Source organism: Eretmochelys imbricata, chromosome 20, assembly GCF_965152235.1.
Source record: "Eretmochelys imbricata isolate rEreImb1 chromosome 20, rEreImb1.hap1, whole genome shotgun sequence".
NCBI classification, from domain to species: Eukaryota; Metazoa; Chordata; order Testudines; family Cheloniidae; genus Eretmochelys; species Eretmochelys imbricata.
The window spans coordinates 15,073,399-15,360,801 of record NC_135591.1 but is presented as its reverse complement, the minus strand read 5'-3'; the positions used below and the strand labels follow the sequence as shown (position 1 = coordinate 15,360,801).

The 287,403-nt window shown below is 48.5% G+C and overlaps 3 protein-coding genes and 1 pseudogene across 6 annotated transcripts; 3 read left to right on the top strand and 1 right to left on the bottom strand.

Moving 5' to 3' along the window:
- The first annotated feature begins 106,837 nt into the window (after positions 1-106,837).
- Positions 106,838-216,553, top strand: VDR (vitamin D receptor). The gene is made up of 10 exons (XM_077838547.1): positions 106,838-106,891; positions 153,759-153,830; positions 157,559-157,715; positions 170,219-170,349; positions 200,004-200,188; positions 201,992-202,097; positions 203,409-203,580; positions 213,067-213,218; positions 215,373-215,489; positions 216,294-216,553. Exons 2-10 carry the CDS (start codon positions 153,767-153,769, stop codon positions 216,551-216,553), a joined length of 1,344 nt encoding a protein of 447 aa, XP_077694673.1. The 5' UTR covers positions 106,838-106,891; positions 153,759-153,766.
- Positions 216,554-225,071: 8,518 nt separating this feature from the next.
- Positions 225,072-234,105, top strand: MYG1 (MYG1 exonuclease). Its single transcript, XM_077838695.1, has 7 exons — positions 225,072-225,251; positions 227,947-228,059; positions 230,021-230,180; positions 231,530-231,679; positions 232,211-232,333; positions 233,132-233,313; positions 233,719-234,105. Exons 1-7 carry the CDS (start codon positions 225,072-225,074, stop codon positions 233,903-233,905), a joined length of 1,095 nt encoding a protein of 364 aa, XP_077694821.1. The 3' UTR covers positions 233,906-234,105.
- A 7,918-nt stretch (positions 234,106-242,023) lies between these two features.
- LOC144277445 (leucine-rich repeat-containing protein 3 pseudogene) lies at positions 242,024-242,776 on the top strand (annotated as a pseudogene).
- An 11,562-nt stretch (positions 242,777-254,338) lies between these two features.
- Positions 254,339-280,137, bottom strand: AAAS (aladin WD repeat nucleoporin). 4 transcript variants are annotated; one of them, XM_077838630.1, is made up of 17 exons: positions 280,064-280,137; positions 279,488-279,623; positions 274,811-274,938; positions 273,529-273,584; positions 271,811-271,902; positions 269,884-269,930; positions 267,807-267,905; positions 264,701-264,844; positions 264,242-264,362; positions 262,367-262,491; positions 261,599-261,659; positions 260,513-260,603; positions 259,653-259,746; positions 258,879-258,946; positions 256,738-256,819; positions 255,503-255,587; positions 254,339-254,861 (listed from the first exon to the last, which is right to left on the bottom strand). In XM_077838630.1, exons 2-17 carry the CDS (start codon positions 279,608-279,610, stop codon positions 254,715-254,717), a joined length of 1,563 nt encoding a protein of 520 aa, XP_077694756.1. In that variant the 5' UTR covers positions 279,611-279,623; positions 280,064-280,137; the 3' UTR covers positions 254,339-254,714. The 4 variants fall into 4 exon arrangements, with proteins under 4 accessions (XP_077694756.1, XP_077694757.1, XP_077694758.1 ...); XM_077838631.1 differs by having other exon boundaries at positions 280,075-280,133; XM_077838632.1 differs by lacking the exon at positions 280,064-280,137 and adding an exon at positions 280,031-280,052.
- Between the last annotated feature and the right edge of the window lie 7,266 nt (positions 280,138-287,403).

The window sequence follows — 287,403 nt, the reverse complement described above, 5'->3', positions numbered from 1 at the left end:
GGGGGTGGGGGGTAATAGGAACCTATATAAGAAAAAGACCCCCAGATCAGGACTGTTCCTATCAAATTGGGATATCTGGTCACTCTAGAATCAAGAGAGAGTCGGAGTCAGGAATCAGAGCCAAGGGTCAGAACCGGATCACCGGGGCCAGGGAAGAAGGGAGCAGGGCTTGTTCTGAGGAAGGAGCAAGGCTGGGTGTAGGACAGGATCTGGGCTGAAGCTGTGGAGGAGCAGAGCAAAAGCAGGGCTTGGCAAGAGCTGAGCCCAGGGAGGCAGAGAATCACTGAGCACCCAGCAAGCGACTGCTGCTGCTGAGTTTAAGAACCAGGCAGCTAACTTCTTCAGCCAGTCTGGCAGGGTGGTCCAAGCAGGATAGTGTCGGAGGATGGTGCCGTGGGGAAGGCGAGCAGAGCTTCATCATCATGGGCTTGCTTCTGGATGGCGCCGTGCCTTGTGGGGCCGGAGGTCTAACTTGCCTGGTGGGAAACTGCGGTGCCATCATAGAATATCAGGGTTGGAAGGGACCTCAGGAGGTATCTAGTCCAACCCCCTGCTCGAAGCAGGACCAATCCCCAATTTGGGCCCCAGATCCCTAAATGGCCCCCTCAGGGATTGAACTCACAACCCTGGGTTTAGCAGGCCAATGCTCAAACCACTGAGCTATCCCTCCCCCTAGCAATCAAGTCCCTGGCCACCTCAAACGTGTCTAGGATGGGAGGGAGCTCCTGCTCCTCTACCTGGCACTCTCTAGCAGGAGGGTCCAGTGGCACCAGACTTGACGGATCCCTCTGCGGGCCCAAAGTCGACAGTGCCGATCCCTGCGCAGGACGCATACCGCTTACGCTGTCAGACTCAGTGCTCTGACCATGGGTGAGCGCCCTCTAGTCGTCTTCTTGTGCTGCTTAGGTGGCATCGGTGAGTGCGAGCCGTAGTTTCTCTAACAGAGGCCAGAGCGCTGCGCACAGAGGTGCTTAATGCCAAGTCCTGCTCGCCCAGAGCCGGCAGGGGACGGAGGGCTGCCTCCATAAGGAGTTCTGTGAGCCTGAAGTCCCTTTCTTTCTTTGTTCTCGGGCGGAGAACTTTGCAGCTCTTGAAGCGATCTGTTTGATGTGCCTCCCCCAGACACTTTAGGCAGGAGTCATGGGGGTCGCCCATTGACATGAGCTTGTAGCAGGTCCCGCACGGCTTAAACTCTTGGGATGGAGGCATGTGCCGAACCCCAAGAGGGGAGGGAATTGGGGTTGGGGGAACCCCCCACTTCTATCGAACTAATTACTGAAAACTAACACTAACTGATTAGCTATTTACTGGTTAACAGAAAGTCCCATCACTGGGGAAACTGCTTGCGGAGGCAAGAGAGACACACAGCTCCAACGACCGTCACAGGCAGTAAGAACGAATTGAAGAGGTGGCGGGTCGGCAGGGACCTATACACACTGCCATGAAGGCGCAGCTCCGGGGGCTCCACAGCTGACCCGACGGGTACTGCTTGGGGAAAAACCTTCCGACGACTGTGCACGCGGCATACACACACCTACTTGGAATCGACATGAGCAAGCACTCGAAGAACTTGGCAAATTCCCCCACAATGAAACCCTAATGCAGGGCAGTTTTACCCTTAATCTGTGCGTTAGATTAGGAGTCAGCAAGCACCTGACAGGGCTGTAGCCATGGGTGGGTCTGAGTGGGCTGCGGCCCACCCACTTAGCATCCAGGCCCACCCAGATCGGGGCTGGAGCCCCCCGAATCCACAGGCTGGGACTCCCAACACCGGGTCGGTGTCCATCCGCGTCCCGCTCCTGCCAGCGCCACGTGCTGCTGCCCTTGTCTCCAGCCCTGCCCCTACAAGGTACACCCCCGCCCTCCCCCAGGCAGCCTCATGGTCAGGTGCCTGCTGAGCAGTGAAGGACGGCTGGAGATGGTGGGGGAGGCAGGTCTCCCTATCCCCAACCGCCCCGTCATTGCCCGCCCAGTTTCCCTGTCCTAGCTACGCCACTGCCTGTAAAGCTTTTCCTACAGAAGGAAAGTGCTCTCTTCAAATCACCACTCTGCCAGCAAAAATAGCTGAAGACTGGTTCTTATCAGCCTTCCCTTGAAACGTCAGCAAAGCCTTAAATACACCCAGGCCCTGGGAGAATTCATCTGAAAGGAGATCCCGACAAAGGTGTGGTGAAGTCAAGGGGTAGTCAGTCGTATAGCAGAGGGTACAGTTTCTCAGCCAAGAAACAGGCCTTCTATCCCCAGTATTCCGCTAAGCTCTATTCACGCTGCCTCTACCACTAGCCGACCGCAGAAAACGTCTCATTGAAAAGCGGCTCTCTGACAAGGCCCCCTTTGTGCACCGGAAAGTGATCTCAGCAGGATTAGAATTAAATCCCATTTCCTTTACCCTTTTTAGGAACACTAGTACAGCTGCTTCAGTCTCCAGAGTGCTTTAGAAGCATTCCCAAGAGCACCGGTGTGAGACAAGTCATCCCGTCGTACTCGTTGGGGAAAAGGCAGGCACACACAGCCTGACCCGTTTCAGGCAAGTCATTTAATACTGAGAAAACTCTCAGGAGTCCTGCTAGAAGCTGCCATTACGCAATAATGCTGAATTTACTCCATTTGCTTTTCCATGACAATCGTGTGATGCCACAAACCCAGGATAATGACACCATAGCAGGCTCAAATTCAAGGAGAGGAAGAACTGGGTTACAGTCTATGCATATATTTTATTCTCATGCAGAGACCCAATAACAACAATTGTATCTAACTCACTGATCCCCACTCCTCCAGCATCTGGACATCCCCTCACAGTCAGACCCCGCTGCTGAGCTCAATCTCCCCGCAACTCAACCCCCTCCCCCCACTGAGCCCCAACTACCTTCACCTGGACCCCCAATGCAGAATCCCATTACCCTTGCAGCCAGAACCCCCAACAAGCTCCTGGGCATCCAGATCACCCACTGAGCCGCCAGCTCCCAGATTGCCCCACACAGAACTCCCTCACCCCACAGTTGGATTCGTTCCAACTCGGATCCCGCCTTGTGAGCCTCCCTGTCCACACCTGGTGCACCTGGCATGGTGGGGCAGGACTCTGGGGTGTTTCTGGGGCAGACCCGATCCTTGCATTGTGTCAGGGTTGGGTACAGCCTCACCGGTGAGTCCGTGTCCCCTGGGGGCGGGGGAGGGGGAAGGAGGCGGCTGCACAATGATCTCCCACCTCTGTGCAGCCAGTGGCTTGTGCTCTCCAGTGCCATGCTGGAGCCTCCACATTTAATTAACAAATAAAATTTGCAGAATTTTAAAATACTGTGCGCAGAATTTTTCATTTTTGGGTGTAGAATGCCCTTAGCAGTACTGGGCGCACACCTACAAGGCAGTACCATGGCTGAAACAGAGCACTCCAACTAAAGGTACAGCAGCCATGATGCAGGTCCACTTCTGCTATTACAGATTCACATGCTGTCAAATTGTTGTGTTCAGCTGTACAACAAAAGAATTTCACCAGAGCTGACGTGATACCCCTACTCATGGTGATTTCCACAGCCACACAGGAGAACAAAACTTGTTTTCTAACCTCCTTCTATATGACACTAAGTCCCAGTTATCACTAGGCCCCTTCTCTACAAATCCCTTTAAATGCGTGGACCTCAAAATGCATACAATTGTTTCAAGAGCTCTAGTTCTCAATTACTGATATAAATTAAGCAACCTCATTTTCCTTTCTACAGTATGCAGAAGATTGTTTCCCCCCACCCCCTTCCAAAACTTAGACATTTATTTCCGAATCAGCATGAATGAGATCTAGCATAAAGCACATTCCGGTTTCTGAGAGCTTGCCTAAATACCCATTTCTGTTCCCACTCTTTTGTCATTGACTTTAATGGAAGTGGATTGGGCCCTAAACTAATAATCTACATTGAATGCTCATCATTAATCTCATAATTTAAAACCAAATTAAGCCTCCCAACCTGATCACCATTGATTGAGGAAACAATTTAGATGCCAACTTGAAAAATCCCTTTCTAGAATACTAAAGAAAATAAATGCAAAGCCTAACTTTCCAGCTGAACCACTAGGAACTTTTATCCTATAAGGAATATTGGTTATGAGCCAATTTTCAGTCTATTTTGCAAACCATTTTCATGAACTCCAGCCTAACCTACAATGAACAATGTATTACATATTTAGTGAAGATTAATTGTAAAGAGGTTCCTTGATCAATTTTACACTTATTCCATACAGACATTCAGTTTTAAATAATTTTAGCAGACAACTATATGGGTAAAGGACTATCAAGAAAAAACTTTTCTGAAAAAAAATCAGTCTTAATAAAAATGTCAGAACAAGATATCAAAGTGTCAAAACATTTCTAGAGACAAAAATATACCCAGGCCATCTTACAAAACCTCAGACAGCAATACGTACGTCAGTCTCTCATAGCTTTACGTGAACAAATATTACAGTCAAATTATACGTCTCCTCCTGGCCCAGGTGAACCAAAATATGCTGTTTACTGTCCAATACCTTCACTTTACGTAAGCTCAAGCTTCCAATGAGAAGGTCAGTTACTTGCTGGGATAATAAATGCCAAGGTTTTGCCTGATCCAGTCTTTGCAGCTCCAAGTACATCTTTACCTTGCAACGACAAGCCTATGGTCTGCCTCTGTATCTCAGTAACCATGCGATACTGTGCTTCTTGCAAACCTAGTATTTGGGAGAGAAAAAAAAAGATTCTTACTTTTTGCCTTGGATAATGATACATTTTCCCATAAGGAAAAATACTGCAGGTGGCAACATTATCTTGGAACTCTGATATTTAAAAACAAAAACTCCTGAAACAGCCAATGAAGAAGACTGATGAAAATTGGTCTTTTATTCAAATACTTTCCGAAGAACTGTTGGTGTACTTACCTTTCAGTGTTTTGTTTGACAATGGGAAATCTGAAAATCTTTCAATTTCATTTGGGCTGATCTGAAACAAAAGGATTTAATCAATGCTAGAATATAAGAATACCATGGGATTGAAATGATATCCTTTTCCTTTGCTGGTAACGTTGGTAGAATTTTTAGTGGGTTAATTCTAGGAGTACCTGGCAATCAACCGCAACCAGCTCACTGGAGGTAAAAGGTCTACACATAGGCATAGTTTGACTTCTACATTTGGGGGGCCAGCTTCAGTCAGGCCAACAGGACTTTGCATGGGGGGAGGGGGATGCGCAAATTCCACAACTGTCGAGGCCTGCAGTTTGGGGAGGAGGGGCAACCCTCCCATCCCACAAACTACACCCTTGCATCTACATGAGGTTTACCTAACCCTGACAATTTTTCCTAATCTAGACACATTTTAAAATGTGGAAAGTGGAGCAAAAGATGCACTTATCATGGCTCTCTTATGTACAGTAGCAGTTCAATCTAAGGTCTTCAGAGACATCCAATTGTAAGGATAATCTAAGATACATAATCAAGGTTTAAGCATTCCATATGCTGCTTGCCAAAAAGCCCAAGCCATGCCATGCAATTAAATGTTCATACTAAATAGATGATAAAACAATATCAAACCTAGGAGCAGAATTTCTCTAGATTTTTCTGAAGCTGTCCCACCACTGGGGACTCTCTGCTTCTCTCCCTCCCCCATCCCCAGGGCCCCTCCCCCACCCCTCGACTGACCTCTTCCTTGCCTGCCCACCCCCAGACACCCTAGTGCAGTGGAGGAAATAGACCGCAGGAGCTGGAGGAGGGCACCTGCATGGCGCAGCAGGTAAGAGCTCTGACTATGTGCCACGAACAGGCCTCTGGTATGGAACTCGAGATGGGGGTGCCCCTCCACCCTCCCTAAATGGCAGTCCTGGCCAAGGCTCCCACGGCTTCCCCACAGCTGTTTGTGTCATCCCCACACCTTTGCAGGGCGGGTGCAGCAACAGGGGCAAGAGTCGCGCACTGGTTGAATGGAGGTGGGAGATCACCCTGAAGCCCCCCGCCGCCCCTGAGACATGGACTCAGAGGTGAGGCTGCACCCGACCCTGACACAGTGCCAGGGCTGAGCCTCTCCAGAAACACGCAGGGACTCTGCCCATCTGCACTGAGCTGTAATGTATCTATAGCCTGAAAAAGAAAACTCAGAGAGAAGGGAAGAAGCAGCTGATAGGGATGGGAGAGAATGGGGATGGATGGATGGAGAGAATGGTATTGGTTCCCTCTAACTAGACAGCAGGGATGGGTTTGTGTCTTGGAGAGAAGACGGTTTCCATTCTTCTCAGCAGACTGGGAAACCATCAAATTAAAGAGGCACTTTGTAGCCAAGTCTAACAGAAAAATGTGTGAGTCTCAAATAACATTCAGGGACAACACCTGAGCAGGAAGCCCTTCTCCTCCACCAGTAGTGAAGTAAAAGGGGTGGGATTTGGCGTTCCCACCATAGCACAGCCCTTGGACTCCACTGAGTAGGAAAGGAATCATTTGAAGCAAACTCTGGTTAGTAGGTTTAGTCCTCTGGTTATTAGATGTGTGGTTGTGACTCTTGATAACACTTTATGATCATCTGGTGCCTTTTATCCAGAAGGATTTCAGTGCTTTACACATGGTATTATTTTATCCTTTACTGAATTGCAGCCAGGCCTTGGATGGAACATGTCTGGCAACCTTCACTACATGTGGGGTGAAGCGCAGAGTAATCTATCTATTTGAGACTGCTGTGTGGGCATGAGTGTATGCTTTCCTCGATTAGGCTTGTTTCACTCTTGTGAGCAAAACCCATAATTGGTGGTGTATTCTTGTATTGGGTTTTGTCACGTTTGCGATGGAGCACACTATGAGACTGAGTACAGCAGCGATAAACTTTCTGTTATTACTAGGGCCCTACCAAATTCACAGTCCATTCTGGTCAATTTCATGGCCATAGGATTTGAAAATAAGACAATTTCACATTTTCGGAAGTTTACCCCTGAAATTTCAGGCTGTTGTGATAGTGGGGGCCCCAACCCAAAAGGGGATGGGGGAGTGTTGCAAGGCTGCTCTAGGGGCATTGCAGGATTGACACCCTCACTTCTCTGCTGCCTTCAGCAGGGATGGAGACCCCCTGCATCCAGACCTACCCCCACAGAGTCCCCCCTGCATCTGGATCTGTGCTGAGCTCCCCCTCCCTGCATCCAGACCCATGCTCTGACTAGCCCCCTGCACCTGGACCATCCCAAATGAGCCCCCCATCCCACTGAACCCCCCAGCACCTGGACCCTCATGCTGAGTCCTCAGCACCCAGCCTCCCCTGCTGACCCCCAACCACCTTCATCTGGACCCCCTGCACAGTCCCATTCCCCCTGCACCCGGAACCCTCACTTCTGAGTCCCGGCCTGCGACCAACACGCGCAAATTAGGGCCCGCGGGACCGGCCTGTCCGGCCCACCTGAGCTCCCGGCCAAGGAGACGAGCCCCGGCCCCTCCCCCGACCGCCCTCCCCCCATCTCTGCCCCATCCAACGCCCCCGGCTCCCTGACTCTCTCCACAAACCCCTGCCCCTCATCCAATCCCGCCCCCCGCTCGCCGGAGCCGGTCCCGCCGCTGCAACGCTCCATGGCAGGAGCAGCGGGCAGAGGGCGAGCGGCTGCGGGGGAGGGACCGGGGTTCGCTCCCCGGCCGGGAGCTCAGGCGGCCGGACAGGACGTGGGCAAACGACGTCTGGCCTGCAGGACCGTCCTGTCCAATCCCCGGCCCCTCCCCCGCTGCCTCCCCTCCCCCGGGGTGTGGATAGGGGACAGGGAGTGGGGGGGTTGGGGTCCCGGGGGCAGTTAGGGTGCGGGGGTCTCCGGAGGGGGCGGTCAGGGGACAGGGAGCAGGGGGTTGGATGGTTCGGGGATTCTGAGGGGGGCAGTCAGGGGGCGGGAAGTGGGAGGGGGTGGATAAGGGTGGGGGCCATGCTATTTGGGGAGGCCCAGCCTTCCCTACCCGGCCCTCCATACCATTTTACAACCCCATGTGGCCCTCGGGCCAAAAAGTTTGCCCACCCCTGCCTTAGTGACACAGTGGGCCTGGCTCATGGCTCTGAGAGTGAAGGCGCAGCCTGGCCAGTTGGAAACTGGTCCATGAGATCTCTGTGCTTCTCTGAGCCATGTGGCTCCTGATCATCGTCAGCTCTCAGACACGCCAGCATGACCCCCGGTCTGAGTCCTGTAGGCCTAGAGAGCGCTAAGCCCCTGCTGTGCCCTGTGATTCTGCTGCAGAGAACGACAACCTCCGGCCTTCTCAATGCGGCTCTCCCCTCTCCTGCCTGGGAGCTGACCCTTAAAGCACGCTTCCCCGGATTTGTATTAGGCGTGTTTTGTAGATTGTGAAACTGAGGCACAGAGAGGCCAAATGACTCTCCCAAAGCCACAGAGGGAGTTGGTGGCAGAGCTGAGCATGACAACCTGGAGTCCTGGTCCCCTGCCCACCAGGGGAGATGATGCTCCACAACCCCCCGTGTCTTATCTGGTTTGACCTACATGGTTCCAGAGAAGGCCTGGCTGTTCACCGGCCTTTGTAGGGGCAATGTGCATGAAAGGCCAGGATTCCCTGAGCCTGGGAGGGAATCTGTTACCCTGAGTAATGGTGGGGCAGAAGGGGATTGAAGGCCAGAGCCTGAGAGGTGAGAGTCGAGAGGCTGCTCCCCTGTGTCCACTGCTAACTCTCCCCCTTGAGCGTGTTGCTTTGGGCCAGGTCTGGCAGAGCTGCACCCAGTAGCGGGTTTGCGGTGGCCGGGGCGTCTCTGATGAAAGGCCGAGTATTAATAACAGGTGCCCACCATACCGGCGAGCTGCCTGAGTGCCAGCGTCACACCAGTGCTGCTGCCGAGCTCTGCTGTGGGTCCAGGGCCAGGAAACGTGCTCGGGAGCGGGCACTCGTGCAGCCCGCGGAGCTAACCTAGGGGCGGCTGTGTGTGAGGAGCCCAGCTTGGCTGTGCCAGGCCCCCTGTGTCTAGTGCATGGGCAGCAATGCGGACTCACTGACGGCCAGGCGAGAGCAGAGCCTGGGTATTCGGGCTGCTGCTCACAGCTGGTGTGGACACGCTGCCTCCTTTGCTATGCGAGAGACATGCCTGGCACTTCCCACCCAGACGCCCTGCGCAGCTCTCAGCAGGAGCCCGGCCTTTACACCCTGCTGCAGCTGCATTGCCTGCTCCTGCTGCTGCTGGAAGGGCAGATGCTGGTTCCTGATGGGGAGCATCCGGCAGTGCCCATTCTGCTGGGGCCAGTCACCAGGGCAAAGTGTACTAGGCAACGAATTGAAAAGAGAAAATGGCAGAATGAATGCCAAGCCGGATACCAGTGCTTCTGGGAATGCCAGCCTGGGCCCCCAACTCCAGCTAAGGAGGGTGGCAGATCTCCTGCCTTCAGAAGCCTGTCTGTGGCCAACTCCCCCTTCTGTCTGAACAGCGGCATGCAATGCTGTCAGCCCCTCTGGGGAGTGCAGTCAGCGTCCATCTCACAGTTGTCTTGTGGCTGATCTGCCCAGCGTGGGGGCTGCTTTATTGGGGCGTTGAGTTCCCTCCTTTGCCCGGCACCAGCTCTCACTAAGGCTGTTGGCCTTCTGGAGCATCCTCCTTTGCATCTAGCTTGCAGCCGAAGACACAAACCTCGTGCACAGGAGCAAGTTGACACCTCACTGCCTCCCACCGGGCATTGCCATCCTGTGCAGGGGTGAGGTCACTCCCTGAGCAGTTCTCCTCACAGGTCGCTGCTCCCCACTTGGAGTCTTTTTTTCGCATTGCCCTTCTCAGCTAATGTGTTGTGTATCCCGTATCCTGTCTTCCAGCCGTGCCGAGGTGCTGGAACTAGGAGTGCTGGGGGTGTGGCAGAGCCCTCTTGCTTGAAGTGGTTTCCCTCATATAGTGCATTTAGTTTTGTTCAGTGGCTTTGAGCACCTCCACTATAAAAATGGTGCCAATGCCCCTACAACAGTGGCCAGTGCTCTAATACACAGAAGCATATATTCCCCAAACTTAATGCCTATAGCGGAAAGTTACTCCACTCCCTCCTTTAACCAAGTTTAAGATATTTTCATACTTTCAAAGATCTAAGCGGTCTCTCACTGTATCTTTGCAGGAACCATGAATAGAAACAGAGAATTGTGGGACTGGAAGGGACCTCGAGAGGTCATCTAGTCCAGTTCCCTGCATGAATATTAGAAGCCAGCAAAGAAACACTTACCATAGTTGCCTTCTAAATCCATTTTACTGATGCTGAAAGAACTGAAGCTTTGTTGGAGGACCCTTTGAGCCAGTCTCTGAGTGTCACTCTCCTCCTAAAAATATCAACCCTACAGACGAAAAATGAGGAGATTCACAGATTTCTAAGGCCAGAAGAGACAATTATGATAATCTAGAAGTGGTTTTTAACCTGTCACCTGCAGACCCCTGGGGGTCCACAGACTATGTGTAGCATTTCCAAAGGGGTCCTGCACCTCCATTCAAAAATTTTTAGGAGTCCTCAAATGAAGAAAAATTGAAAACTACTGATCTAGGCTGACCTTCTGTAGAACACAAGGCATAGGACTGCCATGAATTAATTCCCATTTGATCTAGAGCAGACCTTTTTGAAATCAAAATTGGATGTCTTTCTAAAATTTGATGGAGAATCTACAACAGTTAGTAATTTTTCCAGTGGTTAGTTGTCCTCACTGTTAAAAATAAACCTTATTTCCATTCTGCATTTTTCTAGCTTCAACTTCAAGGCACTGGAAATAACTTTAAAGTTATTTCAATTTATCCATCACAGCTATTAAGTGTCAAAGATCAACTGCACTACAGCAAGTGGTAGACTTTACAGCTACGCTGTGCAAACATAGGATACAAAGTTATTCTTGGGGGCCCACGTATAATGTAGGGTACCGGGAACCACGTATTCTTGTGCTCCACAGAGAAAATGTTTCCTCCAAGATGCTAAAATCCACAGATTTTTGTCTGAAACATCCTCTTTTCCCAATACATTTAAGAGGATTCAAAGAACCGGTTCCCAAGAAAAATTAAGCCATGTATTTGGGGAGCTCAGTTATCTTTTCTTATACACACTTAAAGTAATACTCCATCCTGAGCCCCTCTACCTGCCTGAGAGGTCAACACTTTTACACCTACCTTGTGGCTCATGATCTGTATGAAGAACTTTGTTCCTGATGTTTTAGTTAAAACAAACAAACAAAAAACACAAGGAGTTAGATTCTCTCCTGTCTTCACTGCAATTCACACAATTTGAATGCATCAGTCATCTAAAAATATCCTTCCCCCCAAGATTATAAGTCTAAATAAGACAGAATTTAAAGGACTGCACAGTCTAGAGTCAACCTGAATCTCAGATTTGGTTGCCCATCAGAAAATATGTTTGCTACCCCGCCGGCAAGTTGTCCCTTCAGTCCCATGATGTGCTTTTGCTCTGAAACGTGACTGGCTAAAAATGGCATCTCCTTAGCTGGCCTGCTCTGTGTGTGTGTGTATTGGAATCAGAGCTGTGAGGGTCGTGACAAAAATGAGAAGGGGGAGGATTTATAGCATTTTGCTCATCTTAACTCTGCAAAGCCAGCCCAGCTACAGGAGGGAGAGCTCAGGTCTATTCTGCATCATCATTGTTATTATTTATTTGTATTAGCATAGTGCCCAGGAGCCCTAGTCATGGACAAAGATCTGTTGTGCTAGGCACTGTACAGTGATTAAACAAATGCAACATTAACAGAAAGAAAAGGAGTACTTGTGGCACCTTAGAGACTAACCAATTTATTTGAGCATAAGCAGAATTAATATCATATTGCCTCTATATAAATCCACACTACATCCATATCTTGAATACTGTGTGCAGATGTGGTCGCCCCATCTCAAAAAGATATCTTGGAAATGGAAAAGATACAGAAAGGGGCAACAAATATTATTAGGGGTATGGAACAGCTTCCTTATAAGAAGAGAGAAGACTGGGACTTTTCAGCTTGGAAAAGAGATGACTAAGGGGGTGAAAGTAACTAAGGAAGTGTTATTTCTGCTTCTCATAACACAAGAACTAGAGGTCATCAAATGAAATTAATAGGCAACAGGTTTAAAACAAACAAAAGGAAGTATTTCTTCACACAATGCACAGTCAACCTGTGGAACTCCTTGCCAGAGGAAGTTGTGAAAACCAAGACTATAACAGGGTTTAAAAAAGAACTAGATAAGTTCATGAATTAGTCAGGATGAGCAGAGATGCAAAACCAAGCTCTGAAGTGTACCTAGGCTCTGTTTGCCAGAAGCTGGGAATGGGCCAACACTAGGTAAGGAGGAATTCTAGGCTACCCTGAGCTGTATGGTTATGACACTATCTGACCCCCCTGCTGGATCCCAAGGCCATAGAGCCATTCAGCCAAATGGATGGTATTGAGATGGGGGACTATGACCTGTTCAAACAGGCTTTGCTGCTGAAGTTTGAACTGACCCCCGAGGCGTACAGGAAATGATTCCGGGGTGTACGCAAGACCCCAGGTGTCACTTACAAGGAGGTCACCAATCTGCTGGGGGAATATCTCCATAGGTGGGGGAAGGGCACAGGGGCCACTACCGCAGAGGAGGTGTGTAACCCGGTGGGGTTGGGGCAGCTGTATGACATCTGCCCTCCAGACCTGAAGATGTGGTTAGTGGACCGGAAGGCTAAAGATCTGCGCAGTGCAGGGGCACTAGTGGATGAGTTTGTGAACAGCAGATAGGGGGCAGGAGAGAGACCCACATCAGGGACTCAGAAGGGGAGTCACACAGAAACCTCTCCAGGGTGGGACTCCAGGAAGCCCAACTCACAGGTGCCCGTGAAGGCCGGGGCAGGCCGACCCCCCGTGGGACTTGAGGGACCTGAAATGTAATTACTGTGGCCAAAAAGGACACAAGGTGGCTCAATGCCTGAAGATGGAGGAAATGGCAGCCAAGCAGAACCCGTAGGGGGTCAACCGAAGCTCACCAAGAGGGGGCACCGCGGGTCCAGGGGGCCGCAGTCGATAGGGCTATGCTGGGAGTGGGGGGGGGGACACTGAGTGAGGGTAGGGCTTCACAGTGCTGGGCCAGAGCCTCTGTCCCAAGGTGGGGAAACTGAGGCACCACCAACCAGGGCTGTACCCTCAAACCCAGCAGCCGAATTCCAGATGGAGCTGCAGGAGGATCCCTCCTTAGAGAAGCTGAGGGCCCTTGCTGGCCACAATGGTGCAGGATCCCAGGGGGAGGACCGCTGGGAGAGATTCCTGTGGGAGAAGGGATTCCTGTACCGGGAATGGGCTGGTTCAGGGCCAACTGAACCTTGGAAAGCCAGGAGGCAATTGGTGGTCCCCCAGAGGTACCACCACAACATTCCCCTTTCAGGGCATCTGGAGCACCAGGCAGAGGCTGCTGCAGAACTTTTAGTGGCCCAGGGCCTTTGACGCTGTCCAACAGTATTGCAGGGCCTGGGACTCCTGCCAGAGGGTGGGGAAGGGCCAGGATAAGTGTAAAGCAGCTCTGAGACCTCTGCCCATCGTAGAGGAGCCTTTCCAGAGGGTGGCCATGGACATAGTGGGGCCGCTCAGCAGGGCAGCCCGGTCGGGGAAGAAATGCATTCTGGTGGTGGTAGATTTCGCTATGCGCTACCCCGAGGCAGTGGCCATGTCGTCTATGGAGGCAGACACCGTGGCAGACGCGCTGCTCACCATTTTCATCAGAGTGGGGTTCCCCAAGGAGGTCCTTACAGACCAGAGGTCCAACTTCATGTCAACCCTGCTCCAGTGCTTGTGGGAGAAGTGTGGGGTCTGACACACCTGGGCCTCGGCGTGTCACCCTCAGTCCAACGGGTTGGGGGAGAGGTTCAACGGGACCCTAAAGATGATGCTGAAAACCTTTATGGACCAGCACCCACAGGACTGGGAGAAGTATTTACCCCACCTGCTGTTCACATACAGGGAAGTGCCCCAGGAATCCACAAGGTTTTCCCCTTTCGAGTTGTTGTATAGGAGGAGGGTGAGGGGACCCCTCGACTTGATGAGGGACGAGTGCAGGGGGAAGACCTCCCCCGATGGAGTATGTACTGACCTTTCTGGAAAAGCTCGTGGAGCTCATAGGCTTGGCCAGGGGAAACCTAGCCAGGGCACAGAGGAAGCAGAAGGTCTGGTACGACCGCTCAGCACGTGCCTGCTTCTAGGCTACCAGGGACCAGGGGATGCTTCTCATCCCCATGAGGAAGCACAAGCTGCAAGCTGCCTGGGACGGCCCCTTCAAGGTCATCAGACAGGTAAATGAAGTGAAATATGTAGTGGAACTGTCCATCCGGGCACACAGCCACTGGGTGCACCATGTCAACATGATGAAGCCATACTGGGCCAGGGAGAAGTTGGGGCTGGCTGGGTGTGGGCAGTGGGAGGAGAAGGGAGAGGATCCCCTGGTGGGACTCCTCCCTGAGGTGGGGGCTGACCCCTCGCTGGAATCAATTCTCCTCTCAGACCAGCTAACCCCTGCCCAACAGGCAGAGATCAGAGAGGTGCTGCCTTCACACCGGCAGCTGTTCTCCATCCGGCCTGGGCTCACTAACCTGGCTGTTCACCGGGCGGAAACAGGAGCCAATCTTCCCATCAGGTGTTCCCCATTCAGGGTCACTTGGAAAACAGCCCAGGACCTGGAGAGAGAGGTTGGAGACATGCTGGCTTTAGGGGTGATCCAGCCGTCCTCCAGCCCCTGGGCCTCTCCCATGGTGCTGGTCCCCAAGAAGGACGGGTCGATCCGGTTCTGTGTGGATATGGGAAGTTCAGTGCCATCACTGTGTCCGATGCCTACCACCGATAAAATCTCTAGACAAGTTGGGGGGGGCGCTGATGTGACGAAGTGGGACTGTTCTTAATGGTTCCTCTGAATAGTGTGGGGGTGCCTCAGTTTCCCTATGCAGTTCTTAAGTATCTAGGTGGTGGGATAAGGGTGTATGATCACTGCAGAGTCCTAGAGGGCAGGTGTGTGCAGGAGTCTGGACACAGAGAATGGCCGACACCCTGTTTCCTGGCCACTGATGGCCTGGGCCCTTCCCCCCTGCAAGGTGAGAGCTAAAGGATTGGAGAACAAGGGAATCAGGTGACCTCCTGGCCCGGGAAAGGAATAAAGCCAGAAGAGGAGGGGCTGGAGGGAGTTTCAGTTTGAGGCTGGCTGGGACATGGAGTGAAGGGCAGACGTGGTTGTTTGGCTCACTGCCCCCCAAAATGGACCCAGCTGAGGGGTCCTGTTCTCTGCACCTACAAGCTCTGTTTTAGACCATGTTCCTGTCGTTTAATAAACCTCTGTTTTACTGGCTGGCTGAGAGTCACATCTGACTGCAAAGTTGGGGTGCAGGACCCTCTGGCTTCCCCAGGAGCCCCGCCTGAGCGGACTCGCTGTGGGAAGCGCACGGAGGGGCAGAGGATGCTGAATGCTCCGAGGTCAGACCCAGGAAGCTGTGTGAGCTGTGTGTCCTGCAGACAGTCTGCTCACAGACAGGAGACTTCCCCAGAGTCCTGACTGGCTTCATGGGGAGCAGTTCCAGAGCATCGTCCGGGGACTCCATGACAGCTATCAAATCCCCCCTCCCTCTTCTCTTCTGCAGACAAAATAACCAGAGTTCCCTCAGCCTCTCCCCATAAGTCACGTGCCCCAGCTCCCTACTCATTTTCATTGCCCTCCGCTGGACTCTCTCCAATTTGTCCGCATCCTTTCTGTAGTGGGGGCCCAAAACTGGACGCAATACTCCAGATGAGGCCCTCACCAGTGCTGAATAGAGGGGAATAATCACTTCCCTCGATCTGTGGGCAATGCTCCTACTAATGCAGCCCAATATGATGTTAGCCTTCTTGGCAACACGGGCACACTGCTGACTCACCTCCAGCTTCTCATCTGCTGTAACCCCAGGTCCTTTTCTGCAGGTCCTTTGCACCAGTTCCTTATCCACCTTTCAATTCTCAGATTAAAGCCCATCTTCTCCAATTGAACTAATAATTTCCCAATTGTATCAAATGCCTCACTGACATCCAGGTAGATTAGATCATTCGTTCTCAAACTGGGGGTCACAACCCGGTTAAGGGGGGGGTCACAAGCCCTGACCCCAGCGCGCGGCTGTAAGTTGCGAGCCCCGACTCCTGCGCCAGGCTGTCAGCCCCGACCCCTGTGTGGAGCTGCGGGGCTACGAGCCCCAACCCGGGCACACGGCTGTGGGTCCCGACCCCTGTGCTAGGCTGTGAGCCCTGACCCCGGTGTGCGGCTGTGAGTCCCGACCCCGACCCCTGTGCCGGGCTGTGAGCCACGACCCCGGTGTGCAGCTGTGAGTCCTGACCCCAACCCCTGGGCCGGGCTGTGAGCCCCGACCCCGACAGGGAATCGTGGTTGCGAGCCCCGACTCCAACCCCCACACAGGGCTGCAAGCCCAGACCCCAACCCTGGCCAGGAGCGGGGCTGTGATCCCTGAGTCCGACTGCCACATGGGGTTGCAAGTGCTGACCCCAACCAGGAGTGGGGCTATGAGCCCTGAGCTGGGGCCTCCAGGACGCTGTGAGCCCCGACCCCTGTAATGGGGTTTCAGGCGGAGCCCGGCCATGCTGAGGGTTATCAGCCGAGAGCACGCACAGGGTTGTCAGCCCCGAGCCCGGCCACCCACTGTGTTTTAGTCTTAATTTAAAAGCAGTGAGTAAAGGTAAATTCATTTTAAGCCATAGGGTTACATTTAGTATTTAACATAGTGTTAAATATCAAAAACGTGTTTTTAATTTTTAAGGGGGGGGTCGCACTCAGAGGCTTGGTGTTCGAAAGGGGTCACCAATACAAAAAGTTTGAGAACCACTGGATTAGATCGACTGCATTTCCTTTGTCTAAAACCTCAGTTATCTTCGCAGAGAAACAGATCAGGTTGGCCTGGCAGGACCTACCGATTGTAAAACCAGGTGATATTTTATCCCAGTTACCGTTCACCTCTTTGTCCTTCACTACTTTCTCTCTCAAAATTTGTCCCAAGACCTTGCAGACAGTTGAGGTCAAATTAAAAGGCCTGTAGATACCTGGACCACGTTTTTTTCCATTTCTTAAAAATAGGAACTATATTAGCAATTCTCCACTCCCCCGCCCCGAGTTTACAGAGTCATCAGAAATCCTTGCTATTGGGCTTGCAATTCCATGTGCCAGTCCCCTTACTCTGCATGGATGGAGCTTATGGGGTGCTAGGGGCTGCAGTGAGTGGGGTGGGAGGACCCAGTAGGGGGCACTCGCCCCTTCTAGTCTGTGCCGGCCCCAGCATAGTGCTCAATTTGTGCTTTTTTGGGGGGTTGTAAATCTAAGCTCCTGAGTGCTTGTCACTAAGGAGCCCATGTGCAGTGCAGCCTGGTTATAGAATCATAGAATATCAGGGTTGGAAGGGAGCTCAGGAGGTCATCTAGTCCAACCCCCTGCTCAAAGCAGGGCCAATCCCCAATTTTTGCCCCAGATCCCTAAATGGCCCCCTCAAGGATTGAACTCGCAACCCTAGGTTTAGCAGGCCAATGCTCAAACCACTGAGCTATCCCTCCCCCCTGGCTCCCTGGCCCAGCTCCCCACGCTCTGTGCAGCGCAGTGCAACAGATGTGGGATTCTTCACTTGTCCTAATCTACTGTGCTGTGTGGCTGTTAAACAGCTGCTCCATCCCACCCCAAAGGTGGCTGCATCTCAGTGCTGGGCAAAGGATCCCTGTATAAATAGCCCCTGCGCCCCACCCCAGAGGTGGCTACATCTCAACCCCAGGGATGAACTGAGTGACTGGAATACAAGTGACTCTAGTCCTGGGAGTGACCAGGGCTGCTGGGCCTCTTGCCAGGGAGGTGGGCAAGGCCTCAGCAGAGATTGGGGCCCTGAGGTGGTGCAAGGCCGGGGCTGAGATTCTTCTGGCCGTGGGAGCCCAGTGACTCAGTCAGTGCCCTGCTCCCAGCCAGCCCTCCCCATTCACCGAGCCCTTCGTGCCAGCCATGTCGCTCTGAGTCGCACTAGGTGCCACTCGACAGGTCACCTACAATCACACGGTTTCTTTTCGGTGCCTCGACTGGGCAGCGGGTAATGAGAGGTGGATAACTGATTCTCCAGGCCAGGACTACAGACCTGCTCCCCCGCTGTGCCAGGGATGCCCCGCTGGTCCCATCTCTGCCCCAAGAGCCTCCCCCTGCAGTCCCTGGCAGGGAAGGGATTGCCCCACTGCCAGCGCCCAGCAGGCCTATGTGTGACATGAGTTTGGGGGTCTCAACCCCGTCCCTAGGGGGATGGGTCCATGCTCTGACGGGCATTAGCTGACAGCCAAGGACTGGCCAAGAGTGCCCTCCCGGCCTTCTCGGGCAGGGCAAGGGGTGGAGTACAGAGTGATCTGCTGTGGGGCCCAGGCCCTCAGTCTCTAGGGCTGGCACCACTGCCCCAGCGATGAACCTCCCCCGGGGCAGGGAGCAACTGCCGGGTCCAAAGCATCCCAGCAAACACTGGCCATTTGGCACCAGCCAGGGGAAGGTCTCGCACCCAGGCCATTCTGGATCAGAAGCGTGTGTGGGGAGATGGGAGCTGAACACGGACCCCTCTCCAAACTCCCAGCAGCCCCCAGGGCCTCGTCCCTGCGATCGCTCTACCGCCATGGGCACAGGGACCCTCAGCCAGCCCCCCCATAGGGCCCAACAGTGGGGAACCCAGCCCCTTACCTGGCTGGTCCCTCCCACGGCCTTGATGCTGGCCCCAGTTCAGCCCCGTTCCCCCACTCTGCAGGGCTCTGGAGAAGCCTCCACTGGCAGCTTTGCGGCTGGCGCTCTGTGGCAGCTCCTGCCGAGGCCCCAGGGCCCAGGCCGGGCAGCGCTGCCCTCCCAGGGGGCTCGTTAGCCAGGGCCATGCAGACGCCTGGGGCCCAAAAGCCAACCATGGCTCCCCAGCCAGGAGCGGGTTTCCTTGACACCTGGGTACCCCAGGGGGCCAGATCCTAAAGAGCAGGAGGGGAAGATGCAGAAAGAGGAGAGCTGTGCACGGGGCCGTGGAGCGGGGGGATGGGACAGAGCGACGTTTAAACCAGAGGGGTGGAGGGCGCGCCCCATCTTCCTCAGAGCCCTGGGCTGGCCTGTGCCCCCTGGCCCGAGGGGTGGGGGCTGGAAAGTGACTTGCCTTGCCCCAGAGTGCCAAGGCTGTACCAGAGAGACAGGGCAGCTGCAGGAAACCGCCCCCCCCCCCCGAGCCGGGCTCCGTGGGGCCAGGATTCAGGCCTGGGGAGCTTTGGGCCTTGTGGAGGGGACTCCAGCACTGGGGAAAGGGCCAGCTCGACTGCCCCAGAGCCCAAGGCTTGCGTCACACCCCCATCCCCCACGCCAACGGCCCTGCCCTGAAGGGACCCATCTAGGGGCAGAGCGGAGCTCAGGCTCTGTAGCCCCAGCGTGCCAGTCCCACAGCCGGCAGGCAACGCGGGTGCTGCCCCAACAGGAACTGGACTGAGCCCCTCTCCACAGCCACCACCCACTGTCAGGCACTGCTCCCCTGGGACAGATTCGAACCCGTGCCCCAGAGAGGAGAGACGCCCCCTACCCCGCCAGAACAGAATATTATTATTCATCTTACACAGCACTGTCCAGCAAAACACTTCCCAAAGGAGGTCAGTGTCATCATCCCCACTGTACACATGGAGAAACTGAGGCAGAGGGCGGGGAAGGGATTTGCTCAAGGTCACCCAGTGGCAGAGCCAGACATAGACCTCCAGTCTGCTGCATCCCAGTTCAGTGCTTTACCCCCTAGGCCACACTGCCTCCCTTGAATCATAGAAACATAGAATCATAGAATATCAGGGTTGGAAGGGACCTCAGGAGGTCATTTAGTCCAACCCCCTGCTCAAAGCAGGACCAATCCCCAATTAAATCATCCCAGCCAGGGCTTTGTCAAGCCTGACCTTAAAAACTTCTAAGGAAGGAGATTCTACCACCTCCCTAGGTAACGCATTCCAGTGTTTCACCACCCTCCTAGTGAAAAAGTTTTTCCTAATATCCAACCTAAACCTCCCCCACTGCAACTTGAGACCATTACTCCTTGTCCTGTCATCTTTTAAAAGAAGACTCTGTGGCCATAGCTCGGGAGCGGCTTTCCCTCCACGCACGGCCAGGGGGAGGCATGAGATGTTTAGTATTGTCTGTCCCAAGTGTGGGGAGGCACGAGCCATCCCGGGTCCCACACAGGTGCCTCTGTCCAGATGGCACGAAGGCCGAGCGGGCCCATCAGCTTTGGTGCCCCTCTTGCCCCCCAACATTCAGAAGTCACCAGTCAGGCCTCAAAATCATGAGATTTGCTTAAAAAATCACAAGATTTTAATATTTGTTTGCATTCTGGCGTGGCTGTGTTTGGGAGGTGCGAGGTCTGGGGCTTCTCCTCCACGCCGAGGGTGGGCACTTTATGTAACGAAAGCGAAGATTCTTTGTTACTGATCCCATTCCAACTCACCCACCCACCCACTGCTGGGCTCACCATGCAATGATGGGCGTTGGCAACGCTGGCCATTTAAGGGTTAAAGTGTGACAGGGTGTTGGTCTACCCTGGCACTAGAAGGGCAGCAGGAAGAGCAGCAGCCCCACAATTGAGCTGCCTTGGAAATTTGGGGGTGTGTGTGGAACCCTTATGTTTTCACCCCTTGCAAAAAATTTTCAAAAGCCAAAAATGTGTGTGTGTGTGTGTGTGTGTGGTTTTTTTCATCCCCTCCCATCCACTTTCCAGTGGCAAAGGAGAAAAGGACAAAGGGCAGAGAAATGGGGGAGGGAGGGGTAATTTTTCGAAGGCTTTTTTTAAATTGCTCATCAAAAACCTGAAACGTTTAGAAAGAAGCAAATTTTTTCTACAACACTGTCAAGAAAAAGGCCAATTTACCAACAAAAAAGCTCAGGCTTTAGTTAAAAGAGGAGCGAAAGAAGCAGGGCTGAAATAGGTACAGAATATAATGAAAGGAGGGGGGTGCTCCTATTTGCCAGCCCCCTTCACATGCCCCAGTGTTGCAAGAGCAATGGGACGCTCTGTGAAAGCAAATGTCAAGGGAAGTTACATAATTAGCTAGGGGAACTCACTGCCACTAGATGTCACTGACATTGCGAGCCTGGCAGGATTCAGACAAGGATGGTGGGGGGTGGGGGAGCAAGGGTGTCAGGACAGAATTTAGAAAACAGGGCACAAGGCCACTGCTGACTGTCAGGATGAGGGAGATATGCCCCCCTTCCCCTCCTCCCCCGACTGGTTATGTCATCATTAGCCACTAGAGGGGGTTCTTGCACCTTCCTCTGAAGTAGCTGGTGCTGGGGTGGCTGGCCCCATTGATCTGATTTGGGGAAGGAAGCAGCAGGGAGAGGGCAGGGTACTGGGCTAGATAGGTCCTGTGACGCTAGCAGACCAGGTGCCAGCTCATGCCCAGGCCTCACTGAACACTGACAAATGCAGAGCTTGACCCAGCCTGTGTGTTAGCCATGTTAAAACAGCTGCTGATCAGCGTGTGTGGAGTGTTTCGACTTGTGGAATTGCTTGCAGGATTGATCTCTCCCATAACCTCTGTAGCCCGTGGTATAAAGTTAGAATGAATGTTTGCATCGTAAACCTCTGTAACTGCTCTACACCACTGAGTTTGCAAGGCAGCTTACGTCCACCTAACACTGCGTCTACACTAAAATTTGGCTCCCGCTGATGTAACTCACCTGCTTTGCCGACTTAATCATGCCACTTCCCCCAGTCAGCGTAGTTAGGTCAATGCAGTGTCAGTGTACATACTGCGTTGCTTACATCGACTGTCCCGCAATGCCCCACACTGACAGTACAATCGATACCAGACACAAAGAGCCAGGTGTACACACACACAAGTGCTGTAACTACTGTGGCGGCTGCATGCAGGGCGATTTGATTTTGTAGTGTAGCCGTGGCCTGTGTAACTCCCCCAACAGGGGAGAAGCATGAATTAGTGTAAAGTGCTGGGCCTGCCCACTGAAACCAAACAAGCCATTGCGAAACATCCTCACTGATTGCCTCTGTTGTTAGATATTTCATTGTGTGTGTGTGTGTTCTCCCTGTGTGCTGCCCCAGCTCTGTGCAGACAGCCAGCACAGCAGACCTTGAGTGAACCGCCCAATGACCACAAGATCCGTTAAGGGACGAAGGCACCCGGCCAGGTTTATTGTTGACAAGGCATGCTAATAGCACCTGGCAGACTCTACGAGGATACTAAGACACGTATGCCTGTGACAATGGACACAGCTCAGTGAATGGCGGGACTTTCCATTGCCCCCTTGGCTGGACCAACACATTCTCTCAGAGATACCCTGATACAAACAAGCTGCCCCTCTGACTTAGATACTGCCCTCTGACCTGGCTAGTTATTGTCCATTTTTTTTGTACATGTTGGTTTGATTAAAACATTTGTATTTATTACGTTGCTATTTGACCTTATCTTTTAGGAGGGCTCAGTGTGTTCCTGTTATCCTTGGGGAATGTTTTTGTGCCATTCTTGATATTGTGGTTTTTGTACCACGCTTCTGGAATGTGTTTGTGTGAGTCCTTTGTGGCGAGCACTGTCCAGGACTGCGCATTTCTGCACGATCAGCGCTGGGCTGGCCAGATTCTGGGAACGTGCAAGTGGGCAGGGCCTGATGTTTGCTCACAGCAGGGAGAGGGGGTACTGGGCTGGATGGGCCCTGTAGGAACCAGCCAGGCTGAGTTTCCTGCAGGGCAGAGGGAGGTGACTGGGCCTCGTTAGATGCAGCCTGGGGGGCTGGCTGTGGTGAGGGGGTCTTGGGCTTTGCGGGGGTTCTCTGCAACAAGCTGTCTCTGTGACTGATGCTGATCACACTACGCTGCCCCCTTCTTAAAGCCCAGCCCAGCCCAGCCCAGCAGCTGGAGCCCACCCAGTAATTAGGAAATGAGATTTAATTTCAGGCAACAAAATGCCACGAAAGTGGCGGGTGAGCCGGCTTTGGGCTGTGCGGTAAGATGATAAGCAGCATCACACGGGCTGGTTGGTTGCATAATTGTGAACTTGGCTCAGGCTGGTCGCCTTCCCCACCCCTCGCCCAGCCCTGGAGGTTGGGGGCCGATTCTGGGGAGGGCTGGGGAACGAGATGCTGGGTCCCTGCCCGGGAGAAGGGGTGTGCGCTGGGCATCATTCTGGGATTGCTCAACCCCCAGCATGGCCTGGCCCAGGGCAGGGACCCAGCAGTCCATACCGACAAGGGATGGGCAGGTTGGGGACAGGGCTAGCTCAGCCTGGGTTTGGTGAACTCTGATCTTTAGACAATATTTCCCCTAGGGCCCATTGGATGCACCCATACTGCCTACAGGGGGCACTGCTGCTGCATGGGGGTATCACCCACCCGCACCTCCTGCCTCCCACTGCCCCACCCCAAATCACCCCCTGGCCCCTCCACCCATGCACTGTATACAGCTTGCAGATACTGTAAACCTCTCCCCCTCCCTGCTACCCCCACTGCCTCCCCTCAGCCCTGCTGTAAGCCCCCCAAGTCACCCCGCTCTGCCCCAAACAATCTCCCTCCAGCAGGGTCTGCATGCAGGTCTCTGCAGGATGAGCTCTTCTGCAAGCCTGGTGCAGCTTCACCTGTCCCTGGGTCCCAGCTCCGCCCTCGTCATGATCCCCCCAATCCAGGCCCAAAGGGCTTGGGGGCCCTGGCACAGCTGGCACTGGGAGACAGGGGCATCTTGGCACCCCATTCCCACCAGCCCCCAGGGCTGGGACCAGCACAGTGATCAGCTCCCCCAGGCCCACTGCATGGGCTGATGCGTGCAGCCCTCTCCAGCTGCCCTCACCAGGGCCTGGGGCAAAGCATGGCAGAGCCAGGGCAGAGGGGCTGGGCCTGTCTGCTGGACCCACCCTCCCTCCTGGCACCGACCAGGCCCATGGCCAGCTGTCTCAGGCCTGCACCCCCCTCATGCTTCTGGGGGCAGGCTGAGGGGTACAGCGTGTGTGGCTGGGGTGCCCCTTGCTCAAGGTGCAGGCCCGGGGTGCACACGGAGCCCCGGTGGCAGCCCAGCTGTAAGGGCAGCCATGGGGGGAGCTGGCGAGCCCACAGTCGGGCAGGTGTCTCCACCGGAGCTTTTTAATTCCGCGCCCCCAATTCGCCGCCCACCTGCCTGGCAGCCGCGCAGCAATTATCCAAATGGCTGTTAATTGCGGCTGATAATTCCCCACGGGGATCAGGGATGGAAAGCTCCGCAGTTGAGCAGATTGGGGCTGGGCCCGAGCAGCAGATCCCAGGTGCCAGGATCTCTCACCCCGTCCACAGCAGGCACAAAGCGCTGGCTGCGCTCGTGTGCCCAGCAGGGAGACAGGAGCTGGCCCAGGGGGCAGGGGAAACGGGGCCTGCTGGGCTCTACGGGACTGACCTGTGCCAGGGCACGCTCCCCAGCAGGCTGCGTGTGCAATTATTAGCAGGAGTATGAGGGGAGAGAAGGATGGGCAGAGCCAGGGGGGCTGGGAGGCAGGACTCCTGGGTTCTGTGCTGAGCTCTGGGAGGGGAGTAGGGTCTAGGGGTTAGATCAGGGGCTGGGAGGCAGGACTCCTGGGTTCCATGCCCAGCTCTGCCCCCAAATCCATGTGAGTCACTCCCGCTCTGGGTGCCTGTTATTGAGGTTTCGTGTCACATGGGTGCTGCTGGGCATTTTCCAAGCCCCCTGGGGGGCTGGGATCGTCTTTTGCCAAGCCCGGGGCACTCTGAGGCTGGCAGGTGCTGGGGAGCCATGGCAGGGTGAGATGGGTAGGGGCACAGGAGGGGTGCAATGCAGAGTCTGGGCTGCAGGGGGGCGCATAGGCTGAGAGTGTCTGACCTGGCTGGTCCCCTCCTGCTGCGGAGAGGAACTGCATTTTCTCCCTCTGCCTGTCTCCCACCCAGGGCAGCCCCCAGCTGGGCTGGGAAGCAGCCGCCTGCCCTCCCGTGAACCAGCCAGGGGCACTGGGCTTGAAGGGGTGCTAGCCTAACGTGGCCTAGGCCAGGCCCAGATGATCACAAACAGGGCGCCCCCAGCCAGGCCATCCCTGCACCAAACCTGGCTCAGCCCAGGCCCCAACCCATGGCTGCACGGCCAAGTCAGTGCCCTGCAGCCCCCGGCCCTCCCCAGCTGCCTGCAATAGCCGTGCTGCTCCCCCCCCTCCACCCCCCCCCCGCCCCAACTGGCCTGGCTGGGACACCGCAGGTCAGGGCGGGAGGGGTCACAGGCAACCAGAGCAGTGACTCTGTGCATCCCGAAAATCTCCCAGGACCTGGGTAAGGCGGGTTTGGTCCTTGGCACAGCACAGCTCACAGGCCTGAAGCCTCCTTCCCACCTCATGGGGTGCGCGACCATGTGTGGCTGGCTGAGTGCCCCCTGGGCACCAAGGGAGCAGGGGATGGGCTGGGAGAGGGCAGGAGGGGCCACAGCCTGCGAGCAGGTTGAGAGGAGAAGTTAGACAACCCCCAACCCTCATGAGTGATGGGTCTGATCCCCCACCACGGTCACCCCTGCTCTGGGCCCTGATCCCCCATACTCCTCCGGGACCTGGGGCAGGTCCTTGACCTGGCACTGGTCTCTCACTGTCTCCAGCTGGTGGGGGGTGGGGTTGCTGATGACGCTAACCCCCACGCCCAGTGACTACAGAGGCAGGACGAGTCTCTGAGCTGAGCCGGGGGAGCAGGGTGCGGGAAGGGTAGGAGAATGGGGCTCTCTCACAGCCCCTCCTTGTCTCCTTTCACCTTCCAACGAGGGGGGGGGTTGGGGACACTGCCATTGCACCCCCAGCTGTTGGCACAGGCTAGAGGGTGCCAGAGGGGAGCCCTGGCCTGGCTGGCAGGACAAGCCTACACAGCTGCTCACACAATGCAGGTGCCAGCGCAGGAATAGGGCCCCAAGAGGTGGGGGCCAGCAGCAGCCAGGGTGGTGGGACCCTGGGGCAGCTCTCGGCACAGGAGGATGGAGGAGGTGGGGGTTGGGGCAAAGGCCAGGCCCTAGAGGGGGACCAAGGAGGCAGGTGTTGTGTCCCACATCTGAGCGGGAAGCAGGGGCTAGTGGATAGAGCAGGGGCTGGGACGCAGAGGGCTGGGTTCCAGCGCTGATTCTGGGAGGGGCAGGGGCTGGGTGGGTATGGTTCCCTGTGGGGGCCAGCCTGGGGGCTGGGCCCTGGTGCTCGCTCAGTGCCTGTCCCAACCCCACACTTGATGGGGACCCCATAGCTGGCTTGAGGGGACTCCTGAGGCTCTCTCCTGGTCCCTCTGGCACACGGACCAGAGGCAGAACAAGGCACTAGGAGCAGGGGGCCACAGGGAACTATGTAGGTTCTGGGGCACGGCTGGGTGAGCCAGCACTGCACTAGCAGGGGGCGACCACAGGCCAGAGCAGAGCTGCCCCCAGGCCCTAGTCCAACAGTGAAAGGAGCAGCCACTGCCCCACCCTGCTCCCAGGTGCGGGGAGGCAGCGCTGGCCAGGTGACTCGGAGCCAGGACACCTGGGACCTGCAGCAGGGCTGGAGGGGGAGTTGGGGAGATCCCGCTCCCTGGGCTCTCAGCCACCTGCCCCACCCTGTGTCCTCCCTTCCCCTGCCTGTGAACAGCAGCAGAGACCTCGGCCAGCCTTTGGCAATGCACTTCATTGGCCCAGGCACATGCCCAGCAGGGCAGTACCCGGGGGCAGGGCCAGCACTGACTTTGTGGTAATGGGTGGGGGGGGGCAGGGGCTCAGAGCTGCGAACAAACAAACTCTCCCCCTGCACCCCCCACCCCCTGGAGGTCACTCCCAGTAAAGGAGGTCACTGCCTTTACCTGGGATCACTCCTGCCAGCGCTTGCCCCAGCACAGCCCGCCTGGCAGGCAAGAGGGAGAGGATCTCTAGGGCCAGTGGGATTCAGGGGGTGAGGCTTGGCTCAGGGCTTGATCAGACCCAAGGGGGCTGGAGCTGGCTGCCTCAGATGGAGCTGGGGCTCCAGGTGCCCAGGGCGTGGCTCTGATACCCAGGGAAAGGCAGTGGGGAGGTGTCTGCCACTGGGCAGGGGCATTTGATCCAGGCCCATCAGGTGGCGAGCCCGCTCTGCCCTGCTGCTAGGGTGACCAGACAGCAAGTGTGAAAAATAGGGACAAGGGGTGGGAGGTAATAAGAGCCTAGATAAGAAAAAGCTCCAAATATCAGGACTGTCCCTATAAAATCGGGACATCTGGTCACCCTACCTGCTGCTGACCAACCCTGGACGCGCCTCCTACGCAGTCCTGGCTCCACCCCCACTTACTTGGGCACTCTGACTGCAACTCCTGCTAGGACCCCTCCCCCCTTCAGGAGCCGAGGTCCCCACTGGGGGACAGGGCCAAGAGGCCAGGGTGCCAGGCTGTGATAGGAGGGGTGCAGGGAGCCAGGGCTGGGCCAGCACCCCAAGGCTGGGGGATGATATGGGGGCAGAAGGTGGGGGGGTTCTCTTTAACCCTTTGCAGACTGGACAGACACAGCCTGGACACAGTCTGCTTAGTGCAAACCCAGGAGTCCTGGCTCCCAGCCCCCACTAGACCCCACTGCCCTCCCAGAGCTGAGGACAGAACCCAGGAGTCCTGGCTCCCAGCATCATCCGCTCTAACCCACTGGACCCCACACGGTTATTGATCGAATTTAGGTTCCTGCTGCTCCTCCCTCAACAGGTTCTCTCGGGCGCTGGGGGCAGGGGTCTCTCTAGTTCCCCCTGGCAGTGCAATGGGAGCCCCCATCCCCCTGATCTGGGCTCCCCCTTCTGCGGCCAGTCAGGTGCAATGTCAGAGCCGAGGCCTGGCTCTTTAAGGCTGTGAGGCCTTGAGCTGGAGGGAGGGCAACGTGCCCCCCCGCCCCGCCCTCCCAAACCATGTACTGCTGCTTAGTGCAAACGGGGAGGCCTGGCAACTCCACAGCACCCCCTGGCCAGCAAACTGGGCAGCCAGGCTGCCAGAGGAGCCCCATGAGGGCACCCTGGCCTGGGCAATGGGTCCAGGGGCAGTGCCTGAGCAGGGTTACAGGAAGAGCCCCGGAGCAGGGTGCTGCCCCACCAAGCCAGCGTGGGGCAGGAACCGAAGGGGGAAGAGGGACTGTGCCAAATGTCAGGGTCAGGGAGGTTCCCTAGGCCCTGGTGAGTTTGGGGAAGGGGCTGGATGCAGCAAGAAGCAGGGAGCTGCTGCAGGGATGGCACAAGGGGTGGGCAGGGGACTGGTTGCAGGAGGCTCAGAGACAGAACATGGTATCTGAACAGCCTGCAGGAAGAGAGGGAAGTCCCCCCTCCCTGCAGAGAACGGGCTGGGGGGCTGCTCCGGGTGTGTGTCTCCATTTCCCCTCCCTGCAGAGAACGGGCTTGGGGGAGCATGGAGGGCGGACACTGCTCGGAAGGCAGCAGCGGGGAGCAAAGGCCGCCAGGTCCGACCCCAGGGGGCAGTGCGGAGCGTGGGCACAGCGCACTGGCAGGCTCGCAGGCGCCGAGAGGTGGGCAGAGGGAAGACAGGGCCGTAGATCCAGGCTGGACACAGCATAGCAGGAGGGCTTGCCAGTCTGAGCAGTGCTATTCCCCCCAAGCCCCACAGGCCTGGGCCCCACCTCCAGGAGCACCCCCCTGCAGCAGCAGGCCCCGCAGTGCTCCCCCTGCAGGCCTGTGGCGTTACCATTCTTCAGGAAGATGTAGATCAGGATGATGCGGATCTTGTCGTAGGCCTGCACGCTGGGGTCCAGCAGGACGGGCACAATGATCTTCATGGGGTCCTTGATCTTCTTCCCGTCCACGTCCGTTCCCATGGCCAGGTCCTGTGGGGGGAAGGGGCGCACACACAAGGCCCAGGTCAGGCCGCTCTGCTTCCTCCCACCCCCGCAGCAGGATGGGAGATGTGACGGCCCCCTGACCCACAGCTCGCCTACCCTGTGCCAGGGCCCCCTCCTCCCTGGGGTCAGCTCCCTCTGGGGTGAGCAACTGGCCCCCAGGGAGTAACCCGAGCCCCATGTCCCCCTTCTGCATCCCCGGTGCTGCATGGGGGGGCTGACCCTGGCTCCAGCGAACCTGCGGGTCTGAGACCCCCTCTCTCCGGGCTGAGACCATGAGCCAGACTCTGCCCCCCAGCCAGGCTCTGCCTACAGACCCACCTGCTCCACGCTGCACAGCTTCTCCACCGTCCCTTTGAAGTGCCGCTTGGAGAGCTCGGCCAGGTTCAGGTGCGTGGAGTACTGCGGGGAGAGACCAGGGCACAGGGGGAGTTTACCGTATCACCAGCTGGTCCAGAGCACCTGAACCCCCCAACCCACAAGGAGGGCCCCTCAGCCAGAGGGGCAGCCCCAATCAGCTGTAGAAGCTGAGTATATAGGGATAGTTTTGCCCATCACTGATGTGCAGCCACCTCTGGGGTGGAGCGGGGCAGCGGGAGGGGAGGATCAGAACAAGGGAGCAGCTTCCAAAACAGCCCATGGCTTCTCTATTAGTCACCATGAGGTTGGGGGCTTGGAGACCAGCAGGTGTCGGGGTACCTGTGCCAGTGGCCAGGAGCTTTCTGTTGGCACATGGCCCAGTGGCACCAGGAGTGGCTCCAACGGGCTGGTTTGCAAGCCCACCAAGGCCCTCTCCCGAGAGCTGCAGCAGCAGGGCACGGGCATTACCCAAGGGCTGCCATTGGTGGGGCAAACGTGGCAGCTCTGGGCACTGACAGGCAGGCTGCTGCCCATGGTGCCACACAGCACCGGGGGGGAAAATGGTTCTGCCCGACCGGACAGGTCAGCAGCTCTCATCAGGCAGTAAAGCGGAGTGCCCCAGAGTGCCCTGCCCCCCAGGAGAGTCCCTACTGTCCCTCACCAGCCCCACAGAGCACTCTGCCCCTCCCATCAGCCCCACTGAATGCCCTGCCCCCCGCCCACTAACAGCCCCAGCTCCGTTACCTTGTTCAGCTCTTTGTGGTACTGGAGCATCTTCTTCAGGATCTGGGACAGGTCCTCGATGTTGGCCTGGAGGGAGGCGGTGGTGAGATCCTGGCCCCTCCCAGTGCTTGGAGCCCCCTGCAGGGCAGAGGCCTCGCCTGGGGACAGCCGCAGCAGCCCAGCCACATGTGCCAGGGCGGGTCACTCAGGCCACATGTGGCTGCGGCTTAGGTTAGACCTGCCCTTCCCAGGCCAGCTGGAACGAGATGGGAGCCCCGCAACCCGAGCGCCCCTCAAGGTGTACCGCGGCAGCGTACCGGGGAGATGCCAGCGTTGGCTCCCTGCAGCTCTCCCTGCGCAGTCCCGATCCTTCTGTCTGACCCCGCCCCGTGGGCCTCTGCCCTCCCCCACTGTGGGGAGCTCCAGAGCTCTGGCTGGGGGGCAGGGGACTCCATATACACCTCTTAGCCCTTTACATGCAAACCCTGGGAGCAATGGGACAGCCCCCGCCCCCGCCAACCCCTCCTGGGGCAGCAGGATAGCTTCTCCTCCCCATCAGTGGCAGTGGGATGGGTCCCCCCATCCCGGACTCCCAGTCGCTCCCCGCAACTCCCGCCACACCTTGTCCGTGGTCAGCCTCTTGCTTTCATAGAAGGTGCGCAGCAGCTCCATCACCTTCCTGCAGCAGGGAGAGGGGTCAGGACGGAGCCAGGCACTGCCTTGGAGGTAGGGGGTACCCTGTCCTATGCTACAGGGGATGGAGCCCCCACCCCACGGGCACCAGGGTTCTCTGCCTCGAGAGCCTCAGACGGGCAGGGGGACCCCCTCTTCCTAAGTTATCCCAAGGCAGAGTTCAGTGCACCTCAGGGGGTTCCTGGTGCCCTGCTGGGGGGGTCTGGGGGCAGCGGCAGGCCCAGCAGGAGGTCGGTGAGGGACTCACTCAAGGGAGCTGTAAGGTGCATGGGGAGACCCTGGGATCGGGGGAAGACAGTGTCCAGGCGGATCCCCAAGAGGAGATGTGGACAGTGGCTCTGGAAGGGAGCGCTCAGGGGTCCTTTGGGGAGAGGGGCTGGGTCCAGGGGGTCTCAGCACTCAGAGAGGAGTATGTCTGAGGGACAAGCTCCAGCACTGGGTGGGAAGGGGAGGGGGAGTCCTGGCACTGCGCAGGAGAGGGGTGTGTTGCGGGGGGTGGGTGTCCCTGCACTGGGTGGGAGAGGAGTGTATCCAAGGGGTAGTGGGGTTCCAGCACTGGGTGGGAAGGAAAGGGCAGGGGTGTGTCTGAAGGGGAGGATGGGGGAAGTCCCGGCACTGGAAAAGAGGGGGAGGGGTGTGTCAATGGGGTGGGCTGTCCTGGCACTGGGTGGGAGAGGTGTGTCCAAGGGGGGAGTCCTGGCAGCGGGCGGGGAGGGGAGGGCAGTGCCAAAGTGGGGGTAGGGGGTCCCAGCATTGGGTGGGGAGGGGAGAGGTGTGCCGAAGGTGGGGGGGAGTAGCGAGACCCGGCACTAGGCAGGGCACAGAGGGGTGTGTCCAGGGGTGTCCTGGCATTGGGTGGGGCACGGAGTGGTGTGTCCGGGGGGGGATGGGTCCTGGCCCTGGGTGGGGCACGGGGGGGTATGTCCAGTGGATGGGCGGGGCATGGAGGGGTGCGTCAGGGGGCAGGGCCGAGCGCGCTCACTTGGAGGCGTCAGCGATGGGCATGTGGCGTAGCTGCACCCAGAGTTCGTCGTCTTCGTCCAGCAGCGCCTCTTTCTCCTGCGAGTCGCTGACACCCGTCGTCTCGTACCTGCAGGGGGGAGATGGGGTCAGGCTGCGGCACCCCTCGCCCGAGCGTGGGGGCTGCGGAGCAGTGCAGGTGCCTGGGCCACATCCCCCCCAGCCCGCCTGAGGAGGGGTGCGGGGCGCCCCTTGCTGGCAGCCAGGCCCTACTTGTAGGTGTCTTTCTCGATGCTGAGCAGGTCGTAGGCCATGGCCTGGTAGGTGAGCTCGTGCAGCAGTGGGGACACCAGATCGAAGCTTCGGTCCACAATCAGCAGCTGAGAACGGGCTTTGTCTGGGCCCTGGGGCAAAGGAGAGAGAAACCCGTCACCTCCTGCTCTGGCAGAGGGTTCCTGGCCTGGCTTACACGACGCAATCCAATGGGCCCTGGTGGCCTGAAACTTCACTACCCACCCTCTCTGTGGCCCAGCCCCCAACCCCAGGAGGAAGCCAAGAGACACCCCCCAAGCTAGCTGGGACGTGCCCTGGGGTCCTGCCCTGACTGGCAGGGAGAGCTCCCCACCCTGCAGGGACGGGCTACCTGCCCCTTGTGCAAATAGCAATGCCCCCCTCCCCCAAGCACGTTCTCTGCTCGTGCCTCTCCACCAACGGGAGCATGCCCCTTACAAGGCAGCCCCCCGACTGCCCCCTGCCCCATATGCTGCGTAGGGAGGGGGGGAACTACACCAGAAGGGCCTGGCTAGTCTATCATGAACCAACACCAGGCCCAGAGACTCTTTGATACAAGGTCCCAGAGGGGGACGACGGGACATTATCCTTATGCCCCACCTTGCATTTGAGCTGGGACCCCATATGAAGCTCTAGCTCCCCAGTCCCAGCCTGTGTGACCCTCCAGCATCCAGTTGGACAGAGACCACTCAAATGGTCAGCATCTCAGACCCACATCATGGGGGGGCTGGCCCAGCCCCCGCTTCCTGCCTGATCAGCATGCACTGCCCTCTTTGCGCAGCAGGTGGCGATAGGAGACCAGCCCTGCGCTCTCATGGCAGACGGCTCTGAAACCGGCTCCAGCAGCCCCAGTGGAACCCAAGCCCACCCAGGAGCACCTCGGCAAGGGGCTGCGTCTGCTCTTTGCTGGGTAGCACAGACAGTCGGGGGTGGGTGGGGTGGGGACGTACAGCCCCTGATGCTATCCCAACTGTCCCACCTCAGTACGTGGCCCGATTTTCAGCCACGCTCGGGAGCAGAACGTCGGACCGGCCACCACCCACCCGCCTGGCAGGTCTCCACAGCCTCTGGGTAAATGGGTTGAGGCTGACAGGGGAGCACCACTCTTGGAGGAGTATCTGGCCCCCACCACTGTAGCACTATCATTGCTGCATCCTGCCCCCCCCCCATGCACGTGGGGCTGGGCAGGGCTGTCACCCCATTGCAGAGGGGGATGGAGGCCCAGAGGGGCTGGGTGACTCACCCAAGGTCACACAGGGAGTCTGTGGCAGAGCAGGGACATGAACCCAGAGCTGGCACCATCATTCCCCTCTAGCCCTACCCAGCCTGGATGGGTTGCTATGCTCAGCCCCCGCCCCCACCCCCCACGGGACTCTGCTCACACCCTTTGCCAGTTCGGCTCTGCTGGAGGGATCCCCGAGTGCAGATGGGGGCTGGCGTAACCACCGGGTCACCCCACCCTGCCCAGAGCAGAGGGGTGGTTAGTGCACTGGTGGGTGCCACAGCACTGCCTGTGCCAGCTACCCCTCAGGGCTGGCTGCTGGGAAACATCAAGGCAAGAGGGAAAAGTGCAGACAAGGCCCCAGGGTGCTGGGACCGCGGGCTGGGTGGCTTTGGAGACCTGACTGCTAGAGGCCATGCTACAAGAGACCCTGGGGTTCTTTCTGCACCAGCTGGCAAGGCAGGGGCACATTGGACTGGCCAGCCGGGATTGTGCTGCATGGAGCCAGCATTGCATTGAGAGCAGGGGTTTGAGTCAGCACTCCCGGCCCTGCAGTGGGCGTGCTGTCTGGATTCTATTGAAGGGGGCTGGGCAGGCAGGACTCCTGGCTCCTATTCCTGCCTCTGCCACCTACTCCTGGCAGGCTACTCCATGCCTCAGTTTCCCCCGTGTAACATGGGGATAGTGCTTACACCTGTGACAGGGAGGCTTGGCAAGAGCCTCAGGAATATCCCTGGGGGGGCTCACGGGAGTAACAGCAGCAGGGTGAGCACAGAGCAGGATTTTGCCCTCCTGAGCGCAGCCGTCAGCTCCTGAGAATAGCCCAGATCAGACTGGGGCTGCAGGCTGGAGCCAGCTCTGCTACAGCAAGTAGCTCCGGTGGTTAACAAGCATGCTGTCAATCCCTGTGTAGATGGTTTCGGCAGCCAAGTGTGTGCCAGGCTCCCCTCTGGAGGCAGGCCTGTGCTGCCAGCTGTGAGTTACAGAGCGTCTGTGCCATGACAGCCAGCTATACCAGAGGGGGGCCCCCCCTGCCCGAGACTGGTATCATTATCCCCATTTTACAGATGGGGAAACTGAGGCACAAATAGGGGCGGTGACTTGCCCAAGGTCACCCAGCTGGGAATAGAACCCAGGTCTCCCGTCCCAGTCCAGGGCTCTATCCACTAGGCAACACTGCCTCGGTGGGTGGGAAAGTAGAGCGGAATGGTGCGGTCATGGATCCACAGGGTCGGTGCCAGGGCCCCAGCTGTGGAAGTCTCTGGGAGGAAGCCCTTTGCTGTGCCAGACCTCAATAGGTCTCTCTCTTCCTCCAGGACAGGCCACATGGCCTCCCCACCACCTGAGACTGAACCGCTAGGCTTCACCCCGTGAGCCCTGCCCAGCAAGTCCAGCTGAGAGAGATCCTGGTAGAGACCCGTACACGCCGCAGGGCCCGATTTAAGGGTTACAGAAAAGACCTGGCCCCTGAGTTCTAATCCAGCCGGAGTCTCAGATTAACTGGGCTAGATGTTACCAAATTAGTCAATTAAATTATGTATGTTATCTCTGTATAACTGCACAGATTCACCATTTCACAGATTTTTAAGGCCAGAAGAGACCATTTTGACCATCTAGTCTGACCTCCAGTAGAATACAGACCAAAAACTTTACCCAATATTATATTATTAGTTACAGTATTTGTTTGTATTACCATAGCACTTACGAGCCTCATCGTGCTATCATGCTAGGCGCTGTACAAACTAGGGTTGCCAACTTTCTACTTGCACAAAACCGAACACCCTTGCCCCACCCCCGCCCCACCCCTTTTCTGAGGCCCCTCCCCCACCCACTCCACCCCACCCCCCGTTGCTCGCTCTCCCCACCCTCACTCACTCACTCATTTTCACCAGGCTGGGGTTGGGGCGCGGGGGGGGCGTGAGGGCTCGGGCGGTGGGTGCAGACTCTGGGGTGGGGCTGGGGATGAGGGGTTTGGGACATAGGAGGGGGCTCTGGGCTGGGACCAAGGGGTTGGGGTGCGGGAGGGGATGAGGGCTCCAGCTGGGGGTGAGAGCTCTCGGGTGGGGCTGAGGATGAGGGGTTTGGGGTGCAGGAGGGATTGAGGGGTTCAGAGAGCAGGAGGGGGATCAAGACTGGGGCAGGGGGTTGGGGTGTGAGGGGGGGGTCAGGAGTGCAGGCTCCAGGCAGCGCTTACCTCAAGCAGCTCCTGGAAGCAGCAGCATGTCCCCACTCCAGCTCTTACGCGGAGGTGTGGCCAGGCAGCTCTGCGCACTGCCTCGTCCACAGGCTCCCATTATGCCTTTGTCTGCTAGATTAACGAGCCAGCTGGTATCAGAAATCTCTTGCCTATGGAGGTACTTGTAGACAGTGATCAAGTCACCTCTTAACCTTGTCTTGGATAAAGTAAATGATCAAGCTTCTTAAGACTCTGACTATAAAGCATGTTTTCCAGACCTTGTTTGGGCACACAGTGTCCCGTAGTAGTCTCAAATATTTATCCGATCTAACCTATCTATCTAAGGCACTCATAAAACAATCACATGTGCATAAGTCTGAGAACAAGTTTTGTATTAGAGCAAAATGTGTGTGTTCATTGCTGTGTTGCACAGCCTGCTTCAACTGATTTTGTTGCCACTTCTTTTACATACCTAGAAAGAGAGGTTGGCATTTTCAGTAGACTGTAAGGGACTTTTAGGCTTTCAGTAAGCTTTGGGTGACTAAACTCCCTTAAGCATGGTTAACTGAAAATGGTTACATGCATAATATGTGTAGTTTCCAGAAGACCATTTTGTCTGCAGGGAAAGGCTCAGAAGGACTAAAATGAGAAGCACGCTTCGTTTAGCAAGAAGTGGGTGTTTTCATGAAATTCAGTATAAATGGAGTATTAATTAGTTAATGATTGTTATTATTATTACAGCAGAGAAAGGGTCTGTGTTTACCTTGCAAAGAAAGAACAGCTGCAGAAGAAAACTCAAAAGAAATAGTAGAATAAACAGAGGGGAGGGGTGCACCCATCTGAGGTGCTGCATTTAGGAAGCCGCTCCCTGCTGGTGTATGGGGGATTGTTGGGGTGATAAATAAACCCCAATTTGCCTCTCTGAAGTCTGATAAGCTCCAGAGAGCTGGGTTAAGATAAAAATCATGCTTCAGTTCAAGAGGTCAGTATGATCCCCATCCGGTCTGGAATGACATGCCAAGTTACATGCACACAAGGGGTTACAAATGCATTGCACAACCAAAGTATTGCCAGGCTATAGATTCCCCGCTGTTGTCGAGGGTATGCCCCGGCTTACCCGTACCTACTGCAGAACCTACCACCACACTATTCCCTTCCACACTGTCATCTCTGGGCCTGGACGGTGGCAGGCCCTACACACAGTATACCTGATGGGGGCTTATGTGTCTTATGTGCTAGCAGAATCTACTCTTTCCAAGCAACATTGTCCCTCCTTGCGAGACAGTGCCCAGGACTATACCAGATGGAGTCCAGCAAGTGCCCGATGCAGTGCGGGGATCACCTATGTTTTATACGCAGCAGCCACCTTTGCAATCTTTACAGTGGCTGTCTACAAGTCATCAGGGTAACCATGGTAATGGTAGTAGCTGTCATGTTGAATTAGGCCAAAGGTAACACTGTAAAAGTTGTAAAGGCAACTACCTGAGATACAGCCTAGTATCAGGTCATTAACCTTTTATTTTACTGCTGTTGGTTTCTGTGATTTAAAACCCGGTCCTTTTCCGGATCAGTTGACGGGTGACTGCTGTAGCAGGGCCAGCTTGCGCCGGCCATTTTGTTCTCAAAACAGCATCCGCCACACAGTGTGTGTGCAAGGTCACGCTGGCAGGGGTGGTAATTGCCCATTCAGGACTATCCATCCATCCCCACATAGCCAACTTCCCCCAGCCCTTTAATACCAAACAGTCTCCTTGAGTTGCTGTTCTCCTCTCCTAGCTAGATCCAAGTGCCTCTGTAGCCCAGTTGAATCTGTAGAAAGCCCGCCTTACTTCTCTGAGTGCATGTTCTTTATTATTGCCATGGCGGTAGCAGCCAACTTGTGCTAAGTGCTGCAGCTACCATAGGACAGACAGGTCCCTATTTTTAAAATTTGATTTGTGTGGCTGCAATCCACGGCCCCTCCGTGTGGTGCTCTGTCTGCCTTTAGTAGTGGCTGGGCACCGGTGCAGGTTGATGAGACTGTTACAGCCTTGACTAGCACAAGTACTCAGGCGGGAGACCAGCGATGGCCAACCTGAGCCTGAGAAGGAGCCAGAATTTACCAACGTACCTTGCCAAAGAGCCACAGTAACACGTCAGCAGCCCCTGGCCCCCATCAACTCTTTCCCCGCCCCCTCGCTCCCAGCACCTCCCACCCACCGGCAGCCCTGCTGATCAGCGCCTCCCCCTCCCACCCCACACCTCCCCATCAGCTGTTTCATGGCATGCAGGAGGCTGGGAGTGGGGGGGGGAGGAGCAAGGGCATGGCAGACTCAGGGGAGGGCATGGGAAGGGGTGGAGTGGGGGCAGGGCCTGTGGCAGAGCCAGGGGTTGAGCAGTGAGCACCCCCCGGCACATTGGAAACTTGGCACCCGTAGCTCCAGCCCCCGAGTCAGTGCCTAGACAAGGAGCCGCATATTAACCTCTGAAGAGCCCCAAGTGTCTCCGGAGCCACAGATGGGCCACCCCTGCAGTAGACACTTATGCTGTGAGATCCAGTGGTTGCAGGTTCAAATCCTGCCACTGATGCTCCACCCAGGAGTGCACCAGCAGCACATAAGAAGAGACCGTCCCTGCCCCTGGATGGTTTACACTCTAATGAGGTATGAGAGAACAGAAATGTTGTTATCCCCATATTACAGTCTGGGAACTCGGGCGTGGAGAGACCAAGCCTCTGCACTTTTATAAATCTGAATAATTATCAGTCAATCTGGTGTGGGTAGAAGGTAGAGTTGTCATGTCATTGTGTATCCTAAAATTCTGTCTTTTGCCCAGCTGGTTAAGGGATCCCCAGATAAATGGGGGATTGACATATACTTCTAAATAGAACCCAGGTCCCTGACGCTGTTGCATCCTACATGGTGCCCAGAGTGTACGCACTATTACCGGAGTGGTGCGGGGAGAGAGCAGATGAGATGGGTGGAGCAAAACCGATGCCTAACCAGGAAGAATTGTAAAGAAATAATCTCTGTCAGGAGACAGACAGACTGAGAGTCTCAGTTGGCATAAATGAGCATAGCTCAATTTACTCAATGATTGATTTACGCCAGCTGAGAATCTGGGAACCCCATCCTGAGTCATAGCCACGTTGCAACCAGACCCTACGTGCCAAATTCAGACACTAGGGTCACTTCAGAACACAACTTCCGTGTTGCGCACTTTTGTGATTTGAGCTCCTCGGGCCCACCCCCCACTCGCCAGCCTCTGGGCACCTGTGCCGTCAGCAGCAGGCCATCCCCTTCTCACACAGGCCTCAGGGCATCTTTGGTGTCGGTTCTCAGCCCCCCCCCCCCCATTGCCAGTCTCAGCAATTGAGGCAGCACCCCCAGGTGTTTTCATAAAAGTCCCAGCTCCTGGAGTCATATGATCAGGTGAGAATCTCAGCTTTCATTTAGTGTATAAAAATTATGTTTCTGGCCTTCTTGGTTGCAGAGAAAATCTGGAAGACATGAACCCAGCACTAGCTAAAGGCTTAAAAGGCAGAACAGAAATGAAAAGAACCCAACATTTATTATTATCTTTTTTAAAAGTCTCATGATTTGGGGGAAGGGGGTGAGCCTGATTCATTATTTTTGAATGCTTGGCTTTGGCAGTATTGCAGCTTATCCAAGTCTCCTTGACTAGCTTTCCAAAGTGACCTCATCATCTAAACAAAGCCCCAGCCATGTCCTCCCAGCCGGTACATGTCCTCCATGTGCCCGTGGAACAGAAGCTGCCAGAGGACATGCACGTATATTTGAAACGCTATACCTAGCAAACACAGGGCCCTTCAGCATCAGATTGCATGGCTCCCTCTTGCAATGGGTACCTGTAGTCTCTGTACACCGTGGACCTCATATGTGTCCCTATCTGACTCTGACCCAGGAATGCTACTTCATACTATGGTATTTCCAGTAGCCTAGCTCTGTTTCACGGTAGTGTATATTCTTATTAATGTTCTAAGTGCACCAAGAGGCACCAAGTGAGGTCAGGCCCAGCATGTCAGGAGCTGGGCAGACACAGTTCAGAAGTTCTGAGAACATACAATTGAGATAGACAAACCACAGAAGAGGAAACAGGTACAGGAAAGATGAAGTGACTTGCCCAAGGTCACGCATTGGCAGTCAGGCATAGAACACAGCTGTCCTGAGTCCCAAACCTGTGTTGGATCCACTGGACCATGCTGCCATAGGTGCTGGAATGAGGGGTCCTGAGGTGCTGCCGCACCCCTGGGCTTGACGTTGTAATAACAGCTCAAATACATGGTTTCCATCTTTAGCACCCCCACTATAAAAATTGTTCCAGCACCACTGCATGCTGCCTATTAGCTCTGCGAGTGTAGCCATCAGGAGCAGTGCAGGATTGTTCCTTACAATATATCTAGGAATACTTTATCTTATCTCATTTTAAATCACACAAACAATGGGCTTTCCAATTTCTCCCTTTCCTTTGGGAACCTATTAAACTGCCTACCAGCCTCTCCTATTCGAAAAATGGTTCCTGGTAAGCTGGTTAAAATTTCCTCTGCTGGTTACTTTACACCTACCTGGCTTTCCTTGCACAATTCCTCCCTCCCAGTACTTACAAGAGAACCAGAAACCACATTTGCAAATTGTATTTACTATGGTCAAGGGAGCACCTAGGAGCTGGGTCACGGACCCACCGAGAATTTCACTTGCAGAGCTTCGTGCATCTTTGTGCTTTGTAACAGCTCCCTGCTGTGTGGCTCTTCCACCTTCCTCTGCAGCATCTAGTTCTAGCCACCGTCAGAGACAGAGGACTGGGCTAGATGGACCCAGGGATCTGATCCGAGCTGGAAATTCCTATGGGCAATCACCTGCCTCTAAGCTGAACCCTCAACAGAGCTGCCGGTAAATAGACTTTGCCATTTTCATTCCTCCCAGCACAACCCATGCTCAAGTCCACTAGGGGGGTCACACATTTCATAGCTTATCATCTGAGCTTGTTGTACACACCAGGGGCTCCTTGCACCCCTCCATTCCCCCACAAGCTCCCTGCCAGCCTCCCATCCCCCTCTATTTCAGGGACTCCCTGCACGTCCCTCCAATCTCCTTCCTGCCATGGGCTCTGTGTGCCCCCCGTGTCCCCTCTACCCAGGTCCCCCATTCTCCCCCCAAGCCAATAGTGCTATGTGCACCCTCATTCCCACTTCCCCCAGGCCAAGTCAGAAATGGTTACAAGAAAAGTAAAGATGAAACTCTGACTGGTACCTAACTAAAAGGGCAAAATTTCTCATCACATGCTTCTTGCACGGTTACGGACCAAACTCTTGAGGTCAGCACCCCCGCCCCTCGCAAAGTCCAACTGCTGTTTCCTTTTGTCTTCTCAGGTGCAGAGAATGCCATGGGCAGGGGGAGAGAGAAGGGCATCTTGGGATGTTTGCCCTTCCTTTTTATAGTTTCAGTCCCCCTCTTGGAAAACCATCCCAGCTAAGAACGAAGAGACAGAGAGTCTATGTGGAAGGAGGTTCCCTGCTGGCTTTTTTCACCTGTTTGAGCTTTCTTTGTTTTCCCTTCTGGCTTGATGATTCTGTTTACTGCAAATTAAGGTAAACACGCATTCCTTTCAGACACGTTTGCTGACTTCTGCTTAGGCAGGGCTGTGGAAGGGACCTCAGGAGGTCATCTAGTCCAACCCCCTGCTCAAAGCAGGACCAATCCCTAACTCCCTAAATGGCCCCCTCAAGGACTGAACTCACAACCCTGGGTTTAGCAGGCCAATGCTCAAACCACTGAGCTAACCCTCCCACTACAGGGGAATTCTTTCCCCATGCCAGCAGCTCTGTGTGCACCCCAGTTTCCACTCCCCACCATGCCAGGTGCCCTCTCTTATCTCCTTTGCCAAAACCAAGGTCCCCGAATCTCCCACACCAGGGGTTCTGTGTGCCCCATTATTCTGCACAATCCAGGATTCCCACATTCTCCCCTTTACCCCATGGCAGGGGCTCTGTGCGCACCCCCATTCCCATCTTCCCATCCATACCCCCCATTCCTCACCCCCTTACTAGGGTCTCCCAATCTCCCTCCTTGCCAGGGATTAATTTGCCCCCTCCCCATTCCCACCTTCCTCCACATGCCAGGGGTCTGTGTGCCTCCCCTTCACCCATTCCAGGGTCCCCCATGCTCCTCCGTGGCAGAGACTCTGTATGAAACCTCAGGAGTCTACTTTCCCCTCATGCTAGGGCCCCCTTCCCCACTCCCTTCATCCCAGGGTCCCCCAATCTCCCCCCCCCATCCCATGGGCTGTGTGCACACCCCCTACTCTTCCTGACCCCCAGATCCCCTCCCGTTATTAGCAGAGGCGCTTGAAGCCATATTTGGGATCAGGAAGGAATTTTCTTCCAGGGCAGATTGGAAGAGGCCCTGGAGGTTTTTCGCCTTCCTCTGCAGCATGGGGCACAGGTCACTTGCTGGAGGATTCTCTGCACCTTGAAGTCTTTAAACCGTGATTTGAGGATTTCAATAGCTCAGATATAGATGAGAGGTTTATTGCAGGAGTGGGTGGGTGAGATTCCATGGCCTGCGTTGTGCAGGAGGTCAGATCATAATGGTCCCTTCTGACCTTAAAGTCTATGAGTCTATGAAGCTGAGGCTGTGCTAATCAAACATCAGGGGCTCCATGTGTCCCCCATCTTCCCCCTTCTGATTGTCGTAATTGAGGAGAAATATGAGGAGGATTCTTGCCACTGATGCCGAGAACATTCCCTGGAATTTTGGCATTGATCTGATGCAGCATTCAAACGGTATCACATTGCAGACAGACAGAGCTGAGCGTAAAGGCCTTTGTATGCTTGTTCAACAATCAGGATAATGGGGGCTGATGCAGCAAAGTGATAGAGCCTTAAACGCAGGGGGTTTTTTTTATTCCCAATGCACATCTAGCTGGAAACAGAAGCTAATGGGCAGGTGGTTTGTAGATGAACATTGTCGTTGCAGCAAACCAAGGGTACCTACAGTTCAAGAAACCACTTAACTTGAGAACAGGTCATGGTGACCTTGCCTGGGCTGAGTGGGAAGAGAGCAAGAGCTTCCTTGAATCTACTGGTGAAAGGAGAAATACTGAATTCTCTTTTTCAGTATTGCAGAGGTCCTTGTTGTAACCCCCATGTCACCTTTGATTAGCTATGGATGAATCAAGTTTATCTGCAACCTCCAGCTAGTACAGCAGGTTTCACCGTGGGGGAATATGAAATCAATACTGATCGATGAGAAGAATTAAGGGCAAAATTCATTCCTGTGCAGAGAGGTGGCATATGCTCCAGTGAACCTACTCCCATAGTGTCTATAGGAGTCATCCCATTGATATCAGTGGGAACGGATACAGCCCTCAAAAGAAGGCTTAACATGCAGTGCATAATCCTTGCACAGAAGTGAAATCCACCAGGTGCAACTTTCATTATTGATCTGTGGATTCCAGAGCTAGCTTAAGAGTCCACCCAGATATCCACGGTGGGTGGGATTGCAAAGCCAGCCAGAGAGGTTTGGGACACACAATGGTGATTTATTTTAATGGAATTTAAAGTCCAATAGAGACTATTGCCACTGATTTACATGGAAGGTACCCAGATACTACGGTGATGGGTGGCACTATAAAACTGAGGGAGGGAGAGAAAGAGAGAGATGTGTATGGAGATGGATAGATTTGGGCATCTCAATCTCTTAGGCAGCTTTGAACATCTCAATCTAGAATGCTTATTTTGGTCCTTTTTCTACACTTTCACAGAGAGGTGGAGTAGTCATAGGAAAATGTGTGTGATTCTATAAGGGAGAAGGATTTTTTCAAGATTTGCTTTCAGATAACGCTTTTTGAGTGGCGATGACTCAAAACGTGCTCTCTTTGAAATTAAAAAAAGTTACAATTTTTCAGTCACCTCTAACTTCAAAAGTGAGTTAAATCACCAATTCTAATCGCGATTAATTGGCAGACAGGAAACCTTAATTTAAATCTTCAGTTTTAGTTGTGTTTTGCATGTGTGGTTTTTATTTTCCTTAAAAAAAGGTTGATTCTCATCAGTTGGTAACATTAATGCACGATGCTTTGCAACTAAATATAGCCTTCACTAAATTTGGGACTTCTTTTTGCTAACCAGGAGGATATTCTATATCTGTACACATTTATTTAAGCAATTATAATCTTAATTTACATTTATTCAGATTTTTAATTTTTACATTTTTTATTGTTAGAAAATGGGGAATGATGCATTTCTTATTTACTAGATTAACTTTTTTGCTTGTAATTTGTGTCAAGCCTATTTGGATTGAAATTCAAATTAAATTAAAATGTACAAAACCAATATTTTAATTTTTTTATCAAGTAAAACTACATTAAAATGTGCTGGATACATAAGAAATGGACATGGATATGGATGTGGGTGTGGACAAATGGGAAGATCACACTCAAGACTGCAGTCTTTGGAAACAAGAGCGTAATGAAGGTCTTCAGAGTTACGAGAGGAAGCCATCCATGTTAGCAGAGGAGAAGAAAGCTTGCAAAAGGCAGAGCCCAAAGGGTCAAAACACCTCCTTTAAATGTGATGGATGCAACAGAGATTGTCTCTCTCGAGGGGGGTCTCTTCAGCCACAGTCGTGACTGCCATAAAACCAGCTGAGTAAATTCTTTACCTCTCAGGGGCACATACGCCTGGCCTCTCGAGACCAAAGGATGCCTTCTACATAAGAAAACATTTTGCATATAAAACTTACTGATTTTATTAAACAAAGGAAGCATTATCTGTAGTTAGTGAATTGTGGTCACAATGTCCTTCAAGATTTTTAGAACTAGTAGATCTCATCCTCTCACACCTAGTTTTCATTCATGGATTGGAAAAGGAAAACAAGTTTTCCTGCTTTTCAACCCCAAGTGGTTTCTTAACTTTATCATTGCACTAAACTAGTTGAATACTCTGAAAGGAAGAAAATATTTTTCCCTGCAGCTGCAGCAGAGGCCACTGATTCCACACGCTGGTTTAGCCCTTCAGCAAATTCTGGTTCCAGGTGCTTAGTCAGTGACTACGACCAGTTCCGTGGTTTGACTTTCTTTATAACTTGGCAGCAAACACACACTATGTAAAAAAATTTTTTGTATTCAATTTAAATTATTTTAATAGATTGTAGTAAGGCTTAAACTTATTATAATGTTGTCAATTTCAAATTTAATTTTAAAAAGATTTATTTGAAAAAATAAAGCTGTATTTAATGGAAATATAAAAAATAAGATTTGGATTTAAAAACCTGATTTTTGGATGTGTTGATTTTTATCCACCCTGCCCAGAAGGCTGGGTTTTTCAAAGGGGATTAGGCACACACAGGGGCGGCGAGTTATATGTGCTCATGGTGCCCTGGCTCCACCAATATTCGGGGCCCAGCTCCACCAATGTTTGGGGCCAGGTCTCTCCCCCTCTCCCTGCCGCCCCCACGCGCCTCCCCCGAGTGTTCCCCAGCCCCCAGTTGTTGCCCCGGCTCACCTCCCCTGGCCCCTGGAGCCTGCAGCTCATGCTGACTCTGCCAGCTTCCAGCAGCAACTGCTGCCGCAGGGTCCTAATGCCCTCCGCCACTGGACCAGGGCAGGCTGCGATTCTGCCCTAGCACTGAGCCTCTCCAGTACCCCAAACCCCTCATCCCCAGCCCCAGAGGGAGCCCTCACATCCCCCTGCACCCTAACCCTCTGCCCCAGCCCTGAGCCCCTCCCACACCCCAAACCCCTCATCCCCAGCCCCAGACAAAGCCCTCATCCTCAGCCCCACAGCCCTCACCCCTGCACCCCCTCCTATCCCCAAACTCCATCCCAGAGCCTGCACCCCTCACTCCCACCCCTTGCCCCAGCCCAGAGCCTGCACCCAAACTCTGTCCTGCACCCCTGCCCCAGCCCGGAGCCTGCACACCAGACCCCCTCCCCCACCCAAACTCCCTCCCTGAGTCTGCACCCCTCCTGCACCCTAATCTCCAGCCCCAGTCCAGGGCCTGTACCCCAGACCTCCTCCCCCGCACCCAAACTCCCTCCCAGAGCCTTAGGTAGGTGGGGGGCAGAGTTTGCGGGGAGGGCAGGTTCTGGGCGCCACCAACATTTCTACAAACCTGCCACCCCTGGGCACACAGTGCGGTTTTTGAAAGCACTTTCATGTGTTAGGCACCTCACTCCCATTAACTTACAATGTCAATTAGAAAAGGAGGACTTGTGGCACCTTAGAGACTAACAAATTTATTAGAGCATAAGCTTTCGTCAGCTACAGCTCACTTCATCGGCTGCATGGAGTGGAAAATACAGTGTGGAGATTTTATATACACAGAGAACATGAAACAACAGGTGTTACCATACAGACTGAAGCTCACCTTTCCTGATCACTCTTGTTACAGTCTGTATGGTAACACCCATTGTTTCATGTTCTCTGTGTATATAAAATCTCCCCACTGTATTTTCCACTCCATGCAGCCGATGAAGTGAGCTGTAGCTCACGAAAGCTTATGCTCAAATAAATGTGTTAGCCTCTAAGGTGCCACAAGTCCTCCTTTTCTTTTTACGGATACAGACTAACACGGCTGCTCCTCTGAAAAATGTCAATTAGGTGCCCAACTCACTTATGCACTTTTGAAAATCTCACACACCTATCTCCCTTTGACTTGGGCACCTCACTCTTTTAGGCTCTCTTGAAAATCTCAGCCTAAATTCACACCCAGCACATCACAGGATCAAGCCCTTAATGACATAGGGCGGGGTTTTCAAAAGTGCCTAATGATTTAGGATCACAAATCCCTTTGACTTATGCTCCTAAACCACTTAGGGTATGTCTACACTGCGGAAAAAAACCTGTGGCACCAAGTCTCAGAGCCCAGGTCAACTGATGCAGGCTCCCAGGGCTCAGGCCAAAAATAGCAGTGTAGACATGCCCGCTTGGGCCAGAGCCTGGGCTCTGAGATTCTCCCTCCTCACTACGTTCAGAGCCCAGGCTCCGGCCCAAGCGGAGTCATCTACACTGCCAATTTTAGCCTCACAGCCTGAGCCCTGTGAGCTTGAGTCAATTGACCCAGGCTCTGCTCTACATGTTTTTCTTTGCAGTGTAGATGTACCTCCTGGCACTTTTGAAAATTCCCTTGAGGTTCTCAGTAATAATAATTAATTTGTATTGCAATACACTTTGAAGCCCCATTTGTGGACCAGGACCCTGCTGTACTAAGCACTGTACAAACTGTGACAGACCCAGACCAGTGGGGTACAGGAGTCTGGTCGAAGGCAAATATACGGGCCACTGGATGAATAGTTTTCTGTTCCCTGAGTGACCAGAGCAAGGGCTGCCCTAAAGCAATCAGGAACCTGCTAGAACCAGTTAAGACAGGCAAGCTAATTGAGACACCTGGAGCCAATTAAGAACATACTAGAATCAATTATGGCAGGCAGGCTAATCAGGACACCTGGTTTAAAAAGGACCTCCCATGGGTCACTGGGGAGTGTGCCAGGAGTAGGGAGTGAGAAGATGTGCTGCTGAAGGACTGAGGAGTACAGGTGTGATCAGGCTTCAGGCGGAAGATCCTGCGGTGAGGATAAAGAAGGTGCTGGGGGGAGGCCATGGGGAAGTAGCCCAGGGAGTTGTAGTTGCCATGCAGCTGATACAGGAGACATTGTAGACCGCTACTATCCACAGGACCTTGGGCTGGAACCCGGTGTAGAGGATGGGCCTGGGTTTCCCCCAACTCCTGACTTGACACAGGAGGAGTTGACCTGGTTCTGTGAGAAACACCTGAAGGGAAGGTCTAATTTGGAAAGGGATCTGGCCTGTCCCTGACCCACTAGGTGGGACAACAGAGACTTTAGGGATTGTTCTCCATTTCCCCATGCTGGCCAGTGATGAGGTTAGCTGGGTGAATGGCAGATTTGAGCCTTTAGCAGAAGTGGCCAAATTGAGGGCTGCTGCGAACCTCTGAGGTGGGCAAATCCACCAAAAATCTCAGAACCCCCCAAGGCAGAGGAGGAATTTTGTCACAAAACACAAAACAAAAAGATGGTGTCTGCCCCAAGAGCTTACAGTCTTCTAGCTATTAGCTCTGCAGTTGAAGAGGAGACTCATTTGTCCAGCAGATTTTCACAGTGCTATGGGGAAAACTTTTTAATAATAATCATTGATTTCAAACATGATTCAATAAAGACTAACAACAGAGAGGAACCAGCTGATGTCAGATAGCAACAAGCCGGAAATTAGAATGATCTCCTGAGGAGAAATTATCCCCCCCAAAAAGAACATTATGGGAAATAACGAGGTTGGGGGAATAAAAAAGCCTCAAGGATTTAAGAAAATGGATAGAAGCTGAAAGTAGTAAAATGGCTTCTGCTTGATGTACAACAACGGAGTTCCCTGGGTTTCTCTGCTACTCATACATACTCATGGAAATACATTCATACTCATGGAAATGGCCCACCTTGATTATCATACACAATGTAAGGAGAGTGGTCACTTTGGATAAGCTATTACCAGCAGGAGAGTGCGGTGGGAGTAGGTATTTTTTCATGCTGTTTGTGTGTGTATATAATAAGATCTTTGATACCTTCCATAGTATGCATCCGATGAAGTGAGCTGTAGCTAATGAAAGCTTATGCTCAAATAAATTGGTTAGTCTCTAAGGTGCCACAAGTACTCCTTTTCTTCATACAGTAGACAAAACCAAGACAGGCCCAGCTCCATAGGAAGCATATTGTTTACTTGGTGCATGACAGCACAAAAACCGCCTCCAAAGAATAAGCTGGCAATGTGTAATTTATGATGCACAGAAGCAGGTTATCCGGACAAATTTGCCTTTCACAGTTATTTTTCCCCGCATCCACTCCTTCCCAGAATATAAGTATTTTGAACAAGAAATTCAACCACAGCTGGAACCCAAAACTAAAGTTAGCAAATGAGACAGAGCGCTGCCAAAAGGAAATTGTAGGATCTAGAATTAGAAGTCATATTTCAGAGGAGGAACAAAGCCCAGCCATGGTCCTCAGAGGGCACTTTTGCCACTCTCTTTGCCCCACTCCCTCAAGCCGCAATAACTGCAGCTCAGACGCAGCCCAGGATCTGGGCTAGAAAGCATTTAAGTACATGGAAATACAGGAAGGTGATAAAGATCTGCTGGGTTACCTAGGGAGGTGGTGGAATCTCCATCCTTAAAGGTTTATAAGGCCCGGTTTGACAAAGCCCTGGCTGGGATGATTTAGTTGGGGTTGGTCCTGCTTTGAGCAGGGGGTTGGACTAGATGACCTCCTGAGGTCCCTTCCAACCCTGATATTCTGTGATTCTACGATCCCGGTAGCAGCAAGGCACATTGTACTATACATGGGGATCTCTGTGCTCAGCTATGTAATTTAGATCGGGGGAATCATTTGAAGTGGTGTTCCAACCTCTACCCTCTTATAAAGACCTAGGTGCTCTCACATGCACTAGTGTAAACGTGAAGTATCTCAACTGAAAGCAAATACATGGCTGTGAAACCAATGCAATTAAGACAGATGAGCATCAGAACCCAATAATGTAAAACATTGTAAATTCCCAGACAAAACCTTTACTAACTGTTCAGGAAACTCGCAACGTTATTCCCACTTCCAAAAACGTCTGTGGGGAAAAAATGTTACCGTTACAATGCTTTAAAAAGAGTCTTGTAAGTTCCAAGTTAAGGTTGTCACTGAACATTCAAGCTTATTAGTTAATGCATTATTAGTTATTTATGTTAAGTAGCACACAGAGGTTCCAGCCTAGATTGGTATGTTGGGAGCTGTACATATACTTTGTAAGGGACAGTTCCTCCCCTAAAGAGCTGACAATCTAAATAGACAAAAGGTGGGAGAGGAAACTGAGGCACAGAGAGGGGAAGTGATGGGGCTAAGGTCACCAGCAGAGCCATGAACAGATCCCAGATCTCTTAACTCCCAGTCTGGTGCCTTATGCATTAGACCACACTGCCAAATGACTAGCTATTTGTAAATGTAATGCTATCCTGCTTAAAAATGGGACCTCAACTTGTCTGTTCTGAATTTTAATTTTAACCTCCTGCCTTCCCTGCGGGATGTGCCTGAATCCTGTCCAAGACAATGCACAGCCACTGCTTAACTGAAGATTGTCCAAGTAGCCGTACCAAGAGGCCTCTGAACATGGCAACAGTTGCTCTTGCCACTTGCTATTTCTGCCCTCTACCCAGGCACAGCGGGCAGAGTGGGTGAAGCAGAGTAAAGCAAAGAAAGAAGAGTCGTTGCAGAGGGACTGCAGAGCGAGACAGAGTTCAGAGACACTGTACAACATTCTTTCAAATTGGTAGTGGACAGAAGGAAGCGGTTTTCACCTTATTTTCTTCTACCATAGCAGAACAACGCAACGTGGTGTGAGCGGTGGGATCGGTAACCGAAGTTTCAATGTTAATAGCCAATATTGAAAATGACTTTTGCGTGTGGAGGGGAGGTCAAGATAATCTTCCACTCTGGGCAGAGCTGATCAGTGACTGACCTGTCCATGCTCTCTGCACATGCAGACAGCCACGTTAGAGCTGAGTGACAAACAGACAGATACTTTGGTTACTTTCAAACCAAAACTGATTTTTTTGTCTTGCCAAAACTACATTCCTCTTTCTTACCCCCACAATTGCAATTTATTATTTGCATTGCCGTAGCACCTAAAGGCCCCAGCCAAGATCAGGGCCGCGTTGTGCTGGGCTCTGTACATACAATTCCTGCACCGAGGAGTTTATATTGGAGAAACATACGGGCTCCTGGATGGGGCCAACAGCCCCAAGTTCTTGCAGAAGATGAGCCAGATTTTCAGCTGCCGCAAATCAGCGTCGCGCCATTGACTTGAGTGGACCTGTGCCAGTTTACGCCAGCCGAGTAACTGCTCGGTGATGTCTTCTGCATCACCTGGCACCAGCTGTCTGGACCTTTCAAGGGCCGGTCTGGAGTCATTCAGCCTGATTTGGCTTTCCGTGGCTCAAAAGTATCCAGCATCCCATTCCTGCAGCGTCCCAAAGCCTCTGCAGGAATCACCTCTCCGAGCTCAGAGAAAATGGATGGACAATGAAAATAAAGTGAGACATAGAAATAAAGCAGGAAATGTCTCAGCCACCCACATTCCTTCTGTCACTGGTATTGGGGTGCGGGGAATGCAAACCAGTGGCCACACCGGACTGTCCTCCCCATCCACAAACCTCACTGCCAACTCCCAAGTGGAACATGTCGGGTAATCTTTAGGGTTCACCCCTCAGGTTCTGTGGTACAGAATCAGCTGCCTCACCCATGGCAGCAAAGGCTCCATCAACACACACCCAGGGAAAGTGGTTTCAGCCACAGACTGTCCCAGTAGCAGAGAAACTGCAATGTTCCCTTGGAAATTAGAGCAAGGAGGGAACAGCTCACGCAACCCAGCTGTGGCGAGGAAGCCACTGAACAAAGCAAATGCTGCCCTCGGAGCTGAAAGAGGAGCCAAGAGACAGAAAGCCACCAAAGAACATCATGGTCCACAAACCAGGGCCTGTCTGGGAAAGGGCACAAAATGCAAGAATGATAAACAAGTGGAATCCAGATGCACCGTGATGCAGAGCTTACAGGGAAAATAATTTACAGGGCCTGATTCTCATTTACATAGGGGCCCCTTCCTGCCACTCTGGCCACTGGGGCCTTAAAGTGTGTGTAACAGTAATTGACAACCCCACAAGGGCATCAAGGAGCCTGATTTTGAGTGTGAATCTATTTTAGGTACTTGTGAGACACCCATTACCAGGCAATCTGAGCACTTCGCAGCCTTTAGTGCATTGATCCTCCCATGCTCCTTGTGAGGCAAGGTCCTGCTATTATTATCCCCATTGTACAGATGGGAAACAGAGGCCCAGAAGAGCTAAGGGTCTGTTTTCACTGCACAGTTAACTCAGATGATTAGCACCTATGTTAGCCTAGCAAGCGTACCCCCAATACTTGGGTCCTCACTGATGTGTGTCTGGGGGCACATCCCCTTTGTGCTGAGATGCTCGCAGGGTCTTTCCCACCCAACTGTGGAAGAACTTCTGTCCTTTTGTGGGGAATTGTGGGAAGGGCATTGGAGAACTAGCCGCACTCCAGTGATTTTTGCCCACATCATGGCTGCAAAGTACTAGGTAGGTTCCAGCCCAAGTCTCAACCTCACCCACAGCTGGGTAAGCGAGCCTGGCCTTAAAGCACCTGCAAATCCAAGATAGAGGTTTTTCCTGTGTGGATGGGGTAGGGGGAGGAGGGGTTGGGCTAAACCCCAGGTTAACTACAGCAAAGACAAGCCCAGCCCATTTGTCCAAGGTCACACAGGAAGTCTGGGACAGAACAGGGATTTGCACCTGGGTCTCCTGAGTTCCAGACTAGTGCCCTAACCACTGGACCACAGACTTTCACTTCCAGCAAAGAAATATCCTTCCAGCAAGAAGGATCCAGGCTCAGGATTTTAGTCCTCAGCTGCTCCGAGTGAATCAGCATGCCGGAGCAGTGAGGCCTGAAAGGATGAAATTCACCCTGGTACAGACGATTTGGGGGCTCAACTCCCACATGAGCTCTCTTTTTACATGTTAAGCAGCGCTGGCCCTTTGCACCCTGGCCCTCTGGTGAATTCTACCCTCAGAAAGCATCTTTATGGTTACGCCAATTTTCACCAGCTGAGAATCCGGCTTAGGGAGGTTCCAGCCCAGGAAACTAACCATTTCACAGAGCTCCTGTGGCTTTTGCCAACCTCTTGAGGCTACTTTGTGGTCCAGGGGCAAATGAATTCTCAGTCTTAATTTGCGATTGAGGTCACTTGGCTGATGCATGTGGATACTTTGTCAATAAGTAGCTAATTCCCAGGAAGAAGCGTAGTTTATCTATCTAAGGATTCTGCATTGCCACCCATAGCTGTAGCATCTAAGCGTATGTCTATACTAGCCGCTGGATCGGCGGGCAGTGATCGATCCAGCGGGGGTCGATTTATTGCGTCTAGTCTAGACACGATAAATCGACCCCCGAGTGCTCTCCCGTCCTCTCCTGGAGAGGAGCAGGTGGAGTTGACGGGAGGCGGGGGGGGGGAGGAGTGGCAGCAGTCGACTCACTGCAGTGAAGACACCGCGGTGAGTAGATCTAAGTACATCGACTTCAGCTACGTTATTCACGGAGCTGAAGTTGCGTAACTTAGATCGATCCCTGCAGTGTAGACCAGGCCTAAGTGTCTGCTACATACAATCTATTAGCAACAGCTAAGTCCCTTCTGGACTCCATCATAGATGCAGCAAAGACTATTTTGCAAAGGATGCTGGTTGGTGTGAACATGATTGGAGTTCATCAGCCTGCTGCCAGCTCAGTCCTGCAAGGTTCTGAGCATTTCGGTCTGGACGCAGCAAACTTGCAGCATTTGTTTAAATACCTGAGTGGTCAATGGGGCTACTTGTGCTTAAAGTTAAGCATGTGTTGAAGGGTGAGATTTTGAAAACAGCATAAGTGATTTGGCCGTACAAATCCCTTTGAAAGTCAATGTGGCTTGTGCACCTAATTCACTTGGGTGCTATAGAAAATCCTCCCATCCTAAGTGCTTTGCTGGAGCAGAACCAGGGAGATAGACACCGTACAAGATGGAGACCTGAGAGCATCAGGTTCTCCGTGTGTTTGGAACTGGGCTCTTGGGAAGGGAAACGGAAGCAAGTTTGCTCTATCTGTGTCCAGCTCTCCTGCCTTCCAAGCATCCCCTAACTAGTGTTACCATAGGACAGCACTGGTGAAAGTCAGCACTGAATTTGAGCCACTACATCTGGCAGAGGAATTTGAAGAATGAAAAGATGAGAACATCATACTAGGACAGTGAAGCTAATTCCTCCCTGAGCTGAGCCAGGCCTGGCCCTCAGAGAACTTTGGTTCTGCTCCAAGAAGAGATACCCAAGGTACAGTGGTTCGGAACACTTTGTTACCATAAGGTCTACAGAGCGGGCTTCCATTTGCGTTGCCCGGAGGCCCACAGTTATCTCAGGGCTGTCATTGTGGTGTCCAGTGGCAACTCCAAGAGAACGTTTCACCAAATATATGTTGCTCCAGCTTAAACCCCAGAGCTGTAATTACCACTGTGATGTGATTTTAAGAGACCATCCGAAGCTGTAGGGCAACCAAGTTGGCCCTGGCACCTGGCTGCAATACACCACAAGGGAAACCCCTAATGAGAGTCCCAGTGTTTTCAATCGCAATGGGGGAGGCAGCTTTTCAGGCACTTCTGAAATCTTGCCCAATTTCAGAACTCCGGGGGCCGGATCTGACCCTGGAGTAACCCTGTTGACTGGAGTGGAGTTAGCACTCCAGAGTCACACCCTGAGTGCGACAGAAGAACTAGAATAGCTGGATGCAGACGCTGCTCCTTCCTGGCTTTGACCTATTTTCTCTGCCTTCAATTTGATTCCAAGGGTTGAGCAACAGCAGGAAATATCAGTCTAGCATCTACACTGACTTGGTCAGGGTTTCAAAACAGCTGAGCACCCAGCATCTCCCATTGTTCTCAGTGCGAGGGAGGAGATTCTCTATTGTTGTCAGTGGGCAGAGGTGGACTATCCATAACTCTCAATGAGGATATTCTCCATTGGTCTCAGTGGGATGAAGTGGAATTGTCTCTGGTTCACAATGTGGGGAGCAGGATTCTCCTTTGTTCTCAACGGGGTGGAGATGGATTCTCCCATTGTTCTCTGTTGGGGAGTGGGGGGGGGGAGGGGATTCTCCCCTTGTTCTCAGTGCGACTTTCAGGGGCCGAGCCCTTGTAGTTTAATATCCCGTCAGTGGAAGAGCACACTCACCACAAGCACGTCCTCTTGTGGCTGGGGTAGCAGGCTCCTCCCCCTGACAGTCACTCCAGCCCAGCAGGGGTCTCTCTTCCCATACCTCAGCCTTCCAGCCAGGTCACAATTCAGTCACACCCTTCAGGGCAACGAAGTCCAGCAAATAAGAGTTCAGCGTCCTTACAAAGAGGTTTTCAGCCCCGACGCCAGGCCCTCACACCTTCTCTCAGGGCTTTCCATTGTTCTTGCCCCTTTCCATCAGCAGAGGCTTCACGCACCCTTCTCTCAGGCCAGGACTCCCAAGGCTCCCCCTGGAATCCCCCAACAAATCTCAAACTGAAAGTACTCACTTAATGCAACTATCCTCGGTTTTCGGCTTTGTTCCTAAGTTAAATGGCTTTCTCCCTGGAAGTCCAGTTCCTGCCCTTTGATGGGCTACCCACCAGAGCCTGCTTCATTTTGGTGGCTTCTCTGGGTCTTTCCTGGGCTCTTGCTAGACTTTTCTACTCAAGCGAGGATCTCAGGGCCAGCACTCCCCCAGCCTTCCTCTTTGACCCTCCCCATCTTCCCACTCTCTAGTCCCAGTGCGTGACTCTTGAGTTTTTCCCTGCAGCTCCTTTCTAATCTGGGCTTCTTCTCTTAAATGAGCCTCCCAGCTCCAGCCCAGCTGGGCTTCATGATCGCTAACGCTTGGCCCACTCTTCAGATGCAACTCGGTAGCTAAACTGGCCTCTCAGACCCACATTCAGAGCCTGTCTGGGGTACACACCCCATCACACCATCTCGAACAGGAGCCAACACCACAGGCTTCAGAGGCAGGTGCAGCAACCCTGCAGGAGGTTGAGATGAGATAAGCCACCCCCAAGCAAAGTTCTTCCCAATCCCCAACAGTTATCAGTTTAAATCCTCAGGTAGCAGGGTTTACACCAGTGCCAAAAGTCTTGTGTATGGTTTTTTTAATGTACTTATTATAGCTCTGAGCGATTTCATTATCTAAATAAATATTCTTATTAATTATGGCTAATCCTATTTCACTCTGATGCAACACTTCTCAAGTGTCTAATCTCTTTCTGAATCCTGCTCAGCTCGTGGCCTCAGAGGTGTATTGTGGCAGTGAGTTCCACAGGGTAAGTATGGATTGTGTGGGGAAAAGTGTTTTCTTTGTTCCGTTTTGGATTTGCCACCTTTCCGTTTCTTTCACTCCCTTGGAGTTGCCTGCAGTTGACTCACTGCTGCTAAGGGTGGAGGCAGTGTGGTCTAGTGACTAGCACACTGCATGGGAACTCAGGAGATGTCAATTTTATTCCTGGCTAGGCACGGCTCTGCTGTGTGCCTCAGTTTCCCACCACCTGCAAAGTGGGGATAAGGATAGAGCCCTTCTCTGTAAAGTGATTTGAGATTTAAAGATTAAAAGCTTTATAGGAGCAAAGTATTATTATTTCAGACCTGATAGCTGGGATGCTAAGCCAGCCCCTCTGGCTAGTTACAGTGTGATAGGGAGTTGTACCGTTTGTTGTTTAAACCACAGAAAGCAGAGCTGCGAATGTTTTCCACACACAAATTCTAATTTCAGCCAAAATACAAACACTGGAAATATTTTGATTTGGCAATGCTACTGCAGTGCATCATGGGAGTTGTAGTTCAGGTGGCTCATTTCCCCCATTCTCCACTCTAGGCTGCATCCCTTGGTCGGACTACATCTCCCATGACATCCCCCAGTCTCCCTTCTTGGAGAGGGGAGATAGTGGCTCATGGGTGTCCCTAAACATGTTACATCATAGGAGATGTAGTCCAGCTGAAGAGCGCAGGCAGCAGGGGAGAATGGGGACATGAGGCCATTGAACTACAGTTCCCACACGGCATTTAAAAATCAAAATATTTGGGGAGAGGTTGTTTTTTCAATGAAAAATCAAAATTTTCCACAGGAAGCAGACATGTGTTGTGCAAATTGTCATTAAGTCGACAAGCTGATTTCCTGTTGAAAGACCAATGAGATGGAAAATGTTGAACTAGCCCTAGTGACCATGCCAGCCTTATCCATCAGTTGCATGGCAGCAGTCCCTCTTGATGCAGCATATACCGTCAGTAGCCGTGTCCCCTGTCAACATCCCAACACGCTACCTGGAAACACTAGTGATGGAAAACAAGAGCACTTGATCTTTGTGCCCTCCCTTTTATCGCCCCTCAATGCTCCCATCTTAGAATTTTATGACTGGCAAATCCTTGCAGTTTATTTTGTCAGGGAGCAGGGTTCAGCTCAGCACCTTCCAACCCAATAAAGGCAAATTACTCCTTCCTCAGTAGCTGGTGGCTGGTCTGAGCGCTCTGAGGGGACAGAGTTCCTGCCTTCCAGTTTCAATTGTCACCTTAAAAGCCCTCCCCTTGCCAACTTGCCCAGGGATGTGTATAGTCACCATAATGAAGTGGCAAATAAAACTGGTGATAAAAGAAGGCAGCCATAAAAACTGGATAAGCACCTGACACCTGGGACACCTGGGAGGAACCCTCGTAAAACTCCCCAAGGCTACGTTCTCCTCCCTCAAATCTCTCCCTACACAAAATATTTGGCAATTGTTAGGTATCTGATGGGCTGTAACCAGTGCTTCTTATGGGGGGGGGCTAAGTGAGACTTTATTGTTAGAGGCCGGGCATGGCTGCTGCCTTATATTTAAGACAGGCCACGGCGTGCGCAGGGGGGCAAGCGGGGGCACACCCCCTCCCTCCCAGTCAATGGGAGCGACTCGTCCAGGGCTGTGGTGGGGAGAACCAGCTCCTCCGGCCGCAGGGAGAGCGAGCTCTACTGGCCCAGGCTAGAGTGGGAGATGACAACTCCACCAGCCTCAGAGCAAACCAGCTCCTTTTGGGGGGCGGGGGCAAGCCAGCTTCTCCAGCTACACAGGGGGGCAGAGAGCTAGCTCCTCCAGCTGATGGGGGTGGGGGGAAAGAGAAGCAGCTCCTTGGGGGGGGGTTGAGCCAGGTTCTCAGGCTGCACAGGGGGGCAGGGAGCCATTTTCCAGCTTGGGGGGGGAGAGAAGCAGCTCCTTTGACTGTAGGGGAGCACAGAAAGTGCCCCTACAAAAGTGACCACATTTTTATTCCTGTGCACTCCCCTGGGGGTTCTCAACCTTTTTTGAATCGCACCCCCACCCCACCATCAAACACACCTTTCCAATGTGGTCTAGATGGAGCCGGGGCCATTGATTCCAATAAAGGGGATTCTGCTTTTTTAGAAAAAAACAAAAAATCTGCCCTTTGATCGTGCTGTCTAGCTGTACCTAGCCTACGGAACCTTTCAAAAGCACATGCCATAATTTCCCGGCAAGTTTTCGGGGGCAGTATGTCTGCATTTCTGCATCAAAGACAGCTAGTGGGCATGGCCACGCCCGTGCTCCAGGTTGCAACAGCACTCATACCAATTTGGCCTCAGTCATGCTGATGGAGGGCCAGCTGGGCTAAATTTGATTGGCATTGCAACCCCAGGCACCAGGTCGCTGCACCCCCTGAAAGTTTGACCCGCCTCTCCAGGGGGGGTTGCACCCCACTGGTTGAGAGCCTCTGATGTAGGATGATGTACAGAGGGATAGTTCAGTGGTTTGAGCATTGACCTGTTAAACCCAGGGTTCTGAGTTCAATCCCTGAGGGGTCCATTTAGGGATCTGAGGCAAAAATTGGGGATTTGGTCCTGCTTTGTTTGAGCAGGGGGTTGGAATAGATGACCTCCTGAGGTCCCTTCCAGCCCTGATATTCTAGAGAGGGAGGGATAGCTCAGTGGTTTGAGCTTTGGCCTGCTAAACCCAGGGTTGTGAATTCAATCCTTGAGGGGGCCATTTAGGGGATCTGGGGCAAAAATTGGAGATTGGTCCTGCTTTGTTTGAGCAGGGGGTTGGACTAGATGACCTCCTGAGGTCCCTTCCAACCCTGATATCCTATGATTCTACGAAATGTAGGGATTAGGGCTTGGATAAGTAGAACTGTCTGGTCTGTGTGAGGGAGAGACACAAGCCAAACAACCACCGGGCAAGCTGAAGCACCACGAGAAAGCCCTGCAGACAGTACTGAAAGGCTGGACGCTTTTGGGCGCCGAGTGCCAGCTGGAAAGGCAGGAGTGGAACTGCAAACAAAGGAATTGTCTCCGGCTGTTTGTTTGCTCCTGTGTTCAAAGAACCAGGACTTTGTACGTTCTTTGTAAGGAAAGGCTGCATCAAACGTGCCTGATTAGCACCCATTTCTCCTCCTAAAAGGAGCAGCTTACACAGGACCCCAAGTTTTTGTCCAGCCAGTCAGCGCTCGGGTCAGTTGACTTGAGCTCGCAGGACTTAGCTGTGGGGCTAAAAATAGCAGCATCGATGTTCTGGCTCAGGCAGAAGCCGGCTCTGAGAGCCCCCTGCGCTGTGTAGGCACTACCCATGGAAACATACGTGCCTTTGAAAAAACCCCTCAAACCATCACATGTGCAAAATAATGACAAACCGCTCCTGAAACAATCGGGTCGAGATTTATAACTTCACCGCACTGGAGAATCAACAACAACAAAATTGTTCCCATTCCGGAGCAGCCAACGTGAGCCGAGCGGAAAGCTGAATTCTTTCCCATTCTAATCTATAGCCTTCTTGCTTCTTTACCTTCTTTGCTTCTCTATAAGTGAAGGTTTTTTTGCATGAAAATATTCCAATAAACTTCTCACCTGTGCCCCATAAACTGGTGCCTTAAGAGGCCAAGGCGCTTTCTTTGTATCTTTTTTTTTTCTTGCTGCCAAAATTTCTGTTGCTGATGGAAACTTTATGGATCATTTGCTCTCTCCTTCCTAGCAGTAAAACGCCAGCATGATTTCCTGGTTCACTTCTTACAGACAAGATGCTAGTGACATAGGCACTGACTCTGTGGGTGCACCAGGGCTCAGGCACCAACTGGAACAAAGAGGGGGTGATCAGCACCCGCACGGCCAGCTTAATCTTTTGTGGGCTCTGGCACCTGAACCGTGACCCCACTCCCGCGCTCCACCCGAGGCCCCGCCCCTGCTCAGCCTCTTCCCTGAGGCTCCGCCCTGAGGCCCGTCCCCGCTCAGCCTTGTCCCCCGCAAGGCCCTGTCCGCGGCTCGCACAGTGGGAGAGGGCAGAGAGAAGCACCCCCCCGGCAAAAACAAAAGGCAGCATCTGTGGCTAGTGACCTGCTTCTAGGGCTCAGTGATGATGGTCTTGTATCTCTAATCCATGCTGAGACGAGCAGGGAGACTAGAGGGGAGCTGTTGCATCGTAGGTCAGAGTTGGGATACAAGGTGGTAGGTAGGACAACCATGGAGCTCCTGTAACGATACAGGGCAGCCCCGCGCAGAGGGATAGACACTGAAGAAGGGAGCAGAGTTGTTTCCATAATACAGCAGCACGGATCTGAGCTGGGTGTTAGGTGCTGCCTGCTTCTGTTTGCAGCGCATAGGAACAACTTCTTTATGGAACTCAAAATTTACATGTGCAACAGTGGCTATTACTTGTTTCTGCCACTAGATGGTGACCTTTCTATAGAACTATGACTATAGACACAGATTATTTTGGGTGCGGGGGTCTGTTTATTAAGGTTTCCCCAACACTTTCCATTATAAGCCCCTGTTTTTGGTTGCTTAACTTTGCCATAGATTTAACAGTTTAGGCTGAAATTTTACATGCCAGGTATGTGCTTCTGGCTGACTCACCTCCCATGAACCTCTGCTACCTCTGAACTCTGGATTGGCACTCAATCCTATGGGGCCCTGCTCCATCTGAAGGTTGAGCTGGGACTTGGCTCCCATGAGCCCCAGCTTCCTCTGCCCCCAGTGCTAGGAATCACCTCCCATGAGCCTCTGCATCCTGTCTTGGGACTCAGCTCATCTGCCAAGCTTTATGTGAGGATTTGGTTGCTGTTTGTTTATGCTGAGCATTTTGCTCCTCATAGATTCATAGATATTAAAGTCAGAAGGGACCATTATGATCATCTAGTCTGACCTCCTGCACAATGCAGGCCACAGAATCTCACCCACCCACTCCTGCAATAAACCTCTCAACTATGTCTGAGCTATTGAAATCCTCAAATCCTGGTTTAAAGACTTCAAGGTGCAGAGAATCCTCCAGCAAGTGACCCGTGCCCCATGCTACAGAGGAAGGCAAAAAACCCCCAGGGCCTCTTCCAGTCTGCCCTGGAGGAAAATTCCTTCCCGACCCCAAATATGGCGATCAGCTGAACCCTGAGCATGTGGGCAAGATTCACCAGCCAGATACCCAAGAAAGAATTCTCTGTAGTAACTCAGATCCCACCCCATCTAACATCCAATCACAGGCCATTGGGCCTATTTACCATGAATAGTTAAAGATCAATTAATTGCCAAAATCATGTTATCCCATCATACCTTCTCCTCTATATACTTATCGAGTTTAATCTTGAAGCCAGATAGGTCTTTTGCCCCCACTGCTTCCCTTGGAAGGCTGTTCCAAAACTTCACTCCTCTGATGATTAGAAACCTTCGTGTAATTTCAAGTCTAAACTTCCCAATGGCCAGTTTATATCCATTTGTTCTTGTGTCCACATTGGTACTGAGCTTAAATAATTCCTCATCGGAGCTCTTGGCTGGCACTGGTTCCTGTGAGTTCCAGCTCCCTTCAAGCATCATGCTAGGACTCACTTCCTAGTCATTCCTGCTCCCTCGCAGCCCTCATTTCCTGGGAATCCCTCTCCTCCCAGAGCTCGCTTCTTGGTCTCTTCCACTGCCTCTGAATGTTTCTGGGCCGGGACACCTCTCCGGAGAGCTCCTACTCCCTTTGACCATCACTCCATGACTCCCGCTCCCTCGCAGTGCTGTGCCAGGCTTCAGCTCCTGCTCTGGACACTACGCCAGGGCCCCGCTGCAGGGAACCGCTGGCTAGGATATCGCCTCGTGGCACTCGAATGTGCATGGTGGATCGAGCCAGGGAGGTAGGAGGTCCAAACCTTCCGGCAGATTTTGCTCTAGGAAATTGCAGGTCCTTTCCTCTGTGATTCCAGTGTGGACAACGACTCACTGCCTCTCTGCAGCTCCCTCCTGCTCTGCCAGGGAGGGTGTTGGGCAGCAGGGAAAACACTGCCACTTTAACAGAGCCGAACCCCAGTATCTACCTTGTGATGGGCTCGGCAAAAGGCTCCTTCAGATGATGATGACGACTCCCCCTCCTATAAGAACTGAGGGGGCTCAGATACCCAGAGATTGCTGCAGGATAAAGCCCTGATCCTGTACTCAATGGAAATTTTGCCATTCAGTAAACCCTGAACCTAGGATGGATGGATGCAGTGATGGGCAGAGAGAGAGAAGTGGATCAGTTAGATCCTGCTTCCATTGGCAAAAGTCTCATTCAGAGCAGGATCCAACTCATTTCCACACTGTGTAGATTCTTGCCACCTTCCATCTACCTGCATAGAGAGCAGACTATATGGTTCCAAAGACTTCTCCAGTCCAATCCCACCACCCCATCCAGCACTGAACCCCCTTTGCAACACTCTCTTGTGACAGGTCGTGGGTTTTTTGTCTCGAAGATTTCTGATCTCCGCAGAATTAAGGATAGGAATGGCCTGCCGAGCCAGAGCCTTCATCCACCTTCTAAATCTGCTCCCGCCATTAATTTTAATGCCATTTTTCATGCATTGATTTTTATAGGTTTACATTTGTACAGTTGCGGATAGTTATAGAAACAGTTTGACAATTATTTAATGACAGCAGATGTCGAGAGGCAAGAAGTTAAAGTTTTATAAGCCATTAAAACCCATATTGTCAACATCTCATGTCAAAACACACAAAGTAAATATCCTTAAAATCAACAAATCATACCCGTTTTTCCCTGTCCATGTGCTAGTCCATTTGCAACAAGCCGAATACAAACGTCTAAATCACTGGATTTTGACACTAAGAAGTACTCAAGAAGCATTTTTCGTATTTTGCCTGTCTGTACATTTTGATTATTATAAATGGAAACTTTGTTTTTTCTCCTGTTCGTGCGTGAGATCAATGTTTTTCCAAGCCTATTTACATAGCGCATTTCCCTCCGGAGATCCCAGCACACTTTATTTGGTGGCTGAAAGCACAATATCAGAAAGAGAAACTGAAATGAAGAGATGAAAATGACTTTCCCACAGTCAATCAATGGCAGAGCAGAGACTAAAAAACAAGCCTTTGAAGGACCAGTGCGACACCCAATCCACCGGACCACACTGCCTCCTGCTGAGAAGAGCTCAACTATTCCATAAAGATTGTATTTATTGATGTCATTTTTTTGCATCTGGAAGCTTCCTGCTTGTTCCGCACCCCAGATGACATTAATTGAAATGGCGATAGGGCACAATTTTCAAAAGCACCTAAATGACTTAGGATGCTACATCCCATTTTCAAAAGTGACTTGGGCAGTTAGGTGCTGGTGGCTTCTCTGCCGAGTATGGAACATGTCTTGTTGTAAAAGTGGCAGGTCTGTGGCCCAGCACGAGATCGCTTGTTGGCCTCCCTGGCTTTGTGGTACTTAGCTTTCACACGGCACTGCTGCAGGTCTCGGTAGTTCGCCTTCGCCTGCGTCCCCCGGCAATCTTGTCGTAGATGTTCACATTTCAACGGCTGGTCCATAGCTGTGCTTGCATAGGCTCTTCTCCTCACAGGCCCAGGAGATCCAATATCTCCAGTCTACTCCAGGCAGGAGTGCGTCTAGTGCATGGAGCTTCTGGAGGACTGTTAAGGTCAGCATAAGTTGTGCACATAGGCGTCGGCTTCTTCATTTCCCCAGGGCTGCTTGACCCCTGCTCCACCCCAGACCCCACCCCACCCCTGCCTCGTTTCGGCCCCTACCCTGAGCATGCCCCACCCTTGCTCCATCCCCTCCCCCCGATTGCCTCCTGCATGCCACTGAACAGCTGATCATGGTGGGCGGGAGGAGCTGGGGAGGAGGGGGAGGAGCAGATCCGCAGGTGGGTGCTGGTTTTTTCTATGGGTGCTCCAGCCCCGAAGCATCTATCTGTATCTTTAGGCCCCTAAATCCCTTTGAAAAGCTGTCTTTTGAAAAAAATGGGACATAGGCACTTTTGACCATGTTGCTGTAGTGCTCTGTTTAGTGGGTGCCAACTGCACTGCGCCCCCCATAAAAAGCCCCATCATTTTGGCATAGTCTTGGGGAAAATAATCATGTTCTTGGAAAACGAAAAGGCTTTGTGGGAAAATGTTCTGACAAGATGGTGGGGGCTTCCCCTCTTATTGTGTAGAACTGGCCGAGAACCGGGATTTCTATTTCGTGGGAAATTTCTGGGATTTAAAACTGGTTTTGTTCCAAATCTGAATGAAATGTCAAATTTCTAAATTCCTGCTGAATGAGAGAGAGTCATTTCAGATCCATTGAAAGGAAATGTTTGACTTTAGTTTTTATTTTTTTTTATTTCATTGTATTTTTGTATTATTCATTTTATAATATAAAGTACAAGTAAACAGCTAAAATATTTACTAATAAATCCACTTGGAAAAAACCAGAATAAATGTTGAAATGAAGAGACATTTTCAAACACAAAAACTGCACCCTTTCATGGCAGCGCGGCCAAAACAGAAAGTTTTGATTAAAAAAATACCAAGGACTTTTTTGCTGAAATCAACATGTTCCCATGGAACATGTCAGTTTCGACAGGTCGGCATTTTCCAGTGTGTTCCATCAGAACATTTTTGACCGGCTCCTATCATGAGCAAGAGATTGCTCATCTTTGTCTTGAGGCTCCGGGCACACGTGCATGTCACTGCAGCATATGATGTAACATTGCATGAGACATTTTGAATTCTCTGATGTAATACAATAGTACTTCAATCCCCACCCAGGATCAGAGCCCTATTGTACTAGGTAGGCACTGCACAGTCCCTGACCCAAAGAGTTTACAATCTAAAGAAACCAGGAAGACAAAGGGCCGGAGAGGAAAAACCAGCACACTGAGGGAATAGGCCAGCGTCACAAAGGAAGCCACTGGTAGAGGCAGGACTAGAACTCACATCCCATGACCCCTACTTTAGTACCATCACTACTGGACCACACTGCCTGAGAGCGTGTATGCTAGCTAGCATCTGTGTTTAGGCATGCTCAGCAGCTTGAGTGACTTAATAGCCCTATTCTTAGCTCGTGTAAATGGGCATAATTGTGTTGAGGCTGATGGAGCTCTGCTGATTTACACCAGCTGGGGATCTGTGACTTCAATGGAGCTGGGCCCATTTACACTCTAGCTGAGAATATGGCTCTAGAAGTTCCATTTGACTATTCCCTGATCCCTCCCTAAACACAGAATCATAGAATATCAGGGTTGGAAGGGACCTCAGGAGGTCATGTAGTCCAACCCCCTGCTCAAAGCAGGACCAATCCCCAATTTTTGCCCCAGATCCCTGAATGGCCCCTCAAGGATTGAACTCACAACCCTGGATTTAGCAGGCCAATGTTCAAACCACTGAGCTATCCCTCCCCGTGACGCATTTCTGCCCACCTTCGGAGCCCCAAGGTCCACCCAGAGAATCACTGTACCCTGATGACCGTTCAGGAACGAAGGCACGCTTTACAGCGGGCACTCTCTGCTACGCCACATGCTCTGGAATGGAAAATCCATCTGGTTCTTTCTCGCATCCTGAGACACGAAGAAGAGGCGAGTGATTAGAATGTGATCCGGACCGGGCCACGCGCCGTCTGCTATAGCCCAGTGTTGGGGACACTGGGCATGGCCACTAGGTAACTCGAGGGGATGGAAAACCACGAGTGTCAATGAAGCCCCCTCGCACTAGGCCCAAGTGTCCTTGCCCCCCTCTCCCCCCCCCCCCCCGCCCGGAGGCACTCGCAGCAGTCATGCTGGGGATTTTACAACAATATGTTGCAGTCAGACTGCCTGAAACTAAACAGGGCAGATATGGCAGAAAAATGCTGAACAAAGCAGCTTTATATCTATAGTTTAATAGATGGTACAGAGAAGAAGGGAACTAGCTGGGAACTGGATTGGCTGGCTATATGGATATTTAGGGCAGCTTGCTATTGGATAGGTATGCTGGGAAAAAGGATGTATAAAAGCCTGTGTAACTTCCTGCTCTGTGTGCAGGATTTGAGATTCTATTCTCCCTGTACCTTCTTTGAAGCTTCAAATAAACTTTTCCATTTCTCCACCCCATTGTGATTATTGGGTGATGCACACCGGGCAACGAACCCCTGCTGTTGCTTGCCTCTGGCACTGGGTGCCGGCAACACCAGGACACATCTCCTGATCTGCTATCTCCAGAGCTCCCCCGCCTCCCAAGGCTACGAAGAAGAGTCCGTTGGGCCTGCTGTGACTCTGGCAATGTTGGGCTAATTGTGAGGTTAGCGGGATACCAACTGATCACTGAGGTGCTTTCCTAGAAAGCCAAACCCTCGCTCCATTTCCATGGTGAGCTTTACTTAAATGTTCCCAGATTAAAATACCTTCCTTCTCTTTACTGACCTTGCAATGCCCAATCTGCCAATATCCTCAAAAACACATACCGGGCCCTGAGCCATGGCAAATGCCTGGCTTCCACACTTGCTTATGTGCTGGCTGGAACACGTAAACAGAACATCACAGTAGGCCTCCTCCGCCCACAGCACCTTCTCTGCCCCACATCCCTCTGTGCCCCTCTCTCCCTCACATCCCTCCCCCCGCTACACCGTTCATCCCATAGAAAGCAGCCAAGGCTGGGAAGGAAGAAAGGAGAGCGATTGCTGGGTTTAGTTTTAAATATTCAGGAGCCGCTTGGAAAATCGAGGGACGAGGCCAGATGAAAATCTAGCGATCATCCCCCTCAGGAGTCATTAGCAGTGTTTAATACTAGATCTTAGAGCGCTTTACAAAGAAAGTCAGTATCGTTCTCCCCATTTGACAGCTGGGGAAACTGAGGCACAGAGCGCAGCTTGCCCAATGTCACCCAGAAGATCAAGTGGCAGAGCTGGGAATAGAAGCCAAGGTCCGGCTCCTGAAAAGCACCTAACTCCCATACCTCTGAGGATTGACTCCTAGTCCAGCGGCTCAACTGCCTTCTGGTTCAGGTAGTCCCACTGCCATTAAGTCTGGTGACTCTTCCAGGTGTGGTCTTTTCTGTTCTGGTTACAAGGATTGCTCAATGTGTTACTGGTGACATTGTAAAATGTATCTCATAAAACATACAAGATGTGCCATGCTGGGGCGTTAAAGGGACAACGCCAGCTCCAAACTGGTTCCAACGGTAGATTTTGGAAAAGGGGCCTGGGGAGCTATTACAGAATTCCCCCTCCCCCCGCAATGAATTTTTAGAGGCCAATGGGTGCAGTTGTCTTTACACAAATGAACATCTATCGCAGCCTTTGCAGCCCCAACGCTGCAGCTCTGAGAAGGTGACAGTAGCCAGGGCCTGGCTTCCTAGAAGTCAGAGTCTGCACCATGAGAAAGAGAGAGAGAGGGAGGGAGTTAGGACAGACAGAGGCCCTGCCTTTCTGGAGAGGGCTTTGCAGAGCTCTCCAGTTGTGAGGATCTGGGGCCTAAAGGCCATACAAGGTTACTAGAGAGTGTGGACCTTGCAGGCAATCCAGTGGCAGAGGTCTGGAGAAGGGAAAGGGCCTAGGGCGAGCTCCGAGAGCAAGGGGCAGAATAGACACACAAGCCTGGAGAAGATGAGGCTTGAGGAAGTGCTAAGCAGCAGGACCTGGGTTTGGGGAAGAGCTGTTAAGCCTCGCAAGGGAGCCTGACTTGCAGGAAAGAGACCCCCACGAAGGGGTGTTATTTGACGTGCAAATAGGGCTGGCTGGAAAACAGGAATTTCATTTCAGGGGAAAATGTCGAGGTTTCATTCTGCGTGGGAAAATGTTCACGAAAAATGAGAGTTCTCCCCACCCACCCATGTGGAGCAAAGAGCCTGGGGATTAGGGCATGCCGTGGGGACGAGACAGCCCCAGATTCAACTCCCTGCTCTGCAGTCACCTGACCCACGGTCTTCCCTACCTTAGGTCTCCTAAGCATGTGGCTATTTTGGGATGGATTTCTTTTCTTTTCCAGCAAAAAAATTCGATTAAAAAAAAAATCCCTACTAGTTCTACTTGCTGGGAGCAGCGATTGGGCCAGCCAAGAAGGGGAGCGTGAGACAGCAGCAGGAGTTGATGCTGGACCAGGTAAGACCATGTTAATTAAATCACTTAAATATACCCTTTGTACCTACTCACAGTAATGTCTGCTAACAACCACCCCTCTGTTCTTGTGGGCAACAGAGCCAAGGACTGTCCCGCTTACAGAGTGCCACCCCGTTCTGCTGCAACACTAAACTCCCTGCAAACTTTGAAGCGTCTCTTTGTGCCCTGGCTGGGAATGGAATGCGAATCACCAGAAGGAAGATTGCAGCATTGAATTGGGAACAGCCTTGCATTTCTCCAATACGGCTACGGCTGCATCTGGCAGACCCAGACTTTGCTCATCCCAGTTCCAAGCTCCCCACCTACAATGAAGCTCTCATTACAGTAGTTGAGCACTGCATTTCTGGAGGCTGCAATTTGCCATGTGTCTAGCCTCACACAATTTGCATTCAGAAGCTTGTTTAGTTCAGGAGCTTGCCTTGATAACAGGGGGATGTCAAATAGGACCTATAGGAAAGGCACTCTAGTGTAGTGGTTAAGACCCTGTAGCCTAAGGGTTAGGGCACTGGATTTAGGAGACCTGGCTCTGCCACTGACCTGTCATGTGGCCTTTGATAAGTCACTTGCTCTGTGCCCCCGTTTCCCCTCCCACCTATTGTCTTTCTTGTCTATTTACAGAGTATGCTCCATGGAGCAGGGATCATCTCTCACTATGGGTTTGTCTAGATTAGGAAGAGAGACCTTAGTCCAGACCCTTTCCCAGATTCTGATTAACCTCAATTTAGCTGGCCACGGTCAAGGGGGAACTGAGGGAGAAAGTTTTAACTTGCATCTACGTTAGGAAAAAGGTCAGGGTTATCTAGCATGTGTTAGCCAACCCTGAACTCTCTCCTAATATAGATGAAGCCTTGATGTTTGTACAGCACCCTGCACAAAGGGGCCCTAATCTCAGGTGGGTCCCAGTAGGTGCTATGGTGATACAAGTAATAGTCATAATAATAATAAAGATGCCAACTCTTGTGATTTTAACATGAGTCTTGTGATGCTTGTGGGGTTTTTTAGAGTTCTTCTGATCTCTGGCTTCAAACTCAAAGTTTTTCCCTTATCCAAAATGGCTATTGGCAAGTGGTCTGGAGTAGCCCAAGGGCAAGTGCCAACCTCAGGGAAGACTGTTAAGAGGCAGGGCACAAATCCCAAATTCATGGTGAGTTCTAGCTTAGATTTCACGAACCAAATAACAAGTGTGAACTCTTCCAGCGCTATAGCAGCCTAACCATAGAGTCACAGACAATCCCCTTGGGCACTCCAGTCTGTCTTCCCACGCAGGCAAACTTGGCTTTGTGACAGCTGGTCCCTTAAACCAAATCTCACAGCAATATTCAGGTTACTCCTAACCCAAAGGACCAGTCACTTACCTAGGTCAATTGCACCTTAGACCTCACACCAAAGACAATGCTTATGGCCAATCCTATAAAAAACGGACTAAAGATTTATTAACTCGGAAAAATGAGTTATTTACAAGGTCAAAAGAAGTACGTACACACACACGAGCCAGAGTCTTAGGTTCCGAAAGGTAACAGAAGCTGCTGTGGTCTGCAAGCTTTCTATGTCCTTTAGAGCTAAGCCAAGCCAAGAAGTGTGGGGATCCCTTGCTTATGCTTAAATATTGCCCTCTCCAAATTTCAACCAGTGACACAGCCCCTTCTGAGCAGGGATTTTTATCCCCTTCCCGCAGCGTTCAAACTCCTGGGACCAGTGTCGGCGCCTTTCTCCTCTTCGTGAGCGTAGAGGGGCAAGCAACAAAGTCTTTGTCCTTTCATGTTTCCCGATGGCTCATTTGGTTTCAGTGGGCCTTCTTGTGTGCAGGACCAGCTCTTTGCATTAGTTAATGCTTCTTTCCTGTTTGGTGAGTCACCCACTTACAGCGGTTTGCAGTGCAAACACTCAGTGTAACTTTATGCCATGGGCTACAGATGCTACAAGTCAGATTACTGTATGCAGCGTCCTACATGCATGTCATGATGTCTAACCACATTTAAAAAAAAATAATCTAATGCCTCTTTTAACAATGCGACCCCACAGGTGACCCCGTCTGGTTCCCAGCTATGCATGTGTCAGTGTTCAGTGAGGCCTAGGGGCCTGGGCATGAGCTGGCACCTGGTCCACCAGCATCCATTTCCCATGACCAACAAGACTAAAGCCACAGACTTCCCTCAGGCAGGATTTTTCTGTGGCCTTTGCAGATGCCCCTAGTAAAGATGACCATCATGGCCCATTGCTTGCAGTAGGGCAGAAGTCCCTGGCAGCCTTTTTAAGGGAGGTGAGGAAGGACGGTTTTGTCAAGCCCACCAACAAGTGACAGCAGGCCAATGGTTCTAGCAACCTAGCCACCAGGCATCTCTCTACAATGATCTTTTCCATCTGATTCCCAAGGGAACAACTCACCTTAATCCAACCCCACTGGTGCCGCATCCGCAATTTGCCATGATTATCCATTACATGCAGCTCTGATCTTTTGTCTCTTACCCTCAATTGGCACAGAAAAATGATCAAAGAGCAAGCCCCCTTGGGCGAATACGTGGGCAAACGCTTTTCACAGACCAGTCTCTCCATATCTGTCCCCTCAAAGGAAACCCACACACCTTCGAAAGAGGGGCCTGGGAACGAAAATCCCTAACTCTGCTAGACACCCAAAATTGTGGGCTTCATAAAGACACTGGATTTATGGCTCATCACAACAATCTATAATCCACTCCTCCTCCTCTGTGCTAGGATTGTAGAGATGCCCGCTTCGCCTCCAATGGTCTCTTGCAACATGTGTGAACTCCTTATGCGACACTCTGGGCTTGTCTACACGAGGAACTTCCAGCTGCACTGATGCAGCAATAGCACTTCTGGTGAAGACGCTCTAAGACGATGGGAGAGAGCTCTGCCGTCAGCTTAATAACTCCACCTCCGTGAGAGGGGATATCTGTGTCGGTGGGAGAAACCTACTGGCAACATAGTGCTGTCTACACCAGCGCTTTGGTCGGAATAACTACCTCATTCAGAGGTGTGAATTGTTCACACCCCATGCGCGATGTAGTTGTACCAAAGTAATTCTGTAGCACAGGGCTCCAGGTACCTTTCCCAGTCCTGAAGAAGAGCTCTGTGTAGCTCGAAAGCTTGTCTCTCTCAACATAGGCGTCGACTTCCCCTCTTTCCCCTGGGTGCTCAACCGCCCCCCGGGCCACGGCGCTGCCCCCACTCCACCCCTTCCATGAGGCCCCGCCCCTGCCCTGCCTCTTCCCACCCCCATACCAACCCCTTCTCCAAAGTCCCCACCCAACTCCACCCCCTCCCTGCCAATATTCCAACTCCTTCCCCAAATCCCTGCGTCTTCCCCCCCTCCTTCCCTGAGCACGCCGCGTTCCCACTCCTCCCCACCCCTCCCAGAGCGTGTTAACGCTGCAAAACAGCTGTTTGGCAGCAGGTGGGTGGGAAACGCTGGGAGGTAGGTGGAGGAGTGGGGACATGGCACGCTCAGGGGAGGAGGAAGAGGTGGGGTGGAGGATGAAGGGAGCTTGGACGCCGGTGGGGGCAGAGCACCCACTGATTTTTCCCCGTGGGTGCTCCAGCCCTGGAGAGCACCCACATAGTGGACACCTATGCCTCTCACCAACAGAAGCTGGTCCAATAAAAGATATCATCTCACTCATCCTGTCTCTGAAGAAGTTTGGCTAAATCAAGGGCGTGCGGTGCGTCGGATGCACAATGACTAATCAGCTGTTCAAGCTGTTCTTCCCAGACTCCCGTGTCAAAGCTCTGAGGAGAGACATGAAAAATGGCTCACACGTCATTGTTTCCAGTGTGTACACTTCTATGTTTTTTTTCATCCTCACTTCCAATGGCCATAATGCCCTGGGCCCAGGTGCACCTTATCAGCAAAACCTCTGCTCTAAAATTCACTTTGAACTCATGCAGCGTCAACTAACAAACTCCCTGACCTGCAAAATCGAAGGGGGAGGGTTTTCAAAGGTGCTGAGCACCAGCCGATCCCGATGCGACCCAGACACATGTCAGGCCCTCTGAAACATCAGGTTGCAATATCAGTTTGTTCCATTTATCAATTGCAAAAGAAGTCAAGTATCATCCTCATTGTCCGGATGGGGAAACTGAGGCACGGGGAGGCCAAACGACTTGGGCAAGGTCCCAAGCAAGTAAACAGCACAGACCGAACTAGAACCTAGGTCTCCTGAAGACTAGTCTAGCGTGCCAACCATGGGGCCTTGCTGACTTTTCAAAAAAGAAAGAAAAAGGGACTTTACTTATTTTATTTACAGCTGGGTTTGGGTGTGGTAGGAAGATGAGCTAAAGCAGCAGCCTCTGACTCACCATGCTCAAAGTGGTGCAATAGGTTTCCTGTGCTCGAGGAGACACTGTGGTAATTGATGCAGCCAGGAAGGGGGCTGCTCTCCCCTGCTCGTTCTCAGCCAGGATGCTCTCAAATGGGCGCTTTCGTGAAATTGTTTTTCCAAGTGCTGTGTGAGGCTCAGGGTGACTGGCTATTTCCAGCTGACATTAAGTTACCTGCTGATAAGAGGGGGCAATGGGAGGTCACTGGTGCGTTTCACATAAACAGCTTCTCAGACACAGTGGGATTTTATGGAGTTTAATTCCCAGAGCCAAATTTACCCAGAAACTGATTAAAATCAGTGCTGGGCAATGAATTCTCCCTCACAATGAGAAGCTATTTATAGAGACACCCGTATATACACACACACACACACACACAGAGTCTACACCAAAGCATAACCATCTGCGGCAACACATAAGGACTGCATGGGCGGGAGACAACACAAACCTCACCGTAAAGGGATCTGTAGTTAGAAGGCTGGATCCCCAGCTGGTCTAAATTGCCCATAGCTCCACTGAAGTTAATGGGGTCAGATCACCACATGGTGTAAAGTATCATAGTCTAGTGAAGTCAGTTGGGCCAGATTCCCAGTTGGTGTGAATCCATTGAACATAACAAAACTAGGCTGATTCACACACCAGCTGGGGATCTGGCCAAATCTCTCAAGCATGGTCTGCACCAGAAGCCTGCACTATTATAATTCAACTGGGTGTTTAAATCAATTTAGTAAAACCGATGGAAACTCCCGTGCGGACACCCTCTTCGGTTTAAACCTGGCATGCATCATTTATGGCAATTTCCTTGCTGAACCAATAGTTAAATCCAAGGGAAACCGGTTTAAGAGTATGTCCACACAGGAGTTTGTATCACTTGAACTAACTCAGTTTTAAAAACAAACAGTCAAGCTGTCTGGAGTGGCTCACGACTGTGAGTGCCAACCTCAGGGCATACACCCCAAACTGGTGGTATGGTCTATCATTAGATTTCATCAAGCCAGTAACAAACGTGAACTCCTGAATCGCTGTACCAGCCTTACCATGGAGTCACAGACAGTCCCCTTAGACTCCCCGGTTTTTCTTGCCACCCAGGCAAGTTGGATTTAGCAATAAATGGTCACACCAAAAAAAAAAAATCACAAAATATTCAGGTTGCTTCCAGTCCCAAGGGACCAAATCACTTACCCCAGATCAATTTATACTTTAAATTTCACACCAAAGACAACACCTGTAGCCAATCCTGTAATAAACTAACAAAGGTTTATTAACTAGGAAAAAGAAATAATAGATTTTTTTGCAGGTTAAAGACAGCAAACATACACACAAAAGAATTGCAAATGAAATCCTAAAAGTGACAGAACTGTAGAGAATGATTTGTCAATTCAAAGTGTTTTTCAGGGAGGGCCCAGAGGTAACCTCTGAGGGATCTCTGGCTTCAGTTTGGTGTCTCTGGCCCTGGGAGAGTTCAAACAGCAAAAGAGATGGTCAATTTTCCTGTGTCTGTTTTATTTCCTTCATTCAGCCTCCAAGTCCATGGGACCAGCTTCCGTGTGATAAGGCCATTCACCAATCCTTTGTATTGCAATGTTCCTTGATGGCCCATCTGATTTTGATAGTTCTTCTGTATGGGTGGGGGGAAACACTCTTCCCATCTTAGTTCACAAGCTTAGAGCTGGAAGAGACCAACCAGCTTTCCTACTGCACCTGGTTGCAAGCCTGGCTCTATTTTAAAATCTACAGTGTGATAAGATCAGTAACATAGACAAAGCTTTGCCATTGAGAGGTAGTGTGGTCCAATGGGTAGGTACAGCCCCCGGAGCTAAGGAGACCTGAGCTCAAGCCTTGCTACTGACCTGCAATATGACGTTGGGCAAGAAACTTTGCCTCGCTTTGGATTTGTGCTGGAAATGGCCCAACTTGATGATCACTTTAGATAAGCTATTACCAGCAGGACAGTGGGGTGGGAGGAGGTATTATTTCATGATCTCTGTGTGTATATAAAGTCTGCTGCAGTTTCCACGGTATGCATCCAATGAAGTGAGCTGTAGCTCACGAAAGCTCATGCTCAAATAAATTGGTTAGTCTCTAAGGTGCCACAAGTGCTCCTTTTCTTTCCCACCTTTGTCCGTTTCTTTAGACTGCAAGTTCTTTGGGGCAGTGACTTTTATCTGTGACTCTGTGTTTGGACAGCACCTACCACAACTGGGAGCTGATCTCAGTTGAGGCATCTAGCTGCAACTGTATGATTCTCCTTTTGACCCAAACAATTAGCCAGTATTTGGGGCCTTGTGGGTCATTTTCTTTAGGAAGAGAAATTGATGATGGAGTCAGGTGTTTCTTTGATGCAGTCCTGTTTGTTTACAAAGAGTATACATGAAGTCCTGTTTCCTTGAAAACAGTAGAAATCAAATAGCAGGGGACAGTTTCTTTGCTCACAATTCCAAGCATCTTTCCAGGCAGCACTCTGCTCAAAAGCTCTCTCGGTTAGCTTTTTCTTAGGGCCACATTACAAGTAATTCTCTGAGGTTTCCTTGCTGCCTTCTGTGTCTGTTTCTTGTGACGTTTCTGCTTCTCTCTCATGCACACAGCTCCCTCAAATACTTAGCCCCTGTGTTTACATTTAGCCCTCAGGGAAAATCCCTCTGACTGCATGGCTCAGCTTCTGCTCCAGCCTTGCCTGTAGCCTGTATTTTGGATGGTGGCTTCTATTTTTTCAGATATCTTCTTCCATAAAGGAGCTTTTTACATGTATCCTGAAGGAGGGGTGGCTGTTATGCCAACCAGCTTCAGTGAAGTTTCACCCAACCTTCAGGGTAATCGTGTTATAAATAATGCACATTATCTCTCAGGGATGTGAAAAATCCCCACCGCTTATTCCCAACCCCCTGGTGTAGCCAGTGCTAGGTGGATGGGAGAATTCTTCCATCAGCCTAGCTCTCACTTCTTGGGCGGGTGGATTACCTGTGCTGATGGAAGAACCCCTCCAGTGGGTGCAGGGAAGACGGTCCCTAAAGTCCTACCGTTGTGGCACTGCTGTGTTTTAAGTGTAGACAAGCCCTTAGTCATGGCTGTGCTGCCAGCCTTCCTGGTGTGATAAAAACGTCACTGAGAAAGCAGCGGTGAATCGCAAACTCTCCACCATTTCCGCCCGAGGTGTGAGACTGGGAGATTAGACAGGAAAAGATCAGCACCGCTGTCTATAAATAGCACCTCGTTGTGAGGGCGAATTGCCCAGTGCCGATTTTAATCGGTTTCTGGGTAAATTTTGCACCAGGAATTAAACAACATAAAAAAGCCAGCCGGGGCTGAGAAGCTGTTTATCTGAAACGCTCCAGTGAGCTCCCGTTGCCACCTCTTATCAGCTAATGGAAACAGCCATCAGACAGCACAGCTAGGAACATGATTTCATGGAAGAGCACCCACTCGAGAGCATAAGAACAGAAAGCGAGCCCCTCTCACAGCTGCATCAAATGCCCCAGAGTCTCCGCAAGCACAGGGCTCTCTGGAAAGCCCGTTGCATCGTTTTGAGCCTGGTGAGCTAGATGCTGCTGCTTTCGCTCATCTGCCCACCACCCCCAAACCCAGCTATGACTAAAATCAGGAAAAGGTCAGCACAGCCTAATGGCGAGGGCCTCAGGAAACCTGGGTTCTAGCTCGTTCTCTGCTACTGACCTCCTGTGAGACCTTGCCCAAGTCACTTCGCCTCCTGTTCTTGGTGTACTTAGATTGTATGCAAGTTCCTCAGGGCAGGATGTGCCTGTCACGATGACTCAGATCCTTAAAGGTATTTAGGCACTGAACACCCATTGATTTCTATGAGAGTTAGGTGCCTAAATACCTTTGAGGATGGGGGGGGGGGACGAAGGCAAGGGCGGGAAAACTTTTTGGCCTGAGGGCCACGTCTGGGCATGGAAATTGTACGGCAGGCCATGAATGCTCCCAAAATTGGGGTTGGGGTGCAGGAGTGGGTGAGGGCTCCAGTTGGGGGTGCGGGCTCTGGGGTGGGGCCAGAAATGAGGAGATCAGGGTGTGGGAGGGGGCTCCGGGCTGGGGCAGGGGGTTTGGGTGTGGGGGAGATGAGGGCTCCGGCTGGGGGTGAAGGAGGGTGCTCTGGGCTGGGATCAAGGGGTTTGGAGGGGGGGGAGGAGGATCAGGGCTGGGGCAGGGGGTTGGGGCGCGGGGATGGGGCCTCAGGGGTGCAGGCTCTGGGCGGTGCTTATGGTAAGCAGCTTCCGGAAGCAGCAGCATGTACCCCCTCCAGCTCCTAAGTGGAGGCGTGGCCAGGTGGCTCTGCACACTGATCCACCTGCAGGCACTGCCCCCACAGCTCCCATTGGCCGTGATTCCCAGCCAATGGGAGCTGTGGGGGTGGGGCTTGGAGCAGGGGCAGCATGCGGAGTCTCCTGGCTACCCCTACATGTAGGAACCAGAGGGGGGATATGCTGGCTACTTCCCAGGAGTCATGTGGAGCGGGGCAAGCTCCTGACCACACTCCCCGGCTGGAGCGCCTGAGTGGGGCAAGCCCCCGACCCTGCTCCTTGGTGGGATCTTCAGGGTCGGATTAAAAGATCTGACAGGCTGGAGGCGGCTTGCGGGCCATAGTTTTCCCACCCCTTGATTAAGGGCTTGTCTGAATTTAAAACAGCACAGCTGAACTGCCGACACCACCTACGGCGCTGGGAGTGGGTCTCCCGCTGGCACAGGTAATCCACCTCCCCAAAAGGAAATGGGGGGGTGTGTGGATTTTTCACACCTCTAAGAGACATAGTTATACTGAGCTAATTTCCTAGTGTAGACCAGGCCTAGCACAACTGGGGCTAGATGTCTAAATCTGGCCCTTACATTAAAGTCTGTTCACGGCTGGGAATGCTCTTTTTTGTCTTATTAGGGGGTGGGATTTTCAAAACGGCCCAAGTGACTTAGGAACATTTGCAAGTCGATGGCACTTGTGCTCCGAGTCACCTAAGCACTTTCGGAACCCCCACCCTACATAAAACAGTAAAAGATCCCTAGGTAGGGTGTCACATTCTACAGGACTTGCCACCTAGTGAGCATTTCCCTCTAGTTTCATCCACAAAAAATTTGGAAGGGATACTAAAGTTCATGCTTAGGGGCTTAAGCTGCAGCTCATGTGGAGGCCTAATCCTCACACACTTTCTTACTCTGGGGTTTCTTATACCTTTCTCTGCAGCATCTGACACATCGGAGACTAGATGGACCATTGGTCTGATCCTGTCTGGCAAGTCCTGTGTTTTGATCGGGAGTCAAGCCTCCCTCGTGACGAAGTGGGAATTTTCTTAATGTTTGTGTGAATACGATGTGTACCTCAGTTTCCCCATGTGTTGCACAAGTATCTAGGTGGTGGGACAAGGGTGTGTGATCGTTGCAGCGACCCCTAGAGGGCAGGTGTGATGGCCATCTGGCTGCCTGGGCACAGACAATGGCCAACACTCAGTATCCTGGCAACTGATGGCTGGAACCCACCCTCTGCAAGAGCCAGCTGAAGGAGTTGGAGAAAAAAAAAAAAGAGGTGGATGCCAGGGGACCAGTTTGCCTGGGAAAGAGTCAAAGGATGGAGGAGGGGCAACTGGGAGTGGGGCTGCTGGAAACTGGTCAGTCTCCTAGTTTGGGACAAGAATCCAGGGCTGTGGGTCTCACCAAGATGGACTACACCAAGTGTAACCCATACACCTCCTGGGTGTGGGGTTCTGTCCCATCGAGTGGCACCAAGACCCCTTAGAGAGAAATTAATGAGTCTGCTCTACAGCCTTTGCTAAGAGCCCCATGGCTTTTAGCTCATGCAGTAGAGGCTCATGCATGTAGCTCCAGAGGTCCCAGGTTCGATCCTGCCCGCCAACGACCAAGGGGGTCTGTCAGTGTTACATAAGGCTTCCCTGCTGTCCCATCCAGGTGGACTCACTGTGGGGAGCACAGGTCATGAATAGGGGTGCTGCTGAACACTCGGTCAGACCCACGAGGCGCAGACACCAAGGAGGCTTGTCCTAGTGAGAGTGCACCCTGGGGGGAACGTCACACAAGAGGGTCCTGTCTGAACTTCATTCCCAGTGGTTCCAGAGCACTGGACCTGCGCTCCCGTCACACTCCTGTGCTTCTGTATGTGACTTTCTTCCCCTCTCCATCTCCTATAATTACCAAACCAGCACTGTGCTCAGTGGGTTTAAACTCCCCCGTGTCCCCTCATCAGGATGTCTATTTTGTGGAAATTATTTCTTCCCTAGCAGATTTCAGAGTCTGACTTTTCTGCTCAGTAAATTGCCAGCCCTGTTCTCTGTGTCACGGCACTTTCAGGAATCTTAACTTTTTGTTTAAACGTTTTTGTTTTAAAAAAAAAAAAAATCTTCCTGCCATAGTTTTAAGCAGAGTATATGGATATGTCATGAAGAGCAGCAGTTGCTGTAAAGAAATACTATTGCAGCTCTAAAAAAAGAGCAGGAGGACTTGTGGCACCTTAGAGACTAACAGATTTATTTGAGCATCAGCTTTCGTGGGCTTATGCTCAAATAAATGTGTGAGTCTCTAAGGTGCCACAAGTCCTCCTGTTCTTTTTGCGGATGCAGACTAACACGGCTGCTCCTCTGAAACCTGTCATATTGCAGCTCTGATTTCTAACAGATTGACTCTTCCTGATGGGAACAGCAGGAGTTGGAGGAAGAACAGCCCAGGGTTTCATCTCAGGCTTCCTGTAAACTCAGATGGGATTTCCTTGCCTTGTAGGGTGTGGTGTAGCAGTAGATCGAGTTTGGCGGAAGAGGAGGGTCTGGTCACAGATGGGGAAGTCTTACAGCTGTAACCCAAATTGGTGCACGGGGAAGGATGGTCCTGTGGTTAAGTCACTAGGCTTCAGGAAACAGAAGTTCAGTGCTTAGCTCTGCCACTGACTGACTGTGTGAGGCATTTCATCTGTGCCTTCGTTCACTGCCTGTAAAAGGGGGAGATGCTCTTCTACTGTGCAGCGGCCCAGGGGTGTTGTGAGGCTGAAATCCATTAATCTTTCTGAGGTCAGGGTTAACTGCACCTTTACCCTCTCTGCAGGCAAGCAGCCCCTTTCCTTCACCTGTCCGGAGGTGCAGCATTTCCCCACTCGCAGACGGAGCTACAGCACCCTGTTTACCCAGCAGATCTGGCTGATTTCAGCTGCCTTGCAAGACTTCCCTCAGGGGCTGCAAACACAGTGACCTAAAACAGCCCTTTCAAAAAAACAGATCATTTAATTAGGCATTGGAAGGATTCAGTTTTCATTGGAAAATGTTGCTTTCACTGTACATCCTCTCCTATCCCCCGACAAAAAGACATTCTCATCGATAATAGCTGAAATTCACAGATAGGCAAAGGAAGAAATATGCTGCTTGAGAACTTAATAGAGTTTGATTTAAGACTATTTGCTTCGTGTATTTTGACATGCTGGTGTTTTAGCAGTTGTAAAGCTTGAACTTTCTGAATCTCAACATCTATTGTCATTAAAAGATTATTGTCTGGCTTCCCTATTGTCTGATCCGCCCACACATAATTACCCACCACTGTGAAAATTTACACAGATCAAAATTCAGGGAAAAAAGGCTTGCAAATAAACATTGCTATTATCTGCTGAAATTGGAAAATAATACAAATGGAATTCTGCCCCAGTCTACATATAATCTCAACAGTAGGCAGAAGGTAGACAAGAGAAGAGTGTTCTTAACCCAATAAAGGGGCTATATGCCTGGCTGTCTCACCTATAGCTTACCATCTCCTCCCACCCCCATTTTAGGAAAGGCCAGCTCCTCAAGACCCATCCTCTCTGTGGGTACGTCTACACAGCAGCTGGAAGGGGTAATTCCCAGCATGGGTAGACATACATGTGCTAAATCTGCCCCACCCCTCGGGTATGTAAGCCGTGTCACTGCTGCTACATTTCTACTTTTAGGTGCTGGCTCAAGCATATAGTTCTACTTGAGCCAGGCTTCACTCCTCCCAACTACGGACCCTGTGTCAGTCTCCTTCTCTGCAAACAGCCCCTGACAACTGCCTCCTGTTCTCCTTTTAACTGTTGCCTTTTGCTCTGTCTGTTCACAGCCCTGATGCAACAGTTGTGTAGCTTTGGGCACAGTTAAGAGCACAGCATCGTTTCGTAACCTCCGGCCCTGTTGCTGAGAAGTAGAACTGCGGGGAATTATTTGACTAAAACTTTTTTTTTCCCAGCAAAAAGAAGACAAAAAAAAAAAAGCAGAGTCAGGTCAACCGACATTTTGTAAATTGTTACTGGGGGGCGGGGGAATCCCAAACAAAGTCTGAACTTTTTCCTTTGGAAATGCCTGTTCATTGCAAAACTTCCTTCAGTTCTACAGAGAAAAGTTTTCAAATCACAAGGAACTTTTCCTACTGACTTTTCCCAAACTGCCAGCAAATCAGAAAATACACTGCTGGAAAAAGCTCTAGCCAGGGTGGGTTCCCTCGAGCCATTGTGTTACCTTCAGCAAACAACCTGCTATTCCAACCCCCATGCAGCAAACATTTCAATATACTCACACAAGGAAGCATTTCCCATTACCTTGTCAGTACAGATCTGCCTCATGTCCTTCACACTGAGATCAAAAGGTGATAAGGGACACAGAAGTACCTAGATAAATAGAGGGGTTTGTGGACCCTGTAGTGGTTGAACCATATAAAGGGATTTTTGAGCATGCTACTAAGGCTCTGCTACCAGCAGGTGATTCCTTAGTTCAAGCAGTCTGATACATACCTTTTTTTAGAACCAGTGGTCCTGGGTTCAAGTCCCATTAGCGACTCCCACAAGAGCTCGGCCCAGGGTGATTCAGTGGGGGAGAGAACTGGTTAGGAATTTGTTGACAAAATGGTTTTTCCACTGAAAAATGCCAATTCAGCAAAACCGAAACTTTTTGTGGTAATGCACTCATTTCAACGAGAAAGATTTCTCAGGTCCAGGATAGAAAATGAAAGGAAAAGGCGCACCTTGCAATAGCCCTGTGGTTATGGTGCTCATCTGAAATGCGAGAGATCCTAACTGAGTGCCCTAACCAGCAAGCTATTCCCTGTTCAGGAGTGGGCCTCTTTCCTCTTGGAGTTGTTCCACATTGTAAAAATAATCATGGAAGCAGCAATTTGAACCTGGATCTCTCCCTTCACAGGTGAATGCCATAGTCACTGGGCTAATGGCTGCTCTGGAGTAGGGCTCTCTCTTTCGGACTTTTCACCAAAAAAAAAAAATAAATTAAAAAAAAATAGAAGATAGATGGGATTCATGGGAAATCATTTTAAACTCTCAAAAATTTTGCACGATGGGAAAACTATCTCCTACCCAGCTTTAGTGGGGAAACATCTTGTATTAATGGGATGAACCATTGGGATCAGAGAAGAAATGTAGCCAAAGGGCAGTCATGCCTGTGGCACAATCCCAAAGCCAACTGAGCTAGGAGAAATCTGTGTCAATTCAATAAGCAGCTCTACTGAACTTGTTCACAACAGCAGCTCTCTCCTCCACTGGCTGAATTCTTCTCTGGCCCCTGTACATCTGAGTGATGTGAAAGGGCCAGAGTGGTGTCTGTCGGTCATGGTCTTCACAGTCCACCCTACTGTGCTGTGCACTCATCCCACAGGCCCCTGAACGCAGAGAGATTCCTGCGTATAGTTTGTACAGCTAGTAAATTTTGCAAATGCATGATCATTACCAGCCTTCTCATGGCGACGCTTACCCGCCCCCATAACAAGCACTATTAAAGCAATCACGCAGGAGTGGGAGCAGCCATTAAAATTAGATCGTTAAAGTTGCAAAACCATTTCCGCTCTCACGTGCTCGTAACTTTCACCTTCTGGGACAAACTTTTCCAGCTTTGGTCTCCACCGGAAAGTGATGTTTCTGGGAAAGTTTGAGCACAATCCCTTCAGCTGTTTGGGTGTTCGGAGAGTTTGAGGGATGGGTGGGGGAGAGATGTGCATTTCCCCCCCCCATTATAAAAAAAAAAGTCTGTTCATTTCTCTTTTTGTAGGGTCAATAATCGCTGCCTCTCTCTCCTGTTTGCACTGCACCTCTAATGTCAGGTTTTTGCTAGCTGAGGCACTTTTATGGCCCCCATCACCACAGTATCGGACATCTGAATTTATTCTCACAGCATACACATGAGGCCTGGCAGTGCCATTATCCCCAATGAATGGGTGGGGAACCAAGGCAGACAGGATAAGGATCAGAGTTTTAAAGACACTTAAGCATCTAATTCTTTAAAAAAAACTTGCCCTAATTCAGGCAGGAAAAGGACTTAAACACAGCTCTCCCAAGTCATAGGCTAAGGTCCTAACCACTAGGCCATCCTTTCTCTCAATGAGCCAGCAAAGATCAAAGGAGAAAAGGGCTGAATTTCTTGAATGTTTAAAAAAAAAAAAAAAAGAATTCAGAAAATGACCAAAAGGTTGGGCATAAACAAGCAAAAGACACCGCACCCGTCTGTATTATTTAATATTTATATTACTCTGGGTTTGTACAGCGCCTAGCGCAATGGGCCCTGTTCCCTAGGCATTACAGAAAAGTCAATAATAATATTGCCATGCAGATGTCAAATTCATATTATTATTATTTGTTTTCCATAGTGCCTGGAGGTCCCAGCTGAGCTCAAGGCCCCATAGTGCTGCACAGACAGAGTGGGAGATAATCCCTGCCCTAAACACAGAGTCATCTTTGAGACCCCAATTAGGAAAGCACTTAAGCACCTGCTTAAAGTTAGGCAGGTGCTTAAGTCCATTCTGATTAAGCAAAGCATTCATGCAGTGCTTAATTTGCACCAGGGCTTGCCAGGGGGCAGCCTTGGCACCTCTAGGCTTGGCAGTTCATAGTCCTGGCACCTCTTGGCTTGCTGCATCAGTTATGAACGTAAAAAAATTACTTAAATCCCAGCACCTAATTGCTTGAGCCCCGGCACTTCTTTCATTACAAATTAAGCACTGCATTTATAGAATCATAGGACTGGAAGGGACCTCTCGAGGTCACCTAGTCCAGTCCCCTGCACTCATGGCAGGACTAAGTATTATCTAGACCATCCCTGACAGGTGTTTGTCTAACCTGCTCTTAAAAATCCCCAACGATGGAGATTCTACAACCTCCCTGTGCACATGCTTAGGTCCCAGTGAAGTCAATAGGACTTCAGCATTTGTGATTGCATGCTTTGCTGAACCAGGGCCTTAATAAAGAAGGCAGGGTGCATAGGGGATCATTTTGGTGGCCTGGGAAATATGGGTTCTTGGAACCGGCTGCCTGTATCAGTTCATTGTGTCCCATGAGTTCCCAGGCGCATTACCATACTTCACTGTCTTGCCATCCATCGTTGTACAACAAGGATGTGCCCATCCAGAATTAGTCATCCATCCTGTTCTGCATGCAATTATAGCCTCGGCAAAATTAAAACTTGGCCCTGTGATTATACAACAGAATCCCCATGGGTGTGGGAGAAGGGAAATAGATTGGCATTATAGCAGGGGAGAGGCTGAGAATGTGTGACCTGGGGCAAACCAGTTGCTAAGAACTGGATAGGATATGACAGAGCAAGGGAGACCGATGGGACAAACCTGGAAGAAAAGGCTCCGAAGAGGGTACAAAGATACAAAGAACAATATAGGTGACAGGTGCTGACAGAGGCAGTGTGATCCAGTGGACAGGGCACTGCAATGGGAGTCAGCTGCTAATCAGCAGTGGGATGTTGGGTGAGTCACTTCCCCTCCCACCCTTAGCCTATTAAGATTGCAGTCCCTCTGAGGATGTCTCTCATTGCATATCTGTACAGCATTGAGCACGGTGGGGCCCTGATCTTGGAGGGGGCCCCCTGGGTGCTACAGCAATCAGAGAAGGATGGTGTTGTCTTTGGTAGCCAAGAGATGTGGTTCTCCCTATAGATCTTAAATCTGACCCAGGGAATTCAGCCACACGTAATCTGTTCGCTGAAGAGCCAAATTCATGCGTGAATGTGCAATACTTGTGAAGGTGGATGTTCACATGAGATTCGCTCACCTAGCTTGATATCTCCTTGTGCTTTTCAAATCAGCCTTTTGGAGAGCAGAAACGATGCCATGGGATCTCCGGCGCTCAATCCCACAGCAAGAAGAGCAGTGCTGTACAACTCCCGTGAAATCTGGAGCTTTCCTTAAAGCCCCTAGACCACGGGTTCATGGTGCTGTATGGGGGAGTCTCGGCTTGTGTTTACAAATATAAAGCCATTTCTAGTGCTCATGGCCACTACGGAGGAAAACTGGGAAGCATGAAGCAAGGGCACCCTGAAGGTGCAGAAACCAGACTGTAAATAAAAAGAGCCCAGTATTTATCATTTTTAAAAATCTCTTGGTTGTTAAGCCAATCTCATGATGTTTGAAAGCTTGAGGTTGACAATACTGGAAGAGTAAGTTATGAGCAGCAAATGCCTGAAGCGATCGTTGCTACAAATAGCCTACAAGCCCTTCAGGGGCTGAAGCACGTTGGTAGGAACCATCTAGGCAGCAAAGAACAAAGTCCTACAAACTGAGGTCTGTTCCTGGCAACGCGCTGAGTTTGCTTCCTGTATGTGGAACGAATGGATGGATGCCAGAGCTCATGTCTAAAACCTAGAGACCTGGCTTTATAGGTTATAAGCCCCCCGTAGAGACCATGGTGATCATCTAGTGCAGTGGTTCTCACCCTGGGGGTAGGCAGGGGTCTTCCAGGGGGTACGTCAACTCATCTAGATATTTGCCTAGTTTTACAACAGGTGACAGAAAAAGCACTAGGGAAGTCAGTACAAACTAAAAACAGACAATGGCTTGTTTATACTGCTCTATATACTGTACACTGAAATGTAAATACAATATTTATATTCTGATTGATTTATTTTAGAATTAGATGGTAAAAATGAGAACCTAAGCAATTGTTTAGTACTAGTGCGCTGGGATACCTTTGTATTTTTATGCCTGATTTTGTAAGTAAATAGTTTTTAAGTGAGGGGTATGCAAGACAAATCAGACACCTGTAGAGTGACCAGATGTCCCGATTTTATAGGGACAGTCCCGATATTTGGGGCTTTGTCTTATATAGGTGCCTATAACCCTCCACCCCCAGTCCCAATTTTTCACCCTTGCTATCTGGTCACCCCAGACACCTGCCAGGGGTACAGCAGTCTGGAAAGGTTGAGAGACGCTGATCTAATTTGACCTCCTGCATAACACAGGCCATGGGACTTTCCTGAACTAATTCCTGTCTAATCTAGAGCAGATCTTTTAGAAAAGCACCCTATCCTGATTTAAACATTGCCAGTGATGGAGACTCAACCATGACCCTTGACAAGTTGTTCCAATGATTAGTTACCCCCACTGACAAAAATTTGCACCTTATTTCTAGCTGAATTTCTCCAGCTTCAATTTTCAGCTAACCTCTTGCTTGATCAGCTCCACACTCCTCCCTGGATCTTATCTCCACAGTCACTTTGGTTCGTCTCATTACCCCACCAATCTAACCCCAACATCCCAGCATGGGGTATTTAACACCCCCTCTCACTGACGAGTTCATTTACCGAGGCTGCAAGCAGAGATCAAACAGTCACAGCAAACCAGACATTCTTCGACAAACAGGTCTTCCTGCATGAAGTGAATGACTCACTTATGGATGCATAAACATCTTTGTGCTGACACAAAGTAAAGGCTGAATCAAACCTGTCTATGACTTGTATTGCTATACGGGTCAGAAACCTGACCCTTCTTACAGGCAGACTTGGAGCGCCTAGAGGCATCCCATATGCACAGTCAGCACCAAATCCTGAGCATAAAGTGGTTTGACTTTGTGCAAAATGTCACAATCACGCAGAAATCTACCCTTCCTTCGGTTGCTTATTATAATCAAAAGCCGCTTTGCATGCTCTTCGACCATGTTGCCAGGAGGGAGAAAAACACCCCAGCAGGCCATGCTCTCAAAACTACATCGGCAAGTGAAGGGCTGCATGCCCTGACCCTATCTGGCTCTTCCCCCGGGGCCACCCCAGAGATTCATGGATTTGCAGGATTGAACCAGATCTGGGAACTTCACTACAGAATGCCTGGTTCACTGCCATCAGCCGTGGTCCCTCTGGGAGGCACAATGGTTCTCAGCCATGTATGTACTTTTGATAATGATCTCATTCACCCCTAAACCAAAGCCAGAGATAGTTAGGCTGTGCACATTGCCAGGGGGTGTTAGACGCCCAAATCCCAGGCCTACACTACACTAGGAAGCTATGGAAACATAGCTATGTCGGGTGGGAGTAAAAAATTCACACACACCCCTCGCTGACATAGCTATGCAGACAAAACCCTCAATGTAGACATAACTATGCCAACAGCAGTGTGTTCCCGTCACCTTACCGAACGTTGTTTTGGATACATTGGCAGATGTTGCATCTACACAAGGGGGCTAGGCCAGCATAGGCTCTGGAGCGTAGACATGGCCCCAAGGAAAGTCAAAGGAATCTGGGCAACTCCCTCATTTCTGAAGTCTGCCCCTTGTATAGTCATTATAGTGTTATCCTCTTGTGATATTTGGTGTTTTCCTTAAAGCCCCGGCTCCTGGAGTCATGGCAGTATGGGAGAATCTCACTTTTCATTGAAAAAGGTGAAGTACATTTCTAGCTCTTATGGCTATAGAGAAAAGCCAACATATGTGATCTCTAAAATCTCCAAGCCCAGAAAGCAAATAAAAGAACCTCAAATGTATTATTTGTGTTAAAAGTCTCCTGATTTTTAAGCCAAGTGTATGATTTTGGGAGAGGCCTGACGTGTAATTTGTGAACCCCTGGAGTCAGAGACTCCAGTGCAAGGTGGCTGCAGATCAATACCATTTGGTGTTGTTAGCATTTTACTCTCATTTTGCACAAGGTCCAAGGCAAGGGAGAATCTGCCTGGCTGTATTTCCCCACACTGAGGCTGTGAAAAGTTGCTTATCCCCCAAAGTCTGTCTTGCACAATTATAACTAATGTTCACCCCAGCTGACTGCAAAGTTCTGAACATTTTGATTGACTTTAAGATTTATTTTTCTGATCGGCACCATTAAACCAATTTAGAAAAGTTTAGCAAAATTTCCAGGGCAAATTAAAGCTGTTGAACTTACTGTTTACGGTTCATAGCTAGGAGAGCAAGGACTTTTTTTTCCTGTTGTGCTGATGTGTCAGACGCCTCTGCTTTCTCTCCTGATGTAGGTTTACTTTCCCCACATGCAGTCGGGGCCATAGGACCCATTACTCCTGGGGATCGGGGGCCAGAAGATGTGTGAGACATTCAGCCAGGCCAAATTTTTCAACCACTTTTTTTTCGGCAAAAAATGCAGATTTGGTGATACCAAAATGTTCTGCGAATTTGTGCCAGTTTCGCATCATTGCTCATTTTGAAAAAAACATCCCCCAAAACTCACCGAAAAAATCAAAATGTTTTGTTTCCACATTTTCAGAACAAAGTTTTGATCTTTCCCTTTGAAAAGACTTTTTATTTAGACATTTCCTTTAACCTTTTTTTAAATGTTAAAAAAATCTAAATTTAAAAACTTTTTTCTGACTTTTTGATTTGCTGAAAATTTTAAAAATGTTTTCTATTCAATCTGAAAAATTCCTCCCCCACCCCTCCAGTTTTCTTTGGGAATTCCCAACGAACTGAAAATTCATTATTTAGCCAACTTAAATTCTAGCAACATTTAACTAGGGTTACCTGAAAATCCCCTCCCAATTTTACACAGGGGGCTCCAAGTCATAGAATTCATCGATTCCAAGGCCAGACGGGACCACTGTGATCATCCAGTCTGCATGCTGGCACATCACAGGCCACAGAACTTCTCCAAAATAATTCCTAGACCAAATCTTTTAGAAAAATATCAAATCTGGACTGAAAAATTGCAATTTGCAGATGCTTTTGCAGACATATGTCTGAAGAATGAAAATGAGGAAATAGTTTAAGGATTTGAAATCTATGAATCCATAAATAACCCTTTGCAGATTTATGTGGTAGTCCCAGTGTTTCCAAGTCTCACAATATTAGGTGATTTCTTAAAGCCCCAACTCCTGGAGTCAGGTGATTATATGAGACTTTCAGGTTTGGTTATTTGGCGGTGGGGGAAGGTAAGTCTCTATTCCTCATGAGTGCAGAGAAAAAATTGAAATCATGAACCCTAAAGACTCCAAATCCAGAAGGCCAATAAAAAGAACACAAAATCTGTCTGCAGATGCACTATTGAGGCCAAATTCTCATGTGGTGTAAACTAGGACATTTTGGGGACTTAATTGGGACTTAAGTACTGCATAGGCCTTGTGCTGGGTCTCTGCATTGGGTGAGAGGAGGTAATTTTCCTAAGGGACTGGAAGATGTCAGGAAAGTCCTGAGGTTAGAAGAAGAAAGGAGTGTCGTCTCTCTGCCAAGTGGTAGCAGATCTTGGGACCCTGCATGGCAGTTTCCCAGTGGAGGAGAAATCAGTGAAGCAGAGCCTGGGTATTTTCTCAATATAGCTTGTTGATTCACACTAAACACACCCGTCCTGGAACAGAGGGGGTCACAAACAGCAGGCAGGCAAATCCCCTTTTTCACAGGTCTCAGTCCAGCAACCAATACCTAGTTTCCAGGAAGCAATGGTGCCCCAGAAATGGACTCTAGTTTGAGAGATTTAGGCTAATAACAAACTTTCCTGCTGCTCCCAACAGCTCCTCCAACAAGAATGTGCATCGCAAAACTAGCAGTAATACAGCATTTCGTCAAAGACTGTACATTGCTTGAATGCTCAGAACTAACCACCTGGGGACTCCTGCCATAACAGTATACATGGGAAAAAGTGGGGAGTCATGTGTTTGGAACTTAAAAGAGGAAGGAAATTAATTCATGGATGGCAGGAACAGGGACAGTCAGAGGAAGGGAAATTAATGGGAATGGAAGATCCGAATCTCTTAGAAGAGCTCAGCTGTGCAATCTAAACAAGGGCACATTACAGAAGTATAAGGTGTGCAAAATAGCCCAGAGTCTGCAGGAAACATGGTTAAAAACCAATGCAAAACAGGGCTATTGCAAACCCAGATTCATCAAAATTAGTCATCCCTGCAGACAGAAAGCCCGGAAGATAATTAAATGCTGGAACCATCTTACTGTATTTAAACAGGTAAAGGCACGAGTTACAGATTGCTAGAACCCCCAAAGGCCCTTCCTTTGAAGGAAGCTTCATGAGAGCAAAAGCAACAGGACACGAGTTCCTTCTTATGAAGGAGAATTTGCTCAGGGCTACACTGTGCACCTGGGAACTGACTGCTGCCCCGCCCTTTAAGAAAAGGCATTGTGCTCCCAGGGCCAGATCTTTGGGCAGCTCTGGGAAGCGGATGGATATGTCTATGGCTGTGCCTTTTCCTGGGCTCTCCTGGGAGGGCAAGGATTCCAAATGGAAAGGCGCAAGTTTCCTTAAATTCCCCCTCCCTACATTCACCTGTGACAGCTGCCATCTGAGGGTATGTCTAGACTGGAACCACAGGGTGTGGCTGCAGCTATGCATTAATCAAGCTAGCTAGTTCAGGTGCCAGAGCAGTGACGTTCCAGCTGCATGCATTTGCTCCATGAGAAATTACCCAGGTTTCTGGACAGGCTCGTACAGCAGCGGCTTCACTGCTCCGGGACCCTAGATTAAAGCTATCTAGGGTTTGTCCACACAAGCTTCAAACACACCCAGCGATTGCAGTATACAGCTACACTGAGTCAACAGCAGGGCATTCCAGAGCTGAATGCCTAAGCTGCTTCAGTTTGAGCTAAAGAGCCAGGCTTTGTAGCTAAGGCCTGTGACACACTCACATACTTTGTAGGTCAGGCACAACAAGGGACACACTGACCCAGGGGTTACACATGTGCCCTGGGGCTGCTGGGCACAACCAAAGGATGAAATTCTCCCAGGCCTGCTGCATCTTTTAAGCCTAGGGTGACCAGACAACAAATGTGAAAAATCGGGACGGGGGTGGGGGGTAATAGGAGCCTATATAAGAAAAAGACCCCAAAATCGGGACAGTCCCTATAACACCAGGACATCTGTCACCCTATTTAAGCCTCACGGGCAGACCCTCTGCATTCATGGGGTAAAATTCACCCTAGCTCAGAGCAGCCGGCCAATTGTCAGTCCTAGGTCAGCAACAACTATTCTGATAATGACAGGTTTCAGAGTAACAGCCGTGTTAGTCTGCTGCAGTTTCCACGGTATGTATCTGATGAAGTGAGCTGTAGCTCACGAAAGCTCATGCTCAAATAAACTGGTTAGTCTCTAAGGTGCCACAAGTACTCCTTTTCTTATTCTGATAATCTAGCCCAATCTCCCACATAACACAGCTCAGAGAACCTCTCCCCGTAATCCTTGCATTGATGCCAATAACTTGTGGAGCTGGAGCTATAGCTAGGGAGACCCCGCAGTGTAAACCAGTCGCTCTTCCTCACCATTGAGAAACGTTCCCCAGGGAACTGCACGCAGCTTGGCAGCTACTCATGGGAGCGGTGTGTGGGGGAGAAGCAGGGAGGGGTGGTGACATGGAGGGCAGGAGGTGACAGAACAGCCAGTGCAGCAGATCCAAGGCTGGTCATTTAAATAGAAGGTTTCAGAGTAGCAGCCGTGTTAGTCTGTATCCGCAGAAAGAAAAGGAGTACTTATGGCACCTTAGAGGCTAACAAATTTATTTGTTAGTCTCTAAAGTGCCACAAGTACTCCTTTTCTATTTAAATAGAAGTTTCACACTGGTTCCTTAACATAAGGCCTTGCCTGTATACAACCCTTAACTTTCAACTGGTTTCAAAATCAACTGGTCTATGTGCAATGTTGTATTTGGTTAACTAAAGGTGTGGTTTTAAACCAATTCAGTGCAACTTTGTGGGTGCATGCTTTGAAGTGTCCATAGGTGGTGCTAAATCAATATAAACCGGATTTTAAACCGGTGCAAGCTAAATTGATACGTACAAGACAGATTTAAGGGTATAGCGACATTGAGATCAAAGATGTGATTGCAGATATACCTGCACGAGCTTTAATCTAGCTAGTACGGCTAAAAACGCAAAAAGATATGGTGGCATGGACCCTGGCACTGGCTAGCAACAGAGCATGTACCACGGGGACCAGGCAGATTAGTACAGCCGAGCTGAAGCCCCTGGGGCCGTGCCTTCACAGCTGTTTTTAGCGGGTCTAGCTAGCTTGAAGCTAGCACAGGTATGCCCACCCGCAACCACACCTTCGATTGCAGTATAGACTGTCAACAAGGGGATATACTTCCTGGACACTGGAACTTGGGGTGCTGCTGCACCCCCTGACTTGAAGTGGTTTCCATCCTATCCAGGGTTTAAAGTTTGGTTCAATGGCTCTCAGCACCCCCACTGTACAAATTATTCCAGCCCCCCCATACATTAGTTTAGCCAAACTGATTTGAAATGGATTTAAATTGACCAGTGCAAACCTTGTGTGTAGACAAGCTCTCTGTTAAAGCAGTGTAAACCCCTGTGTGGATTGGTTTAAAAAAATCACACCATTAAAACCAGAGCCACTCCTGTGCGTGAAGGCATGTCGGGGTTGAAACATTAGCCAAACCTGGTCAGATAGCATGAGAACGTTTCAGGTTTTCATCACGTTTTCTGGTGATATGGCTAGAAGTGACAGTTGGCTCCGATTGGTTGGCCGTTATGAACAAGAATGAGGTCATGCCAATAAAACTCTAATAGCACTCTTTGATCCCATTTCTGATTTAGTAGGGGAAAAGGTCATTGCACAGGGACCATATTTGGCTTTGTCAGGTGTCTGATAGAGAACCATGTAATTGATATAAAGGATCGCAATAAAGAGCACTTAGGAAAGAACTTCACAGCACAGATTTGAAGTTAGTGCTCGGACAGGAAATTGACCTCTGCGGTACAGAGATAGCTATTATACTGTATTTGTATATACCGTATTTGCAGATGTAGCCTCCCCTCCCCCGCCCCCCAATAACTCTGGAGTCTCATTGGCCGGGAACTGTGGCCAATGGGAGCGGCGGGGGTGGTGCCTGCAGGCAGGGGCAGTGCGTGGAGCCCCCTGGCCTCCACCCCCAGGGGCCACAGGGAGGTGCCACGAGCGGCGTGGGGCCAGGGCAAGTAGGGAGCCTGACTTGGCCCCGCCACCCGGGAGCCACCCGAGGTAAGCACTGCCTGGCCAGAGCCCACACCCCAACCCTCTGCCCCAGCCCTGAGCTCCCTCCCAGAGCCAGCACCCCAACCCCCCTCCTGCACCCAAACTCCCTCCTAGAGTCCACACCTCTCTTGCACCCCAACCCCCAGCCCCAGGCTCAGCCCGGAGCCCCCTCCCACACTCCAAATCCTTCAGCCCCAGCCCAGAGCCCACCCCCCTCCTGCACCCAAACCCCCTTCACCAGCCCGCTGAATGTGAGTGAAGGTGGGGGAGAGCTAGCGACAGAGGGAGGGGGGATGGAGTGAGTGGGGTGGGGCCTCCGAGAAAGGGCGGCGTCAGGGGTATTTGGGTTTGTGTGATTAGACAGTTGGCAACCCTACCTACACGCCATTGTAATAATCTTTCTACAAAATATGCCATGTGAGGTATCATTTGAAAACTCATAACTCACTGGTCAATAATATCATGATGAAATGTGTGTAGCAATGTTAAATGTTAAAGTTCTGAATGGGGTGCTGGAACAATTTGTATAGTGGGGGGGGAGAGCCATTAAAACAAACTGTGAACCCTGTATATGGTGGAAACTACTTCAACCCAGGGGGTGTGGCAGCACCCCAAGCATCCCTAGTTCCAGCATCTAGGGGTCTAAATCCCCCTGAATAGTGTTGTTCAAACCCATGTAGCCCCGGTTAGGCAGGACTGGTCAAGCAGGTCTTAAACACAGGAATGTGTGTTCACCTCAATTTTCATATAAGTTGTAAACAGGATCTTCTGACAGTGAGGGGGGGAAGACAGGAAAAAAGACAAATCTGCATTTCAGACAACAGAGGTGAGAAGAAACAGCGTGCACCGTGTCACCTTCTTTACTGTCTGAATGAACTTGAATTGGGGTTAGCCCTCAGGAAAATGCATTTCAAAGGGTGACTGAACTATAAAGGTGAGGGGCAAAACCACTCCAAGTTATCTTTCCCTATCCATCTCTCTTCTGTTCACCTAAGAGGACGAAAGAAACAGCCATTGGACTTTGGGGGCCAATCCTGCCTGAGAGTTTGGTCAGTAATGTTACTGGAAACATGCGGTGAGGGACTCTAGTTTGTTACGTTTGTAGTTAAATACATTTGTTTCATCCTTCAATCAAAACTAATCCAGTGTTATGAACAGAGTGGTAACTCTATTTATGGTTGCAAACTGTTGTATGTTGATCCCCTTAGAGGGGCAAATAGACCTAATATATCTGGACTGTCAAAGAGAGGGCTGGACAGTGCAGAACACCCGTTTTGGGGGGAAAATCTGGGACTGGAAGTGTGTTGGGGTCACCCTGCAAATAGTAACCAAGGCTGCTGGAAGCCAGAGCATGGCTGGTGTTTGCTGACAGGCTGCTGGGGTCAGAGTTGCTGGACCAAGGCTGTGGCTATATACAGACACTCAGGCGTGACCTGCATGTTGTTTGGCTGTCTGTGAGGAGATCATGTTCAGAGCTACAGCAGCAAAGCATTGTGAGGCACACCAAGTTGCAAGGCAAGCCCCTCACTGGTCTGGATTGTACCCTGGAATGTCATATAGGGAACCCGGCTGCATTTGGAGGGAGAGCCAGGCCAAACTGAAGAAGCAGCCCAACTGGGCAGGAGTAGGCTGGCTTACAAAGCCAGGAAGTTTGCTGCAGGGAGAGAGGCTGCAGTCAGTCTCTGGGAAAGGACAGGAGAGAGAAAAAGGGAGAGAGACTGGAGAGGGAGCTTGCCCCACATTCACTCCACAGAGGCAGCTCCTGTCCCATGAGGCTGGGCCCAGCTTCCAGCTCTGGGTGTTGTGACCTGGAGCACCGAGTTGCATACCAATCAGGTTTGGAAGTTTATTATAAATCAAATTAAACCAAAGGTAAATGGAATAATGTCATATCTAGTATACAAGGGAGGCAACAGCCAAGCTAGGTAGGTTAAACCTTACAGAGACAGTCCTGGTAAATGGGAGATCACAGTTTAAGCATTCCGTGTGTCTGTCCCATGGGCTCAGCCATTATCCCAACCTCTCAGTTCCTGAAATCATAACGGTCAGTGAGACTATTCCAGTCCCCTCTTCTGAGGGTCTGTCACTTACACTCTGAGTTCCTCTAAAGTCTAGGTTGCGAACGCTATCCCCTGGTGCCTGCTAATCTATCATAGATTATGCAATGGATTTTGAAGCCAACACACCCTCCCCAGTAGATCTCCCAATATTATTTACTAATGCATGAACAAAGAGTTTTTCATCTCCTGTTACTTAAAATACATCACTTCAAAGTAAGTCCAGGAACTGTTTACATACCACTTGATAATAACGACATCTAGGTACTGTAGTGTAGGTGTACATTTGTAATGAAGAATAAAGGGAAGGGGGGTGTCCAAAGGGGATGGCCCAGGCCTCTGGGGCTGCTGACACTTAAAGCAGCTATGAAATCTTTACTGGGTGGTCAGGTAGAGACAAACAACAAACCATCGTAAGTCTTCTGACACTGAACTAACTCTCTGCTGTGTTGTTATAACTGTACCCAGGCACTGTACAAAAGACTGATAGTGCCAAACTCTTGTACAGTTGTAGTAACACAGCAGTGAGTCAGTTCAGTGTGAGACTTAATTATGATGATCACAACAGTTAAAAACCCAGGAAAGCATGCCCTTCCCCCCCCATGAGACCCCTACACCCATCTCCTCCCAGAAACCTCAGCCCTCAAGTGAGCCCCTGCCCCCTTCCACCTCACTCCTTCGCCTTCCTGCTGGCTTGAGGCTTCTTTGGAGGAAGGAATTTTAGGGTCTTACCCTCTCTGCCCCACATCCAGCCCAGCTCCCCCGCCCTGCTGGGTCCCTGGGAAGGAGTTCCCATCGCAACTCAGAGCGGGCAAGACCAAGCATGCTTCCCCCTATCCCTCCCTACCAGGCCAAACTAGAATAGCCAAGCTGCCTCACCCCACCTAACACCTTACCCCTCCCTGCTAGCTCAAGGCTTCCCACCAGTCCCCAGAACCGAGAGGAGCTGCCGCAGGTTCAGCAGGCTGAGTGGGACCCAGCTGCTGGCCATGCTCCCAGCCATGGAAGATGCACATGAAATCAGGGCATTGCTGTGCTAAGTGCTGTAAGAACAGACAGTAAAACACAGTCCCTGCTCCAAAGAGCTGATCGTTGAAATAGACTCAGGGAGGAGAACCAGAGAGGGGATAGGATTCACCAGAGGTTACACAGAAAGTCAATAGCAGATCAGGAATCACAACCAGGTCTCTCAGGGGCTCATACAGTGGCCTAGCCACTAGACCACACTGCCTCTAAACACAAGGGTGGGCAAACTATGGCCTGAGGGCCACATCCGGCCCTTCAGACATTTTAATCCGGCCCTCGAGCTCCCACCAGGGAGCGGGGTCTGGGGCTTGTCCTGCTCCAGCTGGGGAGCTGGGTCGGAAGCTTGCCCCGCTCTGTGCGTGCCATGGCTCTGCGCGGCTCCTGGGAGCAGCAGCATGTTCCTCCCCTCCAGCTCCTACGCATGGGGCAGCCAGGGGGTTCTACACACCGCCCCTGCCCCAAGTGCCACCCCTGCAGCTCCCATTGGCCGGGTACCATGGCCAATGGGAGCTGCAGGGGCAGTGCCTGTGGACAGGGCAGCGCGCAGAGCTGCCTGGCTGTGTCTCCACGTAGGAGCCGGTGAGGAGGAACATGCTGCTCTTTCCAGGAGCTGCTTGAGGTAAGCGTTGCCCAGAGCCTGCCCCCCCCAACCCCCTGCCCCAGCCCTGATCCCCCTCCTGCCCTCCAAACCCCTCGGTCCCAGCCCAGAGCACCCTCCCATACCCCCAACCCCTCATCCCCAACCCCATCCCAGAGCCCTCCTCCCCCACCCACCCCCCCGCCCCAGTCCAGAGCCCCCTCCCACATCCTGAACTCATTTCTGGCCCCACCCCAGAGCCCATTCCCCCAACCAGAGCCCTCACCCCCTCCCACACCCCAACCCCCAATCTCGTGAGCATTCATGGCCCACCATACAATTTCCATACCCAGATGAGGCCCTTGGGCCAAAAAGTTTGCCCACCCCTGCTCTAACAGAGTGTAGCTTTGCTGTATCCACTTACCTGACTACGTATTGACATGCTATCTGGAACAGTCTTCTCCTCAGACACCTCCTGTGTGTTATTTTTCTACTACTACTCATATAGTCAGAACAGGTCCATTCTTGCAACAAGTGCAGTATCTTTAAACAAGCTGTGACCCATCAAAGCCTCAAGGTTACTCGAGCCCTCTGCTCCGGCAAGGGGACCTGGCTCCCTGACCCAATTAAAAACCTCTGCTCTGACTGACCACAGTTGCTCTAGTAGGACCAATAATAGGTGAGGACAGATTGCATGCTGCCAAGCTGCTGTAGCCTGGAGAACAGGCTGGGAACAGAACACAGCCCACAAAAAGAAAAGCCATTGTTGCTAGAGTAGAAACAACACCCCAGAGTTTTCCCCTGATTTGGAGGGCAGTTAATTATAATTATTTATTATAGCAGGGTAGCCAGACAGGCAGCTTTGGCCTGAGGCAAAGCCCCTTTAAGAATGGGCCTGGGGTAGAGGGGATGATCAGACCCAGCTGGGAATGGGTCTGACTGCCCAATGGACACCTGATGCCAATAAAAAACTGAAAGCACCACCAAGGTGGGCTGAGTTATAAGAAGCAGGTGAACGATTGGTCCATAGGAAAAGTAGGGAAGAGCTGGCTAGGAACAGAGTGGGGGCTGGTAATGTGGCCCCTGGGTCAGAGGACAACTAGCAGCTGGATGCTGGGGTTTGCTAAAGGTTGTTGGTGCAACTAGTAAATGGTGCCCTGCAGAAAGGGGAGCCCAAGCCAGACCCTTGGTTTGGTGTTTAAATCTCCCAGGGTGGGAGAGACCGAGCAGTAGCGAGCATTTAGTTATTACTGTTGCAGTACTATCTAGAGCAGTGGTAGTCAATTTATTTGTCAGTCTAAATTTCTTGGTCAAGGTATAGTTGAAGTCTAGACTCCAGAGAAAATTAATAATGATAAAAAAGCAAATAAAAAGAGTTTGGGGTCCATTCAGAAGTGCCTGGTGATCTGGATTTGTCCTATGGTCTGGCTATTGGCTCCCCCTGATCTAGGGCAGGGTGGAGGGCAGCACTTTCTTGACCCTGTTGTGTTAGGTGCTGTATAAACTTGTGGGTAAATGACAATCTCTGCTTGCAAAAAGTTGATCATTTAGAATAGTGGTTTCCACCGTTGCCATTGTAGGACCTGTCTCCTGCATGGCTGGGCCTCCCACTTAGAAATATGGGAACAGCAGGATGGTTGTGATGCCCTGATCCCTTTTTGTGATCCTCCAGGGGTTGCAGCCACTGGGCTCAGAACCCCTGATCTAAAAGGCAAGAAGTCTCAGTTGTGTGAGACAAACAAGTGCGGAGGGCAAAGTCCTGCTAATAATAGTATGTTTTAGTACAGAGTACCTAATTCATAGATGCAAGGGGGTAGCAGTGACCCTGGTTACTGCAGCTGACCAGCTGCTTAGCAGGTATTAGATGGTGATCCTATCCCACCATCCAAAAAGCAGCTTTAAATGTGGTGTAGACAGGCTTGGTGAAACAGTGCTTTTCCCATTAGAATGGGATGCATGTTGGGGGCTCTGCTGAGAGGCTCAAGGAAGTTTGTGAAGTAGGTGCTGATTCTTTCATGCACCCTGGGCCTAGTTTTCTGTTGCCCTGCATGGTGCAAAATGCACTCAGAATGGCAGTATTGCACCTTTATGCAAAATGGGTTAACGGGTCTGGAGTCTGGGTATGTGTTTGGAGGCGGGAGTACAAAACAGCAATACGTTTGGCAGTGATTTCTGAGCTGCCTGGGAGGTATGGAACTTTTTTTATTGTTTCCTTTTTCAATCCCATTCTTGGGCATGAGTGCCAGCAGCTGCCATGCTGAGCCATGCCAGGTAGCCAGCAGGGGAGAAGAAAAACACTGCAATTAAGAGTAGGGACACTGAATTTGTATAAGTAGGAACATTGCCAGCAGATCAAGGGACATGATCCTTCCCCTCTATTTGGCATTGGTGAGGCCTCATCTGGAGTACTGTGTCCAGTTTTGGGCCCCACGCTACAAGAATGATGTGGAAAAATTGGAAAGAGTCCAGCAAAGGGCAACAAAAATGATTAGGGGGCTGGAGCACATGATTTATGAGGAGAGGCCGAGGGAAATGGGATTATTTAGTCTGCAGAAGAGAAGAATGAGGGGGGATTTGATAGCAGCCTTCAACTACTTGAAAGGGGGCTTCCAAAGAGGATGGATCTAGACTATTCTCAATGGTACCAGATAACAGAACAAGGAGTAATGGTCTCAAGTTGCAGTGGGAGAGGTTTAGGTTGGATATTAGGAAACGCTGTTTCACAAGGAGGGTGGTGAAGCACTGGAATGGGTTACCTAGGGAGGTGATGGAATCTCCTTCCTTAGAGGTTTTTAAGGTCAGGCTTGACAAAGCCCTGGCTGGGATGATTTAGTTGAGGTTGGCCCTGCTTTGAGCAGGGGGTGGGACTAGATGACCTCCTGAGGTCCCTTCCAACCCCGATATTCTTGGATTCTATTGACAGAGGCAGGGCAGCCCTGGTCTAGAACTTACTTGCAAAAATATTCACTACTCTCACCTGCTCGGAGAGGTACCTGAGACAGACCCTCTTACCAAGGGCTAATTCGGTTTACACTGAGGCGGTTTGCAAAACCACTCCGCATTCCCAAACTGTCTCAACTGCTCACGTTAAAAAGTTCATTTATTTGAAACCACTTACTTGAAAGCTTCCTTTACCTAACGGCCTTCCCCGAGTCATCCGCTATAGCTGTGCGAAGCCTTGGGAGAGAAGGAGCTCTGTGTGCTCGTACAATGTACAGTCATGGCGCACATGCGGCTGATAGCTGTGAATGGAGCAGAGAAAGCACAGGTCCCTACTGGGCGAAAGGAGTAACTCTGCAGACTGTCAGGCTCCTCTGTTTGATATGGGACAGCTAGACTAGCGCAAGGGTGTCAAACATACAGAGGCTGGAACTGGCCTGCAGGCTGTATCCATGTTGGGCAGCATTTTGGCTCTTTTTTTTTTTTTTTTCCTAGCCCTCCTGGCTTCAGAGATACTTGGCTCCCATTGGGAAGGTTCACTGCGGTGGCCATCCCTGCCTGAGTCTGCAGAGAGCCTCGGGGATCAGTCAACTCCCCCCTTTCCTGCTAATTTGATTGGGGCAGCAAATCTACATCTCAGTGATGACACTTTATGAACTGTTTCATGGCTGATTATTTTGGCAGCTGGAAGGGGGTGAGAGAGAAGCACATGGGGGGGGGACGGACACTGGATGGTGACTGTGGAACTGGCAAAGGGAAGGGGGGACAAAACACGGGGGACAGCAAGACAGGGCTGGCAGAGGTTCGGAGGAGGGCTGGGGGTGGCAGGGTAGGCCTGGTGGAGGGTAGGGCAGCTTGGGGGTGAGAGAGCTGGTGGAGGGAAGAGGGGCTGGCGGGCTGCAGGGCAGGGCTGGTGGAAGGATTGGGGGGCTGCAGGACAGAGCTGGTGGAGGGAAGGGGGTTGAGGGGCTGCAGGGCTGGCAGAGGGAAGGGGGGCTGGGGAGTGGCAGGGAAAGGGGGTGGGGAGTGGCAGGGCTGGCAGAGGGAAGGGGGCTGAGGGGCTGCAGGGCTGGCAAAGGGGAGGGGGATTGCAGGGCTGGTGGAGGGAAGGGGGCTGGAGGTGTGGCTGGGCTGGGGAAGGGGGGCTAGCAGAGGGAAGGGGGTTGGGGGTGGCAGGGCTGGCAGAGGTAAGGGGGGTGGAGGGTGGCAGGGCTGGGGGATGGCAGAGGGAAGGGGGCTGGTAAAGGGAAGGGGGCTGGGGGTGGCAGGGCTGGCACAGGGAAGGGGGTGGCAGAGGGAAGGGGGCTGGGGATGGCAGGGCTGGCAGAGGGAGAGGGGCTGGGGGCTGGCAGAGGGAAGGGGGGTGGCAGAGGGAAAGGGGCTGGGGCTGGTAAGGCTGGCACAGGGGCTGGGGGCTGGCACAGGGAAGGGGGGTGGGCCCGGCTGGGAGTTTGAGGCGCTGGGGGCAGGGACAGAGGCAGGAGAGACGGAAGGGCACCGGCAATTTCAGCCGGCGGTGGGGGGAGCTGGGGGCGGAGCTTGAGCCGCGGGGGCGGGGCCGTTCCCGGCTCCGGTGTAGTGGCGGGGGGGGGGGCGGGGGAGCCGGTAGCTTCCAGTCAAAAGGCGGGCGCGGGGTGGGTGCGGGGAGCAGCTGGCGCTGGGGCACCGGGACGCGCAGGTACCGAGCCGGGCGTAGAGTTGCCCCTGTGGCGGCGGGCTCAGCTCCCCCGCGACGGCGGGTTCTGAGGGGCCCCTGGGGGGGCTGGCTCGAAGGGGGGCGGGCTGGCTGGCTGGCTGTGAGGGGCCCCCTGGGGGGCTGGCTCGGAGGGGGGGGCTGCCTGGCTCGGAGGGGCCCCCTGGCGGGCTGGCTCAAAGGGGGGGGCTGCCTGGCTCTGAGGTGCCCCTCCACCACGGGGTTGGGCTCCCCCCTCTCTCCCTTTGTGGGGGGGTGGGTCAGTTTCTCCCTCGTGTAGCGGGGTAGGCAGCTTTCTGCCCCCTTGCCCAAGGGCTGTGTGAGGGAGTGGTGGGGGTGGTCTGAGTTTCCTGACACCTGGGGGGCCTGGCTTTAACCCCTGCCAGGAGTGGGTGAGGCCTCGGAGTGGGCAGGGTCGAGGGTGAGTCTTCCTCCCCCTTCCCTCTTAGAGGTTTTTATAGCATGGTGGAGGCGGGGGGGGGCTCTAGAAAATACTCTGTAAGAATTTAACCCCTGCCTACACCCTTCATGCACTTGTAGGTTCTCTTAACCTCGCCCCCTCACAGGTTGTCACTTAACCAAGCTCCACTCACTTATTAATCTTTCCTCCCTACTGGATTCCTCCAGCCCCCTAATCTCTTCCGTGGCTAATCACTTGAGCTCCTGTTGCTTTGTCAATTTCTTTCTGGTATCCTGGTGCCCAGAATTGATTGCCATATTCCTGGTGTGGTTGTACAGAAGGCCTCAAGCACCTCCTTGTGCCTAAAATTGCATTAAGCTTGTTTTCTTTATTTTATTTTGCAGCCGCGTAGCAATGCAAGCTGATGGCTAATTTGCTGTCTATGCTTGTAAAGAAGGGCTTTCAACATTACTGATTCCTTGACTGCTTGTTTCCGTGAAGGATCTGATTTAGATTTTCCCTTCTCCGCCCCCTCCGCACACTCCAATACACTAGCTGCGTTTTTTTAAGTTGAATCTCTTAAAACTTTTTGCCCATGTATCTAATCTCTGTAGAGACACACGCACACACCCTGTGTTTCTCCATCCCCAGTGGTGTCTGCAGCTCCTTTCCATTTAATAATCTAAGAATGTCAATTCAGTTTAATAAGACTTTAATGGGATTACAAGTTATACAAGTGTTGTCAAAGTGTTAAGAAAACCCAGACCCCTCAGGTATCTGTTAGGGGTGGGCATAGCCCACCCAAGATAGTTACATGCTGTGTTTGGGGTTTGATCGCCATGTGGATGTCATTAATATTTTGCTTACTAACTCTTCTAGATAATTAATGAGCATATTAAGACATGTCTTAACACTGGTTTCTCAGTATCTCTCAGTGTGCTACTTTGCTACTTGTCATAACCATTTTGTGTATGGGTTTCCAACCAGCTTGCAATCCACAGGAGTTGCTCTATCTGAGCCAATTTGAATTAACTTCCCAATTGAGATTTTGTGAGGCGCAGTATCGAATGCCTGACTAAAATCCAGATTGAATCCCTGCATTCTCTTTCTCTAGTTCTGATAAACTCTAGATTTGTAGTGACTTGTTCCAATATATTTCTAATGATAAAAGTTTGCCTTATTGGGATATAATTGCCAGGATTTGTCCTCTTTTGCGAGGGATAAACTCCCCTGTTCATAACCGTATGCCCCTCCCTGAGTTGTCTGGGATGTGGGTAAAAGATTAAGGCATCTCTGGACCCCATTGTGACAGGATGGAGTAATTAGAGGGAGAAATTTATTTTTGGGGCAGGGAGGGAAGGGGGAATGGGTAGGCTGGGTTAGGAGGAAAAGTCTCTGCTTGGGGCAAAGGTGAAGTGTGAAAGGATGATTGCCATCTTCTCCTCTACTGTGGTTTTCTCTCCTTTTGGGGCTATAACTTGCTGATGTAGTAACAGCAAAGTCCTGGTGTCTGATTGTCTTCTGATATTAAAGTAAAGTTCCATAGAAGCCAATTTTCATGAAAAGCCCTCCTAGGGCTTGCTCTGTTCCATGGCTTGCTCTCCTCCCACACTAGATGAGGTCAGTGACTCATCTTCCTTTATGGGCTCAGTTTAAAAAGCTGTAGCGTGTTCAGGAGCATGTGCGTTTCCTTCTGAAGGGGAACTTTGTTCAGAGTTCAACTTTAGTATGGAGTCTACAAAATCCAGTGTAGCTGTTGCCACTCACACATACTCTTCTCTTGCATCTGCAGTACAGTAGGCGTGAGCTGGATCAGTAGGCTCTGGGAGAATGGGATAAAGGCCTTGATAAATACTTTTAAAACAGTACAGTCACTAAAGAATATTTAATCTGTCATATGCCAGACACAGAATAATTATGTAAAGTTTAGTCATTTATTGCTCACTTTTTAAAGCCTCTTTTCTCCACCACAATACTGGCAGTTTACACACTGAATCGGAGTTGAAGTTCTTGCTGTGAGTCTAAAGTGCTTGAAGAAAAGGAGTACTTGTGGCACCTTAGAGACTAACAAATTTATTTGAGCATAAGCTTTCGTCAGCTACAGCTCACTTCATCAGATGCATGGAGGGAAAATACAGTGGGGAGATTTTATATACACAGAGAACATGAAACAATGGGTGTTACCATACACACTGCAACAAGAGTGATCAGGTAAGGTGAGCTATTACCAGCAGAGGAGAGTGAAAAAAACAAAAAAAAACCAAACCAAAAAAAACGGTAGTCTGTATGGTAACATCCATTGTTTCATGTTCTCTGTGTATATAAAATCTCCCCACTGTATTTTCTACTCCAGGCATCCGATGAAGTGAGCTGTAGCTCACAAAAGCTTATGCTCAAATAAATGCGTTAGGACTTGTGGCACCTTAGAGACTCCTTTTCTTTTCTTTCTGCGGATACAGACTAACACGGCTGCTTCTCTGAAACCTGTTAAAGTGCTCATGTTGTGAGGCAGATTTTCTGTCATTTAGATAGAATGCAGAAAATTCCTAAGTTTTTCTGGTTTCAGAGTAACAGCCGTGTTAGTCTGTATTCGCAAAAAGAAAAGGAGTACTTGTGGCACCTTAGAGACTAACGAATTTATTTGAGCATGAGCTTTCGTGAGCTACAGCTCATTTTCTGAAATCTGTCAGCAAACTTGAAATGCAGGAAAGTTCAAGCTAATCTTGTTATGAGACAGTTAAGATTGCTCTAGCAAAAGTTTTAGGAGCGCTACAACTTTGATAAGTTTGTATTTAGAGTACAGTTTGATCATGTTACTCAGATCAGAATGATTTTAACCAAATGCTGTAGACACTTGAGCTGTGTGTTCTAATCATGGCTAGGGAGGATAAATGGTACTGAATACTGTGTCTGTAAAAGTTTACTTAAAATGTATTATGAGCAGTTAGTTTCACACAGATTTCTGTGTGAAACTTTCTCAGTCCTTTTTAAAGGAGCTTTATAAAACACGAATGAAAACCTATTCTCCTATCCTTTAGCAAATAACTCAAGTATTTGCTTGTCTTTCCCCCACCCCCTAAAAAGCTACTGTCCTCAGATGACAAATATTCTGCAAGGATGCATTTTGTCTGGCTATCTTATAGACAAGGATCTATAGTAGACCGTAAATTCTATGCTTTCATAACTTTCAATTTAAGTTGCCTCACCACCATATGGAATCTGCAACTGCTTCCAGTGTCTTCACCAACAAAAGCCAATGCAAACTCTCACCCTGGTGCTCTGAGGAAGCCACTGCGCCCACCCCCGCAAATTTCTAGAACAAATTCTGTCTTGGTCCTAATCTCCAAAAGCTTTCCTATGTTGGGACTTGGCAATTTTGGGACCCCACTTCATTGCCCACCACTCACCCAAGTGATTGTGCTAGATAGGGATTATGCAGTTGGAGAACCCCCAAGAAAAGACTGCTTGGAGGCTGACTGAGACCAGTCTTGCTTGTGATCACATCAAGATGTGGAACCATGCAACAGAAGTCCAGATCTACTCTTTCAAAAACAAAATTAAAAACAAACAAATCCTTGAATCATGAGGAGAATTGCTTTCTGTACTGTCTGCTTTTTACTGATTTTTGTGCCTAGATACTAAGGTACTTAAGACAGGTGGCTATATAACATAAGCCTATGCAATATGAGGGATAGCTCAGTGGTTTGAGCATTGGCTTGCTAAACCCAGGGTTGTGAGCTCAATCCTTGAGGGGGCCATTTAGGGATCTAAGGCAAAAATTGGGGATTGGTCCTGCTTTGAGCAGGGGGGTAGACTAGATAACCTCCTGAGGTCCCTTCCAACTCTGATATTCTATGAGCCCTTTTCCATAGATATCAAAGTGCTTTACAATGGAGTCAGCACCATTATCCCCCGGGGGGGGAGAGGGATAGCTCAGTGGTTTGAGCATTGGCCTGCTAAACCCAGGGTTGTGAGTTCAATCCTTGAAGGGGCCATTTAGGGATCAGGGCAAAAATTGGGGATTGGTCCTGCTTTGAGCAGGGGGTTGGACTAGATGACCTCCTGAAGTCCCTTCCAACCCTGATATTCTGTGATTCTAAATTGCAAATATAACTCTGCTACTTGTGGTGAGGTGGCTATTTCTGTCCTTGGTTAAAGTGCTGACTGTGTTTTAAAGCATTTTTATACCTCTGTAACTTTGCCAAAACTAAAACAAGTCACCTGAAACTTCCTGTGACCTTCTGTGAAGAAATGTTGGAATCTTGGGCAGTTGGACAAAGAATGATCAGATAACAAAAAAAACAGAGTTTGCAAAACTTCACTTTGCTGGAAAATCCTGAGCTCAAGGAAAAGATGGAGAATCATGGGATTTAACAGTGAGCTCCATGAATTCTACACAGTTTCCCTTTTTGGATAAACTCTTAATTGTAAATCAAAGAGCACAACATTTTTAGCAAACTGTACAGAAACATCATGTTATCATTAAATAACTGATAACCTCTTGCCACTGCCAAAAAACTTGTGAGAAAGAAGGGCTTTGCCCATGTGGGGTCCAAGGAGATCATTTAATTCTACTTTTCGTGCCTGTCCCCAAACCACCTGAAGTTGGGTGGCCAGGCTGTAAAAGTTTCTTTCTTGCAGAGATGGGGGAGGGGATATATCAAGATTATACTAAGCTAACCTACTTCTCTATTAGTTTCTGAGAGAGGGATTTGATTTAGTCATCTTATATACAACCCCCCCCCCCCACCTTAGAAATGTATTTCTTTATGTGGAAAATCCCTACAGCAACAGCATTTCACAGTTTGACTGAATGGAGGGAAAATATGGCTCCCAAACACTTTGAAAGAAGGTAGTTTTGATAATACAAGTGACTGATCTGTTGTCAGTGAGAAGGTTATTAACAGCAACTCTGGCATGTGGAAACAGTTTGTACTTGTGGGGAGGAGGGAGGGACTGGTAAACCAGAACACGAATATAAACTGCAAGATAGAAAGGGAACAAAAGTCCAGCCAGATAAGCCAGGTCAAAGACTCTTGTCGGTCTTAAAGTGGTGTGTGGTGGTGTAGTTTTGTTTGTTTGTTTTTAATAATTCTGTGGCAAATATGATGACTAAAGGGAGGAAAATTAGAATGCTACTATCTTCTGCTAGAATTAAGCTTGTCAGGGCATTCTGGGTCAATTAAGGGTTATTGAGGACATGTTCTGGAATATAGAATGGGTTAGAATAGCTTGGGTGGATGAGGATGGTGGAGCTGCTATGGAGAAGTCTTGGCGAGACTTCTAAAATGAAGCTTCTTAATCACTGGATTCAGCCTGGAAGGCCACGTGAGGGATGTTCTCAGATTCCTGATATGGACACCTGTATCCATCATCTTCTGACTTTGGATGCCTCAGTTTCTTGGTGTCCAATTTGGGCCTGATCTTTCTTTTCCCAGTAGTGCTGAGCTTCCAACAACTTCACTTGGAGTTGAGGGTGCTCACAGCCCATGAAAATAGGGCCTGAAGCTGTCTCAAGCTGAACACCCAGAAATTAGAAGCAACTACTTAAAACATGGACCTAAAAATATCCATTGCAGAATGATAAGGGGATGGGGAGATGTTAAGAGTCATACCCGGAAGTCCCACATCCAGTTACCTGTGCTTAATTTGTGTGTGTGTGCATGCGTTTAAAGGCGATTTACACTAGCAGGTGTTACCTAGCAAAAGGTAAATAAGCAAGCCACTGATGATCAGTGGAAAAAATGACACATACCAGTTAATGTTCTTTGCTGTTTAAGACAGACTAATCTGTTTGGTTATATCTAAAGAGAAAAAAGAGGGCTAAAATACTAGATATGCCTAGTGCTTTAAATCCTCCTTGGTTAATATTAGTTGTTATATGGGAGTTTTATTTCTTTGGCCTTTAGCATTTTGTATTAGTATATTCAAATCTGTCAGTTGATATTTCAATCTCTTGTGGCTACGGGGCAGAAAGAAGAGGAGGAAGGGGTTCAAGGCAATCCATTTAATTAGCTGTCAGGTTTCCTTCTTGGTCAGACTAAGATAGATAGATATTTATTACTATATTGTTGAGCCATGATAATGGCTTGGTGTTCAGCTTAATTTCTGTTACTGGCCAGAGACATCCAACATTGTGCCTCTTTTCCTCCATATACAGACTGAGATCCAACCTTCTGTCATCACCACTTTTCACAGTGATCAAGAGATTGCTACAAGTAGCATCTTACTCTCAATATTTAGGCACCAATTCAGCAAGATATTTAAACAGCGCCATTCAATTCAATGGGGTTACTTGCATGCTTAAAGATTGGTATGTAGTTAAGTAACTTGCTGAATTGGCTGTAATTCAGAAACACTAGTTTGCTCCACCACACCCATGATATTAATGTTATCATATAAACCTAACCTTGGGAAGTAACTCATGGTTATAGCTTATTGAAAATGTGGACTAAAAAGCTCACGGAATGACTACCTGAAACATTAATACATGCATCTTGATTCTAGAGACTGCTCACCTTATTGCCAAGATTATATACCCCTTGCCTGGAGTGTCAGGAGGTGCCAACATAAGTCTTCTGTATCTTGACTCTGAAACATTCGTGTTGATAGAGCATCGGTAAGTAGCTCTTTAAAATACTTTGTATAGAAGATAGTCTTGCAGAATTACAAATATCAAACAATTACTTTTGTGCTTACGGTACTTTTGGCTTTAAAAGCCAACTCTAAATGTTGTCTCTTACAGAAATAGACATTCAGAAAAATTAGTCACTTCAGCTCAGAAACCTGAATTCTGAGTTACCCTAGAACAGTAGTTCTCAAACTGTGGATCGGGACCCCATTTTAATGGGGTCGCCAGGGTCAGCATTAGACTTGCTGGGACCTGGGGCTGGGGCTGAAGCCGAAGCCTGAGCTCTCGCTCAAGCTCCGGCCCCCTCTCCCCACACTAGGGGCGGCAGGGCTCAGGCTCCGGCCACTTACCCCAGGGTCATGTAGTAATTTTGTTGTCTGAAGGGGTCACGGTGCAATGAAGTTTGAGAACCCCTACCCTATAAGGTTCTTACATATCACTCTGGCAGCATAAAGAGGCATCACACCCAATTTAAGTCCCTTTCATGCTGCCAGAGCAGGTGAAGGGTGCTTCAGTGTAACTGCATCAGGCACTGAATTTTTAGTAGCTTTTGTTCTAACGATGCTCGAAGTGAAGTAGTAGTTGATACTTTTTGGTTGCATAGATGGCATCAGAATTTCTTTTGTTGAAAGGTACATGTCTGGCATAAAGGTCTTGCGATGGCTGTAGTGCCTTAGGCTCTGTGTGTACACAGGCTGGAGTCTTTGCAAATCATGTAAAATCAAAACAAAATACATAGTTCCCCCTCCTTCACTGCTTCCGTTTGAATTGTGTTCTAGCATAGTTTGTCCTGCTGGCATGAGTGAGGCCAAACCCTATTGCATCATATAGATTGGCCATGCGAACCATGTTAGAAAACAGTCCAGCTGGGATCACTATTGCACTGTGAAACTTTTTTTAACATGGGTTTGAAACATTACCCCAGTGTTACCCTATTCTGTATATGTGTGGGTGAAAAGGTTGCTATGGTCTGTATTCCTGTTTTTACTCCCTATATGTCCAAAAATGAGGCTTTTAAAACAGATCTTTTCTGTGTCTGAGACTTCTAGCATATGACTGTTATAGTGTGTGAGCAAGCTAAGAATTCTGGAAGAGCCATAATATGTGATTAGAGACTACAACTGTGGGTTAGGGCATTGCTAAGTCCTTTCCTATGGAGAGAAGAAAATTTTGTTGCACTAGGACCTTTGAGTTGCATAGTTAGGTGTCTGCTTAACCATCTTAACTTTAAGCAAATGATGGGGCTTAGTCGTCTGTTTTTCCTCTCCCTCCCCCCCCCCCCCCCCCAACCTTCTATGGCTCATGTGGGATACAATGTGTGACTGAGATACAAGTATTATTCATGTGGGAAGCTCAAAATGCTGTAGGAATCCTTCTCCTGGAGTAAATAACACTTTCTTCCTAGAAACTCAGCTTCTTGATTCTGTATTTCTGATGTAAATAACTTTCAACAATAAAAGTGAAGAAGACACCACATTTATATAGAATGTAGGGAACTTTAGGACTAAAATGGGTAATGCCCATTGAAATGAGGGAAACTTGAGTAGCATGGTGTTTACTTGTTAAGTGAATTTGCTTTCATTTAACTCTTTCTTTCTTCGTAGGAAAAGCTGTGCATTCATGTAAGTATTAGCAGAAATCGTCATCTGTCCTCCATGATTCAGGAACTTGTCTGAGTCTCCTTGTAGATTTCTAAACATCTGATTAGTTTAGGCATGTCCAACTTTCAGGCCTGATCTGCCTACACTTAAAATTTAGGTTGCTATAGCTACTTTACTTGGGGTGTGAAAAATCCACCTCCCTGAGTGACATCGCTATGCTAACCTAATCCCCCAGTGCAGATGCAGCTAGGTTGATGGAAGAATGATTCCATTGACCTCTAACTACCATCACACAGCAATGTGGTGGACCTACGCTGATGGAAAAATGCCTTCTGCAGGTATAGGCTGCTTCTGCACTATGGTGCTGTAGTTATGCTGGTTTAATGACTGTCATGTAGACATGGCCTCAGTCTCTCATTTCTGTAAAAGAGTTGTAGAGTCCATGAATATGCTGACACGGTAGTTGTTTATAAATCTTTATAGTACCATAAATGTAAGCACTTTGCAGAACATAGATAAGACACATTAGCTTGCAGTCTAAATATATATTTGCTTATTTCTATAGTGTATTTTGCTTTCCAATCTCAGAACTGGGGTCATTCACCCAGTTTCTCTGTCCACCAGGTGGTGGTGTGGCTCAGTGGGTAGGGCATCAGACTGGGACTTGAAGACCTGGATTCTATTTCCAGCTCTGCTACTGACCTGCTGGGTGACACAGGTCAAGTCACTTAACTTGTTTGATTCAAGTCTTTCATGTGTGAAATGGAAATGGTAATGACTAATTCCTTTTTGTAAAGCACTTTGAAAGCCTTAATACAGCACCTTTCATCCATAGATATATTACTATTGTTAATATTGCTGGCCAGAAGGCTGGGTTTTTTAAACTGGGAAGACACTGACTTCAATATTGAATAATAACAAAGTACTATATCATACTGTAGTTTAAATCTTGGCTTACATTAGGAGTATAGAGATCATGCTGGCTAGTTCACATCTGTATTTTGCCTGTTTTGAGGATTTTTTTTTCCAGTGTGGTATATCAGTCTTTGCTAGTGAGTAGATAGCATGTTGCTTTCCCTGCAATCCTGTGACTTCAAGTGTGGAGCTCTTATCTGTATTTATGCTAAAAGTAGCACACTTGTAGTTTCGAACTGTAGTTATCTCAGGCTTGTGTGCTCAGACGTGATTTTTTTTTCAATTTATTTCTTGTCTGATTATTTCTGACCTTGTCTCCTTCATGTTCCGATATGGCAGAATCTTCTTAATATCCTAGTGGATAGAACTCGGGATTGGGAGTTCATAGAACTCAGTTTCTGTTCCTGTCTGTGGCACTTATCTGCTGGGTGACCTTGATCAAGTCACTTTGCCTCTCTCTTGCTCTTTCTCCTCCTGCTCTTTGTCTGCCTTGTCTACTTGGACTGCATGCTTTTTCAAGGCAGGCACAGTCATTTCCTGTATGTGTTTAGTGCCTACGACAATGGGGCCCCAATCTTGATCCTCTAGGTGCTATTGTGATACTGCTAATAATAATAATTCACACTAACGACCAGGAGATGCATGTGAATTAATTACTTACTGATATGATAGTTCACGAACATGCAAAGGTTACTACAGTGCAAAAGATACTTTCTTCATTTAAGTAACTGTAGTTTAGCTTTCAGAGTAGCAGCCATGTTAGTCTGTATTCGCAAAAAGAAAAGGAGTACTTGTGGCACCTTCGAGACTAACAAATTTATTTGAGCATAAGCTTTCATGAGCTACAGCTCACTTCATAGTTTAGCTTGTAATTCAAGCCTAGCAAAATGTGAAAATATTTTGAAACTAATGAAATCTTGGTAATACAAAACCTCACAATTGCTCTCTGTTATAAAAGCTTTGAGGTTGGGGAGAGACTATAAAGGACTTGATCACTAATTTTAAACATGTGAAGAGCCCATTCAAGTTAATGGGACTACTCATGCTTAATGTAAATATGCCCTTTGCAGGGTCAGAGATGGAATGTTCAAGATCGAGCCCAGATTAGTAAGGTTCTCCTCACTTGGTGAATGGGAAGAGGAGCTTTTTGTCTCTAATTTTGACTAAAGTTTTCTCTGCTCTCATGTAAAAACACGTAGCCTCTCTACCCCAGCCCCAAATGTCTTTGGTCAGGCTGCTTTCTGAGCATAGTGTTCTGTTTCATTGTAAACCGTTCAGATTCTGGAAGTTTGACTTTTTCCTCTAGGAATGGGGCTCTCTTATCAAAACTCATCCCTGGGAAGGGAAAAATAATTATCTGTAATTCTTTTCTCCAAAAGTACATGGTCATAATAGATCCACTTTCACCCACTTGCTTCCTGTGAGTCCTCAGCCGTGTTGCTAGAAAAGGAACTGACAATTGAGGGCTGGGGCATTGTGACTCTCTGCCTTCAAGTCACATGACTGCGGCTCTGCTGAGAGTTTTATATTCTCCGTTTACTAGTTAGCTCCACCAGTCTGTCATTGGAGGCACAGACGTAGCAGTCGGAACCTTTTATAGCTGCATGCTGCCAGAGATCAAGTACTGCAGGTAAAGAACTTTTCCTTTTATCTAGCTTAGTGATTTACCCAATCCTTAGATTCCTCCACCCCCCTCCCCCCAGTCTTGGTGCTCCAGTTTTGCTAAATTCAGGTGACATTCACTGCATTAAGTGTGATCTTTCTCAATAGTGTTCTTAATGCAGGCAAGAGACAATAGCCTTCTTAAAAAAAAGTATTACTGTATTTAAGAATGTTTTAGAAAAAGTTTTCCTAATGACTAATAATTACTAGGTTTAAAAATTATTTACTTCTCTTTATTTTTTATTTCCCTGCACTTTTGCATTACTAAATATTCTACATTGATATAGTGATTTCGCCGTCAAATTAGGAACAAAATTGTTTTTCCTCCCCATAGTTCTGAAGGTCTTAACTTGTCCCTGAGCTATTTATAGCAATTTCAGCAATATTTTCTTGCATAATAAAAAAAAATGACTTCTGATTTTTTCCCCGAAAGATAAGGGCAGTAATGTGACTGTAGTCATAGTTTGTCATGTAGTGTCAACAACTTTATAAGTTACTTGGCACTGAAGCAGATATTAAATAGGTATTATGCTTTCCTTTATATTCTAAGGCTCTCTGGATTCTTTAATCTCTGTTTTTGAGTGCGGGGAACATCAAGAAATGACTTTAAGAAAACTAGAGATGTGTTTAAACCATGATGCATGTTTCTCTTGTTCATTAATACGGAATTCTTAGTTTACAAGTACAGCTTCTCTTTCCATTCCAATAATCTTTTGTTGTTGTATGCTTTTTGTATTAAATAGTGTCACCATAGTAGGTGGTAAATTTTCAGACAGAGTTTTCTTAAAAACTTAAAAGATCATACTTCAAACAGACAACTGAAAGGTTTGCTTTTTAAGTCCTACTTTCAGACCAGGACTCTAGTACGAGAGATGCAAAACCCTGAACTTGTCTCTTTGGACCAGATCCTGCAAAAGCTTAAGTACCTGTTTAATTTTACACACTATGAGAAATCTCGCTGAAGTCAATAGGATTTTTCAGTGCATAAAGTTAAATGTGAAAATTATTTGTGGTATTTAGGGCGTTGATAAATAAGTGGAGGAGGACCCTCCTTTCAGAGGTCATGGTATCCTCTTGCACAGAGGATACCCCTTCCGGGGAGGGGACCCCAGTTATTATAATCAGACAGGTAATAGTTATGTTTGTGAATTACTTGCTGCGTGCAAAAGTTGCAGACTTCTCGAGACATCTAGATCGATTTAAGTGCTGGGGAGGAGCTAGTGAATGTGCTACATGCAGGTACTAGTGACCTAGGGAAAGGTAGGACAGAGACCCTGGAGGCCAAATTTAGGCTGCTAGGTAAGAAATTAAAGTCCAAGATGTCCCTGGTAGCAATCTCTGAAATGCTTCTCGTTCCATATAGAGGGCAAGTTAGACAGGCAGAACTGCAGAGTCTTAATGTGTGGATGAGATGATTTTTGGAGGAGGGATTTAGGCTTACTAAGAACTGGGGAACTTTTTAGGAAAGGAGGAACTTCTACAGGAAGGATGGGCTCCATCTAAATAAAAACAGAACCAGTTCAGATTGCTGGTATGTAAAATTGAAAAGGTCCTAGAGGAGTTTTTAAACTGAGGGCTGGGGGGAAACTGACCAGTACAAAGGAGCAAACAACTCAGAGCGGGATCCCTTGGGGGAGAATTTATTAAAGGGGAAACTCTATATCCTAGTAAAGAGGTGAGGACAGAATTTGATAAAGTACAGATAGGAACTGAAGAGAAACAGTCAAAAATGAGTCCCATTCAGTTACATTGCATGAAGGCAGACCACTAAATATTGACACATTTAATAAGTGCTTGTATAAAAATGCTAGGGAAAAAACTAAGAAGGATGAACTTCAGTGAATGGTATTAAATGAGGATATTGATACAAAAGGCACCATAGAAACTTGGTGGAACAATTATAATCAATGGGGCACAGTTATACAGGGTACAAAATACAGAGGAATGACCGACTAGGTTGTGCTGATGGAGTGGCACTGTATGTGAAAGAGCATGAGTCAAATATAGTAAAAATCTTAAGTGAAGATACCATAAAATCTTCATGGATAGGAATTCCCTGCTTGAATATTAAGAATATAGGAGTAGGAATATGCTACTGACCAGGATGGTGATGGTGACCGTGAAATGCCCAGGGGGATGAGAGAGTTTACAAAAACAAAAAACACAATAATAATGAGGGATTTCAACTATCCCCCTGTTGATTCCGGACATGTCACTCAAGACGGGATGCAGCGAGAAAATTTCTAGACTCCATAAATGACCGCTTCTTGGAGCGGCTAGTCCTGGAACCCGCAAAGGGAGGGGCAATTCCTGATGTAGTCCTAAGTGCAGCATAGGATCTGATCCAAGAGGTGAATATAGCTGAGCCGCTTGGTAATAGCAACAATAATGTAATTAAATTTAAACATCCTTCTAGAGGGGAAAACACCAAAGAAACTCACCACAGTTGCATTTAATTTCAAAAAGGGGAACTACATTAAAAAAAAAATGAGGAAGCTACTTAAATGGAAATTAAAAGGAACAGTCACAAGGGTGAAATGCCTGCAAGCTGCATGGAAACTATTTTTAAAAACACTGAAATACAGGCTCAGACTAAATGTATACCCCAAATTAAGAATGAAAGCGTAAGAGGACCCCAAAAAAAGCCACCATGGCTAAACAGCAGAGTAAAAGAGATGGCTAGAGGCAAAAAGGCATCCTTTTAAAAACTGGAAGTCAAATCCCACTGAGGAAAATAGAAAGGAACATAAACTCTGGCAAGTCAGGTGTAAAAGTATAATAAGGCAGGCCCAAAAAGAATTTTGAAGAGCAACTAGCAAGAAACACAAAATCTAACCGCAAAAAATTTAAGTACATCTGAAGCAGGAAGCCTGCCAAACAATCAGTGGAGCGACTGGATGATCAGGGTGATAAGGAAGACAAAGCCATTGAAGAGAAGCTAAATGAATTCTTTGCATCCGTCTTCACTGCAGAGGATGTGAGGGAGATTTCCACAGATCTGAGGAACTGTGCCAGATTGAAGTTTCAATAGAGAAGATTATGGAACAAACTGATAAATTAAACCATAATAAGTCACCTGGACCAGACAGTATTCATCCAAGAGTTCTGAAAGAACTCAAATATGAAGTTGCAGAGCTACTAACTATGGTATGTAACCTATTGCTTAAAAAGCATCTGTACCAGATGACTACTGGGTAGCTAATGTAATGCCAGTTTTTTTTTAAAGGCTCCAGAGGTGATCCTGGTAATTTACAGGCTCGTAAGCCTAACTTCAGAACCAGGCAAATTGGTTGACGCTACAGTAAAGAACAGTATTATTAGACTGATTATAAAAACTGAATTATATCAGTTGATATAGTGTACTTGGACTTTCAGAAAACACTTGTCAAAGGCTGTCAGTTGTTGTTTCTGTGTGTGTTGTCTCTGCATGGTGCCTGTACAGCATCCTTCAATAAGTGGCCCAAGGAGTCCACAGACTGTTCAGTGGTGAAGGCACTCAGCCAGGTTTATTCCCGACAAAGCACGGTATTAGTGCCCTATAAGCGCTCAGGGTACACTTAATACATGTATGCCCATGACAATGGATCAGCTCCGTGAGCGGCAGGACTTTCCGATTTCCCCCTCCCCGCCTTGGCCAGACACCCCCTCTGTGACCCCTCTTTTATACACTGATACAAACATGTTACATATTGCCCCTCTGATTTGGTTAGTTACCATCTTTTACTTTGTACCTGTAGGCTCGATCGAAACATCTCTATCCATCATCCTGATCTTGTCATATTGACAGGGGTCAATGTGTCCCTGTATCATCTTTGTGGGAGTGTGTTTACACCATAACCTTCTATCGGGGTGTTCTGGTGCTACCCTTCTGGAATGTGTTTATGTGAATACTCAGTGCCTAGGAGTGTTTGTGTTTGCAATGCCATTCTTGTTCTAGCCAAGCTCATGTATTGGATAGTGAACCTGCAAGCAGGCATCTACTTTTAACAGGGCCTGACTTTTGCTCACAGTTTGACTCTTGCTGAGTTTGCTTTATCTCAACAGGGCCTTATGCCAGGTCTCGGGCTCTCTTTCTACTACAAAAAGGTCCCACTCCAAAAGATCATAGAATATCAGGGTTGGAAGGGACCTCAGGAGGTCATCTAGTCCAACCCCCTGCTCAAAGCAGGCACAATCCCCAATTTTTTTTGCCCCAGATCCCTAAATGGCCCCCTCAAGGATTGAACTCACAACCCTGGGTTTAGCAGGCCAATGCTCAAACCACTGAGCTATCCCTCCCCTTTATCTTAAGCAAAATAAGCAGTCATGGGATAAGAGGGAAGGTCCTCTCAAGAATTAAGACGGGAAACAAAGGGAAGGAATAAATGGGCAGCTTTCACAATTGAAACAGGTAAATAGCAGGGTCCCCCAGGATCTGTACTGGGACCTGTGCTGTTCAATATATTCATAAATGATCTGGAGAAGGGGGTAAACAATGAGGTGGTAAAGTTTGCAGACTATACAAAATTACTCAAGATAGGGAAGTCCAAAGCTCACTATGAAAAGTTACAAAGTGATCTCACAGAACTGGGTGACAAAATAGCAGAGGAAATTCAATGTTGATGAATGCAAAGTAGTGCACATGGGGAGGTGGAGAATAATGGGGTCTAAATTAGCGATTACCACTCAAGAAAGTAATCTTGGCGTTGTCATCATGGATAGTTCTCTGAAAACATCTGCTCAATATGATCGGCAATCAAAAAAGCTAACAATGTTAGGAACCAGTAGGAAAGGGATAGATAACAGAACAGAAAATATCGTCATGCCACTATATAAATCCGTGGTACACCTTGAATACTGCATTCTGTTCTGATGTGCTCCATCTTAAAAAAGATATATTGGAAAAGGTTCAGAGAACGGCAACACAAATTATTAGGAGGATGGAACATCTTCCGTTTTAGTCCCAGTCATTTTAATCTCTCCTGTTCATTTTAGAAAAGATATAACTAAGGCAGGGATATGATAGAGATCTAGAAAATCATGGTTAGTATAGAGAAAGTGAATAAGGAAGAGTTACTACTTCACATAACACATGACCTAGAGGTCACCCAGTGAAATTAATAAGTAGCAGGTTTAAAACAAAAGGAAGTACTTCTTCACACAGTGCACAGTCAGCCTGGGAGACTTGTTGCTCAGGACTATTGTGAAGGCCAAAAGTATAACTGAGTTCAAAAAGATTTAGATAAGTTCATGGAGGATAGATCCATCAATGGCTGTTAGCCAGGATGGTCAGGGATGCAACCCCATGCTCTGGGTATCCCTAAACCAGCCCCAGCTTCTGGCAATCAAGAGGATGATGGAATGGGTCACTGAAGTATCTGACATAGGCTACTGCTGGAAGACAGGATACTGGGCTAGATGTGCCATTGGCCATACTGGATCAGAACATTCTCATGTTCTTAAATTATTTTGAATTTTTTGTATTAAAATGTTTTTTAGATTTGAACATAATTTAAGATTTGAACCCATAGAAATGCTTGTGGGAGTGTACTTGTATCCATGACATCAAGAATAGACTTGACAGATTTTTGAAAACCATGTACAAATGTGTGTTCCACTGTCATATAGTATAAAGACATTTGAAAATCTTCCATTTATAAACTACTTAATCTCTGGATTCAAATGTCTTAGATCCTGTATCTAATACAGAGGTGGGCAAACTATGGCCCGCGGGCCACATCCGGCCTGTGGAACCATTCTGCCCGGCCCTTGAGCTACTGGCCGGGGAGGCTAGCCCCTCCCCTGCTGTACCCCCTCCCCAGCAGTCACACCACCGTGGCTGGGTGGCGCGGCTGCCAGACATGCTGCTCTGAGCGGCATGGTAAGGGGGTCAGGGGTTGGATTAAGGGGCAGGAGGTCCCGGGGGGCAGTTAGGGACAGGGAGCAGGGGGGGTTGGATGGGGTCCCGGGAGGGAGAGGTCAGGGGACAAGGAGTGGGGGGGAGGGGTTGGATAGGTGGGGGAGGGTCTGAGGGGGGCAGTCAGGGGGCGGGAAGTGGGAGGGGGCAGATATGGGACTGGCGCCAGGATGATTGGGGCAGCACAGCATTCCCTACCCAGCCCTCAATACAGTTTTGCAACCCCGATGTGGCCCTCGGACCAAAAAGTTTGCCCACCCCTGGTCTAATATAACAATTTGTAACCAGGTACCTTTATGTTACTGTTAAGGATTTGGATTGGAGATGGGGGTGGGTGTTGATGTCAGGTGTAAATTTATGACTACAGTTAATCCTTGGTACTGATGAAAAATCAAACTTGTTTTGAATACAAGGAGGGTGAGGTGAACCTGTGACCACTCAAAATACTGTACGTTTATAATAACAAGTCCAAACAGTTTTCTGGCTTTCTGGATAATCTGGTTTACTTGAGGATTTGACTCAAAACAGATTAATCTTTTTGTAAGGTAGCTCAGTCCTGGTCTTGTCTGGGATCAGCAAGAGGAGTAGAATTAATCTCTCCAGAAAGATTTGAGGAATACTGAAATTTTCGCTCTTCAGCTCTGATAATGAGACCACTTGAGAGCTCTTAGTTGTGCTGGTAATTGATCTTCACCTGAATATAGACATGCCGCTGGGTGACTGTCTAGTGATTAAGTGTGGGTATCTAGTTTATGTATTGAGGTCGCACAAAGAGAGCGGAGAAGGCTGCTGTGCAAGGTTAGACCATGCAATTTGAGGGTTGTTTTTTTTTAATTTGAATTATAAAGGTTACATATTGCTTCAGAATCTCAGACATCCATGAAAAACCTGCTGCACATTTAACTTGATCAATATGAATCCAGTGACAAGACACAGTTCAGTTCAATTAATGAGACTTCATTGAGCTATAAAAGTGTTGCAAAAGAGTAAGAAAAAGACAGACCTGCGTTGAGGTAGGTATAGTTTGCTGAGGATGGAGTTATGTGCTATGTTTTCTGTTTGATTCCCCACTGTCCATTTGTCATAATTGTCAATTCCTGACCCAACAGCAAGTTGCCACGCGTTGCAACACACCATTGCTACTCTATAATATGAAATCTATATGTAACAACCATACTAGTGGATAAAATCTAAAATTTCAGATATGTCGTCATAATCTTCAACTCACCCAAATCTGGGAACCATGAATATCATTCAGTTATATCCCAGTATTACGCTTTATTTCCCAGACTTGCTTGTAGTAGAATTACATGTCCAATGTCTTGCGCTATATCGCAATTGCAGATAAACCTAGGCCATGCTGGATGTTCGTTCTTTAAGTGTAACTCACTGTTTTAATACACCAAGGAAACTTTCATTTCTTTTCTCCTGGCTTTCACTCTACTAGAAGAAATTATATTTTGCAAGTCTATATTTTAAAAAGAACAGATTGCAAAAGACTTTCTGGGAAATTCTTTATCCAGTTAATGTCCACTGTAATCCTTGGGTTCCCAAACAGGCACTACTGCACAATTAAAATCTGGATCACCTCATCAGTACGTTATGACCGATATCCTAATTTCCTGCAATATAATATGCTTGCTTCTAAAGAGCTGTGTGATAAGTGATAACTGCAGGCAGTTACATTTTTCATAGCCTTTGAAGAGGCCTGGTTATGCAGTCTGGCTTTCTGGGATAGCTGTGTCGGCAGGGAGCTGTGCAGCCTGGAAAAACCCTGGCCCGGAGGGGGAGAGAGGTGCGTGTCTACCCAAGCAGGGTGGGGACTGAGTAGTCCTCAAGGGACCACAGAGGGGAAATACAGGCGCAGTTGCCCTGACCTATGAAGTATAGCGTGGCAGTGTGTGTGGGATGTATGACCATGTGAATTACTATAAGTGCGAACAGCAGTGAAAGCAAGTACCACAGAAGGGGAAAGCACACAGAAAAGTCTTGTTGTCCTTTTGGGAAAGAGACAGCAAAAAAAGAGGTAGGGAAAGCTAATTATGAATAGCTAAAGAAAAAGCAGCTACAAGAGCTATGCAGAGAAGGGCAGCTTAGTACTGAGAACTGTACAAAGACACAGCTAGTTGACTTGCTGTAGTTGCATGACCAAAAGAGGAATGACTGTCCAGGTTCTCAGGGAACATCCAGTCCACTGGCAGAGTCCAGAGAAGGGAAAGGGGGTGGGGGGTGTGGGGGAATCTTGGAGTTGACTCCTTGAGGGAGGCCAGAGAAAAGCTGACTGACAGCAACTGTGTTCCATTGGGATTGAAGGCACTGCTGCAACAGGAATTGTGGATGGATCAACCGTTAGAACAGCAGAAGCAACAACTGGCAAGGCACAGAGTGCATCTGGAAATCCAGCCGCTTGCAGACCTGGAGCAAGAGAGAGGCAGCATCAGTGCAAGAGAGAAGAGAAGGAAAACTAGCACTAGGAGAGAGAGACAAGGATTGTCAATCTCAGCTCAAGGTGGAGAAACTGCACCAGAAGAACCATAGTCTGGTCCCAGTGGGTGGCATAGACTCCAAATTACTTCCTTGCTTTAGAGAGGGGGGATGACGTGGATGTGTTTCTAAATGCTTTTGAAATGGTGTGTGAATTGAATAAGCTGAGGAAGGATGACGTGGTATGGTATCTGGCTCTACTGCTGTCCAGGCCAAAGGCTTTGGGGGCATTTTCACCCTTACGGACCGAGGACTATAAAGGTTTGCAACAAAACTTTAAATTGGCCCCTGAAATATGTAGGAGAAGATTTTTGGGGAGTTTGGGGGGAAAAAGGGGACATGACCTCTGCTGAGGTTCAGCCCAGATTAGGGGTATGTAAGAAAGTAGGGAACTGGTTGGAGGGTTTCCGTGATCAATGAGTCTGAGTTAGTGGGTTTAGAACCGTTCTATAAACTCTGCCACCCCAACCTAAAATCTCAGTTAATAGACAGATCCTAGAAAGGTAACTGCAGCTGGGAAATGGGCTTACTGTTACGTGGATAGGTTTTCTATCAAACACAGGCAGACTAACAGGAAAGGAATGTCATCAAAGAGCAAGGATTGAGCCCACGTGCAGACCCACAGCCAGGGGAGGGAAGCCACTTCTGAGAAGCCCTGGGACAGGTTGAGGAAAAGCAGAGTTCAAATGTAGGCAGCTGGCTGTCTTTGCTCAAGATTGCCCATTCTGCCAGCTGAGGCCCAGTGCAGTGCTGGAAAGACCAGCTGTACTCCAATCTCACAGAGTTCCCATCTCAGAGGGAGAGTCACGCAGCCAGTCCACTGATGGCATATAATGTTTATGCTGAGTCATTCGCATCCCAAACCACTGCTTCTGTGTCATGCTGCGCCCTGCTGGGTTGCAGATCCAAGGCTCACCAGTGGAAGTAGTTAATTGGAGACATTCATTAGATGGGGAGATACTGGGATTGCTAAGACTATAGTTAAGCCCCATGTCATGAAACCCCATCAAATGCTATCAGGGTTAAAATTCCCACCGTAAAAGTCTTTGCTCTACCTACAGCACAGATTTTTATACGGACCCAGGAAGGGTCAAGTGACCTGAATATTCCATTTAAAGAGTCATCTGTGGTGTCAAAATATCTGTGGTCAGATATGTTGCGTGAGGGAGAGACCTCAATTTAGTATCTACTTGCACTGACCAAAAATTCCCTTGTCTTTTTGTGGGGGAGGGGTCCATTTGCCAGAAAAACTTTTGTTTTTATACTGGGTGTTAGTCTATGACTTAGTGACCCTCTGAGCCACATACGACAACCTTCAGAAGTTCAAGAACCGGAGCCCTGGCAGGCATGTCCCACGGGGTTGAAGCCTTGAGACCCCCCGCTCCTTTCTGGGCAGATGCCTCTACCCCACCACCTTGCTGCAAGGCAGAGGTCCTGAGCTTTCTCCTCCCCCACGCCCCAGTCTGCTAGATGGAGAATGCGGAAGGGGGGTGACATGGAGGGGGAGCTCTGCGAGCCACACTTTAACTGTAGAAGAGCCACATGCAGTTCGCGAGCCACTGATTGGCCATCCATGGTCTATGATGTTCAAAGGTGCCTAAAATCCCAGCCATAACTCACTTGGCTTAGCTTGCAGTGAAAATGCAGCTCTTATGTTCCTACCTAATTAAAAGCATCACTTCATTTTTTTTTCATTATTTAATTTATCTCCTGAAATCTTTCTTACTTAGTTTATAATTTCAAAGGTTATTGAACCAGCTGGCAATCTTAGGACTGTCCGGCGTATTCTGCATGGGTTGCCACTTCATAAATCTTGTGCTTGGTCTATAGACCTTGAATTCTGAACTCTTTCCTACAGAAGCTCTATATTTAGTGCCTTGAGCAAGAGGGAATCAGTGAGACATCCCACTGTTAATTGCTACGGTGATGAATGTGTAAATATCACTTGAATAATTTGTCAGCAAACCATGCTTGACTTAAGACTTGCCTCAGTTCTTCAGTGCTGTATGCACACTTGTCTGACACTGCCACAGCTGAACTGTATATTGATTTCAACTACTTGGATTAAGGGTGGGTGAAACTGTTTTGAAGAACAAAACTTTCCTTTTGTGCTGTCCTTGCCATACCCTGCAGTTAGCTGGATGTGAATGTGTTGCTACTTTCTGAGGTGCAGTGGTATGAACAGTTTGGTAGTGCAATTACGTGGATAGTAATATCAGTATGGAAATCATGTTGACTAAGCTAAAGGCAGAGTTCCCAGTGGAAAAAGTAGCTTGGAAAAATAATTGTTCTAGATAAGAAATGGAAATTAAAAACAAAATATAGAATCACTGCTACTTGCCACTTTTGTCCAACTGCATGTCATTAAATCTCCCTCCCTGGCCGCCTTTATTTGTGTTTTGGTCTCTACAGACATCTGCTTATTTGTGGATGGGTTTGAGTTAGATTATTCTAAATGCCAAATATTATGCAGAACAGATGGTGTTTCATGGAGACAAATGGTGCACAGATTTAACTTTTAAGACCATTTCTCACTTTTAAATGCTCTCCCTCTTGACCAGCTCTAGGACAGAAATTCTTCAGAGGGCTCTCAGAGTTCAAGGTGAGGTAGCGCATAACTATTTAGCATCTTAGCAATTGTTCTTTTGAGTCCACAAGGCTTGCATCCAGGGGAATAGTGGGACCAAAGTGTTACTCCCGCCATGTTCCTGTGTTTTGAGTCAGTGGGAATGCCACTCTGGTGAGATGACCTAGGTTATTTGAAGAGCTTCTCATGTTGCTCCAAAACTGCTACAGTTGGATTCTAAAGTGCCTTTGATATGTCTGCTCCCTGCTTTCTCTAATATCTATATTTGGTATAGGGAGGAAGAGATTCCCATCATTGATTTCCCAAACTCTATGGTGGTGGAGTGGATTCCCAACGGTGACAGTCAGTTTAAGGGGTAGAGAGAATGAGGAGCTTAATTAGGAGAGGGTACAGGGACAAGATGGGAAGTGAAGTTTCAGATTACACGAAAGCTTATGCTCAAATAAATTGGTTAGTCTCTAAGGTGCCACTAGTACTCCTTTTCTTGCTGCTAACTATGTATCTTCTTTTCCCCTTCCACTTCATCCCTTGGCCCGATTATTACTCCTCATGCTGTAAGTGCTCCTATCTGAGTTCTCAGTCTGACTAGTGATTTCTTGACCAGGGTCATCAGATACAAGACTGATTCTCTGGGCTCCAGGAATCTAATCCTTTGGCTAGTGAATATAGCACCTTCTCTTACAGACTTTGGCCCAATCATGTACTCAGAAATCTTTGAAGCACTGAGGAATGCATCAACCAGTATGTGTGACTCAGACCCCTGTCGGTGGAAGCCTGTGAAGGATGTCTAGCTAGAAGAAGGTCATTGCTTCTTTGACAGAGGGCAGCCTACTAGACCAGTCCAACCAGTTCGTGAGCTTTGCTCAGTGCAAATGACTTTTTAAAATACCACCTTGGCTCTAACTTTCTCTACTTGGGGGTTGAGAGAATATCTGAGCAGTCTCCAATTGCGCTTGACCTCTGCCAATGTCCTTCCGATCAGGAGGTAGCACTGAGACAGTGCTGTTGGTCCTGTCACCCCAAACGGGCATCTGTGTCTACCAGGGCAGTTTGGATCAGTGTGAAGCTCTGGATACTGTCCATCATGACATTTTCATTGACTCACTTAAATGACTTGGCAAAGGAAACACAACTAATCCAGCATCACTTGTTTCTTTGAACAGATGCTGCTACTCCTCCCTCAGCGCTTACTTGTGGAGCGTGCAAGGCTGTCCTCTCTTCCCTTTATGCAATGTGTATTAGAGCTCTAAAAGAGATCACTAGACACTGGACTTGAATGCCAGCAACATACACACTATTTCAGCTCTGTCTCCTTCGAGTCAAATGCAGATAGTGCTATCACTTAGTTCTCCTAGTGACTAAGGCAATGAGTTAGCCCCTGAATAAAGGGCAATTGGCAAGACTGAATTGATCATGGGAAAAGAGAAACAAGTTGACACTTCCTGAAATGTTGAATGATTTGCTTGATGGAGGCTGATGTCTTCCAATTGTAAAGATTTTGCAGGCTTAGTCTTGGGCCCTTAAGGATGCTTTGCTTCTCCTGGATACTCAAATGCTGTAGCTAGAAACATTTTTCCTTCCCTCTGTCGGCCAGGAATCTGCACCCCTTCCTGTTGTAGACTGACTTGCCCTTAGTGAGCCAGATGTTTCAACTCAAGAATCTGCAGCTGTTTGAACAGGCAGCAGCCTCTACTGTCTGTCTAGTAACACAGGCTACTGATTTCAGAGTAACAGCCGTGTTAGTCTGTATTCGCAAAAAGAAAAGGAGTACTTGTGGCACCTTAGAGACTAACCAGTTTATTTGAGCGTAAGCTTTCATGAGCTACAGCTCACTGCTACTGAGAACACATTGCTCCAGTGTTCCATGCTCGGCACTGCCTCACAGTCCAGTGCCAGGTCCACTTCATGGCATATTTTGGTCCTTGGTTAAATACATGACTGCCATTCTCTGTGACTCATGATGACTGTTGCCATCAAAGGAGACTCTGGAACTGGCAGATCCCCATATGATGCTTACTCATCCCAGGTACCATGCTGCTTTTGTGGCAAGCCCTTGGCTTTGGAACTCCCTTCCAGAAGATAATGAACAAGTGTAGACCATACCACCTTCTGAATGGCATTGTGAACAGATGTGTCTTCCAGCTGAAGACTAGCACACGCACACATTCCATGCATTCTAGCAATGTGATAAGAGAGTGGAGAAGACTGTCCTGTGGACTGACTTTTGCTTTAAGTTTTGGGAGATATCCTGGTGATGGGTGCATATAAGTAAATACCAACTGAATCGGCTATATAACGGTATCTAGTGGGCTTATGCCAGTAAACATTTCTTTTTGTTTACCATGACCATTTAAAAACGTTGCTTCTAATGGATAATGTGGGAGCCCAGGAGCATCTCCATTAGTGGTGTGAGTTCCTCTTGTAACTGCTTCAGTAGCTTTGCAGCTTTGTAGTTAATAAAATGGTCTTGATTTTTCACTGCTTTAACTTTGTTTAAAGCTAGATATAGAGGCTGCTGTAACTCATCTATCACATTCACATGCTTTAGCATCAGTTAGTTGAAGTAGGTAAGAATTTCCTTAAACTCTCGTGATCAGATCCATTGCAAGTACCATAAGCTTTCCCTTTTTTGAATATTCAGTGGAGGAATTCTTTTTGTTGGCCCCTTCAATGACACACCTGCTGTGGGAGACACTCTGACTGCATTCTCAACATATGTCCAAAATATTTTCATCTTTTCTGGCTAACTTTAGAAACAAGGGCTGGTTGAACTCTGACAAATCTCTGCATTTATTATGAATCCCATTATAACCTAGGATTTTTCTAAAGCATTTGCTCTTTTGTATCTTTTGTACTGGTCTCTGGCTAACAAGTGTCTGGTAATATTCCAAATGCTGAGTAAATGGCCCTAGCCACTGCTGCACTGCTGGAAAGTGGGGAATGAACCTGCTAAGTCCTATGGAGGGAAAAGGAGATAGGACCTAGTCCCTATGTGCTGGGCTAACCATCAAGCTCCTTAGTGAAGCAAGAGCCAGACTTTTAATTCACAGAGCAAAATTTGAATAGCTGTTGACTATCTTGGCCTGCTCCTTGAAGAGCTCCTTCTCCCCTCTTTGTGTAGTGAATGACATGGCAGCTTTAGATAATAGGTTGAACTTCATTTTCTCATTTGCTGATTTAAGCCAACCAGAATTTAACTAAAAGCACAACAGGACCTTTCTGAGTTAGTAACTAATGCCTATCACTGTGTATATATTTGCAGTGACATCCAGACTTGCGTACTAAAAATAGTTTAGTGTTTATGGTCTGTATGTATCTTAGAAACTGGGGGAGATTGAAAGGGGTGGGTGGGTTTGAGAACAGCATGTCCTACCAATCTCAATAGCTCAGTAGAATTACTCTGCTCAGCACCACTACTGAATTCCTGTTTATTTTAAAGTATTTTATCTATTTTTATCAATGTATATTTTCACACTTGCAGGAAATTATGGGAGGGAGTCAAATATTTAATGACTGTAGACACTCGGATTCAAAAAGTTAATTTGTGTTTCAACAGTTTGTAAAGCTTTAACTTTGTATGTCAAAATATACAAAGTAAACATTCTTCAGTCAAACTCTTCAGTTCTCAAGCTGCAGTTTTCTTATCTGTAAATTTCAGTTATCAATGGAAAGAGAGAGAGTGTGTGTGTGTGGTGAAATTGACGTTTACTGATAATCTAATCCTAAATATATGGTTACCTCCACTAGTTATGTATGTGCTAACTGTGTTCTGTAAATAGCTACTTTAGTATTTTATTACAATCAGTCAAGGGTGACTGCCCCTACCCAGAGCTTTGTGAAATTTAGGAGGGGGGAACAAAATTAGCTCTATACCTATCAAGACTAATGTGACAAGGTTAGCTATTTAAAACCATTCTTTAATGTTGCTGTCTTGCTAGAGACACCTTGTATGACTGTACTGTTCTTCTACTAGCCTTGCTCTTTTTTACATATGGCTTATCTGATCCCAGACATTTTCTATCTGCCAGTTAGCAGGTAGAGACAGAATCCACTGTTTGGCTTTCTCCAGTGTGTGTACCTCCTAGCAGAGCTGCAAGCTTAGACTAGTTACTTGATCTTTGCCTTTCTTCCAAAGAATTTGGCAGTGGGTGGAGGATCTTCTGCAGTTTCTCTTTCAAGTGGCCCCACAGAGGCAAGTCAGTGACTTGCTGCATCTTTCCACTTTCTGACCTAAGGAGATTTGTTATAGCTGTCCAAGGAGACTCTGGAATGAGTGACGCTTCAGCTAGTATTTGAAGTGAATGGTGTTTTGCCAACATCTGCATTGCAGGTTCATCCAGAACATATGACTGTTCATTAAAATTCTTAAGAACTGAAAGTGCTTGGATTATATTGGTGAGTGGAAAAAAAACCCACTGAATTTGTTTTATTTCTTCCATGTGCTGGCAGTTTTAGACCTTCAGGTTGCATCAAAATTGAATCAACCCATGTATGACTTCCTCAGATCATCCTCATAATTGCCAAGTATCCTTACTCACCAACAATAAATAAAATCAGACATCCATACAGACATCTAATCTAATGCAACAATGGGGTTGAGAATTTAGTTTCTCAGTCAGGATATCCAGTTTCCAATAGTATAGCAGTAAGGTTGCTATACAAGTGTTAACAAGTTCATATACTGTATTTGAGTTATATTTTTACAAGAGATTGAAAAACTCCCCATAAATTTGGGAGCACCTAGAATCTAATAAGGTAATAAGTAGCAGTCAACAACAAAGAACAAATCATTTCAAGCCAACCTATTATCCTTCTTTGACAGGGCAACAAGCTTGAGGAATAGGGGGGCATCAGTAGATATGATGTATCTCAATTTTTAGTAATGTTTTTGTTACTATCTCACGTGACCTTCTCATAAGCAAACTAGGGAAACATAGCCTTGGCAAGCCTACTGTAAGGTTTGGTGCACAGCTGTTTGGAAAACCATACTCCCCAGAGTAGTTATCAATGGTTCATAGTCCAGCTGGAAGGGCATATCGAAAGGGGTCCTGTAGGGGTCTGTCATGGGTCCAGTCAGGGCCGGTGCAAGGAGGTTTCACGCCCTAGGTGAAACTTCCACCTTGCGCCGCTCCCCGCCGCCCCCTCCCCTCAGCCCGGGGAGCCCCCCCTGCGGCAGCTCCCCACACAGCTGCTTCTCCCACCTCCCAGGCTTGCGACGCTAATCAGCTGTTTGGTGCGCAAACCTGGGAGAGAGAGAAGCAGAGCGGGGCGGTGCTCAGGGGAGGAGGTGGAGCAGAGGTGAGCTGGGGCAGGGAGCGGTTCCCCTGTGCGCCCCCGACCCCCTTACTTGCTGCAGGCGGCCCTCGCCACGCCTCCCTGCCCCAGCTCACCTCCACTCCACCGCTGCCCCCAACCACTTTGCGCCCTAGGCGACTGCCTAGTTCGCCTAGTGGTTGCACCAGCCCAGGGTCCAGTTCTAATCAACATTTTAATAAATGACTTGGATAATGGCATAGAGAGTACACTTAATTTTTGTGGAAGATATCAAGCTGAAAGGAGTTGCAAGCGCTTTGAAGGACAGGATTAAAAGTCAGTGATCTTGACAAACTGGAGAAATGGTCTGAAATAAACAGGATGAAATTCAATAAGGACAAATGCAAAATACTAGTTAGAAAGGAATAATCAGTTGCACAAATATAAAATCGGAAACGACTGCCTAGAAAGGAGTACTACAAAAAAGGATCTGGGGGTTATAGTGGATCACAAACTAAATAGGAGTCAGCGAAGTGAATGCTAGTCTTGGAAGTATTAGCAGGAGTGTTGTAAGCAAGACACGAGATGTAATTCTTCCACTCAGCACTAATAAGGCCTCAACTAAAGTACTTTGTCCAATTCTGGACACCACGTTTTCAGAAAGATTTGGACATAATGATTAAAGGTCTAGAAAACTTGGCCTACGAGGAAAGATTGAAAAAATTGGGTTTGCTTAGTCTGGAGAAGAGAAGACTGCATGGGGGATATGGTAAGTCTTCAATTTCTAAAAGGTTGTTATAAAGAGGAGGATGATAAATTGTTCTTACCTACTGAGGACAGGACAAGAAGTAATGGGCTTAAATTGCAACAAAGGAGATTTAGTCTGACATTAGGAAAATATTCCTAATTGTAAGGGTAGTTAAGCACTGGAACAAATTACCTAGGGAAGTTGTGGAATCTCTGTCACTGGAAGTTTTTAAGAACAGATCAGACAAACATCTGTCAGGGTTGGCCTAGATCAGGGGTTCTCAAACTGGGGGTGGGACCCCTCAGGGGTTGCGAGGTTATTACATGGGGGGGGGGTCACAAGCTGTCAGCCTCCACCCCAAACCCCGCTTTTTCTCCAGCACTTATAATGGTGTTAAATATATTAAAAAGTGTTTTTAATGTATAAGGGGGCGGGGGTCGCACTCAGAGGCTTGCTGTGTGAAAGGGGTCACCAGTACAAAAGTCTGAGAACCCCTGGTCTAGATAATACTCCAGTCTTGCCTCAGTGCAGGGGACTGGACTAGATGACCTATTGATGTCCCTTCCAGTTCTCCATTCTATGATTTGAGGAAACTGGGGGAAAGTTTGAAGCCAGCTCTAAATTCTGTGGCTTGAGCCTGTCTCTAGGTTTTTGTAGCAACTGTAACTCTCCCCATTTCTTGCATGTTTGTAGCTGTGTTAAAACACAAGTGCAGTGTTGCTGAGTTGGGGCTGCAATGTAAACCCTGACTTTTGAACTTCCTGACTCCTGTGTGTCAGGTAGGGGAAAAGAGAAGGTGCTGATATAGTTGATTGTCAAGGTTCCTTCCCCACTCTGAACTCTAGGGTACAGATGTGGGGACCTGCATGAAAACCTCCTAAGCCTACTTTTACCAGCTTAGGTTAAAACTTCCCCAAGGTACAAATTAATTTTACCCTTTGCCCTTGGATTTTCACTGCCACCACCAAACTTTAACTGGGTTCCTGAAAAAACGTAGTTTGGAAACATCTTTCCCCCCAAAATCCTCCCAACACTTGCACCCCACTTCCTGGGGAAGGTTTGGTAAAAATCCTCACCAATTTGCATAGGTGATCACAGACCCAAACCCTTGGATCTTAGAACAATGAAAAAGCATTCAGTTTCCTTACAAGAAGACTTTTAATAGAAGTAAAGGAATAACCTCTGTAAAATCAGGATGGTAGATACCTTACAGGGTAATTAGATTCAAACATAGAGAATCCCTCTAGGCAAAACCTTAAGTTACAAAAAAGACACACAGATAGGAGTATTCATTCTATTCAGCACAGCTATTTTCTCAGCCATTTAAAGAAATCATAATCTAACACATACCTAGCAAGATTACTTACTAAAAGTTCTAAGACTCCATTCCTGTTCTATCTCCGGCAAAAACATCACACAGACAGACACAGACCCTTTGTATTTCTCCCTCCTCCCAGCTTTTGAAAGTATCTTGTCTCCTCATTGGTCATTTTGGTCAGGTGCCAGCGAGGTTACCTTTAGCTTCTTAACCCTTTACAGGTAAGAGGATTTTTCCTCTGGCCAGGAGGAGTTTTAAAGGGGTTTACCCTTCCCTTTCTATTTATGACATAATACTGCAGATTTTTGGGTGACAGCCATTGAGTGCAGTGTGACTTGGCTTCAGCAAAAGTTACAGCTCCTGAGGCAGGGGAGGGAGGCAGGTGCTCAAGTTAGGACATGCCAAAATTGACGCTGGATGTGTAACTTCAAGTGTGCTTCTTTTTGCAAATGCAGCATTACTACACAGCTTTTAATTACATGATAACCTACTATTTTCCAGATAACTCAGTGTAGTATCATGCAAAGATACACAGATAACATCTTTATAATATTTTCATTCCTTCGTATACTTGCGGCATTGTAGTGGTCCAACTGATCTTTATTGCCTTACTTTTTTAATACAAGATCGCCTACCTACCAGGTATGTGGGGGTGTTTTTGTGTTTTTTTTCATAACTTAAATCCCATTTTCTTGTTAACCAATAACTCGTCCTCCCTTAAGTACTGCTCAGGAGATGGGGCAGTTAACTAAAGCTAACTTGGTTGCTGACTTAATGGTCTATGTACCCCAGTCAATGTTCAGCTATTTTCTATGTTCTTAAGTCCTTCTTTCACAACATATTACAGCTTATTTACTTTAAATGACTTTTGTGGACTTGGGCATACATGGAACAGTACACGGTACTGCAAGATGCTACATATGTTTATGTAAGTCGGCAGGAAAAATACAGTACATTGTGCTGGTATGTGATCATTGTAATGCATAAGCACAAGTGGTCAGTCATGCACCTATATGCAATGTCTTTTTACTTCTAAACTGTGCAAATTTGATGTAGAGTAACAGCCATAAAATTCCATAATGCTATTTTTAGAGTGACACTTTAAATTTACAGTGCTATTTCCCATTCCAAGTATCAGGAAGGCTAAGGTAAAGCCATAGTGCAGCAAGTTAAATGTATGTATGTATGTTTGTTTTAAAGGTAGCAGCTTCTTGTGAGTTACTCTAGAATGAGCAGTAGGAGTGGTTGCAAATACTTATTCATCTGACACTTCGGGGTGCTAACAGATTTTTGTAAACGATTTATTTAGGCAGTTTTAACAAGTTTGCAAACCTTTGCCATGTTAACCTCCGAAACAAAACAATCATTACAACAGCTAGCTTTTGTACAGAGACAGTATATGGGAATACAGTCATCAGATCTTTCTGTTTAACTGGTGTTACCATCTTAGAGTGAACATCATTGCAACACCTGTGATATGTCATTTCTACTGATTTTTATTAAATTGAGTGAAATCTCTCTCTCTCCACATTTAACAGATCAGGCATGTCTCTCCAATATCTCACAGCTTGTTGGTTGAGCCCTGGACAGGCATCATGCCTAATCTGGCAGGCCAAGTGCTCTTTGAAATTGTGGCCCTCAAAGTCCAAACTCATAGTCTCAATTTTTGTCTTCACTCTTTGAATATCGGTGGACAATGGCAGGGAGTTTAGAGGTTAAATCATTTGTATTTCTTTTTATGTTCCTCTTGGGTCCTAGGGCTCTCTGACCTAGCACTGGTGTGTGGTCTGTTCTACTGGTATTTTTTGTTTTGTTTTTTGTTTTGTGTTTAAGGCTCGCCAGCTGTGTCTCTTGTGGGCGAGCCACCCCCCCCTTTTTTTTTAAAGCCATAGTCCTTGGGACAATGGGAAATAGAACCAAATCCATTGGGATAATGGGTAAGAAGGATAGATGGGAGCACAGGCACCGACTTTTGAAAGTACTGGGGAGGGGGGTGCTTGACCTCTGGCTCTGCACCTGGCCCTGCACCGCACCCACCCCACCCCACCTCACCTTTTCCTGCCCAGTTCCTCCCCTGAGCATGCCGCATCTTCGCTCCTCTCCCCCAGCCTCCTGCATGCCGCGAAATAGCTGATTGTGGCGGGAGGGAGGGGGAGGCACTGACCCACAGGGCCCGCCAGGCGGGAGGCGCTGGGGAGCATGGGAGACTGTCGGTGGGTGCTCTGCACCCTCCATTTTTTCCCCATGGGTGCTCCAGCCCCAGAGCACCCATGGAGTCAGTGCCTATGGATGGGAGACGTGGAGATCTTCCTGCCCTGTGTTGGCCTTCCAGTGCTCCTCTTCATTCATGATCTGCAACTTGCAGCAGAAGTCTCCTGCACAGGAGCCCACAGCAGGGACAACTAGAAGTATTCCTATTCCTTCACTTTGGCAAGGAATACTTGGAGACCTCATACAAATCTGCAAGGTCAAGGTGGTCTGACTCAGATGCAACAAAAGGAGCCCTGCTGCCTGGTAATACTAGGAGGAGTTTGTTTCGGCACACACATTGGAGAAAACGCCCTTCGAAGGCTGCCTGTTTTCTACTTTGCTATACAACAGTTATTTGTGAAATACATGTCTAGAGGATGGACCATCACAAGCGGTCTTCTGACTTATGTCAGGAAAAAAGTTACAGCCATTTCTCTACAAGGGAGACCATCATAGACTATAGTTAAAGCTGCTCAGCAACTGGAATTAGTTTCATAGGTAATCTCAAAAATTTCCCATGAAACACGTTCTGAAAATTGTTTTGATGGAATCATTGAAATGTAGGACTGGAAGGGACCTTGATAGGTCATCACTAGTTCCCTGCACTGAGGCAGGACTAAGTATTACCTAGACTTAGAATCATAGAATATCAGGGTTGGAAGAGACCTCAGGAGGTCATCTAGTCCAACCCCCTGCTCAAAGCAGGACCGATCCCCGACTAAATCATCCCAGCCAGGGCTTTGTCAAGCCTGACCTTAAAAACTTCTAGGGAAGGAGATTCCACCACCTCCCTAGGTAACGCATTCCAGTGTTTCACCACCCTCCTAGTGAAAAAGTTTTTCCTAATATCCAACCTAGACCTCTCCCATTGAGACCATTACTCCTTGTTCTGTCATCAGCTACCACTGAGAACAGTCTAGAGCCATCCTCTTTGAAACCCCCTTTCAGGTGGTTGAAAGCAGCTATCAAATCCCCCCTCATTCTTCTCTTCTGAAGTCTAAACATCCCCAGTTTCCTCAGCCTCTCCTCATAAGTCATGTGTTCCAGTCCCCTAATCATTTTTGTTGCCCTCCGCTGGACTCTTTCCAATTTTTCCACATCCTTCTTGTAGTGTGGGGCCCAAAACTGGACACAGTACTCCAGATGAGGCCTCACCAATGTCAAATAGAGGGGAACGATCACGTCCCTTGGTCTGCTGGCAATGCCCCTACTTATACATCCCAAAATGCCATTGGCCTTCTTGGCAACAAAGGCACACTGTTGACTCATATCCAACTTCTCGTCCACTGTAACCCCTAGGTCCTTTTCTGCAGAACTGCTGCCGAGCCATTCGGTCCCTAGTCTGTAGCGGTGCATTGGATTCTTCCGTCCTAAGTGCAGGACTCTGCACTTTTCCTTGTTGAAACTCATCAGATTTCTTTTGGCCCAATCCTCCAATTTGTGTAGGTCCCTCTGTATCCTGTCCCTACCCTCCAGCGTATCTACCACTCCTCCCAGTTTAGTGTCATCTGCAAACTTGCTGAGGGTGCAATCCACACCATCCTCCAGATAATTTATGAAGATATTGAACAAAACCGTCCCCAGAACCGACCCTTGGGGCACTCCACTTGATACCGGCTGCCAACTAGACATGGAGCCATTGATCACCACCCGTTGAGCCCGACAATCTAGCCAGCTTTCTATCCACCTTATAGTCCATTCATCCAGCCCATACTTCTTTAACTTGCTGGCAAGAATACTGTGGGAGACCGTGTCAAAAGCTTTGCTAAAGTCAAGGAACAACACGTCCACTGCTTTCCTTTCATCCACAGAGCCAGTTATCTCGTCATAGAAGGCAATTAGATTAGTCAGGCATGACTTGCCCTTGGTGAATCCATGCTGACTGTTCCTGATCACTTTCCTCTAAGTGCTTCAGAATGGATTCCTTGAGGACCTGCTCCATGATTTTTCCAGGGACTAGGTGAGGCTGACTGGCCTGTAGTTCCCAGGATCCTCTTTCTTCCCTTTTTTAAAGATGGGCACTACATTAGCCTTTTTCCAGTCATCTGGGACCTCCCCCGATCACCATGAGTTTTCAAAGATAATGGCCAATGGCTCTGCAATCACATCCGCCAACTCCTTTAGCACTCTCGGATGCAACGCATCCAGCCCCATGGACTTGTGCTCGTCCAGCTTTCCTAAAAAATCCCGAACCACTTCTTTCTTCACAGAGGGCTGGTCACCTCCTCCCCATGCTGTGCTGCCCAGTGCAGTAGTCTGGGAGCTGACCTTGTTCGTGGAGACAGAGGCAAAAAAAGCATTGAGTACATTCGCTTTTTCCACATCCTCTGTCACTAGGTTGCCTCCCTCATTCAGTAAGGGGCCCACACTTTCCTTGACTTTCTTCTTGTTACTAACATACCTGAAGAAACCCTTCTTGTTACTCTTAACATCTCTTGCTAGCTGCAACTCCAGGTGTGATTTGGCCTTCCTGATTTCACTCCTGCAAGCCCGAGCAATATTTTTACACTCATCCCTGGTCATTTGTCCAACCTTCCACTTCTTGTAAGCTTCTTTTTTGTATTTAAGAGCAGCAAGGATTTCACTGTTAAGCCAAGCTGGTCGCCTGCCCTATTTACTATTCTTTCTACACATTTCAGAGTAACAGCCGTGTTAGTCTGTATTCGCAAAAAGAATACTATATTCCTGGACACTACAGTGTTAATAAACAATGGTCACATAAACACCACCCTATACCGGAAGCCTACTGACCGCTATTCCTACCTGCATGCCTCCAGCTTTCACCCTGACCACACCACACGATCCATCGTCTACAGCCAAGCTCTGCGATACAACCGCATTTGCTCCAACCCCTCAGACAGAGACAAACACCTACAAGATCTCTGTCAAGCTTTCTTACAACTACAATACCCACCTGCGGAAGTGAAGAAACAGATTGATAGAGCCAGAAGAGTTCCCAGAAGGACAGGCCTAACAAAGAAAATAACAGAACGCCACTAGCTGTCACCTTCAGCCCCCAACTAAAACCCCTCCAACGCATTATTAAGGATCTACAACCTATCCTGAAGGATGACCCAACACTCTCACAAATCTTGGGAGACAGGGCAGTCCTTGCCTACAGACAGCCCCGCAACCTGAAGCAAATACTCACCAACAACCACATACCACACAACAGAACCACTAACCCAGGAACTTATCCTTGCAACAAAGCCCGTTGCCAACTGTGCCCACATATCTATTCAGGGGACACCATCACAGGGCCTAATAACATCAGCCACACTATCAGAGGCTCGTTCACCTGCACATCCACCAATGTGATATATGCCATCATGTGCCAGCAATGCCCCTCTGCCATTTACATTGGTCAAACTGGACAGTCTCTACGTAAAAGAATAAATGGACACAAATCAGATGTCAAGAATTATAACATTCATAAACCAGTCGGGGAACACTTCAGTCTCTCTGGTCACGCAATCACAGACATGAAGGTCGCTATCTTAAAACAAAAAAACTTCAAATCCAGACTCCAGCAAGAAACTGCTGAATTGGAATTCATTTGCAAATTGGACACTATTAATTTAGGCTTAAATAGAGACTGGGAGTGGCTAAGTCATTATGCAAGGTAGCCTATTTCCCCTTGTTTTTTCCTCCCCCCCCCCCCCCCCGACGTTCTGGTTAAACTTGGATTTAAACTTAGAGAGTGGTCAGTTTGGATGAGCTATTGCCAGCAGGAGAGTGAGTTTGTGTGTGTGTGTGTGTGTGTGTGTGTGTGTGTGTCCCCGGAGGGGGGGGTGAAGGGGGGGGGGTGAGAGAGCCTGGATTTGTGCTGGACATGGCCCACCTTGATTACCATGCACATTGTAGGGAGAATGGTCATTTTGGATGAGCTTTTACCAGCAGGAGAGTGAGTTTGTGTGTGTGGTTTTTGGAGGGGGGTGAGGGGGTGAGAGAACCTGGATTTGTGCAGGAAATGGCGCACCTTGATTATCATGCACATTGTGAAGAGAGTTGTCACTTTGGATGGGCTATTACCAGCAGGAGAGTGAGTTTGTGTGTAGGGGGGTAGAGGGTGAGAAAACCTGGATTTGTGCTGGAAATGGCCCAACTTGATGATCACTTTAGATAAGCTATTACCAGCAGGACAGTGGGGTGGGAGGAGGTATTGTTTCATGATCTCTGTGTGTATATAATATCTGCTGCAGTTTCCACGGTATGCATCCGATGAAGTGAGCTGTAGCTCACGAAAGCTCATGCTCAAATAAATTGGTTAGTCTCTAAGGTGCCACAAGTACTCCTTTTCTTCTTTCTACACATTGGGATGGTTTGTTCCTGCAAACTCCATAAGGATTCTTTAAAATACAGCCAGCTCTCCTGGACTCCTTTCCCCCTCATGTTGTTCTCTCAGGGGATCCTGCCCATCAGTTCCCTGGGGGAGTCAAAGTCTGCTTTTCTGAAGTCCAGGGTCCGTATTCTGCTGCTCTCCTTTCTTCCTTTTGTCAGGATCCTGAACTAGACCATTTTGTGGTCACTGCCTCCCAGGTTCCCATCCACTTTTGCGGGTCTGCGATCTAGTAACTTCTGCGAGTTGCCGGAAGAAAGCCTCATCCACCTCATCCCCCTGGTCTGGTGGTCTATAGCAGACTCCCACCACTATATCACTCTTGTTGCTCACACTTCTAAACTTAATCCAGAGACTCTCAGGTTTTTCTGCAGTTTCATACTTGAGCTCTGAGCAGTCATACTGCTCTCTTACATACAGTGCAACTCCCCCACCTTTTCTGCCCTTCCTGTCCTTCCTGAACAGCTTATATCCATCCATGACAGTACTCCAGAGTTATCCCACCAAGTCTCTGTTATTCCAATCACATCATAATTCCTTGACTGTGCCAGGACTTCCAGTTCTCCCTGCTTGTTTCCCAGGCTTCGTGCATTTGTATATAGGCACTTGAGGTAACCTGCTGATTGCCCCTCTTTCTCAGCATGAGGCAGGAGCCCTCTCCTCTCTCTCGCTCATGCTCGTGCCGCCTCCCGGTATCCCACTTCCCCACTTACCTGAGGGCTTTGGTCTCCTTCCCCCGGTGAACCTAGTTTAAAGCCCTCCTCACTAGGTTAGCCAGCCTGCTTGCGAAGGTGCTCTTCCCTCTCTTCGTTAGGTGGAGCCCATCTCTGCCTAGCACTCCTTGGAACACCATCCCATGTTCAAAGAATCCAAAGGCTTCTCTCTGACACCACCTGCGTAGCCATTCGTTGACTTCCACGATTCGACGGTCTCTACCCAGGCCTTTTCCTTCCACGGGGAGGAAGGACGAGAACACCACTTGCACCTCAAACTCCTTTATCCTTCTTCCCAGAGCCACGTAGTCCACAGTGATCCGCTCAAGGTCATTCTTGGCAGTATCATTGGTACCCACGTGAAGAAGCAGGAAAGGGTAGCGATCCGAAGGCTTGATGAGTCTCGGCAGTCTCTCCGTCAGATCGCAAATCTTAGCTCCTGGCAAGCAGCAGACTTAGGTGTTTGTCTGGCCTGTTCTTAAAAACCTCCAGTGATGGAGATTCCACAACCTTCTAATTTGTTCCAGCGCTTAGCTACTCTTACAGTTTGGAAGTTTTTCCTAATGTCTAGCATAAATCTCCCTTGCTGCAATTTTAAGCCCATCACTTCTTGTCCTGTCCTCAGTGGTTGAGAAAGGAGATACGTTTTTCTCCTTTATAAAACAACCTTTTATGAATTGAAGCCTGTTATCATGTACCCCTCAGGCTTCTCTTCTCCAGACTAAACAAACCCAATTTTTTCAATCTTTCCTCTTAGGTCATGTTTTCTAGACCTTTAATCATTATGTCCACATCTTTCTTGAAGTGTGGTGCCCAGAACTGGACAAAATACTCCAGTTGGGGGCTTATCAGTGTTGAATAGAATTGCTTCTCATGTCTTGCTTAAACATTCCTGCTAATACATCCCAGAATGATGTTTGCTTTTTTTGTAACAGCATTACATTGTTGACTCATATTTAGTTTGATCCACTAACCACCATATCCTTTTCTGTGGTACTCCTTTCTAGGCAGTCACTTCCCATTTTGTATTTGTGCAATTGGTTATTTCTTAAGTGTAGTACTTTGCATTTCTCCTTTTTGAATTTCATCCTATTTATTTCAGCCCATTTCTCCAGTTTGTCAAGATCACTTGATTTTAATACTGTCCTTCAAAGTGCTTGTAACCCCTCCCAGCTAGATATTGTTCACAAACTTTATAAGTATACCTCTGTACCATTCTCTACAACATTTATGAAGACCTTGACTAGAACTAGACCTATGACAGATCCCTGCAGGACCCTACTTGATATGTCTTTCCAGATTGACTCTGAACCATTGATAACAACTACTCTGACAATAGTGTCATTGTGATTCATTTAGTTTAGATTGTTGCATAATTTCAATTTAATATTTTAATGTGTCTATATATAAATATTAAGTATCTAAAATTTACAATTAAATGTTGTGTATATAATAAATATATTATATCAAAGTCAAAGCAAAATGAAACCAGTCAAAATATTCAAATCTTTTCCCATCAAAAAGTTAATCAATTGATGCATTCCAGCTAAAAGTTTCATCTTACACAAAACTATGTATTTTTAAATGGAAAACTGTTGCCATGAAAACTCTTTGACCAGCTCTAACTATAGTATTTGCCTGTAATAGAGCACTACTTTCAGAATCCTATACTCTGGGGAATTTGTATAAGGGATGCAACTTATTGTACTGGCAACTACCAAGCATTCAGAAATCGTGAGTCAGGACCCCCCAAAATTGCACTAAAACTTTGTTGTCTTATTTGCCTCTTTTGAGCCTTTAAGATTCATGTTTTCCAACTCTTCTCCATAACCATGAAACCTAGAAACTTCCCACCCCCACCCACACATAATCACATGACTGTAGGACCTGGGGCTTTAAATAAAAAAAAACAACCCCAAATAACACATGCCAGATAAAATCACTGGAGTTGGCAATGATACTGTACTGAAAACATTATTGTGCTAATAGTCTAAATGTTTATCTTTTTGTGCCTAGTGCAGTCAATTTTGGCTTCTATGACTAGACTTGGAGGCTGCTCCACCCTGTCAGGCTGCTCACATCTCTCCTTTAAAACTTTCTTGTGCTGTGATATCTACAAAGCTCTTTTGACAGTGGTGAGGTAGCTGGGTGTGTTGTGACTGCAGCTTCTTACTCTAATCACAATTGTCTCACTGTTACCTTGTGCTTACCCTGTCTTGTCACATATTGGTATCCTAAGCTCTTGGGGCAGGAATGGACTCTGTTCATAGTGCTTAACACAATGGGGCTCCAATCCTTGACTGGGGCCTGTGGGTGCTACTGCAGTACAAATGTTTAAAAATAATAATGAGGTGGAGTACTCTTACGGGTAGCCCACTTTCTGTGCTTCAGGGAGAGGCATGTCAAACTGCTGGGCAGGGCTGCATATGTCATCTTGCCAATGTTGAGAAGGTACGTGTTTTTTGAGCCCTGACTTTGTCTCTAAACTCTTTGGGTTAGAGAGTAGAACTCTGTTTGAATCCAAATTCAGTTCTGGCTATTCTTTGGTCAGGAATTGGGATCTGAACGCAACTATAAAATCTCTGAAATTATTATGGAGGAAGCAGCTTTGTGCGCTTCGGAGTGGTTTGATTTTTTTTTTTAAAAAAGCAAAAAGGAAACCTTGATTTAAGATGTTGTTTTTAGCTATTCTGAAAGAAATGTTGATTCTCATTGGTTGGTAGCTACTTAATTAAAGGTTTCAGAGTAACAGCCGTGATAGTCTGTATTCGCAAAAAGAAAAGGAGTACTTGTGGCACCTTAGAGACTAACCAATTTATTTGAGCATAAGCTTTCGTGAGCTACAGCTCACTTCATCGGATGCATTCACACACACACAATGCACCCTGGCTCTTAAGAGGAGGATTCTCTTCAGTTAGCCCATGTAGAGCCAGATTTATAGTTCATTATAGTATCAAGAACGTGATAAACACGTTCTTGTCTCTGACAAATACACACTTTACCTTCACATATTTTAAGGCCAGAAGGGACCCTGATCTAATCTGACCTCCTGCATATCACAGGCCATTGAATTTAGCTCAGCAATTCTTGCATCAAAGGCTTTTCACCTGGCCAGCATGCTGAAGTGGCTCAGTTAACCAGTCCTAGGGAAATGTACTCCATGATCTTCCCAGTGATTGTGTGAAGTGGTGCTTCCATGCAAACAATAAATTTACAGTATATTACAGTCGCTTTCAAAACTTGCTGATCATGTAAGTGAACACCTGATATTCCAATGATTCTCTGCAAACCTACCTTGGCAGTGAATTGGAGGGCTCAAAAGAAGGGGGTTCAGAGAGTGAGCATTGGCAGAACATCTAGACGCTGCTTCTCTTATTGGAGTCTATCAGTAAGTTAAGAAAGTAAGCCAGATATAGAAGATACAAGAGAACACTGTTTATTCTACTGAAAGAAGATTCTGGAGGGACTTTTAGTTAGACATCAAGGTGTTGGATCAAGAACAGATGCATCATGGGGGGGTGGCACATTAGTTGAGACTGAAGACAAGATAAAGGAAGAATGTGGAAACAAGGAATAGTAATAAGATAAAGAGAGGAAGTGTGTGTGTGTGTGTGTGTGTGTGTGTGAAGCTAGTCAACCTAGACCTCTCTTATAAGATGGAAAATCAGACAGAAGAAAGGGACTAACGATCGACTGTAGCTGGCTAAGTGAGCAAAAGCTGAAAGGACGCCACTAAAAAAAAAGAACAGGAGTACTTGTGGCATCTTAGAGACTAACAAATTTATTTGAGCGTAAGCTTTTGTGAGCTAAAACCCACTTCATTGGATGCATGCAGTGGAAAATACAGTAGGAAGATAGATATATATACACAGAGAACATGAAACAATGGGTGTTATCATACACACTATAACGAGAGTGATCAGTTAAGGTGAGCTATTACCAGCAGGAGAGGGGAAAAAAACCTTTTGTAGTGATAATCAAGATGGGCCATTTCCAGCAATTGACAAGAACGTGTGAGGAACAGTGGGGGGGGGGGGAATAAACATGGGGAAATAGTTTTACTTTGTGTAATGACCCATCCACTCCCAGTCTTTATTCAAGCCTAATTTAATGGTGTCCAGTTTGCAAATTAATTCCAATTCAGCAGTCTCTCGTTGGAGTCTGTTTTTGAAGTTTTTTTGTTGTAATATTGCGACTTTTAGGTCTGTAATCGAGTGACCAGTGAGATTGAAGTGTTCTCGACTGGTTTTTGAATGTTATAATTCTTGACGTCTGATTTGTGTCCATTTATTCTTTTACATAGAGACTGTCCAGTTTGACCAATGTACATGGCAGAGGGGCATTTCTGGCACATGATGGCGTATATCACATTGGTAGATGTGATATTAAAAAAAAAAAAAAAAAGGAAGAGGGGAAAATCATGCTAGCCTAGGTGCTATAATTATGGTCACAGGAAAAGCTACTTTGATAAATAAGCGGATAAAAATAAACTTTGGAGGATGGCTGAAAAGTGACCCGTTGACACTATTAACATAATCACATTTCTAAATAGCTTTTTTTTTTTAAATGGTTACTGTTGCCCAATAACTCACAATGCAAATCTAGTTTCAAAGGGAAACTGTCTCCAACTTGCAAATTCAAATAGAATTCTGCATCTTGCTTTTTAGGTGACTTCAGGATAAAAAGGTTTAGTTAGTGCTGGTCAGGAATCAGAGTACCTGTCTTCCAGCAGGACCTTGTCATTATGCCCAAGCACTAATTGGAAAGCCTGTATACCTGGCTTCTTTCCACTCCTTTAAAGGAACAGCATTTGGGATTTTGGAACCTTTAGATGTGAAATGTTTGTTTACCTAATCCGTGTCACGTGAGTTCTAATAAAGATACTTGGATACTGTGGTGACTCTAAAACAATAAGCAAACTTTACCAAGTTTATATGCTTTGCCTCTCTACTTTAAACACCCATCAACTGCTCTTCTCAGTCTCATGCCTTTCATATTCTGGGATGCTGATCTCTGCAGCCATTCTTTCTGTCTCAACCCCTTCCCATCCACACAGTTGGCATCTTTTTTCTACTTCCATCCTTCCCACTCCATGGGATGGCCTCTCTCCTGGAGCTCAGTTTGAGGATTCCTCCTATTTCATATATCTGGTTAGTACAGTTTGTGTCTGATGGGGCTTCACATATTTTCCCATAACTTCTAGTCTGTGATGGCACAGGGTGGTGAGAGAAAACATCTAAACTCGGTGGGGCCACCTAGTATATTTCTGTTTTGGGGTGTTAGCCAATGAGGAGGAATATGGGGAGTAAGGAGGCCAGAAACACTTTGCTATCTCTAACTAGAAGGAAAAAACGATGTTGCTTCTGTAGACCGAGCATGTGGCACACATCAGGGGTGTTCCTTGCATGCCTCCATTTCCCTCCTCCCTTCCTTTCCCCCGTCAAGGTTCCTTCCCCACTCTGAACTCTAGGGTACAGATGTGGGGACCTGCATGAAAACCTCCTAAACTTACTTTTACCAGCTTAGGTTAAAACTTCCCCAAGGTACAAACTATTTTACCTTTTGCCCTTGGACTTTCACTGCCACCACCAAATGTCTAACCGGGTTTATTATTGGGAAAGAGTCGTTTGGAAATGTCTTTCCCCCCAAAATCCTCACCAAAACCTTGCACCCCCCTTCCTGGGAAGGTTTGATGATAATTCTCACCAATTTGCATAGGTGACCACAAACCCAAACCCTTGGATCTTAAGAACACTGAAAAAAGCATTCAGTTTCTTACAAGAAGAATTTTAATGGAAGAAAAAGTAAAAAGAATCATCTTTGTAAAATCAGGATGGTAAATACCTTAGAGGGTAATTAGATTCAAAACATAGAGAATACCTCTAGGAAAAACCTCAAGTTACAAAAAGACACAAAGACAGGAATATCCATTCTATTCAGCACAGCTTATTTTCTCAGCCATTTAAAGAAATCATAATCTAACGCATATCTAGCTAGATTACTTACTAAATTCTAAGACTCCATTCCTGTTCTGTCCCTGGCAAAAGCATCACACAGGCAGACCCAGACCCTTTGTTTCTCCGCCCACTCCAGCTTTGAAAGTATCTTGTCTCCTCATTGGTCATTTTGGTCAGGTGCCAGTGAGGTTATCCTAGCTTCTTAACCCTTTACAGGTGAAAGGGCTTTTCCTCTGGCCAGGAGGGATTTTAAAGGTGTTTACCCTTCCCTTTATATTTATGGCACCCCCCCTCCCCCCCAAGCTGTTTGTGTGTGACTTGCAGTAACCTGTGTTCCCTCTGACAAATGCCAAGGGCTCTGTCTCCCCTTCCCTCTTCCCTACCATGGCAGGGGCCCTATGTGCCTCCACCCCACCCCATTCTTCCGCTACATAAGAACGGCCATACTGGGTCAGACCATCGGTCTATCAAGCCTAGGATTGCCAACTCTCCAGGAATTAAAGATTGTCATGTGATGAAGCCTCCAGGAATATGTTCAACCAAAATTGGTAACCCTAATCTAGCCCAGTATCCTGTCTTCCGACAGTGGCCAATGCCAGGTGCCCCAGAGGCAATGAACAGAACAGGTAATCATCAGGTGATCCATCCCCTGTCACCCATTCCCAGCTTCTGGACAGGGCCTCTACAGTCCCCCTTCCAGTTTTCTGATTTATTTTTTCCACCAAAATCAGTACGATTCTGTCCCTTGATACCTAGAAGATTCCTTAAAAGTTTGGAATTGTTTGGATGTGGCACTCAAAAGTTAGAAATGCCACTGAGTTCAGTGTAAGACCTCGCTTCGCTTGACCAAGTTTTCCTTTTTTTTTTTTTTTTTTTTTTAAGCTTTAATACCAGGATATGGCTTTCAATAGCTAACTGTATTAGCTAACAGCTTTCTGGCTTTGTCGAAGTCCATAATCAAATTTAGTGTATTGATGGGCTTGTTCCACTGTAAAATCTTCGTATGGCCTCTCTAAAGGCTATGATGCACTCCAGTTCCTGAGAGGTAACGAGGTAACTGTTCCTTTTTTATATTAGGAAGTATGTTGTATCTTTTGACCTCTAAACCAAAATGCTTACTTTCTTTCGTTCTTTTCTTTTCAACTGTCGGATGCAAAGGAAATTATTTTTCCATTGCCAGACAGCACTGAGCTTACTCAAAGCCTAAGTCTAGCACATCTGAGAATCCTCCTGTGAATGTTGTAGCCCAGTGACTCTGTCCTCTGCCTTGCAAAACTGTACTGGAAACACTTCAGGATTGTCATCCTTCTGGAGCAGGAACTGAGCCTTTCTATTTGTTCAATATCTAGCACAAGGGATCCCCTGAGCCTGATCAGGGTCTCTGGAAGCGCCAATAAAATTAATGGAGGGAACAGCTCTGCATTGGCTGAGGGGAGTAACTAGCTGCCAACCTGCATCCCAGAGTCACTGCTCCAATGTTGCATGCACAGCCAGCTGCCACATGTGGCCTATGTGTAGAAGCAAGACCTACTTGAACAGCATGGAAAATAACTGCTCCCCCGTTAGCCCTCTGTTGCAGTTCTAAGAGAGATTCTGTATAGGGAAGCAGATGCTTAAGGAAGTGTGTACATCTGCTGTAGTGTTTGAATCCTAGATGCAGCATATGGGCATACCTGAAAAACTATCTAAAAACAATTACTATATATGTGGCTGTTTCCATGCCCAGGAAATAAGACTGTATGCCTCACCTCCATATTGCTGTGTAATTTTTTGTTCGTTTCATACAGAAGTGGAGGTGCTAGTTGAAAGTCAGAGGGATTTTGGAAGACTACGGGCCTAAGGGTCAGAGTTTAAAAGGTAGTGAGATGCATCTCACTACCTTTAGAACTCTGACCCTTAAGTGATTTAAGTTCTTGGAAAAATTTTACACTGTATCTCTTGTCCCCAGCCAGCTTATCCAGGCTTCCACATTAAATAGCTTCATGTTGGGTACCATGCGGTCTATTATGAATACGGTATCAATGTTTTGTATATAAGGAGGCCATCCGACATCTGTTCAGTAACTCTCATGAAAGGCAGCTGAATAATAGGGCACCCTGAAACTGCAGGAGGAAACAATTGTATTTTTTTCTTTCCAGAGAGGGGGCTGCACACCTGTCATAACTAGACATTATGGATAGCTAGTTTTGTACTGAAAAAGCCTCTTGAATTTCAAGTACCATGCCAAAGTTTCTTACATTGATGCAGGGAGGATCATTGCATTTTTCACATGTCAGTGTTGTGAAACAAATGTGTGAACCATAAAGCTAATAGAATCATAGAATATCAGGGTTGGAAGGGACCTCAGGAGGTCAATAGAATACATGACCACTTACTTTACATGAATAAGTCTCTTTAATGATGAGTTTTTGAATGATCTAGTTGTAACTGTGTATTTTATCAACTACAGCAATCAGAGTTGTTTTCCTGATCTCTAGACCAACTGAAGGAGGTCATGAAACAGCGAAACCTCAGTATTGTAAATTCATTAACACTAGTGGCTCCACGTATGACCTTTCACATATGACCCTCTTGTTGAAAAGCCCTCTGTTGGTGTTACATAACCTAGATTTCAGTATAAACTCAACTTCTAGGTTTTGCTCTTGTCCTAACTCCTGCTTTTGTTTTTACATGGGGGAGGGTCCCCCTTGGGTATAACTCACTCAAGGCTTAATTCTCCTTGCAGCCTTCAGGCTCGAGAGGGGCAGCATAGTTCAGTGGATAGGGCATAGGACAGGGGTGGCAAAGACCTGGGTTCTAGTCACATTACTACTGACCTGCTGTGTGACCTCAAGTCAGTCACTTCACCTCTGTGCCCCCTTCTACCTTTGTTTTGTCTAATTAGATTGCAAGCTCTTTAGGCCGGGGATTCTCTCTCTTGCTATATTTATACAGTGCTTAGCCCAGTGAGGCCCTGACACTACCGTAGGCCTCTGGCCACTCTGTAATCTCACCGCTACTACTATTAGTTATAATATATCCTGGATTATTAGTCTGACTGCGTACTCTAGACACTTTCACATACTTGACTCTGCTCTCTAGGCTCTGAGACATTACTGTACATAGCATCCAAATGAGACTTGACCACATGTAAATGCATATTCCAATGGATATAAAAATTTACACGGGGTGGGAAGTATTGAGGTAAATGCATCTGTGAAATTTAATAAATTACTGCAAACCAATCAATGACAGGAAATCTGATGTTGAGATGAATGATGTACTCATTCCATTGCAACTTTGTTAATAGGTTGCGGTTTGATCATTGGCCTTTACTAGCATGAATTCCTGGCTCTTGGTTTTTGCTTAAGCCATAACATTTATAGCTGCTTGTTTACTTAATATCCTAACTAGTGAACCAGTTTAATCAATTACTGAACAAGGCAGTCCTATACTGTGATAGTGATACAGCAATTGCTATGCAGGCAATGAATTAGAGTGACTAAGATTCTTTAGAAAGAACGATCATCCAGTGAAGACATCTCCTTCATTCTGCCAAGACTTACTCATGCTTGTCTGTCTTGCAGTTCTAGAGAGCTAAGCATGGGGTATAGCCATAGAAATTGTAACCTCTTGAGAAGCCAATATACACACTATAGTTAAGTGCTAGAGCCTGGAAGAAATATAAAGATTTTTAATGGTTAGAAAGTTCAGTGATTGTTGCATGAAGAAAAATGTTTGACATCAGGAAAATGGTGCCTACTGCAGAACCCAAGGGAATCCGTTCTAATCACAGTAGCTAGAAATACAAGACTCAAGTAGATCAATCCAGTTAATCCTCTGTCAATGCAGTATTGTTCCTTTATACACTTCTCCAGTCTAGGTGTAAATGACCCAAGAGATGGAAATTTCTACTGCTTTCCATGGGAGACTATTTTGTAACTGAATTGGTCTCACTAAATTTAGGCTGAATATAACATGGGGTGAGAGATTGAGTATCCTTTTAATCCTTTCTTTGGGGAAGACTGTGGGCCTGATTATCCTTTGCCCTAGACTTTTGGTAGTCTCCTACACCAGTGCAGAGAGGATATAAAATGCTATGAAACCATAATTGTTTTTATCGTGGTTTCATAGCATTTCATACCCGTATTGCATATGCTTTTCCCTGGTATAAATGACTGTCCATGACACAGGACAATGCCAGATCAGACTCTGTCCATCTTACAATTTATTTAAATTGATTCCAGACTTTTAGTGAAATGAGAATTCGTCAACTACCCATTTCCCCCCAAGTTTAAAGCCAGCCTGCCTACCAAGCCCTGTCAATTTTGAACCTAAGGGGTTAGTACCCATCTGCTTAAACAGATATCAGTGCTGAATGTCTGGATTAGATGCTCCTAGCACTATTCCATTGCCCTCTGCAGGGCCGGCTCCAGGCACCAGCTTGGGGCGGCGGTTAGAAAGGGGCGGCAGTGTTTCCGCGGCTGCGGCAATTCGGCAGCCGCCCCTCTGTCCCGCCGGCTGCGGCGGCAAATCGGCAGCAGCTTCTCCCTTTTGCCATCCGCAGCAGCAGTTTTTTTCACTGTTTGGGGTGGCAAAAATTGTAGAGCTGACCCTGGCCCTCTGTATGTCCATTGGTTGGCCTCTACTGTTGGTGATCCTTTTATTGATAATGTATTTCAGTGCTGGAAGGATTTCCCAAGATCTTCGGCATTAAACCAGCACAGCCTTTGTTTCTCTTCCCATGTATCTAAAGGTTGTGTATTAGCCTATAATAAGGAGAAATTCCATAGCATTCTCCATGTTATCCTTTTTTCCTTTTATGTCTAGTTCTTGTTTTGGAAGTCAGGATGCAGAAAGCCATTTCTCTTGCCTCACAGATTGAGAAACATGGTTATATTCACTTAGAGCCACTGGAAAGACGAGGCAACGTCTGCCCTTTGATTTTGTTTACCCATGCTTCACGTCTCTGCATCTTCTCACTCTAATCTTCTAACCCTAAGCCTGATCCACACTTAGCTGGACTCTTAAGATTAATGGGTCTGTGCATGTTTCTTTTCAATAATGCCACTGTTGTTTTTTTTTTCCTGACGTCCTGCATCATTCACATCTGTCTCAGTGATGCCCTTCTGATGATGCCTTTGTGATTTAATTCCACTTCCCTTTCTGCAGCTTCATCTGAACCTTTGCACTTCCTCCTTCAGAAAGGAAAATCCACTCCACTTTGTGCTTACATAGACCTATCTACACACTAGAACTCCCCACAAGAATTGTTCTCCTTGTTTGTTACTCACTTAGGCTTACTGAACCACAGCAGTTAAATCTGGCCCAGTCCCTGTGTCCCTCTGCCACCCCCACACACGAACTTCCGAACAGACTAGTAAACATGTGGTTTACCAGCCAGCACTTTGCCTTCTGTCACTCACCCTTGGAAATACAGAATCTATTCTCGGACAGAAACATTTAAGGTGGAGTTAAGGTTGAAGTTGGGGAGTGCATCTCTGACCTAATCCTGAGGGACCCCTCTTTGTCCTCCCTGTGATCCCATTTACATCATTACTTTTTAAAAACTGTCTTCTGGAACTTCCCCAGTGCTTCAGGACTTACTGAAAATCAGCATTAATGGTCCAATGAGCTCCTCAACTTGCATCCAAAAATTTTAAAAGTTGGCTATCTGGACCTGCTAATATAAAAATGTCTTACTTTAGTAGCTTCTTTTTAACAACCTCCTGAGGTACTAGTGGATAATATTGGTCATCATGATAGTTGGTGTTCTCTTCACACCAGCAGCCCTAACCATTAAAGTTTTTGTAGGCATCATGGCAAAGGAAAGGTTTTGAGGCGGGATCTGAAAGTGGATAATGAGGTAGCTTTGCAGAGGCCCTTGATCTCCAAGTCCTAAGCTAGTTCCCTAACCCCTCTCTCTCTCTCTCTCCTTTTGGAGAAGGGTAGGGCCCTCGTAGATGCTTTGTTCCAAATTTTGCAGGTCCATATCTGGGGTTTAGTGAATCCTACCTTTAATATCACCCGGTGATGCTTATAAGTAGAGTGTGGCTTTTAACCATCCTGCAGAGGGATCAACTCTAAAATAGTTCTGGCAGACCTGATCACATTCATCATTAGTGGAAGGGTTTTTTTGCATGTCCAACATGCCTTCAGTCACTCCTACGTAAGAAGGATCAGACAGCCACAAATAAGAATAACATAAGAACGGCCCTACTGGGTCAGACCAAAGGTCCATCTAGCCCAGTATCCTGTCTTCCAGCATTGGCCAGTGCCAGGTGCCCCAGAGGGAGTGAACAGAACAAGTAATTATCAAGTGATCCATTCTCCCTGGTGCTCATTCCCAGCTTCTGGCAAACAGAGGCTAGGGACACCATTCCTGCCCATCCTGGCTAATAGCCATTGATGGACCTATCCTTCATGAATTTATCTAGTTCTTTTTTGAATCCTGTCATGGTCTTGGCCTTCACAACATCCTCTGGCAAGGAGTTCCACAGGTTGACTGTGTGTTGTGTGAAGAAATACTTCCTTGTGTTTGTTTTAAACCTGCAGCCTATTAATTTCATTTGGTGACCCCTAGTGCTTCTGTCTGAGAAATAGAATATAGTATATTAGTGTTTAAAAGAATGTGCAGTATCATCCATGCTATGCAGATGATTTCCCCCCATGTATTTAATGTTTAACCATAGTGGCTTCCTTACTATATTTGCTTCCTCTGCGTATTCTGTTGGGTAGTGTCCCAATGCAGTGTTCTAATGGTTAATTATCTTAACCAGCTCAGTGTGGCTATGGTAGTTTTGTTTTTTCATTCTTAGTCAACCTTACAGTGGAAAGTTGTCATCCTAACCTTAAAATTTCCTAACTTTTCAAAGACTTGACTTCAGTTAGCTCTATTGGAATAGGACTTACTGAACTTTACCCTTGGTATAGCGCAGATTTTTTTTTTTTTTAAAGCCTCTACGTAGACTCCACCAGGGCAAAAAAATAGGTCAACTCCTACATACAGATGTGAAACTAGTTTGACCTTTTTTCCAAATCGGAGGTGCGTGACCAAGGACATCAGTTTTAAGACAAACAACTTGGGCTGTTTCAAGAGTTGAAGAATAAATGTCAGCTTGACAAATCAGCCACCTTTAATGGCGGGGGGGGTGGGGGGGTGGAAACTTCTGCAGATCTGTCAGTTTCATTATAGTATTGAGTAACAAATTCCAGGAATTCCAACATGAAATTGTGCTAAACGGCCTAGTAATTCCCATGGTGATTGCATCTGATGTTCATCAGGAGAGCAGAATAATTAATTGTGTAATTTTAATGACAAACTACCTTTGCTTTTCATTAAAAGTTAAGTAAGCTAATAGCAGGAAGAGCAAGCTACAGGGATAAAGCATATACAGTGTAATTACAAGACTCAGTAATGCCACCTCACTAGTAGTGAGCAGGGAAATGTAGCCCTGACCAACGTGCTCTTCTTTTCTGTCTAAATTTCACAGGCAGAGCAGGAACTAGAGAGCTGATAGCTGGAGTGCCCTTCTCTGCTTGGTGCAGTTGCACTGGCCAGAGTCTTATCAGAGCAGAGTTCAGTGACTCAAGGTTAGCATTGACTGGACCATCTAGGCACTGAATATACCTGCAGAGGAAGTAGAAGTTTGCTGGGACCCCATGTGGGGAAGAGACAGTGGCCCTTCTCTTTTCCACCCTTCCCATTCAGCCCTTTCTCCCAGCAGAGGAGAAGAGAGGATAGCACTGTGCTCCTTCCCATTTTTGAAGGTATCTGCCAATTAGACCTTGGTGCCCAGGTACCAGAGTGATTAGAGATGGCTGTATTCTTCCTTCCGGTAACTTAACACTTGAGGGTGCCGGATGTTTATAAATGTTTATCTGGCCTTATGTAGATAGCAACAAAGCATGCTTTCTACCTCTTCATCCAGTATTGTTTTAAGGGGTGCACGACACTTCGTTCTAACATTGCACTCCTGTTTCCCTAAGAGACAATGTCCCACTCAGCTAGGGAAGCCAACTTCATTTTGGAAAAATTTTGAGTGCATTGTAATGTCCTATCCACATCCCTAGCACTTGGGTAACACATAGAGGTGCTGGGGCAACCTAGTTCCATCAGAATAGCTAGGGCACTAGTGCATAGCGATGACTAATTCTGATGGATGTTTTGTGTAGAGCTGGGGGAGAAAAGGAAGCTGTTGCTTGGCAGGGAGGGAGGGAGGATGGCAGGAAGATTGAGGTTGGGTGGATGCTGCTTTTGGTGTCTGAGTAACCTGGTTAATGAAACCTGTGGGTTACCATTTATGTAATGTCCCTGCTGATCAGGCAAACGAGCACAAAGGCTGGCAAATCTGCATCTTGAACCTTGGCAGCTATTTGAGAAATCCACAGCCTAGATTAGGGCAAGCATTAAAGCAGAGCAAACGCTAGTTTTGATTCCAGCTGGGATGTTCCTCCATTAGGTTTGGGATTCTAACTCTCTAAAACTAATCATTTGGAAAACCTGTGTCAGAGAGCTGAAGTGTTGCCATGATACCAAGGCTAAAATCCAGAGTCTTGGTTTCCCCCTGTCCCCTCCTCTTCCCACCCCTCCCCCCCAAAAAAGTCAGGGGACCTTTAATGACAGTAAGTAGCCAGGACCTCCAGTTTGGTATTGTTTAAAACACATCAGCATCCCTGATGAAGTGTTGTTACCATCTCAGAGGGGAGAGTGCCCCCTGTGGAATTGCCAACACCATTGTCTGCAGAATCTGTGTCCTATCTACATGCTACCCCAACCCAGTCCTGCTTAACATTTGAGATCTGGCAGGATCACCTCACAGGGTAGCAGAGCTGCAGGCAAAGAAATAGTATGACTAGAAAAAAAGTCTATTTTTGTCAAGTTTAAACACAGATTACTGAATATAAATCACGTTTCTGTATGCACTGATTGTCGTTAGATGTAATCCTATTCTGCAAAGTTCATAAACAATTTGAAAAACCAAGGGAGCTCATGTAACTGTATTTTTCCAGGGTTGTCCCAAATTTAATTCTTCTTTAAATTTTTGGGATACAAAATAGTCTTGTAAATCCGTATCGTGAATTTGCCTAATCTCTGCCCAGGCTAGCCCTGTGCCCGAGGGTTCTTTGAAAGCTGCCAAGGTACAGCGTGTTTCGCAGCAGAGCAGAAGCTGTTGTTGGATATGGAGGGGGAAATGGTCATTTTAAAAACTGGTTTGTAATAGAATAAGTCCAGACTCTATTTGTGACCAGGCCCCATTATGCTGTGTATGTGCAATAGAAACACAAGAGACAGACCATACCCTAGAGGGATTACAATCTGAATTAAAGATAAAAAACAGCAAGTGGATTTAAAAAAAATAAAAAGAGGAACAGGGAAGGGAGGATGAATGTAACAATAATAGGAACATCCATTTATATAGACTAGCTGTGTGCATAGTTAGATGGGTTAGAGATTGTCTTGCTTTTTAAAATAAGGTATAGGCATAGATATAAAAAGTCTCCATTGACCATCTACGCAGCCATTATTAGTTGAGTTAACCATATGGTAGAGATTAATTTTGAGGGGAGACTTCCAGGAGGACAGGGTAGTGGTTTGATGGACTAATGTCCTAGCAATACCTTTTTCCTCTAACTTTTAAATGTGTAACCTCTTATAAACTTGATTTTTCATTCTTGTACACTTGCATGGTTTTCACTTTCATAATGGTCTAGTATATCTTTATTGACCTGAGATGGTATTTCCTATGGAATTTGGGCACCTAACTCCTTTTGCCTCTTTCAAAAATACCCTAAAATTTTAGGTTTGGGGGGTGCTGTATAAGAGAGGTGCAGTAATTGACACCAAATGTTAGGATTGGTAGAGAGACACCTCTAGTAGAGTGTGTCAAACCTATCCCAAAATATTTTGGGTTATCATCTTCAATTCTCTATATGTTGGTACATGGGAAGCAGATCTTTATAGATGGAATTTTTAACTGAAATAATATAAATTTTGTCTAAATTTTTGACTAAAAAAAAAAACTCTCTTAGCAAAATTCTATTCTACGCTTTCTGAGAAAAGGATTAATGGAAAGTATTAAGTCAAAGTAACTTCAGTTTAATAAAAGTATTCTATAACTTTTCATTTGGCCTTTTTGATCTAGCAGCTGCACAAATAGTGACAAGGCTTAAAATCTCAGCCTTCAAAACAGGAAACTGACGGTGGTGAATCACTGCAGAAAATGGGGAAAGAGAAGTTAGTGTGGTAGACAAGGTAAAAAATAAATAAATATATATTTTTGGACCAACTTTTGTTGGTGGAAGGTACAAGCTTTTGAACTATATAGAGTTCTTCAGGTGTGGTGAAGGAAGCAGAGCAGGTGCATCGATTAGTCTACAGGTCCAATGTGGTTGCACCAAAGCAAAAAAGTAACACATTCAGTTATTTCTGGGATCTGAGCATGCACATATTAATCCACTGTTGTCCTGTAATCCTGCCAATAGGGCAGCCAGATAAAGAAATAAGGCACCCTTCCAGAAGGTAGTTAAACAGGCGCCTTAACTTTCAGCATTTAAATGATCCCACTGACTTCATGTGCATAGTCTTTGTTGAATCAAGGCCAAAGCTGGGAAAAGCCATTCAGCACCACTTAACTCCATCCCACAGAAGCCTGCCCGTGCCTCAGTGTTAAGCACTTGACGAGCTGAATTGTGAAACTTGCGTTTATAGAAAAATGTAATCAAGATTAAAGAAACTAGCTGTGTGTCATTCTCATCCTTTGTTCTTCCTGTGTCTTTTGAGCACTGCATGGATTCTCCCTTAGCATTGCTCTAATTCTTCTAGCAACGTGCTTGGTCTGGGCATCTGGAGGGCAGTATGCCCTCCTGTTAGCAATATCTCTTAAAGTATCTACAGGAGGTAGGGTTATGAGAACCTCTGTGCCATGGGAAGCTGAACATGGCATTTGGTGCTGCAAGAATCTTTTTGGGTGGAGTGGGTTATTTTGAGAACACCACACCCAGGTAATGAATATTGCTTACGTCAATAGATCAGAGTTAAAGGCAGGAGTAAATTCCCAGAATTCAAGCAGAATCTGAGATTATCCATTTGACTTGCCTGACAATCATTTAATGTTCTGAGAAATTACATTGTCAAACATTTTTGACCACAGGTGGTTCCATGTCACAGCTTCAGAACTGTTGGGGAGTATACCAGGATGGTGCGACGCATGTTCTGGATGCCGGTAAAGTCGTGTTTGTTTGTTTGTTTGTTTTTTTCTTCTTACAGAAGGAATATCTGTCTTTAATGTGATGCCTATTGCTTACTCCTGCAGTATGTCAGGAAAGAGGGAGATCTTTGTGAGTTTCTAAAATAGCTGGGAGTGAATTCTGTAACTTTTGGCTGGGGTTTCTGTAAGACTATAAGGGAGTTCAGCACTTGGGTCCCAATGAATTTCAAGGGAGTTAGGCACCCCAAATCAGTTAAAACTCATCTGATCCAAGGCACCTTTGCAAATCCTAGCCCTGGAATGCACTTTCTTTATGTGTGTGTTTACTCTGAAAAACATCCACTGTGTTAAGGGGTAAAACTTTCAAGAGTGCCTAAACTGCTTGGGCACGCAAATCCAATTTTCAAAAGTGACATAAGATATGTCTACACTTAAAATGTTATAGTGGCACAGCTGCAGCAATTCAGTGTAGATACTTGCTACAGCAACAGAAGGGGTTCTCCCATCTGTGTAGTTAATCTACCTCGGTAGTTAATCCACCAGCAGTAGCTAAATTGACAGAAGAAGTCATCTGTTGACTTAGTGGTATCTGTATTGGGGGTGATAGTAACTCAGCCAGAGGTTAGAGGTCTATTACAGGAGCGGGTGGGCTAGGTTCTGTGGCCTGTGATGTGCAGGAGGTCAGACTAGATGATCACCATGGTCCCTTCTGGCCTTAAAATCTATGAATCTATGAGATGGAATACCTACACCGACAGAACCCCTAGGTAATATCCTCACTGAAGCGCTACAGCAATGCATCTGTAGCACGTCAAGTATAGACAAGCTCTTAGTCTAAAAAGACTCTCAGAATTTCAGTGGGACTCTAGGTTCTTGAGTATCTCTGTCACTTTTGAAAATAAGACTGAGGCTCCTAAGTCACTTGGGCTATATGTTTAAAGGTAACACCCAATGGCTGTTAGGCATACTTCTGAAAATCCCACGTTTTTGAAAATCTTACTCAAGAGCTTGCTTTTCTGTGCATTGATTTTCAAACAGCCTGTACAGAGCAATTTTCCAATCACTTTGTGGATTACCTTTCTATATTAGCTGGAAACATTTGTTCACTTCTTTTAAAGTGCATTTAAATCGAAATTTACAAACTGCTGAGTTTAAAAAAAAAAAAAAAAAGAAAAAAGCAAAGGCCAATAATACTGTACTGAATGCCTTTTTATTGCTCATGTGATTATTGAATCTGGGGCCTTGGTTGTTGATTAATCGCTGCCCGAAGAGAGCATTATACAGGACAATTCCAGTACTCACTGAAAAAGGCTTTCAAAAAGTGGAATAGATATTCTGATCACTTGAAAGGTACAATATTATTCCTCATGGAAGTGGTGGGTAGCTAATGAGCCTGATTAGATTACTACAAGTAGGCATGTAGATTAATAGACACTTGTCTTCTATTGAATACAGACTCTCTATTTAAGTAGTTTGAATGTTAGTTATAAACCAAAGATTTTGGCCCTGGTTCTCATGTATATCAAGGCAGCTCTACACTGTTCTTTAAGGCCCCTTGATGCTGCCAGAGCCAGATAAAGCTGCCTTCAACTGAGAATCAAACATTACGATTCCCTCATGGCTGCTAAATTAACATGAGTTACTGAGGAAACCTTAACACAGGAGTAAGTTACATTCAATGCTATTGACAGAGAGAGTCCGTATTAAATAGAGCACAAGTGTGTTACTGTCGCGTGTTCCAATCCTGTCTAAGGCATACTTTTACAGAATTTGACTAATATATTTAAATACTAAATTTACTTAATCTGATGCTAGGAATAGTATTTTCAACACTGAAAAGACAGAATATGCAAGTTAGAGATCCTACAGTAACATGCCTGTATTGCACATGTCATCTGTTAGGTTACACATTTCAATAGCATAATTAACAAAAATACTTTCTGCTTCTATTTGGGGATCTTAAGTTTGTAAATTTAATTTTAAATTAAGACACTCAATCCCTCTGAGAGAGCTAATACCACTTTACAGATGGGGAAACTGAGGCACAGAGGTGCTGAGACTTTCTTGAAATTGCACAGTGAGTCATTGGCAGAACTAAGAATGGAACCCAATCGCCTTTATCCACAGTGCCTCTGAAAATGTAACCTCAAAACTCTATGAGCCAGCTCAGCTCCCACTTTAGGTACCTGAATAAGTAATCAGAGTCTGATAAATTCTCACCTCCCAGCCAAATGCTGTTTGCTTCCCTGGAAAACAATGGGAGCTTTTGGGTGCTGAGCACGTCTGAAAATCTGATGCAATGTGGAAATTAACATTTGCAGAATAACAATAACACTTGCATATTCTGATTCTTAGTTCAGTAACTTGCTGCCATATAATCTTCCTTTGTTTTTAAGCTTGGATGTTGGGTCGGGGTAGGAGAGACAGAAGACTAAAATGCTGGTCTTTCTACTGATTTCACTGACTGGTTCCACAGTTTGAAAGTACGCAAAGAGATGAACTCCGCAATCAAAAAGCAGCTCGAAACCACATCTATGTAACTAGATGTGGAATCTATGTAACTAGGTGGTGGAATCTCCTTCCTTAGATATTTTTAAGGTCAGGCTTGACAAAGCCCTGGCTGGGATGATTTAGTTGGGGATTGGTCCTGCTTTGAGCAGGGGGTTGGACTAGATGACCTCCTGAGGTTCCTTCCAACCCTGATATTCTATGAACTGACCAGCAGTGATTTTAATTAATTGGTGCTTTCTAGTCAAAAGTCCAAACTTCGCAGATAGGTACTGTGTGTGTCAAGCAAAATGTGCAGTTGCATATAGTTCTTTGTTTTTGTTTTTTTTTCCCCTCCATATTAGCCCAAAGACTGTTATCCAGCAAGGCCTGGACACCATGGGAAGTTCAAACTTTAGGGCATTTTTGAGTTATCAAAGTTCAAAAAAAGGATCTTCAGTTGTCAGTTTTCAGTGAAGAACTTTAGACATAGTTATGAGCATGCTGTTGTATTGTAATAATGAGGTTATAATAGGCATCTACATATACACTTAATTCTAGTGTTCGCTGCCACAGACAACATACTATAGTATGTGCAATGTCTAAATTTCTTTTTGTGACACACCAACCCTTTCCTCTTCCCTCTTTTAAAACAAACTACCAACCAAACATACAAAGAAAAAAACCCATTATTTAAGAACCAAGACATAAAAAAAACCCGTGCTCACTTGACTGACAGTGTTTGACTCGTGTTTGCAATTTTACTCATCTCCTCGTAAAGGTGGCACGGATGTACTTGGGTCACTTCCTTTTTCTGCAGAAGGGAAATTTTGCTTGTTTCTGGTGAGGTGCATGTTTTCCAGTTGATGTAAATGATGAAATCTTAATGCACAACTCTTTCTGAAAGGATCATGTAAGGGTAGGGACAGAAGATCCTGACTTCAGATTGGGCTATAGCCATGTATATACATTCCCTAGATCTTAATAAAAAAAAGACTGCTTCAAGGTGCATGTGGTCAAATTGGGAGGGTGGGTGGAGTTGAGATCAGCAATGCAATTGCTGGGTAGATGAGCATAATTTGCATGTGTACATTTTTGTGATTCCATCACATTCCTGTGTATATGTTCCTTGTACTATACAGAGGTAACACAAGTACTTTTGCCAGTGAGTCAGCAGAAACCTAGTGCCTCCATCTTCAATTTGCTTAACAAGTCTCTGTAATGAAAAGATCTCTAACCTTCTTGCTTTTTCTCAGTCTCAGAGATGGAGGTGCTGGCAGCAAGTACACCTCTTCCTGATCCAGCCAATGAATTTGATAGGAACGTTCCCCGTATCTGTGGTGTCTGTGGAGACAAAGCTACTGGCTTTCATTTCAATGCCATGACATGTGAAGGCTGCAAAGGATTTTTTAGGTAAGTGATGTTTTTGAGAGTGAAAATTAATTAGAAACCAGCCTTCATTTTTAAAATAATGAACTCTGACTAGTTAGGAAGATTGAGGAAAGGGGCGGCAACTCTGCTTTTTGGCTCCTGGTTAGAAATAATCAACATCTCTGCAAAATTGGACGTCATGTACGTTTGAGAGAACTTGTCTGACAGGTACACTAATCTAAACCTTTGCGCTGATGCAGGAGGCTATGACTAGTAAAATTGCTGAAAAGTCCAGCTATGCCTCCATCCCCATGCAGTAGGTGTTCTATGCAGTAAAATGCTACTGGCTAACACAAAACAGCCTATATACATGTGGAAGGGACCTTGTATTATATGAGCAATAGGGAGTTGTACGACTGAGAGAACTGTAAAGCAAATAAATGCCTCTCACACCCTACACCAAGACTTACCTGCCACTTTCTAAACCTACACAATAGCTGCAGTTTAAAAAAAAAAATGTTGCCATATGGCATCCCTGAGACTTTTTTCTCTAGTGGAAATATCTATGCAATACTTTTTGTCACATAATATAACATTCACATGGATATTGAACTCCGTATAAAACTTTTTAAAAACTTGCTGCCCAGATTCTCTTTGCACAGCTCTGGCAGTGTCAAGGGGCTTTACAGTAGGCATAACCTATATTTAGACCCATTTTGAGGCCTGTTACATTGCCAAAATGGTGTAAATGAGAATCAGGCCCCCTAAGTTTCCCTTGCATTGGTACGTTTCCTTTCACTCATGTTGTTTCTCTCCTGTTAATGTTGGCTTCTTTTTTTTCTTTTTCCCCCTCACCTTTCAATGCCTATTCCTACCTCTACACATAGGCGCACACATATAATAAGCCCCTTCTATAACTGGAGAACACCTGTTAGAAGGTTCCACCAGGGAGCAAACTCTCCTCCTTGTCATTCACGTAGGGCCTAGGTCTTAAAAGGGATTGAAGTGGTGCATAAGCTTTTTACTGCCCCTTTTATTAAGGGCAAATTTCCCTTTGGGAGCTGTAGGGGCAGCTCTGAGTAAACTTGGAGGGTTCCAGACAATAGGGACTTCTGTGTGCCAATTATCCCCTCACCCAGCAATTATCTGCAATGAAGCAGTTGTATCTATCTTACAGAATATTTCTGTATTGACAAACTAGAGGATTTGCATGGGAACTTCTCCTGTTTGGAACAAACTATATAATGACTAAGAGCTGGTGGAATTAAATAAGCTAATAGCTACTATGTGACTAATTAGGGCAAAACTTACTTAAGCATTTAGCATTGTAATTAGAAGATAGTCGTAGCAGGTGGTGGTAGAATTAGATGCATTGTAGAATTAAAGTAAACAAAGTTGGGATGGTCAATTTCATAACTACAATTTGAGCTGGGGTTTTAAAAACCTTAATTTCTATTGCTATAGGAGCCAAATAGTCACAGGAATTACTGGACTAGATGTTTTTGCATACCACAGCCTTGCTGCTTGTTTTCCAGTTGGGTTACAGTGCAGCTTGGCTAACTAGAACAACATTTCCTCAATTACTGTAGCTAAATGAGTAACTCTCCTTTCAGGTGCTCACTTCCATGCACATGTTTAGCGTCATCAGCTAGTCAGGCACATGCAGTCTGGATGATACATATCAAGAATTTTGTCATGGTGACAGAGAGAAGGGAATAAATGGCCAGTTTTCCTTCTCCCTTAGTTTCTTATCCATGAGTGCTTCCCTTTTTGTTCAGAGGGTATGCACACCTTCTGAGACTCTGGTATTGTGGCTTGGCCTTTTTTTGGTACAGATTAAACTATTTTGGTCAGGAGGGTGATGTGTGGGGTGTTTTGTGTGTGTGGTTTGTTTTTTTTTTTATTTTTTTTTTATTTTTTTTTTTAAACACCGATTATAATTAAAGCTGCACAACCCCCTAGTGTGGTCTCAGTTATACTGGTATTAAGGTATAAATTCTGGCAGATGGGCTGTATACACACCTTTTTATACTGGTTTAACTGCATCCGCTCTAGGGGATTGATCTGTTAGCTATATCTGTTTTCTAAACTAATACAGTTAAAGCAGTACAAACACTGTGCCTCCACCTACTCGGTTATTCTTAAGCAGTCTCCATGGGCCCTTATTAAGACTTTAACATTTGTATCTTCAACTTAAGGACTCGCTTTCTTGACTTGCTGCTTCTCTTCCCTTTTTAAAGCTCCCTTTTTCCAAAACATAGTGTTAACCATGGTACTTTTTTGTACCTTTCCTCTTACTCCTGCCTCCCAGTGCCCCCAGTATGTTCTGCTTTGATCCTAGTTTACAAACGTTTCAATGATTTTTTTTTTTTTAAACAATATATTGAATTTTTTTAACTGGATATTTATGACTCAAGTTTCCCAGGGCCATTCCACCCAAAGTAAAAGCTCATCACTATAAAACAGCTTCCATAGGTGCTTGCTTCCTGCCCTTTTATATAGCCCTAAACCCCACCACTTTCCTGTTTTCCGTGGCAGCATGTTAACCTCCAGTGCAACAATTTGCCAAACACTGCAGACAAGATTAGCTCACTTTACTGGAGGGGGTGGGTGTGTGTGTGTGTGTGTGTGTGTGTGTGTGTGTGTGTGTGTTGACTTATCCTGAAACACTACCTTTTTCCTCTGCATTTTAGACCTGTTGAATTTAACACTTAAGGTCCTGTCCTGAGGTGGTTTACATCACCAGTACTGGCTATGCTGGGTGTGAAGGAAGTAGTTATAGTGAAATCTGGGGCGGGGGGTAAAAAACAACTAGTTCAAGACTCCAGGGCAGAGCCAGTCCCACCCTGACCTGCCTTCCCTGGCCCACATGAGAAGCTTGTTCTCCCTCCACCCCTACTGGATCCTGCACCTGCCTCTTATGGAGAAACAGCAGTCAAGCAGCTGCTAAAGGATGCATCAGTGGCCAGGGGCAAGGTACTTCATGCAGGGAGTCCAAACCGGCTCTGTGCTATATAGCTACCTGCCAGCTGAGTGCTCATGGGAGAGGAGTGCAAGAGTTGCCACATACTGGATGAAGGAGCCCAGGGATTGTGTGTAACAGAATAGATTGTACTGCTGCCCTTCATGGTAGCACGTGAGTGCCTTCCACATAAAACAAATGGCAGAATTTCTAGTGGACTTCATGGCGTTTCTGGCTCCTTTTCCATTGTGGGGTTAGAGAGACTTTTGCATAGGAAGGTAGATTCTTAATTTTGGAAGGAGGGTAGTGGCAGTGGCAGCCACTGTGAATGTCATTCTGGCAGTAGTAGCAAAACTTCGCCAAAGAGGCTTTGCAATTTTTCCTGAGGTGGCTGGGCTCTGCCCTTGAAGTGCCCTTAGAAGACTGCACTGCACCTGCAAGAGAGCATAGTGAAGGGCACGTGTTCTTCTGAACTGTTTTCCTGACTTGAAAGCTGGCTTTGTTGGCACATGTGTAAATCCTAAAACTCAAGGCAAACATGAGATGCATCTGCACCATAGTTCTGAAGTTATGAATGTTTGAAACCAGCAGGGCCTGGGAGTACCTTTAATTCCTACATATTTATGAGGCGATGTATTCGTCCATACAGAAGTACTGAAATGTGTATTTAGCCGATAGTACTAACAGACACTAAATAACCTTTGGCCAATTGGTGTCTCAAGTCACAGTTGGGCAGTTTACTAGTGACATTGGTAGGCATCAGGTGGCCTTTTGTTAAGCAGTGGCTGCTCAGTATTTCTTAAACTGAGCTAAATTTGTCGTACACAGAATAAATCTGGAGTGACTTTCCTGAAGTCAGTGGAGTTATTCTGGATTGACACCAGCATAACCAAGTGCAGAATTTATCTCTAATCTCTTCACCCAACCCTTTCCTCTCTTTCGCTATCCCTTACTGTTGACAATATCACCAGTCATCCAAGTTTGTCAGATTGTGTCTCCATGGCTTGTCCTTTTTCAAGATCTGAAGTTTCGTTCCCCCCTCTCTAAAATCCATTCTTTTCCTCCATCCTTATGGCCCTATCTTGGTCTGTACCTACCTTATCACTTACCCCAATTATTTTTAATCTCCTTTCCTACATCTCTCCTCTCCCCACTCCCATCTGTCCGAAAGGTAATTGCCAAGATCACTTTCCTTCCACCCTGTCTTTGACACCCATGTGCCAAATCCTGTAACTGGTTTCCTCTCCCCTTCCACATCAAATTCATGCTCCTGGTCCTCCCCTCAAGGTTCTGTCCAATGCTGTTCCTGCTTCCACCCATGTTTTACACCCCATCCTATGCCCCATACAGTACCCAAGCTTCTTTACTGATGGCTTACTTCCTCTCCCTCACCCACTCCTGACTTAGAGATGGTGTGAAGCTTTTACCATTTAAAAAAAAATTCCCATAACTTTGAAAGTTTTTTGCAATTTCTGGAAAATGTTGGCTAGCTCAAGTTTAACTTTGCTGGGTGCTCTTCAGTAATGCTCCCCAAGTGTTTTTCCTCCCCTTCTGAAACTTCTAAAGGTCCATTTGTTCTTAAAGGATTCCATCTACAGAGACTACCTTCCTTTCCTCCCCCCTCCTCACCCCCCCCCCCCCCGCGCCCACATCCCTTAGCCCTGGCTCACACCTGCGCATTGTAACTTCTGTGTAGTAGGGAGTCTAACTCTGGCACATTTGCAGTGTTACCAACCCTCACCATTGACACATCATGAGTCAGACCCCCCCAATCATGAGATTGGCTTAACAATCATGAGGATTTTTAATGAAAAGTGAGTTCCCTTTTATTTCTCCTCCAGTTTCTGAGCCTTTAAGGTGCTCTCAAGTCACATATCTGCTGACCGTGGGAGCCCATTATGATAGAGGCCCGGCAAGGAAGGGCTGCCGCTCTCTGCCTTGGGGCTGGCTGACCATGATCTTAAGTAAAATTATTAAGCCTGACTCATGATCGCGGGACAGAAGTCTCCAATGTCAGGATTTTTTTTTTTTTTTTCCCCATCTGTGGTTGGGGGGGAAAAAAATCTTTGACATTGGAGAGTTCTGTCCCGCAATCATGAGTCAGGCTTAATACTTGTACGTAGAAAGCCCGTCTCTCGTGATTAATTCGCGAGTTGGCATGTCTGCCATTGTAAAGGGTCTTGTATAACTGTGGCACTATGTAAACGATTACTAAGAAAAAAATAGTGCTCTGCTTTTATGCACGCTAAAAAAATGACAGAACCGTGAAGTAGGTTCATCGGTTTCAAGGCCAGAAGGGACCATAATGACCTTCTGCATAACACAGACCAGAGAATTTCACCCAGGCACGGTATGTCTGTGAATGGGGAAACGCCTGCATAAACTGTTCATTTTTTAAAACAAATGTAATGAGACTGCTGCAGACAAAACCAGGATATAGAAAAAAGAAACCAGGCACAAACTGCCCCTCTGGACTTTTTCCTCTTTCTATCTTAGTTCAAAGGTCTGGCTGAACAAGCTGGTCCTAATTCTTCCTGGCAGGAATGCAGTTCGGGGCACTGATTAAATGCATTTCTGGGCAGGGTGCAGTTGTCTCTGTTGCATTTGTAACCCAACCCCTGGAACCTGAAGCAAAAGTGCAGGATGGAGTTTGCAGCAATTATTCCACTTGTGCAAACAGACATAAGGGTACAGACAAAAGGATTGCCAAAGAACTACAGCTCTGCCAACTCCAGCCTTTCAAGTGGGTGCCACCAAGGGCAAATCTCTAGGAACTCTTTTAACCTTGCCATGTGTCTGCTGCTCATGTATTTTCCCGGGGACAAACATGCTTGTTCTCTTAGCTGTGCGGTCGCCTCTAAAGTCAGAGTTACTGCTCTTTGCTAGAACAGAGACCCACTCTGTCTGCCTCGTGACTATTGCAGCTCTTCTTGGTGCTTTTCTGTGTCCCAGGGATCTCATGGGGACCAGTTAACCCCAACTGGTTTGTCCTCGTGGGAGAAAAGCGTATTTTGTCTCCTGGGATGGTTGATTTTAAAGAGGGGGCTGGCAGCAGGATCTTCCCTGCCAGGAGTCCTTGACCTTGGAAATCTTTGGTTCACGAGAGCTAGGATTTGGTAACCTTCATTGCACACCAGAAGAGTCTTCTGTCCTCGAAGCTTCCCTGAGTGACTGAAGCTAATGGCAGGGGAGTTTGTACACTGGCACCCCCTTTGAGGCTGATTCTGTTTTGTGTGTGTGTGTGTATAGAACAGGGGTATGGATGTTCTAAACCATGCACTTGTTCTGGCTACTTTCAAATGTTGGGTATCCAAACTTGAGAAACCTTGGGCCTAACTCTTTCTTTAAGAGGGATCCCAATTACCCGCAGTTCCCATGGATGTTCACCAGAGTTGTGGGTGCTTGGCTTTGAAAGTCAGACTGGGCACCCAAAAATGGAAGACAACCAGAATGAGTGAACTGACTTTGGAAATTTTAGGTCTACATTTGGGAATTTTGTAGCACCTGGAAAAATTGGGGCTAGCTGGGATTATGGATCTTCATGGGTGATTTCAACATACAGAATATTCGTTTAAAATTGCAGTTGTTCCTTTAGAGTCCCATTCATGGATGAGTGCCATGTTGTGCTAGACACTTAGTGTAGTATAAATACCTAGATAAGCAGCACAGAGCTGATGTCTACAGCTAACCCAAGAGGAGTGGGAAACTTTTTACCATAGGCTGAGGATTGAAATGACTCACTGGCATTAGGTAGATAGTCCCTGATTCCGGGGGCTAGAGCATGACTAACAAAATACGCCAGTTGGTATGCTGTGATTTTTGGTTATGACAAAGGTAACTTTCAGGAACTTGAGCATTTCACGGGTTTCACAAATGTGCTAGACATGGTGGGGAGGGGGTAGTTTGTCATTAAAGGTCACTGCACTAATTAAGATTCAGAGAGAGTGAAACTGAAAGTCAGAGGGGTTTTTTTTTTCCTTTCAGTAAAAGGCTAAGCCACAACAAAATATAAATAAATAGCATCTCTGAAATGGTGAATTCCCAATACCCTCTCTCAACACGTCCTTCCATAGTAGGCCATCACTTGTGGGTACAGGCCAATGTGTGTTCCTTTTGTCCAATTAATTAAAAGTTTTTGTTTCTAATTAACTATGTTGCCAAAAAACTCTTTCACTGGAGGGGGGGGAGGGTCTGAATCCTGTTTTTAACATCTCCTCTTCCTTTATGTTCTGCCCTGAACACATTCCGGTACAAATATCTACAGAGCAGTTGCCAACTAAAGTAACTTTAAGCATACGCTATAAACTTATTATCATAGTACCTCAGAGCCTCAGGATGGACCAGGATGCTGTTGTGCTGTATTTTTGTCCAAACACCAAACAAAAAGAGAGCCAACTTAATTTTCTAATGTCCTCATTTGGGAGACCTGTACTCAGGCAACTTTACTATTTACTCCTGAGGGAATTCTACGACCCCCTCCCCCCCCCCCCCCCCCAAAAAAAAATTCTGCCCACAATATTTTAAAGTTCTGCAAATTTTGTGTGTCAATAAATAAATGTGGAGGTTCCACCATGGCAGTGGGGAGCCAGGCCACTGGCTGCATGAAGGTGGGAGACCACCTGCAGTGCCCTCCCCCAACTCCCGGGACATGGGCTCGACAATGAGGCAGCACCCAACCCTGACACAGTGCAAGGGCTGGGCCTGCCCCAGAAACACCCCAGGGCCCTACCCCTCTGCACCAGGTGTCGGCAGGCAAACTGGCTCAGGCTGGCAGATCCAAGGGTGGAGGGGCTTAGTATGGGGGGATCCAGGTATGGGGTGAGAGGGTTCTGTGTGGGGCAATCTGGGTGCAGGCAGCTCAGTGGGGGGTCTGGGTGCGGGGGGGGGGGATCTCTATGCCCAGGGGCTCATTGGGGGGTGGGGTGAGGTTCTGTGTGCAGGGGCAATGGGACTCTGCAAGGGGGTCTAGGTGAAGGTGGTTGGGGTTTGAGTGCAGGGGGCTCAGGTGGGGTTCAGATGCAGGGGGCTCCAGGTGCAGGAAATGCAGCTCAGTGGGTTTGGGGTGGGAGAGCTCTGAATGTGTGGGGAGGTAAGGCTTGGGGGGGTGGGGTCTGGATGCATGAGGGTTGGGTGACTGGGGGAGCAGCTCCTGCACACTGACCTCTCCCCCCAAGGCTGAGGAGCAATGGGGGCAGGAAGTGCAGGGGTGGCGTTGTGGAGTTTCCTGCAGCCGGAGGAGGTTTCTGGGGGTGGGTCTGATCTGGATTAGCCACTCCTTGCAGGGGAAGAAGTCCTGTCCTTGCGCAGCCAGGACGAGCAGCTGAGCTTGGCACAGAGAAGGAACCACTGCCTGATGTCCCCAGACCCTCCCCGCAGTGATTTACCTCTCCCCCGTTTGCACCAGGTGCCTGAAATGACACACCTGCACTGCTGGGGACAGCCGCGAGACCATTCTTGCGGCTTCCCTTTGTTTCCCCATCAGAAAATCATTTTTCTGCAAGGAAGCAAAGAAATCTGCAGGTAACGTGAATTCTGCACATGCGCAGTGGCGCAGAATTCCCTCAGGAATAAATATTACTTTCTTGTATTGTGGAAGCACCTTAAAGGAGTCCTAGTCATGGAACAGGACCCCACTGTGGTAGGCACTCTAAATGCACCACAGAAAGATAGTTCCTGCCCTAAAGAGTTTATGGCCTAAGCACCCACTCACTTAAGTGCCAATTGGAGTATCCACTAGAATCCAGCATTCTAGCCCGGGTTTCAAACAAAACAGTCTTTTCAAACTTTCTTAAATTGTGGGCCTAATTTTCAGTGCGTTGGGCACTCGCAGGTGGGTTTCCAATAAAGAATATTGAAAACTGCCCCACAGATTCATTTTCATGTTCAGTTGCATGCAAACTTAACTACTTCTTCCTGAAGTTACATGGATCTGTCCAGAATTTCTGCATGGTGTGTGAGCTCTTAATTCAGGCATCCAGCAGTTAGTTGATTACACAGACCATGATAAGCAATATCTTCCATTTCTCACTGATAGCCAAGCAGGTGAATTCTCGGCTTTACTGAGACAATCATTTCTACATTGGAAACATGCACCAGAGCTGCCTGGGAAGGGGGGGACAATTTGCCCAGAGCCCCTAAACGGAGTGATATTTGCAACCTGGTGCACAGGATTGCAGCACCACACAGATTTGGCCTGGTGGCCTCTCTGTCACGATGGAAGAACAGCTGGGCCAGACGTGAGTGATGCAGCAATCCCAGGTGTCACGTTGTAACTGCCAGAGTGGGGAGCTGGCCCCAGCCTCATGGGACAGGAGCCACCGCTGCAGGGCAGTCTTATTCTCCAGCACTTCCCCAGCTCCCCTGAGTGATCTATTTAAATATATATATATATATATTTATTTTATTTTATTTTGGTGGAAGGGTGGAGGGCCTCAGTTTCAGATTTTTCCCAGGCCCCAAAAACCTCTGTGCAGCATGCACTGGCATGTACTTTTGCTTTTGGTTGAATACAGAGCCTGTTTATGCTTGCACATAGACAGGATTAGTGCAGAGAGGGATTTCATTATTTTTAATTTTCGGCAGTATGCCTGGGACATAGTTTTAAGGGAGCCTTGAAATGGCTGGTTCTGTAAGGTTTTTTTTTGTTTTTGTGATTTTTTTTAATAAAAATACACTGCGGCTGGACAGAGCCTGACAGCCTGTGCTCTTGTTGTGCTTCTGTGGGTAGGACATCTGCCCCCACTGCACTGACTCTGTAATTTAGTTTCTTTTGTAATAAAGACGCAAGACCCTAATGTGCTCTGAGCAATAAGGCTTGCTTTTAAAAGGGCTCTTAAACCATGTCATTTTCCACTGCTGCTCTGCATGGAGGTATACAATGAATTGCAATAGTTTTCACACTAGCCAAAATCCAAGTACTGTATATTATTGATTTGTATTACGGTAGTGCCTAGAGGCCCCAATCAAGATAAGTACCCCACTGTGCTGAGCTCTGTGCAGATGAAGTCCCTGCCCCCTAAAAAACTTACAATAAATGAGACCGTGTGCAAGGGAAAACAGAAGCATGAGGGAGAGAGGGAGCAGCTTTGCCAACGTAACTCTTCAAAAACTATGAGTTGGGTCCATCAGAATAGCATTGGCTTAAAAACCATAAGGTTTGTTGTTGTTTTTTTTGTTTTGTTTTTTTAAACGTTGCGTCCTCTTTATTTGCCTTCTGTGTTTTGTTTGGTTTGGGGTTTTTTGAACCTGTAGGGTGCACTTGGGTCAAATTTTCAAAATTTCTTTCCATACGCACAAGGGTTAGAAACTTTTTTTTAATGAACGCCAAGGGTTCTCACATCACTTGCCTCCTAATGACTCATCAAATATCACAAGATCTGTGATAACATAAAGAGAGTTGGGTTGGCACTGAGGCAAAGTGATTTGTCCAAAGTCATGCAGCAGACCTGGGAATAGAACCCAGATATTCTATCTACTAGGCCAGTACCCTAGTTCCTGGACCATGCTGCCCCAGCTGTATTTAGGAAGTACAGTAATAGCAATTCCAGAAGGGAGAGTTTATTGGAGATTTTGGCCCATCTAATCTTATTCAGGCAGCAAACTTTGGTTTATAGCATATCAGATAACATTGTTTCCCCTTTTTGGTTAAATGAACTGTAAATATGTTGAATGTAATGTCTTTATAATTAGCTTTTAGAGCGCCCTATCTTTCAGCCTTTCCTTTTCTGTAGCCCCATTGACACAAGTGGATAAGGGCTGCAAGATCAAGCTGGAAACAAAATTTAAGGCTTTGTGCCAAGCAAATATTTGCTTGGAGAGGTTCTCACCTTAAAGCCTCTTATCTGCTTCTGTGTCCTGATATATCTTGCTGAACCATTGCATGAATTCATGTGGAGGCGTGGCAATGAAAAATCAAGGGGGAAGGAGAGGAGATTCATTCAGAACTTAAGAAGAAAGCAAAATTTGGGCTACTGTGTATTTGTTTTACTGTACTGCCTTGGGGATCCAACTAAGTGTGGGACCCCATTGTGCTAGGCATTGCACATAAATACAGTAAGAGCCCATCTTGAAGGGCTTACAATCTAAATAGACAAGACAAAGGGTGGGAAGGGAAACAAGGACAGAGTAGGAAAAGTGATATGCTCAAGGTTACCCACCAGGGTCAGTGGCAGAGCCAGGAACAGCATCCAGGTCTCCAGATTCCCAGTCCCCTAACCATCATACCATGCTGCCTCTCAGTACCTTTTAACTGGCAGGCCCAACGGGTAACCTGAGATCTTTCTCTAACTGGATGGGATTGGGTAGATCTAAATTGCAGTAAAACACCTGCAACTGGCCCGCAACAGCTGGCTCAGACTTGGCTGCAGGGCTATAAAATTGCAGTGTAGATGTCTGGGCCCAGGCTGCCATCCTTCCCAGTATCTTCGCTATTTAGATCTCTGCTTGGAGATATTCTTGCTCCAATCTCTGCTGCTCCGCCACACTTCTCCTCCTTTCTAAAGGATGTATTTTTGTGTTCATGTCTATCTCAAACTACATAACTTCCCCAGACAATTCAATCTGTGCTCACAGATGTGCTGTAAATTACATTGCATTCTTCATCCAAAACAAAGATGATGGGTCCCTGTTTTCCATGCAATATGGAAACCGAGCTTAATATAGAATCACCATTAACTAGTCATTAAAGAGCATGCTATACACACACACATATATATATATAGTGCTAGTGCCTTGGAGCCCTAGGCATGGACTGGGGCCATACTGTGCGAGGTGCTGTACAAACACAGAACAAAAAGTTAGTCCCTGCCCCAAAGAAATCCTATAATACTGACTAGCCAAGGAAGACAAGTTATACTTTTGATGGGACCTAGAACTCTGAATGTACTGATTTAAGAACATTAAAAATCTTAATCACACACACACACACACGTGCAATAGTGCGTTCACATGCGTGTGCGCACAAGAGTGTGAAATATTTCTCCCATATTATACAGTGGGATTTCTCTCTCTCACTCCAACCAGGAGGCTTTCAAGCCTGGTAAATGTTTAATAACATATACTGCTTCTGAAAGGCCCTTGCTGGGTACAAGCTGACTTATACTCTGGTTTGGTTTAGTTTCCGTTGCTTCTGCTGCTTGTGGTTCAATTCTTATTTCTCTGTAAATTCTTCCACTCTTTTTTCCAGTTTCACAGTATCCAAAACTGTGAAATTTAAACTGTGGCTAATATTTTCCTGTTTATAGTACATGTTGTATTTGTTGACAAGAAGCTCTGTGTGTTTGGGTTTTATTGGGCAGCTTAGAAATTTTTAAACCTTTTAAAAACCATAGAGACATATAAGTTGTGGCTGTCTTTCAAACATTTTAAAAAAAGTATTTTAAAATGTACAACTTGCAGAAACTGAACAGTGGCTACTTACAGGAGTGTTCTGGCACACACTTGCAATCCTCACCCCACAGCCCAATGGGTTTGACTGCAGATGTCCCACACGATGTTTTGAAACAGTCTCCACACGCAGCTTCAGTGTTTCCTTAGCAGTAAACAAGTCCAGGCATCATAATATTTATTTGTGTTTTATTTTCAGGAGGAGCATGAAAAGAAAAGCAATGTTTACATGTCCATTCAACAGCGACTGCAAAATAACCAAAGATAACCGACGGCATTGCCAAGCCTGCCGGCTGAAGCGTTGTGTGGACATAGGCATGATGAAAGAATGTGAGTAAACAAGTGCACAGTGATTCTGTGCTTAATGTACTTTAGTTTTGCAGTAGTTTAAGGCTGGGGATTTGAGGTGCTTGACCAGCTCCCATTGACTTGAATCTCTCAGGTCACTTTGAAAATTCTAGCCTAAAATGTTTGGCCTCAACCTTCAGAAGTGACTAGCGATTCTCTGGATGCTTTTGGGTTTTTTTGGGTTCCCAACTGAAGTCACCTTTAAAAGGGGCCTTGTTTTGAGAAAGTGCTGAGCTCCTATCAGGAATCAGGGTTTGCACCAGAGCCAGTCTTTGGGCAACCTAAAAAGCACAAAGCCTGCAGTAGGTTGTCTGGTTGGCTATACCACCTGGTTGATTGGAAGAGTCTTAAGCCCAGCAGCAGTTCAACAGCTTTCAAACCATTCGCCCATGGCTGTGATACTTCCTGGGCCTACTTGTTCCCATCCTTGCTCCTACATTGCTCCCAGCCCTTCCTCACTCCAGGTAACCCAGTCCTGACCCTCTGCTCCGGTTCCTGGCTTCTGACCCTGGGATCTGGCCTCTGACTCCTGTTCTGACCCTTGGCTCTGATTTCGAACTACCAACTCGTGCTCCAGCCACTGGGCATGAAAACCCACATCCCGGTCTCTGACAGCTCCTGCCCTCTGAATCTCAGGTCCCTTTAAGATATATCTCCAGATGAGCACCCAAAAATGGAGGTGCCCAGAATCACTAGACACCGCCATGGAATAGACAAATAAGTCAGAAGTCTGTAGTAATACATGGATCATTTCATGCATCACTTGCCATCTTAATTTTTAATTTGGGGTATAACTAGACTGCAGTACTTTATGGGTAAGAAGGTCCACAGTCCTGAACTGAGTTTTTCAGCATTCACAATGATTTAAAGGAGAATTTTTGCAGTAGGCCAAATTTTGAGACCAAGCACATTGCTCCCAAATAAAAGCCAAAGTAAGGAATCCTACACCTTGCACGGATGGAAACCCTTAATGCAAACACACTGCACTGGATTAACTTACTCCAGTAATCGCATCATTGAAATATGCTTGGTGCAATTTCCCTAATCTAGACAAGCTTCAAGTATCTTGTAGTCATCTAACATCTGTAGATATGTGCTTTCTAAATCAGAGCTTTTAGCTTCCCTGCCAAGCATCTCTCTTGCCTGGCCCTTCTTTGAAACCTTGTTGTATTGTCTCCTGACAGCAGGAACAGGTGGACCGCTCTATTTAAAAATTGAATTCCCATAGAAATTAGAGATGTCAAAAAGCAATTTGGGTCATCTACTTCATCTCCCTCTTGTCCTAGCAGAGTTTTTCATTCTCTCTTTTAGAAGTAGCTGCTCTTTTAGTTTTATTTACAAACCAATTTGCTCACTGTTAAATGCCAGGGAAATGAAGCGAATGTCTTAAACATATTCCTTGCTAGGGAGCATTGTGATCTGAGAAATATGTTCACCCACTAGCGATCGTGATCTGTTCATGGCTGTTCTACCCTGTTTCCTGAGTTGAAAAGTGGGAAAGATTTCATAGCACTCAAGTTTTCGTCGCGCATCTCTGCATTTTACAAGGACTTGGTTTGGTTAAAACGGGATGCTATAGGTATGTATTGTTTCTGGGCGGAGCTGATTAATGATTGAGAGCGGTTTAATGATTGAGACTAATTAGCTTTTGGTTTCCATATTGGTTTGTGATTTGTAAAGGTGGAGTTGGCTCTGTGCCATGGGAGAACTTCTTTGAGCCGAATGGTAGCATTGTCCATTGTTAAGCTACTGTCTTGAGAGAGAGAGAGTGTATCCATCACACTTGTCTCTTTGAGGTTGTCTCCTGAGTAGGTTTGAAGAAAAGTATTAACAACCCCCATACTGCACCCTGGCTTTGTGGAAGCTCCTTTCTTTGGTGACATAATATCACATCAAACAATTCAAATATTCATTCGGTTCTTCCGTTTAAACATCTTCCACATAACTTTGGCTTCATGCATCTCTCTTATTGTAGTTTTTTGCTGTGGAATTTCCTTGTGTTTTTCCTTAATGGCATCTCTTGTTGGTATTCATTTCAGCAGAGTTCTGTTTTGTGACCATGAGCCTCCTTGGTAGAGGCTTGGGGAATAACTCGGGAAAAGTAAAGTTCAACTGAGTTCAAACACATGAACGTTGTCAAAATATTTATTTTTCTGAGTTTGTACTTAAAAATACATGTCCGGTGAGTTTGTACACATTCTTTTCACTTCTCTATGGATTCAAGTCAAACCAAAATGATCCACCTTCGTTAGGAAGCATCATGAACTTTTCTGCAGGAGTTGTGCTGTTCTCCTGATTACAGCTGCCTGCAGAGCCTGGGTGTGTTATGGTGTGTATGATGAACCTGTGTAAGTAGCCAAAAGACCCTGCACTTGATTCTCCACTTCCTTGTACCTTCTGTGTCTATTCTCCCTGTGCAAAATGAGTGTAAGGTATTATTCTATCAAAATGTTAGTGTGTTGCACCCAGTTTGCACAGGTATAAATGATACATGATATGATGCAGGCAGGGGAGAATCAGACATGGCTTCTCCCCCCATGCTTTTTGGAGTGGGGAGAATCTTGCTGAGAGTTGCTGACCCTAGCTTCTCCCTCTTCCCATCTGTAAGAGTTTCCCCCCTCCTAAGGGGGAGTGGAACCTGTACCATGGAGACAACAGTTGCCTCTTGTTCTTTTTCAGCTGGGATGTGGCTTCGCTCCACTTGTGAAAGTGTGGTTTTGTTCAGAGAGAGTTCTTATTCTCTTCCAGCCAGCCTCACCATTTACTCTGCAAGAGAGTGCCTATCGCTTTGAGAAAATCAGGGCACGGGCACACAAGACATTGTGCCATGTGATGATTGATGGATTTAAAAATCTGCAACCTGTTTGGAAATTTTAGTATCACTTGGCTTTCCTATAAATATTCTCTATTTAGTAGAGAAGAAACAGCTTCATAATGTAACTGGGTGCAGCTAAGGAACGTCACCTATGGCCCTTTAAGAAAACCAGTGTTTACTGGAATGCTCCAGTCTAGAAGAGTCTTGTATCTTCAGCACATGTGGAAAAATCTCCATGTTTCTAGTAAATAGGCAGGCTCCAGTAAAACTAGTTTTAAAGTTAGTGGGTGAGGCTCCATGGAAAGAGAAACAAAGGCCCTGTTTGCCCTGGGTAACAACTGAGACTGCAGTTTATTAGTTTGTTTTTTGCAGCCAGTTAACCTGTGTTTGAATACAAATAAATTGTAATGTCTTTACTCCAAAGTTCTTACTCTTACTCTAAACCAACTCCTGCCCACACAGTCTTTCAATTGAGCATGGTGGTGCTTAAAATCTGAGCTAGCTGGGCCATCAGAGGGCATAGGTTAAAGCTCATGTGCATGTTAGAACAGAATTAATAGACTGCTCTCTGTTTTATTTTGGACTCTGTGTGAGCACTTTGGGGTCCAGTGGGTAATGTAAGATACCATACAAAATAATTTGGTACAGCACACTGTTAAAACATCCTTGTTCCCTGGCTAGAGCAATGAACCAGTACAGCTACTTAGTAGAGAACAGAGCAACACAAAGTCAACGACACTTTAAGCAATTCTGAAAATGTTTCTCGGCATTGTAGTTTTTTTCGGGATATTCCAGAAATAATTATTTGAAATGGAGAATTTTCATGGGCCTTCTGCTTTAATAAGGGATGGCTCGGCTTCTCCTGCACATTTCTTCAATGGCCGGAGACCATTCTCCAAGAACAATGTTGTTTTCAACTGGCATTATCTTGTAATCATTACACAAATCGCCTTTGAGAGAGCAAATGCTGTTGTGCTTATTTGAATGGGAAAAAAGGCTTTGAAATCTGTGACTCTAAAAACCAAATTGAGTGCGAGCGAATAGCCTTGGTTACTGGAGTCCAACTGAGAGTTGACATAAGCAAGTGCAACTCCACTGAAATCAAGGGGATTATACCCGCTTGCGCTAGTTCATGAATTTTGCAAGGACAGCCAGGAAACTTCGGTAGTAGCAAAACGGGAGCGTTGTTTTCCGGCCTGAGCAAAGCTGTGTAGTAGTTAACTTGTAAATGATCCATTTAATGAAATCTATTCTTTATCTATAGAAACCTAACCCAGAGTAACTAAAAATAGACCCTCTGAGTGGACTTAACTGCTAGTTAAATGAATGGGAACAAAGTGTGCTTCAATTATTTTTAGGTTGAATCAGGTTTAAAACTCCTACAAGAGTGCAAGCAGTTGTCTTCCCACAGCTACCACCTCTCTCTGGGACGTCCCTATCACTGTTCCTGCAACAAGCAACAGAGTGGCACTGATCTGATTTTAGTCCAACGACGCAGAAACATGATCTAAGGGAGTGAGAGAAGGGAAAACACTGGCAGATGAGACAGAGCAAGGAATTGAAGGGAGCCAAAAGAGAAAGGGAAGGGGAAAGAGCTTCTGTGAAAGGGGGGAAAGAAGGGAGACAGAACTGTAGTTTAGCGACAGCTCACTAATGCAGGATTTAGTGTCGTTAGTCCTTGCTCTGCCAGGCCAATGAGAGTTCTGGTTGGTTCTCACAAGGGCTACAATTGCACTGTGTATTTTTCAACAAATGTACATTCCCCAGGCCCATTTGCAGCCCAAACATGGCAACACTGAGGAATCTGGCTTTATGAATGTTTGTTATCGGAGTCTTAAGGATGAAGTCCTGGGAGCTTGAAATCAATTAGGAAGGTGAAAGAAGGGAAGGCTTTGCGGGGGGATTCATAGGGTGACCTAAGCAGCAAAAAAAACACCAACAACCCCAAAACCATTACGTTAGCAGCAGCAGCAGCAGCTTGAGGAGATGAGGTATGAGGCAGCAAGAGAAGGTAGCTCAGGTGAGAGACAAGTTCTTCCTGGTGGAGATAAATTATTTTCTTTGTATTGCGGTAGCACGTAGGAGCCCCAGTCACGGACCAGGTCCCCTTTGTGCTAGATACTGCACAAACAGATAACAAAAGGACTCCCTGCCTTGAGGAGCTTACAATCTAAGACAGGAGACAAACGGTGTAGATGCAGACATGGGTAGCATAAGCAAATCAGGAGCAATATTATTTAATATGATAGGCAGTGGTCTCCGTACACCAGCTGCCTAACCATTGCCATGTTTCCTGCAAAGAAAAGTTTGTAGGAGGGATTTGTAGGAGGAAAACAATGGCCTTGCAGCTGTTCATGTGGAGCTCCTCCCATGTAAAGAGGAAGACAGGGATTTTATTAATATAGATGAAGTGGCAGGACATGGTAAGCTTATGAATAGAAGTGGTGAGACTAGGTGACCAGGTGGACAGTGGTATTGGTCAATATCAAATGGCTCAGATGGAAAGAGGAGTTTGGAATTTGTCATGCTGAATTTTAGTCTGCAGCAGAATATCCAGGTGGAGATGTTGGAAGCAGCTGGAAGATGAAAGACTGATCATAGGAGGAAGGGTTGTGGGTAGTTAGGAAAGATCTGAGTATTCAGATATAGTATAGGAGATCTAGAAATCATGGCAGAGGATGAAGTCACCCAAGGTCAGGGTGTGGAAGGTGAGCAGAGCTTTAAAGAAAGCAGACAGTGACGGGAAGAAGCAGCTGAATGAGTGAGGAGTTGGAGAGGTATGATGAGGTACAAGAGTATGGAGTCAGGAAAACAGATGTTGAAAGTAGCCACGTGAAAGGTATTCTAAAGAAGGCCCTGAACTTGGATAAGAAGTGTTTGACGACTTCTGAGGCACAGAGAGGGAGAAGCTGAATAGCAGGGTGTTCCAGGAGGTATCTGGAAGTGGTGGTGAGGCAGAGATGGCTTCCTCCGGGAGCTGACAGGAAGGAGATGGAACAGTAATTAGAGGGACAACTGGGGTTAAAGAGAGGAGTCTTAAGGACAGCACATGAGGAATGTGCTGAGAGAATGAGCAAGGGAGTTGAGAGACCATAAGGTTTCAGTGACAGGTTGAGGGGTAAGAAGTAGGCATGGACTAAACTTAAAATGTAGGTCGACATAGCTATTTCTCTGAGCACTGTAGGCAAGCTGACCTAACCAGGTGTATCAATATGGCTCAGTCAACAGCAGAATCCTCTGTCGATCTAACTACTGCTACCAAGGGAGGTAGATTGCCAATGGAAAAACTCCTTCCGGCATTTTAGGAAGTGTCTATGCTATAGTGTTACCATGGCATAGCTGTGCCACTGTATATACGCAGCTGAAGACAGTGATGCTGGTTTCTCAGAGTTGGAGATGGGTGAATGAGCAGAGATGCTTGGACTGGGGAGGAAGGGGCATAGGATCATAGAATCCTAGAATATCAGGGTTGGAAGGGACCCCAGAAGGTCATCTAGTCCAACCCCCTGCTCAAAGCAGGACCAATCCCCAGTTAAATCATCCCAGCCAGGGCTTTGTCAAGCCTGACCTTAAAAACCTCTAAGGAAGGAGATTCTACCACCTCCGTAGGTAACGCATTCCAGTGTTTCACCACCCTCTTAGTGAAAAAGTTTTTCCTAATATCCAATCTAAACCTCCCCCACTGCAACTTGAGACCATTACTCCTCGTTCTGTCATCTGCTACCATTGAGCAGAGTCTAGAGCCATCCTCTTTGGAACCCCCTTTCAGGTAGTTGAAAGCAGCTATCAAATCCCCCCTCATTCTTCTCTTCTGCAGGCTAAACAATCCCAGCTCCCTCAGCCTCTCCTCATAAGTCATGTGTTCTAGGCCCCTAATCATTTTTGTTGCCCTTCGCTGGACTCTCTCCAATTTATCCACATCCTTCTTGTAGTGTGGGGCCCAAAACTGGACACAGTACTCCAGATGAGGCCTCACCAATGTCGAATAGAGGGGAACGATCACATCCCTCGATCTGCTCGCTATGCCCCTACTTATACATCCCAAAATGCCATTGGCCTTCTTGGCAACAAGGGCACACTGCTGACTCATATCCAGCTTCTCGTCCACTGTCACCCCTAGGTCCTTTTCCGCAGAACTGCTGCCTAGCCATTCGGTCCCTAGTCTGTAGCGGTGCATTGGATTCTTCCATCCTAAGTGCAGGACCCTGCACTTATCCTTATTGAACCTCATCAAATTTCTTTCAGATAGATTAGTATATTCTCTCCCAGTTGCAGGCAACCCCAATAAACAGGAAATAAAACTCCTGCAAATAAGTGGGATCACAAGAAAAGAATTTAATGAATGAAGTTGCTCAGTTTTCTTCATGACTTTTCCCAAAGTGTATTACTGAGTGAGGTCCATAGAATCATGGAAGATCGGGGTTGGAAGAGACCTCAGTAGGTCATCTAGTCCAACCCCCTGCTCAAAGCAGGACCAACCCCAACTAAATCATCCCAGCCAGGCCTTGTCAGCCAGGCCTTAAAAACTCTAAGGATGGAGATTCCACCACCTCTCTAGGTAACCCATTCCAGTGCTTCACCACCCTCCTAGTGAAATAGTTTTTCCTAATGTCCAACCTAGACCTCCCCCACTGCAACTTGAGATCATTGCTCCTTGTTCTGTCATCTGCCACCACTAAGAACAGCCAAGCTCCATCCTCTTTGTAACCCCCCTTCAGGTAGTTGAAGGCTGCTATCAAATCCCCCTCACTCTTTTCTCTTCTGCAGATTACATAAGCCCAATTCCCTCAGCCTCTCCTTGTAAGTCATGTGCTGCCTCTTCCAACCCCTTCCCCAAAGTCCCCACCCCAACTCCGCCCCCTCCCTGCCAATATTCCAACTGCTTCCCCAGATCCCTGCACCAGCCCCGCCTCCTCCCCTGAGTGCACCATGTTCCTGCTCCTCTCCCCCAGCATCCCTCCCCCAGGTGCATGCTAACACTGCCAAACAGCTGTTTGGCGGCGGCCAGGTGGGAAACGGTGGGAGGTAGGCGGAGGAGCAGGGATGCAGCGTGCTCGGGGGGGAGGAGGAGGTGGGGTGGGAGGGTTAGGGAATCTTGGCTGCTGGTGGGTGCAGAGCACCCACTAATTTTTCCCCGTGGGTGCTCCAGCCCTGGAGCACCGATGGAGTCGGGGCCTATGAATGCAGCCCAATATGCCGTTAGCCTTCTTGGCAACGAGGGCACACTGTTGACTCATATCCAGCTTCTCATCCACTGTTATCCCCAGGTCCTTTTCTGCAGAGCTGCTGCTTAGCCAGTCGGTCCCCAGCCTGTAGAAGTGCTTTTTTTGGCCCAATCTTCCAGTTTGTCTAGGTCACTCGGGACACTGTCCCTACCGTCCAGCATATTTACCTCTCCCCACAGCTTAGTGTCATCCGCGAACTTGCTGAGGGTGCAATTCATCCCAGCATGCAAATCATTAATGAAGATGTTGAACAAAACCGGCCCCAGGACAGACCCCTGGGGCACTCTGCTTGATACCAGCTGCCAACTAGACATCAAGCCGTTGATCACTACCTGTTGAGTCCGACAATCTAGTCCGCTTTCTAGCCACCATGTAGTGGATTCATCCAGTCCATATTTTTTTAACTTGCTGGCAAGAATACTGTGGGAGACCATTTCAAAACCTTTGCTAAAGTTCAGATATATCACATCCACCTCTTTCCCCCTATCCACAGAGCCAGTTATCTCATCATAGAAGGCAATCAGGTTGGTCAGGCATGACTTGCTCTTGTTGAATCCATGTTGACTGTTCCTGATCACCTTACTCTCCTCCAAGTGCTTTAAAATGGATTCTTTAAGGACCTGCTTCATGATTTTTACAGGGATTGTTTTCAATTAAATGTGTTAATCCTGTCACACGTCAGATGACAGTTTTCAAACACCATTCTGAAATAATTAACAAATTGAAACAGAAAAGTGAAAATAATCTTCTTTTGATCAGCCCAGACATTATTCCCCAGACTAACCTCTGAGGATAGGACAAGAAGGCATGGGCTTAAATCTCAGCAAGGGCAGTTTAGGTTGGACATTAAGAAAAACTTCCTAACTGTTAGAGTGGTTAAGCACTGAAATAAATTGCCTAGGGAGGTTGTGGAATTTCCATCATTGGGGATTTTTAAGACCATAAGAATGGCCCTACTGGGTCAGACCAAAGGTCCAGCTAGCCCAGTATCCTGTCTTCCGACAGTGGCCAGTACCAGGTGCCCCAGAGGGAATGAACAGAACAGGTAATCATCAAGTGATCCATCCCCTGTCACTCATTCCCAGCTTCTGGCAAACAAAGGCTAGGGACACCATTCCTGCCCTTCCTAGCTAATAGCCATTGATGGACCTCTCCTCCATGAATTTATCTAGTTCTTTTTTGAACCCTGTTATGGTCTTGGCCTTCACAACATCCTCTAGCAAGGAGTTCCACAGGTTGACTGTGCGTTGTGTGAAGAAATACTTCCTTGTATTTGTGTTAAACCTGCTGCCTGTTAATTTTTCATTTGGTGACCCCTAGTTCTTGTGTTATGAGAAGGAGTAAACAACACTTCCTTATCTACTTTCTCTACACCAGTCATGATTTTATAGACCTCAATCATATCTCCCCTTAGCCATCTCTAAGGTTGGACAAAAACGTGTCAGGGATGGTCTAAATAATACTTAGTCCTGCCTTGAGTGCAGGGTACTGGACTAGATGACCTCTCGAGGTCCCTTCCAGTCCTGTGATTCTACATAGTAATGATAGGTGCATCTTTATTTTCTGTAGGTGCCTTGTATATACTCAAAGCTCATTTTACAGTAACAGGGTTAGATGAGGGAGGAGGAAAACCACAAATATATTTGCCAAGTTCTGTAAAGCAATGTGTACATTTGTGGTGCTTTGCTATTGATAAGAGGGTGCTGACTCTAAACGGTAGCTAAAGACAAGCCACATCATTTTTAAATGCTCTTTTTGCAGTCTGAACTCTTAATGATAGTGTGTTCGCTCACAGAGCGTGTCAAATGACACAACTGTCTCCAATAGCTAGGCCTGGGAACACACACATTCTATACAGGTATAACTATTTTGGGGAACATTGGAGCTGGAAGTTGCAATTTCCAGCCTGGGTAGACATACCTGCATTAGTGCTAATCGACCTAGTGTGCTAAAAATAGAAGTGTGTGTAGCCATGGCAGTGCAGTGGGCTAGGTTCCCCGAGTACGTACCTAGAGTGTTGGACAGGATCGTACTTGGGACGGCTAGCTAGTCCTGCTGCCACAGCTACACTTCTATTTTTAGCAAGCAAACTCGGTCTGAGCTAGTGCGGGTATGTCTACTCAGCTGGAAATGACACCTTCCAGCTCCAGGGTAACTGTATCCACAGTTAAAGGGGTGAATTTTTTTTACCAAAATAGTTCTACTGGCAATAATCCCTAGGGTGGAGGCAGTTACGTCCCGTCAGGGAGGGTCTAGAGGTAATTAGTCCTGCCTCAGCTCAGAGGCCTGATGACCTCTTGAGGTCCCTTCGAGCCCTACATTTCTATGATTCTATGAAGGTGCCTTTTACAGGGGCTATCACTGGTTTGGTTTGGTTTTTCCCTTCCACTATGGGAAAAGCTACACTGGTAGAAGGCACCTTTATACAAATATAACTGCATCCACAAAAGGGGAGTTTAACTAATTGAACTATACTGTTACAGTTAAAGCGGTCCAACTTTTGTGGTAAACAAGCCCTAAAGCCAGTCTGAACACACAGTTGCACTGATTTTAAATAGTTGGGGTTTTTTTAAGAACATCCATGGGGTGTTTGCACTCATTTAAATACATTGATTTTAAACACACTTAATTGGTGTAGGTTTCAGAGTAGCAGCCATGTTAGTCTGTATTCGCAAAAAGAAAAGGAGTACTTGTATTTGTTAGTCTCTAAGGTGCCACAAGTACTCCTTTTTTTTTAATTGGTGTAGTTGCCAAAGTCCAGGACATCGTGCAGCCCAGTGGTTTTCAACTGCTTTTCATTTGCGGTCCCCTACAAAATTCAAATGGAGGTGCATACCCCTTTGGAAATCTTAGACATAGTCTGCAGACTCCCAGGGGTCCATGAGCCACAGATTGAAAACCACTGACATAGCCCAAGCCCGCCCTCCTGGACCGCCCGACTACTCCTGGATCCCTCACAAGGAAGGGAAGCAACTGTGAGCTGCCTTCAGGCACTTAGGGCAGTTGAGGGGAAGTGCTGATATTTGTCTCCCAGAATGAAGATAGGTGTTTTCCTTTGGGGGTGTGAAGGAAGGAGGATTCTTGGGCTGAGCAGGGACTGAAGGAATTTGATAGCTGTACATGGGGGTGGCTGATGACGGGGGCATGTTTATGTGAAGAAGAAACTGGGAAGAAATTGTACTGTGCTCTTGGCAAAAAATATTCTACTTGTTTTCTGTCTCTCTCCACTTTTAGATAGTCCCTGACTCAAAGAGCTTACAGTCTTATGTTCACTGTGTACAGTGTCTAGCACAATGGGGCCTCAGTCCTGCTTGGGGATCATAGAATCATAGAATATCAGGGTTGGAAGGGACCTCAGAAGGTCATCTAGTCCAACTCCCTGCTCAAAGCAGGACCAATCCCCAATTAAATCATCCCAGCCAGGGCTTTGTCAAGCCTGACCTTAAAAACTTCTAAGGAAGGAGATTCTACCACCTCCCTAGGTAACGCATTCCAGTGTTTCACCACCCTCCTAGTGAAAAAGTTTTTCCTAATATCCAACCTAAACCTCCCCCACTGCAACTTGAGACCATTACTCCTTGTCCTGTCCTCTTCTACCACTGAGAATAGTCTAGAACCATCCTCTCTGGAACCACCTCTCAGGTAGTTGAAAGCAGCTATCAAATCCCCCCTCATTCTTCTCTTCTGCAGACTAAACAATCCCAGTTCCCTCAGCCTCTCCTCATAAGTCATGTGTTCCAGACCCCTAATCATTTTTGTTGCCCTTCGCTGGACTCTCTCCTATTTATCCACATCCTTCTTGTAGTGTGGGGCCCAAAACTGGACACAGTACTCCAGATGAGGCCTCACCAATGTCGAATAGAGGGGAACGATCACATCCCTCGATCTGCTCGCTATGCCCCTACTTATACATCCCAAAATGCCATTGGCCTTCTTGGCAACAAGGGCACACTGCTGACTCATATCCAGCTTCTCGTCCACTGTCACCCCTAGGTCCTTTTCCGCAGAACTGCTGCCTAGCCATTCGGTCCCTAGTCTTTAGCGGTGCATTGGGTTCTTCCGTCCTAAGTGCAGGACCCTGCACTTATCCTTATTGAACCTCGTCAGATTTCCTTTGGCCCAATCCTCCAATTTGTCTAGGTCCCTCTGTATCCTATCCCTGCCCTCCAGCGTATCTACCACTCCTCCCAGTTTAGTATCATCCACAAATTTGCTGAGAGTGCAAACCACACCATCCTCCAGATCATTTATGAAGATATTGAACAAAACCGGCCCCAGGACCGACCCCTGGGGCACTCCACTTGACACCGGCTGCCAACTAGACATGGAGCCATTGATCACTACCCGTTGAGCCTGACAATCTAGCCAACTTTCTACCCACCTTATAGTGCATTCATCCAGCCCATACTTCTTTAACTTGCTGACAAGAATACTGTGGGAGACCGTGTCAAAAGCTTTGCTAAAGTCAAGAAACAATACATCCACTGCTTTTCCTTCATCCACAGAACCAGTAATCTCATCATAGAAGGTGATTAGATTAGTCAGGCATGACCTTCCCTTGGTGAATCCATGCTGACTGTTCCTGATCACTTTCCTCTCATGTAAGTGCTTCAGGATTGATTCTTTGAGGACCTGCTCCATGATTTTTCCAGGGACTGAGGTGAGGCTGACTGGCCTGTAGTTCCCAGGATCCTCTTTCTTCCCTTTTTTAAAGATTGGCACTACATTAGCCTTTTTCCAGTCATCCGGGACTTCCCCTGTTCGCCACGAGTTTTCAAAGATAATGGCCAATGGCTCTGCAATCACAGCCGCCAATTCCTTTAGCACTCTCGGATGCAACTCGTCCAGCCCCATGGACTTGTGCATGTCCAGCTTTTCTAAATAGTGCCTAACCACCTCTTTCTCCACAGAGGGCTGGCCATCTATTCCCCATGTTGTGATGCCCAGCGCAGCAGTCTGGGAGCTGACCTTGTTCGGGATGGGGTGGAGGGGACCTTTAGGCCCTATGGTATACAAATAAAAACACTGAACAGCTTCGCCGGGGGGCGGGGGGGGGGAGGAGAGGAGCTTAAAGGCCAAAAAAAAACTTCTCTACATCTCATATAAACCCTGTGTGTCTAAATTGCTTTTTAATTCAAAATGTTTCCAGACTAGTTCACTCCACGCTCACTCTTTTGTTTATATAATTGACCCTGATGTGTACACCCATTTTTCCACTAGTACAGCTGTGCGTGACAAGAGATCACAACGCCTCCCTAGGTGAGTGCGAGTAAACACTGTGAGGAATTATACTTAAGGACATGTTAGTGTGACAAACAGCCAGGGTACAGTTTCCCATAGCTGTTCTTCACTTGCTCATAAAATATCTGACTCAGACCAGCCAAAGCAGCCCTGACCGTTACAATCTGCAATTCTTGAGAATTTTGCACGTACTCTGTATATTCAACCTTGCTTTGCCACTGATTTTAATAGGCAGCAGCAGAACAGTTCGAACCGAATTGCCCTCCACTGCTGCCCCATGTATCCCAGATGTGTAAGTGCTGATGTTTCATTTGAACATCAGTGTGGTCTAGCAGGCAGGTCACTGGCGTAGGAGTCAGGAGCCAGGTAAACCAGCACTACAACTGATCTGTGACCCATGGGCAAGTCGAATCACCTGTCTGTGCCTGTGTTTTACCACTTACCCTTTTTCTGTTTTGACTATTTAAAGTGTGAACTCTTTGGGGCAGGGACTCTTTCTTATTTGGTATGTCGGGCCTCTGGGCACTACTGTAATACAAAAAAAAGTAAAATAAAAAAAATCATTGCTCCACCCATGCCTGAAAGATCCAGCATTGTCTAGTAGAAAAGGGGTTAAGTGACAGCAAGAGATCCTCTTTTGAGTTCCTTTTTTTGTTGTTTTTAATTTTGTCATCACCCGAAGACTTCTTTGGAACTTAATCTATTAGGAAATTTAAATTTCAGTTATTAATTCAGTGCATTTGATATTGCTCTGGCTAGTCCTGATATCTACTTGGACACATGCCTGTATCTTTACAAGCTTAGACTATGGGTTGATTATTGATCCCTTGACAATATGTAGGTGAACCATTCTGCAGTCTTTGAGCCAAAAGGCATTTGCTCTTCACTCTAGTCTGAGCTATGCAGTGTTGTTGTAACCATGCTGGTCTCAAGATATTAGAGAGGCAAGGTGGGAGAGGTAATATCTTTTATTGGACCAGCTTCTGTTGGCTAAAGAGACGCGCTTTGGAGCTATACAAAGCTCTTCTTCAGGTCTGGGAAAGGTACTGTGAGTGTCACAGCTAAATACAAGATCCAACAGATAGAATATGTGCTGACGACTTGTGTTAAACTAATCTGTTGGATCTTGTATTTAGCTGTGACACTCTGAGTACCAGGGGCCAAAGTCCATGGATAACAGACTGACGTGCCAGCAGAAGCTGCTCACTTTGCTTGTAGCGAGGCTGGATTTACTGTCTCACCCCCAGCGCTTCTGAAATGTGGTCTGAAAATTCATGAGGGGAGGGGAGTGGAAAATTTCACCATCTGGGAGGGGTGGATTGCAGAAATAGTTATGGGAGCTCACCCTGATCAGCAACTGGAAGAGGAGGGAGGCTAAGAGCAGAGAGTTGCAGGGTGGGGTAGAGTAGCAGCAAGGCCGAGATGGGGATGGTGTTCGCCAGGGCAGTAGGGCAAAGGTGAGCGAGCACACCAGGGCGGAGGTAAGGAGCAAGGTTATGAGGGGAGAGGAGGAAGGGAGTTCTAAGCAGGGAGAGGGAGTTGGGAGCCTATATGGAAGTAGCTGCAATGTTTCTGGGTGGGGAGGGGGCATGTGGAGAAAGCAGCTTCGGTATCAGATTGTTCCTCAGTGGGCAAAGCTGAGATTCACCAAAGCAGAAGGCTACTGCCAGTACTAATCTTCTGATGTAAGAGCAGTTCCAGCCAGAAGGTGGCCTCTTGGAACAGTAGGGTTTGTTCTCTCACAAACCAGACAGCTTCTCTCTCCTCTCCTGTGCACTAAAGTGTTAAAAAGCATGCTAAGCTCTTCTGTTCTCGCCTGTGTTTTTAGTTTAACGCAGAGACCAAAAAAGGATGTTCAAAAAAAAAAAAAAGCTATTTTGAGTTTGATTCCTAATAATCCATGTCCCTAAAAACTATAAATTAGAGGTGGTATTTCCCGCATGCTTTTGGTTCTGTGAATAATGGCTATGACTACTGCATTTAAACGCAGAAAAAGGTCAGGAGACAAACTGCCTACCGCATTTTACATTCTCTTGTGAGCAACGAATAATATAATTGTGCAAGGACTGGCCTTTGGGATGGGAACTGGCGTTAAAAAAACTGGCAAAGTGGAGAGTGCATAATATTAAAAAGAAATAAAGGTTCTTTTTGCCATCTAAGAAAAACGCTCCTTTGCAGGAATAGACACGTCCTGTTTTGTTAGACAAGGTTGCTAGAGTGCTGGGGACCTGTCTGAACAACATGTCCTAAAGCACCATATGCTCTTGTATCCCTTTTACAATTATCATTGGATTTTCAAAGATACCCAGGAAAATCAATGGGAATGGGGTGCTTAATTCCCATTTATGTCCCTCCCCCTACATGCAGTGCTAGCGTCACTCTGGTCAGCTTTATCAGAAAGGAACTGTTTTTGTTCTTGAGGTGAATGTGTGTCACTAGCATGGAGCATTGCAGCTGCTTTTGCAACTCTGGCTTTGCGCTTTTACGCTTCTCATGGCACTGGCAGGGAGCATAGATTTAAACATACAAGGCTGGCTTCACTGCTAAAAAGGAGTGTTTGGATTTTTTTAACCGCAGGATAATATTAGCTATCCTGTGGTGAAATCCTGGTGGAGACAAGTTCCAGTAGTTTTACTGTGAGGTCAGCTGTGGGAGGAAGATTAAGCGTTGACCTCACCTAACTACCTAGGTAAAAAACAATGATGGGTGCCTTGTCGCCACTAAGATTTTTCCAGCAGGGTGACTATCACGTCTTCGTTATCTTGCAGTAAAAAAGAACACCTCTTCATCAGTGAAGACGAAGCTTCATTATTGTCAGCTCATCACAAGTCTTGCCACCTCTGTTGTGTTTTTTCCTCTTTAAAGCCCTAGCTCCTGAAGTCATGTGATTATGTAAGACTCTCGGTGTTCACTTTTAAAAAGAAAGTAGAGTTCTAGCCATCACAGCTGCAGAGAGAAGCTTTAACACCTGAACCCCAAAGGTTCAAAACCAGAAAGCAAATAAAGACCCCCACATTTATTTATGTTAAAAATCTCCTGATTTTGGCAGGACCTGACTTGAGTGCTTGGGGTTGGTTGGGGTGATGCTCTTAAGAGTGAAGGCAGAGGAGCAAGGGAGACAGAAGCATTCTGAGCAGCAAGACGCTAGCTGGCTTAACTTACTGTGGTGCGCATTCCTTTCCATTATACTACTGCTTTCCTTTACCCAGGAAGGATGATTCATTTAGGGTGAGTTACAGGGCTCTGGTTGCGTGTTCTGTGAGCACTAAATGGAAGGGTGTGTTATGGAGAGGATTCTTCGTACGTGTGCCATGACTAATAACACCTCTGCATGTCGTGAATACTGCCTGTGTGTGGCCTCACTCGCGCAAACCTCCAATTTTGCCTCTGTGCTGCTGGTTCTTAGGCTACAACTTTGCTGTGCTAGGGCATTTTTTTTTGCTGCTACTTTGGCATTCCTGCCTTCATGGTCTGGTTGCCTGCTCCCAGCTACTGTAACTGCTGTTACTGGTTGTTTATTCACCAGCCCCATTCCTACTCCTTCCCTCATTATCAAGGCCTTTGCAGCTCTGCCCATCCCTATATACCTTCTCCTCTATTGTGTTGAGATCCCAACTGCTCTGCTGGCTTTGACCACCTCACTTCTATGGTCCTCCTGTGTGTAGAATTCCCTCCCTGAACTGTTTCATAAGGCTTCTACCCTCTCCTTTGTACATGCCTCCTCAAAACCCACTTCTGTGACAACTATAAGAAACTGGCCAACGAATACTGGGGGAAGTCTGGTATAGCCGATGTATTTTTTTAAATTAGAGATCAATGTTTCTAATTAGCGTACCTATTTTTATTGTTAACATACACTCCCCCTGTCAGTCTGTATGTATTTTTCAAATTACAAATTCTTCAGAGCAGTGACCAGACAGTCCTAGTACGCTGTGATCACTACCAGAACGTTGCTATTTCCCTCCCTGTCAGCTGAGAATGGGAGCCAGGAGACAAGTTCTAATCCAGGCTTTGCCACTGACTTGCTGTGACCTTGAACAAATCATTTACTACAACCTCTCCCTGCTTCAGTTTCTCTTTCGGTAAAAAGGGGATGGTACTAACCAGCATCAAGGTGGGCAAGAGGTTTCATTAATGCTTGTGAAGCACATTGGAAATGTCAAGTGCTTTGTAGCATTGTCTGTGACAGCAACGTTGCGTGGCTTTAGTCTTTTTCAAGGGATGAGGAACGAGCCTGTTTTGGCTTGCACTTCAGCTTTTTGGCAGGGTTCTTCTTCCCTGCCCTTTTTCTTTCCTGCTTCCTGTGTCCTGCTGCTGAGAGTGTCACTTTCTCTGTCCGTTTCTTCTGCAGCCTGGAGTTTTGCAGTCTTCCCTAGAGAAGAGACTTTCCTCCTTTATGCTTCTCTCACTTTCAAAGGGCACGATGCCAGTAGTTCTCGTGGAATGAGATCCACAGGTGGTGGTGGCAGCAGCATTGAGGGGTTGGAAGTGGCAGAGGTGGCCGCAAAGCACTGACAGGAGCAGTTTTAAGCTATTCGTCTTTCCATTTCTGCAGGCAGTGCTGCTGCTGCTTCTCACAAGACAAGGCACTGGCAGAAGGGCAGGAAAGAGGCTTCCTCATTTTGTGATCCAGTGTGAAGCTGGATCCGGTGTGTGTCTTTGAAACCATCTGTTGGGACTGAGTTGCCTTGTGATGTTGCAGGGGGTCAGATTGAGTGATCCAGGGGATCACTCCTGGCCCACCCATGTGTGATTCTCAATCCTATTTTTGTATTAAATGTGGAAAAACACCAGAAAATCCAGGGTACATAGAGTCCTGTGGCAGCTCTGTGACCAGCCCTGTCATGTGGAGTTATGATTCATCAATCTATTTATAAATTTGCATAGTCTAGCATCCTGGAATTGGTCTCTTATACTACCAATATCTCTTGCCTAACTATGAATCATTGTAAAGTTACCACTGCTTTGGGAGTTTCTATTGTGTTTTGTGTTGCAGTTCAGATGCAAAGTCAGCTATAGTCTGGCTGGATTGTGAGCCCCCTGATGTGGCCAGTCCCCACTGCTGCCGATCCAGACAGGATCCTGAACATCTCGACCCTTTCATTTGGCTGTCTTAAATTCTCCTATTAAAGGGAATGTTCTGCCATCCGCTGACGGGTAACAGACTTGAGCAGAGCCCTCGTGCGCAGCAGAGAGTCTGTGTAGTTCTGTAGAAATCTCAGGAAGTATTTACAGGAAGAGCCACACAAATTGCATGTCAGGAATCCAACTGTGGATTCACAGATAGCACTTGGTCAGCGTGTACGCTGACAGCCAGGCTGAAGAGCTGGTCTGCTGGCTTTCATTCTGAACAAAATGCCTGGGGGGTGTTAACATAACTCAGTCACCATCCAACACTGAACAGTGATAAACAAGGTCCAGGGTTTGGTATACAGGGCCCTCAGCCTGCCTAGTACCATAGCAATACACCATTAAAAATCTTTTATTCTTTTATTAAAGAAAAAAAAAAGAAAAACAGGTAAAGCACTTGAAATGTAAAGTATTAAACAAGGCTTTCATTTTAACAATATTCCGTGTTCCATTTCCATGTAGCTGGAGAATGGGAAAGAAAAGCCCTAGTTTGACAGTCTCTTAAGTGGTAGGTTTCAGAGTAGCAGCCGTGTTAGTCTGTATTCGCAAAAAGAACAGGAGGACTTGTGGCACCTTAGAGACTAACAAAAATTTATTAGAGCATAAGCTCTCTAAGGTGCCACAAGTACTCCTTTTCTTTTTTCTTAGACGGTAGTAACTGCTGGAGCTCTTGCTACTGGTAAAGTCTGCTCCTGTTTAATGTCTGGTGGTGTGTTTGGGATTCAGCTGGAGCTGGTAGGGGTGGTGGTAATGTTATCTGGATCCCACCCTCTGCCCCAATCTGCTCAAGACACCCCTCAGGGTTAAGACAATGGGTGCCGGGGGGAAAAGTGGTGGTGGCAGCCTTGATGGTGAAGCTTGCTTCAGTAGCTTCTGTCTGATCTTCCATGTTTTTCCTTACAAAGTCTTTCTTTAAGGACCCAAAAAGGGAGTGATGGGTGGAATATTATTTTGTCCACCAATTAGGCCTAGTTTTGGATCCATCAATTTTGGTTTCTGGACCCACGTTTTCTGGTTTACTAAGCAGGATCTTGACGTAGTCCTTGAGTTATATCAGTAGGCTTTTTTGTTCAGACTAATTCAGTTTTTGTCTCCTTTTCATACCTTTTCCCATCAACGTTTGTTAGGAGAGGTTACCATGACATTTTATGAATTTTTGCATACTTTTTACAGTTAACTTTACAATGAGAGTAAGTGTATAGGCCAGATTATCACAACATTGCACCCTTTATAGCTCCATTGTTGATCTGTAGCCATATACTGCTGCTATTTGGCAGAGAATGATGGTCAACATGTTTTCCCGGGACCTTTTATACAAGTTCTTTGTAATCTAACAATCCTCCAGCCATGCTGTGTGTCCTGTGATGTCACTGACAGCTCTTTGAGTGTTTTAAATCCTCTTGCCTGACCCTTGGCTCTACTGAGGGTAAATCTCTAACATCAAGGGTTTAATGACTCCAGCTTTGCCTCAAGTACAAGGCACATGCGTGAGATTATGCTGTCCTTCTCCATTAGCTGAAATTGTGTCTATGGAAATACTTAGCTTTCCATAGGTTGAGAAGTGTTCAGCTGTAGCGATTCATTTCCTACATCTTAAGTCTTGCACAAACTGCCAACGTGGCAGAAATCTTTCAACCTGAATTCAATATACATCTATTAAAGACAAGCTTTAAAAGAAAAGGGTTCCAGTTTTCTCTGTAATTGAAATAATCTTGTATTCCACTGCAATATTTTTAAAGCTCCAGTAACATCTGGACTCTTGATGAAGCCCTGACAAAGCACATGGAGCTGGCAAAGCTGATAACTGCTTTCAGTGACTGGCAGTCAAATATGAAATTGTGGGTGAGTTACTGCAGATGCTCTACAAGGCCCTGTCCCATTCCCAGTGACATCAGTGAGGTTTGACTTCTGTGGAAGCAGGATCCAGCCCCACCATGTTTAGTCTTCCAAAATGCTTCACGCAACAGACAGCGCTCAATTTGGTGACAGAACAAATGAGGAACTCGCTGCTTCATTATATAGCCTCTTTATAGTGAAAGAAGATCTGGATGGATTACAAAACAGGATTAGGGAGTGTAAATTTGCCAGCATGCTCACTTCTGCAGAAGCAATGATTTGCAATGTTTTTGCTTTGAGTGGGTTGAAGTTGCTATCCTTTAGTTAGAATTAAAATTAACCCATTTTGTCAGCACCTTTTAAAGTTAACATTTTCCACTTTCTAAGCATTTAAACGGGGCTGATTGGTGTAAGTATACTATACTTTCCTGAAATCATTCCTGTCTCCGGAACTAACAAGTGTGATTGTGTTAACGATGTGTGGCATGTCACAATCCATCTGGTGGAGGATACAAGAGTAGGAGTTTGCCCTCAGTAGTATTCAGGCATGTCCCCTCTCTGGGAAAGTGTCTGGAAGCTGGTGAATGGGTGTGTTGAAGCTGAATACAACAGAACTGTTGCTGAACCCGGTTAATTGGTGGCACTCTTAAGCGAAGAAATTAAAATGCTACAGTGATGCAGCTACACTACTGCAGCCGGAACCCTTCAATGAAGACACTACCTATGCCGATAGGAGGGGTTCTCCCGTGGGCATAGGTAATCCACCTTCCTGAGAGGCAGTAGCTAGGCTGATAGGAGAATTCTCTCATCTACCTATCCCTGTCTACAGAGGGGGTTTAGGTCGGTTTAACTGTGTCACTCAGGTGTGGATTTTTCACACCCCTGAGTGACGAAGTTATACTGACCTAATTTCCTAGTGTAGACCAGGCCTAGGACTTGTCGTATAAAATCCTAGTAGAAGTAGATTTCTTCTAGACCCTACCTAGCTGGCTTCTTGACAATTATGGTATTTATTATGCCATACTTGTATATAGGCTTGGCAGAATTCAATTTTTATTTTTAATATAATTTTGATAGTATCAATGTTTACTTTTAAGCGGTTTTTATTTTTATTTATTTAAATTTTCATGGTGGGGGGGTCAGATGTTGGGGAGGTCAGACAATTATTTAACGATGGTAGAGTTTGTTTTAGGATATTTACTTTGTATATTTTGACGTGATGTTGACAAATTGTGTTTTAATTATTATAAAGCTTTAACTTTTTGCATCACAACACCTACTAAGTTCTCAAGCAGCATTTTTCTTACATTGCCTATCTGTAAATTTTGTTGTTGTTACTATTAGTATTTATTATTGAAATATTTTTGTTGGTTTATGTGTGCGGTGAAATCGACATTCACCAATTAAAAATCGATTCCTTCCAAGCGTAGTTATGTAGTTCAGTAATACTCAGTAACCCAATCAAGATTGGTGCCCAGTAGCATTGTGTGGTGTTCACTCTTCTGAAGAATCTGGAATAGCTCCTTTTGTTGTGACTCAGTGGTCTCCAATTAACCTCTACAAGGAATTTAGAATTAATTTTTGCTCGTTTGCAGAGAGCCAGCACTTCACGCCACTCGTAAACCCTCAGATGGGGCTCAGGTGGTGCATAGATCTCCTGTTGTTCCTTTGCACAAGGGTGAGTTTCACTAATAGAGTGCAAGGGCTTTCTGAGCTTCCTCACCATAATAACGTCATTCTCTTGCAAATCTGACATAAGAATCCTGGTCTGTAACTCCTATTCAGGCACCTAAATAAGGACTGGATATTCAAACTCTCTAATCAAAATTCAGCACCTTGCATGACAAAGGAGCTTATTTTAAACAATGGGAGGTTTCGATAAACTCTGGTCCAGTTGCTGATACTGAGCACACTCTGAACATCTGGCTCTACATTCTGCTTTTATTGTTCTCCCCAGAATGACATGGTCCCTTTCCTTGTAAAAGGGTGTGATTCCTTGCCATTGCTCTGTGAGCATTTTCCCCTTGGGCATATACATATAGCTTCTCTGAGTGCATCTGAATACCCTCCGTGCCCACCACCACCACACTCCCTCAAGTATCTATTTTCCCTCTTAAGAGTGTTTTTGTGAGTGTAACATGATAACCTTGCCCACTGTCCTCCTAATCTCCTTATCTGTCACTGTTAAGCACCTATCTACCCTGTTAATCTTTCACCCATAGCTGTCGAGTGGTGATCATTTTAATTTTACTACCACTCACTGGCTTGCATTGTCTTGAAAGATCTTTATCGCTCTCCCTGGACTGATGAGTGCCATGACTTTGCAGGCTGATAATGGACATGCAAAAACCTGTGGAGAACACTTCAATCTCTCTGGTCACTCTGTTACAGACCTAAAAGTTGCAATTCTTCAACAAAAGAACTTCAAAAACAGACTCCAACGAGAGACTGCTGAATTGGAATTAATTTGCAATCTGGACACCATTACATTAGGCTTGAATAAAGACTGGGAGTGGATGTGTCATTACAAAAAGTAAAACTATTTCCCCATGTTTGTGTCATCCCCCGTTCCCCCCCCCACACACACACACACACACTGTTCCTCACACATTCTTGTCAACTGCTGGAAATGGCCCACCTTGATTATCACTACAAAAGTTTTTTTTTTTCTCTCCTGCTGGTAATAGCTCACCTTACCTGATCACTCTCCTTACAGTGTGTATGGTAACACCCATTGTTTCATGTTCTCTGTGTATATAAAATCTCCCCACTGTATTGTCCACTGTATGCATCCGATGAAGTGAGCTGTAGCTCACAAAAGCTTATGCTCAAATAAATTTGTTAGTCTCTAAGGTGCCACAAGTACTCCTTTTCTTTATGCAGAGATCTAGGTAGCATAGGCCCACGCTTCAAAATATACCCCTTGATTTGTGCCACCTTTCGGTTGATCTCCACTAGGATTTAAAGGTGTTAGCTAGCATGTTCTAAAACGCTAGTGTGGACAAAGCAGCATAAAACACACTAGCTAACACATTCTCACACACCTTTTAAATCCTAGGCTAATGTTCACTGCAGAAAAGTTGTGCATCTTCATTGAGAAAGCTATCTACCTCGTACCCCCCTTATGTGAGGCTGACGCAGAAAAGCTACATTGAAATAAAACCTACCTGTGCTTTGTCTCTACTAGGATTTTTACAGTGTGATAGCTGTCTCCTTTTTCTGTCTTCTCTGCACAGCTGTAGTCAGGACAAAGCTTTTGTTCAGCTTGGCTTGATGATTTTGTTTTCTAGCTCTTCTACCTGCTAACCAAAGCAAACTGTGTAATTGTAACTTAATATTGAAGAGTAAAGATTCACAGCCCCCCAAAAGCATGTTTGTCTCAGGAGATCTTAACTTTGCCCACTACTTTTATTTCTTTATATTTGCAGATATCTGATTCTAGCAATGCATCTACTAGTCCTAAAGCTCCTTCCCCTGCTAATTCTTTAGCAGTTTCCCATTAAAATTTAGCAGTCCTCACTTTGCTATCGAAGGCTGCGTATTAAAGGGGAATTTGTAATAGTCAGTCTCTTATTCAGATTAATTTGTAAACAAACATAAAAAATGATTTTACAAAAACATATTGCTTAAGAACTAATTGTAGTATTCTAATCGCTAGTGTAACCCTCTGGCCTGAAATGTTCAGGTAGCTGCCTCCTAGATTTTAAATCATTTTGAGGCATGTAGAGTGTTATGCAACTTCAAAAAAGGTATTGGAAAAATACCAGCGGCTAAACCCTGAGGCTGTAACTGAAAGCTACATAGCACTGCTATGGTACCTTACATTACCTCTGAGTACAGCTACATCAAGTGTATTGCTTCTCTTTTTCTTGCCAAACCTTTCATTCCAAACTCCACCTTAACCTACCAACGTAGAGTATTCCTGGAACCTAATGTCGGCAAAAAGCCTCCAGTCATAAGATAAATCTATTTTTTTATTTGTTAATGATAGGTTAAAAGACGATTAATGTCTTAACGAATGTGAAATTCTTCTTTGCTATATTTAGGGTTTATTACCTACCCTTCAAGGTGTATTTGCTTTGCTGAGTTATGTCACTGTATTAAAACAGGACCTGTCTATGACTGTTTGGCTTTGGGTTTAACTATAGATGGAAAAAACCCCACCTGTGGTTGCTATCTTAAACGCTATCAAAAGATAAAATAAGCTGATAGAAAAGGAGTACTTGTGGCACCTCAGAGACTAACAAATTTATTTGAGCATAAGCTTTCGTGAGCTATCATTGGATGAAGTGAGCTGTAGCTCACAAAAGCTTATGCTCAAATAAATTTGTTAGTCTCTAAGGTGCCACAAGTCCTCCTTTTCTTTTTGTGAATACAGACTAACACGGCTGTTACTCTGAAACCTATCAATAAGGTAATAAAATCTCTATGCTGCTTATGCCACAGGGTATATTATAATCTTCTGAAAATAGCAATGTAGTTGTGATTTTAAAGCTCTTCAATTGCTTATACTTTTCAGATGCTTGGAGCTTTTTAATAAAGGTACCATTTGAGCAGAAGTAGTTTGTGCTTGTTCTCACCCCAAAAGTAAATTGTCTGGAGAAATCTTTACGGAATTCTGTGGGGCCTCTTTTTAGTTGGCCTATAAGATTTTTGTGGCAGGGCCTATGTGTTTCTGCAGCACGTAAAACACTGAGGTCCCAGTCCTGATTGCTTTGTGGTAGCACGTATAGACACCAAACAACAAATTTCCAAATGTGGAAAGGGATGTGTGGTCAGTGCTTTACGAGAATGACTTGCTCATAGCTCAAGAACTGTAAGAACTAGATTTTGAAAAGAAACTCAGCACCCACAATTGAAGCTAGATTTTCAAAACAGCTTATTTCCAATTTAGGCACCTAAATAAGTTGCCAGACTTTGAAAGGTATTCTGCACCCAGCAGCTCCTCTTGCTTGGGTGCTGAGCTTTTTGAAAACCCAGCTATAAACCTAACCCTCTTCTTGTTTTCTACGGGAAAACTTGGATTTCAGACCTTGATACTACAGGTGCTGAGCACCCTTAACTCCCATTGACTTCAGGGACAGTTGAAGATGTTAAGCACATTGCAGGATTGGGCCGATAGACATTTTTGCAAAGATTTTATTTAGACAGAGCAAGGCATGTAAGGGTTTAGAAAAATCTCTTGTCCCACATGCGCTGTATGGGACCAAGTACTCAAGAGCTGATGCTTCTGCATGTCTGCAGACATGTGTGACGGACTTCCCTGGGGTGCAACCTGGAATTGGGGTACTGCTGAGCCCTCTGGCATACCAATCTGTGCTCCCCCCCTCACACTGTGAGGCTGTGACAAGCTGCAGTTCTCTCCAGGTCTTGCACTTACACAGCCATACGGAGACAGGGACATGCCACTCATGAGCCAACAACAGAGAGGCTCCCCTAGGCACCAACTGTGTAGGTGCTCCAGGGCTGGAGCACTTATGTGGGGGGGAAGCACCCATCAGCAGGCAGCTCTCCCTCTCCCACAGCACCTCCCACCCGCCACTGGCTCCTCCACTCAACTCCTCTCCCTCCCTCCCAGCGCCTCCCACCCACTACAATCAGCTGTTTCATGGCTTGCAGGAGGCACTGGAAGGGAGGGGGAGGAGCAGGTATGGGGTGTGCTTGGGGGAGGGGGCAAAACTGGGCGCAAAGAGGCAGGACTGGGGTGGAGCAGAGGCGGGAAGAGACAGGGCGGGGTGGGAGCTTGGGAGAAGGGGTGGGGGCAGGGTCTGGGGTGGACCTGGTCAGGAAGAGGTGGGGCAGAGGCGGGGGGGTGGGAGTGGGGGCAAGGGTTTGAGCACCCCTAGAGCCCAGAGGAAGCTGGCGCCTGTGGAGGCACCAGCCAGCTCCCCAGCCTAGGACCCCAGAGCTATACAGTCTTGCCCTACTCAAAAGCCTGGCCAGTGTAAGTTTATTTTCCAGTCCGTCCCTCCCTCAATGTGGAGAGGGCAGTGCACCTGCCCCTGTTCCCTTTGCACTTCAAACAACACACTGTTTTAGGTAAAAAATATAAAACAGATTTATTAACTACAGAAAGAGAGAATGTAAGTGATTATAAATAATAGCACACAGATCAAACTTGGTTACCTAAGAAATAAAACAAAATTGCAATCTAAGTTCTGTACTCTAGACAAGATTTTAATCAAGTGCTGTCTCACCCTTATGGTACAAACAGTCCACCAGTCTTCCATACACAGGCTAGAAATCCCTTCAGCCTGGGACCACTTCCTTTCTTTGTTCCTAAGGTGTTTCCAGGTGTTGAGTTCCAGCGGAGTGAAGCCAAGTGATGATGTCACTTCCTCCTTTTATAGCTTCTTCAATGTGGAGGGAACTTCATTGTCCCAAACAAACCCCCCAGCACAGTTAGTGGAAAAGTACAGGCATAAGATGGAGTCCAGTGTCACATGAGCTGATCACATGCCCTTGCATGCTTCGATGAGTCACAGCAGGGGCCATTACCCATATCCTGACTAGAACTTTCACAGGAAAGTCCATCAGGTCTGGGATTAGCTTCTTCCATGGCCTATTGTGTTTCTTAATGGGCCATGACGTTGAATGGTTCATCCACAATGTGCTGGCTAGAGTGGATGTAAACTACCTTGTGGGTGTCACCCCAGGAGCAAACACATTTGAAATACTGGTACAGAGTCAATATTCATAACTTCAGATACAATGACAGCACGTGCAATCCAACAGGCTATTAATGTTCAACAGATCAAGACTTTTAGAATGATCCCTTACAAGACGTACTTTGCACAAAACGTATAATTAGATCACCTAGGTAAATATGGGGATACTAGGGTGTTGCTTTGGGGTACGGAATGTCACAACCTGTATGTTGAAATCTAGGCAAGTGTGTTTGATAGCTAGAAACCAGTACTGTCCATACATAGTACTGAGGTGGCAAAACTAATATTCTGAACAGAAATATACATATGTGGAAAGGAGACAAGCTATGGTCAAAGGAAGAACAATGACTTGAATTTCCTGAGTTTTGTGGAGCTAGAATCTCAAACATAATTTTCCTTTGTTTTCGGACAGCTCAAAGGACACTGGTTTAAGTCCTGGAAATTGTTAAAATCAATTCTAGACCAGAGCCAAAAAAGCACTGTTCGGTTAAGGGACCAGTAATGGGTTTAAAGACCAGTGATTAGAGAAAATGGTGATTGACTTTTGTTTGCCAAAACAGCTGTGACTGTTCATTCAGAGTGCAGAATCCTGATCTGTACAAAGGCCCCAATTCAACAAGTTGCTTCAGCTCATGCATAGGTCTCGCTAAAAGATGTGCTTAAAGCTAAGCATGTGCTTACTGCCTTGCTGAATCAAGGCCTGAGTATATAGAGATGAGTCTGCTTGGTCCTTTAGGAACCCTCCACATTCTGATTAGTGAGTTTTAAGCCTATACTATATGTTCATTTAAAAAAAAATCCCATGAAAACTGCTGATGTTTACTAATAATAAGTTTAATTGTGAGCAGGGCATAGCTTGTGTTCATAGCAGATTCAGGTAGCTTTTGCTGCACAAATATTGCTATGTGTACTGTAACTGAACTGTGCACACTTGCCCAAATTAATCTATGCAATCAGAGAAGGAAATGCTGCCACTTCTCAACAACAGTATCTACAGAGTGTAATGCAAACCCTTCCTGACCATGAACCTGTAAATTGTCAGTGTTTTCAAAGAGGGATTGAGAATCTGCCTTTTGCATTCTACCATGTCTGTGGAATGTACACTGTTCAGCATAATGCATGGAGCATTTTAATTACAAGTCTAGAATTCTCTTCAGGAGTTGTGATGGTGCAATAAAGCACAGAAGTGAAACCTGATGAGACATTTTAGGGGTGGGGATAAAGAAATGGGAAAAACTTGCATTGTACGTGCAAAAAAGATTTACTGTACTTTCAGTTTGTCACTTTTTTCCACTCAATTCCTTTGTTAATTGAAAATGTTAACTTCACAAGAATGTGGAGCAGTTTGTTGCTGTCTTCTAAAAATGCAAGAACCAGAATGAAGACTTGCAAAAAGAGCTCTAGTTCCTCTTTCGTATACACGTCATCTTCCTAAATTTTAGGATGTAAACAGTATGTGAAATCAGCTCTTCGAAAGACTCCTCATCTAGATCACTGAACATCTTGGGCTTTTTCCCGTTTGATGACCTCTTGAACTTTGATGCATTTTAGCTTAGAATGTAGGAATTGTAGAGTTACAGACTAAATTCTCGCATGATCAAGAGGGGCATTCAGCACACACAAAGAATTTTCAATCTGATACTTCCTCCCCTGCTCAAAATTCCCTGAAGTAGGAGATTACCCATTCTACTAGACAGGTTTCAGAGTAGCATCTGATGAAGTGAGCTGTAGCTCACGAAAGCTCATGCTCAAATAAATTGGTTAGTCTCTAAGGTGCCACTAGTCCTCCTTTTCTTTTTACCAATACAGACTAACACGGCTGCTACTCTGAAACAAAAGGAAGTACTTCTGTTTACACAACACATGGTCAACATGTGGAACTCATTTCCATGGAATGTTGTGAAGGCCAAAATTATAACTTGGTTCCAAAAAGATAAGTTAATTAAGGCTAGGGCCATCAATGGCTATTAGCCAAGATGGTCAGGGATGCATCCCAGGCTCCAGGTGTCCCTAAACTTCCAACTGCCAGGAGCTGGGACTGGATGAGTGAGATGGATCACTTCAAATTGCCCTGTTCTGTTCATTTCCTCTGAAGTATCAGGCACTGACATTTTCAGAAGACAGGATACTGGGCCATTGTTCTGACCCAGTATGGCTGTTCTTATGTTCTTAATATCAACTGCAGGATCTAGACCTTGAGTGAGCAAAGAGACAAGGTGGGTGAGGTGGTATCTTTTGGTAAGGGAGACTAGCTTTTGATCTTACACTGAGCTCTTTGGGTCTGAGCAAGGCAGTCTGCAGACTTTTTTAGGGCTCTCCACAGAAGTTCACCCACATGCAACAAGCTGCAAGGCTGGGGTCTAGAACATGTATGGTGATGCCAAAATTCCTCACCCCTCTCTTTCTTATTCTATCTAACACTGGATCAAATGCTTCTCTAGAATTATGGGAGATGTGACATTGCTAAATCAGGATTTAAATAGCAGCAGGAAGCAGTGACCTGCTAATTCAGCAGATTTAAAACAAGAGGGAGAAAATACAGGTTTAATTATTAAGTAGCAATACAAAAGGGACAGGGTATTTACTCTGGAGCTCACTTTTGAGACATCTTTTACAATGACTTTTGGTTTTACCCAGTTTCTAAGTATTTGTAGATAATTCCAGGATGTTGATTTTTGACTCTTGTTCATTCTCTTCCCCTTGCTACATGTTTGTAAACAGTCATTCTGACAGATGAGGAGGTCCAGAGGAAGAGAGAGATGATAACGAAGAGGAAGGAAGAGGAGGCTCTTAAAGAGAGCATGAAGCCCAAATTATCGGAGGAGCAACAGAGAGTCGTTGACATTCTTCTCGAGGCCCATCGCAAAACTTATGACCCAACCTATTCTGACTTCACCCAGTTCCGGGTATGTTCCAGGACCTGCTTTCTCTCCCTTAGCTTTCTTGCGAAGACTTCCCGTTTGCTGTTACTAGGAGGACCTCTGGTGGTGGTAGAAGGCTGTGCCAAAATTCTGATAGATAAGCTAAGTAGTAGTCTCTACCTCTTCCATACCATGACCCAGTGTTACAATGTAAAGTTTTGAGATCTTCCTCCTAACTAGTCATATGGGGAAGAAAGGTGGTCATGATGCCCTGAATCTTGTTTATGGCTCCCCCAGGTTCAGAACGTGTGATCTTAGGGCACTCACTGACTATCAGTGAAAGTGCCCATGTGCTGTTCTCCCAAAATGTCATTCTGTTTATATAACTGGGGCTCAGAATCTTGCCACAAATGACAGTGGCAGCTGTCAATCACTGGAAGGCTTTAAATCAAGACTGGATGTCTTTCTAAAAGACAGGTTTCAGAGTAGCAGCCGTGTTAGTCTGTATTCACAAAAAGAAAAGGAGTACTTGTGGCACCTTAGAGACTAACCAATTTATCTGAGCATAAGCTTTCGTGAGCTACAGCTCACTTCATCGGATGCATTCAGTGGAAAATACAGTGAGGAGATTTATATATACACAAAACATGAAAAAATGGGTGACTTGCTATAGCTCTAACAGAAGCTGTGGACTTGAATCAGAAATTACTGGGTGAAGTTCTCTGTGGTTGTTGTTATGTAGATCAGACTAGATCCCAATGATCCCCCTAAGCTCTGACCTTAAAATGTATGAATCCATTCCAGTTGCCATCCATGAGAGAAGTACTATAGGTCAAATCAGAGCCTACATGTATATTGAATTAGTCAAATTCCTCAGTGGTATGCAAGGACTCTGGAACACAAGATTCAAACATGCAGCAATTGCATAAAACCTTTCTCTGCCTCGGATACAGTATTTTTTTTTTAATAAGCTGGAAATTAATGAGTAGCTGACTATTTTCTTAGATCAATAGTGATTGGAAAACTAATATTCAAAACCTGAGTATGTGCTGGATGATCTGGTTAAATATGGCAGGCCTGATCCCAGCTGATGTAAATCAACTTAGCTTCATTGATAGGCTGATTCACACAACCAAGGATCTGGGCCAGGAAGTGGAACACTAGTAGCTTAAAATTAGAAGAAAAACCTAAGTTACTAATATTCCTAATGTATCTGCCCTGTTAGTTTTGAGACCTTTAACACAATCACTAGGTAATTTTAATTATAGAATTATATTTAATGTGTCTTAAACCCAGAAGATACACAACAAAACAGAATTAAAAAGTAATGTCCCAGTGCAAAAGAGGACACATGGTAGAAGCTATTGGTTAGTCAATTTTAAAATACTTCTAAATCAGCCTTGCAACATTGTCATGACAACTTACCATCCCAGGAACAATTGACTAATCTGCTTTTTCCCATGATGGTGGTGGTGGAGGAAAACCTGATGATATTTTACTCGTTGGACAGGGTATCGTAGGAAGAAGTCCAGCGTCAGCCAGGAATGACCTGAGCAATCTAACAGAGATAGGAAAGACCAAGGTGAAGTTTCCAAAAACACTCAGCACCAGTCCAGCTCTGCTCCCATCAAAATTAATGGAAGCAGAGGTAGACCAACACTGAGCACTTTTGGAAATTCTCCTCCAAAATCCTATAATCCACTGGATTGTACCCTTATCCTTGGCCAGGACTATGTTTAAGAAGTGCGCCCCTCTACCTGGGAGGACACAGAGAATAAAGAAAAATGCAGTGTTCCTTTGTCAACCCACTTTCTCAGAGGTATAATCAGTTCCTGCATTCTGTTCCAGCCTCCTGTGAGAGCCAACTCAAGCAAAAGAATAACTAGATCATCATCGGTCCTTACGCATGGCTCCTCATCAGAAGAGTCTTCAGATACCTTCAGCTGTTCTCCAGGTATTATACGTGGTATTGGCTTTCTCCCCTACAAATGATAGTCACATGGATAAGTCAGAGTAGGGATTTAAGCAATCTGTGGGGTTTTTAAATAACGGTTATTTTGACAGTTTGTCATTTCTGAGTCTTCATGATCTTCATGATCTTTGTTTAAGAAATGCAACCCCTTCCCCCACAACCCTGCCAAACACTTAAATACATGCCTAACAGTAAGCACGTGCATAGTCCAGGGTTAGTGCTCGTGTGTTTAAAGTTAAGCGTGTTAAATGTTTTGTTGGATCATGGCCTAATTCCACATTTGATGCATCAGAGGCATCCCCTCTTGCGCCAAACCTGAAGCAACTCCTCTGCCTGGAGGGTTGTGTGGCTGGGAGGGAATAGGTAATGGCAGAGGACAGCTGCTCTACAAGGTATCACCTTAGCAAACCCTCAAGCAAATACCTTTGTGACATTTCTGCTCCGTGCTACGCCAGTCCAGTGGTTCTGCAGATTTTAGAGAGCAAGACAGAACCTGGCTCAGAGGAGGGGTGGCTGATTGGGATGCTACAGAGAGCAGGAGACAACCATGAGAGGGGGTTTGCTTTAGGTGGAGACTGGATGGAGAGGAAGCCAGGGATGGAGAGGAACCCATAGAGGCCTCACAGGGAGGGGTTTGCTGTAGGCGTATGGCTTTGTTGAACAGGAGGGAGCTGTGGGGGTAAGTAGGGAGAGGATAGCAAATAGGTAAACAGCTGGGGAACGGGGTGAGGGAAGAGCAGGGAGCAGAAGACTGGCTAGGGGTAAATAGTTGTAGGGGTGGTATCAGGGAGCAGGGGGATTATAACACAGGGGATATTGGTGCCTGGGTATGGGGTAATGTGAGTTACTAGGCAAGGCGGGGATATAGACTGCTTGGAGGCAGATGGTAATGGTGCCAGGTGAGAGATGTGGGTGAATGCGATGCAGATTTTCAAAATAAACAGAGCTTTAGTGTTGCTTTGATTCCAAAATTCTCCTAATTGTGCTGCAGTGGCTCCTCAAGGCTCCTTTTCCAAGGACAGCTAAAATCCCTGTAGCATGAGTCAGCTCACTCAAACACAGATTGTTGCATACTTTTCCTCTCTCTCATTTTTACTAAAATATTCCCTAGCCTAAGTCCCCTAAGGGCAAGGTGCACTTGGTGCCCATGGACTGGGATACAAATGTTGTGGTTGTGCAGTTATTTATTTTGACACTCTCTCCTCTTGGTTGATTTTTATCCTGAAGAACAAACTTCCTATCATGGGGAAACAGTGCAGCCAAGATAAATATCAACCTCTTTCCACTCCACAGAGTCTGTAGAGCACAGAATGTTCTCCAACATGGCACTGAACGAGGAGTCTGACGAAAGCCCTCCCATGGATATTAACCTCTCGCACCTCACCATGCTACCTCACCTGGCTGACCTCGTCAGCTACAGCATACAGAAAGTGATTGGCTTTGCAAAAATGATCCCAGGGTTCAGGTAAGGACGGGTTTGTTCCCCAAAGTTTGGGCAGGCTTTGCTTTGATTTTTTTGGTTGAAATCACTCTGTCTGTCTTGCTTTATGCTGCTTGTTCATTTTCCTAAATTTGTCTCATCTCTGCTGCTGCCTTAAGCCCAAGCATTCTTCTTTCTTGCTCCTTCTGCAGCTCAGCACTGCCTCCACTGAAGTCATCACTGACTCTTCTCTTCCTGTTGCTTCCCTAGCCTTATCCACAATGCCCCTAATCCAGCACTTAAACACATGCCTAACTCTAAGGGCTTGGCTACACTTGCAAGTTAGAGTGCATTAAGTCAGCCCCTGGCACCCTAACTCCTGAGGTGTCCACACTGGCAAGGCACGTAGAGCGCTCGGACTCCACGGCTGGAGCGCCCCTGATAATCCACCTCCACAAGAAGTATAACACTTGCTGCGCCCCGGCTGGAGCACCGCGGCACCAGTGTGGACACCCTGGTCTATTAATGCGCTCTGATCAGCCTCCAGAAGTGTCCCACAATGCCTGTTCTAGCCACTCTGGTCTTCACTTTGAACTCTACTGCCCTGCACTCAGGTGACCAACCATCAGACACGCCTTTTACATTTTCTGGGAATTTTGAAATTCCCCTTCCTGTTTGCTCAGCAAGGCGTGGAGTGCTCTCAATGCATCTTTCCAGGTGACCATGCCTCCACGCAACAGACAGTCCCCAGTGTGGAGCAATGGCGAGGTGCTGGACCTCATAGAATCGTAGAATATCAGGGTTGGAAGGGACCTCAGGAGGTCATCTAGTCCAACCCCCTGCTCAAAGCAGGACCAATCCACAACTAAATCATCCCAGCCAGGGGTTTGTCAAGCCTGACCTTAAAAACCTCTAAGGATGGAGATTCCACCACCTCCCTAGGTAACCCATTCCAGTGCTTCACCACTCTCCTAGTGAAACAGTGTTTCCTAATATCCAACCTAGACCTCCCCCACTGCAACTTGAGACCATTGCTCCTTGTTCTGTCATCTAGTACCACTGAGGACAGTCTAAATCCATCCTCTTTGGAACCCCCTTTCAGGTAGTTGAAGGCTGCTATCAAATCCCGCCTCACTCTTCTCTTCTGCAGACTAAATAAGCCCACTTCCCTCAGCCTCTCCTCATAAGTCCTGTGCTCCAGCCCCCTAATCAATTTTGTTGCCCTCTGCTGGACTCTTTCCAATTTTTCCACATCCTTCTTGTAGTGTGGGGCCCAAAACTGGACACAGTACTCCAGATGAGGCCTCACCAATGCCAAATAGAGGGGAATAATCACTTCCCTCGATCTGCTGGCAATGCTCCTACTAATGCAGCCCAATATGCCGTTAGCCTTCGTGACAACAAGGGCACACTGTTGACTCATATCCAGCTTCTCGTCCACTGTAACCTCTAGGTCCTCTTCTGTAGAACTGCTGCCTAGCACTCAGTCCCTAGTCTGTAGCAGTGCATGGATTCTTCCGTCCTAAGTGCAGGACTCTGCACTTGTCCTTATTGAACCTCATCAGATTTCTTTTGGCCCAATCCTCTAATTTGTGTAGGTCCCTCTGTATCTTATCCCTACCCTCCAGCATATCTACCACTCGTCCCAGTTTAGTGTCATCTGCAAACTTGCTGAGGGTGCAATCCATGCCATTCTCCAGATCATTAATGAAGATATTGAACAAAACCGGTCCCAGGACCGACCCTTGGGGCACTCCGCTTGATACTGGCTGCCAACTAGACATGGAGCCATTGATCACAACCTGATGATCTAGCCAGCTTTCTATCCACCGTATAGTCCATTCATCCAGCCCATACTCTTTAACTTGCTGGCAAGCTAGAGTTTGCAGGGAAGAAGCTGTCCAGTCCCAGCTGCGCTCCAGCCATAGGAATTATGATACCTTCGGGCAGATATCAAGGGACATGATGGAAAGGGGCCATGACCAGGACGCACAGCAGTGCAGGGTTAAAGTGAAGGAGCTGCAGAATGCCTACCACAAAGCGTGGGAGGCAAACCACCGCTCTGATGCTGCCCCCACGACCTGCCGTTTCTACAAAGAGCTGGGCGCGATACTTGGGGACGACCCCACTTCCACTCGAAAGACCACCATGGATACTTCAGAGGCCATAGCAGCACAGAGTTCAACAAGGCAGGAGGAGGAAAGCGGGAACGAAGGTGCTGAGGAGGAGGGGGACAGCCCGGCATCCCTAGATGCATGCAGCCAGGAGCTGTTTTCAAGCCAGGAGGAAGGTAGCCAGTCGCAGCGGATAGTGATTGGGCAAGAACAAACCGCAGAGGAGGTGCCTGGTAAGTGGCTTTTATTTTGGGAAGGTAGTTGTTCGGTGCGGGCCCTTGGGGCAAGGAGGGTTGCAGGGTTAGGGCTGCATGCATGCCTAGATGCGGAATAGGGCATTGATGTGCTCTCTCACATCGCGGTAATTGGCCTCAGGGATGTCTTCAAAGGTCTGATGCAGAAGCTGGGCAATCCGCTTGCACAGGTTCCTTGGCAGAGCTCCTTGTCCCAGTATACGTGGGATAGCTCCGTGGTTTGAGCATCGGCCTGCTAAACCCAAGGTTGTGAGTTCAATCCTTGAGGAGGCCATTTAGGGATCTGGGGCAAAAATTGGGGATTGGTCCTGCTTTGAGCAGGGGGTTGGACTAGATGACCTCCTGAGGGCCCTTCCAACCCTGAGATTCTATGATTAAGGCTAACATGTCCATGCCACTGTGCCGTGATGGGCGGACGGACCACTGCTGCACACAGGCAATCTGCATAAGGGCCAGGGTGGAAGCCACATTGTAGTAGAAGACCCTCCCTTGCTTCCCAGGTCACCCTTAGCAGCAAGATATCTTCCAGGACGAATTCATCCTGTGGAAAATGTGGGGACAGTGTTCACTATAGGGGCCCCCTACAGCTGTTGGCTCTTCCCAAGGCACAGAACCCCAGAGGACAGTATGGCTATGAAACGATCAGTCCCCCTTGCCCCCGTGCTTACTCACCATTTTGGGGCTCCTGTGGATTATGTTCGCTCGCTTTGGGTCGGGCAGTTTCTGCTATTGTGTACACTCTCTATTTGTCTTTAAGTACAGCCAAATCATTGCTCTGTCTGGTGTGAACAATGCTGCCTCTGTTAAGTGTTGCATTTTGGCTTTACAGATGCAACCTTGAGATCCCAGCCATCCTTGTTATCAACTGCTGAAAGATTTCAAAGAATCAGGAAGCGTCCGCAAAGACGCAGAGGACCTGCTGCATGAAGTCATGCAGCAGTCCCTTAATGAAAATCAAAAAGTACAGGAGTGGCGGGAGACTGAAAGGCGGCTCCACCAGCAGAATGCGGATCACCGGCACCAAAGCACGGAGCAGCTGCTAAGCATCATGGAGCGCCAAGCGGACTTGATGCAGGCGCTCATAGCAATGCAGACGGAGCACATCCGCACCTGCCCACCCCCTGCAGCCGTTGTCCCAAAACTCTTTCCCTTGTGCCCCCATGTCACTGCCAACCCACTTTCCCCAACATCCGGGTTCTTATCTCCACCAGCTGCCTCCAATGCCTGTAGCTTCACCACCCAGCCTTGCAAACTACACCCTTACCCACTGCACTCAACCCACATCACCACGCATGTTAGCCAGCCTCATTGTACGGCACTCCAGACAGGAAGGCTGAGTATGATAACAGGACATATGCAAATCTGTGATTGTCCCGTTCCCCACCCCACCCCCTTCCCTCCTCCCACACAGCACAGATGTGTCATGCCCTTTCTGTTTCCCAAGCAGTTGTGTTTCTTTTCAATAAATGACTGTTTTGGCTTTGAAAATGTTCTTTATTGCATTAAGTAAAAGATACCATAGCCCAGGAAAGCAACAGGCACTGCAAGTCAGTGCATCGTACGTAGCAAACACAGATGCAGGGCACCAAACATTACTGATGGCTTTCAGCATCAAATTGCTCCCTCAAGGCATCCCTAATCCTTACAGCCCCGCGCTGGGCCCCTCTAATACGCTGGTCTCTGGGTGTTCAAATTCAGCCTCCAGGTGTTGAACCTCTGAGGTCCATGCCTGAGTGAAGCTTTCACCCTTCCCTTCACAAATGTTATGGAGGGTACAGCATACAGCTATAACGGTGAGGATGTTGTCATCGGCCAGGTCCAGCTTCCCATACAGACAGCACCAGTGGCCCTTTAAACGGCCAACAGCACACTCAACAGTCATTCTGAAAAAAGAAAAGGAATACTTGTGGTACCTTAGAGACTAACAAATTTATTTGAGCATAAGCTTTTGTGAGCTACAGCTCACTTCATCGGATGCATTCTGCACCGACTCAGCCTGTTGTGGAACCGTTCCTTGCTGCCATCGAGGCTCCCTGTGTAGCGTTTCATGAGACACGGCATTAAAGGGTAAGCGGGGTGTCCAAGGATCACAATGGGCATTTCGACTTCCCCTACGGTGATCTTCTGGTCTGGGGAAAAAGTCCCAGCTTGCAGCTTCCTGAACAGGCCAGTGTTCCAGAAGATGCGTGTGTCATGCACCTTTCCGGACCAGCCTGCGTTAATGTCCATGAAACACCCACAGTGATCCACAAGCGCCTGGAGAACCATAGAGAAATACCCCTTCCGATTTATGTACTCTGAGGCGAGGTGGTCTGGTGCCAGAATTGGAATGTGCGTCCCATCTATCACCCCTCCGCAGTTAAGGAAACCTATTGTGCAAAGCCAGCCACAATGTCACCCACATTGCCCAGAGTCACGGTTCTTCTGAGCAGGATGCGATTAATGGCCCTACAAACTTGCATCAATCCGATTCCAGCGGTCGACTTTCCCACTCCAAACTGGTTAGTGACTGGTAGCTGTCTGGAGTTGCCAGCTTCCAGACTGCAATAGCCACCCGCTTCTCCACCGTCAGGGCAGCTCTCAATCTCGTGTGCTTGCGCCGCAGCCCAGACTTGCATGACGATGTGATCCCACCACTCAGTGCTTGTTTCCTGAGCCCAAAGTTTACAAATCACTCTGTAAAGCATTCTATAATCTTAGCATGATGATGATTCATAGAAGGCGTGTGGTGTTTTGTGGATTGCTCTGGATTGGAAGTGGCTTCTGCCAAGTTCAGCGCTGAGCGGTGATAGGATGAGGACTTCTCAAGAGCTCCCAGGAAGAATAACTAAAGCACTCAAATCTAAAAGCTTACTCAGACGGCAGTGTCTTTCAGTTTCAAAGAACAGAACAAAGGTTCTGTGTTTCTGAGAATTCCAGGAACAGCCTCTGCTATTCTCTGATCACTTTCATCTAGTACAGATGGCGGGCTGATTATTGGTCTGGAAGCTAACCATGGATTTGAGTTCAATCCCTGATGTGTGCTGCTATCTTGGTAAAGCCAAATTTGCCTTTTATTTTTCAAGTTTACACCAGTATATTTGTGCCCTCTATTAAATTCTGATTTGTTACACTGGTGTAAAGACAGAGTAAATCCATTGTAGATAATCCATTGACACAAGTGAAATCAGAATCTGGCTCCTCACATCCAAAAGAACTCTTCTTATTTGCTTTCTGCTTGTACTTCTCGCTTTTGCTCACTAGTGGGATTCTTTTGCAAGATGTCAACTCAAGGTTCAGCAACTCAGAGTTGGAAACTTCTTCCGCCCACTCAATTTCTGAGCCCAGGATGCTAGTAGGAATTGAGGGTTACTATAGTATCTAGATGTGGATAGTGAAGGTGGTTGGGCCAGCAGATACAGTTTAACATAAGCAAATGTTAGTTAATTTGGGAGCCAGAGGGTAGATGTTAGATGGATAAGTCATCGGACACCCTAATGAGCAAAAAGATCTGACCATTACTGTGGGAAAATCAGTGAAAGCATTGGTTCCATCACTGGTAATGTTAAATTTGTGTTTGTGAGGCTCTTAGGCCTCTCTCTGGTGTGCATCACCACAGTATCCATCAGCAATGCTTTATTTTGATACCATAGCACCTCAATGTGGTAAACTGATTTCCTTATTTCCCATTATGCAGTTGAAGTAAGAGACCCCAAGGTAACATAGTATGGTTTTGTTCAACATCTTCATTAAAGACCTGGAGGATGGCTTGGATTTCACCTTCAGCAAGTTCGTGGATGACACTAAGCTGGGGAGAGAGGCAGATACACTGGAGGATAGGGATAGGATCCAGAGGGACATAGACAAATAGGAGAATTGGGCCAAAAGAAATCTGATGAGGTTCAACAAGGACAAGTGCAGAGTCCTGCACTTAGAATGGAAGAATCCCATGCAGTGCTACAGGCTGGGGACCTACTGGCTAAGCAGCAGTTCTGCAGAAAAGGATCTGGGGATTACAGTGGAGAAGCTGGATATGAGTCAACAGTGTGCCCTTTTTGCCAAGAAGGCTAATGGCATATTGGGCTGCATTAGTAGGAGCATTGCCAGCAGATCGAGGGAAGTGATTATTCCCCTCTATTCAGCACTGATGAGGCCACATCTGGAGTATTGTGTCCAGTTTTGGGGCCCCCACTCTAGAAAGGATGTGGACAAATTGGAGAGAGTCCAGCGGAGGACAACAAAAATGATTAGGGGTCTGAGGCACAACTTATGAGGAGAGGCTGAGGGAACTGGGCTTATTTAGTCTGCAGAAGAGAAGAGTGAGGTGGGATTTGATAGCAGCCTTCAACTACCTGAAGGGGGATTCCAAAGAGGATGGAGCTAGGCTGTTCTCAGTGGTGGCAGATGAGAGAACAAGGAGCAATGGTCTCAAGTTGCAGTGGGAGAGGTCTAGGTTGGATATTAGGAAACACTGTTTCACTAGGAGAGTGGTGAAGCACTGGAATGGGTTACCTAGGGAGGTGGTGGAATCTCCATCCTTAGAGGTTTTTAAGGTCAGGCTTTACAAAGCCCTGGCTGGGATGATTTAGTTGGGGTTGGTCCTGCTTTGAGCAGGGGATTGGACTAGATGACCTCCTGAGGTCTCTTCCAACCCTAATCTTCTATGATTCTATTATTCTAAGTCGGTGCTAGAAGCAGGATTAGAACACAGATGTGACAGTCTGTATCCTTATGTTCACCCCTTTTACAAGACTATGATAAATTATGCACAAAATATGCCTTGTGAGGTGTCATTTGAAAACTCATAATTTGTTGCTTATTATTATCCTGGTAAAATATGTGTGGCAACATTGTATGTAAAAGATTCTACTGTATGATAGTACTGAGACATGTTCCAAAGTCTGAAAAGCAGCCAAAAACCAGTTCCTCAGAGGCAAAAGGCAAACTGACGCTTCAGCCAGGTGTCAGTGAAATCAAATAGACTATCGCCTGGATAGTCTGTGGCAGGAAAAAGGGTGTAAGGGAGAAATTTACATTTTGGACCCAGTACTGTTCAAGATATTAATAAACGATCTGGGAAAAGGGGTAAACAGGTGGCAAATTTGCAGATGATACAAAACTATTCAAGATCGTTAAGTCCAAAGCAGACTGCGAAGAGTTACAAAGGGATCTCACAAAACTTGGTGACTGGGCAACAAAATGGCAGATTGCATTTATCAACATTGAATTTCAAGTAATGCACATTGCAAAACATAATCTGAAGGATATATATAAAATGGTAGGTCTAAATTAGCTGTTACCACTCAAGAAAGAGATCCTGGAGTCGTTGTGGATAGTTCTCTGCAAAAAAAACATCCACTCAGTGTGCAGAGACAATCAAAATAGCTAACAAAATGTTGGGACTAATTAGGAAAATATCATATTGCCTCTATGTAAATTCATGGTACGCTCTCATCTTGAATACTGCAAGCAGATCTGGTTGCCCCAGCTCAAAAAGATCAATTCATGGAGGATTGGGCCATCAATGGCTCTTAGCCAGGATGGGCAGGAATGGTATCCCTAGCTTCTGTTTACCAGAAGCTGGGAATGGGTGACAGCGGATGGATCACTTGATGATTACTTGTTCTGTTCATTCCCCTGAAGCACCTGGCATTGGCCACTGTTGAAGACAGGATACTGGGCTAGATGGACCTTTGGTGTGACCCAGTATGGCTGTTATGTTCTTGGCAAAGAAACAGCTGGAGGTTCCGGTCCCCACAGGTTTTGTCTCCTGAATCCCAGCTGGAGATGATTCTCAAAGAAGAAAAAGTGTAAGAATGGGGAACAAACACTCCAAGTTATTCCTCCTTTACTCTCTGCCCATGGCATCAATACCTGAAGGATAAGGAAAGTAACACTGAGCTAGAGAGGGGTCCTGGCTGACAGAAATCCAGCCAGTAAGACTACTGAAGCAAGTGGTGAGAGATACCTTTGCTTTGAATTCATTTAACTTAAATTAATATTCTTTGCATTTTACCTTTTTATTTTCTTGTAAACACTTCTGACTTCTTTGCCTCATTACTTGTAATCACTGAAAACCTATCCTTCTGTAGTTAATAAACTTGTTTGATCTAAACCAGTGTGTTTGGATTGAGATACCATTTGAGATAACAGGATTGGTGCATATCATTTTCTATTTAAAAAATGACTATCTTTATATGAGGTTGTATTGTCCAGTAGAGAGCTGGGCAGTATGAGACTCACGTTTCTGGGGGCAAATCTGGGACTGGGAATTTGCTGGTGTTGCTTGGCAGCATAATTCAGGAGCGGCTGGCTGTAGCACTCACCGTATACCTGGAAGTTATGTACATGTTGGAGGCTGTGTGTGAGCAGACCAGGAGTGGTTGCTTTCACAGCAAAGTAGTGTAAAAGGCACTCCAGGTTGGAGAGTTGAGGGGACACAGTTGTTCAATAGTCCCAGTTGTACCCTGGGGAATGTCACAACAGGATTCCTGACTGCTACAGTTCACGCTCTCTCCACTAGGCTACAATGCTTTCTAGGTTAATCATAGGACAAACGTTGTTCGAGACCTATGCATGCTTGTTGTCAGAGCTAGTGCATTATCAAGGAAATAAGTCTCTTTAAGCAGGGACTGCCTTTTGGTTCTGCTTCTGTATCGCTCCTAGCACAATGCGCTCCTGGTCTGTGACCAGGGCTCGTAGGTGCTACTGCAACACACATAATTTTTTAAAAGATGGTACCCTGGTGTCATCATTTCTGTTAGAAACACAGGGAAATACCAGCTTTTCAAATAGGAATGACAGTAGGGGAAGCTGTTATTTTTCAAGATTCTAAGGGGATATTGCAAGTGAGAGAGACTAATTCCAAGTTACAAAAAAAGCTATACAAGGTCCCTTTCCCCAACTCCAACTCCCTTAAGCATTTCATCCTGGGTGAACTGCAGTATCTTTTTACTGCAGTTTCAGTTCATTTAATTTCCAAACGAGCCACCAGAGGGAATTTTGGGTTTTATTCTACTTCTGTATTTCTGTAGTCCAAAAAGGCTGCTTTTGGCGGTGAGCCAGAAGACATTACCTATATGGCTGGCATTTGGTTGCAGGTCCATTGCCAATCTAACTGGAGGGTTGGTGTTAGATTTACTTGAAGTCTCACTGATTGTCTCCCCCTCCCTTCCAATGTTCAGGGATCTGACGGCGGAGGACCAGATTGCCTTACTGAAGTCCAGCGCCATTGAAATTATTATGCTTCGTTCAAACCAGTCGTTTTCCTTGGAGGATATGGCATGGTCATGTGGAGGCAATGAATTCAAGTACCAAATCAATGACGTTACCCAAGGTAAATTATCTCTGGCTACCCCTGTAACCAAAGTACAGCATGGGTCCCATGGCAGCTTTGTTACTTGTTGAAGGTTAATAAATTTGTCTGAATCTGATTTCCCCAACCTTAACATAGATTTTTGCATTTACTATAATTTAATACCACTTTGGGGATGCAAATTGAGATCCGCACCAATTCAAGGAATGCAAAGTTAAGGTGATGTTAGCTGGGATTGGGTACTGGCATGTAATTCATTCCTGACCAGAGCCCCAGCACAAGGCCCTCACATCCCTTACATTGTGCTTGAGCCCCATGGGGCATGTACATTTAACAGCCTAACTAGTCATCTGAAAATAATACCCATTAGAACAGTGGTGGGCAACCTGCGGCCCATTGGCCGCATGCAGCCCATCAGGGTAATCCTCTGGCGGGCCACCAGACAGTTTGTTTACATTTGCACAGCCGCCCATAGCTCCCAGTGGCTATGGTTTGCCGTTCCCAGCCAATGGGAGCTGCGGGAAGTGGCGTGGGCCAGGGGGGCAAAACCAAAGCCCAAAGGCTTCAGCCCCAGGGAAAGGTCCTCTAACCTGAACCTTGCCTCCCAGGGCTGAAGCTCTTGGGCTTTGGCACCAGGCCTCAACAAGTCTAAGCCAGCCCTGGCAACCCCATTAAAACTTAGTCGTGACCCACTTTGGGGTCCCGACCCACAGTTTGAGAACCGCTAGTCTAGAAGTACCTATGCGAAGAGAATGTATCTGATAGAGGGATCCTTAGTCTATCCAATGAAGTCTTTGTCACGCTGTCTGGAGTGGCTCATGGCTATGAGTGTTTACCTCAGGGCAAACTCTCCAAACCAGTGGTGTGTTCTATAATTAGCTTTCACCAAGCCAGTAACAAAAGTGAACTCCTGGATCACTATGTCAGTCTTACGATCAGCCCCTCAGACTCTCCAGCCTATCTTGCCACTCAGGCAAACTGAACTTCGTGATAAAAAAATCTCTTAAACCAAAAATCACACCACATCAGGTTGCTCCCAGTCCCAAGAGACCAGTCACTTACCCCAGATCAATCTGGCCTTGAAATCTGAGCTTCCAGCAACGTAGTCCCTGCTGCTGTCATTTGTTTACCACACTCGGGAGATTCCTGTTTCAAGAGCAGCTGGCTTAAAACAACCTGCTACTGTTACAGTAGTAAATACTTGGAAATTATCTATTTGCAAAAATCCTATGGAAAGTTGAGCCAGTGTGCATGCAAATGTGACACTTGAATAAAATGACTGTTTACCACTGTTGTAAACCCACACACTCTCCTTTTGCAGATCAGCTAACTAGGAATCAGAGTGCTGAGCTTTCCAAGATCCTCAAGTGCCAATGATTCCTTCTCCTAGCTCCTAAAATTATTTGCTTTTAATGGGCATAGCACCAGCAGCATGCTAAGATGCTTTAAATGATGTAAAGACAAGGTCCCTGCTCCAAAGTCTTACCATTTAGCAAGTCTCCGCAGGAGAGAGGCCCAGAAATAAGATATAGGGAGGGTTGTAGGTCTGGAATGAGGTGCATTGATAAAGCTGTGGGAGGGGGTCCCATGATTAGAGTAGCAACACTCAGGTGTAATTACAGCTGTGTGACAAACGCTTAATTGCTTCATGAGAACTAGAGTTTGGAACTGATCCATTTCAACCACTTATTATCTCCTCTCCCATTGACCAAACTCTCTGAGTTGAAGGGACCTGGTTGCAGATATCCTTGATATCTCCGGCACCTTAGAGACTAACCAATTTATTTGAGCATAAGCTTTCGTGAGCTACAGCTCACTTCATTGGATGCATACTGTGGAATGTGTAGAAGATCTTTTTATACACACAAAGCATGAAAAAATACCTCCCCCCACCCCACTCTGCTTTGTGCGTATAAAAAGATCTTCTACACTTTCCACAGTATGCATCCGATGAAGTGAGCTGTAGCTCACGAAAGCTTACGCTCAAATAAATTGGTTAGTCTCTAAGGTGCCACAAGTACTCCTTTTCTTTTTGTGAATACAGACTAACACGGCTGTTACTCTGAAACTTGATATCTCTGCCTTTGTTTTCACTTAGCAGTTGACTTTTAGGAGATCCGAATTCCTGGAGGTAGAAAGACTGTTCTGGAGGATGTTCTGTGTTTTGTCTTTTAGCTGGTCACAGCCTAGAACTGCTAGAACCACTTGTGAAATTTCAGATTGGCTTAAAGAAGTTGAACCTTCACGAAGAGGAGCATGTGCTCCTGATGGGCATCTGCATCCTCTCCCCTGGTAAGAGAAACTTGGTGTCTGGCTGCATGTTCCATGCTCAGAGCCAATAATCTATGAGCTGCCTTTATCTGTACTGAGGAAGTGGGGCTGCCCCCCTCAGCCAGGGCCTACAATGCTAACCACTAGCCATCTATAAGACCCTGATCCAAGCCCAGGGAAGGCACCGCAGCCCTCACAGCCACTGCCGAGCCAGGGAGCAAGAGACTTGGAATCAAACATGGGTTGCCAAGGTGCTGTGTGTGGGGCTACACCTTAAAACCATTCGGAGACTGATGCCAGTGCAGAACAGTGACTCGCTTATTGAGTGGAGCATCTCACTGGGCGTATGACACCAGTGCTCTTGGATCTGCGCTGGCACCTGAGCTGGCTTCCCATCTTGTAAAAGAGAGGGGGCAACTGACAGGGAGATCCCTGTGAGGGATCTGTGATCCTGGAACTTGCTCCCCTCCTTGGTCTGAAATAGCACCCGATTTAGTGGCATGCTGCCAAAAACCTCTGACGTTCCTAACTGAGGGAGGGGAAAGGAGTTTTCAGTGGGTGTCTGGCTGTTTGTTTCTGTTGAAATTATGATGTAGTGCAGCTGTGTCTGACACGTGGCAGTAATGATCGGGCACCTAGAGCCTGGCATAGGTGTACTTCCTGAATCCTTTTAAATAAACAAGCGGCAATAGCAAGAAATCATGGAAATGTCGAGCTGGAAGGGGTTGTCCCCCCACACTGAGGCAGGATTATGCTTAGACCATCCCGACAGTACTAATCAGCTAAACCCTTCCCATGACCTGAATTGTTTGCTTTGATTTCTAGACCGCCCTGGCGTGCAGGACACTTCTCTGGTGGAGTCCCTCCAAGACCGCCTTTCCGAGGTCCTGCAGACCTACATTCTGTGCAAACACCCTCCCCCAGGCAACCGCTTACTCTATGCCAAGATGATCCAGAAGCTGGCAGACCTGCGGAGCCTGAATGAGGAGCATTCCAAACAGTACCGCTGCCTTTCCTTCAAGCCAGAGCACAGCATGCAGCTCACCCCGCTGGTCCTGGAGGTTTTTGGCAATGAAATCTCCTGACTTCAGATGCAGGACAGCGCACCGAGAAAGAAAGGGATAAGTCAGCCTGGTGAGCGGGAGGGGTGTGACCCTTAACCAGGGTTTGTATATAGACCCAGTTTAGTTTCACACTGCTGGAGAGGACTGCGTTTTCTGCACATCTTCAGTCACCTGAGTTGGCTTGCTGCAGAGCGGCAGCCAACCCAGCTACGCTGCTTTTTTTTTCCCCAGCGAGTGGCTTTTCCACTTGCCTTCCTTCTGTAACCAGCTCACATATCCCTTTATGGCTGTTTCAAGGCTGCCTTCAGACTGAGGCCTTCTTGAAACCACCACTTTTTTGGCTTGTTTTACAAAGTAAAAACTGAAAAGTCAGGCCACTAGTTGGGAGGAAACGACGGAGATTTCATGGGTGAGCTTGGAATTCAGGGCTTCAATGAACCCCTAATGCTGTCTGTGGAGAGAGAACAGCTCTCTAGTTACTCCTCCTATCCCTTCCCAAAGCCTGTTGCCCAAGTGCTGTTGGTGCACAGTTGCTGGCTCATTCCACCCCAGAGCCAGCTGAATGATCCCAGCATATGCACCCACCTCCTCCAACACTGGCTACAAAGTACAGAAATATCTTAGTCTCAAAATAAATAGGGCAATGCACTTAGGGGAGAACAATTCCTGTATCTCTGAGAGAAATCTCCATTTGCCCGCTGTGTAGAAGCTGAAGATCTCCGAAGCAATGGCACGTTGTGGTCTGTCCCCCTGTTAATGCGACAGGAATGAATGGGATATTTGTAAGGTTACTAGTCTCTTGGGTTGCTCTGAGAGGTGTAGCCAGACTGGAAGTGGTCTTTGCCAGTTTCACCCTTGATCTGTGATAGACTGAAGACTGTCTCTTGGGCTCCCAGGATGGATAGCTAAAAGCACGAAAATCCATGCTAATCAACATGCTGTACCATTTTTGTTTCAATGTTGATGTTGCCAAGTGTCGAGGTGAGACCTCAGATAATCAGTTAGGAACAAACCCTTTCAGCCTGTGGGGTGGCCAGTGGGGTGGTTTCTGGGCCTTTGGGTCTGCTGGACAGTTATCAAATAGCGTCTGAACAGATTACTTGCCAAGCCTGTTAAATGTGCAACATCTTGGGATAACTCAGTAAGAATTAAGCGGGGAAGGATTAATCTCACGTCTTCCTGCCCTGAAATGTTCTGGTTGCAGCAAGATTTCAGTCTTTACGAGAGGAGTCCTGGTTTCTTAGAACTAAGGAAGAGGAAAAGCAGCCAATAAGCTGTGCATAGCATTGCATCACAGTCAATTAAGGCCTGAAATGAACCCAGTCTTTCATCCTGAGTTCTCCAGAGTTTTCCTGTGCTATGTAGGAGTCCTGCTTTCAATGCACTACAGGACACAGACTCTATTGTGTCAGGAGTCCCATTGTGCTAGGCCCTGTGCAAACATATGAAATCACAGCAGCCAGTGATAGCATCCATTTTGGAGAGAAGCATGTATCCACTCTGGGGCCTCCAACAGTGGCAGGTCAAGCGCTATTAAGAGGGCAAGAAAAATTGTAGAAAAATCTGCCAACCAAGGAAAACCAAACGATGCAAGAGCAAAGAAAATCCCTCTAGTTCAGTCCCTTGTGTGTCAGTCGTTGGGTGTGCAGAGGATGTTTGGGGTCGGCTTCTGTTTTGTGTACTATGAAAATTACTGTCCATCTGCTAATGTGCACCTTTAGCTGCCACCACCGCCTTTGTAAACAAGTTGCTTGTTTTCCTAATGCTAAAGAATCAGAATTGGGCTTTGAAGCTCTGTGTTCATGCTCCTCTGTCAAGTGGCTGCCGCATGGCAATGGTATTGCTTTCTCTGTCTCTTGCACTAATGTGGGAAGATTTGTGTTGCACTTTGGTTGACCCTCTACCGCTCTCAGGAAGTTGCCACTAGCCTTTCGTGTTAAAACCGTTTATTCCATATGCCAAAACTTCCAAGCACTTATTGTAGGAGAGTGCATTCCCCCAGGTTGTGAGATTTGGAATAAGAAGAAATGTTTCCTTTAAAAAAAAAAAAAAGAATTATTTCATAATTCTGGAAGGAACTCAGCCTGCAGTAACTCACTAACTGGTGACTTCAGAGAGCCGGGATTCCACAAATATATTCTTGGGGGTTATGTGAAATCACGGTATTTCTCTTGCTTAAATTATGCTTTTTCTCTGATTCCTGTGTATTGACTTATGCCTGAAATGCCAACTGTCTCCGCTGTGCTCACTGCCACAGCTCTTCAAGAGGGAGCCCTAAATAATGATGTTTAATAAAACAACGTGATTAAATATAAATAGGAAAACCTCATTACTGAGTAAACTTTCCAGAAAGCTGAGTTGAGACTGGCAGAGAGACCCGGCATGTCATCTGCTTTTTAGGCATCTCAGTATTTGAATGTCATTTAAAATGTGCATAGTTCAAGTGTGTGTCTGCACAGCACAGGGGTATGAGGGCAGGGAGAAGGGTATGCTGGGACACCACATTGTGAAATGCAGATGTTTAAGCCTCTAGATAGAATCTTCAAAGGGAAACCAAAATAATTCCTCCCATTAGGGTAGAAAAAGGCTGTAGGAATGATAAGTATATCCCTGGAGATATTCTGGGAAATAAGAAATCCTGTGTCCCAGGTGGGGGAGAGACTGCTTTGCTTGTATCTTTGGTTGCAATCTCTCTTGTTTCAGAGTAGCAGCCATGTTAGTCTGTATTCGCAAAAAGAAAAGGAGTACTTGTGGCACCTTAGAGACTCACAAATTTATTTGCGCATAAGCTTTCGAGAAGTGAGCTGTAGCTCACGAAAGCTTATGCTCAAATAAATTTGTGAGTCTCTCTAAGGTGCCACAAGTACTCCTTTTCTTTTTGCGAATCTCTCTTGTGTCCACTTGGTGTCGCTCGCACAGTAAGAATGAAAGCAGCTCCTTTGCAAGCGTTAAGTGCCTTGAGCTTATGTACAGCACAGTTAACCTTTTCCCTATCTGCGTTCCTGAGTCTCGCCAATCTGAAATATCGCTCACTCAGATCCAAGGAATTGATCTCCTCCTTGGTCTCTGCACTTGTCTGAGAAGCCGTGGGAAGGCAGTTCCCCCTCCTCGGAGAAGATCACTGTGTTCTTTAATATAGTTTTCAGAGTAGCAGCCGTGTTAGTCTCTATTCGCAAAAAGAAAAGGAGTACTTGAGGCACCTCAGAGACTAACCAATTTATTTGAGCATAAGCTTTCGTGAGCTACAGCTCACTTCATCGGATGCATGCATCACCTTTGTTTGAAATCGGTGCCTTAAATATAGATATCTTGTTGCAGTATCAAATATATCTGTACGCTTGTGTAGTGGGTCTTTTAACCTCAGTTGATTTTCCCGTTGGTTGATGTCATGGTATGTGTGTAAACCCCAACCCACCCACACCCCCCGCATGTGTGTGTGTGTCTTGCAAGCTGCCCAGTTCTGCTCCTCAGTCCTACCCCCCGCCCCGCTCCAACCCCCAACTCTGGCTGTCTCCTTGGACCTGCTCACTCTGTGTGTCTGGAGAAAATCCAGCCCCCGTGAGGACTTGCTCTTTGCTGCCTCAACTCTGTTCTCTGCCTTCTCAAATGACTCTACTTGTCCTTCAGTGTGTCTTGCCTCAGCCCTGCTAGTTTTCTTCCAAAGCAAAATTAGCACTCTTCACCCCGCATTCCTTGGGCCAGTTGTCCCTTTTCTTCCTCTACTTTCAAGCTTCTCCTTAAATCCTGTCTCTGACTCAGAGCTGGTTGGAAAACTGGAGGAAGAGGTGCTGAAGTTTTTGATTTTTTTTAAAAAAATTGTTTAAATTTCCCCATGGAAAATTTTGGCTCTTCCTCAAAAATCCAAAGAAGTGTTTGACCACAGAAAAGTTGAAATTTCCCCCAGGATGCAAACATGAAATTTCGTGGTTAAAAAAAAAAACAATTTTCTTTGGAAAAACTGCTTCAGAAAACTCTCAGCCAGCCATACCCTGATTCCAAGCCCCCTCCTCCTCTCACTTTGGCCTGCTCCTTCTGTGCCTATCCTTTTGGCAACCAAATGATATGGCAGTCTCCTGTTCTGGAGGGGGATAAAAACCTTCTCTTCACCAGCTACTGGACAGGATGGTGCCAGATGGGATGGAAGACTACTCAATATCCCGCTGCCAAGACAACTGTCCCTTTCACCAATTCCTTCACTGGCTTCCTCCCAAGTTCCTCATCTCCCCATTCAGATCTCTGCACAGCCCCATGCTTAAATCTCCTCTGCTGTTTTGCCTTTAACCTCCCTATATGCACCCTCCAAGCTTCCCCTGGCCCTGCCATTCCATCTTTCCCTCGCTTTTGGCATTGTGCCTTGTTGCCATGACCAGCCCACCCAATCAATGCTTTCCCCTCATCTCCTCAAAGCCAGTTGTGGGAAGTGTTCCCCAGCTGTAGTTACCTCACCCTTCTTGGAGTTTACCCTGTATTGTACCCATTTGTGCCTTTAGACTGTCAGCGTATCAGGGCAGGGACTCTTGCTGTCGCATTTGACCCATAGTACAGTACCATGCTTAACTAGAGCACTATAAATGATTGGAGACCCCTGGGTGTACGTATTTGTTCCACTCGCTAAACTGTGAAGCAGGCATCATTAGAGAAAATCTTTGACTGATGGGAGCTTTCTCTCCGTAAAGGAGCCTTTATCAAAGAGGGAGGCTTCCCAATACTATAGCACCACAGTGCTCTAGCAATCCTAACCCATCCATAGGGAGAACCACAGCTCCTAAGGGGCATCCCGCACAAACGCTGCATAGAAGTTCCCTTCGGTTAGACTTGGAGCGGTTCTGTTTCAGTGTCTCTAATGCGGAAAGGGGAGCTGGGTGGAGAATAGAAGAAAAAAATCCTGGCTATTACTTTGAAACTCCTCAGGTTTTCAAAACTGTTGAAGAATTAGGCTTTTGTAACATTTCTTTTTTTCTAACCCAGAAAATGATACATGGAAGAATGTCCAATGTCTTGCTAAACATTCTCAATCTTTTTAATAACACATTTTTGACCTAAAAATACCCCACTTTTGTTACAAAAAAGTTTTTGGGTTTTTTTGGGCTGGCGCTAATGAAACCTGTGCATTTTGAAAATGCACACGCCCCCTTTGCGTTCTCCTTCCGCCAAAGCTCAATATACCCTATAACTTGCAAGTAAAATAGAATGTCAGAGCTTAAGTTTTAAAAAAACAAATAAAAAGCCTTGACCCTCATGACTAAGTGTTTTGAGCAGCTCCAGGTGTATTTTACCCAAATAACTCCAGCTTTGCACCATCAGTCGCCAGGGCATTGCTGTGCCGGGAAAGGGCAGCTAATGCCCGAAGGGGGCATGCTGAATATCTCCCTTCGTGTCTTGCTGTTCTAGACTGTTTGCCTGACCTCACCTTTTCTTTCCTAAAACCATTGCACACACCAGGGAAGAACCACCCCTGGGGAAAACTAGCACTAAAGTAAATGTTTGACTGGAGAAACTGAACCAGGTGATAATAGGGAGGTCTGATATAGACAACCAGGTGATAATAGGGAGGTCTGATTTTTTATATTCTATAAATGGCTTAGTTAAAAGAAAACATTTCTTTACGGTGGTGGGGAAAGGTGGCGGTGGGGGTGGTTGTTTTTAATATTGATCCTGTCAACAAAAACGTAAGTTATAGATCTACAGAATGATTGCGCCAAATTTTGTTGAGTAATTTAGTGTCAAAATGTAAATAACTATTTAATATAGTGGAAATGTTTTATTGTAAATTGGATTTTAAACAAAGTGTTTAAATCATTCAAAGCTGCTCTTCTGAACTGATAGAAGCATGATTTTTTTCTTTCCATTTGTGCATGTAAACCAAGTGTGTACAGTACTTAGGTGAAATTTCTGAATGTGAAACACAGCTCTCTGTTTTGTTGCCTTGTGTAATACAAACTGTAAGGCAATGCACTTTATAAATAAAGATTTAAAAGAAATCTATTTTAATTATAGTGATGAAGAATAGAGGCAGCTGCTGTCTCTTCCTTTTCCCCCCCCTCCCTGGTATGCCTTGAGCTTTTCCTAATTGGCAAAAAAGAGAAGCTGGAATACATGTGTATTAATGTGAACCCAACTTCAAAGCTTTAATGCTATGACAAAGGAAGTTGGATGCTGTTTCATATTTGTACTACGCTGTTGCCTTATCAATAAAATGTATGATGTTGTGAAAAGCTCATTTCAGTGGGGCTGGTTTGAATCTTTATGGGACTTTTTAAGCAGACAGTGATTCCATGCTTTATACTTCTGGCCCTTCTCCAACAACACTACAGACAGTGTCTTTCTGCCACCTCTCACCGCCTGTACAGCTAGGGGGAACTCGTTCTGGTCTCCACACACAGTTGTATCAGTTTAACTAAAGGTGTAGGGGTTTTGATCCCTTAAAAGTGCAAAACCCTGTGTAGCTGTGCTCATTTGATTTCAAGCCTGGCTTATATAGCTCCAGTTTCAACTGATTCCTTACTTATTCAAGCTAAAGCCAGGGTTAAATCTGAGCATCCACACAAGTTTAAATTGGTGCAACTTCTGTGCAACGACGAGGCCTTGCTCCCATAGCATGGTACCTAATTCTGCAACCTGCCCAAGCACTTGCTGGGTAAAGTACACCATGAATAAAAGGAGGCAGAATGTAACCAAATGGCTTTCACAGGGGTATGTAGCAAATTTGCCACACTGACTTTTGCTCAAACAGCAGAGAGTTGAATCGTCTTACTGCAAGTAATAGCTCGTTTTTCAGTTGCGTTTCATGAGCTCTGATATTGTTGCCCTCTTTTTTTTTTCCCCAAACTGATCAGCCAGTCAAAATTCGGGGCCCTACAGCTGTTCCAGTTGGCAGTAGAAATTGATGGAGCTGGTATTTTCTCTGATGCAGTCTTGTTTATTTATAGGGAATGTGTAAACTCCAGTTGTCCTTGGTTCCTCCTGCATTCGGAACAAGGGGAGCAGTTTCTTAGCCTCTTTAGCCAACAGACCCAAAAACATGCGCTCTAGTTTTCTCCAGGGTGTCACTGTGCTCACCAGCTACTGCTTGGCTTTCTTGTTTTTTTACCTTTGCACCTCTTTCTGTTTTGGTCTTTTCTCAGTTTCTGTGTGTTCTGCTTGCTCGCCCTCTTCTGTGCATACTCTCGCGCTTTCACACACACTCAGCAAAAGTCCTGTGCCCTCCTGGGTAGGTTCACAACCTTTTGTACCTCTTCCTAAAAAAAACAAATATGTAACATCTACTGTCTGATTCTCTCACTAAGGCCTTGATTAAATGGGACACAGTTGCAGGAGCGGGATCTCAGAAGTTACAAAATCAGATACTCTTCTGTTGTCAACACTTCAAAAAGGATGTTGACAAATTGCAAGGAGTTCAGAGGAGAGCAACAAAAATGGGCTGGAAAACCTGCCTTGGAGCTTATTTAGTCTCTTACTCTATCCAATTTGCCTAAGCAGTGACTTGATCAGTCTACATGAGGAAGAGATTGGCGGTAGCAGAGAGCTCTTCAATCTAGCAGACAAAGGCATAATGAGATGCACTGGGTTTGGAACTGAAGCAAGACAAGTTTAGACATAAGGTGTACGTTAAGTAGCAAGTAATTACCTGCAGAAAGGCAAATTTACCTGCAGAAGTGGTGGATTCTCCATCAGTGAAGTCTTTAAATCCAGATTGGATGTCTTTCTAAAAGATGCTCTGGCTCAAACAGCGTGAGGCTCTCTGGCCTGTGTTATGCAGGTGACACTAAGTGATCATAAATGGTTCCTTCTGGTCTCAAAATCAGGGACCACACACACAAAAAAGCAAGCCTTATTCCTTAGAAACCCTGACTGCTGATCAGTGTTCATCCCATTGACCTCTAGGGGCCAGAGTTTCTAAGGAGCTGTGTGCAGGTGAGCTGAGATTTTATGAAAATCTGCCCATTGCTGTCGCAAGGGGAGCTGCGGTGTCCTGAACCCTTTGGAGAACTCGGCCCTTATTTAAGTGCTCAAACAGCTGAGCTCTCTTAAATCTGGCGCTGACCTGGAGGTGCTAAACACTTAATATGTAGCAATTTTCCTCCCATTCCTTCAATTATTTTACTCTCTTAAATATTTATAATGGGCACCTAATACACTAATAATGACGTAGAGCAGACTAAATAGCCACGGGTGAGCGCAATTAACCCTTGGAACAATTTACCAAAGGTTGCCACGGATTCTCCATCACTGACCATGTTTAAAGCCAGAGGGGAAGTTTTTCTAACAGGTCGCCTCCAGGGAGTAGTGGGGGGAAGCTCTCTGGCCCGCCTCGTACAGGCTGATGATCACAACGGTCCCTTCTTTCTAGCCTGAGACTCCATGAACCCACGTCCGGGTCTCGGCTGCTTGAGAGGCTCTCACCCACCCAGCCCCGGGGGCCAGCCGGGCTCACTCCGGGAGCACATGGCAGGAGAGGGCAGAGGCCGGGCAGGCAGTGGCTTCCCTTGGCCTTGGCGCGCATGCTCGGAGCGCTGCGGGGCATGCGCAGTGGCGGCGGATGGGGTTCGGGCTGCGCGCGGCCCGGCTGCGGCTGCTGCTCCGACCCCGCCCCAGGCCGGGCCCCGGCCCCCAGCGGCCCCGCAGTGCCATGGCCCCGCGCATCGGCACCCACAGCGGCACCTTCCACTGCGACGAGGCGCTGGCCTGCTACCTGCTGCGGCTGCTGCCCCAGTACCGGGTGCGGGGCCCCGCCGGGACCCTCCCCCAGCCCTGCCCCCCCAGCTCCCCCCGGCCCGGGACCCCCCCGGGACCTGGGATCCCCCCCCAGAGACCCTCCCCAAGCACTGCCCCCCCCCAGCTCCCTCCGGACTGGGATCCCGCCGCCCCCAGAACCGTCTCCAGCCCTGCTCCCCCAGCTCCCTCCAGACTGGGACCCCCCCGGGAACTGGGATCCCGCCCCCCCGGGAACCGCCCCCAGCTCCCCCGAACCGGGACCCCCCCCGGGACCTGGGATCCTGCCCCCCCGGACCCTCCCCCAGCCCTGCCCCCCGTAGCTTCCTCCGGATCGGGACACCCACCCCCGGGACCTGGGATCCCGCCTCCCCCAAGAACCGCCCCCAGCTCCCTCTGGACCGGGACCCCCCCCCGGGACCCTCCCCCAGCCCTGCCCACCCAGCTCCCCCTGGCCCGGGACCCAACCCGGGACCTGGGATCCCGCCACCCCGGGACCCTCCCCCAGCCCTGCCCTCCCAGCTCCCCCCGGATCGGGACCTCCCCCGGGACCTGGGATCCTGCCCCCCGTGGACCCTCCCCCAGCCCTGCCCCCCGTAGCTTCCTCCGGATCGGGACCCCCCCCCCCCGCGACCTGGGATTCTGCCACCCCGGGAACCGCCCCCAGCTCACTCTGGGCCAGGACCCCCCCGGGACCCTCCCCCAGCCCTGCCCCCCAGCTCCCTGTGAACCGAGACCCCCCGGGACCTGGGATCCCATCCCCCCCAGGGACCACCCAGCCCTGCCCCCCCAGCTTCCCCCGAACCGGGTCCACCCCCCCCCCCCCGGGACCTGGGATCCTGCCCCCTCCCAGCTCCCCCCAGACTGGGACCTCCCAAGGACCTGGGATCCCGCCCCCCTGGGAACTGCCCCAGCCCTGCTCCCCCAGCTTCCTCCGGACTGGGACCCCCCTGGGACCTGGGATCCCACCCCCCTGGGAACCCCCCAGCCTTGCCCCCCCAGTTCCCTCCGGACCGGAACCCCCCTGCGACCTGGGATCCCGCCCCCCCAGCGGGACCCCCCCAGCCTTGCACCCCCTCCAGCTCCCTCTGGACCGGCCCCCCCCGGGATCTGGGATCCCGCCCCCCCCCCCGGGAATCCCCCAGCTCTGCCCCCCCTAGCTTCCTCCGGACTGGGATCCCGCCCTCCCCGGGAACTCCCCCAGCGCTGCCCCCCAGCTCCCTCCAGATCAGGACCTGGGATCCCGTCCAACCCCCTCCCAGCCCTGCCCCCACCAGCTCCCTCCGGACCGGGACCCCTCCAGCCCTGCCCCCTGGGATCCCACCCACCCCCACACAGCTCCCCCCAGGACCTGGGACATTCCCTGGGTCCCCCCAGCCCTGACCCCCGGGACCTGGGATCCCCTGACCCCCCAGCCCTGCCCCCCCCCCAACTCTCTGCAGACCGGGACCCCCCCCCCAGCCCTGCCCCCTGGGATCTCATCCTGCTCCCCCCAGGACCTGGGATCCCCATCCCTCGGGACCCTCCAGCCCTGACTTCCGGGACCTGGGATCCTACAACCCCTCAGCCCTGGACCACCACCCCCAACTCCCTCCGGACCGGGACCCCCCGGGACATGGGATCCCGCCCCCCCACCAGGACCCCCCCAGCTCCCTGGGATCCCACCCACCCCCACCCAGCTCCCCCCAGGACCTGGAATCCTGCTCCCCCACACCCTGCTTCCTCCACATCAGGACCCCCCTCCCCCCACCCCGGACCTGAGATCCACATCCTCTGGGGCTTCCCTGCCCTGCACCCCTGGAACCAAGGCCCTCATTTCCCAATACACCTCCCCTCTTTCCCCCCCACCCCTCCGAAACTGAGACTCCTAGTCCCGAGCACTCCCCCAAGACAACCTTCTCCCTGGACCTTTCCCCAAAACCAAGACCCCACAACCACCCTCCCCCAGTCTGCCTTCCTGGGACCTGGGCCACCATCTGATACCACCCCCAGGAACTAAGAAGCCTGGGACACTCCCCCCTCTCCCCCCCCCCCCCAAAAAAAAAAACTGTTTCCACCCTGGGACCCCCACCTGGGAACTGGGACCTACACCCAAGTCTCCCTTCTGCCCACCAGGAGCTGGTACCCTTATCCCGCAGCCCCTTCCCCACCAGGAATTGGGACCCGCAACTGGGATACCAATCCTCCCATACACCCCAGGATCACCTATCCCTCGGGACTCCTGGCATCCCCACCTAAGACCACCTTACACCAGGACTTCCTCCTGAGAGCACGACCCCCATCCGGTACCCCTTCCCCTTCTCGTCATCCTGGGATCCAACATTCCCGTCCCTTGACACCCCTCCATCCCCTCCTGCTGGCACTGGGGCATGCACCCCTCCTTTGCCCTGGGACCCAGCACCCCTCTTCTGGGACCTCAAACCCTGGACAGCTCTCTCCTTTTCCCAGAGCCTCCAGCTCCCCTCCCGGGCACCGCCCCCCATCCCTTCTGGAGGCTAGCACACCCTGGGACTACGGACAGGGATCCCTCCCATCATCTTTCCTGCCCCAGAAAGCCCCAGTTCCTTCCCCCTTGGGTGCCTCTGACCACTGCTGAGTCCAAGCCCTCCCCCTGCTGATAAACACAGGGTGGAACTGAATTCACTCCCCTACTGAGCTGCCTTGTGGAGGGGAACCTTTCATTGTGTGCCCCCTCCCTCCAGGATGCGGAGATCATCCGGACGCGGGAGCCCCAGCTGCTGTCTGAGTGCGACGTGGTGGTAGACGTGGGTGGCGAATACGACCCTCAGAAACACCGGTACGATCATCACCAGAGGTGAGAGCGGAAACGCACAGCCTCTGCCTGGCCCCTCCCTCTGCAGGGGCTCAAAGCATGTTACAAAGGAAAGGGCAGGAGCATCATGCCTCCCTTTATAAATGGGGAGACTGAGGCACAGAGAGGGGGAGGGGAATTGGAGTGGACTAGCGGACAGGGCACTGGGCTGGGACTCAGGCCACCTGGGTTCTATTCCTGGCTCTGCCACTGACCTTAGGCATGTCCCTTCCATTCTCCGGGCCTCTTTTTCCCTCCCGCTCTGTCTGTGCAGCACCTAGCGCAGTGGGTCCCTGATCTCGACTCTCCTGGGATACAGGTAATTAGTGACTTGCCCAAGGTCCTACACCAAGCAACTTAGTAGAACCCAGGTGTCCTTACTTTCACTGGGTCATGGGGCCTGGGCCTGTCCCTCTAAGGGTGTATCTACACTGCATTGTAAACCCAGCCTCAGACTCGGGTTTGAGCCCAAACCCTCCTACCATCCACACACAGATCTGACTGACTCGGGCCAGGAAACCCTCTGGACCCGGTGTCAGGATATAGATATTCAGGCCCCTCTGTAAAGGCCTAGACTCTAAGAATGTAGGTGTATTCTTATCACGTGGCTCGTTCTAGAGGTATAAAAGAATCAAAATCACTGTCTGCCAGTGTAAGGGCCTTCTCTCACTGTGACAGTCTGAGGCCCTGTGCTTAGGCTAAGGCCTTTGGCTAAGCAGCAGAGGCAGCCATAAGCTGGGAAGTGAACGGTCACATTGAAAGAAGGTGCTATTGGGCTGTTAGGAATACAATCCTGTCCTGATCATGCCAGTCGCCTCCAGAGAAAGGGAAGTGCCTAGAAGATGTAAAAGGAAACTTAGTTTGATAGCATCCTGTCTGGCAAGAACTCACTTACCAATAGCTGGGATGTGAAATCCTCACTTCTGTATTGTTTTGTCATTATAGTTCCTACTTTGCTATTGTTTGTCTGTATAATCTTTGTCTGATTCTCTGATTGTTTCTGTCTGCTGTATAATTAATTTTGCTGGGTGTAAACTAATTAAGGTGGTGGGATATAATTGGTTACATGATCATGTTAGGATTGGTTAGTTAAATTTCAGGAAAATGATTGGTTAAGGTATAGCTAAGCTGAACTCAAGTTTTACTATATAGTCTGCATTCAATCAGGAAGTGTGGGAGGGGAGAATGGTGGGGGAGTTGGAATCATGTTTTGCTAAAGGGGGAAATGGGAACCGGGAATGGGGGAGGGGGAATTGGAATCATGTTTTGCTAAAGGGGGAAATGGGAACCGGGAATGGGGGAGGGGGAATTGGAATCATGTTTAGCTAAGGGCATGAATGGGAACAGGGACACAGGTGTAAGGCTCTGTGGTGTCAGAGCTGGGAAGGGGGACACTAAGGAAGGAAACTGGAATCATGCTTGCTGGAAGTTCACCCCAATAAACATTGAATTGTTTGCACCTTTGGACTTCAGGTAATGTTGCTCTTTGTTCATGCGAGAAGGACTAGGGAAGTAAGTGGGTGAAGGAATAAACCCCCTAACACCCGGGTCCTAGGACCCAGCTCGGCAAGGGAAGGGAGGTCTGAGTTCTAGTCCCACCGAAATTGGATTCAAGCCCTGTCATTTTGCAGTGTGGACGCAGCTCCAGACGCAGACCTGAGTCAGAAGGGCTGCGTAGTGCTGTATGGATGGGTTAGCATGGCTCTGAGACCCAGGTCCAGCCATTGTACGCCCTGGTTTACAACGCAATGTGGATCTCAAGCGCTGGATTGGAAACACTGAGTCCACAAGCCTGGGTTCCCCGATCTGGGTTTACAGTGCAGTGTCGACGCACCCTAATGGGCTCAGGCAGTGGGCACAGCAATGGCTAGTATTTAAGTTATTTTGGTGTATAATACACTAAAGAAGGAGGGGTGGCCCCAGCGCCTCAGGAGCTCGGGCTAATTCTTCCCTGCCTTTTGCAGGTCCTTTGCACAGTCCATGCACTGCCTGAGGCCCGACAAGCCCTGGAAAACCAAGCTGAGCAGTGCGGGGCTGGTGTATTTCCATTTTGGCTCCCAGATCCTGGCCAGTCTGTTGGGGCTGAAGGAGGAGGATCCTATAGTGCAAGCGCTGTACGATAAGGTAGGAAGTGGGGAGGCAGGGTGGGTGGGCACTAACCGGGGTGTCCCACGCTCCAGGGCTAAAAAGGCCTGTTTTCCTCCTTAGGAAAATCATAATCAATACCCCTTTCTGGCCCCTCCTGACTGAGGATCTCAAAGCACTTTGCAGACATGGATGCAGTGATCCTCACCAGCCTCCTGTGTGGTGGATTAGTATCCTTAGCCTTGTTTTATAGCTGGGGAAACTGAGGCACGGAGCAGGGACGTGTCTTGCCCAGGAATGGTGACTCGCCTGTAGAGGTGGGATTAGAACCCCAGCCCCTCCATCTCTGACCGTTAGACCCCCTTCCCCTCCCAGACCTAGGAATGGAACCCAGGAGTCCTGGCGCCATCACCTTGCTCTAACGGCTGGCTGATGCTCCCTTTGTAAAAAGTCCTATTCTGCTGACCTTCCCCAGGAAACCCGCTTTTTTTAGACACACTCTCGTTGTCCATATTCTTGGATTCCCACCATGATGTGGGCTTGGGGGGAGGGAGGGGTGTTCATCCCAGCTGCACCCCAGAGACAGGGGAAGGCAGGTAGCTGCTGCCTTGTTCAGAAGCTGCAGGGGCCAGTTCAGCTCCTGGTACAGGCTCTGCCTGTCCTAACTTGAAAAGCACCCATAGGACTTGGCAGGGGTTCAGAATTGCAGATGGGTAAGGATGCCCCATCCTTGCCTCTGCCCTGACGCGGGATGTCCCTGCTTCTGGGATAGAGGGGTCCCTGTGTTGCTGGGATCCCCCAGGAGGGGCTCCTGGGCCTGGCCTGCCTAGCAGCCATAGAGGGGTTGGATGGATCTCTGCACAAGGTTTCCTGCTCACGCGTGCCCGGAGTTGCTGTGGTTTACGGTGGGTGCGCTGTCCTCCCAAGCCCAGCTCACGTTTCTGTATAAACAGAGCTAAGGCGTAGCTAGGCTCATGGTCTCAGCCCCTCGGGGCAGGTCGTTTTCCTAGCAGCCCTTGCTGCTCCTTCTGCTGGTAGCTGGAAATGCAGAGTTTGTGGCCTCAGAAGGCCAAGCTGGGTCCTTTTCTGCATCATGCATCTTGGCGGCCGACAAAGGATCCGCAGGGGGAGCCGGGCTGGCAATTCTGCCTGAGCCAGAGCAGACTCTGGCTTGGTCTGGGTACCTGCAGGGCTGGTGAGAGTTAACCCTCTTTGTGGCACTGAAGCCAGCAGGTCACCGTGGCCGCTGACTCAGATGGGCCCGTTTTTACGGCCTCTGATCTGCTCGTGACTGGCCTGAATCCGCCACGAGGCTCCATCGGGAGGTGGGCAGGGCAAGGAGCTCCCCCCCCGGACCTGTTTTATCCTCTCCTCTGCCCCCATCCCAGCTGTACGAGAACTTTGTGGAGGAGATCGACGCCATCGACAACGGCATCGCCCAGTGGGACGGGGAGCCTCGCTACGCCATGACCACCAACCTCAGCGCCAGGGTGGCCAACCTCAACCCCCGCTGGAATGACACGGACCAGGACACAGAGGTGGGCACGTGGGGGTGGGCGGAGGGGAAAGCGCAGGTACCAAGTGGGCTGCACCATGGAAACACGGAGGGGAGCATAGACTTAGATAGGGGGTGGGCTGTACCATAGGCGCCGACCTCCTATCTATCTATCTGACCCTACCTCCTATCTATCTGTGGGTGCTCCGGGGCTCAAGCACCCCTGGGGAAAAGAATTGTGGGTGTTCAGCACCCACCAAGCACAGCTGTTCAGCGGGGAGAGGGAGGGCAGAGAGCAGCAGGCGGGTGGGGCCTCGGGGGAGGGGGTGGAGCAGGGGTGGGAAGAGTCAGGGGAGGGGGTGGAGTGGGGTAGGGAAGAGGCTGGGAGCGGGGCCTCAGGAGGGGGTGGAGCAGGGGCGGGAAGAGGCAGGGGGCGGGGCTTTGGAGGAAGGGGCAGAGTGGGGCAAGGCCTCTGGGTGGAGCGGGGATGGAGCCTCCCACAGGGAAAAATTAAAGTCAGTGCCTATGGGCTGGGGAAGGAGCAGCTAACGTCCCTGGCTTGTTTCTCCTCCAGGTCGGGTTCAAGAAGGCGATGGAGCTGGTGGGCCAGGAGTTCCTGGACCGTCTCAATTACTACCACCACTCATGGCTGCCGGCTCGCGTGCTGGTGGAGGAAGCCATTCAGAAGCGCTTCAAGGTATCTTCAAGCACACAGGGGTTCTTGGTCTGGGGTCTGCGACCAGCCCTGGCCTCCCCACGTGGGGATTCTCAAGTTCGGGGGATCCTGGGGTGGCAGAGGCTGATCAATGTCCTGTTGGCTGTATGCTGGGCTGGGGTGTTGAGCCTAGATTTGGTTGACAGGCTTGGCCCAGTGCCCAGCTTGGGTTTCCAAGGATAATTCATACCCCTTCCAAGGATCTCCAAGCACGTGATGTCCACTGAGGTTGATGCCCACCAAAGAGAGAGAGAGACACACACACACTCTCAATAAATTTCCTCTCTGCAGAAGTGGGGCAGCAGCCTACCTGAGGCCACGCAGTGAGCTGGGAATAGAACCCAGGAGTCCGACCCCCAGCATGTCCCCTGCCTGCGTTTCTCTGGTCACTGAACATGCCTGGCAGCTATTCCCACCGGCTACTCCAGGGGCTCTGCTTTTACGGGCAGGTGGGTTTCTTTCGACCCCAACTCCCTCCCTGGGGCAGTGACAGGACCGCATTGGGCCAGGCACTGCACAGACACACAGTCAGGGGCTGTGCCTGAGCTTCCCCGAGTCAGGGACTTGCCCAGAGAGCTGAGACTCTAGACACTGGTGGGGAAACAGAGGCACAGAGAGAGGAAGTGACTTGCCCAAGATCACTCAACAGATCAGTGGCAGAGCTAGGAATAGTCCCAGCCCAGGGCACAAATCCATTGTGGTCGTAATGGCCCAGCATCCCAGGAGCTCTTATCTGCTCCCCTCCCTTCCTGAGTCCCATGTCTCCCTCTCCCCTGTCAGGTGGACCCCAGTGGCGAGATCCTAGTGTTCTCCCAGGGCGGCTGCCCCTGGAAGGAGCATCTCTTCAGCCTGGAGTCGGAGCTGGGGGTGGAGAAACCCATCAAGTTCGTCCTGTACGCAGATCAGAGCGGCCAGTGGCGAGTGCAGTGCGTCCCTGCCGGGCTCCACACCTTCCAGAACCGGTGAGACCCGCAGCCCCCAGAGCCCCACCCCCAATCTTTTCCTGCATGCCCCCGCCCCCAGCAATGGGGTGAGGGAGAGACAAGCCACTGCCTCTGTGAGGGGAAGGGAGCGGGGGTTGGGAGTGGAAGCCCCGAAACGACATAATTGTATGAGCACAAACACTGTGTAAACTAGGCCCAAGTGGGGCTTGCTTGGGTTCATCTTAAACCTGCTCCTAATGTAAACGGAAATCAGAGCGCTTGTGTGTCTTGGGTATTTCACACTATTTCTGGGTACAGACAAGCTCGGTGTCTGAGCTGGGTCAGGTGAGGGTGCCAGGGAGGTCGAGAGCCTTTGGACGCGCCTCAAGTGCTCTGAGCTCAGCCACGCTTCTTTCCTCCTTGCTCGGTTTCTCTCCTGGCCAGGCTGTCCCTGCCGGAGGAGTGGCGCGGAGTCCGGGACGAGGCGCTTTCCCAGCTCAGCGGCATCCCGGGCTGCGTTTTCGTGCACGCCAGCGGCTTCATCGGAGGCAACCGGACCCAGGAAGGTGCACTGCGAATGGCGCAGAGCACGCTGGCTCAGCAGGCCGGCTCTGACGCACCAAGCAGCTGATTGCCACCAGACTGTCCCCACAGAGCTGGCCTTCTGGGTCCCGCAAGCTCGTCCGGGTCGTGCCGTGAGGAGAGCAGTGGGAGCTCTCGAACTGGGCCCTGGCCAGCAGAAACCCCTGGAGGATGGAGGCCGGGTGGCCACGGAATCACAGCGAGGATTGGAAAATGCTGGAAGTGGAACAATAAAGGATTGTGGATGGACCTGTCCGCGTTGGGTCTGTCTGTCGCGCGGCTAGGCCATGACGTAAATCAGGTCGGCCATGCTGGTCCCAGCCCTGTAGCATACTTGTGCTGTGCATCTGTGCTGGGTTGCATCAATTGTGGTGCGCCAGGTAAACAAAGCGACACCAGCTGTGACGTTCCCTGGGGCGCAATCTGGACTGATGGACAATTCTCCAGCCTGGGGTGCCCACATGCAGCCTCCAGCATGTACATCACTCCCACCTACGCTGTCTGAGTGCTACAGCCAGCCGCTCCTGACTTACACTGCAGAGAAACTCCCAGTCCCAGATTTGTCCCCAGAAACATGAGTCATGTACTGCCCAGCTCTCTCCTGGACAATACAGCCTCATATAAAGTCTGCCATTTTATTAACCTAACTTAACAAGCTAAATGAATTCAAAGCACAGGTCTCTCTTACGCAGTGCTTCAGCAGTCTTACTGGCTGAACTTTCAGACAGGATCCCTCCCTTAGTCCAAAGCTGTTTCTTTGTTCCTCAGGTGTTGTGGCTGCCGTGGGGAGAGATGAAGGGAGAGAGATCTTGGGGCCTCTGTTCCGCATTCTTACACCTTTTCCGCCTCTTTGAGAATCATCTCCAGCTGGGGTACAGGAGACAAAATCTGTGAGGGTGGGAACCTCCAGCTGCTTCTTTGCCAACATGTAAATTTCTCGCTCACACCCTTTTTTCTGCCAAAGAATGGCCCTTGTCCAGGTGATGGCCCATTTGATTTTGCTGACACCTGGCTTAGGGGTCAGTTTGCCTTTTGTCTCTGAGGAACTGGTTTGTGGCTGCTTCCCCAGATTTGGAACATGTCTCAGTAATATCATACAATAGAATCTTATAATTTTATATGCAATGTTGCCACACATTTTATCAGGACAATAATGATCAGCAAATTATGAGTTTTCAGATGATACCTTGCAAGGCATAGTTTGCTCAAAATTTATCATAGTCTTGAAAAAGGGTGCTCTGGGGTACAGACTGTCACACACCCTGCCGTTCTAACCAGGCAATGCATTCTGCCTCTGATCTCTTTGGCATTTCATCCCAGTAAACTTCCTCATGTCTTGGCTGGGGGGAGGTCAGTCCAGCACTGGCAGCAGAGGTGCTTCAGTCACTGCCCTAGAGTTTAGTACTTGTCTGGCAGGGGCCTGAGCCCCACCTTTCACCAGAGCTTTTGGGGTTGCCCACTCTGGATCCAGGTCTGAACTTCCTCAAAGAGTTCCTCCAGAGCCAGCCGCATCTTTCCCTGTAAAAATCCCCCAGCTGCCGTTTCGCCAAGGTGCAGGGTAACATCTCCCAGAGTCTCTAAGCCACTTACAAAGTCTGTCTAGTGCTTTTGGAATTTGTCCCCATCAGCCTTTGGAGCCACCGCAAACTCCCAGCCCCCTCCCCTTGGCTATCTCTCGCTCTCTAATTGCAGCCTGCAACTACTTAACCTTTGCCACCATAGGCCTGGTTGCTGGAGCTTTGATCTGCTCCAGAGGGATGTGGGGCAAGTTCCTGTCAGGCAGGAGGGTCTTTGTGTTTATGCGGGGAGGCCATCCTTTGCATCTCTCTTTCATGCTGTGAGGGAGTGGGGAAGGCGCTTCAGTCTTCTGTTTCTATTTCTGGGCTGGCTACTGCTGAGATCAGGGCCCATCTTATACTGGGTGCTGCACAGCCAGAATTAGTCGCTCCCTATCCCAACAAGCACCGAGGAACAGCTGAGAGGTGTGAGGGGAAACTGAGGCACGGAGCAGGGAAAAGTCACTTGCCCAAGGTCACACAGTGACAAAGCTGGGGATAGACACCAGTCCTGTTCTCTAGCCACTAGGTCACACTGCCTTCCCCAGGGTTTCAATGGAGGTGAGAGAGCTGGAACTAGCTTGTCCCTGGAGCGCAGTTCCCAGCAGCTCCCCCGGGAACAACGGAGAATCTCCCCCACCTCCCCAATTCCTAATCTGAATCCCCCTCCCTGCAGTGAGAACAATGAGGAGCAGTGGGGGCTTTCAGAGCTGTGAGATCATCCAGCTCCCCCTACCCCACCATGCACCCCTCTCCAGGCCCCAGCACCTCTGGCTAAACCTGCACAAAGCAGAGGGCAGGGGTGGGGGTGGGTTCTCTACATCCCTGCCCGGAGGTGGGGCAGCTTGTGCCTACTTCAGTCTTGTCCCCCCAGTGTGGGCCAAGGCATGTGGCTTTGGGCTTGTTTTGCCTGCTGCAGATCTGTGCGGGGTGCTGTTCTAAGGAAAGCTGAAATCTGGCATGGGGAAATGACCCAAGGACCTGCCCTCCCCCACTCCCTGGGCTGGTGCTCCCACCACCCCTTGAGACTTCCCTGTCCCATGGACCCCCCTCCACTGCTCCCTGGCACCCCCTTGCCCCCATCCTCCGGTAACTAACCTGCCCCTCCCCCATTCTCCCTAGCAGCCCTTGGGGTAAGCAGGAGGTCCCCAGTCATGGACATGGATGCTATAAACCAAAGCTATTGGGGGCCTGACCCCTCCCCCTGGAAGGAGCTGGGGGGGCTGCTCTAAATGGCGCTCTCAGGGGAATGTCCTTTGACCCTAGCCAGGCCCCCACACCTTGGAAGCTGCCAGCGTGTCCCAGAAGGATCTGGGGATGTGATGAGAGGGCAGCATCTGTCCCACTGGGGGGGAATGAATGGGGGGAGGTGTTGGGGCATGGGGAGGGGGACCTTGGGGAGTCTTGTGGGGTGGCAAATGGGGACTGGATGTGGGGGCATGTATGGATGTGTGGGGTGGCAGTGATTGGGCGAATGCGTGTATGGAGGGGCTGGGAGACGGGGAGTGGGGGAAGCTTGGGGGGGTTGAAGGGGCGTGGCGGTGTTGGAGTGTGGCGTGTCGAGCTGGGGGAGGTGTCAGAGAAAGGGGGTTGCATGTGGGGGGAGTATTTCATAGATTCCAAGACCAGACGGGACCGCCTAGCCTGTCCTCCTGTGTAACACAAACCAGAGAACTGCCCCAGACTAATTCCAAGGGTATCTCTTTTATAAAAACATCCCATCTTGATTTTAAAATTGCCAGTGATGGCGAATCCACCACCAACCTTGGTAAATTGTTCCAATGGTTAATTACTCTCTCTGTTAAAAAGTTATACTTTATTGCCACCTGAATATGTCTAGCTTCAACTTCCAGCCACTGGAGTGGGTTAGACCTTTCTGTACTAGATTGAGACTCCCATTAGTAAATATTTGTTCCCCGTGTACGTACCTAGAGCCTGTGATCAAGTCACCCCTTAACCATCTCTTTGTTAAGCAACAGAAATTGAGCACCTTGAGTCTATCACTATAAGGCAGGTTTTCTAATCCTTTAATCGTTCTCAGGACTCTTCTTTGTCCTCTTTCCAATCTCCTCAACAGTCTTCAATCGGGGGCACCAGAAATGGACTCTCTATTCCAGCAGCGATTGCACTTCAAAGGCATATAACCTTGCTCTTCCGACTCGAGATTGCACTGAGAGCCCCCTGTTCATCTGATTATCCACCAGCAGCCCCAAATCTTTTTTGGAGTTGCTCCTTCCCAGGATCGAGCCCCCCATCCTGTAAGTGTGGCCGGCATTCTTTTTTCCTAGATGTAATCAGTTCCATTTAGCCCTATGAAAACACATTGTTTGCCTGGGCCCAATCTACCAAGCGATCCAGCTTGCTCTGTATCAGTGACCAATCCGCTTCTTTATTTACTGCTCCCCAATTTTTGTGTCATCTGTGAACTTTATCAGAGATGAGTTTCGGTCATTCATAAACATTTTAAATAGTGTAGGGCCAAGAACCCATCCCTGCAGGACCCCACTGGAAACAGACCCGTTCAATGATCCCCCATTTACAATTACATTGTGAGACCTGTCACTTAGCCAGCTTTTAATGTGGTCAATGGGTGCCATGTTAATTTTATATCTTTCTACTTTTTAATCAAAATGTTGTGTGGTACCAAGTCAAACACCTTACAGACGTCTCAGCACATTACATCGACGCTATTACCTCTATCAGCCAAACTTGTGATCTCATAAAAAAAAAAGATATCAAGGTAGTTTGATAGGATCTATTTTCCATAAACCCATGTTAATTGGCATTAATTATAAGACACCCCCCCCCTTTTAATTCTTTATCAATCCAGTCCCATATCAGCTGCTCCATATCATGCCCACTATCGGTCAGACTAACAGTATTATAGTTACCCAGGACATCCCATTTTACCCTTTTTAAAAATTGACACAACATTAGCTTTCTTTCAGTCTTCTGGAACTTCCCCAATGTTAATGTCCAGCACTGCTCCTTAGCCAGCTCTTTTAAAACTCTTGGATTCAAGTTATCTGAGCCTGCTGATTTAAAAATGTTCTGACTCTAATAGCTGCTGTTTAACATCCTCCAGTGGCACTAGTGGAATGGAAAGAGTGTTGGGTAATATGACTAAATCATTTCCCCCCAATACAGAACAGAAATATTTATTGAGCACATCTGCCTTGTCTGCATTATTGACAATCCTACTATTTCCATCTAGTAATGGACCAATACCAACCCGAGTAGAGAGAGGGAGGGAGTATGGGTGGGGGGTGTCAGAGGGAGGGCAGTGTGGGGGATGGGGCGGGGGGGTGTTTGGGCACGTTGGAGAGGGCAGTGTGTGTATGGGTGTCAGAGGGAGGGCAGTGGGAGTGAAGGGATGTTGGGGGAAAGGTGGTATGTCTGGGGGGGTGGGGGTGTCAGTGGGCTGTGGGGGAAGATTGGAAGGGGTGGGGTGGGGGAGGGAGCGTAGGGGGAACAGCAGTGTGTATGGGGGTGTCAGTGGGAGGGGGTGTGGGTGTGGAGGCAGTGTCAAAGGGAGGCAGTGTGTCTGGGGGGTTAGACGGAGGGTTGTGGAGGGAATGGGGGGTTGGGGGAAGGGCAATGCCTAGGGGTTGGGAGAAGGAGGGAGTGAGGGGTGTCAGAGGGAGGCAGTATATGGGAGTATTGGGGACTGGGGGGGAAGGCAATATGTATCTGGGGGGCTGAAGTCAGGAAGTGGGGATGGGGTGGTTGGGAGAAGGGGGTGTTGAGGAAGAGCAGTGTGTCTGGGGAGCTGGAGGCAGGGCTGTGGGGGGCAGAGTTGTGGGGGATATTGGGGATGTTGGCAGCAGGGCTGTGGGGGAGTGTTGGAGGCAGCCTGGTTGTGGGGAAGGAGGCGCTGGGTGAAGGGCTCTGTGGGGGGGGGAAGGAGTTGGGGGCTCCGGTGGGGGGCTGGAGGCAGGGGAGGGGGCCGGGCTCTGGGGGGGGCAGGGGAGGGAGGCTGGAGGAAGGGGGGGCCGGGCTCGGGGCAGGGGCAGGGCTCGGGGGGGGGGGCAGCGGAGGGAGGCTGGAGGAAGGGGGGGCTGGGCTCGGGGCAGGGGAGGGGCTGGAGGCAGGGCTCTGATGGGGGGCTGGAGGCAGGGGAGGGGGCCGGGCAGGGGAGGGAGGCTGGAGGAAGAGGGGGCAGGGCTCGGGGGGGGGCAGCGGAGGGAGGCTGGAGGAAGGGGGGGCAGGGGAGTGGCTGGAGGCAGGGGAGGGGGCCGGGCTCTGGAGGAGGGGGCTGGAGGCAGGGCTCTGGTGGGGGGTTGGAGGCAGGGGAGGGGGCCGGGCTCTGGTGGGGGGCTGGAGGCAGGGGCGGGGGCCGGGCTCTGGAGGAGGGGGCTGGAGGCAGGGCTCTGGTGGGGGGCTGGAGGCAGGGGAGGGGGCCGGGCTCTGGAGCAGGGGGCTGGAGGCAGGGCTCTGGTGGGGGGCTGGAGACAGGGGAGGGGGCCGGGCTCTGGTGGGGGGCTGGAGGCAGGGGCGGGGGCCGGGCTCTGGAGCAGGGGGCTGGAGGCGGAGGAGGGGGCTGGAGGCAGGGGAGGGGGCCGGGCTCTGGAGGAGGGGGCTGGAGGCAGGGGAGGGGGCCGGGCTCTGGAGCAGGGGGCTGGAGGCGGAGGAGGGGGCTGGAGGCAGGGGAGGGGGCCGGGCTCTGGAGGAGGGGGCTGGAGGCAGGGGAGGGGGCCGGGGCTCTGGAGGAGGGGGCTGGAGGCAGGGGAGGGGGCCGGGCTCTGGAGCAGGGGGCTGGAGGCGGAGGAGGGGGCTGGAGGCAGGGGAGGGGGCCGGGCTCTGGAGCAGGGGGCTGGAGGCGGAGGAGGGGGCTGGAGGCAGGGGAGGGGGCCGGGCTCTGGAGCAGGGGGCTGGAGGCAGGGGAGGGGGCCGGGCTCTGCGGGGGGGCGGGGGGGGGGGCTGGTCTCGGGGCCCGCAGCTCTGACGCACGGTGCCGGCTGGCGGGGCTGGCTCTGCCGCAGGCAGCGGCCGGTCCCGCCGGGGAAGTTGGCAGGCGCGGGCTGGCGGGGCCGGGCTGGCGGATGCCCAGGGCTGGGAACGGCCCGGAGCCCGAACGAGGAGCCCGGGGCCCGGAACAGCCCCCATCCCGGTGGGTGCATTTACTGGGGCCGGGGGGTGATAGCGGCCCCGGGGGATGCTCGGCCCCAGGGCTCCAGGCAGGATCGCGGGGGGAGCCCCGGGAGGACAGAGCCGGGTTCGTGCAGCGCCGGGCACAGCAGCTCCTGAGCCCCCCCCCACCCCTCCAACCAGTGATGAGCAAGTGGGGGCGGGGGTCGCTGCTGGATTGGGCGGGGCAGCCAGGGGCTCAAGGGTAAGGGGTGGGGGGCAGGAGAAGTAAACAGGGTTAGCACCCTAGGGTGCTCCTGGCGGGGTTTAGTTCTTCAGGCACCTGCTGCGCACACACACCCCCGCCTACCGCTGGAGTCGGGGGGGAGCAGATGCAGCCAGGTATTTTTGTTTGAATTGCTTCCTTTGTTGTTATCCTGGGTAGAGTGGGCCCCACCCAGTCTCTGCTCTAATCACTAGACCCGACCCCCTTCCCCAGCTGGGAATAGAACCCAGGAGTCCTGACTCCCAGTTCCCCTGCTCTATCTAACCTAGTGGTTTTCTGGTGACCCAGTTAAAGAAAATCGTTGATGTCTGTGACCCAAAGGAGCTGGGGATGAGGAGTTTGAGGTGTGGGAGGGGGCCAGGGCTCTGGGCTGGGGGTGCAGGCTCTGCAGTGGGGCCAGGGATGAGGGGTTTGGGGTGCAGGAGAGGGCTCTGGGCTTGGGGGTGGGGCTCAGGGCTGGGACAGAGGGCTGGGGTGCGGGAGGGCGGGAGGGGTGTAGGCTCCGGGCAGCACTTACCTCAGGCGGCTTCCAGAAATAGTGGCATGTCCCCCCTCTAGTTCCTATGCTCTTGCCCACAGGCACCACCCCTCCAGCTCTCATTGGCTGGGAACCGGTGAGGAGTGCGGAGCCGGTGCTTGGGACGGGGGCAGCACGCAGAGCCCCGTGGCCCTCCACCTAGGAGCCGGACCTGCTGCTGGCTGCATCTGGGGCGCAGCACGGTGTCAGAACAGGTAGGCACTAGCCGGCCTTAGCCGGGCAGCGCCGCTGACGGGACTTTTAACCACTCGGTTGGTGGTGCTGACCAGAGCCACTGCGACCCACTGGTCTAACCCACTAGACCCACTTCCCTACCAGCAGTAGGAGTCCTGACTCTGAATTCCACCCTGCTCTAACCACTAGACTGCACCTCCTCCCCAAAGCTGGGATCGAATCCAGGAGTCCTGATTCCCAGCCCCCCTGCTCTAGCTAACCCACTAGACCACACTTCCCTCGCAGCTCTAGGGCTAGAACCCAGGAGTCCTGACTTAGCTCTAACCACTAATCCTGTGCCCCCTCTTGCTCTGCAGCCTGCCCGGATAGTGGCCTGTCCACACACACGCACGTGCCAGCATCTTACCGCCCCACCTCCCAGCGCTCTTTACATCCAGGGGCTTGTCTCTTGCTTTCCAGACGGGGTGGCCAGCCTGCATCCCAGGGGCTCTTTCCCTGCTGTGAGGGTCCTGGAGAGCCAAGAAGAGGCGGGGGAGCTATGCAGAAATGCCAGTGCTGCCCTGGCTCCTCCTCGTGGTTCTCTGCCGCTGTGGCGGCCTGGCATGTCCTGAGGGCTGCCGCTGCCCGCTGGAGAGCAGGGTAGTGAGCTGCACCCACGGGCAGCTGCGGGAGATCCCCCAGGGCATCCCCCGCGACACCCGCGTGCTCTACCTGGACTCCAACGAGATCACCGGCCTCCCGGATGGTGCCTTGCGGGAGCTGCGCCAGCTGCGGGAACTCTACCTCTCTGACAACCTGATCGAGAACATCTCCCTAGCCGCCTTCGGGGAGCTGGGCAGCCGTTTGCAGCTGCTGGACCTCTCCAATAACCGGCTCCGGCAGCTGGGCCCCGCCGAGGCTGCCTCTGCCCTGCGGGCCAAGATGCGCCTCTACGGCAACCCGTGGCACTGCGGCTGCTCCCTGCAGAAGCTGCTGGAGGCCCTGCCCCTGGAGGCCGAGACCCTGGAGGACGTGGTGTGCGCCAGCGCGGCCCGGGAGGAGTACGCCGGCCAGCCCTTCGCCCTCCTGCTCAACACCGGCATCGACTTCTGCAGCGTCCAGCAGAGGACCACGGACGTGGCCATGCTGGTCACCATGTTCTGCTGGTTTACAGTGCTCATCGCCTACGTGCTCTACTACGTTCAGCGGAACCAGGCCGAAACCCGCAGGCACCTGGAGTATCTCAAGTCCCTGCCCATCAAGCAGCCGAGTCCAGAGGAGGAGGAGATGGAGGAAGACACGCTCAGTACCATCCTCTGACCCAGCATCTTTGCGGTGGGTGGGAGCTGTATTTAAAAGGGGAAGGTTTTGACTTTGAACCACGATGGCTGAGAAACCCATACAGAGTATGCTGGAAGGATTAGAGAGGAAGGTTGGCCTTGTGGTGGTTGGGCCAGGAGAGACCTGGGTTCAATTTCTTATTCTGCCACAGACTTCCTGTGATACTCTGGGCAAGTCACTTAGCATCTGTGTGCCTCAGTTCCCCCATCTGTACCTTCAGTCTTGTCTACACGGGGAAGTTGTTCCAGAATAAAGTAGGGCATGAATCTGAAGCACAGCAGCTGTGCTGGACCAAAAGTGTCCACATGGGGAGTTTTCTGGACTAGCTTATTCTGCAGTAGCTATTCCAGTCAATTTCCCCATGTAGACAAGTCCTACGGCAGGTAGGGTTGAAGGCTAGCTAAGCCCTAGAGCTCAAAACATAATCGCTAATGAGGAATCGTCAATGCATGGGGAGTGTTTCCAGCCAAGATCAGTTCTTGGCTCAATGCCATTCACTATTCAGCCATTGGGCAGGAAATGGGGAATCATTGCCAATAAAGTTTGCAGGTTGTTAAATCATGATGAAGACAGGACAGTGAGAGACAGCAATGAAGATAACCTGGGCACCTTTCACACCTGGCTGAATGCCTGGTCTGACATAGAGGCACAAAGAAGATAGGTGTCAGCGGCTGCGTCCTGGGAATAAGAGTCTGAAAAGGATGTGGGGAGCTCATGGTGGAAACCAGCTGAACATGAGCTCCCGGTGCGGTGCGGTGGCTGAGGAGACATCCATAGTTCTTGGATGTACAAAGCAGGGGAGATGGAGTAGGAAGGTGGCATTATCTCGGTGCATAGCATTGGCCAGGGCATTACTGGATACTGTGTCCAGTCCTGGCGTCCACTTTTCAAAGAGGAGGATGGAAAAAATGGTGATTCAGACAAGAGCTGCAAGAATGATTCAAGTTCTGGAAAACCTGCCTCGGAGCAAGAGGCTGATGGAGCTCAATTTATTTAGCTTATTATTCAAGAGGTGAAGAAGCACCTGCAGGGGGGTGGAAATGTTCAGAACTAGGAGGTTAATTTTAAACTGCAAAATCCTTTATTTAGGCACCAAAGTAAAGGTCCTGATTTTCAAAAGGAAGGGCTGGGAAGGGAGCTGCGAGTTACTAGCACAGACAACTGTGTTCTTCCTGCTGAATTGTAGCTGGTTTTTAAAACTCAGACTGAATAAACTCCAAACTCCGCGTTCTTCTTCGAGTGCGTGTTCATGTCAATTGCAATCAGGTGTATGCGCGTGCATGGTAGCCGGAAGATTTTTCACCGAGCAGCATCCGTCGGGTCGGTCTGGGCGCCCCTTGGAGTTGTGCCTTCATGGCGCTCGATATAGAACCCTGCCCCCCCAACCCCCCCTTCAGTTCCTTCGTGCCGCCAGTGACGGAGGCTGGAACTTCCCGTAGCCCTTGCTTTAGCAAGCATGTTCAGCAGTTCTTTGTATATAGTTTATCTCAGTAGTTTTAGTTAGTAGCTAGTGATTAGAGTTGTTAGGGGTCCCTCCGCCCCTTTTGACTCCCCAGAGCCGTGGTATGCTGCGGTCCCCAGGGTTTAAAAACGGTGTGGTCTGCGCAAAGTGCATGCCGAAGAATGATCCACACTCTTCGTGCTTATGGTGCCTAGGGGAGGGTCACCAAAAGGATCGCTGTCAGATCTGCTCCGAGGTCCACCCTAGAACACTTAAAGAAAGGGAGCAGCGGCTTAAAGCGATCCTCACGCAACTCTACACCCCAATTCGGCCCCGGGCTCCGGGGACCCGGCTCCTAACACGTCCTCATCGACGCAGAGTGCCCCGGTGCCGTCATCAAGTTTGGTGCTGAGAAAGGACTTGTCCCGGGACACTCGGTACCGGCACGGCACCTCCCGAGGCCCAGCGGAGAGCAGGCTCTGATCTCACTTGCCAGTGCCTCAGAAGAAAAAGAAGCCGGACAGTCGGTCACCTCCGGCTAAACATAGAGAAGTGGGACCCCAGGTGGGCCACAGCTCCGGATCCCCTGTCGGGGCCGCGTGGACTCCCTGCCCAGGCAAGGCAGTTGAGTTCCAGGTCGCTGTTGGCTTTCCTGGTTAGTCACGGGGTTTCAGTTTGATTGCACTCTGGCCAGGCTGGCTGATAATCCAAGCCGCCTTCCCTTTCTCCAGGGGCAGGGTATGAGCCATGAACTCCCGTGTCTGTTTAGGTGTGTAGACACCCTCATAAGCCAAGTCCCGCTCCTGGCGTGAGAGTAACTAGGAAGTCCCAGAGTGTCAGAGGGGCCCCTCTTCTGTCAGCCTGGCCCGAGGTTGGGTGATTTCACGTGGCAGCGAGGGGCTGCCGGTCAGAACCAGCAAGCTGGGCCCAGCCTCTCCTCTGGTGACCCATCTCCACTGGGGTGAAGGGCAGCAGGGGAGGGGGGTATGTGGCAGGGGGCAGGAATTGAAGGTTGGACGGGCTGGGAGTTGGTGTGCAGGGAGAGGGGGTGGGAGTCAGGTCGTCGGGGCAAGAGGGGGCAGGAGTTGGAGGACAAAGGGATAGGGAGTGAGGTCAGTGGAAGCAGTGGTAGAAGCCGGAGTGGGCCTTGGAGTTTTGGGAAGGGCACAGGATGTGTCGGGGGGTGGGGGGTAGGGGAGGGTGTGTGAGGAGAGAGTCATGGGGTGGGAGGAGGCAGAGCGGATGGGAACGGCGGGAACATAATCTGGGGGATTAACAATGAAACCACCATAAATCCCTCTCCTCTAATCCCTGCTTTTCAGAGGTGCAAGTAAGGCCCATCTGCCCCTCCGCCACCACTTTCCAGGCAGTCGTTCTCATCCACGTGTGCAAGCTGCTGCTCGTCAGCAGGCGAGAGCAGGAGCAGAACGAAGAGCTTGCCTGCTGACAGCGCCTTTCATCCCAAATAACCGTAAAATGCTTTGCAAGTACACACCTCACCCCCCTGGGCCTGAAATGCAGCTGGGCCTGAAATGCAGCCAGCCCTGGGGAGGAACAGGGCCACTGTTTTAACAGCTCACAGCCACACTATGGGACAAGTTAGGGGAGGAGAAAGTGGAGGGGGACCGGCACTTGGCTGGGATGCTGGTATTTCATACCCTCTGCCTCTTGGAACAAGAAGAGCCAGCAGGAGGCAGGGCCCTGAGCTTTGCAGCTCAGCTGAGATACTAGATGCTTGGTTTTCTTTTTAATTTCTCCAGCCTGGCAAGGGTTTTAAGGCGATTACGGCTGAACCAAATGGCATCTTTCCTGACTCACTTTGGATGCTGATTTAGGCTTCCTCTTGTTTTGTTTAAAAAAAAAAAATTAAACCCACAAAGGCTTTAGTTTCCTGGTGTCCTCAAAGGCCCGTGTGTGTCACGCCCGCAGCATTGCTCGTCTTTGGGGAGGAAAACATTGACAGAGTCCCAGCGTGGGGCCCACCAGCCTGGCCCGAAGGGAGGGAAAGCCTGGGGGAGACCGGCTCAGTGTCGGTGTGTAGGACTCCACAACTGAACCCCTTCACTCCCACAGGTGTGTCCCAGATCCTCCCCCTGCTGCTGCTGCCTGGATTGCCCAGATCTGGGCAGCTCTGCTTCTTATGCCCATGGCTTTTCCTGCCCGCCCTAGGGAGCGGCGAGGCATTAGTGGCCAAAGAAGCCTTCTCCGTGGAGAGAGCTACTATTAGCACAGCTTTCAGAGTAACGGCCGTGTTAGTCGGTATTCAAAAAAAGAAAAGGAGGACTTGTGGCACCTTAGAGACTAACCAATTTATTTGAGCATGAGCTTTCGTGAGCTACAGCTCACTTCATCGGATGCATGCAGTGGAAAGTGTAGAAGATCTTTTTATATACACACAAAGCATGAAAAAATACCTCCTCCCACCCCACTCTCCTGCTGGTAATAGCTTATCTAAAGTGATCACTCTCCTTACAATGTGTATGATAATCAAGTAGGGCCATTTCCAGCACAAATCCAGGTTTTCTCACCCTCCGCCCCCCCCCCCCCCAAACCCACTCTCCTGCTGGTAATAGCTTATCTGAAGTGATCACTCTCCTTACAATGTGTATGATAATCAAGTTGGGCCATTTCCAGCACAAATCCAGGTTTTCTCACCCCCACCCCCCCCACAAACCCACTCTCCTGCTGGTAATAGCTTATCTAAAGTGACCACTCTCCTTACAATGTGTATGATAATCAAGGTGGGCCATTTCCAGCATAAATCCAGGGTTTAACAAGAACGTCTTGTGGGGGGGTGGTAAGGAAAAAACAAGGGGAAATAGGTTACCTTGCATAATGACTTAGCCACTCCCAGTCTCTATTCAAGCCTAAGTTAATTGTATCAAATTTGCAAATGAATTCCAATTCAACAGTTTCTCACTGGAGTCTGGATTTGAAGTTTTTTTGTTGTAATATCACAACTTTCATGTCTGTAATCGCGTGACCAGAGAGATTGAAGTGTTCTCCGACTGGTTTATGAATGTTATAATTCTTGACATCTGATTTGTGTCCATTTATTCTTTTACGTAGAGACTGTCCAGTTTGCCCAATGTACATGGCAGGGGGCATTGCTGGCACATGATGGCATATATCACATTGGTGGATGTGCAGGTGAACGAGCCTCTGATAGTGTGGCTGATGTTATTAGGCCCTGTGATGGTGTCCCCTGAATAGATATGTGGGCACAGTTGGCAACGGGCTTCGTTGCAAGGATAGGTTCCTGGGCTAGTGGTTCTGTTGTGTGGTATGTGGTTGTTGGTGAGTATTTGCTTCAGGTTGCGGGGCTGTCTGTAGGCAAGGACTGGCCTGTCTCCCAAGATTTGTGAGAGTGTTGGGTCATCCTTCAGGATAGGTTGTAGATCCTTAATAATGCGTTGGAGGGGTTTTAGTTGGGGGCTGAAGGTGACGGCTAGTGGCGTTCTGTTATTTTCTTTGTTGGGCCTGTCCTGTAGTAGGTGACTTCTGGGAACTCTTCTGGCTCTATCAATCTGTTTCTTCACTTCCGCAGGTGGGTATTGTAGTTGTAAGAATGCTTGATAGAGATCTTGTAGGTGTTTGTCTCTGTCTGAGGGGTTGGAGCAAATGCGGTTGTATCGCAGAGCTTGGCTGTAGACGATGGATCGTGTGGTGTGGTCAGGGTGAAAGCTGGAGGCATGTAGGTAGGAATAGCGGTCAGTAGGTTTCCGGTATAGGGTGGTGTTTATGTGACCATCATAGAATCATAGAATATCAGGGTTGGAAGGGACCTCAGGAGGTCATCTAGTCCAACCCCCTGCTCAAAAGCAGGACCCATCCCCAATTAAATCAACCATCGTTTATTAGCACTGTAGTGTCCAGGAAGTGGATCTCTTGCGTGGACTGGACCAGGCTGAGGTTGATGGTGGGATGGAAATTGTTGAAATCATGGTGGAATTCCTCAAGGGCTTCTTTTCCATGGGTCCAGATGATGAAGATGTCATCAATATAGCGCAAGTACAGTAGGGGCGTTAGGGGACGAGAGCTGAGGAAGCGTTGTTCTAAGTCAGCCATAAAAATGTTGGCATCCTGTGGGGCCATGCGGGTACCCATAGCAGTGCCGCTGATCTGAAGGTATACATTGTCCCCAAATGTAAAATAGTTATGGGTAAGGACAAAGTCACAAAGTTCATGGGTACCCGCATGGCCCCACAGTATGCCAACATTTAATTGGGGATTTGTCCGCTTTGAGCAGGGGGTTGGACTAGATGACCTCCTGAGGTCCCTTCCAACCCTGATATTCTATGATTCTATGAACATTTTTATGGCGTACTGCAAATTTGATACAATTAACTTAGGCTTGAATAGAGACTGGGAATGGCTAAGTCATTATGCAAGGTAACCTATTTCCCCTTGTTTTTTCCTACCCCCCCCCCCAACGTTCTTGTTAAACCCTGGATTTATGCTGGAAATGGCCCACCTTGATTATCATACACATTGTAAGGAGAGTGATCACTTATCAGCAGCAGGAGAGTGGGGAGGAAGGAGGTATTTTTTCATGCTTTGTGTGTATATAAAAAGAGCTTCTACACTTCCCACAGTATACATCCGATGAAGTGAGCTGTAGCTCACGAAAGCTTATGCTCAAATAAATTGGTTAATCTCTAAGGTGCCACAAGTACTCCTTTTCTTTTTACTATTAGCACAGCTCATTTTGCAGGGGTCACATGTTCTGCTTTGGAGTGTCCTGGACAAGGCTCTGGCCCACGATCAATTACAGCCCCCTCAGTTCTGCACGTCCTTGCTGCCTGGGAACCTCACCACAGACTGTCACTTGCAAGTCGGAAAATGAGATGGCATGTAGCATGACGGTCTTGCTTGAGCATTAAACAAAGTGCTCATTTCCATCTGGGGCGGAGGGTGGGTTTGCAAAGCTCCATCCTCTCACCGGGTTATTTATTACCAGCCCTTTCATCGCTGCACATCTCCCCAGCTGGCTTGTCCAGAAAGGTGAGGCAGATGCCCTGCAGTTAACCCCCTCGCGGGGTCTGTGATAACATCCCATGTACACATGCTGTTCAGTGTCGTTCAAGCCTAAATCTTCAGCAAGCCAAGTCAGGATGCAGATGGCTTAAAAGCAGAGACGATCCCAAAGATTCGCTACATCCTAACGCTACCAATGGTCTGAACTGGTCTGGTGTCCCACCATTCACAGTGGCACAGTATCAACCCAGCCCTATTATCCAATAATAGCACTTGGGCAATAGTCCTTCCGCCCCCACAGGGGGAGACCCATGAGTGCAGTTCTCTCACCATGCTGAGATGATTTGGTTTACGTCTTTTATAATCAAATGGAACAGCGGATAGCATTGGTCCCATAAGTGGCTAATCTTTTAGTAACACTAAACACTTTGCTCCCTATTATCTTGTGGCAGTGAGTTCTGCAGGTTAATTGGTCATGCTGTTAAAAAAGTTTCCTGTGACATTCTAAACGATTTTGCCTTATTTTATTGGATCAGCCTTTGTGCATCTTATTCCAAGTTTCAAATTTATTATTTTAATTTGACCTTTAAGTTATAAACATGAGCAAATTAAGACAAATACCACCCCCCCACACACACACACATTTTAGACTGAGAATGGATGATCTGGAGATTAGGTCACTAACCTGGGATAAGAGCCTGAGTGCAATTCTCTGCAGCATCACAGCCTTCCTGCATGACCTTGGGCAGCTCACCTCGGTTTCTTGAGGAACTAGCCTAGATCCACAAAGGAACTTAGGGGCCACCGAACTCCTCCAAATCCCTGCTCAGCTGCCACCTAATGATATAGGCACCTAAATCCCCTAGGTGCCTAAGTTTCCACTGGTGAGCATTTGCAAAGCTGCCTAAATCCCGATGGCACTGAATAGCTCAGCACCCCAAGCCGTGGCAAGATTCTCAAACAAGGTGTCCTCTGGCCTAGCTCATCGTGATGGGGGCAGGCATTCTTAGAGCATGCCTAGCCCCCACAAACCATAGCTTGGGAGAGGACCTACCTACACATACCGTTATACCCCAAAGCCCCGAGGTTAGGGCACTCAGCTGGGAGATCAGAGACCTGTTTTCAAATCTCCATGCACAATTTGAAGCAAGCCCTTGAACCCAGGTCTTCCACCTCATTCTGACGGCCTCCAGTGGCTCAAGAGCAACGAACCAGGGCACAAACCCCAAAGTGGCTGTGAGTCCTATACTTAGAGTTCACCAACCAACTATTAAATGTAAACATTTAAGGCAATATAACAGCCTTAACATGGAGTTACAGAGCCCCCCTGGGTATCCCAGTCTGTTGCATCCCAGTGAGACTGCCTTTGTGATAGCTGGCCCCTTACCCCAAGAATTACATCGGTATTCAGGTTACTCCCAGTCCTAAAAGACCAGTCTCTTATCCCAGCTCAACTGCACTTTAGACACCAAAGACAATGCTTGTAGCCAGTCCTATAGTAAACTTTTATTATAGATTTATTATCTAGGAAAAGGATACAAGGGAGTTAGTTACAAGGTTAAAGCAGGTGAACATACAGACACGAATGAGTTACCATCTTGTTTCAAAAATTAATAGAAACTTCTATAAGCAAGCTCTATATGTCCTTTAGGGCTAACCCAGGCCAAGCAGTAGAGATCTCTTCCCTATGCCTAGAAAAATCTTACCCCCCAGAGTCCAAGCAGCACAAAGATACACTTCCTTCTTGTTATGGGGGGAGGGAGTTAAAACCCCTGTGCTCTGAGTTGTGAACTCAGCTGATGGGAGGAATCCACTTGCTTGACTCATCTTCAGTGGAGGGAAGAGCAGAACAACAAAGTCTTTTGTCCTCTTTAATGTTCCACAATGGTCTGTCTGGGGTTGACGGGCCTTCCCCATTGGCCAGGAGGTAACAGCTTCTGTTGGAGACCAGCACTGTATGCTAGTTGAGTGGTTTTCAAACCGTGGTCCACAGACTATGTCTAAGATTTCCAAAGGTCGTCCACACCTCCGTTAGAAACTTTTTAGGGGTCCGCAAATGAAAAAAGGTTGAAAACCACTGCACGAGTAAATGGCTCTTGTTCAGTGATTTACACCGTCACAGAGGCTCACAATACAAATACTTAAACATTACCTTACAATATGGGATACGGATGCTATAAGTGAGATTAATGCAGGCAGCAACTCACAAGCATTCAATAACATCTAAACGCTTTGAATTTTAATACCTGTTTTAACAACACTAACACACAGGTAAGTCAGCCTGAGTCCAGCGATGTGTTTGTCAGTGTTCATGAGACATGAGTACCTTGCCATGAGCTGGCATCTTGGCTGCTGTGATACATGTGTCTAACCCCCACAAAAGATAGCTTAGCGTGGGCCCTACCTACATCACCTAGTAGCCCAGAGGTTAGGACACTGTATTCAAAATCGCCTGTATTCAAATAGCCACAATTTGAAGCAAGGACTAGAACCCAGGTCTTCCAACTGGTCGGGGTGCACCCTGGGGTATTCTGAGATAGGGAAGCTCCCCTGTTGGGGGAGGGATAGCTCAGTGGTTTGAGCATTGGCCTGCTAAACCCAGGGTTTTGAGTTCAATCCTTGAGGGGGCCATTTAGGGATCTCGGGCAAAAAAAAATTGGGGATTGTGCCTGCTTTGAGCAGGGGGTTGGACTAGATGATCTCCCGAGGTCCCTTCCAACTCTGATATTCTATATGTTGAAGCTGTTCCACTTTGTATTAAATATTCATTGGGCCACACAGCAAGCGAGACTGCCTCTATAGCTTGGTGTTTAGGGCATTTACCTTGGCATGAAGAAGCAGCAGAGACCTGAACCGAACTATTTATACAAAGTGGAGCAGCTTCAAAACAGGAGAGATTAAGCAAGTCCACCAGAGCACCCAACAGCCCTCTGGGTCAGGAGCTCACCTGGGATTCCGGAGACCCAGCTTCAAGTCCTGGTAGCAACTAATTATTTATACAAAATGGAACAGGCTCAACAAAAGAGATGGGGAGATTCCCCCCCCCCACTACCACCCTGTTCCTTGGCATTTCCTACAGGCTAGCCTAGGTGGCTTCTCTGCCATGCCTAACTCTCACCATGCATGGTGTGCCTGGGTGGCTAATACAGCGCTATGAATTCCACTGGATGGCAAGGTCCTAAAAGGGAGGTGTAGGCATGCCCGAATCCCTTAGGGGATCTGTTCCTTGCCCATACAGTGGGGATAACAGCACTGCCTTGCCTCCAGGGCTGCATGAGGATAATTTCATAAAGATTGTGTGATGCTCAGATAACACAGTGAAGGGGCCATTAAAGTTTTTTCATGCTTTACAATTCTTGGTCATAACTTTTTGCCTTGCTCTCCACTCAAATTAAAACTCCAGTCAGCTTCACTTTTGTTCCTAACCAATTTCACTTTCCAGTTTCTCCTGCATTACTGGAAGCTCTTTGGGGTAGGGACCTTTTATTCTGTTAGTACAGCGCCTTGCACAGCAGGGTGTCAGTCTCTGACTGAGGCTCCTACACCCCACAGCAACAGAAATAAATTAACCACCATACTGGATTTATTAATATTTGAAATTAGTACAGGAGGCCATGAGACAGTAATTCAACCATAAATTCCTTTATTAATTCCAAAGGCCAAATGGTATTTTATACAATGGCTCTAAACATGCCTAAGCAGTCCCTACACCCAATACAGTAATGAAGTATTCATAAGCATGTGATCAGTATACTTACAAATAGGCCAGTCCTAGGGAAAACCATCTCACGCTGGCGTGCTTCAGTATGATCAGGTAGGGTCTGATAAAGACCCTTCAGCTAACTTGCTAAAACCAAGCTAACTTTAGCAAAAACCAAGTTTGAAGCTGTTTATCCTTGGTACTTTCCTCCCTCCAAGGTCTTCCCTTATCTCCTCTCCCCTCCCCTCCTTGCTTACCAGCAGACCTGTGGGAAGGTTTGTGCTGGTTTCTTTTAAGACAGTTTTTCTTTGTCTTGTTACTGCAGCTCTTCATTAGTTCCTTTCGGAACCATACATCCTTCCCACACTACAATACTAATTATTCTCACAGCCTTCTTCTACTTGTTGATTGCGGCCTTCTCCCTGCTAGCCACGAACTATAAAGCAAATAGGTCATTTTTTTAACCAAACTTTAATTCTTTTAATTTCAGAATTATCCCTACACACCACTTCTCCCTGTCACCCCTTATGAACTAGCCCTGGACATGCGAGACTCTGGCTTGGGGGCTGAGAATTCTCTCTCATGGGAACAGCTTTGTTACTTTTATGGAAGGTGGACTGAGATTTTTCAGAGCTGCCTAGCAGATTTGGACACCTGGTTCCCATTAACAGGAACAGGGCACCCAAATCCAACATACAGAAAGGAAGCAATGTCACACGGGCACGACTCTTAGGTTCCACTCCCACCTCTGACTGCGCAGAGTCACTCCCCCACTCCAGGCTCACACTTGCCAACCTGTATGTAACATGACACCTATGGGAGAGTTGTCAGTATGATGGATTTAACCCAGGATCTTTTAGATCCCAAACTAGGAGCCTTCAGTGGCTGTACAGAAAGACCCAAGTGTGCTCAGACTGTGACTGACACCACTATGTAATTCAGACAGTAGAGGGGGCTGGAGATCCACACTGTATGCTTGGTTTAGCCCAATAGTGATAATACTGACCTGGCACAGAGGTGTCACTTGTTTTTAAAGCCCTCCAGCAGTGCCTAATAGGAACAGGCCCCCTAGCTCCAAGCAGGCCTGCCCCTTTCCCAGGTGTCACCGCACGCCTGCGCCCACACAGCAGAACAGACATAAGCTGTAAACACTTGCCCCATTTGTGACCAAGTGCAGAACTGAGGCCAGGTGGCTGTAGATGAAAGGCACATGGAAGTGCTAGTTCTTTCAGAACCTGCCAGGAGCAGCTCCCTGGGTTAAATAGCTCCAGGGCTCTGAGCCACCCCAGCGCAAATACCACTTAGCCTTTTACAGGCAGCCATTTGGAGGCTGGGAGCCGAAAGTGCAGCCTTGAGCTGCTGTGGTTGCAAAGCAAGTGCCATTCAGGTCACGTTGGGAAGTACAAGAGAACGGAAGCCAGAATGAAAGTGTGATCTTTAATCCGGACAGCACCGAGCGCTTTAAAAAGCGGGGCCTCATGCTCTGTGCTGGCTCCTTCAATCAAGTTTATACAGCAAACAAAACTGCTCCCCTTCCAGACTCGGGGCTCTCTTGAAAAATTATAAAATCCATCAGTGTCCAGCATATGCTGCCACCCCAGCTGACCCCAGTGGATGTGCTGGGACCACCTCTCTCTTCCCAGTGAGGCTGGGGAAGAGTAACCATTACAGGGAGCGAGCACCGTGGTTACCCAGCAGCAGGGCGAAAGGAAACTCCTTAAACAGCACAATTAGCATGATAAGGAAAGGCCCAGCAGGGTTGAAATGGAGCCCGGCCCAAGGGTCCCCTGCTCCGCTCTTCACAGCTCCGAAAACAAGGGCTGCTCCCGCACGCTGGCACTGCTGCTGCTCAGGGCCACAACAGGACTGTGGCTGGGTCTGAAGCAGGGGAACTGGGCGCTCACAAAGAAAAACGGGATGTGGCTGATCCTCCCTGTAGACCAGCACTGGTGGGGGGGAGAGAGAGAGAAACATGAGCACAGGACCTGCGCAACACACCCCAAATCCCAGCCAATTAGATCTCTGTTCTGCTGGAAATTAGACCCATGTCCCAATGCCAACAGAACCCAAGTTAAGAACAGCCATACTGGGTCAGACCAAAGGTCCATCTAGCCCAGTGTCCTGTCTTCCAACAGTGGCCAGTGCCAGGTGCTTCTGAGGGAACGAACAGAACAGGGTGATTTGATGGATACATCCCCTGTCGTCCAGTCCCAGCTTCTGGCAGTTCGAGGCCTAGGGACACCCAGCGTATGGGGCTGTGTCAGGATAACAGCACCTCCCATTCTCAGTGCCAGCAGATCTCAAGGCCCCTGAGGCCCTCATGGGGTCTGGTAATGACTCCCCCCGCCCCTCCCCATTTCAATGCTAACAGATCTAGGGTTAGGGTAACAGCACCCTCAAGCCCCATTCCCAGCAGCCACAGAGCTGTCCCCTCTGCTGAAGCTCTGTGGTTTCCTGCTCCTCTGTTGTGGAGGGACTGTGAGGGTGGGTGGCAGGGGGAGGAGGATTGTGTTTAGAAAGCCTCCAACTTCAGAGTGTCTCAGCTGGGACCCCCCAAGGAGATCCCAAAAAACAAGGCTGCACTCACCACAGTCAAGAGGGCCCCTTTCTTAAAGCAGGGATGGAAAGCGATCAGCTGCGGCTGAGCCCCTGGCTCACCCTGCAGGAAGCCACTAGGAAAGAGAAAGGGGACACAGTGACTACATGACCAATTGATCTCACTCACTCTCACATTCCTCCAGTGTTGGGCTGTGAGCAACAGGACCTGGGATCCCTTGCCCACCCCTTCACACTGAGGGAGGCAGTTACACTGCCGTCAGACTATTACAAACTATTAATACCACACCAGCAAGGTGCAGCCGCCTCTGGGGTGGAGAGCAAACAGAGAGGGAGAAGGGACATTTGGGCTTTAGGGCCTGGGGCAAATCCCCTTACCCCCGACCCTTGTGCAGTACTACGGGATCTTTAACATTGATGCGGCACGGACAGGATCTGGGGATTTGATGGTCTTGTCTGAAAGACCCATACCTGCACAGATGTGTCACGGTGCTCTGGGGCCTTAATGGGCTGTATGGATTGGTGTTGTGGAGTTGGGGTTGTTACTCTGATGGGTGTCTCTCTTATTCCCTGTCTTGCAAGGAGGGTTTTTTGTTTGGATTTTAAAACAGGAACTCAGTGGAAGCCACCCTGCCAGCAGGAAAAAGGACCAGGATGGCAGGGATAGCTCCAACTGAGATGCAGCCACTTCTGGGGCACAACACCGCATACTAACATTTCCTTGAGCGTTTAGGGCAGGAACCACAGAATACAACATCCAATTAGGGGAAATTTAGGGCTTGATCCTGCACCGTGTCCTCAGTGATTAGTGCCAACAGAGGGTGCTCAGCACCACAAGGCAGAATGGAATTACACAAGCTTGAATTTGACCAGGACACCAGAGCCCACTCCCTGACTCTCACCCCAGCACCATGGATGTTTAAGGACTAGCCAGTCAGGATCCCCGTTTCATGACTCACTTGAAAGACAGCACCCTGTGGTGACACAGTCTACCCTAGCACCACCTCTGGGTGTTAACTTATTGCTGATTCAGAGGGAATGGCACCAAGAACCCAGCACCCTCTCCAGTATCACACCAAGCTTGGATGCATCTTTCTAAAGGACATGACCTCACTCCAACAGAAGCTCTGGGCTTGACACAAGAGTTACTGGGTGAAATTCTCTTAGGTCTGTGTTCTGCAGGTCAGACTAACTGCTCAAAACAGTCCTTCTGCTGCCTTTAATCTTATGGCGTTGAGGGCTACTCCTTAAGCCACCAGTACGCACCATGGCAGGAGTTCGAACACGGGGCTGTTGCGGGTACGAAACACAGCAACGATTGTCCTGCTTTCAGGGGTTTCAGGATTCCCTGCAAAGAGGAAAAAAGCAAGCGAACAGGACATTAGCTATTTTTCAGACACAAGTGGTGCCCAGAAGCTGGTTTGAGGCCTTGGTAAATCGCTATTTGTCCGCAGGTCCCAGCAGGAATCTGGGGTGATTCTTTATTAATGAACTTCACTTCACCTGTACCATTATTCGAAGTGATCGCTGTGGCCCGGACGCTAATCAGATCCCCTTTCTCTACATTGGATCAGAGCCAGAAAGCCTCACTTCCATCAGAACGTCATTGACCAGCGACTGGGACAAGCAATGCCTAGGGCGGGGTTTTCAACAGCACTTAGGTGATCAAAAGCCAGTGGGTCCCGTACTCTGTGTTAGGTACTGAAACAGTGAAATCCAAGAGTGGTTCTAGCCTACGACTTGGGAGACCCGGGTTCAAGCCCTATTCTGCCACAAGCTTCCTGGATGACCTTGGCCAAGTCACTTGGTCTCTGTGCCTCATTTCCCTGCCCATAAAATGGGGATAATAGCCACGCCCTTCCTCACAGGAGTGTTGTGAGAGTAAATACAGTAAAGATTATGGGGTGCAAAGATGCTATGGTAAGGGGGAGCATCTACAGTACCTATTTGGCCCTCATTGTGGGGGTGCTCAGATAGTCTTTACCTATTTATCCACACCACAAGATGTTATCCCTACTGTACAGAGGGGGAACCATGACATGCTAGGTGACTTCCCCAAGGGAGTCTGCGGAACAGGGAATTGAACCTGGTTTCCCTCAGTCCCAGGCTGGAGCTCTAACCATCCTTTTGCTCCACTTTTGAAAAATCCCACCCCCTAAGATGCCTACAACTGAAAGATTTGGGGGTGGGAGGGGGGGGAATAAGTGTTCCTCCTAGTTTATCAGTGGCTTTACTGTGTGCTTTGCACAGCACGCTGGAGAAGCCCATTTCCCCGTCACTTGTGGGGTCTTTCACAGGGCAACAGAGGAAAGAAGCATTTTTAATACAGAAGGTGGCTGATTCTCATGGCTAAGGCCACTTGACACTGCTCAAGTGGTACAAAGGGGCATTCGAACAGATGGAAAGTGCCTTCAGGCCAAGGTGCGGGAAACTCCCCTGCCAGGCCAGCCTTTCGCCCTAGGCAGGAATGACACCAGTTTGTCCACATTGCTGACAGCCGGCTGCCTTTGGAGATGCACTAGCTCTCTGAGGGGGTTACTACAGCCATATCCCATTGGGTTCCTGCTCTCTGAATAACAAAGGTGGCTCATTTACAACCAGGCTTTGAAGAGAATCCCAGCAGGCTCCCGCCTGCTGCTATAAAATGCAGATTAGAGGATTGTCTTAAGTCTCTCAAGCATGCAATTTTATATGCTTAGATCCATGCAGGACACACCTGCTCTCACTCATGGGCCACTGTAGTAAGCTGGGGGTTGGGGGTGGGGGGGTGTGACACAGCACAGGGTGCCAGTCATGGCTTGCCACTGTACCATGCATCCTGACTGGCCCTGGTTTTGCAGCTACTCCTCTTCTCTTCGGCTGGGCTTCCTACGCAGCACACAGGACTTCTCTGCATGAGATCAGGGGACTGGATGGTTCAGTGGGTTGGGAATGGCCTCTAGATGGTAGGTCTAATGGCAGCAACAGAGCATTCCCCTGTTACCCCTCTGGTTATTGTTATACCAGATCAGAACCAGGGCCCCATCTGGGTGTTGTATGAACACGCAGGTCCTTGCTCCAGAGAGTTTACAGGCTCATCTGAAGGAGGAGGCTCATGCAGGTGAAGGCTGAGACCCAGTGGCAGGGTGGAGGCCCACCCTATTCCTTGCCTGGGGATTTATGGGGCAGGAGTAGCTGTTTAATGCAGATGGGGAAGAGGCTATTCAGGCGAGGGTCGGTTCTGGAGCGAGAGGAGACTATCCACTGCTCTCAGCTGGAGCTAGCTGCACCTCCCTTCCCCTTCTGCATTATCTAGCTCCCACTCACTGTTTAACCTCACGCTGGGTGGGGGAACCAAGCTACACAAGCCAAGATCGCTTAGGAAAATCCCATTTGAGAGTGAGGGGTTGAAGGGCTTAAGGTTTTACCTCTGATGAGAGCAGCAAGCCTCTCGCCCCTGGGGTCCCAGACCATGGAGTGCACTTCCCCTCCGATCCTGAAACCAACACACAGGGCATTAGAGCTCCTCTTGCTGAGAGCAGCATCAGTGTGAGCTAGGCTCAGCTGCCAGGAATGCTGCCTGCCGCCTCGCTCGCTAGATGGGCTTGGAAGAAGCCCACACCCCACACACACAGTTTCCTTAGCAAGCAAGCAAGCTCTGTTCCAAGCTGCCTTTTGCATCACAGAATTTCTATCCTATGGAGATAGAGTAGCATAACTGGGACACACATGTTTTCCACCCTTAGCCTTGGCTTGGGACCCCTTCGGATGAAGTCACATGTGACACAAGTCAGCTGAGCTCAGCTTAGTTTGTTTGCTACATGCAACCACCCTATACCTAGTTCTCCCACCTCAGGAATTACCCAGAATTGCAATCACCTAGGCTTGCTGCAGGCCCTGATGGGTGCAGAGATAAACATCTGGGAAGAGAGAAAAGGGCCTGCCAGTTTTACACCAAGCTCTGGGCAATGATATCGATCTGCCACTGAAATCACCCACAAAAGAAAGTGGGAGAGAAATGTCATGTAAGCACTGAGCGATGCCCCTGTACACCCCACACACAAATCTGAGTAACAAGCACAGGGGCTATGTTAAGGCATCAGCGCCTGCATCTTCCATTCAGGATCTGAATCTGCAGCACCGTCCCCTCACTCGGTCTTCCCACCGCAGCCCTGTAGCGGGGTCAGCTGCCCTGTCTTCACCTCTCCTCCCCATATGGCGTCTCGAAGGTGGTCTCGGACAGGTCTGCCACAATAGACGCCGTTTTTGACCCTCCGACATGCCCTTGCATCTCGCCTGGAATAGAAGAGACCAAGACAGGTGAATTCTGCCACACAGCTAGTAGCTAAAGTTGCCGAGTCGTGTGCTGAGCAACGTGAATCAGTTTGTTGCTGCTGTGTTGGCCCCCCATGTCCTGACCAAATTCCACGATGGATCGTTCCGTTCTGCCTCCCTAAATTGCCCCTGCACTTTGGATTGGATGCAGGATTCTCCTCCGTTTCCTGGCCTAAACCACTGTCTATGTTGCTGTGCACTGTTGAAAAGAATCCTTGCCCCACCCCAGAAGCAGCTGCATTGTGGTTTAGACTACAAAGGGGAGATTTTCACCATTTCAGAGAGGAATTAGGTGCCCAATTCCCACTGAAAGTCCATAACAGTTGGACAGTTAACTGCCCTTTGTACCTCTGAAAATCTCCCCCCGGTGGGCTAATGACCAGTAACTCAGAACTACAAGCATCGTGAGATTCATGAAGAGCTCTGCCCCACCACTAGAGCGTGCCTAGGATACGTAGCACTACAGGATGTTATGGCACAATGGGCTGGATTAAGGAGGGGGAGAGGAAACAGAATGAAAGATGAGTCCGAACACTGGCTTTGGCTGGGGTGTTTCATAGTCAGCACCCAGGGTGTGCTCACCAGACCAGGAGGAAATTAACAAGATCACACAGGAGGAAGGCAAAGCTCTGGCTGGAAAGCGTCCGGGAGGCCAGTGTGGCTATGGGAATCACACAACAATCTGGTGGAATCGGCTATCTCCTCTTGGAAAGTTTAACGTACTCACCACTGTACTCTGAGAAGGACAAGGAGTAAATGACCGACTCCCCCAGGACCGTAAAGAGCAATCGGCTGCCGTCAGGGCTCCAGCACCCTGTCTGTGGGAAGGAAAGGGACGCATTTAAAACCAGACCATGAGAACAACTTGCAACATGGTACCTTTTATCCTCAGAGTTGACGAGGGAGCTAGCCACACAGCTTCCCCTTAACGTTCCTGGAAGTCATGTGGCTAACTCAGCTTTTAAGGGCTCAACCCATATGGCATCATTTGCCCACCACGGAAACGCAGCCACCTCTGTATCTAACTCAGCAGCTGCTGCACAGCACTGCTGTAACACAACAGTTTAGGATAGGGAGGGAAGGAGAATCCAGCAGCCAACTCGCACTGCAGGGGGAGTTTAGATAGGTAGAGTGGAATTCAGCCAGGGCTGATATCCCCTTTGGATCAGAATTGGAGTATTTATGAGCACAGATCGAGGACTTCGTTTCACCCTCAGGTAAGGAAAAGTCTCTCCACCCCAACACAGGAACAAGGGAAGACTCCATCACGTGACAGAAGTTTAAGTCTGTGGTGCTGGGGATGAAGCACTGGCCTTACGCCGCAGTGATCCAGCTCAAGGTTCTTTCTGTGAAGGCATTTTTAGCTGACTTAATGGAGCTTGACAGCTGGAAACAAGGAGAGGTAGCCATGTCCCCAGCAGGTTCTCCACAGACCTCTGGCAAGGGGTTGCCTGTTGCAGGGGGCTGGAGGTTGGTGGGTCTTATCTGTGCTTATCCTACAGGATGGGAGTCTGCACAAAACAAAACAAAAACCCACTAACCCAATTTGGATCAAATTCCCAGTTTTGCATCAGGAAGGGCCCAGCCAATCTGGAGAACAAAGCAGAGAGCTAGTCTCACTCCGCAAGAGGGCGATGGTCAAGGCAGGGCGACTCACTGCATCTGCTCCTGTGTACCTGGTACGTAGCAGGGCAGTGATGGGGGAAGGATCTCACTGTTCAGCTGTTTGTCCGTTAACCTTCACAAAAACAATCTGCTCAGTGCTCTCCCCTTCACTAGCGCGGAATCAGGAACAACCCTCCACCCCACATACCTGGCAGTGCCCCTTGATGGTGGGCCACCTCTCGCACGTCCACATTTGAGCTTCCCACACCCTGGAAGAGACCATAGGATGAGGTGAATGAGAGCACAGACTCACTGTATTTCCAGCATCTCCATTTCAATTCTTGTGTTAGACCCAAGACCATCGAGAGACAAGGTTTAATCCAGTTCTGCTTCTCTGAGAGGAACCAAACAACTGCCATCAACAGGCAGACAACATGGTCTTCACAGACAATTGGGGCATGTCAGCTCCTGGGTTCTGCCTCTGACTGACTAAGCCACAGAGCAGCTGCTTCCTTGAGGAGTGTGAGACTTTGCTAAAGTTTGCAGAACATTTTGGAGCTCCTTGGATGATGGCAGGTGCTAGGCAAGGGGAAGACGTTACTGGCTGGGGAGGAGGGGAGGGACAGACTGACACAGCAAAGCCATGGGACTCCGAAGGCAGAAAACCTGCAGTGATAGAGGGCTCAGAGATGCTGTCACCCAGATATCACCTGCCTGCAGCAGAAGAGTGAAGAACTTCTCTGTTATCTTTCACCCCCACATCTCAAGGCACTTTACAGATGAAGTCTGACAACCCCCTCTGAGATGGGTCCATAACATCCTCTCCATTTTACAGATCAAGATACAGACATGCAGAGAAAGGAGGTGACTTGCCCCAGTCCAAAGGTGAGAAGAGACCCCAAGAGTCCTGGCTCCCAGTCCCATGCTCTAACCACTAAACCATGCTCCCATGGGTCCCAGCAGTCCTCATCCTCACCTGAACACTGCTGAGGGTGTGGTTGCTAGCACCTTGCTGCCATCGGGTGACCAAGCAAGGTAAGTGACTCCACCCCCTCCAAACCACTGTAGCGGGACACAGTTTTCCGTGGACACGTCCCACACCTAGAGAGGGAGAGAAGCGTGGGGGGAGGGGGGAAGAGATGATGAGGGTAACATACTGGAAAAACAAATCTGTCTCCCTCCAACCCATACACAGCTGGGAGTTGGAAAGGTTCTGTGCCCCTCTGCTCGCTGGTTCAGCTATCTTCCAGGCAGGCTCTTGCTGTACCAGGAAGAGGATGACAGACACCAGCCACGGTTTTCAATATTAAGCCATCACAGCATCAGTAGAGGCCTCAGCCTTGCAGCACATCAAGGAGGGATTGGTTTCCCCCCGGTCAGAGCAATTTTAGTCCCTTTGGTCATGTCAGAGACCAGTTCCCACTCTGCAACTCTCTACAACCTCTGGAAGTTGTGAATCACACACAGTGAATTTGAGCATCAAGAATGAACTTTAGTGGCCTTCAGTCACAAGCCCATAGGCACACAGCTTGCCCCATGCCTAAACTCAAGCATTCTGCCTCCAAACCACCCAGGTCCTGCTGGCCAGGAAGAAACCGCAGAATCTAGAAATTGAACCTGGGGCTTCTTCACAGCAGCAGACAGGCTGCCCCAAGGCCAGGAGGTTTTGGCCCTAAAATTCTATCAGGGAGTCCAGATATCGCTCACAGACAGAGCTAGCTTGAGCCAGGCGCACTCTTTGCTCAACACACCTCAATCCTTACCCGTGGCCTCTTTGCTATTCCAGTCCTAAGCACTTCCCACACAAAGTGCCGCCAATGGCCCTTAACCCTGACCCACCGTCCTGCTAGTGCCGTCAGGTTCCCTGCCCCCCACGCCTTGCAGCAGCACGGTCAGTGCCCCTCATTCCTGACCCGGGCCCCAGAAAACTTGGTGACAGAGCTCATTCCCAACCTGCAGCTCCCTGCTGCTGCAGTGCGCGGCTTCTGAATAGAGGTGGCTGACTGCTGCAAAACTGAGCTGGGCGGAATCGAACCCAGGCCTGCAGCGACACTATCACCATCTGTGCCATCTTGGACTCGATCTCAGGGTCTTTATAGACAGAGGCCAGTCTAGAGCGGGGGAGCTCAGATTCTCAAAGCCCGGCCCTCATCTTAATACGGAGATGGTCTCCCGGGCACCTCTGGGCCAGGCGTGACTGCAGAGGCCCCCTCCCCTCCCGTTCTCCATCACACAGCATCCTTGTGGCAACTGCATGGAAGAGTAAGATCAGGACCCAATTTAATGTATTTTTAGCTGTCTTACTGGAGTTTGGCAGCTGGAAACTAGAAAGGCAGCAATGTCGCCAGCAGGCTTTCAACAGACCTCTGGCAAGGGGTTGCCTGTGATGGCAGGAGATTGGACTTGAGGACCCAGGAGGTTCCTTCCAGTCCTCTGCAGCACACCAGCAGTATGAGGCTACCTTGAGCACCACTGGTCTAGGGAATAATGCTAACGTGACCTACATTAGTATCTATATAGATCCTTGTCCCCCTCTAGTGCCTGGGCCGTAGAGATGTGAGCCCACTACTGCCTCTTAGTTAGCGGAGTTGGATTGGTAGGTCAGGCAGTAGAAACCCATGCTTTTAGACCCAGACGTCGCAGGTTCAAACCTTGGGGATGACCAACTAGACACACAGTTACTAGTGGAAACCCTTTGAAACAGTCACACGCATCTACTAGGGCATGTGGTTGAGAGTTCAGCAGGTCTTGCTGTTCCGTCCAGCACTGAGTGGTAGAGACACCCCAGCCACTCCCCACACTACAGGAGGACACAGGCGGAGAGAAACGTAGGAGGGCCCGCCTTACTCACAAGCATGGCAGTATCAACAGGCGAGGCCGAGAGCAGCATCTCTCCACTGGGGGCCCATGCCAGGCTGGTGACGGGACTGTGACCGGTGAAGGCAAGCACCTGGGCGCAGCCAGAGGAAGGCCTGAAGGAGAGGAGAGAGACCTTGCTAGTAGGGGCCAAACTGCTATGACATGTTCCAGGGAGGCTGCCAGCAGCTGCTTATTTCCAGGGGACATGTAGCCACATCTGTCTGTGTCAGGTGGCTTGTTGATGGGTAGGTGGTGTTGATCCAAATGCCACTGAACTGGGCTTTTAATGACACATGCTGTTCTGCTTGCCCAAGTAATGGGTGTGCTATAACCACACTAGACACAGGATTCTGGCCCTGGCTTTAGAGGCAGCCTCCTTGCCAGCAGAGAGATGCCAGCAACATGGGAACAGACCACAGGGGCACGACCATGTCTCCAGGTGGCTGGTTACCTGGTGGAAAGGGAAGTAGGATCCAAGTGCCAAACCAAGACACAGCTCTGGCATGCCACGGCGAGGATGGATGCACACAGTGGCTTCCACGCCATCGAGGCCACATTCCTCTGCAAGCGGTGTTTCAGGATGGGGACCGTCGCGCTGCAAGAGAGGAGAGAGGGGTGTGACATGGGAGACAAAGGCAGCATTCACAGCAGCAGCAAGGTAACCGGCGCCTCTGGTATCTGCCTCTGCCCAGTCATCAGCTCCAGATACTCTGCCTGGGTGGATGCCCGAGATGTGCATACAGCATAGTTCTATGAGACCTAACACAATCTTCTATTTCTATGGCACCTTTTGTCCTAAATGGAGAGGAAGGATTGCCTAGGGGTTAGGGTACCAGACTGGATTCTAGAGACATAGGTTCGATTCCCTGTTCTGACACAGGCTTCCTGTGGGATCTTGGGCAAGACACTTGGTCTCTGTGCCTCCGTCAATAGGTGTAATAGCACTGCTCTGCCTCACAGGAGTTCTGAAGGTAAACGTGTTGTAGATTATGAGGCACTCAGGTATTGCGGTAATGGGTATAACCAAAGAGAGAGAAATGATCCCAGAGCCCGCACACACACCACTGAAACATGGCCCCCCCTGGGGTGGGGGAGACACAGCAGCTGTGTCATAGCACTGCACACCAGCTCAGTGCAGGAGGTGGAGAATACCAGGGGGATTTGACCAGAACACACTGATTCTTGGGAAAAGTTCTAACTACTTGCGGCCAATTCACAGATCATCCAGGAGCGGTTTATACCTACTCTGAAAGACAGCGCCCCCTAGCACCACGCCAGGTCACTACTGACTGAGCGCAGTGCAGCTGTACTGAATCGCCAATCCCACTTCCAGCAAGATGTTGGATTTTCTTTGGTGGAGTCCCCTGAAGTAATGACCAGGCCCTGACACTGCTAAGCCTGGGGGAACCTGACGAGATCACCACCCAGGGTGGCAGAGCTGCAACATTCAGAGGCTCAAGAGGACGGAGATGGCAGCGCACCTAGTTTGTTTAAGCAGCGTGCCCGGTGCAGCCTGCAGCCTAGTCCCAGCAGTTAATGGATGTGATTTGGCACATGCTGGCAAGAAAGTCCAGCCAGGGGATGCAGCCTGTGGAGGGGAAAGCCGGCAGCACTTCAGAATGAGCTGGGAGAGTCTTCTTTTAAGGATGCCTTTACTTGCTAGCTGGGACCCACTTGGAGAGTGGGGAGACCTGCAGGAGAGACGAAATTCAATGGATGCCCAAGGGAAAAAAGCGAGAGACCTCCCCTAACTAAGCCTCTCGCAGGCCAGTGGGAGACAGTCTGAACCTGCTCTGCCTGCTGAGCCATCACATGGGAAGAGGGACAAACTCCAGGCAGCACATGAGACGAGAGCAATATTGCTTAGCCCAGCCACCTAGTGACGTGAATATGGATTTCTTAAGTGTTAACCTGAAGACAAATGGATCAGCCCTTACTGACAGCTGCTGCTTAGCTTGGCGAGGCGATAGATGCGCTATTAACGATTCTGGCCCTTGGTCTAGAGGAGGCCTCCATGCCAGAGGAGCTATGCTGGCTTCAAGAGACTGCGGGAGCATACCTGCTCTCCAGGAAACATGGGGTCAGCGCTGGGCCCCAACACGCCCCTTCCACAGGTGCTCACAGGAAAGGTTTGTATGAGGAGCTGGGAGAAGGACCCCCATGGGACATCCTCAGTAACAGGACTGGTCTGAACCCCAAGCTGGGGGGTGTTCTGCTCAGCCACTTATCTGACACTTATCTGGCTCCTATCAATAACCCTCAAGGGCCAGGCCTTACTGACAGCGGACGTCACCCAGCTACAGTGTCATTCCACCTTTCCCCACTATGCACAGCGAGTGCTGTTTTCCTTCGATGGGATGGCCTGCATCAACAGAGGGGGGAAACGGAGAGAAAACTGGAAGTAGGCTAGCAGCAGGATCTGGAGATTTTACTAAACGTCTGGTAAGAACTTCTGCTACAGAGTGAGAAATTCTGGGAACACAAAAAACCTGCCAAGAGCTGAAGACGAGTGTGTGATGGAAGGAGTGGCTAGCTCAGGGATCAGAGGTGGGTTACAGAGGGGAGGAGAGGATGCAGAGTCTTTGGGACATACTGGAGAAGCATTTGGAATGGTGGCATTTGGTGCCAAGAGACCCAGAGCTGAAGTGTTGCCTTCACTGGAACTGCCTTCACTGTCTTGGTGCTGAGGAACTACCCCACGGCACCACCTTCTCTCCCTTAGCGTCGGGGCAGGGCATATGGGCTCTCGAGGCTGTGTAAGGAGCCTGGAGGCCTGAAGGCACTTGAGAGGAAAGAAGGGAACTTCCTAGGGAATCTCCTTAGCCTCATGCTCAGAACAAAGACACTGGCTGCAACCACCAAGGTCTTAACAGGCTTCAGTGCAGAAGGGCCTCGCACTGTCAGTGTAATTCTAGGAACCTGACCTGCTGAACTAGAGAAAGGTCTAACAACTGTGCTGCTACAGAGGTCCAAAACACAGGGCGCACACTCCCCTCTCGCTGAGGACATCAGTTTGCAGCTTCCACGGGGCCCACAACAACCTCAGTCTTCGTATGCACTAGCAAGAGCATGGGAGTCAGCTTAGAACCCTGAATTAAGGGTTCAGGAGCAGACGACAGCCCATCTGGACGCTGCGCGGAGCTGCAGATTTTATGCACGGGGACTCCTGCAGCAGGAAGGCTCAGAGCCTTGCCTCACAGTCCTGTGGGCATGACCCTGCCAAGAGATATCTGACAAAGGCAGACTCAGTCACAGCTCCAGATTCTTGTCCCTGCAAGGTATGGCAGGAAGGAAGGACTGGAGACAACTGGGGCTGCACCTCCCTTTCCCAAGCTTGGCCAGCAAAGCACTGCTTAGGCGGCCTCTGAGGAGTGCTGTTTCCAGTAGCTTGTGGCTCAGGCTCCCAGACCCCAAGAACAGGGATCCATAGAGGTCTTTGTAGCAGCAACGGAGGTGTCCGTACCTCACTGCATGAGCCCTCGCCATCACACAAGCTTTGCAGCCTCAGTGCGTCTTTACTCTGCCAGCGGCAGTACGGGCAACCTGACACTCCTCACCTGTTTGTGTTGTAAACTCGGATGGAGTCGTCCAAAAGGGCCACTGCAAACTTGCTGGAATGAGGGTGCCAGGCAAAAGCCCGGATGGAGCAGCCAGCCCTGGAAAAACAATGAGCAAGAGAGAAGGGATCATACTGTGTTACACAGCCCCAAGGGTCTGACAGGCTGAGATGCAAAGCAGGATTGCCCAATAGTAAAGACAGTAGGGGATGGCTTAGAAAAGGCAAAGCATCAGGTTCAAAGACAGGTTCAAACCTCAGCAAGGTCTCCTCAAACTTTCATCCTTCCCAAGAGGAGTAACCTTTGAGAAATCAGTTTGTCTAAGATTGAGATTCTCAGATACTACTGAGTGGGGGCCAGATAAGTACCACCGACAGCATACACAGAGCTTGAGAGATGACAGGACAAAGAGCGCCATGTCAGATACAGCAATATTCTGGAGAATGCCTTTCTGAATCTGAGTACTGGAACATCGAGGCCTGTATTCCATCTCCAGCAGTGCCCAATGTGTACGACTGGACTGTGCACAAAACTGAACAGGCCTGAAGAGAGACTCCCACAGGCTGCAAGTCTGATCTACTGGCTTCATGGACACAAGACGACTGTTGATTTCCCCTTAGTCCTGCAAGGGGTGACACAGCCACAGGAGGGCGGCCTGGAGCCAAGTCCCACTTTCTCGTGCCAGTGGTAGCAGAGAGAACCCAGGACAATACCAAGAGCCCAGGTGAAGCGTGCAGCATTGACATTTAGATAGTTCGCTCTCTGACTTGTAAAGGGAGTAAGGTGGATCCAGAAGCCCTTGGGAATAAACACAGGACTACAGGGTCTGTCTAACTTAGGCACTTTTCAGAGTCCGTGGTCCTGCCTGGCCCTCTGCTATCACAGAAGATTAGAGTTGGAAGAGACCTCAGGAGGTCATCTAGTCCAACCCCCTGCTCAAAGCAGGGCCAACCCCAACTAAATCATCCCAGCCACGGCTTTGTCAAGCCAGGCCTTGAAAAGCTCTAAGGATGGAGGTTGCACCACTTCCCTAGGTAACCCATTCCAGTGCTTCACCACCCTCCTAGTGAAATAGTGTTTCCTCATATCCAACCTAGACCTCCCCCACTGCCACTTGAGACCATTGCTTCTTGTTCTGTCATCTGCCACCACTGAGAACAGCCAAACTCCATTCTCTTTGGAACCCCCCCTTTAGGTAGTTGAAGGCTGCTATCAAATCCCCCCTCACTCTTCTCTTCTGCAGACTAAATAAGCCCAGTTCCCTCAGCCTCTCCTCATAAGTCATGTGCCCCAGCCCCCTGATCATTTTCGCTGCCCTCCACTGGACTCTCTCCAATTATCAAATCCCTCCAGTTCCCAGAAAATATTTGTTAGTTTAAGGGAGAGAGGCTGGAACTGTGCCACCGACTGTGTGACCTTGGGCACATCACTCCACTTCTGGGCCTCACACATACCACAGGGATAACACCACACAGGTGGCAGGAGGCTAGATTTAACATTTCCTGGGGTGCACAGCAACCAAGACTCCTGTTTGGTGCAGAAGTAGGATCAAATTGAAACAGAGAGAGAGTAACTCTACACAGGCATTGTGGCTCAGTGGCCAGAACACTGGGCTAGGACTCAGGAGACCTGGGTTCTAGTCCCGCCACTACTGAGTGACCTTGGGCAAATAATTTCCTCCTCGATTTTTCCATCTGTAAAGTGGGCTAATGATCCTGATCTCCTGCACAAAGCACTTGGAGATCCATGGATTAAAAGCATGGCTATGAGTTAGATGAACATCTAAGGTCCTCATTGCTGTAGTACCCAAGCAGCTCACCATCTTTCACGCAGTGCCATTAACCCCATTGTACAGATGGAGAACTGAGGCAGACAAAGTGACCTGCCCAAAGCAAAGCAGGAAGTTGAACTTGGGTCTCCCGAGTCTCAGGCAAAACCACTCATCACTGCACCCTCACCACTGCCCTATTCCTCCTCTCTGTAAACTGCAGGCACTTAGTCCCCACCACGATGGGCACCCTTATAAAAGCCCAGCTAGGTACACATACGTTGCAGAGCCTCAACGTGCAGAACTTACCAGTCCACCGCCTGGGAGAACTCTGCAATCATGTCTTCGCTGCATAGCTGAAGGATAGATGAAAAAAGAATTAACACATCAGTGGCAGATCTGGCAAACCGCACAGAGAAGACAGCAGCTGCCTGCGGAGTGGGTATCGGAGCCACAAGAAGTTGATGGGAGTTACAGTTATCAGTTAAGTGGTTTTCACGTCTCACCCACCTTATATACACCCTCAACAGTTCCTCTGGAATATTCTGCCATATTTAACCCTTGCTTTTCAGTACCCGGTTGTTCTCCTTCCCCAGACAGAAAGAACATTCAGAGCCCGTGTCTATACTGCAATTGGGAGATATGACTGCAGCACATAGGCATATGAGTAACAGCAGCAGTACATGGGGCTAGCTCCTGCAATCATCCCTGCCGCTGCAGCTTCACTGCTATTGTTACTCAAGCTAGTTTTGAACTAGCTAGCCACACTACATTTGTGCACTCACACTTCCTGAGTGCAGTGTAGGCAGACTTGGAGTGCCCAGGCAAGCCAGCATTAGAGCAATACATTATGGCTTGGATTTGCAGAGGGGCATCCACTGATTTGCAACAAGGTTGAGTGCCTAACTCTCTTAGGTCCCTTTGGAAATCCCAGCCACTATCAACGAGAAGATTTTAACCGGCCTGAGTTTTAAAAATGGCAACTTACTATTAATTATTTTATTACAATAGTCAGCTGAATTTGGGGTTCTATTATGGAGAAACACAATCCCTACTCTAAATAACTTGCAATCTAAATAGACAAAGGGGTGGAGGAACAGAGGCACGGGGTGGATCGGTGACTTGGCCAAGCAGGTCAGTGAGAGCCAGGAACAGAACCCTGCTCGCCAAGTCCCAGTCCAGTATTCTGTTCACTGAATCACTCTGCTTCTCAACTTGCAGATCCTGCTCAATTACTCTGAGGTGGCCCCACATTTGTACTCGGTGCTGAATTTGGCATGTGAACTTGGACATGACACCCTTTGTAAATACACACACCTTAGGCCAAAATGCCAGATACCAGACTGATTCTGCCTGAGGTATTTGCCACCCTCTGAGTGACAGGATGTCTGCATCGATTGGTCTTTGATCAGTTATGATCACTGTCCCCTTGCAATGAATTCAGAGACTGGGGACTCCTGAGTTTTCTGTGTGTCGAGGGGATCCTGCAGGCAGCTGCGGCCTAGTGGACTGGGCTGAGAATCAGGCAACCTGCGTTCTTATTCCCACTGACTCACAAAGCTTCATAGGCACAAGCTACTTGCCCTCTCTCTGCTTCAGTTTCCCCATCTATAATGATACCAACCCACCTGAGTGAAAAGCGCTGCAAGTTCAAAGCATTATGTTTAATTGGGCAAGGAGACCAGCTTCCTTGATGCCTGTATTGTACCTCTCATGTTGCTGGAAGGCAACGGGATGGACTCAGTCCACAAATGGACATGAGGCCACTAATTTAATTGCAATACAATAGGATGAACAACATTTATATTCCTGCCCAGCTGGTCCAATGTTACACCGTGTTAGAGCCTGAGCTTCAGAGTCAGGGAAACATACAGACCCTCCACCCCCTTGTAGTGCACAAGCAGCTAACATCACAAGATGTGCCACATCTGCCAGCATTTCCACGACACTCAAGACTTGCCTACATTTAAACGCTGCAGCAGCACAGCTGCTCCCGTGAATACCCTAACTACACCAACGGGAGGGGTTCTCCTGTCTGCACAGGTGCTCCACCTTCCCAAGAGGAGTTAGCTAGGCTGACAGGGTCTACACCGACGGTTAGGTCAGTTTAACTGCGTTGCTCAGGGGTGCGGATTTTTCACACCCCATGAGCAACATAGTTATACCAAGGTAATTTCCTAGCGCAGACCAGGCCCCAATAATAGTTAGGGACAGATTCATTCTTCAAAGCACTCACTGACAAATGGGGAAACAGGGAGCCGTGGAGAGAGGAGACCCAGTGGCACAGAGCCAAAGTCCAGCGTGATCCTGTTTTCATCCACTGGAGATCTAGAAGGAAAGAGAGGGATATAAGAATGGGAAGTAAAAGAGAAGAGGGTCGTCAATCCTTCTGGAATTGTGATTTTCCAAGACAGAAGTGAAGAAGGATGCACAGACTAGAGTTAACCTGGAAACTTAAGGACTGTCATGTATATTGTCTGAATCTCATGGACCATTATTGGATTTAATAAATAATCCCATTTATTTCTGTAGCTCTGGTCTTGCCCAAAGGATCCCAAAGTGCCATGGAAATGCATACACCTCGGGGTGAAAGGCAGCAACCAGCAATGAGGGGGCACAGGCCAAACTTTCACAACGGACAGTGTGGGAAAACCCAGTGAAGTGCTGTGAGTCCGCTGAAATCAGATGGGAATTGTGGAGAGTGAGGTGCACGGAAAGTGATTTATTGATTTAACAAAACTGAAAGACGGCAAATTTAAAAGTGACAATCAGAAAGGAGATGTTACTTGTGAGTGGGGACAGCATGTGGAACACTCTGCCACAATATGTCACTGAGGCTGACAGCTGGCAAGATTCAAAGACGGATTAGAGGTTTCTACAAATAACCACCAGAGTTACAATAGTAAGGACTGAAAATAGCACTACCAAAGCCCAGGTGTTTTGACAGAGATCTAAACCCTCCTACTTCAGGGATTAAGCCAACTTCTACCTAGTAGGAGTCAGGAAGAAACTTTCCCTGAGGGCCAAGGTATACCATAGAGGATTTCTTGCACCTCTGTCTGAAGCATCTGATCTTGGCCTCTGTTGGGAGCAAGATAAAGAACTAGGACCACCATTGAACTAACCAGCAAGGCAATCTCTAGGTTATTTACTCAGCTATTCCAGGGAATGGCAGGGGAGCAATTCCTACACAGAGCTTATTTGGGATCCCTCAGAGTGGGAAACACTATGGTGTTCTATGGCTGTGGATGTGCATTTGAAAGCAACATGCCACCTGTAGTTTATAGGCTCAGCATGTAACTCTGCAAATGTGATTTTAAACACAACAGTAACCAGACATCATTAGCCTAGTGTCCCTGGGAGCAGCACTGAGCTAGCATGATCCAGCAGCACCCCCCCCCGAGACAGCAACAGACAGGACGTGTCTGTACCACGCTCTCCCGCTGCTCTCTCATTATGGGTTGGGTTGTTATTTCAGGTTCCGTGCAGTGGATGATACTGGTTGGGTTTTATTTCCCCTCTGTGAAATAAGCAGATAAGTTTTGCTTTAAGCTTTTGTTGTGGTGGCAGCAGCAGCTCCCTCTATGTCCTACGGTGACTCTAGGCACTGACGGAGAGGAAAGGACGGAGTGGCAGCTTTAATCTCATATTAAGCTTCAGCTGTTTCAGAAGAAGTCAGCCCGATCCCCACAAACTCCAGCTGACCTGCTCAGCACTACAACCCTTTCCTCACTCACTCACGTAACCGAGAGAGGAGCCACAGGGAGGTGGGGAGGGACGGGACACGACACAGAAAGGGGTCCAAAGCATGAGGGGGGGGAAGCAGCAGAGTCCCAGGTGACAGGGACTAAAGGGACTGGAGTGATCAAGGCATGAAAAGATTTAGGAGACAGCTACCTAGTTCCTTCACAACATGTAGCCAGGGCTGCTCTCTTAACCCACAGTCAGACTCACCTGCCTCCTCCGCATTTGCTATCTCGTTAAGCACCCCACACATTCCCACATCGCGCCTGTGGACAGAAAACTCTGTGAGTCTCCTACATATCACAAGGCTACAGTTTTAAGCTAGACAGCAGGGGTGGGGAGTAGCTCTTCCCCCAGCAATGCAGGTCACTAGCATGGGACGTGGGAGATTCAGGTTCAATTCCCTGCTACACCACATACTTCCCACGTGGCTGTGGGCAAATCACTTAGTCTCTCTGTGCCTCTATTCCCCATCTGTGCAATGGGGATAACAGCACTACCCTGCCTCACTTGGGGGAGTAGAGAGAGAGATAAATCCCTTAAAAACTGTGAGGCACGCAGATACTACAGTAACATACCTTATATAAACAGTCCATCCCTACTGAGGTACCCTCTCCGTAGCCACGTGAGTAGGTAAGCAAGACGTTCTGGCATGAAGAACTGGACACAGTATCCAGGAGCCAGACTCTAAACAGGGCCTCAAGTTGTTTTCAGAGCTGCCCGCAATCTCCCTGCGACCCCACCTTGTTCGCTCTGCTTCACCTTACTGCAACTCCTCCCTCAACAAAAGCCACCAACTCTGACTTCCTCTTTTCAACTGCTGGTTCTCTCCCACCAACCTGGTCCAATATCCAATATCCCCAACCCCTTTGCCTCCCAGCTGTTGGAAACTGTCAGTTTATACCAGGCAAACCTGCTACCGGACTTGCTTATGACCTGCTTTCCAGCTGCAGAGCTGCCTGTTAACCTCAGGACAAAAAAAAAAAAAAATGACCAACCTCATTTCCCAGTTTCCAAGTGTCAAGCACCCACCCTTGGAAATTGCAGAAGAGTCTAGGGTTAAGAACCCCTTCCCATCTCAAGCAGCACTGTACCTGCCCTTAGGACAGTCCAGGCTTTTCTTCCACTGATTGCAAACGAGAGCTGAAAGGAGAATTTCAGCATGGGCTTGGTCAGGCCAGCAGAGCTATAGAAGGCCAGCATAGGGAACTGAAATGAGACACCATTTTAATTCCGAATGCCAGCCAGCACAATCAGGGTTATCTGAGGAACAGTCACCTCTCAGCCTCCAACATCCCAACCCCAGATTATTAATTATTATCATCTGTGTTACGGCAGTGCCTACGGCGACCCACTCAAAGATCAGGGACTCATTGTGCTAAGCACTGTACAAATATTTAAAGAGATGGTTCCTGCCCCAAAAAGCTTGCAATCTTCGTAAGTAACAGCTGCCTCCTTGCTTTCTGTTCAGAGCATGCACACACTTGCTCACCATGCATTGAGACATCTCTTCCAGAGGGTCTCCTGGTGGTGGATGAAGGCGGGTTTTGTGCTATGCTCCAGCCGGCTGTGAGCTTTCAGGGTTTCCTTGGGGATGGTTAGGACAGGCAAATCAGCCAACTGCAAGCACAAAAAACACAGTCAATCAAACAGACTCTAGTGAAATGGCTTGATCTGAGGACCAATGGCTGAGGGGTTTGGGAACAGGACACAGAACCAATCACTTCCAAGCCACCATTTCCAAAGAGCAGCTGAAAGCTGCTACCACTCTCCAATCATTGGGCAACTTGCATGTAACAAGCTGGCAGATGTCAGTGCAGGTCAAGGGTCTGTAAGCTCCAGGGAATATGCCCTCTCACAGGTCTGCAAGGCATTTAGCACATTGTGGCCATTATGCAAAAGAGTAAATATTTATGATCACAAAACCCACCAGCCAAGTGACCCCTCTTGTGGGCAACCTCAAAGACGCCAAAGGATGATTGGAAATAGAAATAAGAGGCTGGTTCAGATCAGGGCTGAGGCACATTGGCAGGGGCAGCATAGAGGGAATGCTTGCCATGTTGTGCCTGACTGTATCTGTTCTGTGCATAAACAAAGGAGTCAGTCTCCAGGACTGGCACCTGCCAGACATTCTAAATTCACGTTGTGAAAAAGCAGCACCTACACGTGAGGAAGGAGGAAAGAGGTTGAATCTTATTTGTATTGGAACCCCAGTTATTAATCAAGACCCCACTGCGTTCATACAAACACAGAACAAAAAAATGGGGCTTATCCTCTAAGTAATGAGCAACTTGAGCTGAAGGATATATTCTCAACTTGATGTAAGCAATATGCTAGAAGAACATATTAACAATGTGAGCGCTAACTGATCACAACTCATGCATCAGAAACCAGCTTCCATTGCCAGCTAAGCAGCACCATAATTATAGCTACAGGTCGGGAAATAAGCAATTGGGAGGCAACTGACTATATTCCTGAAAAGGAGAAGGTCACATAGGAAAGGAAACAGAAAGAAACTGGGCCAGGAGGCACAGCGGCTGCTACAAATTGTCAAAATGTTGATTAATTAAAAAAAAGGTTTTGAAGTTTTTTTGGGTTTGTTTTTTTTTTTGTGAATTTGGTGCTAGATGGAAAGTGCCAGAAGCCAAAGTCTCCCTCACCTTCAAGTATCAAGAAAACAGGTTGAGGACCTGCACTGAGGGACAAGGACCCACTCTGCTAGACAATTTGTGAACACAGAACAAAGAGACAGTCCCTGCCCCCAAAGCTTAAAATCCAAGTACAAGGAAAGCAACAAAGGTGGACACAAAAAGATGGATGTGGCAGGACAAGGAAATAGTGACACAATATAGTTCTGAGGGTTTAAGATTGGCAGCTCCCTCTTCCATGCATCAAAATCCTTCAGGGACAACGATGCCTCATGCTCAGGGGTTAAAGTAGGGGGGACCTGGGAGAAAGCACAGATGCCCCTCTGCTATGACCAGAGGGGCAAGTCCCGTCCCTCCATGGCTTGAATAAGCAGCGCTCCCCCAGGCTGCTCCCCTTCTTCTTGGCTGGTGTGGCGAGTGCTCCCTGCTGTTCCAATCTACTTAAACCCCAGCTTGTGCATGGAGCTGCAAAGCTCTGCCGGGTTATAGTCCTGCTCCACCAGAAAACAGCGACAAGCTCTCCTGGTGAAAGAGGCCAGGCCGTCCATTGGTCTGGAGCAGCAGATGGGTTCAGTCCACTGGTCTCCTTCTGGTTCACCTGCCACTGGGGAGAGCAGGCCCATCCAGGAGGGACAGAGTCTCCAAGAAGCAGCTGGTGAAACCTGTGCTGAAGGCCAGCCCTGGAAGAGGAGGAGACAAAATATTCCGGGGTACAAAATATATCGGAAGGACAGAACAGGTCGTGGGGGGGGAGGGGAGGGGAGGTGGCACTGTATGTGAAAGAAAATGTAGAATCAAATGAAATAAAAATCTTAAATGAATCCACATGTTCCATAGAATCTCTATGGATAGTAATTCCACCTGACCAGGACAGTGATAGCAATGATGAAATGCTAAGGGAGATTAGAGAGGCTATCAAAATAAAAAACTCAGTAATAGTGGGGGATTTCAATTATCCCCATATTGACTGGGTACATGTCACCTCAGGATGAAATGCAGAGATAAAATTTCTCAATACTTTAAACAACTGCTTCTCGGAGCAGCTGGTACAGGAATCCACAAGGGGAGAGGCAACTCTCGATCTAGTCCTGAGTGAAGCGCAGGATCTAGTCCAAGAGGTAACTATAACAGGACCGCTTGGAAATAGTGACCATAATATAACAACATTTAACATTCTTGTGGTGGGCAGAACACCTCAACAGCCCAACACTGTGGCATTTAATTTCAGAAAGGGAAACTATGCAAAAATGAGGAGGTTAGTTAAACAGAAATGAAAAGGTACAGTGACCAGAGTGAAATCCCTGCAAGCTACATGGACACTTTTCAAAGACACCATAATAGAGGCTCAACTTAAATGTATACCCCAAATTAAATAACACAGTAAAAGAACTAAAAAAGAGCCACTGTGGCTTAACAACCATGTAAAAGAAGCAGTGAGAGATAAAAAGGCATCTTTTAAAAAGTGGAAGTCAAATCCTAGTGAGGTAAATAGAAAGGAGCATAAACACTGTCAAATTAAATGTAAAAATGTAATAAGAAAAGCCAAAAAGGAGTCTGAAGAACAGCTAGCCAAAAACTCAAAAGGTAATAAAATGTTTTTTTAAGTACATCAGAAGCAGGAAGCCTGCTAAACAACCAGTGGGGCCCCTGGAAAAGCGAGATACTTAAAGACGATAAAATCATTGTGGAGAAACTAAATGAATTCTTTGCTTCAGTCTTCATGGCTGAGGATGTTAGGGAGATTCCCAAAATTGAGCCGTCTTTTGTAGGTGACAAATCTGAGGAATTGTTACAGATTGAAGTGTCACTAGAGGAGGTTTTGGAATTAATTGAGAAACTTAACAGTAACAAGTCACCGGGACCAGATGGCATTCACCCAAGAGTTCTGAAAGAACTCAAATGTGAAATTGCGGAACTATGGTTTGTAACCTGTCCTTTAAATCAGCTACTGTACCCAATGACTGGAAGATAGCTAAAGTAATGCCAATATTTAAGAAGGGCTCTAGAGGTGATCCTAGCAATTACAGACAGATAAGTCTAACGTCAGTACCAGGCAAATTAGTTGAGACAATAGTAAAGAATAAAATTGTCAGACACACAGAAGAACATAAATTGTTGCACAAAAGTCAACATGGTTTCTGTAAAGGGAGATCATGTCTTACTAATCTATTAGGGTTCTTTGAGAGGGTCAACAAACATGTGGTCAAGGGGGATCCAGTGGACATAGTGTCTTTAGATTTCCAGAAAGCCTTTGACTAGGTCCCCCACCAAAGGCTCTTATGTAAATTAAGTTGTCATGGGATAAGAGGGAAGATCCTTTCATGGATTGAGAACTGGTTAAAAGACAGGGAACAAAGGGTAAATTTTCAGAATGGAGAGGGGTAACTAGTGGTATTCCCCAAGGGTCAATCCTAGGACCAATCCTATTCAATTTATTCGTAAATGATCTGGAGAAAGGGGTAAACAGTGAGGTGACAAAGTTTGCAGATGATACTAAACTGCTCAAGATAGTTAAGACCAAAGCAGACTGTGAAGAACTCCAAAAAGATCTCACAAAACTAAGTGATTGGGCAACAAAATGGCAAATGAAATGTAATGTGGATAAATGTAAAGTAATGCACATTGGAAAAAATAACCCCAACTATACATACATACGGGGGCTAATTTAGCTACAACTAATCAGGAGAAAGATCTTGGAGTCATCGTGGATATTTCTCTGAAGACATCCACGCAGTGTGCAGCGGCAGTCAAAAAAGCAAACGGGATGTTAGGAATCATTAAAATGGGATAGAGAATAAGACGGAGAATATCTTATTGCCCTTATAGAAATCCATGGTACACCCACATCTTGAATACTGTGTACAGATGTGGTCCCCTCATCTCAAAAAAGATATACTGGCTTTAGAAAAGGTTCAGAAAAGGACAACTAAAACGATTAGGGGTTTGGAACGGGTCCCATATAAGGGGAGATTAAAGAGGCTAGGACTTTTCACCTTGGAAAAGAGGAGACTAAGGGGGGATATGATAGAGGTCTATAAATTCATGAGTGGTGTGGAGAAAGTGAACAAGGAAAAGTTATTTACTTGTTCCCATATTAGAAGAACTAGGGGCCACCAAATGAAATTAATGGGTAGCAGATTTAAAACAAATAAACGGAAGTTCTTCTTCACACAGCGAACAGTCAACCTGTGGAACTCCTTGCCTGAGGAGGTTGTGAAGGCTAGGACTATAACAGGGTCTAAAAGAGAACTGGATAAATTCATGGAGGTTAAGTCCATTAATGGCTATTAGCCAGGATGGGTAAGGAATGGTGTCCCTAGCCTCTGTTTGTCAGAGGGTGGAGATGGATGGCAGGAGAGAGAGATCACTAGATCATTACCTGTTAAGTTCACTCCCTCTGGGGCACCTGGCACTGGCCACTGTCGATAGACAGGATACTGGGCTGGATGGACCTTTGGTCTGACCCAGTGTGGCCGTTCTTATGAGACCCCAGCTGGCCCCCTCGGTCGGGCAGCACTTGCCTGGTCTTGGAAAGCGAGCGGGAGTGTCTCATAGACGTGGCCGGAGACCAGCGCGTTGTTAAATTCGTACAGGGTGACATCTCCGGGGGCAGGCGGGGGCGGGAACAGCGCCAGGGAGCACATCCTGCTGCAGGCCCTGGGGAGAAGGCAGGGCCGGGTCAGAGACGGGCGTGCAGCCCCTCGTCGGGGGGTCCCATTCAAGCCGATCGCCCTCCACCCTGCCCCGGGGCCCCCCTCCCACCGCAGGCCCGGGGGAGCCCCTGCCCCAGGGCCCCACACTCAGCACCCCGCCTCTCCCTACCCCGCCCACGGACAAGGGAACAGGTGCCCCCAAGGGGTCCCATTCGCCTCCCCCGTCCCAACACAGGCCCGGGGGGAGACCGTGGCCCCAGGGCCCCACTCAACACCCCCCCTCACCCTCGCCGGGGCTGGGCAGAGCCAGGGGCCCCCAGGCTCCCCCTCTCCGTGGGCCCGCAGAGAGGGACACGTCCCCCGGCCGGGCCTGGGGAAAAAGGCCGCGCTGGAGCAGGGAGCCCCAGTCACCCGCACGGGACGCCCCGGCCCCTCAGCCGTTACCAGGCACCAACCCCTGCTTTTCCCGGGCCCGGTTCAGAGCCCGACGGAAGCCGGCTCAGGACACGCCGCTCGGCCCGCGCTCTCCCCCTAGCGGCGCCTCCCGGCAGCTCGCTGGGGCCGGGTGGGAGTGGGGAGAAGCACATGAGGGAGCCGCGGCCCGGCAATTAAAGGGGCCGCGACCGCATTGCGGCCTGAGCCTCCAGCTCCCCGCTGCTGCCCCCACCCTCCCCAGCCCGCCCGCCCCTAACCAACTCTGCGGCCTTCCTGCCTCTTCCTCCATCCCCCTCCCGCCTTCCCTCTCCCCCTCCATTTCCCCCTGTCCCCCTCCGTCCCCTACTCCATCTCTCTAGCTTCCCTCCACCCCTGGCCCCCCAAACAGGCGATGCGGGGTGCAGGAGTAGAGGGGGGCTGATACCTGGGGGGCTCTGAGAGGGGTTCCCACAACCCCCCCCCCATGGCTCCCAGTTATTCACTCCCCCAGGTGCCCCTCGATCATGCCCCCCTCACCGCCTGCTTTTGAAAAACGACATAAGGGCCGTGAGCATGCAAACACCCCCCACGTGGGGCAGCCGGGGCTGTAGGGTCTCACTCTCAGCTCCACCCTGTGCTCTTCACAGCTTTCTGGAGCGGAGGCGCTTAGGCGGCTCGGCGGATGCAGAGGCCTGATTCCCACTCTGCGGTTCTGGAAATCCTGGCTTTAATTCCCCAAATTCTCAGATGCTGTGAAACCCGGGAAGACACAGTGTTACGGCCAGGGCGAGGCGCTGTAAAGGCATAGAGCGAAGAGTTGGTCCCGGCCCCAAAGCGCTTGCAATCTCTCTGTTAATGGTTGCTCTTCTAGAACACACGTTTAATTGCCCAAACTCAAACGCTGGGAAAGCAGAAGCACAGCCATGTTAAGGTGCATGGCTAATGTCACCTTAAGTCTGCCCCATTTGAGCCCAGCCGCTTGGGTGATCGCAGCACCCTACCTCTCCTTGACATGCTCTAGCACTTCCAGGCACTAGCTTCAGTTGTGGGAGGGCTAGGGTCAATTCCCTGCTCTGCCACAGACTTCTTGTGTGATCTTGGGAAAGTCACTTAGCCACTCTGTGCTTCAGTTTCCCCATCTGTACAATGGGAATAATAGCACCGGCCTGCCTCACAGGGGAGTTGTAAAGAAAAATACACTAAGGCTGTGGCGCATTGAGTCACTATGGTAATGGAGGACCTTACAAATACCTAGCATAGATAGTCCACTGTGATCTCTGCCAACCAACCAGCAGCAAGTGCTGTGCAGATCACTGGGGTGGGGTAGCTAGAAGTCCTGCCTTGCACTGGGGTGGGCAGAGGTTAAATGGCAGGTTTCCTTATGAACAGGCTGTTCCCAGGTCCACTGTGATGGGGTCAGAGTTAAGGCTGTGCTGGGCAGGACGTGTCACCTTAGATGTGCACTTCCTAGTTTACCCACGTGCGGGGAGGAATCTCTCCCACTTTGCAAGGGCACAGGCCGCTGCTGACCGCCTGCAGCCGCGACACCCCACGAACCAGGCTTTTTGCATCTTAACACCCCAACGGCTCATCTAATTGGAAGCCCAGCAATGCTATGAGGGAGGCTGACAGTGCGTGCGTGAGACAACTGTGTTGGTGGGCGCGTGGCATTGTGTGTGTGGGCAGAGGGGTCTGCACATGTGTGTGGGGGGTGTCTGATGGGGGGGAGGATGTACAGAAGTGTGGGGTGCATCCAGCTGCATGGGAGGCACAAGGGGATAATGGGGGAGCTTGTAGGCAGCTGGCTAGAAGGATTGTTCTCACAAGGCCACACGCAGACAGACGCCTTTCTATATAACCACCTCCAGCTGAGCCCCACATCCCCTCGTAAACACACACCCATCAAATCCCCACATATCCTCCTATATGTGTGCGCCTCCTAATCCCTTCCACGCCCACACATACACACACCAGCCCCTGCGAGACACACACCCACACGGCTCCATGCTCTCTGTCTCTCTCTCACGCACACACACGACTGCCCCCAGCCTTTCTCTTTTCAGCAGATTTGTTTCATTTCTCCCCCAACTGGCACATTCCTGCCATGGGGCTGTAAGATGTGTGTGTGTGTGTCTGTCTCTCTGATGTGTGTGTCCATCTAGCTGTGTGTGTCCTGCTATGTATGTCTGTGTGTGCCTGAACCTGTCTATATGTATGCGCAGGTATGTGCTGTGTGTGTCTTTCTCTGGGTGTGTCCGTCTCTCTGGATATGCAAATCCATCTGCCTCTCTGAGTGTGTGCACGCACGCGTGTGTGTGTGTGTGTGCATCCATCATCGCCATTTGTGCCTCTCTGCGTGTCCCTCTGTCTTTCCGTGTGTATATCCAACTGCCTATCTCCGTCTGTCCATGCGCCTGTGTCTGCCTGTCCCTCTTTCTGTGTGTGTGTCATTCTGTGTGTGCGTGTGTCCGTCTTTGTGTCTCCTTCATGCTCGCATTCCCTCCCGAAGCCCAGCCTCTCCGGTTTGGAAGGATCCCAGCCCCTCTTTGGGGTTCTATTTTCTTTCCCTTCCATTTTCAGCTCACTTTTATTCTATTTGTCTTTTGGGGGCTCGGGGGGGGGGGTTAGTGGCCACAAAAGTTATTTTAATTTTTTCAGGATATTAAATAAATGCTCTGGTGGAGGGGGCTGCGGGAGGGGGCCTGCATTCCTGATCCATTACACAGAGAAGATGGTTTGATAGGAGCCGGCGATTTGGACGGCGCCTCTTGCTGGAAGACATCAGAACCACCACAGGCCTGGCTCGGCCCTGACTGCTTCCCCCCACCTTGGACACAGACCCACAGGCGAAACCCTGCTTGGAGCTGCATGTGGGGAAGTGAAACAGGCAACGCCTGAGGTGCCCACTTCCCTCTGCCAAGGGGTCCCCAGGTCAGCCTTAGGGGGTGATAAAGATCTGCTCGCACCAACAGAGCCCCCAGATTGGGAAGTTCCCTGCCAAGGACCCGAGCATTCCCCTTGGGTTTCTGCCATCTCCTCACGGTACCCCGTGGAGCCTGTGAAGCCAGCTGGAGTCTTTCCATCGATTTCAGTGGGCCATTGGCCGGGGCCCATCCACAGCATGCGACACGACAGCATTGGCTTTGGTAACCCCAGCGATTTGCTCGGGCTCGGCAAAGAAAGAGATTCATTAAGAGAAAAAAGAAAGGGAGGACTTGTGGCACCTTAGAGACTAACCAATTTATTTGAGCGTAAGCTGATAATTATGCTCAAATAAATTGGTTAGTCTCTAAGGTGCCACAAGTCCTCCCTTTCTTTTTGCGAACACAGACTAACACAGCTGCTACTCTGAAACCGTTCATTAAGAGAGACGTTCTCCAGATTAAAAAATAAACCAATACAAATCATCTCTCAAGGGCAACATACGAGGCGTGTCTGTTAAATGGCTAGCTGGGTCCCAACCCAACAACCTTGGAGGCAATTGTTAGCATCAGGAAGTGGAAAAAGCTGAGACTAGAACTCACCGTCTACTTCCCTAGGTCAAAGGGGTAGCAGCAGCAGCATACGATGCTCTAGCTCTGTGCCGGGGAGCCTGCTCAGTGCAAAGGGAATGTTCAGAGATCTTTTAGGAGCAAGCTCTACTGAGAATGGGCAAATGGTGATTTTCAGAGGCTTATAACTTGGCCAAATCGAGCAGTATTTTCCCGTGGACAATCAAAGGCACCTCTCTGACTCCAGGGCTATACCACTCCCAGATTTCAACATCCTGCTTCAAACCATGATGGTGTTAGCGCTCTTCAAAGAAACAGGAGGGGAAATTGCTTACCACTGGTGAAACGGCCTATTATTTTCCTTAATCTCGTTCTCAGACGGACCATTTTTTGCTGAAAATCTCCCAGAAACAAAAAATTCAGCCTGAGGTTGAGAGCAACCAGGGGATAATTCAGCTCAAATTGTTTAAGTCTGGCAAAGTTATACCTGAAGACAGGGGCTTATAATGGAAATGTTTTAGGTTAACTTAGCTCGAGGTGGTACTATCAGCTCTGCCTATAATAGCTATAGTTTCCATCCCCCGACCACCACACAGTGCTTACCAACTAATCTACAAACAGTACACATAGGTTGTTTTGCCTGCCACTGAGATGCGGATGCTTCTGAGATAAGATATATTTACCAGCATGCAGCGTACAATCGTTTAGGACAGGCAGAGAAGAATTCCCATCCGCCTGCAGGTGGAATTGGAATCCAGCTGCAGGGGAAAGTTTAGGGAAGCAGGATATTATCTGAACAGGGATTTAGCCAGGCTACCAGGGTTAGCATCCTTATTGGCCAGTGGTTGTTGGGGCACTAGCCTAGGACTTAGAAGTGCTGGGTTCGCATCCCTGCTCCTCCACAGTCTTTCTGTGTGGAGCATCTGTGCGGGTTAGATTTCCATTGAAATCAAACGCCCATTGATTTCAACAGAAGTTTGGAGCCCAAATACCGCTGAGGATCCAGGCCTTAGTTTTTACATACCTCAGTTCCCTAGTGAAGATAATAGCTCTGCCCTGCCTCGCAGGAGTGTTCGGAGGACAATTACATTAAAGATTGTGAGGTGCACAGATACTACGGTGATGGGCTCTGTGTAAGTGCCTTCGATGGATGAAAAGCGCTAGGCGAGATTGATTGACCATGGTGGGTCCGGTCTTGCCCTGTACTCTCCACCTTCCTCTCCCCTGCAGCGTTCCCAGTGCATCTACCCACGCCAATCACTAGAGGGCAGGCTTGTATTGATGCAATAAATGGCCATATGCAGCAGCTCCGTGCCTCACTCCCTAGCTTGTGATACCCGCATCACATAAGCCATGGTCACAAGGGCTGCAGCCCCCTCTCCTGCATTCCCCTCCTGGGCACCATGGGGCAATCCAGACCTTGGCCTGTCCCTCCCCCCCTGCAAAATCTGCTTGTTCTGAGTAGAATAAACAGGTGCCATTCTCCAGAGCCAAATTCACTCGGGAAACGTATCCTGGTGCTGCCTGCAGGCGGTGCTCATGCCAGGAGTTAGGTAGGCTGAGCTCAATGGCCGGCCAGGGAGACCCCCATGCACTGTAAGCCCCCGGCACTAGCAATCAACCTCTTGTGTGTGTGGATGTGCATGCCATTGCCCTCTACTGGACGGAACAAACACAGCTCGTCTGTGTGTCACGGCCCCTATACTGCCAACAGCTTGATGGAGATTCTCCTCTAGCTCAGGAAGGAAGGGGCTTGAGCTTTGAGAGCAGGGAAATCAGAGAGCTAACCCTGCCGTGAAGTTCGAGTGGCTGCAGAGGGCAGAAAATTGGCCACACAGAGTCCTGGCAACCAGGGATTTGTTACTGTTGTTGCACAACATTGCGACATCTCAACCCTGGCATCTCGGCTGCGGTGTCACAGCATCACACTGCTGGGTCAGTATTACATGACGGCCTTATGCTGTGACATGGCCATGTGCAGTGCGGGGCCTGGAGTTCGGTCCTAGCCCCACGCGCATCCTGCTCGTCAGGCTGATGGATCCCAGGGCCATCCCACCAGAATCAACCTCTCCTAGAAAACATGCATCAAGTGGTTACCCCGGGGCAGCTCCCCCCAGCCCTTCTGCTGCCCCTGCCCCTGCAAAGGGCCTTCTGAGGGAGAAATCCATGCTTGTTCCCTTGCCCCCTCTGCCAGCTGTTTCCCAAGGGCGGGCAACAGGGCAGCCTAGCAGGGCCCATACAGGGAGGATCTCAGCCTTCCAAAGCCCCCATGGCTATTGCAAACAGCTCCCCCCAGCCCAGCCTGGGGGCTAAAGAACATCCCCTTCCTTGCCCATCCCCATTCCCCCCCCCCCCCCAAACACACACACAGTCCCCATTGAGAGCAGAGAAATTCCAGCCAACCGGCCTGCCTCATCCACAGACCAACTCCCCGCCTTGACCCACACGGGAAAACCACTTCACAGGAAGCCGCTTGGACTTTGTAGGGACCTTCCCCCTCCCCCCCCGCATCCCAGCGGCTGTTCAGGCCCGTCTGTGGTTTGTGTCAGGACCATGAAACGCACCGAAGCTGATGGCGGCCGCGACCTCCCTGAAAGCACTCGGCACCGACCCCATGAAACGGGCGGCCTTGCTCAGTGAATTTAACAGGCTCCAGAGACCTGAATGTAGAGCCCAGCCACACTGGAGCTCGCTGGCTTCTGGGGAAAACCAGCTCACCAGCTCAGAGCTCCAGTCGTGAGCCCGGTCCCAGGTTTCTTTGGCCTTAGTCCGCTCCTTATAAAGTGTGTGTGTGTCTGGGGATGACCAGGGGGGAATTGCGTGAAGGGCCAGCAGCCCTCCATTGTGGTGATGTGGCCCTGCCCTGCGTCCACACTTCCCAGAGGTCATGTTAGCCCCTGATGAGGGCCACTCACTCGAGCTCTAGTCTACACCCCTGCTTGTGTGGGCCAGCTCATGTGACTAGCACCCAGGGGCATTGTGTTAACAGCAACAATTGAGCTACAATGTGCCGCCACTTTGCAGGGAAGACAAGGCCGCTCTCTGGATGCAGGAGCACGCAGAGGGCCCAACCGAGATCAGGGCCGGGTACTGCACAGGCACAGAGCTAAATAGACAGGGGGTGAGTGGGGAAACTGAGGCACAGAGCAAGACCGTCACTTGCCCAAAGTTGCCCAGCCAGGGAATAGAACCCAGGCTTCCTGAGTCCCCAGCACTTGCCACTAGATCACACTGCATCAAGCAAAGAATGCTTCACAGCCAGCCACAGCCCATCCACACTGTCACAATTCGTAACCCGCGTGGGGTTTCAGCCTCAGGCACTGCTGAGGGGAAGCTCACAGCACTGCAGTCCCGTGATGGACACTGCTGTCAGGAAACACACGGCCAAGGACCCAGATGGGAGACGCTCATGCTCTGGGATCCCTGCCCAGTGGACATTCTCTGGGCACTGCTGTGTGGGGAAGTTCACAAAAGACACCCCCTTTCTCCTCCCCTGTCTCTTTAATTCATGCTGACTCCGGCTGATGTCGCTCTCTCTCCCAGTGCATCTCCTGGGGAGCAGATAGCTGGAACCCACCCCACCCTCCGGCCACGGCACAGTAACCATTTGCACATGTTCAAGGCAGTGGCTCTGAGCTCCCTCCCCTCTGTTTGTCCTGGCAGAGGGATGCCCATGGATGGGAGGCCTTTTTTTATCTTTCAGCAAACCAAAAAAGCCCCAAACTGAGACGCCCAGAGATGAAAGGCCTGGCTGGAGCCCAAGGTGCTGGGAAGAGCTGGCTACGCCTGGCACCCCCAGAGCCATGCAACCACCCAGTGCCACCAGCTCAGCTCCAGAGTCCCCCTGCTACGGGGGGCAGGGGGCTAGGGGAACCCCAG

Bases quoted from the DNA above. Each gene is read 5' to 3' on its own strand.
- AAAS (XM_077838630.1), bottom strand. From the start codon at position 279,610: ATGTGCTCCCTGGCGCTGTTCCCGCCCCCGCCTGCCCCCGGAGATGTC. The intron at 273,585-274,810 runs GTGAGCAAGTGT...TTCTGTCCACAG, and splicing joins AAGAGATGTCTCAATGCATG to GCGCGATGTGGGAATGTGTG. The intron at 267,906-269,883 runs GTAAGTTCTGCA...TTGTTTTTCCAG, and splicing joins TTCTCCCAGGCGGTGGACTG to GGCTGGCTGCTCCATCCGGG.
- VDR (XM_077838547.1), top strand. From the start codon at position 153,767: ATGTCACAGCTTCAGAACTGTTGGGGAGTATACCAGGATGGTGCGACG. The intron at 170,350-200,003 runs GTGAGTAAACAA...GTTTGTAAACAG, and splicing joins CATAGGCATGATGAAAGAAT to TCATTCTGACAGATGAGGAG. The intron at 202,098-203,408 runs GTATTATACGTG...TCCACTCCACAG, and splicing joins TACCTTCAGCTGTTCTCCAG to AGTCTGTAGAGCACAGAATG.
- MYG1 (XM_077838695.1), top strand. From the start codon at position 225,072: ATGGGGTTCGGGCTGCGCGCGGCCCGGCTGCGGCTGCTGCTCCGACCC. The intron at 228,060-230,020 runs GTGAGAGCGGAA...TGCCTTTTGCAG, and splicing joins CGGTACGATCATCACCAGAG to GTCCTTTGCACAGTCCATGC. The intron at 231,680-232,210 runs GTGGGCACGTGG...TTTCTCCTCCAG, and splicing joins ACACGGACCAGGACACAGAG to GTCGGGTTCAAGAAGGCGAT.